The sequence below is a fragment of the Rhinolophus sinicus genome, linkage group LG05 (assembly GCF_036562045.2).
Source record: "Rhinolophus sinicus isolate RSC01 linkage group LG05, ASM3656204v1, whole genome shotgun sequence".
Lineage (NCBI taxonomy): Eukaryota > Metazoa > Chordata > Mammalia > Chiroptera > Rhinolophidae > Rhinolophus > Rhinolophus sinicus.
Genome location: NC_133755.1, coordinates 164,464,790 through 164,753,147, shown reverse-complemented (window position 1 = coordinate 164,753,147; position 288,358 = coordinate 164,464,790). Strand labels below are relative to the sequence as shown.

The following is a 288,358-nucleotide window of genomic DNA, read 5'->3' as shown; positions in this document are numbered from 1 at the left end:
TCTTCATCAGCTTATACCAGGGAGGTCTCCAGCCCAAAGGTGCTAGAGGTGGGTGCTGGCAAGTTTTGCCTGACCCTGGGATCTGGGGCACAGACACTGGGGCCAGGGCTTCATGCTTGTGTCACCATACAGGCTACAAGCGGCAGGCCTGGGCCAGGGACAATGGCCCCTGCTGTCATGGCCCTTCCTCCGAGTCCTCCCTCACATGGGCTGTGTTAATATTCCCTGCATGGCTCCTCAGGCCCACTGGGTGCCTTTCTCTCCAACCTTAATGTCTGGGCAGGAGGAGTAACACCAGGCCTAGTGGTGAGGGTGAACTCAGGACAGGCTTTTCACTATAATTCTGAATTTCCTAGGTTTTGTCAGTCTAAGCCAGACTCTTAATGCTATTTTAATGCAGTTGTTTTGTGTGTGAATAATACGCTCTTTTTGCCAAACCTCAAGCCCTGGAACTAGGATCTCATAAAAATGCCTAGAGTCCAAAGCTAATAGCTGTTATTCAGCTGTTATGGGTAAGGCCTAAAAAGTTTCAGATTGATATCGCTCTCACCAGGGCAGCGGGTGATGTGAAACTATTGAGGAGTGGCCCGAGGCAGAGGAGGAGATGTGCCCCATCAGCCTGTACCAGTCTTTCTACAGTGTGGAGATCTCTGGTGTAGATTTTTAAAGTTCATTCTCTCTGCAGTCCCTTTCAACAATGCCCCCTTTTGTGATCCTTAAGTCAGTGAATAGCCTCACTTCCCACCCATGCTGAAAGTTCTGGAAGTCATCTTTGACACCTGCCCTCCAACCTTCATCCCCCACTTCCCATTTTCACCACACACATCCAATCATTACCAACATCCATTCAACGTGAATTTATTGAGGGCTTATTACCTGCCAGGCATTCTGCTGGGTGTGATGATAAAATGCCAGGTTGCCTGTAAGAGAGAGTATAGGGTCATGATTATCAGTGGACTCTGAAGCCACAGGTCACATACTGGCTCTGCTACCTATGAGCTCTGTGACCTTGGGCAAGGTCTTCCTGTCTCCCAGGTACAGTGGGGATAATATTATAATGCCACCTGCTTCATAGTTACTTTCTGACACCTACATGAATTACGATTTCTAATGCACTCAATGCCTGGCCCATGTTAAGTACCATGTAAGTGTTTGAAAAATAAAATAATGGGGCGAGATCAGTATCAAGCCTCACACAGACATTTGAGATGGCCGCTGGGGGAGGGCAGTGTCTGTAGGACCTGAGGAGCCTGGGCTGGCATGTGAAGGATGAGTGGGTGTCAAAGTCTCATGGGCTCCATCTTCTGCCACTCTCCTAGTTCAAGCCATGGTCACCTGCCATAGAAATGTCCCTCAAAGTGGTCTTCCTTCCTGTTCCCCTCATGTTCACACTGCAGCCAGTGCGGTTTTTCTTAGTCTTAAGTTTGATTATCTCATTTCCTAAGTGGCTTCCTTCAGTGGCTCCGAGGTACACTCAGGTTTATATCCCAGCTCCTCAGCAGGCTTGCAAAGCCCTCATCATTTTCTACCCAGCATCATCTCTGTCCCCTTGTTCTTCATCCCCTTAACACCTAGGATACATTCTCATGTGCCATACTCTAACCCTGTGGAATTTCTTTTCGTCACCTCCAACTGGAATATCAATCTGCTCTACCCACCTTTTCCCTGGCAAGCCCCTATCATCCTTCAGACCTCAGCCTCAACCTCCCTTCCTCAGGGCAGCCCGCTCTGGGCTCCAAGTCCAGGAGGGGTGGTCCTCCCATGTTCTCCCATGGCCCCTTCTAGGACTTTACCACAGCGTTGATCACTTTATCAATTATGTAATTTTTCTCATTATTCTCTATAGCCCCCCCCCCCATATGTCCTAGGAGGGTAGAAATTGCCTTTCTTCTTTGAGAGTGTATGCCCAGAATCAGCACAGTGCCTGGCATGTGGCAGGCTGACCATACATATTATGGGTTAAATTTTGTCCCTCTCAAGTTCATATGGTTGAAACCCTAAGCTTTACTACCTCCAAATGCTACCTTACTTGGGGATAGGATTTTTGCAGGTATAATTAATTAAGTTCATACCGGAGTAGGGTGGGTCCCTAATCCAATACCACTGGTGTCCTTATAAAAAGTATCGCCATGTGCAGAGGAAGACACACACAGAGTGAAGACGGTAGGAAGATAATACAGGGAGAAGATGGTCTACAAGCCAAGGAGAGTGGCCTGGAGCAACCCTTCCCTCATGGCCCTCTGAAGGAACCAATCTTGCTGACACCTTCATCTTGGACTTCTAACCTCCAGAACTGGGGGACAATAAATTTGTGTTGCAAAACACTATGCGGTGTTTTGTTATGGCAGCCCTAGCAAACGAATGTAACATATTTCTTCCCAGACTGGGTTTCCAACTCTTCATTTTTTTTATTAGTTTCAGGTGCACAAGACAAAGTAATACTTAGACGTTTGTCATTTATATCCCTCACACTGTGTGAACCTCCCTCCCTCCATCCACTATCCCTCTGACATCGCACAGAGCCATTACATTTCCACTGTCTCTATTCCTAGTGCTTTACTCCGCTTCATGTAAATATATCTATACACACATATATATATAAACTTGTAGTTGACATTCATCATTGTTCAGCTTCAGCTTCAGGTGTACAGTGCAGTGATCAGGCATCTACATCATCCCTGAGGTGTCCAAATCTTTTAAATGTGCTCCTATAAGTAAAAACTTCACGTGTGTACAAATATACCCTAAACAGCTCCCTATTCCACAAATAGATGGACCCACAAGAATGGCAGGCCCAGGTGGCTGTTAGTCATCGCAGCAAGCAGCCAATTTTAGCTTTTGAATGAGCCCCCTCTCCCTGGGTATTCCAAGAACTTCACCCAAATGGGCAGGGGTGGCGCCCTTTTCAGCAAGCCCCACAGCAGGGGGAATGTGAGCCGATGGGCAAGCAGGTGCTTGCTTTGATCTCCCAGGCAGGGAAAGCAGCTGAGAAGGAACCAGGGGTGAGGGTGAGGGGGGCAGAGTAAAGCGCAGGGAAGAAGAGAGATCAGAGCAGGAATGGGGAACAAGAGCCATGTTCATTCTGGACTCCAGAACCCCACCGCAGGATGTCAGTACAGGCTATACAGAAGCCAAGACATCAGGGACGAATTTCCCCCCTTCTTTAGAAAAGTTCTGCTCCTCCATTTGATTGCAGCCTCTAATAAGCAATTCTTCCAAATTTCTTCTGACTTAAGACGTTCAGAGTATGTTGAGCTAAAGAAACACCAGGATCATAATTACGGTTATTATAGGGAGTTGTTGTATGCCCATCACCACAGCATCTGGCTGTAATCACATGCTTAATGGAATGCAAGATGATCCACTGTTCATAATGGGCACTTTCCAAGCCAGGCAGCCACCAAGCGCCCACCCTCCCACTTGGAGGCCCAACAGAGCAGATGCTTGTGGAAAAGATGCTTGTAGTGTCTGGAGGGCCAGTGACCTCGAGGCGGTGCTCAAGGAGAGTCAGCTCCATGACCAGGCCTTGAAGCTTGTGTGGTTCCAACCAGCCAGTCAGGTCAGGAAGTAAGCTCTCCCTGACCTCTGGGTGGCTGGGAAGGTGTGTGTGTGTGTGTGTGTGTGTGTGTGTGTGTGTGTTGGGGGGGTTGTGTTATTGCACCTTTAATCACATTAAACCTCACAGATGGTAACGTGGGGAGGTGTGACTATGAGATGTGGGCCCATATTTGCTCTTGGTAGCCCCAAGCTCTTGGCCCCATTCTTCGCCAGCGAGGACGTTCCAACACACTGGAAAGGCACATTGGAAGTCCTCCTCATCAAACACGTCCTCTGCAGCAGCACTATCTTAGTCTGCTCGGGCTGCCATCACAAAACACCACAACCTGGGTGGCTTACACAGCAACATTTCTCTCTCATAGTTCTGGAGGCTGAGAAGTCTGAGATTGATGACAGCAAATGCCTTTCTTGGTGAGGGACCACTTCCTGGCTTCCCAATGCCATGCCTGCCTTTACCTTCTCGCTGTTTTTTCACATGGTGGAGATGAGAGGTTTTGGTATTTCTTCCTCTTCTTGTAAAGATACTAATCCCATCATGGGGATTCCATCCTCCTGACCCCATCTAAAGCTAATCTCCCAAAGGCCTCACTCCCTAATACCATTACATCGGGGGCTAGGACTTCAACATATGAATTTTGAGGGGATACAACTATTCCACGCATAACAATGCTCTTAATTAAACTTGCTCACTCTATTTTTTTAATGCCACCCATTTCCTTCTTCAGATCTCAGTTTTGAGAGCCGAAAAACCCAAAGTTACAGGTGCCTGTCAGGTTTTATCACTTGCAGAGGGCCTCGGACTCCAGGCCTCAGCCTACCCCAGCCTCCAGACACAGTGCTGGGGCTGTGCTGGCTGCACCAGGTTTTGACTACAGCGGAGTCTTCACTCGTGTCTTCAGTGAGTTCCTTTAGATTGGTATTATTAGAAACCCCAAGGCCACTTCATTCCACTGCTCCACACATTCCAGCAATCTTCATTAATTTACCCAAACATCGAACCCTGTAGTCATCCCCCCTCTCCCGTATCATCATGCTCTGTCTCTATGCTTCCTCTCTTTTATTCTAGTTTTCTGCTGCTGTCTTCCCATTGTGTTTCCAATGCAAAGAAACTTTCCTATTTCCTTTACTTATTCCATATCCCCAACTCTTCTGTGTGCCCCCCAAAGCCTCTCAAACTCAACATAGCCAACAATGAACTTTTACTATCCCTTTGCCTACTCTTCCCCCTGTAAACGTATGTCTGTTCCATTGACTAGTTAGTTCAGTTGGTAATGCCATTAATTACCCTTCCCATGGACTTATGCTTCTTCCTCACCCTACGTCCTACCTACCAAGTCCTTCAGGGTTTACTCTCAAAACTCTGCAGATGTCAGCATAGAAGGAAATAAACATTAATGACCCCCCCCCCCAGGCTTTTTCAATTAGAACATCATCTTCCTAAAACTCAATCATTTTTCGAGGGGGATTAATTTTAAAGCTAGATAGTCAAATGGCTATCTATTCTTAAATAATTAATTTAGCATCACATGCATACTGAAAATAACGTAAAATACAAGATACTAATTTAGAAATCAATATCGTCACCCATAGTTTTATTTAAACTTCTCATGTGAAATTTTGACATCAGTGTCTTTATTATCCTTGGAGCCACCTGTAGGGTTAAGGTGGTTTCTAGAGCAAATCAGGGTCAATTCTGTGGCGTTTGGGACACGGCGTTTTTGGAAGGCCGATGTGATTCTGTTTCAGGAAATGTTTCTTAAAGTCACAAGAACCCATGAAACAGGTGGTTTATTTTCAACAGTGTATTGTAATCCTCACTATGTAATCACTTAATATATTCATTTTAAAGTAATCTTTCAAACACTTGTTTATAACGCTATCCAACATTTGTGATTGTGGAGTCATAACCCCAGGAAGAATTATTGCCACTCTATTAATTGACTTTGCCTTATTTTATTTTTTTAAAAAACTGAATCAGTCAGGAGACCTCTCTAACCACCCCAGAATAGCACTGATTTAAGCCATTTCAGGGAAATGTGCTTCTCTAAACATAGGGTGACCGTATGCCCAGTTGCCCGGGGACAGTCCTGGTTTAACATGTTGTCCCTGTGTAATTATCAATAGAACCATTACAAAAGTGTCTCAGTTTAGCTCATTAATCATATCATTATATACCAGTTTGTTGTTCCAATTAAAGTACTTGAGAGAACACCCTGAATAAGGATTTATAAGGATTCAAATATAAGGCCAGACTATCTTTTCTGAGGGATTATATGGGGATGAAAAACATTTTGTCTTATATTTAGGCATAAATAGTACAACTCATTAACTCTCACTCTAGCTTACCAAGTGGTTGCTCTACTTCCAGGGTGTCACCCTCAGTTCAGCTTCTATTGGCCCGTCTCTCCCCTGCTTATGACCCTCCAGTGGTTCCCCACTGACTACAATTATATCCAAACTCCTAATGTAGCTTACAATGCCCTTTTTTCCTGGGTTCCTTTTTGCTTCCTAAAACTCATTTCCTGCTCTTCACTATGGGAGAGGCTGAATCAAAGCCTCCCCAAACGCCCTGGTCCTAATCCCTGGTATCGTGAATATTACCTTATAAAAAGAGACCTTGCAAATGTGATTAAGTTAAAGATCTTGAGATGGAGATTTATCCTAAAATTATTTGGGTAGGCCCGATGCAATATGACGATCCTTATGAGAGGGAAGCAAGAAGGTCAATGAGGAAGTAGGAAATGGGAGGGAAGTCAGAGGAAAAGGTGATACAATGATAAATGCACAGACTGAAGTCATTTGCTTTGAAAATGAAGGCAGGAGCCACAAGCCAAGCAATGCAGACCAACAGCAGAAGATGAAACAGGCAAGGAAATGGATTCTGCCCTCAGAGCCTCCAGAAGGAACCAGCCCGGCCGACACCTTAACTTAAGACCAATGACACTGAGTTCAGACTTCTGACCCCCAAAACTGCAGAGAATACATTTATGTTGTTTGAAGCCACTAAGTTTGTGGCAGAGGGTTACAGCCACCACAGGAAGTACTACTCCCTATTGTGTGCTTTATGTTCCAGCAACACTAGTTTGTCTGATGCTCACCACCCACGTCGTGCATGTTCTTTGCTGCCTCTGCTGTTCTACTGCCATCCGTGCTGCCTCCCACCCACCTTCCTTTCTCCCTCCAGCCCCCATTTTCTTGGTCAAGTCCTATTTACCCATGTGACTCATCTTGGCCATTCCCCCCACAGGAAAGAGTTCACTGACCTCCAAGCCTACGTCCGCCCAGGAGGGGTCAGTACCCTTTTTCTGGCTCCCATGATCCCATTCACACTCCTCTAGCATTTCTTTTACCGTACCTTACTAAAATTGTCTATGCATTCATTACCCCCAACAATCCAAGAAGGGATTGTGTGAAGGGACTGTGTCTGATTGAGTTTTCTATCTCCATATTTAATAGGTGCTCAATAATGGTTTGTGGAATGATCAAAAAAAGTGAATTCAAATAACTGAACAAATATTTCTTAAATATGAAATATTGGGTATTCCTTGCCATTTTACAAGTGATTTGAGGGAGAACCACCTACATTTAATATTCTATTACACATTATCCAAGAAGAAATTGTGATTTGCTGCCAATTGGAGAGACCCTAGAATCAAAATGGAAGAGTTCCAGGTTTTCCTTCAGTCTCAGAGAGGGTTTTTCTGGAATCTTGGCCCAGCAATAGATGTTTAGTGTATCAGCGGAAGCTTTCCCCTCAGATGAACTTGCTCAGCAGGCTCCCGGGCCCCTAGCTCTAAGCTCCACCAGGTAATGGGGTTCTAAGTTCAAACTGCTGTGTGCCAGAAATGTCTCATCCCACCCTGAGGAGAAGCATAGCTTCTCCTCAGACACGTCTGCTGTCTCTACACCTTTGCTCACTCCTTTTCCTCCTCCTAGAATGCTGCTCTCTCTCACTTTCCATGTTTTCATATTTCAGCTGAATCCACTCATCCACTAAAGTTCAGCTTCCAAAACTATCTCACATATAGTTCGGATAAAAGAATATGAATAATTCAGTTCAATCAATCACTGCCATAAAAACAGCTGAAGTTCAAGTTCCTCCAAGATGGAGCCAACATTTCTCTACAAAGGAGAGAACATTTTCAAAGGAAAGCAAGCATATCTTTATAATGGTGGTGAAATCTACCATACAGGCCCCTGAGCATTCTCTTGTGTATATTCTGTGGCCCATTATGGTAATTTCTTCTCTTCTTTACCTTCTTTGTAACTGGGTGATTATACTACAGGTCCCTGGGTACTATAATTTGCATTGCAGTACGAGGCTTCATTTGATGCTTGTAAATTATGGGCCCAGGGCTGAAGCTCTGATGTGGGAGTAGCTTCCACATAAGTCAGAAGAAGTTACATATATATGAGTGCAACTCTGGGAATAAAGAACCTCTTTTCATAATCACAATTTAATGTTTAAAAATGAAATCTCAGTTACAGAAAAATAACAGGAGCAGGCCCACCATAAAAGGAAGAGGAGAACTGAAATGAAGTGCTCTCATAAAAGTTTCATAAAATACAACCACACACATATTATACACTTGGGAGAAATGCCATAAAATTTCTATTCAGGAAGAGGCAATGTTCCCTGGATCTCCTTTCCTGTTCGACAAGGATTTATTTTGAAATTTGAAGTCCCTACAGGTGAGTGTTCATAGGCATCATGGCATTTCAGAGGAAAAAAGTTACAATCACTGGACTGGGAGGATGGGAAAGAGAAATGAGCTGCATCTAGGGAAATCACAGGTTATTGGTATCGGAGGACGAGGATTTTCACACAGATGTGTTCTTCCTGATTTAGGTTTTATAAGAATACATAGTTTCTTTTGATCTTGAATTCAGGAGGAAGGATGGTGTGTTGAGGTTTGACGGTTTCCCCGGAGGTAAGAAGAACTGAGTTCTAGTCTCATTCCACCTCCTAATTACCAGCAACCCTCTAACAAGAACTTGGTTTCTTCATCTATTTATTTTGGAGGTTGAATGACAATATCTTCCAGGTTCATTCCACGTTTAATGTTCTAGTTCTTTTACCCAGTGCTTACTGGTTGGTGTGTGAGGATGAGTTTAGTCAGGATTACAGTCTACAGCTACCAAGGCAGAATCTGTACCTGGAGAATATTATTCCAGTGTTGATCTACATAAAAGAGTTAGTGATAGAGCCTGGTATTTGGCCCATCTCTGTTTTGTTGGTCTGGGCAGAAAGTATTCTATTCTGCCCCCCAAATCTTCTATAGAGTTGATTTCTCTGTAGAATGTGTGTATGTGTGCGTGTGAGTGTGTGTGTATGTGTGTGTGTATGTGTGTGTGTATGACACAGAGAGAGAGAGACAGAGACAGAGAGAGAGAGAGCGATCTGAGAAGTAGTGTTGAAATTCATAGAATTGACAAAACCAAGGTCAGGAAGGTGAAAATGAGGCAATCCTGAGCTAATGTTTATTAGCAGAAAAATAGCAACAGAAAAGTACCCATAATTGTAAATAACACTCAAATAATGCTGTTCTCTGCACTCTATAGGTCTGTGTTCAAATAAGATTTATATGGCGTAAAGCAATTTCAGTTCCTAGGAAATTCATTAAATCAAATTAGTTGTTTATTTAAAAATATCTATGATACAATTCTTCTAATTTTCAATTAAGGTCTACTTATTTCTAAAAATATGCAAGATAATTAATTATGATACAAAGTCCAAGGCTTCTGCCCTATAAACAAAATGGTACAGAGGTTCTCTTGAATTTCATTATTATGAAATTTAACCTATATGGAATTTTATATAAAATGAAACTGGAGGGAAAACCCATAATGACAACTCTGAACTTCAATATTCTTCTTCTAGTCATTAGACCTATTAGGAGGCAGAAGGCAAAGAGTTCAAACTTTGGAGTCAGGCAATCCTGGGTTCAAATCCTGGCATTGCTATTTCTGTTACTTGGGTGAGTTTTGTAATCTGTCTAAATTTCAGGTTCCTCGCCTATTAAATGGAGATAGTATATTTGGGGACGGTTGTGAAAATTAGAGATCATCTATTTAAGAACACAGTGAAGAGCACTTAATAGGAGCTCCATAAAAGTAGTTATTGCTATTCCATCCAATTGACTCAGTCTGTTGCAACACTCCCAGCTACACTTACACCTGTAAGATGAGAAAGCACCCATATATCCTGGATATGGACAGGAGAACAGCCTCTCTCCTCTGTGAGATAGAGAATCACGGAGCAAGCCCTGCTAATATGAACAAACGTAAAAACTACTCTCCAGAGTCACACCCTAATTTTCCATGGGCATGAGTGACAGGGTTAGGATGGGCTCTTGCACCCCGTTTTAGCGATTCCATTATTATAAATGCCCTTCTTCCCCCAACTTTTTGTACTCTCATTGGAAGGTCTTATGACCACTTTTGAGGAAGGTTCTTACCTGCATGAGGTGGGAAGCTGGGCTGCAGGGGTCTAGATCGCTTCACACAACATATCATCATGCTCTGTCTCTATGCTTCCTCTCTTTTATTCTAGTTTTCTGCTGCTGTCTTCCCATTGTGTTTCCAATGCAAAGAAACTTTCCTATTTCCTTTACTTATTCCATATCCCCAACTCTTCTGTGTGCCCCCCAAAGCCTCTCAAACTCAACATAGCCAACAATGAACTTTTACTATCCCTTTGCCTACTCTTCCCCCTGTAAACGTATGTCTGTTCCATTGACTAGTTAGTTCAGTTGGTAATGCCATTAATTACCCTTCCCATGGACTTATGCTTCCCCCTCACCCTACACCCTACCTACCAAGTCCTTCAGGGTTTACTCTCAAAACTCTGCAGATGTCAGCATAGAAGGAAATAAACATTAATGACCCCCCTCTAGGCTTTTTCAATTAGAACATCATCTTCCTAAAACTCAATCATTTTTCGAGGGGGATTAATTTTAAAGCTAGATAGTCAAATGGCTATCTATTCTTAAATAATTAGCATCACATGCATACTGAAAATAACGTAAAATACAATATACTAATTTAGAAATCAATATCCTCACCCATAGTTTTATTTAAACTTCTCATGTGAAATTTTGACATCAGTGTCTTTATTATCCTTGGAGCCACCTGTAGGGTTAAGGTGGTTTCTAGAGCAAATCAGGGTCAATTCTGTGGCGTTTGGGACACGGCGTTTTTGGAAGGCCGATGTGATTCTGTTTCAGGAAATGTTTCTTAAAGTCACAAGAACCCATGAAACAGGTGGTTTATTTTCAACTGTGTATTGTAATCTTCACTATGTAATCACTTAATATATTCATTTTAAAGTAATCTTTCAAACACTTGTTTATAACGCTATCCAACATTTGTGATTGTGGAGTCATAACCCCAGGAAGAATTATTGCCACTCTATTAATTGACTTTGCCTTATTTTATTTTTTTAAAAAACTGAATCAGTCAGGAGACCTCTCTAACCACCCCAGAATAGCACTGATTTAAGCCATTTCAGGGAAATGTGCTTCTCTAAACATAGGGTGACCGTATGCCCAGTTGCCCGGGGACAGTCCTGGTTTAACATGTTGTCCCTGTGTAATTATCAATAGAACCATTACAAAAGTGTCTCAGTTTAGCTCATTAATCATATCATTATATACCAGTTTGTTGTTCCAATTAAAGTACTTGAGAGAACACCCTGAATAAGGATTTATAAGGATTCAAATATAAGGCCAGACTATCTTTTCTGAGGGATTATATGGGGATGAAAAACATTTTGTCTTATATTTAGGCATAAATAGTACAACTCATTAACTCTCACTCTAGCTTACCAAGTGGTTGCTCTACTTCCAGGGTGTCACCCTCAGTTCAGCTTCTATTGGCCCGTCTCTCCCTGCTTATGACCCTCCAGTGGTTCCCCACTGACTACAATTATATCCAAACTCCTAATGTAGCTTACAATGCCCTTTTTTCCTGGGTTCCTTTTTGCTTCCTAAAACTCATTTCCTGCTCTTCACTATGGGAGAGGCTGAATCAAAGCCTCCCCAAACGCCCTGGTCCTAATCCCTGGTATCGTGAATATTACCTTATAAAAGAGACCTTGCAAATGTGATTAAGTTAAAGATCTTGAGATGGAGATTTATCCTAAAATTATTTGGGTAGGCCCGATGCAATATGACGATCCTTATGAGAGGGAAGCAAGAAGGTCAATGAGGAAGTAGGAAATGGGAGGGAAGTCAGAGGAAAAGGTGATACAATGATAAATGCACAGACTGAAGTCATTTGCTTTGAAAATGAAGGCAGGAGCCACAAGCCAAGCAATGCAGACCAACAGCAGAAGATGAAACAGGCAAGGAAATGGATTCTGCCCTCAGAGCCTCCAGAAGGAACCAGCCCGGCCGACACCTTAACTTAAGACCAATGACACTGAGTTCAGACTTCTGACCCCCAAAACTGCAGAGAATACATTTATGTTGTTTGAAGCCACTAAGTTTGTGGCAGAGGGTTACAGCCACCACAGGAAGTACTACTCCCTATTGTGTGCTTTATGTTCCAGCAACACTAGTTTGTCTGATGCTCACCACCCAAATCGTGCATGTTCTTTGCTGCCTCTGCTGTTCTACTGCCATCCGTGCTGCCTCCCACCCACCTTCCTTTCTCCCTCCAGCCCCCATTTTCTTGGTCAAGTCCTATTTACCCATGTGACTCATCTTGGCCATTCCCCCCACAGGAAAGAGTTCACTGACCTCCAAGCCTACGTCCGCCCAGGAGGGGTCAGTACCCTTTTTCTGGCTCCCATGATCCCATTCACACTCCTCTAGCATTTCTTTTACCGTACCTTACTAAAATTGTCTATGCATTCATTACCCCCAACAATCCAAGAAGGGATTGTGTGAAGGGACTGTGTCTGATTGAGTTTTCTATCTCCATATTTAATAGGTGCTCAATAATGGTTTGTGGAATGATAAAAAAAAGTGAATTCAAATAACTCAACAAATATTTCTTAAATATGAAATATTGGGTATTCCTTGCCATTTTACAAGTGATTTGAGGGAGAACCACCTACATTTAATATTCTATTACACATTATCCAAGAAGAAATTGTGATTTGCTGCCAATTGGAGAGACCCTAGAATCAAAATGGAAGAGTTCCAGGTTTTCCTTCAGTCTCAGAGAGGGTTTTTCTGGAATCTTGGCCCAGCAATAGATGTTTAGTGTATCAGCGGAAGCTTTCCCCTCAGATGAACTTGCTCAGCAGGCTCCCGGGCCCCTAGCTCTAAGCTCCATCAGGTAATGGGGTTCTAAGTTCAAACTGCTGTGTGCCAGAAATGTCTCATCCCATGCTGAGGAGAAGCATAGCTTCTCCTCAGACACGTCTGCTGTCTCTACACCTTTGCTCACTCCTTTTCCTCCTCCTAGAATGCTGCTCTCTCTCACTTTCCATGTTTTCATATTTCAGCTGAATCCACTCATCCACTAAAGTTCAGCTTCCAAAACTATCTCACATATAGTTCGGATAAAAGGATATGAATAATTCAGTTCAATCAATCACTGCCATAAAAACAGCTGAAGTTCAAGTTCCTCCAAGATGGAGCCAACATTTCTCTACAAAGGAGAGAACATTTTCAAAGGAAAGCAAGCATATCTTTATAATGGTGGTGAAATCTACCATACAGGCTCCTGAGCATTCTCTTGTGTATATTCTGTGGCCCATTATGGTAATTTCTTCTCTTCTTTACCTTCTTTGTAACTGGGTGATTATACTGCAGGTCCCTGGGTACTATAATTTGCATTGCAGTACGAGGCTTCATTTGATGCTTGTAAATTATGGGCCCAGGGCTGAAGCTCTGATGTGGGAGTAGCTTCCACATAAGTCAGAAGAAGTTACATATATATGAGTGCAACTCTGGGAATAAAGAACCTCTTTTCATAATCACAATTTAATGTTTAAAAATGAAATCTCAGTTACAGAAAAATAACAGGAGCAGGCCCACCATAAAAGGAAGAGGAGAACTGAAATGAAGTGCTCTCATAAAAGTTTCATAAAATACAACCACACACATATTATACACTTGGGAGAAATGCCATAAAATTTCTATTCAGGAAGAGGCAATGTTCCCTGGATCTCCTTTCCTGTTCGACAAGGATTTATTTTGAAATTTGAAGTCCCTACAGGTGAGTGTTCATAGGCATCATGGCATTTCAGAGGAAAAAAGTTACAATCACTGGACTGGGAGGTTGGGAAAGAGAAATGAGCTGCATCTAGGGAAATCACAGGTTATTGGTATCGGAGGACGAGGATTTTCACACAGATGTGTTCTTCCTGATTTAGGTTTTATAAGAATACATAGTTTCTTTTGATCTTGAATTCAGGAGGAAGGATGGTGTGTTGAGGTTGGACGGTTTCCCCGGAGGTAAGAAGAACTGAGTTCTAGTCTCATTCCACCTCCTAATTACTAGCAACCCTCTAACAAGAACTTGGTTTCTTCATCTATTTATTTTGGAGGTTGAATGACAATATCTTCCAGGTTCATTCCACGTTTAATGTTCTAGTTCTTTTACCCAGTGCTTACTGGTTGGTGTGTGAGGATGAGTTTAGTCAGGATTACAGTCTACAGCTACCAAGGCAGAATCTGTACCTGGAGAATATTATTCCAGTGTTGATCTACATAAAAGAGTTAGTGATAGAGCCTGGTATTTGGCCCATCTCTGTTTTGTTGGTCTGGGCAGAAAGTATTCTATTCTGCCCCCCAAATCTTCTATAGAGTTGATTTCTCTGTAGAATGTGTGTATGTGTGCGTGTGCGTGTGAGTGTGTGTGTATGTGTGTGTGTATGTGTGTGTGTATGACACAGAGAGAGAGAGAGACAGAGACAGAGAGAGAGAGAGCGATCTGAGAAGTAGTGTTGAAATTCATAGAATTGACAAAACCAAGGTCAGGAAGGTGAAAATGAGGCAATCCTGAGCTAATGTTTATTAGCAGAAAAATAGCAACAGAAAAGTACCCATAATTGTAAATAACACTCAAATAATGCTGTTCTCTGCACTCTATAGGTCTGTGTTCAAATAAGATTTATATGGCGTAAAGCAATTTCAGTTCCTAGGAAATTCATTAAATCAAATTAGTTGTTTATTTAAAAATATCTATGATACAATTCTTCTAATTTTCAATTAAGGTCTACTTATTTCTAAAAATATGCAAGATAATTAATTATGATACAAAGTCCAAGGCTTCTGCCCTATAAACAAAATGGTACAGAGGTTCTCTTGAATTTCATTATTATGAAATTTAACCTATACGGAATTTTATATAAAATGAAACTGGAGGGAAAACCCATAATGACAACTCTGAACTTCAGTATTCTTCTTCTAGTCATTAGACCTATTAGGAGGCAGAAGGCAAAGAGTTCAAACTTTGGAGTCAGGCAATCCTGGGTTCAAATCCTGGCATTGCTATTTCTGTTACTTGGGTGAGTTTTGTAATCTGTCTAAATTTCAGGTTCCTCGCCTATTAAATGGAGATAGTATATTTGGGGACGGTTGTGAAAATTAGAGATCATCTATTTAAGAACACAGTGAAGAGCACTTAATAGGAGCTCCATAAAAGTAGTTATTGCTATTCCATCCAATTGACTCAGTCTGTTGCAACACTCCCAGCTACACTTACACCTGTAAGATGAGAAAGCACCCATATATCCTGGATATGGACAGGAGAACAGCCTCTCTCCTCTGTGAGATAGAGAATCACGGAGCAAGCCCTGCTAATATGAACAAACGTAAAAACTACTCTCCAGAGTCACACCCTAATTTTCCATGGGCATGAGTGACAGGGTTAGGATGGGCTCTTGCACCCCGTTTTAGCGATTCCATTATTATAAATGCCCTTCTTCCCCCAACTTTTTGTACTCTCATTGGAAGGTCTTATGACCACTTTTGAGGAAGGTTCTTACCTGCATGAGGTGGGAAGCTGGGCTGCAGGGGTCTAGATCGCTTCACACAACATACAGAATTTATAGAGAACCCAGTCTGGAAGAAGTGCTAATGAAACGTGCAATCGCAAAAGCCCTGGCAGCTAAAAAGAGGTGCTGTCATGCCCCTGCTCAGAAGTCTCCAATAGCCTCTCATCATTAAAAAAATAAATAAAATAACAGAATAAAACAAAACAAACAAAGAAATGAACAATCCTTAGTATGGTCTACACGATCCTACAGCGTCTAGCTCCTGTCCATGATATTTCCCACCATTTCCCACCATTCTCTCTTCAATCTGCTTTGGCCACACTGGTCTTGCTTCAGGCCTTTGAACTTCTATTCCTTCTGCTTGGAAAACCCGTCTCTGGATCTTTGCATGGCTCACTCCATTGCTACATTTAGGCAATTGCTCAAAGAGGCCTTCCTGGGCCAACTCTGGGTGAAGTGCTCCAATTCTTCTCTTTTTCCTTTTCTCCTTTAAGTGAATTCTTTCCTTTCTTCTTATCCTGTTATCCTACCCTGTTCCCTGCCCCCTTTTGCACTTACCACTACTGAAAAAATTTTTTACTTACTTTTTAAAATTTTCTTTTGTCTTTCCTGCCCTCTAGAATTTAAGTCTCATAAGAGTGAGGTATTTCTGTGTCTTGCTCATCTTTATCTCAAGTACTTACAAGAGTGCCTGCCACGTAGGAGATGCTCACTCAGTACTTGCTGCACAAATAAATTAATAAACAGGAGCAAGAGACTAGATTTTCTCTCATATTAGGTCATGACTTTCCATCTCCAGGATGCTGTGGATATTTTCAAGTGCAATTAGATTTGGAGTTTCAATGCATTTCTATTTTCAGCTTACACAAGGACATGCATACTTAGGCCAGTTTCTTTCCAGAAGCTGTGTGCTATTTCATTTAGTAGTGTTATGTTTTCTTCTAATTCCAGATACTCTGGTCTTAAAGCAAGTATATCTTTAGGTTGGTGGTGAAATTACCCAGGCAGGTTTCTTTGTGTATTCTCTTGCATATATTCTGTGGCCATTATGGTAACTTCCTCTCTACCTCCTTTGCAACTGGGGGAATCTTAAAACTGCAGAGGTATTTGGGTTCGCTACTGCAACAAAACGGTTTATAAGGATACTATAACTAGTACCAATAGTACTATTTGTAACGGCTTTAAACCCAAGAACAAAAGCTCAAGGAGCCAAAAACCAAATCTGTCTCCCTCACTGTTTTATGCCCAGAACTTAGCACAGTGATTGGTACATAATTTGTTGAGGAGCTTAACTCTTGTTTCTCTTAGTGATGTCAGCATTATAAATAACTAATAAGACTCTTGATTATTGCCCTAGCCTTTGCATCTAAGTACCCACCCAGGAACGCTATTGAGGCACTGACTCCCCATGGGATGGCTTCCCATTCTCCTTGATAGTCATTGAAATTTTCTTACTGGCTTGGTGCTTGCTGGCTTCATTCAGTGCATGTTACTTCTATAGCTATTTCCAGGTCTTTGTCCCCATCTACTGCCACTTTGTGCTTGATGTTTGGCTGTAGTCACCACAAACATGTCCAAAGATGGAGCATGGTTATGTCTCGACTCATGGATTAGACTTTCTTAGCCCAATCCTAGACAACAGTGCCTCAGTAACTAGAGATTTTTGTCAAGTGTCCAACATGCAGTTGGAGCCTTCAGTGTGACAGCACTCCCTTGAGGACCTCAGAGGAACTTACCCAACACTGCACCAGATGAATGAAAGGCAACGTGCAACTCTTCCTGACCCCACTGAAGTGTCCCTGAAAACTCACATCTTTTGATTATCTCTTACCTTGGGGTGATTTAAATATCCCTTCCATCCTTATTTTACCCACTAAACACTAGAAAGATTTCATTTCCCCTCTTGGTCTGAAAATTCCTCTTTAACATCTATTCCTAATGCTCTAAAGGTGCTCATGCAAATAAGACCACTATAGATCTGGAGCTACTGGCTGGTGCAGATTAATTCCCTCCTTAGATTTTTGTTATGCACTCTAATTCATTGACTAATATCCAAGTATGAAAAAAATAATCAAAAGTGGAAAATTTTACTACAATACCAACAATTCTTTTTCAAACCTTTCTAATTTAATATTTGCTTATTAAAAAATACTTTCTCCTTAAAAGAGTAACAAGTCCAAATACATTTTGCTTTATTGCCATTTGCTTTATAGATCATCAAAACTGAAACCAGTGAAGCATCCTTGATTTTTACTTTATTTCACGTTTTTTATTTTTCAGTATAATAGTTCAATGACTTCCTGAATGATATTTCACAATAACCATATTCCTGACACCTCTTGACTCTCTGAGGGTAGGAATTTCCATTTCCACTCTAAAAAGTCATTTTTAGTTAAAGATATATCTATTCAGCTGCAGACAGCCATCTATCAGCAGAAGACCTAATTTTTTTTTCAATGGAATGTGGACTTTTAACTCCATGTATTATGTAGGACCAACTAAAAGATTCTGTCATTAACATATAAGCTAAATTTTTCCAGCCTAGGATAAACAATGGACCTCATGGGGGAATAAAACAAAGCATATGAGCCCTAAAATGTTTTAATGGGAAAATAGTTACTTACAGAGTGCTTACTATGTGCCAGAAAGTGTGTTAAGTATGGCTGATGCAAAGAGAGTTAGCCATGTTCTATGCCCTTAAGGAGTGTGGAGTCTAATGGAATAGATGGGCTTACTTATGTTACAGTTAAATGAACAAGCATTCTGCTGGGCATAACTAATATATTTCAGACCTCTAATGGAACTGAGAAGATGGAAGCCTCCTTGCCTGCTCTAGTCTGTGATTTGGATGAGGGAGATGGGTCAGACATTGAAAATCAAGAGAGGGCGTTTTCCTTTCCTTTTTTCCTTTCTTCCCTGCTTCCCTTCTTACTCCCTCCCCTCCCTTCCTACTTGTTTCCTCTTCCCTCCTTCCTTCCTCCCTCCCTCCCTCACAAAACCGGTCCTCTGTCTCCCACCAACCTTTTCTTCCCATCTCCCCATTGATTTGTGCTCTTCATTTCCTTTCACAATCTAGTGGTCTCAGTGAAGAATGTCTCTTCTTTGGACCTCTTGTCCCCAAATGGAAAAGAATAATGCTCATTCTTTCAGTTTCTTTAAGGTATTTTGCTCTCAAATCATTTCCATAATAACCCTTTCTAGAGCCACCCACCCATCTGGCGAAAGTAAGTAATGCTCTGGTGTCAAGATTCCCTTTGTTGCCACAGGAGAGGAGGAGGCTGTTTCTCACACACTGGGAAGGAGGCCAGTCTGTTGGGTGAATTTATTGCTGGCCTGCTTTGTGGTGCTGTTGCCTCATTAAACTCTTTCTTCATGTTCAAGCTACCTGATAAGACCATCTGGACTATACTGAGGGTAACACTAGCTATTCATACCTCCAAATTACCTACACTTTCAAATCAAGTGGCCAGTTTCACCCTCACTAGTTAAGTCCTATGTCCACCAGGAAATAGACGTAAAAGTTTTTAAGAGTTCCCTGATCTCTTCTCGCATTATTTGACTTGAAACATGATAGTTTTAGATTTTATATCATATATTTGTGCAAAGTAGTTTAAAATCACAACTGATATTTATGTCAAGAATATCGAGTGCATACCTGCTACCTGGTTGGAGCCATTAGTACATTCTACAGCTACCATTGTCATTTTATACACATAATTTCCATTTTAAACTACAACCATGCAAGATAGGTGGTATTACTATTTTTTAAATTAAAAAAAAGCTGGTCATCAGAAAAGTTAGGTATCTTTTCCAAAACTACAAAGCTAGTACATGGCAAAGCCAAGATTTAAGTGCAGATATGTACAGTAGTATTAACTATCAGATGTATATATTTATATTGTCATGTAAATATATGATAAATCATTCTCATGTTTATTTTATTTTCAAGAATGATTGTAATGAAAATATAACCTTTTTTTCCATACAGAAAGCTCATTTTGGGGAGAGGAGATGACAGTTGATGATAGATGTCAGTAAATTTTTAGAACAAGAAAGGAGGTTTTATTTGTCATAAAATGTAAACATGAATATTTACTTAATAACAATAAAATTGTGTTAGGCTGATAGGAGAGGGAGAATGTTTCGGGGGAGGGTGAGGAGTTGTAAGTATGAGAGGCCTAATTTCTCTTTGCTCGTGGTAGGACGCCAATAGAAAAAAACATGTGAATATTTAAAAAAAGTTTAAATTTGGGTTAGAAACATGGAGATAAAAATCAGGAGATACAGTGAAAAAATTGAAAGTAGTCCCTTGCGTAGTAGGACTGGAGGGTGGGGAAGACTGGAACCTTACAGTACACTTTACTTTTTAAATTTGAATATTATCCTAATGCAAAATAAAACAAGTTCATGTACCTTGTAGATAACTTAGAAAACGCAGATTAGTATAGGAATAACAGAGATTATCTCTGAATAATTTTATTATGCAAATTTTGCCATAATTAACATGTTACTGTGTTTTCCTCCAATGAAAATTTTTGTTACAAACTAAATATATTTGTGTGTTTACATACATATTTAAAAGTATTCTGTTTTTTAAAATGCTTAGTGTCATAGGTATTCTCTTATGTGATTACAACCTTTTCCTAATTTTTTGCATAATATTCAGTTGTATGGATATTTTATAGTAATTTTTCTACTGTTGGGCATTTAATTTTTAAAATGTATTGCTTCATTTACTCAATACGATAGCATTATGAGTTACTCTCATTATAATCCTCTTTTAGAAAAGGAACTTTGAAAAGTTTACATAATGTGCCATTATGAACTGTGTTACTACCCCCAAATTCATATACTAAAGCCCTAACCCCCAGTATCTCAGAATGTGATTGAATTTGGAGATAGGGCCTTTAATGAGGTAATTAAGTTAAAACGAGGTAGTTAGGGTGAACCCTAGTTCAATCTAACTGGTGTTTTTATAAGAAAAGGAAATTAAGACACAGAGAGTTACAGAGGGAAGACCCTGTGAGAAGACAGGGAAAAGAATGGTCATCTGCAAAGACTCAAAAGAGACCAACCCTGCTGACACCTTGATCTCAAACTTCTAGCTTCCAGAACTGGGAGAAAATAAATTTCTGTTGCTTAAGTCACCCAGTCTGTGGTACTTCATTGTGGCAACCCTAGCTAACTAATGCATCTGCCTATGGCCATGTCACCAGTGAAGGCAAAATCTGGGGACAAATTACAGATCTTCTGAATCCATATTTCACATACCAAGCCCTATCCCTAACACTCCTAACACTCTGCTGTATTAACATATGTACACATGTGCGTGCACACATACATTCAGCTTCCATGAAAGGCATGCTCTCTCCTACTTACACAAGTTGGTACTCTCATCTCCTCCCTTTGCTTTTATTTCCACTCTTCTCTTTATCTCTTCTTATAATGTTTCCAAATTCTCCTTCAACTTTTTTCCTTTCTGCTCTTCTTTCCACAGTCATGTTTGGGCAGTTTTTCTCAAAATAAACATCTGTTTTGGCATACCCACAGATCTACTTGTTATATTCTCATTTGTAGATCTATAACTGTCTCACGTTCTGTCTCTTCAATTTGTTCTTCAAGGCACATCTGGTTAAGAACATGATGTCACTCAGGGCTCTCAGGTCTTAATTAGGATTAATATAAGAACAAACTCCATAGCGTAATGTAATTTCTAAAATGAATTGATATTTGATACGATCAAAGAAAAACAAAGAATATCATCATTGGCTTGGGATGTTCTTGGTTTGTAACTATTGTTTTAGTTGGTTTCTCCTTGGCATACTCTCAGGGTGTTATCTACCCCCCACCCCCACCCCAAATCCCACCTGCTTCTCCAGGATCCTATGATCAATAAAAATAAGTAACACTCTTTGGAGCAATTCTTGCCTTTATTTAAGCAGGTGTTAAATAATTATAGACACACTTAGCGTCTAAAGGGTGTGTTTCCTTTTAAGTCCTTAAAACACATGCTCACATTCATGCTTCCAATGTAAAAATAAATTCCAAAGAGAAGAAACAAAGAAAAGAATAAAGTCTCAAATCTTGACTCGTTCTGGTACATAGAAATGGGACAGGTGGTTTCACCCTCCTGAAATCAATATCTCATTCTAAAGCAAATGAGAGTCATTTTGGCTTAGAACCTCTATAGAAATGATGAGGGCTTTGAACTCTTCTCTCTGAAAGTGCAGACATAAGTTATGTACACTTTCTAGGGAGTCACACAGAATTGGTAGACATATTGACATCCAGAGATTAGTTGTGTCATGCATCTAATTTTCAGACTCACAGATTTAAAATATCTTAAGAATGATGAGTTGACAATGAGGGTTGCTAGAATTTTTTGAGTTACTGTTTTTATGTCCTAGAATCTACTTTCTTGAAGTTATACAATTATTTGATAGTGTCTCATATTTCTCTAGTGGTTCTGCCTAAAGGCAGAGACATGGATTTAAAAGTCTTCTCAATACGCTTTGAGCCCTAATGAGTCTCAGCTTGCCACCTCTCCTGCAGGCCACCAGATGGTGGTAACCAGAACCACAGGAAGTCCTATCGTCCCATGAAAATAGTAATTCATAAGAGGCATATCCAAAGTCATTATGGGATTTGTTCACCTTCTTCTCCTCAGATGCTTTAAATGTGTTAGAATTAATTTGAGGGATGTCTATAACATCCAGAGAATGGATTTGCAAAAGGACTAATTAAAGAGGATGTGATTTTCCCCTCATCTTTTTAGTTGTACAACCTCTAATGAAGCCTATGAAGATTCATTGATGTGTTCTAAAGAGCTATGATTGCAGTAACTTAAAAATTTTTTCAGCTGGAATTTGGGTTAAAACAACCACTAAATTAGGAGAGTACCAATCCTCCTTCTTTTAATCGTGTAGATAAAACGTAATCCCAGTAGAGTTTTTCTTAGAACCCATCTGGATGTCCAGGAAAAGTAATATGAAGAATCCAAAATGTGCTTGGGTGGATAAAATAATGAGCGTGTTTTGATATGTTTCAACTCATTAAAAAAATTTCCCTCTATGGCTGTAAAAGTAAGCTTTGACCTGGAAAATATTTCTGGACTGTACAAGGACTGCTTTTTTTCCCCTTTTTCTGATAAATCTATCTCTTTTTAAAAATTGCAATTGTACGAAGATTTGGAGAATTGAAACTTGCATTGCAGTAAAATCTGGGCAATTGTATGATTAAATAATTTCCTTGTTTCTCTAGAGACATGTGAATAATAAAAATAGTCCCAGAATCACTTAATGTAACCTTTGTTCATTCAAACACTTCATTTTTGTGGTTGAGTTTCCTGTTAATGGATTATTTATGTTACCTTAACTTTATTTCATGTTTTGATTCTTAGTATTATAAGAACAATTAAATGATTATGAAAGTACTATTTGTGAAATTTAAAGCAAACATATCTGTTTTTCTAAAATCTTTTTAGAAAGCACAAAGTCTTAATATTTTTATATTTACTCTCCTTGTTGTTTTGTTTTCTGTAATTTTTATGCACATGACCTCAAGTCTATACTTTGGGGGTAAAAGTTAATTCATCATCTTTGGAGATTCTCTTTGTGCTTGACTCATGTTAGTCTACCTAGAGGAGATACAGACATGTTTAAAGCTGTCTAGTGCATGCCAGTTGGCCCAAATTAATTTTATTTTGTATGTTTTTAGTTTGAATATAGTGACTTTTTAGTGGGCAAAAAAAGTGTATGTAATACTCTAGGTTCTATATTTTCCTTTCTAGGCTGGTCCAATTTAGGAAATGGAACCCTCTCAAGTCATGAGTGGAGAGGCAAAAGCATTCAGTTGCTTCTATGTTCCTGAAATCTGGAGGTGAAATATCACATATTTGGGCTGCCATGCGGGTTCCCAACTCCCGCTCCCCACACAAGAACACAGGATATGGTGAGGCCAGAAAGGAACACCAACGGAGCCATAGATAGGGGAATCATACCATTATAATCTCGCTGACCGCTGGGTTGGAGACACAGGAAGCAAGAGCCACACGATAGGCAACCTGCCGCCCACTTCTCTGCCAACCAACCAATGCCTTGCTAACTGCAATCCATCATCCGCGCTTGCGCTGAGTTAGGATGCAATGTAATGCGGTGAGGACCTCCTCTAACTGGTGGTCCCGAGCTTCCAGCGCCTCCCCCTGGGGCTGCTGGTCTGGTACCTGAGCTATTTCATTAAGTGCGTCCTCCATGTTACGACACAAGGTGGTGAGGAACATCCAGCCCACGTGGTCGCCTGTAGCCTTCGCCTCGTCTGGCAACCGCTCAGCTAGAACCTGCAGGGCCCTCTCCATGCTGGCCGGAAAACCACCCATGTCCTCCCACCCCTCCTCGGGGGTCCAATTTCTGAGAACAGTGGCCACCAGGCACCACACACTGTGTGGGGGCCACATGTCCTCCTGCCCAGAGTCAGACATCGTTCTTACCTGACCGGAATCTTGCTCACCACGCCGCCAGGTGTCCAAGTGGGTGGTGGCCTCAGCACAAGAAGTCCACAACTCTAGGAGCCTATGGCAGCAACACACCACCAAAAACCATGCAACACCCGCAACGGCCAACAGGGTGGCGTGCCATCCAGAGGCTCAAGAGGCCCACTGATTCACTGATGGGTCACATTTCTCCCAAGCAGATTGCGCCTCTTGTTCCCAGTGCCGCTCCTCATGGGCTTCCTGAAACTGAGCTTTCATAGGTACAAACTGCTCCATTACCCTTTTGGGGATTCTGGCCGACACCATACCCTGCTCGCTGTGCCATGTATCATGCAGGGTGTCATGCGGAGTCTCTGGTCCCACTCCCTGCATAAGAATGCAGGATATGGCGAGGCCAAAAAGGAACACCCACGGAGCCATGGATGTGGGGTTCATATCACTATAGTCTCGCTGGTGGCTGGGTTGGAGACACAGGAAGCAGGAGCCACACAATCCGCAATCTGCTGTCCTCTTCTCTGCCAACCAACTCCGCTTGCTAGCCGCAATCCGCATGTCGTGCAGGGAGGCCTGCGGGGTCTCTGCTCCCGCTCCCCATACAAGAATGCAGGATATGGTGAGGCCAAAAAGGAACACCCACGGAGCCATAGGTAGGGGAGTCATACCACTACAGTCTCACTGGAGGCTGGGTTCACTGGACGTGCAACCTGCTGTCCGTTTTGTCTGCAACCCACCGACGACTCTCTTTCACTCTCCTCCACTCTCCTCTGCTAGCGTAGCCACAGCAGTTATATTAGTGGCCAATGGCTCACTGGTTACAGCTGACGGCCAACTAGCCACAGCTGATGGCCATACAATCACAGTTGATGGCCATTTACTACCTGAGCCAGGCACCTATCTATGTGAGGCCGAGAGCCTGGAAACTTCTTTCTGGGGCTCTGCCCCCACACCGCACTTCTCTGACAACCAACCAATAACCCCTTGCTAGCTTCAATCTGCTCTTGCTAGCTCAGCCCATGGCAGTTATATCAGTGGCCAATGGCTAACTGGTTACAGCTGATGGCCAACTAGTCACAGCTGATGGCCATCTACTACCCGAGCCAGCACCTTTCCACGTGAGGCTGAGAGCCTGGAAACTGCTTTCTGGGACTCTGTCCCCACATGGGCCCTTGATTATGTTCTCTTAAACCCTTGTGTTTCATGTATGGTAAGTTTTGTCCCTCCCATAACATTTGAGCTCTCGAGGTCAGAGTTGTGCCTCAAGTTTTTTTTTTCTTCTTTTTTCCCTTTATACTCTTTTATCTGGGTTTCTAATAGATGTTTAATAAATACTTTGTCAAGTGAAACCAACTGTTAGTGTTTGATGACAATTAGCATTGGAAAATAGTTTGGTATTAAAGTTAGTGTCCTTGGGTCCTTTTGACAATCTGTATTTCCCCAAAGCAATCTCAAAGACCCAGTGAATTACTCTATTTGGTAAGGTAATTCATTCAATTACTTCCAAGCAAATCATTTTCCTTTTCTTTATTCAAGAACTCTATATTCGTCTTATTTCTTCATGGTTATAGTTCTTTTTTTTCTCCCTTCTTCTGCCTTCCCTCGCCCCCCACTCCAATTCAAGTCATTGTTTTTCAGTTTAGTCATGTAGGACACAGCTCCCTGGCCCATGCTGGTATTATGAGCCTTGTACTCCCCCAGCTAAGGCAGTCGGTTGCCGGTAGCTCACAGCAGCTCACGGCAGCTCTCGCAGGCTGCCAGCAGCTCACAATGGCTGCCGGCCACTCACACTGGCCACCGACTGCTCACGGCGGCACACATAGCCCACGGCAGCACACAGCAGCCCACAGCCATTCACGCTGGCTGCTGGCCACTCATGCTGTCTACTGGCCACTCACGGCAGCACATGACAGCATATGGCGGCTGCCGGCCACTCACGGCAGCACACAGTAGCCTGTGGCAGTACACAGCAGGCCTTGGCAGCCCACGGCAGCTCACGCCAACCTCCGGCAGCCCTGAGCTGCTCAAGGCAGCCCAACTCCAGGGAGAGCTGTTTTTCACAATCTTAGCTGTAGAGGGCGCAGCTCACTGGCCCATGTGGGAATCTAACCAGTGATTGGTATTAGGAGCATGGCGCTCCAAGCACCTGAACCACAAGGCCAGCCCTATAGCTATTTTCAAACTTCTGTATCCCAACCTTCTCTATCTTCCCAAACATCCTAACCTTCGACTTTCAGAGGGATTTGCCATCATTCCTCCAAATATACTGGGTGTTTTGTGCTCATTTGTCTGGAGCTCCTGACCACAATGAAGCTATGTGTATTGCATTTGGATGCATGGCTGCTCAGACCTACGTGATTATTATATTTATTCCCAACTGAGCATACCTTTGGGATTGGTGGAAATTTGCGGGCCATATTAGTCCTCATGTGTATTCTGTTAAATCAGAGAATTCACTCCTGAAGTTAGTCTAACTGAAAATGGGAAGTTAATGGATGACCATGGGGTGGTTCTCAGAGGGGGAAGAACCATGTAAAACAGGAGTCAGATCAGCTCCAGTGGTGTCAGGCCTAGATCCAGGGCTCGGTAAGCATCCTCTCCTTCCTGTATCTCTTCTCCACTTCCTTCTCTGGGTTAGTTTAATCTTCTCCTCCGTACAAGCTTTCTATACGTAGTAAAAGTATGGCTGTTCCATATTCCTATCCTTCCAGTTCTATAAATTAAAAGGCAAAATCCTGTTAAAAAAAAAAATTAACACCTGGGGAGGAGAACTCTAATGGCAAACTTGACTTATTTGTTCATGTGTGAACCTGTCATTAGAGTCAGAGGGATGGATTACTACGATAGGTCCTGCCTGGGTCACACTCACATCCCCATGGTTGGGAGGTGGGGCAGTACTGTAACAGACTCCACCAAATCCAAAAGGTGGGAATGAAGAGCAGTTCTTGCCAAAACAAGGATTAATGTTGAATGTTATGAACTGAATTGTATCCACCCCCAAATTTATATGTTGAAGCCCTATCCTCCAATGTGACTATTTGGAGATAGGCTTTGAGGGAGGTAATTTAGGTTCATGAGCATAAGGTGGGGCCCTAATCTAGTATTACTGGTGTCCTTATAAGAAAGAGAGAGAAACATCAGGGATGTATGCAACAGAGAAAAGGCCATGTGAAGACACAACCAGAAGGTACCTTTCTGTAAGCCAAGAAGAAATCAAACCTGCTTACATCTGATCTCAGACTTCCAGCAGCTAGAAGTGTGAAAGAGTAAATTTCTGTTCCTTAATTTCTTTTACCGTCTGTGGTATTTTGTTAAGGCAGCCCTAGCAGACTGGTATACTGTCCTAGGTATGCAAATGGTACCCACTAGGTGGTACCTGCCATATTCAGCTTTGTCTTACTTTCTGGAACTGTCTCACAGATTCTGAAACTGTGTTTACAAAAGGAAATTCTGGGCTCAGGAAATTAGCTATCTAACTAAATAAAGAGATGCTCACAGATTGGACAGGGCTAGTCACCTGACCCAAGGGCAGCCCATTCATTGGCTAGCTGGGAACTGTGTGTGTGTGTGTGTGTGTGTGTGTGTGTGTGTACGTGTGTTATGGAGTTGGGTGACAAAGGTTATTAACTAAACTATTTAGATTAGCTTCTCCTAGGATTTGGATCAGGGAAGACTTGTTCATTCCTAGCAAAAACAGAACAGAGAAGAGTCTCTTCTAAAGAGGCAGAATCTCCAAGACAGACAGAAATGGAGAGTAACAAATTCCTAATATGACCTCAGATCCTGGCAGCTTTCCATTGGGGAACAACGTGTCCCAGTTTTCCTGGGACTTTTCTCGTTTTGGCTCTGAATGTCCTATGTCCTGGTTGATTTTCTAGTTTGTGGTGTCTAAGGCAGCCTCTGTTCTTTTAACCTAGAAGTCTAATTATGACTACATCTGTTACAATTTTTTCTGACTCTATTATCCTGGGAGATTGATTATCTTGTAAACTGGTTTTGTTTTTAACAAAATAGTGTTTCTGTGAATGAACTCCTTATGTAGTCCTGGAGCGGAGAGGAGAGGAGAGAGTGTGGAGAGAGTCAGAGAGATAGAGAGAGAGAGATAGAGAGAGAGAGAGAGAGAGAGAGAGAGAGAGAGAATGAATATGAATGTGTGGCTATACATGGTAGTGAAGGGGATGGGGGTGGGGTGAGTTTTTTCCTGGGGGGGGGTCAGTGAGGGAACTTGGTAATGTTGATGAAGATGTAATTAGAAAGAATAAGTATGAAATGAAATTAAAGGCCAAAAAGAGCTCTGAATATCTACCCCATTGTTCAGTGCCTGTGGGTAAATGTGGAGACTAGTTTGCTGTAGCAGTGGAATAATGGTTACTGCAGAATGCCCCTTTGCCTCTCCTTCCCCTTGTGAACACAATCACCATTGATTCAAAAGGAAATTCAGGTCAAATGAAATCATCCTGCATATACGTCCAAGTGTCTCTTTGCAAAAGTTTTTTCTATCACCTTGTGTTTCTGTTTTGCTAAAATTTTCATCTTTAAAAGATACCTACTTTTGTTTTATTTATTAAAGATTTTTATTAAAAAATATAGCTAACATACAACATTGTATCAGTTTCAGGTATACACCATAGTTGTTCACATTTATATACCTAAGGAAATGATCACCCTGGTAAGTCCAGCAACCATCTGACACCGTACCACACTATCACAATATTATTGACTCTACTCCCCATGCTGTACATTACATCCCCATGACTTATTTGTTTTATACCTGGAAATTTGGACTACTTATTGCCTTTCACCTTTTTCCTCCCTTTTCAATTTTTTAATTACAGTGAAATTCAATATTGTTTTATATTAATTTCAGGTGTAGAGTATAGTAGTTAGACATTGTTTAATTTAAGAAGTGATACCCCTGTATAGTCTTGTGCTCACTGTCACTATACATAGTTATTACTATATTATTGACTTTATTTCCTATGCTTTATATCCCCATGACTATTTTGTAACTACTAATTTGTACTTTTTAATCCCTTGCCGCTTTTCACCCATCCCCTAACCCCTCTCCCACCTGACAACCATCAAAATGTTCTCTATCTGTGAGGTGTTTCTGTTTTGTTTGTTCTGTAGATTCCACATATAAGTGAAATCACATTGCATCTGTCTTTCTCTGTCTGACATACTCCACTCATAAGACCTTCCAGGTTCATCCACGCCACCACAGATGGCAAGAACCCATTCCCTCTTATGACCTAGCAATATTCCATTGTATATATGTATCACCTCCTCTTTATCCATTCATTTATACATGGACACCCAGGCTGCCTCCATATCTTGGCTATTGTAAATAATGCTGCAATGAACATATGGATTCAAATGTCTCCTTGAAGTAGCATTTTGGATTTCTTCGGATAAAGACCAGGAAGTGGGATTACTAGGTCCTTTTTTGTCTCTTGTTATAGCCTTTGTTTTAAAGTGTATTTTGTCTGGTATAAGTATTACTACCCAAGCTTTTATTGTTTGTGTGTTTGTTTGTTTCCATTTTCATGAAATAACTTTTTCCATCCCTTTACTTTCCACCTGTGTGTCTCTTTTAATCTGAAGTGAGTCTCTTGTAGGCAGCATATGTAAGGGTTTTGTTTTCTTATCCATTTAGCTTTTGTGTCTTTGATTGGAGCATTTAATCCATTTACATTGAAAGTAATTGTTGATAGATATGTAGTTATTGACATTTTATTATTCATATATATATATATATATATATGTTTTAAAGAAGTCCCTCTAACATTCCTTGTAATACTGATTTGGTGGTGATTAACTCCTTTAGCTTTATCTTGTCTGGGAGCCCTTTATCTGTCCTTCAATTTTAAATGATATCCTTGCGGGGTAGAGTAATCTTGGTTGTAGGTCCTAGCTTTTCATCATTTTGAATATTTCATGCCAATCCCTTCTGGCCTGCAAATTTCTGTTGAGAAATCAGCTGACAGTCTTATGGGAGCTCCCTTGTGGGTAACTAACTGCATTTCTCTTGCCGCTTTTGAGATTCTCTCTTTGTTTTTAACCTTTGCCATTTGAATTACAATGTGTCTTGGTGTGGGCCTGTTCAGATTCATATTGTTTGGGACCCTCTGTGCTTCCTGGGCTTATATGTTTATTTGCTTGTCAGGTTAGGAACATTTTCAGTCATTATTTCTTCAAAAAGGTTCTCAATCCCTTGCTTTCTCTCTTCTTCTGGTACCCCTATGATGTGACTGTTGTTATGCTTGATGTTGTCCCAAAGGTCTCTTAAACACTCTTTTTTTAAACTTCTTTTTTCTTTTTGCTGTTCTGATTACTTATTTCCTGCTACTTTATCTTTCAAATCACTGATTTGAACTTCTGCTTCATCTAATGTGCTGGTGATTTCTTTTACTGCATTCTTCATTTCAGTTATTGTATTCTTCACTTCTGACTGGTTCTTTTTGTGGTTTCTATGTCCTTTTATTATGGTTGCTACCTCTTTGTTGAAGTTCTCACTAAGTTCCTTGAGCATCCTTATAACCACTGTTTTGAACTCTGTACCTGGTAGGTTGTTGCCTGCATTTCATTTAGTTCTTTTTCTGGAGTTTTGCCCTGTTTTTTTGAGTTGAGACTTATTTCTTTGTTTCCTCATTTTGGCTGCCTCTCTGTGTTTGTTTTTATGTATTAGATAGATCTGCTATGTCTCCCAGTCTTGCTGGGTGACCTTATATAGTAGGTGACCTGTAGGACCCAGTGGCACAGTCTCCTTGGTCACCTGAGTCAGGTGCTCCAGGAGTGTCCCTTGTGTGTGTTGTGTGTACCCTCCTTTTATAGGTGAGCATTGTTTGCTGTTGGCATGTCAGTGGGTGGTATTAACCCTTAGGCTGCCTGGCAGTGGGGTTTGATCACATCCATAGCTTACGGGCCACTGTGCAGGGGGCTTCCCATGGAGCAGGATTCGCCACAGCAGGCTCTGATGCCTGTTGAGACCACCCTTTGTGTATGCTACTTATGGGGCTAATTGGATGGTGCTCTGCTGTGGTCTGAAGCCAACGTGCAAGTATGTTGTTTCTGGGGCCTCTTAGGAAGGGCTCCGGTACAAGCTCAGGTCAGCCACTGCCTGTGACTAGCTGGGGAGTACTTGGTAGGAGCTACAAACTGATCCATGGTTGATTACTGCCTGTGCTGTACCTGGAGATATGTGGGGGAGGCCACTCTGTGAAGCAACGACAGCTGCCACCAGTACTGGGTGTGGGGTAGCTTCACAGGAAGCCAGGACACTCTGTGGCCTGCTGCCACCTGCCAACTCCCTTAAGGTTTGGCAGCTGATAAAGTTTCATGTGGTGCTGAGTTCGGTGAGGCAGGGTTTCAGTTAGTCACCTGAGTGAAGCAAGTGGATCTCACCTGACCAATTCAGATTCAGATTTGGCCATGGGTGTGGAGGAGGAACTCAACACAGGAAAGACGGTACTTGCCTGCTGGTAGCATGGGAGAAGGACCCCACACAGGAAAAATGGCAACTGTCCCTCCAGTCCCCGCCCCAAAGTTACACAACTCAGTCTTTCCTCATATGTCTCCAAGGCCTCCAAAGTCACTGTTCCTCCCACAGAGCCCATGGTGAGTGCCTATGCAGGCCATTTAGGGGGATGTCTGGTTTTCCCACCGCCTTTCATCCCACCATGATGTTGGAATCTCCACTGCTTTTCACAGCCAGATATTGTGGGGGCTCCTCTTCCTGGCACCAGTACTCCAGGCTAGGGAGTCTGGTGTGGGACTGGGGTCCCTCGCTCCTCTGTGGAGAACCTCTGGAGCCAAGATATCTCTTCCAATTTTCAACCACTACACATGCGTGTGGGACCAGCCCATTTCACATCTCCACCCCTCCTACCAGTCTTGACGGGGCTTCTTTATATTCTTAGTTATAAAACTTCTGTTCAACTAGACTAGAGATGGTTCTCTAGGTTGATTGTTCTATAATTTAGCTTTAATTCTGATGTGTTCATGTAATGATGCAAGCACAACATTTATCTACTCCATCATCTTGGGTCTCATTGTTCTACTTATTTAACAAAAGACAGTATTTTACTTACTTGTTAACGTTGTAGCTTCTACCTTCATCATGCCTCACAAATCATCTTGTCAACCTCTACAATGACCTCCTAATTGTTAATTTTTATGGTTCCTTCTCCAATTCAACTGACCTTCCTTATCCTTTCTAAGATTTGACACTGCTATTTCCACATTTTTGAAACTCGCTCCTCTTTTGGTTTCCAGGATAGTGCTTTTTTGTGGTTGTCTCTCTGTTTGCCTTGACTAACTCCTTTCTCCTCTGTTTCTTGTAAATGTTGGCATAGTCAAAGGGTCTTCTTGATCTTTTTCTTTTGACATTCTCTAGATCCTATTTGGATGAGCTCGCCTTTACTCCTACATTGTGATAATTTCCAAGTACTCACCTCTAGGGCATTTTTTTTCTCTTCTTAGAACTGTTTTTCCAGCAACCATTGAACAACTCCATCTTTACAGTCTCCAAACCCTTGAAACTCGACACAAATCAAGTTCTTTCCTTTTTTTTAAAAAATTTGTTGGGGTGACAATTGTTAGTAAAATTACATAGATTTCAGGTGTACAATTCTGTATTACATCATCTATAAATCCCATTGTGTGTTCACCACCCAGAGTCAGTTCTCCTTCCATCACCATATATTTGATCCCCCTTACCCTCATCTCCCACCCCCACCCCCTTACCCTCTGAAGTTCTTTCTTTTGACTCCACCTCTTTGTTGCTCTCTACCTGGTTTAATGATAAAACCATCAAATAATCAGCTGGGACAGAACTGCTATTTATTCTCTCCTCTTTCCATAGTAACACAATTCCATATTTTCAGTTGTACCAATGGCCACTCAGAATAAAGACTACTTTCCCAATCTCTCTGTGGCTAAGTTTTAGCCAAAGGAATGCAAATGGGTGTGTCATGTGGCAACTTTTGAAAACTTTAAAAATATTCCTAGCATCTTTCCTTTGCTCTTATTTTCTTTGTTCCTTCCTCCATCCTGCTCCCTGGAATGTGAATGTGATGACAGGGGCTTGAGCTTCCATATTGGACCACAAGACTGAGGCCACCCCTTAGGAATACTGAATTATGTGCAGGAAGGAGCCTGGGTCTCTGAGGACTTCAAGGAGCAGAGCTGTTCTAATCCTACATTGTCGATTTGTGGAATTACACACAAGAGATAATACGCTTCAGTCTTCTCTAGCCTTTGCTATATTTTGTCTTTGTTACTCACAGCCAAACCTAATTCTAACTGATATATCAGCCAAACCAAAGTCCTAGAGTAATGCTAGACAATTTCTTCTCTTCCAAAACCCACAATCCATCAGTCATCAAGTCCTACTGAGATTACCATTCTGGTATTGCTCTCTTCTTTTAAGCCTTTATTTTTCCAATCTTGGTCTTCAGTTTCATTCTTTACCAATATATGCTCCACACTGCCACCAGAATGACTTTTCCAAGATGAATTAAATTCCGGCTTAATCTCAATTATTATAATCTGCAATTATTCCCTGCTATCTACAATTCTTAGTGTGGAAAACTCTTTATGATCTGTGTCTCATAATTTATCTCTTGCCACTCTGCCTTAGTCATGACTTTCAAACTCCTTATAGTTCTGGACTGTGCCATCTGGTATCGTATCTTTGTGCCTTTGCATGTGCTGGTCCTCCCATTCAGTTTGCCCAGTCCTTTTCTTCCTCAACATTCATCTAGAACATTTAGGCAAAACTCATAAGAGGAAGGGGGCTGATAATGTCTCCCTTTGTGGCAGGAATCAACCTTACATATACATCTGTATTGGAGTTTTTATACTGTTCTATAATTACTTGTTTATATGTATCTCTTACACTGTGTGCTCTTTGATGATAAAAAGCATACCTTTTCTCTTCTTATCGTCAGCATCTAACCCAGTGTCTGGGACATAGTAAGTGTGCATGGCCTTAACTGCCTCTCTGCTTCCACCTGTGCACCCCATGTGTATTAGTTTCTTATTGCTGCTATAACAAATTAGCACAAGCTTAGTGACTTCAAACAAAACACATTTATTATCTTACAGTTGTGGAGATGAGAAATTTAACATGTTCTGGCAGGCTGCATTCTTTCTAGAACCTCTAGGAGAGACTCTATTTCCTTGCCTTTTCCAGCTTTTAGCAGCTGCCTGCATCTCTTGGCTCATGACCCCCTTCAGCCTGCAAAGCCAGCAACGATGGTCAAGTGTTTCACATTGGGTCATCTCGCTCTGACTCTTCTGTCTCCCTCTTTCACTTACAACAACGCTGTGGTTACACTGGGCCCACCTAGATGATACCGGAGAATCTTCTCATCTCTTGCCACTTGATTAGCAACCTTAATTCCCCTTTGTCTTGTGATATAGCATATTTCAGAGATTCCAGGGATTGGACATGGGCATTATTCTGCCTAACACGCCATATCAAGTCTATTCTTACCACAGTAATCTCAGAACAATCCATTAAAAACATATAATAGATAACATCACAGCTCTGTTTTAGACTTGCCAATAACTTCTGATCTCAGTTAGGGTAAAAGTCCTTGTAAAAATAATTCCTGTGTCTTACAGGATCTGAGTCTCTTCTTCCTCTTAGATGTCTGGCTTGCTCTGCTCCAGCCAATCGCAAACATACCAGGGAAAATCTTGCCTCAGGGCATTTTCCTGAGATCCACGTGGCTCCCTCTCCTATTAGCTGCAAAAATCTGATCAAATATCAACTTCTCTGTGAATTTCTTGACAAAAGTATATTTTCTTTCCCCTATAGTCCTTACCTTTATATAACCTACTATATATTTATTATTGTTTTAATTTTCTGTCTTACCCATGTCAGCCAGGGTGAAAGTAGGATTTTTGTTGTTGTTGTTCACTATTATGTCTCTGGTTCTTAGAAAAGTGACTGGCACATAGAAAACTCGCAATAAATATTTCATGAATGAAATACATGGATGGATGCATGCATGAAGCACTGTTGCTTTATTCAGAGCTGGAGGGAGTTTATGAGGTGAAAGGCAATGGAAAGCTAGCATTAAGTAGACTGCTTGGATTTATCACAACTCTGTTATTTAATAAAAGGAATTCTCTTATCTTTATTATTCAATGAAGAGGCCCGTATTAGCCTCTAAGGAGAGTTCATAGTCAACATGACTAATTTTTCAAAGATTTATAAGAGTTTGCTTTAAACATACTTCAAGAGAGGAAGAGATTGCCCTCTAGCATGCAGGTCCCGTGGCAGATGCCATGTTAAGCTGGCATCCTGGGAACTCTTGCAAACACACTCTGTGAGCCTCAGAGCCAAGATAGAATGAATTCCTCATTTAAAAAAGTAAAAATGTTCCCTTATTAACTTTCACATTGTTTTCTTTCTTTATCCAGGAAATGTTAAAAATAGCTAACTCCTCCATATTAGCACATACATTTCCTGACAGAAATTGTACGCTATGCAAATGATTAAGTGGTAAAACCTATAAAATGAAACACACACACACACACACACACACACCTATATTTAGAAAATCTTAAATCTTCAAGGACAATAGAATTCTCCAAGTGTAAGCCTAATGGTAATTTATTGAAAGTAGCCCAAATTTCATGCAAAAAGTGTTCTAGAAATGGTTGACAGCTCCTCCCTGAGGCACAGTGAAGAACCCTGGTGCAGAAGCTACCTCATGCTTTTCTGTGCCTCAAATCATTTTCTGTATCTGAATCTATTTCTTACTTCCTTCCCATTCCAGAATTCTTGCTGTAGTTATAAAATTCTTTATATAATATTGAAAATGAAGAAAAACAAAAACAAAACACCCGAAGAACCAAAACCAAAAAATGGTGTAAACTTTTTTTGCTGTATTTCTATCTTTAAAGCAGACAAAGAAGCAGCTGATAAAATTTAGTATCCTTTAATATTTATCCGGCATTTCTTTCTCGGGTTAATTGATTTTATATGTAACTTTCAGAGATGGATATGCTCACAATCTTGATTGTGGTTATGGTTTCATGGCATATGCATAGGTCAACACATCAGAATGTGCACTTTAAATATGTACAATTTTATTTTTTGCCAGGTATAACTCAATAAAGATAATTTTAAAAATTAAAAAATGCACACACAAATACACACGCACGCACACACGCGCACAGTTCTAATTTTAAAAATTCCACTGTTCAGTAAACTCTTTCAGCTATTTAATTCAAATTAAATAAAATTAGAAATTCAGTTCCTTATATGCACTAGACACATTTCAAATGCTCAGTAGCCTCCAGACTAGACAGTGCAGGCGTAGAACATTTCCACCATTGCAGAAAGTTCGATGGGACAACGTGGTAAATAATTCTCCAATTTGTCCCTTATTCTTATTTCCATGCCCTGCCTTACTTTGTGCCCTTATCAAAGCAGAGGTTTCTTCCTTTCTGCCTCCACATTGAAACTAGGGCGATTTTTCTAAAATGCAAATCTGCTTGTTACTCCCTTGCTCAAAAGCCCCTACAAGATGAGATTCAAACTCCTGTGAATAGAAGCTGTGGAAAGGACCAGTTCACTCTCATTTCCTGCTCTGTTCTTCTTCTTCACGGTCCATGTACCTGTTCTCTAGAAACATTGCTTCATTCACCCCTGCTGCCTAGAAAGTTCTCCGTTTGCATCTCTACTTGATATATTTTTGCCTATGCTTTTAAATTTAAAAAATGATCTTATCTGTGAATTCTTCCACCTCAGTTGGGCAATTTTTTGTCCCATGGCCCATTTGCTTTAGAGATTTATTAAGATTTTCTTTGTAGGTTAATATATAGCTATTTTTATCAGTGTTTTATGTGAACCTGAAGAAGAAGGTATAATCTCTGTGATAGAATAGGAAGTGTGATTTGCCTATTTTATACCAGCTTCACTGATGGCATTTTGAAATATGAACTCTATTTTCTCTGCTCATACCTAGTCTGGAATATAATGTATATTTGGTTAAAAATAATCATATTTTAATAAAAGCTTTTTTAAGTCTTTAAACCTAATTTTTTTTTTTACCATCATAATAAACTGTATATTTGAATCCTCAGGCAGAAAAGAAGAATTCACTATAGTTTTAGTATCTTTCATTCTCACCCAAACATTTCACTTTTTTAATCTCAGGTTCCTGGTCAGGTAATTATGTAGTTTTTTTTCTCTCTCTTTGTCTCTGTATGTGTGCAGAGTATCTATCTATTTATTATCTATATATCTATCTATATTAGTTACCTATCAATCATGGGGTGGAACCCTCATGAATGGGATTAGTGCCCATATAAGAAGAGACATGAAATCTTCCTCTCTGTTCTCCCCACTATGTGAGGACACAACAAGATGCTATAAAATAGGAACATTCAGGAAACAATAAAATAACTTTTCAAAATTAAAAAACACATTAGCAGTTGAAAAACTCAGTTGAAGTATTGAAAGATAAAATAAGGAAATTCCCAAGAACAGAGCAAAAAGGCAATGAGATAAAAGATTAGAAGAAAGATTGTAGAATTAGAGAACCAGTCCAAGCTGTCTAATACCTGAAAAACAGAAATTCCAGACACAAAGAACAGAGAAAAATGAGGGAAGAAATTACCAATAAGTAATTCAAGATATTTTCTAGGCCTGAAAGATGTTAGTCTCCTGATTAAAAGGATTTGGAAAGGATCTTGCCCAGCACTATAAATGAAAAAGATGCATTCCAAAATGGAATTTAGGAATATTGGGGATGAACAGAAGATTCTACAAGCTGAGAGAGAGAAACTCCCTGATATGTATCAGACACATACAAAGCATTAGGAATCTTGAAAGCTTATTCCAATTTCTCGTTTTGATAGGACTCCCATACCCATTAAGACAAAAGTTTGACTCAGGCCAATTTCAATATGTATAGTCACAGATTTTGTCCTCCAAAAGCATATGTAATTTTCCTACTGTCTTTGAACTTAAAGGATGATGAATACAGTATAGAAATTGCTGTACATTAAAAATTACTGCTTTCTTAAAGTTATACAAAAGTTCTGTGCCATTTGTAGCATCTTTACCCCCTCCCTCAGTGTTCACAAATTTCTCGTTTCAGAACTCCTCCAATGGTTGTTGTCTATAACACTGACCTTTTTCCTGAATTATAGCATCATTTATTTTCTTTGTGTGTTTTGTTTCTTTGATTAGATTGTGAGCTCTCTTCCACTTTTAATTTGCGTTTAAGTTTCTACCACACTGCACTGAAAAAGTAGTACTGTCTTCCGTGTCTTGAGTTCTAGTTGTAAGCTAGATCAAGCACTCTAGCTGTCTCATTGCACGTCTACAACAGCTCTATAAAAGAGGGGATATTATTACCTCCACTTTGCAGATGAGAACACTGAGGCTTAGAGGGCTTAGTAACGAGGTTCCTCAACTAATGAATGGCAGAGTTGGGACTCAAAGCTGCGTCTGATTCTGCAGCTTGAGATCCTAAACACTGTGCTATTAGAGCTCACTATTCATTTCCTTTTTGTTTCAGACAGAATAGTGCTCTTTCAGCTTTAGGAAGGTAAACTGGGGAATGTGGCACAAAAGGCAATGAGCGTTGTTATTCTGTCCTTTTCTTGTCTTTCTGCTAACTATTATGATAGTCCCTTTTCACAAACTGAAGGGGCCATAGCTGGGACAGTGACAGAAATGAGAGAATGCTGAGGGATTTTGGGGAGATCCAGAGTTTGGGGGTCTGTGGCAACAATCAATATGCTAATCACCTAACAAACCTCAAACAATTTAATGGTACGGCTCCCAGTGTCCTGTGACCTGTACTTTCCATTTCTATTCACGTATGGTGGGGGACACAGAAGGACAGTGTTCAGGTTAGCAGGGGGCCTGGCAGAATCCCAGCAATGCTCTGCGCCCGCCCTGTCTTAGACTCCCTCGCCTGTCATTTCTCCTGATAAAAGGGATCAAACCTCAAAGCGGTGGGAAATGCTCACCAGTCTCAGTTTAGGTTATGAAACCCGCTGTCTCAAAGGAGAAAGAATGGAAATTGTGGGGGAATGGAGCTATGTGGATGGGATTAAAGAGAAGGGGCTGAAGGCTGAAAAATAGGCAAAAATAATGAGTTGAGAAACCGCCTTGCTAGAAAGTGGCCAGAATCTGTGAGAGGGATGAGCAGGGGGTCCCTGTGGAGAAGGGGGCTCACACAGAGAAAGGAGACAGGAAACCAAATCCATCCACTTGTAATAGAGGATCCATGCCAAGGCCATCCTCAAATTATTTTTCCTGTATTGTCTTTTTAAGTGTAATAGTGGATGTATACAAAAGTATATGGACATATCCCACGTTATTTTTTAAGCCATTAGAATTTCATGTTTAAAAAAAGTATGAGAAAACACACAGTCGGTAAAACAGGTTCTATGCCTGGGTGAGAATGCAAGGAGAGATACGTATTTACCTGGAGCGTGGCCTTGAACATTTTCCCCTTTACTGCTTGAAAGAGTATATTGTAAGTAAAAAAAAAACCCCAAAAGCAAAAAACAATCACTTTTAGGGAAGCTAAAGCTTTGCTATGTTTCCAGTGTTTACGTCCAAATGCCCTAAACAGTGAAATTGGAGAGATGCTTTATGCTCAGGCCCTCCTGCTGGGAAACTATCTTTTCTCTTGGTCATACTCTCAATTGATGATTAATTAACAGAACACTCTGTGCCCCAAATTACTCTTTAAAAAAAATTAAATTGTGTAGCAAGAGGTTAACTTTGGGAATCTTATTTGCAAAAAAATAAATAACTCCAAATCTTTAAGGGTCATCTGTTAAGAGTAATCGTCCTGAAAAGGAGTGTGACTAGGATTTGGTCCTACGGGAGGAGGGGGGTGGGTGGCGGCACCTCACAGATGACAACCCAGGCGTTTCCTGCTATTTATTGAATTTCTTCCCTTGTTTTCTGGGACTCTTTGCCCCAGCCCAGAAAACAAGGATGGAAGCACACAGGAATCTGAGGATAAAAATGTCAAATTCTTGTCCTCTATGTGCAAAAATCCTCAGCCCAAACATGAGACAGGTGTGGTTTGGGAGAAGGTACAATTGGGCATCACTGGTCCCTGTCATATGCATATAAAGAGACTCTAAGCTGGAGAAGGGGAGCGAGCCGGAGAAGGACTGAGGGAGTTAGATTCCAGAACAGGGGGTCTTGCTTTGTGTTCCCTAGGTTGAGCCAAGGCATTGGTGGGGTACAGGAGGATGAGAGAAAGTCCACATCGTTTGGAGGCGCTCAGGTCGAGGCATCTTATAACTTGCTTTTGGTATGGAAGTCTCTTCTTCAGGCATGTAATCCATAAAATACACTGTTTTCAAATATAAACACACCATTCCTTTTTTCTTTTTTTAATGGGAATTGTGGAAATAGAATTTGTGAGGATCCCTGGCTTCATAAGGCACAAACCATACAAACAGTACATCTGAGGGTGAAGTTGCATATTTTATTAGTCCTGACCATTAATAATAATAATAATAACAATAATGTCATTTGACTATGTTAGAGAAAAAAGGATATTATCTTTCTAGTCTCTCCATTGAAATCATTTCACAAAAGCAAACAGTATGAGTCAGAAAAGGTAAGGAAAAAATAGCACAGAGGTATGATGGGCAATTAGTGATTAAGAATATATGTTACTTTTTGGGATTTTCTGTTTGTGGTATTTGTCAGCTTTGTAAAATTAGTGATTTTTGTGAATAAGTGTTCATGTACCTAATTTTTAATGTATAATTTTGTATTGCATTCAATTTCTTTTTCTTTTTTTTTTTTAGTTTTTGTGTTCTTTTTTTAATTGAAGTATACTTAACACATCATATAAATTTAAGGTGTAAAACATGTTAATTTGATACATGTATACATTGTAATATGATTGCCACTGTAGTAATAGTTAGCACTTCGACATGTACATAATTAGCATTTCTTTTTTTATGATGGGAATAATTAAGATCGAGTCTCTTAGCAAGTTTGATGATTATAACAAAATATTGTTGTCTATAGTCACTACATTGTGAATTAGATCTACAGGACTTATTTGTCTACATTGCAAGTTTATACCTTTAAACAACACCTCCCATTTCCCCACCCCTTAGCCCCTGGTAACCATTATTTTATTCTCTCTTTTTATGAATTTGGTTTTTTTAGATTCTACATATAAGTAATATCAGGCAGTATTTGTCTTTCTCTGTTTGACTTATCTCACTTAATGTAATATCCTCAAGATCCATCCATGTTGTTGCAAATGGCAGAATTTCCTTTTTTCTCATGGCTGAATAAGATTTCATTGTATAGAAATATACTGCATCTTGTTTATCCATTTTGCATTCGATTTCTTAAAGAGGGCTTCCAACATTGCTTAATCTGCTATCCCACAAAACAGTATTTGCTCCTGATTCAGTTAAAACAAAACAAAAGAAAGAACAGCAATTTTTGCACATTGAAATTGTATTTCAAAAATACACTCATGAACATCTCAATATACAAAGCTAATGTTATTTTGTTATTAGAGGAAACAATGTTTACATTTTTTTCTTGTTTTTTGTTTTGGTTTGTTTCCTAACAGTACTAAATGCAGTTTCCCTCAATGGCATTAGCTCTTCTTTGCAGGAGGCACTGCGGTGTGGGGAAAGAGATGTGGCCTTGGGACAGACGGGGACACTTGTGCATCGTGTGCTGCGAATGACCAGCAGTGGGCATGTTACTGGTGTACCCTGGGCCTCAGTTCTGGAATGATGCCTAATGATTACACCATTGTGAACTGTGCACCCCAGAACCAGGGCCCTGTGGCCCAAACCCCTCTGCCAGACACAAAACGCTTTCAGGAATGGATGCTTTTTTTTTTTTTTTTTGTCAAATGCTTTTCCTGCATCTATTGAGATTGTCATACAATTTTTTTCTTCTATTCAGCTAATAGGGTGAATTGATTGATTTTTATAATGTTAAAGAAAGCTTATATTCCTGGGATAAACTCTACTTGTTCGTGATGTATTATCCTTTTTATATATTGCTGGATCCAACTTGCTAATGTTTTGTTAAGATTTTTTTGTGTTTAGAATCTTGAAAATTTTGTCTGTAGCTTTCTTTTCTGTGTGATGTGTTTGGTTTTGATATTGGCAGGAGTGCCCCTAGGGTGTGTGGGGCTCCAGGCAAATATTTTTTGCCAGGCCTTTGTCTCTATAAAATTTTTGATTAAAAATGTAATATAAAATCCATGGCCCTATGTAAGTTATAGTAAAGATTTAGAAAAATAGGTAGAAAAAAGGTACCTATGTATTTCTTCATTGTCTAATCAGTGCACATGAAGTTTCTTTGTAGTATCTATTCCTTCCTTCATATTTAGGTCCAGGAAACATTTCTTCCAGTTCTTTATCATTAAGTGCTTGCTTATGGTTTATTTCCTGTCTTCCATCTAGAGAAAAATGCAGCAGGGTTGTTCTTACTTGCCGGAAACTGTTTACATTGAAACAACATATATCCTCTCATCACTGCAATACTCTATCAGGTTGGTGCAAAAGTAATTGCGGTTTTTGCAATTATTAACCTTTTAAATTGCAATTACTTTTGTACCAACCTAAGTAATACTTATTTAATGTTGGTTAGATCATTACTCATGATGCCACATCACCCATCTGCCACCCATGAATACTGGCTTCCAATGAGGAACAAGAAATGCTGTCATTATGCTTTGTTAATGATGACCACAAATGTAGGTCTTACCCAGAGTGTCCAGAAAAAATATTTTGTTTTCTGGTCACATTCACATGTTTTCTGGTTACTGTTTGGAATTTTATGGCATAAATGTAGAACCCTTTAGACTATAATCTGTGTGTTTCTAGAAAGTGGTCTCTTTTTATGCTGACCACATTGCTACCTTTCACACACTGTCACTCACAGGGAGACCTGAAGGGCCTGTGGGTAGAGCAAGCAGGCAGTGTCATTTGTGCAAGGAATGTCTCCCCCTCATCATTACTTAAAACCATCCTGGGAGGGCACGACTACACCAATCAGAGGCAAGAGAGAACATCAGTCAGAAAGGCAATGGGTTTTGCAGAGCAGCTATCTCCAAAGCCCTCAGAGAAGACAGGCATGTGCACTTCCGGACGTCCCTGACGGAGTCTGCAGAGGGCTCTGGGTGATCAGCCTGGAGGTCAGAGGTCGGGAGTAAAACATTCTTGCCACCACAGGTAAAAGACTCCTGCTGCCTTCAGGTGCTGTGACTGTGGGCAGCTCTGCAGTCAGAAAATAGATGGGTGAGAGTCAAGGCCTGGGTCCACATGTGGCCAGTGAACTCTGGCAGTAGTCCAGACCTCTACACTTGCTCTGGGTCTGACATAGGTGAGAGTCGCTCAAAATCAGTACGTCAGCACCGTTCTGGAGGCCCATTCTTTCATGATCCCATCAAAGTACTATTGTGCTAGCCAGAGGGAGCTATCTGCTTGCCAGCCTTCCTTCTTTCAACTGGAATCTTACTATGAAGTCCTGGGATGACATCATAGGCCAAATTAGGCAAACGGTTGAACCCATGTGAAAGGTAGAGGGTCAGAGAAGGGAGAATAAGGGGCTAGGACCAATGAGGGTCCCGGGCCGCGCTTAAGGCACCCATCCAGCTTCAGCTGATCCCAAGCGCCAGAGGGAGGCTTAGGACATCCTGAGGAGGTGCTCCTTGAGGCATAAGAGCCAGAACAAGGTGGCGCTTGTTTGGGCCGAAGGGCAATACTGGATATCAGGGTGATGTAGGCCTTATAGATGAGTTGAGAAGTGTTCCTCCCTCCTCTAAGGTTTATAATGTGCAGGATTGCTATTATCTCCTTCTTTAAATGTTGTATTTACTAGTGAAGCCATCTGGGCCTGGAGTTATCTTTGTGGGAATTGAATTAGGAATTTAATTTATTCAATTAATAGAGGACATTCAGGTTTTCCTTTTTTTTGAGTCCATTTTGGTAATTTTTGCTTTTCCAGGAATTTGTCTGTTTTATCTAAACTTAAATGATTGGCATACATTTGTTTGTAATATTCTCTTATTACCCTTTTAGTATCTGGAGGATTTGTAGCATAGGATTTCTCCTTTTATTCTTGCTATTGGTAAATATTTGTCCTCTTTCCTTTTTGAGCACTCTAATTAGAGATTTATCAATTTTATTGATATTGTCAAAGAACCAGCTTTTGGCTTCATTGATTTTTCCTTATCGTTTGTTCATTTTCTATTTCATTCATTTCTGTTCTTATCTTTATTATTTCCTCCCATCTTCTGGCTGATTTTGATGTCTTTTTCTAACTTCTTAAGGTAGAAGATGCAGGATTTATTTCAGACCTTCTTTTCTAAAATAAGTATCTATAGCTATACATTTCCTTTTAAGCACTATTTCAGTTGCAGCACACAAATTTTCACGTTGACTTTTCAGTTTCATTTAGTTCAATTTAATCCCATTGTAGCTGAAAAATACACTTAGTATGATTTCAATCCTGTTAAATATTTGAGACTTGTTGTATGACTCAGTATGTGGTTTATCATGATGTATGTCCATGTGCACTTGAAAAGAATGTGTAGTCTGCAGTTGTTAGGTGGAGTGGTCTACAAATGTCAATTAAGTGGTTGATAGTGTTAAGTTTTCTATATCCTTACTATTTGGTCTAATCGTTCTATCAACTATTGAGAGAGGAGTGTTGAAACATCCAATTTCAATTACAGATCTGCCTATGTCTCTTTCAAAACTCTCATTTTTTTCCTCATGTATTTTGAAACTAGATTGTTGGTTGCCTGGACATTTAGGATTGTTATGCCTTTTTGATGGATTAGCATTTCTATAACCTGTTCTTATTTATTTCTGGTAATTTTTTTTTTACTATGAAGTTTATTTTGTCTATTGTTAATATAGTTAGTCGAGCTTTCTTATGATTAGTGCTACATGGACTATATTTTCAATCTTTTTACTTTTAACCTGTGTCTTTATTTTTAAAATAAATTTGTTGTAGGCAGAATACGGTTGGGTCTTGCTTTTTATTCAGTCAGAAAACTCCTGCCTCTTATTGAAGTATTTAGATTATTTACATTTAATGTAATAATAGAATAATTGGGTTTAAATTGAAAATCTTATAATTCATTTGCTATTTGTCCCAGCTGCCTCTTTTCCCCTTTGCCTTTCATTCTATTAGATTATTTTTATTAACTTTATTGAGAAATAATTCGTGTATAATAAACTACATTTTCTTAAAATATACAATTTGATGAGTTTTGTCAGTTGTATACACACATGAAATTACCACCACAACGCTGAAATAGAACACCTCAATAATTGAGCATTTTTCAGTATTCCATTTTATCTTCACTATTGGTTTATTACCTATATTTCCTGTTTTTAGTAGTTGCCTTAGAATTTACAATTTGGTTCTTTAATTTTTGACAGGTTACCTTCAAAAATATTATACCAATTTATGAATTGTGGAAGAACCTTACAAAGTTTTCCCTCCCATCTTTGTGCTATAAAGTTTTTATATATTTCACTCCTACATGTATTTTAACCATGTATGATTTATATACCATTTTATTTTTGCTTTAATAATATGTTGTTTTATTTTTGCTTTAAACATTCATTATCTCATAAAGAAATTATAATTTGAGACTTATATATTTACCCACATATTTTCCATTTTTAATGTTCTTCATTCCGTGTGGAGATCCAAGTTCTCATCAAGTATCGTTTGGCTTCTGCCTGTAATGCAGGTGTGCTGATGAGATTCTCTCAACGTTAGTTTGTTTGAAAAAAAATATTTTGCCTTGTTGAAATATATTTCTCTGTGTATGTAACTCTAGGTTGGCAGTTATTTTCTTTCAGCACATTCAAGTGTAATTCCATTGTCTTTGGGCTTGCCTAATTTCCAAGGAGGAATCTATGATCCTTATGTTTGTTCCTCTCTATATAATGTATTTTTTTTTTTTTTACTCTAAAGTTTACTGGGGTGACAATTATTAGTAAAGTTACATAAATTTCAGGTGTATAATTCTGCAATACATTATTTATATCTCACACTGTGTGTTCACCACCTAGAGTCAGTTCTCTTTCCATCACCATATATTAGACCCCGTTTATCCTCTTCTAGAACCCCCCTCCCCTCTTACCCTCTGGTAACCCCTAAATTATTGTCTATGTCTATGAGTTTTTGTTCCTTCACTTGTTTGTCTTGTTCTTGTGTTGTTTTCAGTTTTATATAGTACATATCAGTGAAATCATGGTTCTCAATTTTTTTCTGTCTGACTTAGCATAATGTATCTTTTTAATATGGATACTTTTAAGATTATGGCTTTATCATTGGCCTTTAGTAATATGATTATTATTCATTTTGGTGTGATTTCCTTTATTTTTATCCTGCCTAGTGTTTGTTGAGCTCAGATTTCTGGATTTATAGTTTTCAACATATTTGGAAAATTGTCAAATATTATTTTCTGCCTCCCCAGTTTCTTTCCTTTTTGTTTTTAATAGGCTTTTGATTACATCTATGTTGTCCCACAGGTCATTGAGACTGTGTTTATTTGTCTATTTTTTCAGTCTTTTATTCTCTGTGCTTCAGTTTGGATAGTTTCTATTGCAGTGTCTTCACATTCACTGATTCTCTTTTCCCTGAAGTCTCCAATCTTCTATTAAACCCACTCAGTGTATTTTTTCATATCTAAAAGTTTTATTTGCATTTTTTTATATCTTCCATTTGTCTCCTAGTTATGTTAAATTTTCCCTCTACCTTTTTGACATACGGAATATATTTATAATAGTTGTTTTAATGTCCTTATCTGTTAATTTTATATCTTTATCAATCTGGGCCTATTTCTGTTGACTGACTTTTCCCCTGGTTTTGGGTCAAATTCCCTTGGCTCTTGGCATGTCTTGACATTTTGATTATATGCCAGGCATGACAAATTTTGTCTTGAGTACTGGATTTCTATTTTATTTTCTGGGGGGTGCTGGTGGGGGTGGAAATCTTCCTTAAAGAGTGTTGTGTTTTATTCTGGCAGGCAGTTAAGTTACTGAGGATCAATTTAATAATTTGGAGGCTTCTTTTAAAGCTTTATAAGAGTGGGTCTAGAGTAACCTTTACGTAAGAAGTGTAACGAACACCTGACCCTCCTGAATGCCCTGTGTGTTCAGTGAAGCCTCTTCACTCTGGTTGGTGGGAACATGAGGGATTCCTGCTCTTAATGTGTGAGCGCTTGCATTTATTCAGCGCGTAGCTCCTCGGGATGTGATCTTTCCTCAATTTGTGGAATTTTACCTTATTCGTATGCAGATTGATATTCAGCCAAGACTGGAGGGGACTCCATGCAGATTTCTGGAGCTCTTTCTCTTCATAGCTCCCTCATGGCTACTGCTCAGCTCCACGCATTCTAGTCTCCTCGGTCTTCCTGAACTCTCTTCTCCTTCACTCCGTGAGAGGAAGGGCTTGGTGTGGGCCTCCCCTCGCAGGTCTCCCATCTGGAAGTTGCCTGGAGGCACAAAGCTGGAGTGATCGTAAGGCAGAGTTTGTTTCCCTTTCTTCAGGGATCATACTCCTAAGCGGCTCTGCTGGCCAGCGTCTGAAAATTACTGTTTTTATTATATTATATTTTACCCATCTTTTCTAGTTGTTTACAGTTGGGTGATGGTGGTGGGGGAGGGACTTTTTCAGACCCTATCATTTCTTCATGGCAGGAAGCAGGAATTCCCCAGACACAATATACTTTCTTTCAACTTTGCCTTAATATTCTAGTAGCGTGCAGAATAAATTCTGTGCACTGTGAGGCTCTCTCCCAACAGCAAACTCTATTTATTCTTGGACTTCTCCCCTCACCCTACTACCCTTAGTTCTCAGAAACCTCTGTCCCAGAGTTTCAACAGGATTCTTGAAATCAGCCTAGAAACCTCCTAACTTATCATTTAATTAGTGCCAAGGTAATCCTCTCAAACTGAGCCAGTGTAAACAGAACAATCACTTCAAAACTGCCTCTAATACAATTTATAACAATATTGTAAACTGGGAATCTGCCTTGAGAAAACTATCTTGTCATACAAAAATTTCAAAATTAATGATGACCATAATACAAAATGTAGATATATAGTGGTAAAGTGTTGATGTGGTGACGAGGGACATTTGTGCTTCCCTAAAACGGCCAACTACCGTTCTTGTTTTAGGATAAAACTGGCCAAGTGTCTCACCTTTTACGTTCAGAGAAATGCCTTCTTGATGCCAGCCCCACACTGTGAGATTTGCTCACAGATGGCATCCAGCTGAACCAGTTTCCTAACCCCACTGCTTTGCTCTTCACAGAATAAAGGACGCAGAAGATGCAAGGGTATTAGACCTCTGAAGGAAGGTTCATGGAGTATTAGCAATGCCTCTTTCCCTTCCTTCCCTTGGTGGAGAGCCTGTGAGGCAGGGAGCAGGAAGTTTTCTATCTGTTCTACCCTCTTCTGTTGAAATCTGTTTCCCAAGTTCTCTCCTGCTCCAGTAAGAACTGTGGGGGTGGGGTCATGTGCTACTGAGCTGACAGCATTTGGTGCTGCTGTTGATGGAGCTGCAAGGGAGAGTACCCCGGGGCAGCCTGTGTTCTCAGTCTTGGCTTGGCACGGATTCATGGGAGCATGCCACAGAAGGTAGCTGGGGCTTGCCAGAAGAAGAGACTTTTGGGTGTATTGCTTGTTGCCTTGGTAATAGGGGAGAAGAGGACAAGGGAACTGTGCAAGGGTGGGACCTTGGGGAGCTCCCAAAAGAGCTAGCAATTTCATTCCCATTCAAAAGCCAGAGCCGACACTTGATCCCAGCCCCTCTGTGTTAGACTGAAAGGCAGAGAAGGGACGTGCCAGCTCTGATACCATTTGCTGTGTTGGCGTATGTCATCCCCCTTCTTCTCTAGGCACAAGGAAGAGAGAGGAGGTAGAGGGAGTTTTGACAGTTTGGATTTCAGAAAGCAGAGGATTAAATATTAAAGCTGAATGGGATGAAGAAATAAGATGCTGTGTTTCCCTGAAAATAAGATCTAGCCAGACAATCAGCTCTAATGCATCTTTTGGAGCAAAAATTAATATAGTCTTTTTTTACTATAAAGTAAAAAAAGTCTTATTTTACTCTAAGTCCGGGTATAATATAATATAATATAATATAATATAATATAATATAATATAATATAATATAATATAATATAGTATAATGTAATATAATAAAAATAATAAAATAAATAAAATAAATATAAATATAATAAGTATAATATAATATAATACTAGGCTTTATATAATAAATAAAATACTGGGTCTTATATTCATTTTTGCTGCAAAAGATGCATTAGAGCTGATTGTCTGGCTAGGTCTTATTTTCAGGGAAACATGGTGTCTGGCCTGGGCAGCATGCAGGGTTGAGAGCCCAGAATATTTAATGCTGCTTGAAAACGAATGCATTTCATTCTTGCACACATCTATGTTGAGACTATTCAATCAAATTAATTAATATGCTTGTGCATATATGTCAAACCAGACATAGCATTTACAAAAGCTTTCATGTTGTGTTTGATTTTACATGAATGCAAAATAATTCCCTTGAGAAAATTTTACTGTGTGGATTGTTTTGACTGAGGCTTTAAAAAATATGTTTTCATTAAAGCTTGGGCATAAGATGCCTACCTCTTTTCCTGGCAAATTTCTCTATAACAAGCATAGGCATTTGTCATTATTCCAAAATCCTTTGAATTGTAGTTGAAATTAGGGTCATCTTGCTCAAAAATTTTCTTTGCTTAGTTGGTGAGCAGGCATGAAAGCATCCAAATATTTTGAATGTTTCCATGGTGACTACTTCAATGATCCTCAGCACTTGCATTTCAATAAATGAGATGAGTTTGAATAACTTTGACTGATTTGTCAGCACTGGATAAGTGATTTGGCTTAATGAGGGACAACAATATTGGTCACTCAATTATTAGAAAGTCAAATATGAGTTTTAGATATTACCAAGTGGGTATTACTCTTTTTTTTAGTACAGTACAAGAATAACCCACATAAATATGTAAAACTACTTAATAATAACATGTGTTAGTTTTCTATTGTTAATGTAGAAAAAATGATGACAAACTTATTAGCTTAAAACTCAAATTTATTGCCTAACAGTTCTGGAGGTTAGAAGTCCTAAAATGAATGTGTCAATAGGGTAGAATTCCTTTTGAGAAGCCGTTTCCCTGTCTTTTTGAGCTTCTAGAGTCTACCCATTTTCTTTGGCTTGTGGCCCATCCTTGTATCTGCTACTCCAACCTCTGCTACTTTTGTCACATTTTCCCCCTCTCATTGTGACCTTCCTGCCTCCCTCTTGGAAGGACCCTTGTAATTATACTGTGTGCACTGGATAATCCAGTGTAACCCCCACATCTCAAAATCCTTAACTCAATCACATCTAGAATCCCTTTTGCTGTGATAGGTAACATATTCTAAGGGTCTGGTGATTGGGATGCGGACGTCTTTGTGTGTGTGCGTGTGTGTGTGTGTGTGTGTGGGGGGGTACTACTACCATACCATATTAACTAAAATAAACAAGAAATAGTATGATCTCCTGCATCCCTGACATGTGGACCTCTAACAGTTCATTTCTGAACATGACTTTCTATCTGTCTATTGCCCTCATTTCCTTGATACACCTGTTTTCCAACCTTGTTGAAACTGCCAATTTCTGGGTCATTTTGTTGTGGCCCAGGGTTGATCCTCTGTCTTTCTTTCCTCCTCAGTTCCAACTAGAACCCATGATGCATCCTTCCAAACATCCTTGGTACTCACTGGCTTGTCCTTTAGTGGTACCTGCTCTTTTAACCCAAAATTTCAACTTCTTTACTTTGACTGGTCTGTTGAGGTCTTTTGAAGGAAATCTCTAAATGGTCCTTGTTATCACCAAGGTAAATTCACGATCTTCAACCTCTCTGAGCCATCAGTGCTACCGAGAAAACCTTCTATGTTTTCATAGTCTTTGCTGCCCTCAGAGTATACTGCAAAGTCCAGCCCATCATGTGTTCTCTCACTCTCTTCAGGCGATTCTTCAAGGAAAAAAATGTCAGCCATCAAAAAGCAGCCCATAAACTTTGTCCTTTATCCTGCAAACTCACTTCCAAGGACACTTGTGTGTCCCCTTCTCCTTCTTTCCTGGGACCGTGGGAGGTGTTCCTTCTTAAGGCTAACCCAGAATAGTCACCAACCAAGAATATTCATATTCGATTCATATTACCCTCATAGCTTTTGTTCTATAGGTATAAATTCTGTTTTTAAAGTAGTATTCTGTCATTGCTCGCTCTACTTCTTTACCATCCACGAAAGTCAATAACTCCTCAATTTTCTGGAATCTAGATTCTGTCCCTGTAATTTCACTGAAATAACCCTTGACACACTTAAAGAAAAAGTCTGAAGTCCTGTTTATCATCAAACCACATCCAGTCTAGTTCTCCAGGTTTTTTATTTAAAGAGATGGTGCTCTCATTGTCTTGAACACATCTGAGATGGTTTTCTCTCAATTGTCCCACACTATATTAGTTATTAGACCTGCAGATTCAAGCAATATATATATTAAATGTATATATATATAATTTCAATTTCCTCATAGCCTATGTAATATTCAATTTCATAATATATACATTGTACATAAATGTTATAGATTTATATATAGTTTGTACATATTGTTTCATATCTTTACTATAGGATCAGATATTCATCTATATTTTCTTACATTTCTTTTATACCTTTTGGAAACATTTCCTTATTTAATCTATCGGAAAATGTATGTATGGTGTGTGTATGGTTAAGGGGAGCAATCTCTCTTTATCTTCTTTACAAAATAGTTATTCATTTGTTGCAGCACCACTCACTCAATCTTTAATTATGCCTGAACTGGTCTGAAATGCCATCTTTATTATTTACTGTTTGTATGTACTAGTGCCCTGTTTCTGGGTTTGTTTTCTATTTTACTGATTTTGCTCTATATTCTGGAGCCATATCACACTATTTTAATTATTGCATTTTTATAATGTTTCAAAAGCACAGGCATGCTTTAATTACTTGTCCTCTTCAAGATTTTTCAGTTGTTTTTACCTGTTTCTTCTTGTGTTAAATTTTTTAAAATTCTCTGGAATGTATTTACATGGTACTTATAAATTATTTGGAGGAAGAAATGACATCTTTAAGAATAAAATCTTGTTTTCTGGAAGTTAGTATATCTTTTTATTTTATTTATATTTTACAAAAGTACCTCAGGAGAAAAAATGCATTATTTGGTCATGATAAAATTATCTTATTATAGTATTAGATTTATGTTGCTAGTATCTTATCTATGATAAATGAAATTTAGTATATTAAGTCTGAAAAATAATTTGAGAAGTTCTTCATTGTTCTGCATCTTTGGTTCAATTTCATGTTAAATATTCATCTATTAAAGTGCATTAGTTCCTTGTTAATTTCCTTGTTCCAGAAGTTGGGCTAGAAGCATATTTTCCCCTGAGACTGTGGATGGTGGACTAGTCTTTGTACATGGCACAGAGAAGAGGGTAAAGCACGGACATCCTTCTGAGAACTGATTGGGAAAAGTGGAAGGTGTGTAGCCAAAGGGAGAAATTGTTGGTCATTTTTTCTCATCCCCTCCCCACCCCCCTACCAGTGATTATAGAGAAGTAGGTAGAGTCAGCCTTATGCATTCTACTCCAGGGCAAGCCGAGTTTCTGTGATGGGTCAGTGGGTGCAAGAGCAGCTTCGGGTGGATAGGTGAGTCTTAATGCATTCCACTCACCTGGAGGGACACACCTGAATGTCCCGCAGGAAGTGTGGCTAGGGTTCCAGGCTGGGATTCCCAAGGCAAAAATGACTCACCATGAGAAAAACCAAGCCAAACCCCAAATCTCATCACATAATTGTATTTTGAGCAGCAGTAAGTCATACGTCCCATCTGCTATACTGTAAGTTGAATCAGCTTTACATCTGAAGTTCACAGGCATCTTTAGGTGGCCAAAGTAAGAGTGTTTATTGCTGGAGGGGAGGGGTAGTCACAGGGTTCCAGAGGAATTGTCCCAGGAACTCCTTAAAAATATTCCACTCCTTGAGGTTTCCCCTTCTGAGAGTAGTCTGCAGGGATAGTTTCCTTTCAAATGGTGGTTTTGCAAGTTTCCTGTTTTTTGTTTTAACCACATTTAATTTTCCCCCCATTAATGACATCAATTTTATAGTTACATAATACTTTTTTTGAACATAAAACTTTTTATCTCCAGGTTAAAATATAACTTATTGGATGTCAGATCTAACATTCCAAAATAGCTCAGGACAACAACGATAGCTGTGTCATGGACAACTTATTTATGACCTTAAGAGGAAATGCCTTTGGTTTTTGAGATGACTATTCCTTCTCATGATATGGGATATTTTTATATCACTAGTGGTATTATCAGAAATAAACGTTAAAATTTTTCAAGTGCTTTAGACCAACTCTGGAGAGAAAAAATGATTTTTCTTTTGTGCATTGCGACATTTTAAATAAAAATCCTAATATTAAGCCATCTTTGAATTTTTAGATAAATCTTATTTAATTTTAAGAAATTATTTGTGTAGTGTTGGATTTATGTTGCTAGTATTTTAGTTAAAGCAAGTAAAACATTTTTTTCTTTGTTATGTTGACTTTGTTTTGAGGGTTATTAGTTTTGAAAAATAATTTGGGAAGTGTTTCATCATTCTGTAATTTTGGAATGATTTAAATAACATGAGAACTGTTACTTGCAAGTTTTCAAGAACTTGCTCATAAAATACTGGACCCAACTTCTCTTTTGGAGATAGTTAGTTGAACACTAAAAAAATATCTTCCATGAATATCAGTTCATCATAGCTTTCTAATTCTTACTCCATTTTTCCTTGAAAATTGCACATTTCATTGGTTTCTAAGCATTTGTTGCCATAGAGTTATACACTTTTATAGTTAAAAATTTGCTTCACATCTGTGCTTCTGTTTCTTTTTCTCTTTCTTTTCAGTTAACATATCAGTATTTTGCATATTTTAATGTTATTTGTGTAGATGAGATACCATACCTAATCAATTCCACTATAATTTTTCTGTTACCTTACATCATTTCTGCTTTTATTTTCAGTAGTTCGTTCTTCATATTTCACTAAGATTTATTTTTATGTGTTTTCTACTACATATTCTGCATTGGCATTATTTAAAAATAATTATGGTCAAACACTTCATAAATTAGCTTTTTTTTAAAAAAATTGTTTTGGATTTATGAAAAAGATACACATTTTTAAAATCAGCAAATTATAAGAACCAGGTTCAGTAAACCCATTTTTCAATAGGTAATAGAAACAAAGTAAGAAAGGAGACACCTGTGTTGTTAGGGTTTGGATGTACCATGCAGACAGCAGACTAGGGGTTGCTTGGTCTTTATTAAAGTTATACTTTGCATTTATGAAAAGTTTCACAAATCATGAGATCCAAAAACATTCAGGGTTTTGACTAAATCGATGTACTTATTACTAACATTGTCTGTTTGAGGCAACTGTGACATTATTGCAATAGGGACCATCCATCACATTTCCTCCAGACTTCCACTGTGGCCCAGGTTCATTATCCTAGCCACCTGTAGAACAAATGCAGGGATGCCTTGCTCCACATCTGCCCCTTTGATTTTCACAGATTTATAAATAAGAACGCAATAAAATTTTATTCTTAGTGGTACTACAATTGCACAACTTAAAATCCAAAGACCAATTTTAGTTTTAAAAATTAGAAGAGGAAAAAAGAGCGCTGTTATTATCAATCATGAATTTGGAAAGAGTTTTTTCAAACACAAGGAGGGCGAATTATTTTAGAAACAACTGGATTCTATTCTTATATCTATTTCACTCTAAAAGGTGTCCTCTGGGGCTGGGAAGTGGAGGCGCATTCTGCTGCTTTCTTTGAAGCTTCCTCTCCTGCACTGCCAATGCCTCGGGGGACGAGTCTTCAATGGCGGCTCCATCCAGCTCTTCCATGTAGACTTAGATCTCATTCCAATTTAGGCTTCTCTTTCTCTTCTTCCATACCTAAAATACAAGCAAAGGACTTTATTTGAACATCAGATTAAACTATGAGCAGCTTTGCCAAGCTGCTTAAAAAAACCTCCCATCCCTCTATACCAGGAGTGTCCAAACTTTTTTCAACGTTTTTCACCAAGGGCCATATGCGGTAAAATACACAAACAGCCCGGCCACTCACTCGAGGTGAAGTACATATTGCCTCACCTGGTTTATTTAAGTAAACTAAATATATTTTTGGAATTTGCTGCGGGCCAATAAAAAATGGATCGTGGGCCGCAGTTGGCCCGCGGACCACAGTTTGGACACCACTGCTCTATACTTATCCAACTTTTCTCCAGCTAAGAAGGAAAATCATTTACAGTTTTCTCCAGAAACTTCCTCAGTGACCTGTTTCCCTATGTTTCCCCCCAAATTGTGACATAACATCTCTGGGACACACCCAGTTCTTCCAGCTTCTGAGAGTGAGGGACTCAAGTTAGTTCCTGACTCATTAAGTTTGCAAAGAAACCCCAACCAGCCTACTTTGGAATCAGCTTCTAGCGATAGGAGGTGTGTAGTTGATGAATTTCAAACAGACCTCATTTATTTTTATTTCAGTCCTGCCCCTTCCCAAGGCAAGGACTCTGGATTTTCACAAGTCAAAAAATCTTTTTCTCATAGCTCATAGAGAGTTACTAGGCACAGGAACTGTTTATTTCCAGACCCGAGTGGACTTAAAGTCAAGTTCTCCTTCTATTCAACCCAATCCCGGGGGAACTGCTTTTCTTCGTGAGAGACTCATATGTACCAGACTGGTGAGACCTCTGTCTGTTGTCTGTAGTGAATAGTTAGTTAATCATGTTTCATTTTCCTGGAGACGAAAATGTTCAAGTAATTCTCATGAATTTTAAACCTGGCAAATGGCCCCCATTTCTTTTTTCTTTTGCTTCTAGCTAAAGATTTTTCTTCTGACGTCAAATTCTCAGAGACCCTTTGGTGGAACAGAAGAACCCCCAAATATTGCTTTGAAGTGCTTCGTATTCTTTTATAAATTGCAAGCTCTCCGAGGGCAGGGCCTTCTTTTGTTCTGGATTATATTCCTAGCACCTAACATAGTGTCTGTCTCATAGTAGGAGCTCAATTTTTACTGAATCAATTTAATAAACAATGAACATAGAGGAGGCCTTAGCAGGCTGGACTAGTAGGAAAGCAGTAGAACAAAATGTGGAAATTCACAATATAAAAAATTACAAAGCCTAACCTCAGAGTGTCATCATGATAGGGCTTACATTAGGAGAGACTCCCCTTCGCCCCAGCGCCTAGTATGTATTTTGTGGGGTCAGGGCGGTGGCAGTGGGATGTGGCGAATATGCTCTGAACAGGTGTCCTTAGACATTCTTTTAGGTTTGGTTTTCATGACTAAGGGACTGGCGGAGATAGGCATCACTTTTTCCAAAGTACTTCTCAGAAATCATATTGAGGAAAACTTCAAACAGAGGAGGCAGGACATCTGAAGGGAGGGAGGAACAGGGCTGCGGAGGAGAAGGCAGGCAATGCCTTATTGTTGGGTAACTAAGGCAAAGGCAGAAAAACACAACACGGATCCTGTTCAAACAGCACACGTGACTTGGGTCCCAACTTTATCCTGTGTTCATCCCTATGGAGAAGCTTTCGGGAGCTAACTGCTTGCTTTTCTTTTTAAAGTCTGTTTCCTCCGAAGCGTTCTCCTGCAGATGGGTTGTCTTGGCAGCAAGAGTGGAATCTTCAAAAGCAGGGGTGGAGAACAGGGGGTGTTCACTGACCCAGACAGGGAAAATGGCTCCCCACCTACTTTCATCTGGCAGCTTGGAGGTAGAGGGAAAAAATTAGACACTATATAATATTTGGGAGAACGAGAGGTGTAATTTCCACACGAATAGCAGAAAAGAAACCTGTCACAAAGCTGAGGCAGGATGCACTTTCGGAAACATCGAGCAGAAACAAGAGCTGATGGACCTCCTAAGAGAGTCAGTCACCTGTGATTCCCCCAGGCCAGGAAGGGCGTCAACCTGAGGGCAGTGCTGGGACATTGCAGGCCCGGGTGGGTCTGCGTGGGACATGAGCTGGATGGGCAGCTGCGGGAGAAGGTGCAGGCCTGGTTCCGACTCCTTCCCCCTTTGGCCTGCTTTCTTTCCCCTCACCTCAACCTTTCACTTATGGACACTTTCATTTCTGGTGTACGAAGTTTGACTTTAATAAGACTGGTTACTCCGGTCGACACACTGGCATTGGAATAAATTCTTAGCTAAAGTACAGAAATATTTCAGCTGTTATAGATTGAATTGTGCCCTCCTACGCCAATGCATATGTTGAAATCCTAACCCCAGGACCTCAGAATGTGAGGAGAAGGCCAAGGACATGGCTGGACAACTGTTTGCTAAAGAGATTAGGTAAGTGACTTGTGAATCCAATGCACCATCTCAGTATAAGCCAGGAAGGACCTGTGGGGGACCCTCTGTCTGCTGATCTGGATCCCCATGGAGTACATGGGAAGCCAATAGGGGTACTGAGAATTTTGTAGGTGGGAACACTGCCCCCATGGCCTGAAAAGGACAAGATGAAATGAAGGAAGAGTGACTGTGAAGACATGTTAGAGGCTGGCTCTTTCCCGGTTCCAGAGGGTAGGGGGCTGCTGCCCAGGGCCAAGGACGCAGGGCCTCAGTCCCCTCCTGTGGAGTCCTGAGGACAGAACATTCAGTCAAAGAGGATTAGTCTCAAGCCTTAAAATCTAATGGAATTCACCCTGCTAGCTTTCAGACTTGATTGGGAATCATGACCCCTTTTTACCCTGTGATTTCTTTCTTTTGGAAAGAGAGCGTGTATGAGACTGTCCAACCATTGTGTTTTGGAAGCAGAGGACGTCTGTCTGGATTTGCAGGTCCACAAGTGCAGAGCAATTTTGCTTCAGGATGAATCATACCACCAGCTTTACCCATCTGTGATTTAGATATTTAAGGTGAGATTTTGGAGTTAAGAGGAAAGAGTTTGGGGGCTGTCGGAATGGGCTGCATGAATGAAGGACATGAATTTTAGGGGGTAGGGGGTGAAGGCAGACTATTATGGCCTAAATTGCATCTCCCTAAACCTAACTCCCAATACCCCAGAGCTTGAGTGTATTTGGAGATAGGGTCTTTACCAAGTCAAAATGAAGTCATCAGGAAGGGCCCTATTCAAATATGACTGATGTCCTCATATTAAGGAGAAATTTGGAGCCAGCCTCACAGTGAGGACGTTATGTGAACATGAAGACAGCCCTCCACAAGCTAAGGAGAGAGGCCTGGAACAGAACAACCCTCACAGTCCTCAGAAGCAACCAACCCTGCTAATACCGTGATTTTGGACTTCTGGGCTCTAGAACGGTGAGATATTATATCTCTACTGTTAAAGCCACCCAGTTGGTGGTACTTCACTGTAGCAGCCCTAGGAAACCAATACAACATCCACAAAGCCACCTGGAGTTACTTTCTTTTAAAAAGAACAATGCTTAGCTATTAATTTAGCTTATTTTAGAGGCTTTTTTTTTTTTTTTTTAGTTCATATCAGGTGTGTCTATTTTGTTATAAGCCAGGTCCACAGTTCCAAGTGAAGTTTCTGAACTTGCATGTGTCTGGCTTTCCAATGGTGACATTCTGATGGTTCACTGGAAATAACACAGGATTGAACATCAGTGAGAAGGTATTGGCTCTGCAACCACCTGTTTTGATGGGTTACTTATGATTTCTGGGCCTCTGCTGCCTCTTAGCAACAGGAAAGGGTTGGCTTAGATGATTTCTAATCTCCTTTTCAGTTATAAGATTCTGTAATTATGCGATTTTATCTTGTAGTCGAGGCCAACATAACATAACCAAGTGGAGGAAGGTGAGCCATTAAAAATCATTGTGGATATAAAGACAAGGACTCAAAGGTGGAATTCCTGCTTCTTGGGGGATTTTGTTCACGGTGTAGTAAATGTATTCAGGATTGTAATACTGTACTTGATTGTATTCCATTCATTCTAACAACAACAACAACAACAACACACACACATATGCACACGTCACACACTATTTTTAATCAGTAGTTTCAAATTCAAGAACCAGGAAGTGAATGTGATTGAGATGAGGACTAGGGAATATTAGAGTACCATCTAAAGGGGCAACAGACACTCGATTCCAGTCCATTGTGGCCAGAAGAGAACGGTAAGCTCAGCACTGCCAGATCTTCAAATATTTGATAAGATAAAAACAATCTGGCCTTTATGTGAAATGTTGGTTCCAAAACAAATGTCCCACTGTGTAGGCCTAACATAACTTTTTGGTTGGTAAAATTTGGCGGGAGCCATCAGTTTGTGATCCCTTTCATATATGAAACAGAGGACAACTTGACACAAAACATCTGCCTCTGTGGAATTAACTAGCTGGTCCCATGTAGATACAACTAATCCCTATACCTGACATGAGTTACAAAATGTTAGTCAAGTTTAACTCATGTTTAAGAGAATAGCACAGAGTAAATTGAGCAGATTATTTTAAAAAACCTTAGTTTTACTATTCCTTTTTAACTTCTCATTCAAAGGTGCTAAAAAGCAGTATTCTATTAATCTAGATTGGATGTTTTTCTCTCCTGGTTTTCATCTTCTCTTAGAAATAGAACAATGGCCAAAATGACTGTCAGAATCAAGTTAGTCAAGGGGAAACACGCAGTCATAAATACTTCCTGAATAACATACATTGGACATTTAGCTTAAATTGAAATATGGTATTTCTCCCAAGAAGCTGAGAAAGTTTCCATTTTGTCCTCAATACATTTTTGAAAGTTAACTAAATACTTGTATAAGTTAATTAGTAGAGAAAGATGACTATTCCCATTGAACAGAGAGCAAAATTATTGAAAGGTTAATTATTGGTCACCCAAGCTTTTGGCCCGAACTGAATAAAAAATTTTGACACTTTTCCTAATAGACCACTTATTAAAACCAAGCCAGCTGCTGAGAAAGAAACCCTCAAATTCCTCTGGGCCATTTAACGTTGGCTAACACTTTGACACACACCGTCTTAGAAGATCCACATACACACAAAGTCCAATTCAATAACCATGCAACGACCATGCTTTATTTGTCTAATTAGATCAAGTTCCTGGCATAGCGTCTGGCACAGACTACAGTACTCAGTGTTTGTGGAACACAGATCATTTACTGGTGACGTTGAGAATGTTGTGATGTCCAGAGTGCTCTAACATCCCAAACCAGCTTGCCTTTGGATGTATTTTCATGCAGGACTCAACTCACTACATATCTGTGCTGTTGCTTTTTCCACCTTCCCATTTTTACGTTATCTTACATACACTCTGGACAGGTTTTGCACGGCTTGGATAAGATTACGTGCCTTGCCAAGATGGAGGCTCTGCCATAAATAGAAACAAAAGAAACATCATAGGTTAAGAGAGTTTTTGCAGCAATGAAGTATTACCCTTCACTGCCCGTACCTCTCTGCCACCTTCAGCCCTTGCATATGACAGTCACTGGTGAATCACAGTGGCCAGAGCATTCTGTGCTGCTTGGCGTTTTAGCAGGATGGCGAGGCCTCTCGAAGGCTACTATACCCATACAAAGCATCACATAAAAAGTGGAGATCTGGGTGACTTCTAATGGGAATGGTTACATTTAATCATTTATTTAATTGAGGGTCTCTTTAGCAAGGGCAGTATTTTGTTATTGAGCGTGAACTCCCTAATTTTTTTTTTCTGTTCACACTACATTTCTCCCTATAAAATTTTATAGACATTTTCTTAAAGTTCATAAAATTTTATAAAAATGTTCTTTTTGCTTAGATTTGCATGTTTTAGTAGATCATAAGACAAAGTGAGTAATAAACCTTTCAGATAACTGCCAGCAGCTTCTAAATTGATGTTGTTGCTATAAAAATGTAATTCTTTATAAGCGATCCCGTGCTACAGAGGAATTCGCCTTCAGTCTTTGCACATACTCTTGTACACAGCAATGCTCTCGTTTTATGCGCCCCTATACAATACTTACTTCTCTGTGTGTCCCAGATATAGCTGTTCAGGACTTCGCCCAGCAGGTACAAAAAGTTCATTAAGATGGTTGTAGACGCAAAGAAGATGATTCTGGCTCCCGGGCCAATGTGTTCCAGGAAAGGGTACACCCACATCCCAGTTATATGATGCACCCAACACACCCTGCAATGGAATGGAAAGGACACAAAGACAGGAGTTACTCTCATGAGAGATTTTAAAGCTGCTGACATTACAAATATGGACCCTCTACTCCAACCGTTCTCGGGCAATGCCAGTCACAGGTTGGCTTCTGACACTCAGGAGCTACCAGAAACTTTGTTGTTGTTTGTTTTCTTTTACTTCTTACTCTGAAAGAATTTCAAAGTCACAGAAGCGTTGCAGATATGGTACAGAGAGTTCCAGTATGCCATCCATTCAACTTCCCTGCATCTTGTATAACATTATTAACATCTTGTTAACATATTGTATAACCAGTATTAAAATGAAGCAATTAACATGGGTACAATGCTACTATATGAACTACAACTTTATTTGGAATTCCCGTTTTCTCACTAATGGGCTTTGTCTGGTCTAGGATCCCACGTTGTATTAAGTAGTCACGTCTCCTTAGTCTCCTCCAATTTGTCAGTGCCTCCGTTTCTCTCTGACTTTCCTGACATTTGAAGAGGTCTGGTCAGGTATTTGAAACAGTTGTTTTTCTAAATACTGTTATACAATCTTCTTAATCCCTTCTTTACATAACAAAACAATGTCGCATTAGGCAACCACATTATAATAAAACCTGTGTGACTATATTCCAGGAATCTTGCCACACTGCCTTCCAACTAGATACCAATATCTGCTGACAGAACCATCCCATAACAGTGATACCTGGCTTCCCACAACCTGATCTTTGGATCCCATATTTGTTTCTTTTTTTTCCTTTCTATTTTTCATAATATGTACTTGTAACTATTCTATTTGTGTTCTGGAGATATTTTAGGATCAGTGGGAATACAACATAATTAATCTTCACTCTTTTCAAAAGCTTAGTAGAATAATTGCACCATTGGTTTCTGACACAACTGCTAAGAGCTATTTTCCAAAACATTCTTGGGTTCAATACTTTATTAACTGATGTCAACATAAATAACTTTATTGCACAGGGAATAACAATTACGTTTTATAATTACTTACCATCTATGGCTTCATTCCTCTTTAAACAGTTTATCTATGTATATATGACATATATCTACCTCAGGCCAGAAACCTGGGAGTCTTTTCCTTAGAGCTTGCAGTCTCAATGAGGGTGATAGCACTTTCCCTTCAAGGAGGTGAAAATTGATTCTGGGAGGGTGGTGGAGAAATCCTACTCTTTTTATGTATAAAGCACAGATACATACCATGTTTCCCCCAAAATAAGACTGGGTCTTATATTAAGGTTTGCTTCAAAAGACGCATTAGGGCTTATGTTCAGGGGATGTCATCCTGAAAAATCATGCTAGGGCTTATTTTCTGGTTAGATCTTATTTTCGGGCAAACACGGTATATACATAGAACATAAAAAGCTACATTGTTTATTTGAGGTATTAAAGTTTCATGGGCCCAGCAATACTCCTAGGTATATATCCAAAAGAACTGAAAGCAGGGACACAAAACAGATACTTGTGCACCAATGTTCATAGCAACACTATTCAAAACACTCAAAAGGATGAAACAACCCAATATCCATCAACAGATCAATGGATGAACAAAATATATATATCCAATGGTCATATGTACATCCAATGAAATAGTATTCAGTCATAAAAAGGAATGAAATTTTGATATATGCTGCAACATGGACGGACCTTGAAAACATTATGCTAAGTGAAATAAGCCAGACACAGAAGGACACATATTGTATGCTTCCACTTAAATGAGATACTAGAATAGGTAGATTTATAGAGACAGAAAGTATAATAGAGGTTACCAGGATCTAAGCGGGAGTGGGGAAAGGGGAGTTACTGTGTAAGGGGTTCAGAGTTTATGTTGGGGATAATGACAATGTTTTGGGCATAGATAGTGGGGATGGTTAGTTACATAACATTGTGAAGGTATTTGTTGACACCGAATTATACATTTACAAATAGTTAAAATGATTAATATTACATCATGTGTATTTTACCACAATAAAACATTTTCATGGGGTGGAGATTAGGGAAAAAAAATACCTAAACGGGTTCCTGGTTGGGGGGGTCAATAATAAAAGATAAGTTTAGAAATGCTGTTTGAGCAGGAAGAGGTGGTCATTAGATCCAGCCAGGTCAGCTTGAATAGCTGTCCAAACTAAAATATTTTACCAAAGGAGGAAGCCAAGCTAGTCAACATGTTTTTTTAAATGAAGCATTTGTCAGGATCAGCAGAAATTACATTGTTGGAACTACCCTATAGGATTCTGATGCGTAATACTGGTCGTTCGTAAATTAGAGGCAATTTTATCTTCCTAATCTTGTCTTAACCAGTGTAAGAAGGTGTTGTGTGCCCATCACGTAGCTTATTAATTTTCATTGAGATAATATACAATATCCCCAAAATGTAATACCATAAATCTATAATTGATTTTGCAACGTCAACTTATAATATTATAATGTGACTCACCATAAAACTGTTTTCTCAATTAGGCAAATTAGGAGCAATTCAAATTTTGAATGCTAGTTATATATTTTTTATATCTGTTCCTGCCATTCTATCTGCTTCTGGGAGAATGAAATTTGCATTTGCAGTCTCCAATGCCCGGCCTCTACTCCTCAGATGTTGTCTGCAATGTACTTTTGGTGTGTATGGAACCATTCTATAATACTGAATAGGTATACGCGCCATAACCACATTCTATCTATCTGTCGATGACTCCTAAATTTCTATCTCCATCCTTGACCTCTCCCTGAATTCCACAGTTCTACATGCAATTGCCCACTGCACATTTCTACTTGGAGTATCTCCGACCTAACATTTCCATGATGTCGTCATCATCCTGCATCCTAATTCCTGCATGTCTCTCCCCCCTCCCCCCGACACTCCCTACCCCCATCATCCAATAGCAAACATATGTCTCCCACATCTTGCATTTCTCAAATCAATGACATCACTTCAGCAGTAGCTTGGGGCAGAAAATGTGGAGTTACTTTTGATTTTTCTTTTTCTCACAATCCACATCCAATCAATCCTTAGAACCTAATGACTCTACTTTCCAATACACCCAAAGTATCTACTTCTCACCATTGCCTCCACTACCATCTGGATTCATGCCATCCTACCTCTCACCGGAACAACTGCAATAGCTTCCTGTCTCTTTACTTTCACCTTTGCTACAGTCTGTTCTATTAGCCTATTCCCATTGGAGCAGCCAGGCTGATCTGGATTAAGTGCAAGGCAGGTCATGCCACTATTTTGCTCAAAACTCTTGCTTCTCCTTGCACTTGGAGTAAAAGCCAGAGTACCTAGATGGTTCTTCAAGGCCCTACAGAAGAATGCTGGCCACTCTCCTGACGTTTCTCCTATTGTTCTCCCCTCACTCACTCCACTCCAGCTGCACAGCGTCCTCGGTCTTCCCCGAGTACACTAAGCATTCCTTGGGGGTTCCCATGCCTGGAGGATCACTCCTTACCCCTATCTGCCCCATGTACCCACAGTGGCTTCCTTCAGGTTTTAGGTCTTCCCAGGCCACTGTATTTAAAAATTGCAAACCTAATCCTGAGACCCTCTATTCTCCATCCCTTTATTTTTCTCCCCAGCTACTTAGTACACTATGTTTATTTTTACTTATCTGTTTACTGTCTGTCCCATGAGCACAGGCATTTTTAGCTGTTATGTTCACTGATAGGTCTGTGGCCCTTGGAACAATGCCTGGCACACAGAATGCACTCAATAATTATTAGTTGAATTACTAACTGAATAAAGGAACATCAAAATCCACATCTGTTTATTGAGCCTTTACTCTGTGACAGGCCAATAATTTTAAATCTCAAAAAAACCTTTCAGAAATTTCTATGCCTTTTGATGGCAAATCTTTTCTGTAGAGAACCAGAGAGTAAGTATTCTCAGTTTCGGAGGCCATGCAGTCTTTGTCACAATTCTCAACTCTGCCTTTGTAGCAAAACAGCAGCCACAGACAATATGTAAACAAGTGAGAGTGGTTATGTTACAGTAAAACTTTATTTGTGGACACTGAAATTTGAATTGCACATAATTTTCACATGTGATGAAATATTTATCTTCTTTCATTTTTTTCAATCACTTAAAAGCGCAAAAACCATTCTTTGCTTGTGGGCCACAGAATTAACAAAAAATAAACAGGCAGTGGGCTGCATTTGTTCCATCGGCTGTCGTTTGTTGACCCCTTGTGTAAGTAGTTCTTTGTCTTTCACAAAGCACCACAGCACATTATGGCATCTAGTCTACTCAGCAATCCTAGATATAGCATGTCACTCATTCTGCTCAGGTAAAAATCATAGTTTATAGATTACGTCAGAACTGACCACAGAAATGTGTAAATCTCAGGTCAGGGAAGCAGAGAGCTATTCTGAGTATGGTGTTCTAGTATGATTTATAATCCCCTTTACCTTATTCAACCACCCTACGAGATACGATTACCCCCATTTCACAGATAAAGAAATAGACTGGACTCAAGAACTCGTCTAAAAAAATGGCAAAGTCAGGAAAAGAATGCATATCTGCCATATTTTCTTCTGTAAGGACTTGCTTCTCTAAATGATGCATTTAACATTGCCTCCAAAAAGAAAGTGAGGGTTTTCTTTTTAAAAAAGTTTTCTGGTCTTAGTAGGTCATCCATCCGTTTCAGATATAGAAGTCCTGTTAAGTGGGGTTTCACCTGGATTGGTGAATGATGCATCCACTTGTCCTAACAGGTTGTGCTTTCACCATTTGTTTCCTTGATATAATCAGGGCTTAGTTTTCTGCACAAAAATGACTCATGTATTTGTGCAAAGTTCTCAGTTCGTGGTCGACTTTCAATTTGTCTCATTCCAAAGCCTTTGTGTCTTAATGCCCAAATACCTTCTGCTTAAGGTAATGATACCAATTTTAATTTTAGCCTGAAAAATTGATAACCAATATGTGTGTGTGTATGTACACATGCACGTGTACATGTGTGCATACGTATATATGCATGCTATACTATCATAAGACTTCTGGGATGGTCTATTTTGTTAAAAGTATTTCCAATTTCATTCACTTTAATATGCAAATAAAAATGGCATTTATTAATGCCTCCTATCTGAATACTGTGCTCACACTAGGGATGCAGAGGTAAATACGGCAAAGGCGATTCTTGTCCGCGTGCAGTATAGTCTAATGAGGAAGACAAATATTAAAAGAGAAATGACAAGTGTAGTCAGAATTAAGAAAAGGTTAAGTGTAGCACGTCATGGGTGCACAGGATCATTCCATTTTTTTGTTTTTGAATCTCACACCATTAATCTTTCTTTCTCTTGCGTATTCAACTTTCTTCCAAATCAATTTTTTTCATAGCTGATCAAAATGCTCAAATGCCTTTCATTACAGCACAACAAAAATGTTTCCATCAACTTCACAAATACTGCTCTACATCTCTCTTCCTCTTCAAAGGCAAACTTCTCCAGTGAGTCTATACTCACTGACTCCATATCTAAAATTTGCACTCAATTCTCCACCCACAACAGTCTGGCTTCTGTTCTCGATACGTCACCAAAATACCCTGGATCTTTGACATCAAGTTCTCCTGGTTTTCCTCCCACCTGGTGGGCTGTTCTTGCATCTTTTGGGAAGTTCACAACCCAACCATTACATGTTGAATTTCCTTAAGGTTTGGTTTTTAAACCTTCTTTTCATGCTATGCATTCATAGTTGATGAGTTCATTCATGTCTACTACCCACATACAGATATCTCACAAATCTGTGTCCTAATCCAGATCTCTCTTCTGTTCCAGAACAGTTGCTTGAGCAGAACTCAAAACGTCTCATTTGCACATCATAAAGATACCTCAATCTCGATACATCGACAGCTAGCCATCTACAGACATGCTCTTTCCCCTCCAACCTGGTTCTCTTCTGGTATGCCTTATCTCTGTCAATGGTACCACCTATCATTCAGTTTTGCAACTCAAATGTGGGAGTCATCTTTGCTACTTCCATCTCTTTCATCACACATATTCCATCCATTACCTTGTCTCGTCCAGGTTATCTCACACATCTCTCCAATATGTTGATTTCCCCCCATCTTCCTCACAATCTTAATTTGTGTTCTGTTCATCTGTCTAGAGTACTGTAATTGTTTCTATTTTGTCTCCACATCTACTTTTGCCTCCTTCCAATTGCCAGAGTGATCTTTTCAAACCAGAAATCTGAACACATTATATCATACCCTTAAAACATGTCAATGGCCTTTTTTTTTTAAGACGCAGATTTTTAATAAAGTGTAGTTTTCCCTTCATATAGAGTGGCTTCTACCTGTTTATCTCCATCTCATACTTTGCTTCGGTTACACTGACTTTTATTTGGGTCCTTGATTTTGCCATGCTTCTTCCTGCCATGCAGATTTTTACATGCACCTCTTTCTGCCTATACTGTTAGTTACCCTCCCTTAGACTAATCAAGTTATTTTTCTCCTTTACATCTTAGCTCAACTATTATAACTAAACAGTCATCACTTACGAAAGCCTTCCCTGGTCTAACAGATTAGGTCAGATTTTATAAGCTCTTACAAAACCATCAATCTCTTTTATTTTGTAAGCTCTCCTTTTTATTAGTACTTAAATTTGAATGATATTTTTTTCTGAATAATGTTTCTCCCCCTGTAGAGGATCTAAATTCTGTGAGGTGAGGGACTGTGTCTATTTTTATTTCTCATTGTAACCTCAGCATTCACCACAATTCCTGTCACAAAGTAGCATTTAAACTGTGATAGGAAGGATGAGTAAGAGTTAGTTGAACAAAGATGGGAGGTAAGATCTTCTGAGCCAAATGGAATCACATGTCCAAAGACTTGAAAATGAGGGAGAGCTCCCAGGTGTTCAAGAAGAAAACATTTTTGTTGAGATTAAGGGAGAGAGGACATGAGTCACCATGGGTGACTTTTTAAGCCATGATAAGAATTGTAGACTATCCTAGTGTAGACATCAGACAGGCTTTGAGGGGTATGAAATAAATGTGAAACAGATCACATTGACCCAGAAACCAACTGTATCAGACATGGTGGTGGCCAGGACTGGAACGGTAGTATTGGGAATGAAAATTAGCAGGTAGATTTAAGAGATATTTATACTAGTGTCTGTCAAACTGTAGGTCATAAGCAGTGGTGTGCTGGACATGGTCAGGAGAGCAGATTGTTGGATATGTAGGGTGTTTGCAAGCTGCTTGGGTGGTAGCTTAAATTCCACCAAGGTGGGAGTGTTTACACCAAGGACTGTCAAATGTTACACTTCAGGCGCCCCTTCCCTGGCCTCCAGAAGAGATGGTTGTTACACATTTGTCAGCAGCCACTGGTTACTAACATTTAAAGAAGAACAGAAGAAAACATAATAGAAAGTCTCAGAAGGCCTTGCATATAATGATGATAAAAATTGTGCAGTGAATCGTCTGTTTCACTTGTGTGTGTGTATATGTGCATGCTGGCCGGGTCACGGTACAAAAGAAGTTTCTTGTTTTTTTTTACTCACAGTAAAATAAATTTGAAAGACACTGATTTAGGAAACAGAATTAAGAGAACGTGGTGATTGATTGGATTTAGGCAGTGAGGGAACTGAGATGAGTAAAGGATTAATCATAGATTCCTGGCTTGATTAACTGGGTGGAGAATGCTGCCATTTCCTGAGATAGGGAATGCAGTAAGGGAGCTGGTTTGAGGGGATGATGAGTTCAGTTTGCACATGTTGAGTTTGAAGTTATCTGTAAGATATCCAAGTGGAGATATCTGGAAGGCAGTTACATGGGTTCGGACTGTAGAGAAGGGACTATTGTGGCAATATGAATATTCGGTTCATTGGCAAAAAGATGGTGGTTGAAGCCACTTGAACAGACTGAGATGACCCATGTAGAGTATAAGATATGAAGAAAACGGGTTGATGAGAGAACCCTGAAAAAGATTTAAGGAATAGTCTGAGGAGGACGAGGCTAAACAGGACACCAAAAATGGTGGCCTGGTGACATGGAAGACAGAAAAGTGTGTCTCGAAGCCAAAGAACAAGTGGTTCAAGGGTAGAGTAGACATCTATTAGCATAGTATCATTGAGAATTGAGAATAATTAGAAACCTGACTTTCCATCTACAAAGTGGAAGCAAGACTTTTTCAGATTCCAAGTGGTATAAGTATGATTCAAATCTACCTTGGATGTTGAATGGGTATAAATGATAAGCAGTAAGTAAAGAAAAATTGACTTTGTCAAGCTCAGTGGCTCTTTATGCCATATGGCCCAATTCCATCCTATCACATAAACCCTGAGTTGTAATGGTGCTTGGAGCCCTTGAGGAGCTGTAGTGAAGGAGATACACCGTTTCTCCCTTTCCTGGCTCTGTCACCCTTATTTATCCCAGTTCGACACACATACCTATCTTACTACTGATGACCTTTCAGTTCTTAAGAGTAGTTTATTTTAAATAGGGTTTAAAAATTGATTTCACTATTTACACTTTGATAAAGAGCTAGGCTATTTGGCAGCAAGACTATTAGGTTGTAAGACACATAGGACACAGATCCATTCGCAGTAACAGCCAATAGCTAACAGCACTGAATTCTTACCGACAGGCACTGTGCTAAATGTTTATTATGAGCAGCTCTTTGGGGAAGGTGTTATAGAGGTGCCATTGTACAGATGACACTGAGGCCCCAGAGGTTCAGTAAGTGGAGAAGCAGGGATGCGAACCTCAGCAGTGCAGCTCTTAGCCTGTATGCCAGGCTCCTCTAGCGCTCTGAAGACTAGGATTCGATGGATGGGAATGGAGCTCTGGGTGGCTTTCGCTGTGCTCAGACCCCAAAATGATGACAGGTATAAAATCTGTGTACATTTTTTCTTTTTTTTCCCCACCGACTCTAAAAGTAATTCATGCTCATTATAGAGAATGTGTGAAATATAGAAATGTTGCAAGGTGTAAGATAAGTCAGTTGTGGTGAAGTTTTAACACAGACTGAGTCTCTTATAAAACTCAGGGATCGTATATTTTAGCTTCACTGGAGGGGAGGAAAGCCACTGCAGGGGTAAAACAATAAACACTTCCTTCAGAGAAGGCGGTGACTTACCTCTTAAGAAATGGTCACATCACATATGCGTTTAGCCTACTGGAATGTACTACACTACCTGACGGGCAATGAGCATGTGCCCCAGGGTGGGGTGAGGTCAGGGACCAGCTTCTTACCCAGTAGATCTCTGTGTGTCTCTCACGGTACCTCCAACCGGATGCTTCTGAAGGACTTCTCAAGGGCAGTGTGGACTTTCGGCTCAAATGCTGACTTTAGATCTGGCCCTCTCTTTAGATCTAACCATCTCAGTTTAGGGCCATCCTGAAGGCCCCTTGGACCACGTCCTCCGTATTGATTGCATGGAGACTGGTTCTTGTTACATTTTTGAAAATCTAGCATTCTGTTGGAGTTTTCTGGAGTTCATGTACTCACTCATTTATGCAACAAACATTTCTTGAGCCTCTGCATTGTGTCACGTGGGGCAAGCAGCAGTGGGGATGCAATGGTGTGCTCTTGGGATCATGGTGCAGAGGTGCTGCCAAGGTTCCCTGTAAAAAAACTGCAGGTCCTGGGGAATATGACAAAGGGCATCTGCCTAGATAGGAACAGGGCTCTGGACACAGGGATCAAAACGTTCTCTTTGGTGATGCGTGTGGTAGTGCTAGAAAATTAATGCATCCATTCACAGGCAAATACCAAATGGAGGGGTTCCATCTGAAGCAGCGTTAAAATATCCTCCAGCTCAATTACAGAGATAATTTTAGGCGTTACAGATATAATTATATAATCCTTCACTTACTGGGGGTTTAATGGAGTATTCGTCAAGGTAATCTTTAAGGTATAATCATAATTTAAGATTCATCAAAGTCTCCAATTTTCTCACTGGAGTTAGCCTAAATTTACAGAACCCAGGATGTTATCTCTACCTCGGGGCTGGCTTTGTGGGTGTGCATCCTGTCCTGTCACGTGAGGCCCTCTGCTCAGAGGTGCCCCACACTTGGGTTAGTACTCTGCTGTCACTGTCCTCAAATTCGTAATCATTTTTGAACAAGGGGATCCACATTTTATTTTGCACTGGGCCCATCAAATCATGCAACCGGTCCTGTCTGTGTAGCTGTATCAACTATACTTTGGATCAATACCCAGCTCATCCACATAGCAGTCGGTTACCATGGATATTATCTGACATCTTGGGCCTCAGTTTCCCACTTTGGTAAAGGGGTATAAGCTGCCTACCTTAGAGATGTAGTCATCAGATAATGTAAAGTTCTTAGCACCTTCCGCTTAGGCTAGATAACAAACAAACAAACAATACAAACAAAAAGACGTTTCCACTGCTGTTCCTTCCGCAGAAATATATAATATTTTTCTGTACTTCTCACACACAAAGATGTTTTCAAGGTTACAAGTCCCTCCACCCATCCCTGGGGAAAGAGGCAAATTGTGCGTGCCTCCCAGCCTGAATTCCTGTAATGAGGTAATGAGGGAATGTGTTTTCTTCCTGATTCGCAATCATAAATATCAGACTAATTTATCCACAAAGGCAGGCCAATAATCTACTGCAGAATATTTTCTCCCAACACATGTCCTGGCACATGTCTAAACTGGTTTCAAATGACTGACTTCCTTTGAGTCCCACTTTCTACAGCCTACCTGGTCTTATGGTGAAGTTTCCCTGGAGAGAAGTCAGTTTGAATTTCCCATAACAAAATTCATACCGGCTTTGCTTAACTTTAATCATTTGGACCTTCTCAAAGCATAGAGGTGCCAAACATCAAGTTGACACATTGAACATTGGAGGGAACATGTGTTCTTTCTGGAAGGAAGTGAGGGACTCTTATGGCCTTGGTGATTGTCAGGGTTGGCTGCGGTAGTGAGAAAGCCATGTGTTTAAACTGCTAGCTCTGAAAGGGGAGGAGACACATCTTAAATCCCACAGCAGAGAATCACAATTTGCCATATTTTGCAGAAAAGATCTGTAGTGTCTCTTTAGCACAGTTTGTGCTTCTCCTTCTAGTAGATTCTTATTTTCAGGATTCCAAACAATGTTCTAGTTTACCCCCGCCATGATTAATCTTCCTTGATCGTGTGACCTCATTGGACTACTACTAATTTTTCTCTCTCTTTAATGATCAACGTTCTTCAATAAACAGCAAAATTTCCAGACATTTCTCGAGTTCCTGCTTCGTGGCAGTGCCCCACGTTGAATTATAGTGAGGCCGTCTGTGTATCATTATTTGTCCTCTGTGTGCTGCTTCTACAACTACTAAATCTTTCTTTTATTTTTTTCATTCGACAAACCTGTATCAGTGCTTAGAATGCGTCAGGCATGTGGATGAAGTAGGATATGGAGTAGATGGGCCCTGCCCTTGTAACAGGGTCCCCAGTCTAACAGCGATACAGACATTAGATGACACCCTAGTATTACGCCCTTACTAGTGCAAGGGAGGAGTGGTAGAGTCAATTATTATTTTTTTCAGGTTGAGTTGTAGTGTTCGTTTTTCAACTTCATTTTAATTTTTACCAGGATTAAACCATCAAAGGTTCTAGAAAGGTTATATTAAAAAAATGCAGAAACTCCCTGGCCCATCAAACTGCAACTCTTAGTTTCTTTCCCATGCCTGTCCTGTCCTCTCCAGAGGAAGCCACATTCAACAATTTCAGCTATTTCTTTTAGCTTTTATATCTATATTTCTTAAAAAAAAAAAAGCCATATATTGCTGTTTCTTGATTTATCAATTTTAGATATTACCTTCTTGCTTCCTAATATAAACGATACAATCCCACCTCTCTTTTTTTCCTATCTTTTATCCACCAAATACATTTATATCATATTTTCGGGGGCTTAAATCATTTTCAATATTTATTTATTTCCTTATGCTTTTGGTATTGTATCTAAAAACTCTGCCAAACCCAAATTCCTCTATTTTATTCTGGAAGTTTATAGTATTGAATTTTACATTTAGGTTTAGGATGAATTTTGAGTTAATTTTTGTGAACAATGTACAGTTTGTGTCTAGATTCATTTTTTTTTTTTTTAAATATGGACTTCCAATGGTTGCAGCACCATTTGTTGGAAAGATATCCATTCTTCATTGAATTGCCTTTGCTCCTTTGTTAAATCTCAGTTGACTGTATTTATATGAATCTATTTCTGGGCTCTCGATTCTGTTCCATTGATCTTTGCGTTTATTCTTTTGCCAAGACCACAGTGTCTTGATTACTGGGGCTTTATAGTAAGTCTTGAAGACAGGTAGTGTCAGTTCTCCAATTTTCTCCTTCTTCTTCAATACTGTGTTGGCTGTTCTTGGTCTTTTGCCTTTCAACATGCTCTTTAGAATCAGTTTGTCAATATCCATAAAATAATCTTCTGGGATTTTGATTAGGTTTGTGTTGAATCTACAGATCGAGCTGGTAAGAATTTACATCTTAACAATTTTGAGTCTTCCAATCTGAATACAGACTATAGCTCCCCTCATTTATATGTCATTTACTTCTTGCGCCAGAGTTTTAACTTTTGCATGTAGATCTTGTATATATTTTTAGATTTATATCTGAGAATTTCAGTTTTTGGGTGCTATTCTTAATGGTATAGTTTTCAATTACAGTTACCAATTGTTCATTGCTAGTATATAGCAAATCAATTGATTTTTACATGTTAACCTTGTATCCAGTGGCTAATTAGTTCCAGGAGTTTTTTTCGTTGTTGTTAATTTTTTGGGACTGTGTGTATAGACAATTACGTCATCTGTGAACCAAGACGGTTTTCTTATTTCTTCTTAATCTATACATACCCTTTACTTTCTTTTCTTGTCTGATTGCACTAGCTAAGACTTCTTGTATGATGCTGAATAGGAATTTTAGTGAGAGGTGACATCCTTCCCTTGTTCCCAATCTTAAGGAAAAATATCCAATTTCCCACCATTTTGTTTGGTCTGAAATGTTTGCAATAAATCTAGCTATCCCAACTTTATTTTGATTAGTATTAGCATGTTATATCTTTTTCCATCCCGTCACTCTTAGTCTACCTGTCTTCAAGTTTAAAGTGGGTTTCTTGTAGGCAACTCACGTTTGGGTATTGTTTCTTTTTTTAATCCACTGTGACAATCTCTACCTTTTAATTGCTGTATTTAGACCATTCCCATTTAAAATGATTATTGATATAGTTGGATTAGTAACTACCCTGTTTGTATTTTCTATTCATTGTACTTGTTTTTTCTTTCCCCTCTTTTATTTTTTCTCTGGTTTAAATTATTTTACATGCTCCTATTTTCTCTTTTCTCTTAAAATATCAATTATTCTTCTTTTTGCAAATTTTTTCTAGTGTTTCCCTAGAGTCGTAATAAAATCCACTTTCAAATATCAATTCATAGGTAGTTCAGATACCTAATATCAATATATTCCCAATTTCCCCTTCCATCCCTTATAACTTCGTTTTCATTCATTTCACTTATCCACATACTATAATCACCCAGTACATTGTTATTATTGTAACTTTGAACACTTCTCTAATAAATCAATTAAGAATAAGAAAAATAAAGCTTTTATGTCACATTTACTTATTCCTTTTTCTATGTTCTTCCTTTCTTATGTATATCAAAGTTCCTCACCTTTATGATTTTCCTTCTTCCTGGACATCTTTTAACATTTCTTCTAGGGCAAGTCTGGAGACAATAAATTCCCTCAGTTTTTGTTTGTCTAAGGAAATATTTCTCCTTCATTTTTGAAGGATAATTTTGCTGGATACAGGGAATTCCAGGGCGATGATTGTTTTCTTTCAACACTTTAAATATAATATTTATTCTTCTCTTGCTTGCAGTGGTTTCTGATGAAAAGTATGCTATAAATTCTATCCTCATTCTTCTATAAATAAATGGTATTCCCTCACTTCCATCCCCTGCTGTACCTTCTTTCAAGATTTTTGTCTTTGGTCTCCTGCAGCTTGAATAAGACATTTATAGATGTTTTGGTACTTATCCTGCTTGGAATTCTCTGAGCTTCCTGGATCTGTGGTTTGGTTTCTCCAATCTTGGAAAATTCTTGGCCATTATTACTTCAAGTATTTCTTCTGCTCTGTTGTCTCTTCTCCTTTTGGTATTCCAATTTTGTGTAATTACTTGCTCCACAGTTATTGAATATTCTGTCCCATTTTTTTCATTCTTTTTTCCCCCTTGCATTTCAGTTTGAGAAGTTTCTATTGAATATTGTCAAGCTCACTGATTCTGTCTTTGGCTGTGTCCAGTCTATTGATGAGTTCATCAAAGGCGTTCTTCATTTCTGTTAGTATTTTTTATTCGCAGCCTTCCTTTTTGATTCCTTCTTAGTTTCCAACTCTCTGATTATAATACCCCTGTTTTTGCATGTTGTCGCTTTTATCATGAGAGCCCTTAACGTTTTATCCATAATTATTTTAAATTCTTGTTGGATAATTCCCAAATCTGGGCCGTATCTTATTCTGATGCTTGCCTTGTCTCTTCAGACTCCATGTTTTCTTTACTATTATTACGCTTTCTAATTTTTCTTGAAAGTCAGACATGATGTCTCTGATACTAGAAATCGAGGAAAACAGAACTTTAGTGTATCGTTCTGACAAGGACTCAGGCTGTGTTTAATGTTTTTTATAGCCATAACTTCCAGAGGCTTCAGTTTTCTTTAATGTCCTTTTTCTCTCTCCTTTGTCTTTGAGCTTCCCTAAGAATTCCTTCTTAAATAAAGTCTTGCAGTTCTCTCAGTTGTAATCCACTATTATACTAGAGCCCTGTTAGTGTGGTGGTAGGTGTGGGACGGGGATGCGTTCTATAACCATAGGGTGAAATCTTAGTCGTTTAGTAGGCCTGTGTCCCTGGACTGTGAGAAAGAAAGGCTAGAGGGGGCTAGAGATGGGTAATTGCTCTTCCCACAGGTCTGTAAGATTCTGATGAAGTCTTGTCCCCTTCCAAGAAGGACTTTGTTGTTGAGAATGTGCTGGGTGTATTTTAAAGTGGTTACTTTTTCTCTCCCCTTGCCAGAAACACAAGGTTTTTTTCTTGGCTTTTCACCATTGGTCTCATGTATCTTTGAGTCTTTTATCAGCTGGCACAGATAATACAGAGTGAGCACTGTATATATTTGTAGTACAAATACATCAGAATGAAGGTAAGACCATAAAGAAGATGGTTTAGAATAAAAAATAGAGAATATTTTCACCTCAATGCTCGTGATTGCATTCAAAATGCAGGGCAATTTTAAATTTATATCCATTTAATGGAGGCCAAAATGTTGATTTTTGTTTTGGCTCATTTAGAAAATGGGAAAACTGGTGTTTTGCACACTCCAGAAACAATTGAAGGCCTTCCTTCTTCCAAAAGCATAGTCTGGTTCACCGTTAGGTTTCTGGAAGCAATACAGGAATCTCTCAGGCCAGCTCTTTCTCTGGCCTGGCTTTGGAGGCTCTGCCTTCACGCCTCCCCACTCAAAATTCTTACTACATCTCCTTTTCTTGATCGGTAAGTTTCCATCAGTTTCTAGTCCTGCTGACCTTGAATCTCTCCTGTACTCTGATCTCATTCTTGTCTGTCCACTGGGGAAGCCCATCTTCCCCTTATCATCCATCCCACAGGAAAGGTCAATGGTTGCTTCCCAATAACTTCAAACTGGAAACCTTCAACCCTTGATTCAATTTAAATTTCTTCCATTTCATTACTGGGTCCTTTCCATTTCTGCCTCATTGGCCAAATTCATATCTAATTTCCTATTAATTCCTGTTCTCCATCTCATTGAGTTTTTCTTTTTAAAGTATTTAAAAACATGTGTCATACATGGCAGAAATTTTACATACCTACATGTATATTATACATATTTAGGCTATTTAAAATGAAGTCTAACACTACAAGGAAAAGCCATACAATGCCCTGTGAAAATGTTATAAATTAAAGTAGCTAAAACTGAAGCATTAAAATCCTATCAGTTCTTAAATGTTTTCACATCTCTTAGCTTACAGGAAAGAGAAAAATAAATTAAGAGTTACAGTTTTTATTATCTCCTAAGTGGCAGAAACACTGCTTTGGCAGGACTAAATGAAAGATCAGTCTTAGTCAATTCTCTTTATTTGAATGAGCACCAGTTGACTTCTCTGGTGATTTCTGTTAGAACAAGACAGATTACATAATAAAGCTCCCCTTTGCTGCTAAAAGGGCTCCAATAATCGACTCAAAATCAAGGGGAAGTGACACTTACCAGAATACATTTACTTTAGACAACACAGACAATGAGCAAATCCAGGTGTTGAGTCACTAGGAAAAATGAACATGTACACGAACACAACAAAAATCCAAAACTATTTTCCTTCCTCAGTGTTATCCTTATATCTTGAAAAGTTGATTGTTTTTCCTTCCATGGTTTTACACTGAACTCTTACTAGTGTATGATCACAAATAAGTCTTTTATAAGATTCAGCACTGATGAAATAATTCTTTCATCATGTAGTTCCATTTGTCCATAGAGCAATAATATGAGACCACTGAAGGTCATTAATAGGACATAATGTAATAAGATCAAAGGGACACTAGTCAGGCTAGCTGGAAAGCTGCTTGAAAGAAAATCCGAGTAGAAAGCATGCCCTCCCTTAGTGTTGCACCCAAAGACCAGCTTCCTGACTATTCTGGCTTACCAATATTCAATTTGTTTTCATTAAGCAGTGACACAGTGGGTAAGTATTTGGATACTATGTTACAAATGGAAATAACAAAAGAACTGCTACCATGGAAACCTACCTGATGGCCTTTGTGGTGAGCTCCTTGCTAGTTGAATGCGAGCAAACCCCACACAACAGAGGGCCTATCAACGTTAGGCATAAAGCTTCTATGCAAGAGCACTGATTATTAACTTTAATAAATGCCTTGAACATTGCAAACCAAGGCAGCATTATTCTTGTCCAACCTCATTATTAGATAAGCACAGGGGACCTTGCGTTAAGTTATATTTTGGATTGCAAAGCAAGAGTCAGCTTAAGGCCATTTCCCATTATTTGTCTCTTGTAAAAACAAGCTACATAGTTTCAAGATGCATATGCTTAGAAATAAATTATTAAAAGCAAACTAAAAAGCTGGATCATTGCCGGCTACATTTCAATAGATCAAACTTACTTAATTTGTGTCAGATATTTCTTCCTCTGTACAGTGTCTTCCTCAAAGGAAATTCATTCAAAGACCTAGAGCATACGATGTTTTAAATGTAGCTGTATTTTATATAGCTAGGTATTTTAAAGAAGAATATATTTTGTCAAGTTCAGGCGATATCCCTATTAACTCAACATGCTATTAAAATCCTGATTTACCATAATTTAGTGATTTTTTTTTTAGAAGTGTACACAGTCAAAATTTTAATATAGGTAACAACAACAAAAATACTGAGCTAACAAAATTGACTGTAATGGGGGGAACACATTACTAGCGGTTCTCTTTCTTTGGAAAACATTTTCACTTTCTCCAATGTCAATTAACAGACTATGTCTAACGCTAGATTATTTTTGAAATCTTGACTAATATCCTATTCTGTTCCCGTGTCCACTTGAGTGAATAGCTTCTTATCACTTTCCGGTTTTGCTCTAGAAGCCTTCATTCAGGAATGAAACACCAAATGTATTTTCAACTTTGATGGAAAACTTGTTCAGAAATACAAATAAATGTGTTTTGACAAACATTAATCACTCCAGTTCTCACTTATTTTGAAAGTTGTGAAAATTCATCTCTGAGGAATCGCAAGTGCCATTGTGATGGAATGGAATCAGCATTACTATTCTGCCCTACTCCTTAGCATCTTTGGCCCGCACAGATTCATGGTTTTGAATGCACACATCATTCATTCTTTCCTCCCACCCTCTCTCCTGTCGAAATTTGCTGAGCCCCTGTTATAGTTTCAGGCATTGGGGATAATATGGAGAATGTCGTATTGGTTTGTGTCCACAAGGTTACAGCCCAGTGGTGGTGGTGGGGGTGGTGGTGCCAGCGTGAGGTTTCAAAGCAGTGGTGTAAACGCTATGATGAGGTGACTGGGGGATGCCATGGGAGTACTTGAAAGGGGCACCGAACACGAAACCAGAATGTTAGAGATGGTTTCCTGGAGGAAGTAACAGAAATTCAATGACAGACTGCAAGTGGAATGAGGCCTGGAAGAGAATGGTCCCTACACAGAGAACTTTACAAAGGCAGAGGTGACAGAGATGAAGGTAGGTTCATGGAACTACAAGAAGGTGACTAGAACAAGTGTATGCAGTTCTGGGGAAGAGGCAGAGCTCATTTCAAGGGTTTTGTATACCATAAAATTACATGACCATGCAGCATTATTTTGTGGTTTCAAATTCGACCAGGCCGTCTCTGTGGCCTAAATTCCTTCTATTTCCCTGTTAACTCTTTCTCCCTGTAACTATGTGGATTCTTCATAACTTCACATATCCATCTGTAGCCAAACCAGTGGAAACCCAAAAATGTCCATCAATTGATGAATAGAAACAAAATGTGGTAAAGTCACACGATGAAATAGTATTTGGCTATAAAAAAGAATGAAGTACTAATACATGCTACAACATGGATAAACTTTCAGAACATTTTAAGTGAAAGAAGTCAAATACAAAAGGCCACATAGTATAGGATTCCATTTATATGAAATGCTCGAAAAAGGAAATCCAAGTAGACAGAAAGTAGATTAGTCATTTCCAGGGGCTAGGGAGAGGGGGAAATGGGGAGTCACTGCACAAAGCATGTGGAGATTCTTCTTGGGGCAATAACCATGTTCCTGAACTAGTAGTGATGGATGCAAAACTTTGTGAATATTCTAAAAACAAGTTATGTCTCTATTAAAAAACAGTAAGGTAGATGTGTAGGTGGAACGAGTTTGGCAATATATTTTGATAATTATTCAAGCTAGGTGATGGGTAATTGGGGTTTATTATACAATTCCTCCTTTAAAAAAGAAAACAAACAAAAAGTCCCTTTCATGTCACCCACCTTCCTACTTGCATTGGGACCATTTCACATCATGAAGAGAATAGAAGTCAAGAGCTAATCATTCATTCAGCTTGTGGTCACCAACCTCAACATTCGCTTACTGCCTTTCCTCATTCATTCATTTCTGTGTTTAATAAATTCTTTGAGCCACACATTCTGCTAGGATGTGGGGATTGCTCCCACTCTCAAGACTTTACCATCTGTAATGAAAGCCAGACAGTTAAGCATTATCTGATTCCAAATGAGCAACTGGGAAGAGACAGCACAGACTTAAACTAGATTGGGGAACCTGGGAGGTTTCCTGGAAAGAAGGGATGTTTAAGGTAAAAATCCAAGTGTGGTAGGAGTTTGGTAGGTTCAGGGGTTGGGTTGGGAATAGAGCGTCAGCTGAGGGAAAAACATGTGTAAATGTTTTGAAGCAAGAAGGAGCGTGGCTTGTCTGATGGATGGAGAAGCTGAGTGTGGCTGAAGGGTAGAGGGTGAGTGGGCAAGGACAGGGATGAGGTGGCACAGGTAGGCAGGGATGAGGTCATGTAGGGCCTTTGAGGAGACTTAAGGGTTCCAGCAATGAAAAGCTCTCTAGACGCTGTCATTGCTTCACTCCCAGTTCTCCATCCATGTGTACGCTGCAAATGAAAGTATCACGAAGAATCAGGAAAGCACTGTTTCCTCAACAGGCACGAACAAAGGCTTCTCTGTTGGGACTACATCAAACTGTGCCTGGTTGCCCTGAGTTTTTCATTGGCCAAGACAACCGGATGTCAGAGTAGGTATAGGGCAGAAGGAGAACCATACGAATGATGAAGCCAGAACAAGACAGGTCTATCCACCATGCTATTGAACGTGGCTCTATTCCTCCTGGGTGAGCTGGGGAATCAGACATCACACCTTCTGCAATGGTAACACTACTCCTGAGAAACATCATATTCTCTTTAGTGAAGCTCCTCAAGGCCACGTGTCACAGGTCCTGTTTGACACCTTCAGTAGCCCAGTTACACATGCTTCTCTCTATTCTGGCTGTGCTGTCCCTGGATGCCTCTGGTCATATACCGCTGGGTGTAGAGACTTGGGTGTCACCCACACAATGCCTGTCTACGAGGGTTACATCGGTTCCATGTGATACTATTTCTGGACTTAGCTAGCTGAGACTTGGAAAATATTACTAAACTAAAGACTGTGAGAAAAAAAGATGTTACTGCTTCACTCTCACAGCAGAGAAGGAAATTGTACATGATGTCAAGGAGAAGTGGTGCTGCCCCATCACAGATGTCAAACAGGAGCGATCGCTGCTAACTGTGCTCCCCAGAGAAGAGAAGTGAGGTCCTCATGTCGGTGAGGCTCGCTGGCAACAAGAGGGTCTTAGATCCTGAAGCTCTCTCCAGCCATCCCTCTTAGGCATGGAATCGTGACATGCACGAGAACGCTTCCCATTCAACCATACGTTGTGACGCTTATATTGGAAAGGACCTATATGCCAACACAACATGCACCGTCTGCTCTGGCAGTATTACCAGGTATCCTGGTGTTACTGACTTTGGAACAAGCAGATGTCATCGCCCTGGAACCAACCACACTGAAAATTAAGATGCTCACTCCTTTGAGTGCAAATACAGTGTCTGGCTACCCTCTCTCCCTTCCAGCAGATGTGGTAGCAAGTGGGACTCCGATGAGTTGGAGTCCATGGGCCGTTGCAAACACTTTTACATGGACTGCTGGCGGATACACTCAACTTTCCATACAAGTCAAGTGCAAGTATGCCCTGGCAGAGGTCTACATCTTACGTTAGACTCATCCACCTGGAAGATGCCTTTTTAAAAAGACACCTGTCCTTTTCTGATAGGCAGGCAAATAACACTATTTCACATTGTCATCAAGTTACCCTCTTTTAAAATACATTTTCTAAAATTCTGTACATACTTTTGATTTAAAGTTTAGTACATTTACTTGGGCATTTTGTGTGACGAAGGGAGAGTAAGAGTATTGTGTTTATGGATGGGACTTGGTCTAATGTGATGCTCTTTGGCTGACTGACAATTTCTTACGAGCTGTTCACTCCTCTGGGGACTGATCAGATCTGCACAGAGAACTAATGACAATTCCTGGGTTCCTCTCGAGACTGACATGAATTTCTGAATGAAGTGTCACTTCTTTCCTGCAGTCTTCCCACGGAGCTAGAAAACACAGCTAATCCAAGTCTTTGGACTCCATTTTCTTTCTTATTCAATGTTTTTCCAGCAGGATATCACGGGGCTAAATTATTCACCATCGTCACAAAATGATTTGTATTTGTACCTGCAAATTTATGCATTGTCTTAATTTACATAAGATTTTTGTACGTGGTTCTCAGCTTTTAAGGATGACTTACACAGCCTTGTTTTTCTACTGTCATGTGAGAATATCACAGCCCAAGGATATGTCATGGTATAAGGAAAAATAAAAGTACAACCAAGAAAAAAAGAAAACATGAAAAAGAAAATAACCAAAAAATCCCTAAAAAACCCAAACTGGGAAAAATGTACTATTGAAGAGTTTTAAGCAGGAGGATTGACATGACCAGATTTGCATTTTGAAACAAACTCTCTGGCCAAGAAAAGGAAAGTGGGTGTGAGGCAGGGTAAGAAAGTTGACTAAGGGTTTGTGTGTTAGGGAATCAGTAGATGAAAGGGCCTGTCACAGAGGCTGAGAAGGAGAAGCTGGAGAGAGCCTGGCATCACAGGAAATGGGCAAATTGACCAAACAAACAAACAAACAAAAAACCACTTCAGATAGGATGCTGTAGCGAGGTAAGATAAAAGCAGCGCTGGCCGGGAGCGTAGAGGTCAAATGTAGATTGTAGTGACCAGAAGAAGGCAAAATGTTCATGGCTTCAAGTACACTGATCTTTGACTGCCTTCTATTTTCTCTCTCTTGCCTCTAGCCTGTGTATTTTTTCTGCCTGGGACATTCTTATCCAGCCTTCATGTGGCTAATCTCACTCATCCTTAGGGGCCAGCTTCTATGTCACTTCTGGAAGCCTCTCATGACCCTCTAATTCTGGATTAGGAAATGTTCCTCTGGGCTCTCCGAATCCCCTGCATTTCTACTAAGTAACCCTTATGAACTGTATGGTAATTGCTTTTTTATTTTTCTGATCCTTCACTAACTAGACTGCCACCTCCTTGACACCAGAGCTGAAGCTTTATACACTGTGTATTCCCTGCACCTAGCGTGATACCTTGGTCCCTGAGACATGGTAGGGACTCCACAAATACTTGTTTCAGAGAGTTAACGAACTTAGTCCTGAGCCAACAGAGACCCAGGTCTTTCAGATTATGGGAGAATTAAAATGTTATGATAACAATAATCAAGCCAGTTCCTTCTCTCAGTATAAAAATTATTAGGCAAACGGATCTACTGAAATATATATAAAGTCAAAGTTTTGCATGTGTATTTTAGACCACATTTCTCTTCCCAGTTTCATTTTCTCTCAAACGAAAGTCCTTTTTGCCTGTAAATTTATTTTGACTCTTAGGGAATAAGCTCTAATCTGATGCAGGTATCTCCTCATCTGAATTGTTTATTTTCAGTTCTATTTTGTGCCTCTTGGGAGCCCAGCACTGCTGGGTGCTGGGGAAGACAAATGTCTGAGGCCTCTTTTCCTCCCAGGTATTGCAGGCTGTGGAAACTATCTGATGAAAGTGAGACTGGGCAGAACTCAGTCACCTTAAAGATATTCACATAATCCCTCCCACGTAGCCACCAAAGAGTATGTTCCAAGCCTCCAACATGCTCTCGGACTCTCAAAGACAACCAGAAGGCTATCATTTGGCTGATAAATGGATTTTCCTCCACTTGAAATGTTTTTATTGCCTGAACTGCGTCATTTTCCATATAGGATGTCACTTTGGCAAGGAATGCATCTGTGAGGTTCCTCCTACAGGTGTCAGCTTCAGTGGGCAATAAATGAATCAGGCAGGTGGGAGAAGAGACAGTAAAGTTGAAATTCAATATTAGAGAAATGGATAGTAGAAGTATTGTAAACACTTTACATGGTTACTATTGAGCTAAGGGTAAAGTATAAATTCTTTTTCTAAAAGAATTCTAAAAGAATATACACAAATAATTCTTTTTCCCCTACTTTATCTGCTTGCTTTTAAAACTCACATACTGTCACAATTTTTTATTGAGCATTTTATCTTAAGAATATTTTCTCTGACATTTTAATTGATGTGATATCTGAAGAAAATGTGTTTGTATTAACCTTTAGACCAAGAAGCATTCATTATTTTCTTTCATTTCCACTGCTCTCCTTTTTCTCTTGCTCTGGATCATGAGAAGGGAGCATGGGTGGCAGACTTCAGGAGTGTACCACAGACAGGCTAAACCAAGTCTTGGAAATCAGAGAAGGCCTCCCTGAGAAAGCTTTAAGCTGAGACCTGAAGGATGAGTAGGATTTGGAATAATTGTGGGAGACATCACGGGGAAAGAGGTGGGGTGGAGAGGCGGTATGGAAAGGTGAAAGCTTTGATGTTGGAAGGAACATATTACTCTTGACAATCAGAGAGACGGTCACCGTGGCTGGAGCTAGTGAACAAAGTGGAAAGGGAGGACGCTAGAGAGGTCGGCGTGGCCAGGGAATGCGGGCCCCCATAAGCATGTAAAGGAAGATTGGACTTTATTCCTAGAATCCATGGGAAATCATCCATATTCTCTGAGCAAGGGAGTGGCATGATCATATGTGTTTTTGGAAGATTACCTGAGAATCTTGTGGGCAGACAGGGGTTCTAGCTGTGGGGGAATGCCAGTTCTATGCAGTGGTTCAGGACAGAGAACTGAATTTGATGCTGGGACCATGGCATTGGCAGTGAAGAGGGAGCAATGTGTAAGAATTCTAAAGTACTTTGGAGGCATAGGAGCTAGAAGTTGATGATCGACTGTCCGTAGTGGGCCCAAGAGAGATGGGGTGAGGAGGTCTCATAGATTTCTGGCATGAACAACTAGGTGGGTGGCAATGCCAAGGGATACAGGTTTGAAGGTCAGCTTGGGAAAGCAGGTACTGCATGATTTTGCTTTGCAATTGCTCAGTGTGAGAGGCGTGTGAGCAGGTATCAGGAGAGAGCTCTGAGCTGGAGACTTGGGATGGAGGCCATTGTAAACACGGAAGGAATGGGTTTACCTAGGGAGAGTAGGTGGTAAAACAACAGAGCCTCCGTTAAGAGGTTAGATCTCAAATATTCTTACCACAAGAATATTTAAAAATTAATACATAAACAAATGAAGAAGACCTAGGCCTGAGCTCCAAAAAACTTCAACACTGAGGTTTGGGTAGAGTGGGAAGAGCCAAGAAATGATGCTGAGAGGGATCGTTTTGAGAACTGGGAGGAAAACAGGGAGCTATTGTTACAACACCTAAGTCTGGGAAGAGAGAGAGTCCGGAGTGGCGGCATGGTTTAGTACCAAAACTGCTAAAATGTCAGTTGAGAAGAGGTCTATGAAGCATTCAATGAATTCAGCAAAACAGAAGTCTCTCGTGACATTAGCGAAGGTTTTGTTAAAATAATGAAGATTAAGCCACAGTGGAGTGGGTTAATAACAACAGTACACACTCTGTGCTAGGTATTGTTCTATGTGCTTTACATACACCAATTACTTAGCTATTACATTAACGTTACGAGGTAGGTACTCTAATTATACCCTTCTACAGATGAGGAAATGAAGGCACAGAGAGGTTGAGTGACTTGTGCAAAGTCATACAGCAGAAGCCGAATCCAGGCTCAGGCTCTGGCTCATGCATCTATTCTCTTCACAGCCACACTGCCTTGTCTCTTACGTATGTAAATCGGAGTAGAGACAGTATAGACAACTCTTTGGAGAAACTCAGCTGTAAGTAGGGAGATAGTGCAGTAGCAACATGTAAAAGGGGGGAGGTCCCAGAAGAGTAATTTTGTTTGTTTGTTTTTAAGGTGGAGACTAGGACTAGAGTGTATTCAAATATTGATTGGAAGGATCTGGTAATAAGACTGAAGTTACAGGCGAATGAAGTGATGGCTGATGGATGAACAGTGGGGAGTGGGTGGAGCCAGAGCACAGAGGGCAGCATTACCTGTTGGAAGGTGTAAAAATCCTTCACCTACTGTCACAGAGGCCAGGAGAGGGGGCGCACAGAAAGGACGTTTGCAGGAAGGAATCGAAAGAGTTCCTGTTTAAAATCTTTCATATTCTCTGTGAAATAAAAGGTCAGGTCGTCTGCTGAGAAAGGCCTGGGAGAGTGAGATAGAGGTGGAAGGGAGCAGTCAGAGTTGGCAGGAGAAATACAAAGTAAAATTGCCAGGCAACATCAAGGACACAAGTGGCATCAAATTGGTGATGCCAGAAGGCTAGATGGAAAAGACGTGGTCGTGTTGGTATGGATGTAGGGTAGGGATGTGGAGTAGGGTAGGAAGGGTCATATCCACATATAAAATGATTTTTTTTGGGGGGAGTATGCTTATTAACATTAAGATTCTAGTTCTTTATGTACTCCCAGAATGTCTGAGAACCAGCTATTGGGGACAAGACGAAACTCAGGATAATACATACAGGGAACTGACATAAATTATGCACATAAGCCTTTTCCGTCTGGATACAGATCTAAGAAACTAATTTAATCAACACTCAAGTGGACACTCTGAGGTGCTCTGTGCAGACCGCACTCTCAGCCTTCAAGCCCTCCACTGTCTAGAGTGACATCACCACCTCAAAAGATGAGTAAACAGTAACCTACTCCCAACAAAGTATTTGTGAAAAACAAGCTGATTAAAATAGTGGGAAAGCAATGACATTCTCAATTCTCAGGGGAAAAGCAGAGCTCGGGAAATAGTTTAAAACATAAACCATAAGAAAATTTCAGAAAACTCTTCAGCATTCTTAATAGGTTGTAAGGAGACACTAACTCCCCGGAGCAGGACCAAAATCCCCAAGAAGAGAAGAAGATAAAATGAAAATAAGGGTGGTGGGGCAGGGACAGAGGAAGAAATGGGCCTTTCTCAGAGACTCTTCAGACATTCAGCATTTTGGTCACCCAGGAGGAAGGAAACATGCTGTCATTTCCTGAGCGTCTCATGCGCTCATCTTCACAGCAATTCTATGAGGCAGGCATCAGCTCCCATTTTAAAGGTGGTAAAAATGAGGCGAAGAGAGGATAAGTAATCTGCTCCAAATCCCTAGGAAAAGGGGAACTGAACAAGGACTGCCTGACTTCTGAACCCCTACCTCCCAGAGTAGGCGTAGCAGGTTCATGAGGGAAGAAACAGGCAGAAAGGGGCTGAGTTTAGGCTACTTTAGGGCTGAGTATTCTTAACACATAAACAGAATAACAATGGCTACTACGCTGAGTGGCAATTATGTGGCAGGCATTTTATACTCATTTTCTGGTTCTAAAGTATCATCGCCCTCATTTTTCTCAGATGGGGAAACTGAGGCCCGTAGAGAGAATAAGTGACTTGCCCAAGTGTATATATACTTTCTATTGCTGCGATAACACATTACCACAAACTCTGTAGCTTAAAACACCACCAATTTATCTTACAATTCTACGGATGAGAAATCTAACACAGGTCTTGGGGGCTAAAATCCAGGTGTCGGCAGGGCTATGGTCCTTTCTGGAGGTTCTAGAGGAGAATCCATTTCCTTGACTTCTCCAGCTGCTCCAGGCAGCCCCCATTCCTTGGCTCATGGCCTTTCCTCCATCTTCAAACTCAGCAATGGTTGTTTGAGTACTTGTCACATCACATCACACTCTGACTGCCCTCCCGCAGTCATGTCTCTCTCTAACCACAGCCGGGAAAGGGTCTCCCTTTGGAGAACCAGGTGACTAGACTGGGCCTACCTGGATAACGCAGGCTAACCTCCTCATCTCAGGGTCTTTCATGTACTCCCATCTGTGAAGTCCCTTTTTTAATCTGAGGTGACATATTCACACATTCTGGGGATTAGGACATGGACATCTTTGGGGACCATTATTCTGCCTATCAAGTTAAAGAAATATTAAAGGGGATGAGTCCAGAATTTAATTTAGATTAGGTCTAAATTAAACAGGAAATCCTGTTGACACTCTCTTCAAAATATATCCAGAATCCTACTGCTTCTCACACTGCCATTTCTACCACCTTGGTCTGAGCCATGTTATCTGCCCCCAGGATCATGTCTACAGCTTCTTTCCTGTTCTCCTGCTCCATCCTTGCCCTCCATCCATTCTCAACACAGTAGCCAAGTTTCAGATCCTCTAAAAACACCTTGGATCATGCCAACTCTCGTTCAGAACCTTCCAGTTTCGTTCTGAATTAAGGACACAGTCCTTACAATGGCCTCTGAGGCCCTACATGATCTCCCTTCCACCTCAGGCATCTCTGTTCACTCTCCCCCACACTCTGCTCCAACACCCTGGTCTGCTTTCCTTAAACACACCAGGATTATTGCTGGTGCCTCGAGAGGGAGCGGGCTGTGCATTTTCATTCTGCTCCTTTCTCCAGGACTTTGAAGTAGAAGGGGAGGGCATAGCCTGGTCTGGGGACCTGGGAGGGGAAGTGGGAGAAGAATGAACATTTCCTGGCTTCATTGCCTGTGGCTGTGCAAGTGGTTGTACCCATCTGTCTGGTTAATACCAACTTTCCACTGATAAATGCTGTGAGGCTGACATTCAGATGCTCATGTTTGCATGGGATCCCTATGTGTGAGGTTTGTAGGGGTCTCTGAAGTGCTTCTCTACTGCAGAGGTTCCGTACCTGGGAGATGGGCTGGCTCCAGCTTGACCTCTTCAGCACTCCCTGACTCCCGCTCATGGCAGTACACTCCAATTTCTCATTGCTGGGAAACCCTTGCCCAGGGGCTGGCCTTCCTGGGTGGGAAGGCCCATCAGGACAGCGCAAGCCCAGTGATGTCCCTCAACGTCCAACCAGATCAACAAGAAACATCCATCACTGCTGCATATGAGGGGATCTAGGCTGCACTGCAGCTCGTCCCTCCCTCCATCCTGCCATATCCTTCCAATGCTCGTTTCCTTGCTCATGTAGGAGGTACAGAAAGGTTAACATGTCTCCTTCTTAAATTAGATTCCTGTCTCCCCCCCTGATATTTACCAGGAATTCTCTTGGAGCCTCATACAATAGGCTTTGGTTGCGTATGGAGGCACTTCCTTCCCCAATGGCTCCCTTAGACCTCAAACTGAGGATGCAAAGACCCTCTCCCTCTTCCCCAGCCAGGCTGAGGAAGGAAGGCAGGGAAGGCGGGGAAGACGGGAGTGACGAAGAGTGTGGATGGCTTTGGTGATGGGTAAGGGAGCAGAGTCTCTGGGCTGTTTCTTATAAGCCCTAAGAAAGGTATCTCTTTTCAGAATGTGTACTTATCACCTTATTCTTTCATCTTGGTGCCAGTTCTCCGATGCCAGGAAGTCAGGAAAACCTTCACACACTATTACAGATGTAAAAGTCATCAGGGTAGGCAGTTATGGTGAAGTGAAAGGCTCAAGTTAAACAGAAGAAAATGTCACAAGCTGGTCAAAGGATAACTGCATGTTGCCCAGATTTGTTTAACTGGTGAAGAAGCATCCAATTAGTTTTTTTGTTTGTTTTTTTGGAATGTGGCCTAAAATTTTTTTTCTCGGTAAAGAGGGTATAAATTTTATGCTAGAAATTTTACTTGTTCATGGTTAAAATTTCTTTTGAAGACTTTTTAATTTGAGTACCCTTTTACTTTTATTTTTAAGAACGTTTTCTCTGTTTTAAAAATAATGCACGAGTATGTTTCCAGCAGGAACTTGAGGAAATACAGAAACGTTTCAACTAGAAAAAAAATCTGCAATTGCACAAGTGAGGGATAATCAAGTTTAGTGGAAAACAGAATTCTGATTTGGGACAATTTAGGATTATATATCATGAAAGAAAGCTTATTCTTCATCTTGATTTTACTTTGTGTTATTTTCTGGGTTGGGAAGTTATACAATGGACACATTTGGGGTAATAAGATTTGGAATATGGAATTGTAGAAAAATCATTAGGGCTCTGAGACGATAGAAATCTCTGTTTCGCTTTAAATAAGCTCATTGCAGCGACAAGGGCTATTTATCCATAAGAAGAAGTTTCCAGGACCCCCTTTCTGCCCTTCCCTAATGCTGCCTGGCTCCTGACCTTCCATTTAGTGGTCAGCATGTATTATGCATGGCCCCTGCGATCTCCTGTGGGCTCTGATTGAATGAGAACCACTGAGGGAGGGGGAAGTCCAGGGGCTGGAAGAAGCATCCCCAGGACAGAGGAGACTCACTGTTGAAGCCTTGGGCATGTACATTTCCCATCTGGAGTGGTTTCCTCCTTATGGCCTATAGATTGAGAAGCAGAGCACTGAGCAGCAGCAGCATGGCAGGGAGACAGGATGCTAGGTGCCAGGGGACGGCACAGCCAAGGAACTGACTGGCCTCCAGGATTCCTGCACCAGATGGAGTGAGGACGTCTTTTGCAGAATCTGTCAACTTGAGGGTGACAGCAGTCAGCATCCCATGATCTTAAAGCTCTCTGTTTTACCCAACCCAACACCGCCCCCATTGAGATTATCGGATGGTCCTAATTTTAAACTTAAAAAACAAACAAACAAAAGTGGTATTTTATATCCTTGAGGGTTGTTCTGATTTTTGAAGTGAAGAGTGTATAAGTGAGTGAGAATGAGTTAAAGAAAGAGAAAGGATGTAGGACACTGAACTAAAATTCTCAAACTCTTGTAGTAAAATATACACTCTATGTTACAGCAAATATGGAAATAATAATAATGACGACAAGTAGTGAAGATAGAAACTTTACTGTGTGCCAGGCATTGTTTTACGGGCTCTGCATACAGTACCTGAGTCCTTACAACTTCCCCGTGAGGTACCTACTACTCTCCCTCTATTACACCTGAGTAAGTTGAAGCCCAGAAAAATTAAGTGGAGGAGTCAGAATTCATACCCAGAGGTGTCCTTAATGACAAGACATGGCTGCTTCTGATGCTTCAAAACAAAAATACAACTAAAAACTCCATCTGTTCACCTGCAGAGTTACTCTGTCCACAGTAAGAGGCAGTAGAGAGTCTGGTCAATTGTACAGAGTTTGCAGCCACAAACCAGGGCAACAACAACAGCAACAATAACAATAACAAAACGGCTTTTCCTTGGGTAAGTCATATAATCTCTCTAAGCTTTAGTTTCCTTATTTGTAAAATGGGCCAGACAAGGCCTATCTCACAGGGCTGTTTGGGAAGGAAATATTATACTATTTGAAAAGCATTGGCACAGCACTCAAAAGAATGGTATTTATTACAATTCTTGATCATTGCTGTTGCCCTAGAAACCAAGAAGACCTCTGTGTTGTGTCCTGCATAAGATGGAGCATCTCATTTATTAGGGAAATTCCCACAAATAGGGTGCAGAGAAATGTGTAGGGGAGTGATGATGGAGTTGTGCAGGAAAGGAGTTAAGAGCTCACCATAAGTAGACAAGGAGATGTTGTGCCCCAGACACCTAGGCAAGTAGAAAGAGACATATGAGGAGGTGGAAGTGACCGTGAAAGGAGTCTGGGATGACTTCAAGATGCGAAAGTTGGGTAGGACTGAAATAGGGGCTGGGAAATGGAGCCACTGAGGGGGGGAGTTCAAGGGGTTCTAGTCCATGAGGGAAAGTTCCGGCATTCCTTTCTTTCATGGCTCTCACTATCCCAATCCAGGAAGAAAAGAAATTCAGACAGGAAGGGAGTCTTGCAAGAATGGAGAGAGCAAGCTAGAATAATCAGGGCAAAGTTGATAGTCAGCCTGGCTAGCAGCCTAGGAGGTATAGATTCAGCTCAACCATACAGAGAATTGGACGGGAGATCTATTTATTTTATAACTAGCATGTGATAAGAGGAATGCTTTCTTCCTCATGAGGCATGATGTTCTGGAATGTCCCATCACAACCCTGGTATGCTATCAAAAGATTTTACATCCTGAACCTTCTGCTGTTGTGTCACTGGTACGTTGGCCCTGAGATCGTTTGAAAGGGAGCCAAAGCCAGTACCTTCTTGATAACAATGAAAACCCTTGGATTTATATAATATGACATGATGTGAGGGACATTGTTTAGGTGTTGGCATAGTTATGAATGTCTAGGGCAGAACACAAAAGGGAAAAGTCTATTTTGAAAGCTTTCTCAGAACACATCTTTGAGAATTCACTAGTTAATGCAAAGACGTGTCCAAACAAGTACGGGTTTGCTTAAGGAGCATGCAGAGCTGGCAAGCCTCATTTGGCATGAAGAGGGTGAGGAATGCTTCATTTTAATGAGGGACCTTGGGGGTCTATAATGAAGACTATGTGGTATTTCCCACGTGTCCCTTTGGAACATGGACTGATTGGACCCACAATGGAAGCAAAGCCATTGGAAAGTGCATAGTTCCTGAAACCTCTCAGGCTCTGCAAGATTCAAATAATTTAGTGGCACATAAATGAATTCACAGGAATACACCCAGAGGTCCCAGAGTAAAAACATCCCCTTCCCACAGGTAAGCAAATATGAGTGCAAAGTAAAGAGACTGTATTTTTGGAGGGAGGGGAAACGGGCATTTGATGCTTAAACTAATGCTATAGGCAGTTCCAGGTATGTTGTGAACACTGTGGCATCCTTGGAATAAGTGTGTAGCTTCCCCACACGACTCTTCTCAGAGAGGAGTCATTCGAATACCAACTTCACATGTAAAAGCATATACATTCATTTTTAAGAAATAATTTCACAGTCAGACTTCCTGTGTGAGCCTTGATCATTTGGACCTTTTCTATCAGAGAAAGTTAATACTTAATGTTTTGGGTGGAAAAAACACCTAGACAGTGACTAGGAAAACAAATATTCCCCAGTCCTCATGAATGGTCCCTGACTAGTCCACGAAGTGGCAGACAGAATGCACATTACTGCATGTTTGTTCTAGGGTCTGTAGTCTGGATATCCCCTTAGATACAGTAATAGGGTGTGACTTCTAGAAGCAAATTCCCTTTCTATTGAACTGGGGCATTATATGATCATTCATGCAAAATATGTGAAATACTGGACTGATGTTTATTTTATATTTCTGGTCTGGCTGGAGCAAAATGCTCCATGGAGACTGGGTCTCCCAAAGCACTCCAGGATTTTGGTGCAATTAAGCACAGTTCTGGGTATTTGGAAGAATGTTATTCAGTTCTTCAAGCCTTTTAAAGGAGAGGATGGACCCAGAACTCAGAATAAGAGTCCTAAAAGGCAGAAATCCTGGCGGGAAGAATCTCTTCTGCATATGTTAATATAGCAAAGAGGACTTGGAATTATAAAGAGAAATAAGAAATTCTCTATCTTAAGATAAATAATTTCGAAACATTAAAACATGTTAAGAACTGAAATTAATGTGAAATAAATTCATCAGGCAAAAACTGTTATCAGATAAATTTGGCTTCTCCCACTTGGGACTCAGACCAATAGACCAATTGGAGATTTCCTGTGATTTATTTATGCCAATTTACAAAGACAAAACCATTAAATGTATGCTATACGAGTATGTAATAGCTAATTTTGGAATAGGTTTTAAACGGACTCAGGCAAATGCACATTTTCACTATTTCCTATGAAGCTTAGAGTCACTTCTCTAAAAGGTCATTTCATCTGTCCTCATTTGCATTTGCGGCAACTCCCCCACCCCCCAACAAAAGCAACAACAAAAAATCCCCAGCAAAAAGGGCCTCAAGCAATAACAGTGGAGTCCAAGAAAAACATTTAGTTTGAAAAAGAGTTGAAAAATGTAGCCTTGGAAGAAGCACTGCTTACATGGGATTGTTCAACAAATTCCTGTTGTGTGAGGTTTGGCATATACTTTCTAAAAATATAAGCATCTGGGGAAATGAGACAAAGCCCAGGTCCTGGACCAAACGAGGCACGCAGTGTGAATCTGTTAGTGATTATATCCATAATGAAATATGTGCCCAAATTTAGCAGTGCACAATATAATACAATACGAAAGCCCAGCAGGCACTGGCCTTACCATAATATATAGCCAACAGAGAAGGTACATATGGCGGCGAGTCCGCTGCTCCTGCTGGGATACGCATGGTGTGATGTCCTCATCTCGATCAATATAAAGGGCAAAACGGTTGTGTGCTGAAAAAGAACAGAGACCAGGTGACACAGATTCTTATCATCGCCGCTCAGTAGTTGTTTGGTCTCCAGTAGGAGAACGGATAGTGTAAGTTCCTAGCAAAAGCGACACAGCAGAGAGCAGTGTATGGCTCACCTAAGAAGTAGAACGGACATGAAAACATGGAGTGCATCAATTGCTCCATTGGTATTTTTCTGCAGTATCTTAATTTTGAAATTTTATTTATGCCTGTTACTGGAAATTTCTATAATATAGAAAGATGTATAGGAAGAAAATTGGAATATAAGAAAGGAATAAAAATAACCACTGTTAATATTTTGGTGTATGTCTCCCCTACCCCACCCCCCGGCTCACATTATTTATATATAGTTAAGAGTACACTGTGCATGCAATTTTGTTTTGGATTGTAGCATGAGAATTTTTGATATGCCACTTTAGAAATCCTTCTAGAATACCTGATTCCAGCTGCTTAAAATTCCAGTTTATGGTTGTACCAAAATTTATTTAACCAATTCCTGTTCTTGGACATTAAGTAGCAAAAGATTTTCATTTTTTCATTTATTAAAAATGTCATACTAAATATCTTTTGTAGAAGTCTTTGACTGAATGTCTGAACGTTAAATTATAGTCTTATAGTGAAATGCTATGAAGATTTTAAGGTTGTTGATACATAACGCCAAATGAGGTGTGTACCAGCAGCAGGTTAGGAATAATGCCAAATTAGCTTTCAGAAAAAAATGTACCAGTTAGTACCACTTGGACATGGATTTAGATATGATGTTTGAAGATAGGCTCTAAAGAAGCTGCATGGAACGTTGCCGTTTGTTTTTCTGCCCAGTAGCCACTGTAGATACTACTCAGTTCAGTGGGCCAGGTTGGGGATGAAATTTATCTTTTCCATATGGTAGGAAGAAAGGAAAGTCAAGTACTTTTGGTATTGGAATTTGGTGGACAGATAGAGGGGACAAAGAGCTTTTGACGTCAAACTGGGTCAGGATGTAGATTTTCCTTCTAACTTTGGAGAGTTCCCCACGAGTAAGACGATGGCAGAACTGAGAAGTGAACCATCAGCGAGTTTGAATTCTATTTAGTACCTCCTTAACGGCTATGAAAGAATCTTTGTTCTGTTCTTGCTGTATTGTTTGCACATTCAAGGAAAAGGCAGGAAATTGAATGTTATGATTTTCCAACTCTAATAAGTATTGTAGCAAAATGGAACCAGGTGGCAGGTAGGCCTTGGCAGGAAAAGACTTGGTGGGGAGATCAAGGTGAACATCTTTGGAGCAACTTATTGTTTATATTCACAGAAAAATGGAAGGACAGGATTTTGCAAGAAATATTAAGACAATGGAAGACTTTTTTTTTTCTTTTGCCTTAAACATTCTCCTCCACATAACCGTTCTGACTGCCAATATATTAATAATTAGAGTACGGTATTCCCAGAATGTCAGGTGGGTGATTCCACAGTTGGGTAGCTTTATATTTCTTTATACTTTGCTTCTTTATTATTGTTTTAAAACCATATAATTAGCTCTGAAGGGAACCATGATAAATGTACTTGTGTATGAATACAGAGACAGTATGTATTTTAAAGATCTATTTTATTGTTTCTTTCATTATAATCTAGTCACCTCAGATGACATTGGCCTGGAATTTCACCAAAAATTTCAGCTGTTAACAATAGCGTTACAATGGTATGTTCATGTAAAATCCAAATACACAGCTAGCAATAAGGCCCAGTCTTATATAGAGAAAACACTGAGGGTTGCTAGATGGGCGGGGGGGTGGGGGTAAGGGGGAAGTTGAGGGGTTTAGAAAACAGTCGGTAACCACAAGATGGCCACGGGGTTTTGAAAATTAATTTGGGGAACGTAATCAATAATGTAAAGATTTTGTAGGGTATCCGATGGACACGTGTCCCATTTGGGAGACCACCTCAGGGATGATGTAGATGCCTGATCTCTGCACTGTACACCTGAAGCTGAAGCTGAACAATAATAAATGCCAACTATAATTTTATATATATATATATATATATATATATATATATATATATATGTATATATATGTATGTATATGGTTACAGGAAGCGGAGTACAGCATTAGGAATAGACACAGTGGAAATGTAATGGCTCTGTGCGATGTCAGAGGGATAGTGGATGGGGGCAGGGGTGTTCACACAGTGTGAGGGATATAAATGAATAAACGTCTAAGTATTGCTTTGTCTTGTGCACCTGAAACTAATAAAATTAAAAAAAAAATAAGGCCCAGTCTTATCAAACCTTAGAGTAGAAAGATCCATGCAAATCAAGTGTTTACACTAACGATAATGCTGCCTCTGATGGACAGTGTGTGTTACAGGATGACAATGATATTATTTTTGACTTGTTATGTATTATTTAAAAATGTTTAAACTCTTCCTCTTCATTCATTGCTCCAAACTGAGTAGAAAATCATCCATTTTTCTGTAAAGTTATATAAATTCAAATAATGAATCTATTTTCAGTTATCCAGTTATCATTACTTTTACCTAGCTTAGTTCCTGATTATCAGATGTCATACCTGGAAGGGTTGGCATAATGATGCCAGGCAGAAAATCTTGAGAAATGAAGACCTTTCTAGATTACTTCATCATTGGCACTATCACCACTAAAAAGGAGCTAGCTGTTGCATCAGCGACATAACCAATGACAAAAGATATATTTTTGGCTAGCTGTGTCTGTGCCAGTTTGGCCAGCGGCAAATCTCAGGATAAGATTTTTTATATAGGGGTAACTTAACAGCTTATCATTTAGAATATTCAGGCACTAAAGAATGTATATCTTCCTCTCTAAAAGTTTATAATGCAAATTATATTTACTGATAAACAGTATATACTAACAAAAGTAAAAATAGTACAAAATATTTATAGCCAATATAAATGTTGCCCTGTAGGTAAAGTTCTATGAATTAGAAAATGGTAAAACTCTGTGAATGGTCCTGCTGAATCTTTAACCTTTAGAAGTTCAGTTATAACTCAAAATCTATAGCAGTAAGAGGGGTAATTATTTGAAAACTACAGGTATAAGAAATCCAATTCTAACCCACTTCCAGGCAACACTCTGCTTCAGTGACTTAAGAACCAGAGGAAATATTCAACTCCATTTGAGACCATCAGCTGCCCAAGAATGGTAATCAGAGGTTTTGTTCACTGTGATATCTATCACACTTAGACAAGAGCTTGACACATTGGAGGTAATCAATAAATATTTGTGGAGATCATTTAATCTTCAAAATAACATTGTAAGTGGAAATTTTTAACTCCATTCTGTAGGTGAGGCAATAAAGACTTGGTAACAATAATTCTCTTGCCCAAGATCACAGAGCCAGTAAGTCTGGAGGTGATGTTCAAGACCAGTTCTGTCTGTCTCCGAATCCCCTGCTCTTTTTTCTCCATTAAAATTATACATTTAAAAAATATGAGTTAAATAATCCTTGACTCATAGACCTGTGGGAGTGCATGAGATTGAAGATCACTTATGTTGCCTCTCAATAGACTGGCACTATTTTTTGGTTGAGCCTCAAAATAAATAAAAAGGTCTTCACTGTATATAAAAAAAATGTATTTTGCTAAGTATGTTTTTTCCTGTGGCATATAAGCATTCTGAATAATAACAAACAATAAAAGCAGCTGGCATAAAGTTAGAACTTTTCAGTGATACCATGACAGTAAAGGACGGCTGGAGGCAGCTCTTTCAGCTTTGGGTTCAGAGGAAGACAAGGTGCAACTTTCCTGGTCGTCCTGGATCTGGGCTCCTGTGGTACCTGCAGCCTTCACCATGTCACCTAAGTGCCACCCCATTGAGCTCAAAGTCGTATACCTGAAGTGCAAGAGCAGGAATTCGGGGCCATGTCTACCCTGGCCCTCGAGATCAGACGCATGGGTCTTCATCCACAAAAGTGGCCCAGACTGAGTGGTATCTTCTGCCTCTGCCCCATCATCAAAGCCCTCCAGGAACCAGCCAGAGACAGAGAAGCAAGAGCCGATCAAGCTCAGTGGAAACAGCACTTTTAACAAGATTGCCTGATAGATGCAGCACTTCTCTGTACAGCCAGAGAGTTTTCTGGAAGCATGAAAGAACTGGGACTGCTGAGCCTGTGGACTGCAATGTGGATGGCTGCCACCCTCATGACATCATAGGTGGCACCAACAGTGGTGGGGTGGGATGCTCAGCTACTTAAGAACTAGAGGGAAATATTTCGATAAAGAACTACAGGGGGAAATATGTCGAAAAAGGATCATTTGACAAGTAAACAAAAACAAACAAACAAACAAACAAACAAAAGCAAACCCTGGAATTATCTGTTTCTATTCCTCAAACTTTTTTTTTTTTTTACAATGTATTTTTAAAATTTATTGGGGTGACAATTGTTAGTAAAGTTACATAGATTTCAGGTGTACAATTCTGTATTACATCATCTATAAATCCCATTGTGTGTTCACCACCCAGAGTCAGTTCTCCTTCCATCACCATATATTTGATCCCCCTTACCCTCATCTCCCACCTCCCACCCCCCTTACCCTCTGGTAACCACTAAACTATTGTCTGTGTCTATCCTCAAACTTTTTAACTTACAATTTTCTCAGACAGGTGGAGATACACTCTGGATAAACAAAAAAGAGGGTAAAATCTCGTTGCCAGAGGGGGCTCTTAAGAATTGCACTGGACTGTTTTTTGCAGTATATTGTCCATAGCACAACTGCCTAGCACCTGAGTGACTGAGGTTTGACTGTTCTTTTAAGTGCTCAATGAGATGAAGGGTTGACAGCCCAAGGAATAAACTCTTGATCTACTCTATTAAGTGCCCTAGAAAGTATGGGTCTAAGATGTAAGTAGTTATCCTATCCCAAGTGTAATCTTCCGTGGCTGCTAATTTTAACAAGACTGAATTGGGAAGATTGTGTCCAAAAGGGAAAGCCTGTATCTATCTTGAGCTTTTGCATCCTTTGTGTTTTTCTTAACAGGGTTCCAGTAGGTTCCCTCCCGGTAGCACAATTTATCACCATGAACTGACTAGCAACCCCATGGCAAAGGTCCCCCTGAAGAGGGCATCCATCCACCAGGTGGTGTCGCCTCTGCACAGAGATGCTCAGACCTGGTCTGAGGACTGGATTCAGGGAAGGACCCAGGACTTAATTACCGTTTCCCTGAAAATAAGACCTAGTCAGACAATCAGCTCTAATGCATCTTTTGGAGCAAAAATTAATATAAGACCCGGTATTCTATTCCATTCTATTCTATTCTATTCTATTCTATTCTATTCTATTCTATTCTATTCTATTCTATTCTATTCTATTCTATTCTAATTCTATTCTACTCTACTCTATTCTATTCTATTCTATTCTATAAGACTTGGTCTTACATTATAGCAAAAATAAGACTGGGTATTTTATTATGTTATATTATATTATTATATAAGATCCGGTCTTATAGTAAAGACCGGATCTTATGTTAATTTTTACTCCAAAAGATGCATTAGAGCTGATTGTCCGGCTAGGTCTTACTTTCAGGGAAACATGGTATGAGGTGAAGGAGATGAGATAAGAAAAAGGCTTTTGGAGAAGAGGCTGCAAGGAAGAAAGTAGTGGAGATAGGTAGAAAGATCAGGAAACTGGCATCTGGGATCTAGTTCTGAGTGTTTCCCACCTGTATTAAAATTACGCTGATGGTAACCACTTTGAGCACCTCTTGTAATTGCAGACAGTCAAGTATGACTTGTATTTATCTTTTGTTATCGGAATATGAGTATATTGATACAGTTTTTCCTTTTAAAAAATGTGTATACTTTTTTGGGCACCCTCTGTATATAACATTGTCTCTCTCTCTCTCTATGTGTGTGTGTGTGTGTATATATATATATATATATATATATATGTTTGCTATTAAACATATATATGTATGCTATATATATATATATGTTTGCTATTAAAGGCTCTGATATATATATCAGAGCCTTTAATAGCAAACATATATATGTATATGTATACACACACATATATATATATATATCAGAGCCTTTAATAGCAAACATATATATGTATATGTATACACACACACACACATATATATCTCCACAAATATAAAGTGCCTAGGGCCTACAATAGTAAAATGTCATAATGTAGCCCTGTCATATGTTACCTGATTTAAAAATAAAAATATTTTCTTAATTCACATTTTTCTTAAATAAATGTATTTAAAGGGAAACTTATGACACTTATAAATGATCATAAAATGGAATATCACTTGTCATAAATAGAAGATAACCACAAAAACAAATACAGTGAAAAATGAACTGCTCTTAATAAGGGTTTGCTAGATATGTTTGCTGTTAAAGGCTCTGATTCTGAGGTCTGCTCTATATATTAAGCAGAAATGTTAGCAAATATTAGAGGGGCATTAAAGACACCCTAGCATGAAATAGAGACTCTCCTAAATGGAATCAGAAAGACTGAAAGATAATTGGGAGGGAATTACCTTTTCATTATGTGATTCAATATTATTTAATGCCAGGTCCCTGTGCTACATAAGTTATCTTGCATGCCATCAGGGCTACACAGCCTATGTGCTGGAACAGATTAGCTATAAATTGTAGTTGTACTTTCTAACGGTTGAATTATTTGATTTATGAACAGATGTTCTTTTGCCAGAAAAATGGAGAGACAGATGAGTAGGAAGTTTAGGTATTGATGGAGGAATTTTGTGGGATTTAACGGGACTAAAGAAATAGATTTACACTCCAAGAAGGATCTGGACTTGCTATTGGGAAAAACATTTTGATTATTATTATTATATATATATTTTTAAGGAGGGCACAGCTCACAGTTGCCCATGCGGGGATTGAACCGGCAACCTTGGTGTTATTAGCAGCTATGCTACTGAGCTAGCAACTGAGCTAACTGGCAACTGAGCTAACTGGGCACCCCCAACATTTTGATTATTTTTGATGGCACTCAGTAGCCTATAAAGTAAAGGGAAATTTTAGAATAAACTTTGCTGTGGAATAAATAGAAGAATGTAAACTATGCTGTGTGATCGTATGAATTCAGACATGAAGTCCCTGGTAAGGTATGAAATCACTCAGATAGAGTGGGATGAATTAGGGGACCACTCCAGTTTATTTTCGAGCCCTAGAATCTATTGCTGTAATCAGCATGCACATTACAAAAAATAATAAACAAGATTTGAAGACTATATTTCACTGCTATTTCTCTGTTTTTTTCTCCTCTCTTCAGAATGTTTTTTAACTAGGAGAGTACTTGCTCCCGCACCCTATGAACACCAGATACAAATAGTTTTCTGCCTTGGAAGCAAAACCAGCTTTTAAATGTGAGGTGTGCGAGCCCAGCCCCCGCCTAGCTGGACAATAAGAGAGCTGGCCACCCCATGTCTCCTTATTTGTATCTGTGGGACACAGGCAGAACTCTGGATGTGTTCTCCCAGGAATGTGTGCATGAAATCACCAGGTGAGCTTGTTAAAAATGAGATCGCTGGGCCTCGCTCCTGGGGCATCTGGCTTCCTGGCTGTGTAGTGTTCATGGTAATCCCCATATAGGTAGACAACATGTTTGTCAGGATATCTAGGTTTTCTCATATCCCTATGACAACTTTTGATCATAAATAAAAAGTTGAAGGATGGCTGTGTGCATGTGCGTGTGTGTGCCCATGGGGCACCCAGCACCTGCATTCTTGTGGGCATCCAGGCTGCAGGCAGGGCTAGAGATGTGACCAGACTTGCCTGGGAGGATGCGGTGAGGGAGAGTCCCTATGATGTCCTGACAAGTTTACAGGTGTATTGCAAATAAAAATAACACGGAAAACGGCTCTAGGATACACAAAGATGTACGCTCCAGATTGCAACGTGAATCTTTTGTTTGCTTATTTTCCCTCCCCTCAACACCCTCTAGAATGACAGAAGATGAAAAAAGAGAAAATTTTATTCTGTAATAAGGCAAGAAGGAATTTCCAAGTTTGAAGATAAAGCCCATTATATTTGCAAAACATGATCTAAAACGATAAGAAGGGTGGTGTCAGAAAAACTGGCAACGATTACAAAACGCTGACTGCTCCCAACTTTTGCAAAGCTTCTGGGCTCCCCAAGTCACTCAAATTCAAATGTTTAATGAATGCAGGGAACACACTGGGTCGGAGCATGCACAGAACTGGGCTGGGTCTTCCCCTGAGGTGACCTTAAATTCAGTTAGTGGATGTGGGGAGGTGGCAATGACATTCCGGGCAGCTTAGAGACAAAAGTGATGTAAGCTTTAAAAAAACCAAAATTTTTAACTCTGAAAACCTGACCAAATGTTTTATCATGCCACCAGAAACTATTATTATTAATTTTACTAATTGTTCAGCTCAAACTTCGTTACCCTTCCTCATTCTCTTCATAGTAGAGATATTTCAGTGCTGTGAATGACTGAGAACTGCCGTGTTAACCCCTCCAGTTTCCAATTCTCCAGAAGTCAAGTGGAACTATCTGCCATGGACCTCCCTCACCTAAGGGCTGAGGTGCTGGTTTTAGTGAGGCAATGCCTGTGTAATATGACACAGAATCTCCCCAGAAACTGCTAGAGCCTCTTTGGTTGTGCCTTTTTGGTGTGGTGTTGGATACCTGCTCCTGCTAGCTGTCACATCAGTCTGTGATGCTCTTCCAAGGGCATCTCAGAATCAGGTTAGACACAGGACCCAGGGTCAGAAACTTAGATTCACATGGAACCAATATTTATGGAGTGCCAGTATGTTCCTGATGCTTCAAAAATTCTACATGGGCTCAGTACAAAATTTGGGACTCATCCAGATCTAACATTAGTCCCAAACTCTTAGGCTATGGTTTTAATAATTAGGCCCAATAAACAAAATAGGGATATGCATTAAACCAAGACATGCATATCTTTGCGACTAAGAGCGAATGAGACATCACAGAAACAATCACACTAGGTCATTGGTATCATTTTATGGGGCTATTATTTTTGTGTTTAAAAAGCATTTTTAACATTACTTGAGGGCAGTTAATACCTCTTGCTGAATCTTCCTAATGAAGGTATCACAAGGTGCTAAGGGTCTGTGGCATTATTGGGGGGCTCCAGTGTGGTGCCTCCTTTATTGTCCAGCAGGCTGTAGGTCATGAAAAGGAATTATTTTTGTGCATCTACCTTACCCTTTAACTCACCCTTTGACTCACATGGTACCTTAAAGGGTAACAGCGACTTCAATGTGATCTAATATTCACTTCTTCCATGAACATTTCACAATTCGTATTTGTGATTCTCACACAATAGTACCTCTCATTACTGTCCTTAGACAATCAAACAATCACATATATGTAGATATATGTAAATGTAAAGACCTATGATGGTGCAATGGCTGGAGTGATCAAGGGAGAACTTCACTCAATAGGAGACATTTGAACTAGGTTTTTAAGTGCGACTAGGGCTTCACAAGCAGAAGAAAGCGTGAAGGAAGAAGTCATTCACAAGGCGAAGAAGAATGAAAAGTATGTAAAGGCACCACCAAGGCGACTGTCACTATTTTAGGACATGAAGGAGCATGAGGAATGAAGCTCGGACACGTGAGGTAGGCATAAGCTAAATCATGGCGGGCTTTCATATGAGCTTTGTCCTGTGGGAAGCAGACATATCCGTACAGATTTAAACTCCTTCCACGGAGTGCAAGGTCTACAGAGGTAGGAGAAACATTTGAATATTAATAACAGAAAGAGAACGCTGGAGCCAGTGTGGAAGCTGGATTAGAGAGAAGAGAGATTTATCTACCAACATGTCCCCCTCTCTTTTCCTTCCAGACTACTTGCTTTTTCCTCAAGGAAGGGACTTGATTCTCTCCATGACTTCCATTTAGCCTCCTCTGCCCTACCTCTCTGTAGCCTCCTCACCTACAATTTCCCCCTTTCTACTCTTTTCTCTTTTACTTTAATAATTACCATAGTGCTGAAAACAACACAGGGAAAAGAACAAAAAAGAAAGCTAGTCTTTAATTTTGGCAAATATGTATTTGACAGGTAAATATGTAAATAGGACTGCTTTCATCCCTCTGTGTTTTATGTTGCTTCCTCCATTATTAATTTATGTCCATAAATACTGAATACATAGTACTAATAGCTATCGTTTACTGAGCTCCTAATATATGCTCAGTTTTATACTAGACATTGTTTGTCCGCCAGTATCATGTTTAATTCTTATAGCAACTCTAATGAAATAGTTATTTTCACCTTCATTTTATAAATGAGGAAATGCAGGAACAGAGTGATTAATTTGTCAGAGGTCATGTAGAACTAGGAAGTGGTGCAGCCAGCATTAGACCTCAGATCTATCTGACTCCAAAAACCTGTGCTTTTCCTGCTTGAGACACAATGATTCCCATGCTGGTTCATTAGTTCATTCATTCGTTCATTCATTCAATTTACACTCATTGTATTTCTACTATGTGTTACTCATAACTCCAGGTACTTAAAATATATCCCACATCACAGCAGACAAAGATCCATGCCTCCAATAGGTTGCTGTTCTTGGGAACACAAATTTGAAGTCTCTGACCTCAGAAAAGACCAAATTCATTAGGATTGCATGAAGATTACATGAGATCCCACAGTAAAAGTGGCTTGTACAAGTACATGCAAAAAATAATTCAAGTTATTTTGTGATATCTCCTAGTTATGACAAATTGCTAAATAATACTGTCTAATATTTACTGCATGCCAGGAACTATAGTAAGTACTTTACATGGATTAAAACTCGTTTGCATCTCACAATAATCCTTCGAGGTGTATATTATTACCAATTTCATTTATAAAAGTTGAGGCACAGAAGTTAAGAAAACTGCTCAAAGTTACTAACTGGAAGGTGATGAATTCAAGCTTAGACTCGGGTAGTTTGCCTTCTGAGCCCACCTTTTAACCATGGTGCTATACTGCCTCTGGAAGACCTGAGGATAGGGGAGTAGCCAGTGTTATCAGGAAAGGTAACTCTTGGTCTTATGGGCTGAGAGAAGGATCCTGGGACCTTCTCTTACCCACACCATTCACCCTGGGAAGATTCCCAGGGCTGAGGGATGAATGGCCTCTACATTCAAGGTTAAAATGAAGACTATCTGACCAAACTTTACACTCATACTTTGGGTACCAAGGGCCTCAAGGAGGTAGAGGGGCAGGAGTGAGAATAACACCGATCCACTGACATAGAGAGGTGTTCTACTTGTGCTACCTTTCTTGTCTTTATTTGGCTTACTCTCCTTAAAAGCATTTTTGAAAGTGTTGTAGGGGGTGGGTTGAAGAATGACGGAAGGGAAAGCAATGGGGGATATGGTAGAGAGACAAGGCAAAAGGAAATTCAACTGTTCCTGTAGTCCATACAATTGAAAGCTTTCTTAAAGATCATGGCACACTGATAAGTTTAGGGAGCAAGTATAGAAACACGAAGTTCATTTTTAGGAGCACTCTGAAATTAAAAAAGAAACTTAAAAAATAAGAAACTAGGATTTTAATGTATATGCTGTTCAAAATTTATTTTGAGCTCAATTGATTCCACTCACCCATATATATCAGCCTCCTCCAATGGCAGGGTATTCCTCTAAAAATACATGATGGCCATTTGGTTCCCTTCTCTAAAACTGTCTCACTATCTTCAAAACAAAGTCCAAGTTTTTTAGCATTGCCTTTAAAGACTCATACTATCTGATTCAGCCTACTTTTCTAGATTAATCTTACACATGTTGTACTGGCAACTGTCACTGTGCCACCAAAAGGCCTTACATGTTCATGCCTTTGCTCACGCTCTTCTCTCTTACTGGAATCCCCTGAGATCTGAGACCTTCTCTTTAGTACATATTTATGGCAGTGACATTTTCAGCTCATCAAAGAATCATCCCTCACAGTGCTCTACACCTTTGCAATTAGGCAGGCCACTGTGAATGGTCTGTTATAGAAGAAGTGATACATACTTCTAGACCAAGGGTGTCAAAACTGCGGCCTGCGGGCCAACTGCGGTCCGCAATCCATTGTTAATTGGCCTGCAGCAAATTCCAAAAATATATTTAGTTTACTTAAATAAACCAGGAGAGGCAATACGTACTTCACCTTGAGTGAGTGGCCCAGCTGTTTGTGTATTTTACCACATATGGCCCTTGGTAAAACATGTTGAAAAAAGTTTGGACACCCCTGTTCTAGACCAATACATTTCAAAGCTGGTGTGAATTGACTTCCTTTGCCACAGTCACCTGGAAGCTATGTGTTGAAATGACGAAGCTACAAGATGGAAACCTCCTGCATCCCTGAGTCACCACCTGGAAAGGAGCTGCAGTCAACTGGGCTGAAGTCAACTGGATCTCAGCCAACATGGTGGAATGAGAAATAAACCTTTGTGGGCTTAATTCATTAAGATGTTAGGGTCAGACGTCATCAAAATGGCAGTGTGAGGAGAGCCTCTGGAAATTTCCCCTGGAATGTACAACAAATTCAACAACTATAACTCCACAAAGGACTCCCTGCACAGCAGACAGGCAAGATGAAGAGGCTCACTACTGAATTCACCTAAAGGTGGGAAAATTGCGCGAGCAGGGGAGGAGGGAAGGGAGAAGTGCTGAGACGGAGCCATGCGGGCGCAGGATGCAGACCTAGCTCAGTGCTCCGAGCTCGCTGCATCCCGGAACTACTGCAGCTGCGGGAGAGGGAAGAACTCGGACTGCTAGGGCTCCATTTATGGCCCACAGGGCTGAGGGGACAGCATATAACATGGCTGAACCCAACGCTCACGGCAGAGACCTTGGAGCAAAGACTGAGGGAAGAAGGCTGAAAATGGTGGTTTAAGCCCTCACGGCTGCAGAGATCGGAGCCTTAGGCACTGAGACTAGCCGCCCCCTCCCTACCCTCCCAGAGTTCGCCCCGCCCCCACCTGCCCAGTGCTAGAAGTGGAACTGTAGCAGTGTCAGATCAACAGAACAGAATATTTGCAGTTCTGAGAACTGTGGCCTGCAGACACAGATTTGCAGCCCAACTAGTTCTGGCAAAGGGGAGGGAGCTGTGGAGACAGGACTGGCTGTGGTGGTGGTCGCCGCCATTGCTCTGGGCCACCTCTCACAACCCACCCTGCTCCTGGCCCCACCTATCTGGGCAGATCCCTGCAGGAGTAAACAGAGCTGCTGAAACACACGGGCTCTGAATCTGGTGCAGGAAGAGCTTTGGAACTTCAAAAGCTCTCAGCATCCCCACAGGGATGCGGCACCCTCTGACCCAGGCGAACTATTAACAGAGGAGAAGCCTGCCTTCTAGGGAATCCCCCCATTGTGTGAGAAGCTGGAATAGTGCAGAGAAAACATAACACTACAGTGTAAGAGAGAAAAAAAGGCTGCAGTTGGAGAGAAAATAAAACATTCTACCAACATGTACTGGAAAACAAAAGAAAGACCTCTTCCTATCAACCTGTTGCAGAATCCACTCCTGTGATGTCTAGGAAGAGAAATAATAAATCATTCATTGCCATGAACAACCAAGGCAACGAGACAGCTCAGAAGGAAAGTGAAAAGTCTCCAGAAAATGAACTTAAAGATATGGAACTATGTGACTTAAATGACAGAGAATTCAAGATTGCAGTTCTGAAAAAACTCAACGAGATGCAAGAAAACACAGAAAGGCAGTTTAATGAACTCAGAAACACAATCAAAGAAAAACATGAACATTTTACCAAAGAGATTGAAATTTTAATAAAGAACCAAATAGAATTTCTGAAGATTAAGAACTCAATAGAAGAAATGAAGAATGAAATAGCCAGCTTAGGTAGTAGAGTTGACCAGATAGAGGAAAGAATCAGTGACATCGAAGAAAGAAACCTGGAAATGACACCAGTGGAAGAAGAGAGACTTGAGACTTAAAAGAAATGAAAGAACTCTACAAGAACTTCCTGACTCCATCAGAAAGAGCAATATAAGAATAATCGGCATACCAGAAGGAGAAGAAAGAGAGAAGGGAACAAAGTATATTCAAACAAATAGTTGATAAGAACTTCCCAAACTTGTGGAAAGGACTGGATCCTCGAATCCAAGAAGCAAATAGAACACCTAATTACCTCAACCCCAACAGGCCTTCTCCAAGGCACACTGTATTGAAGCTGTCAAAAATCGACAAAGAAAGAATCCTCAAAGCAGCCAGGGAAAAGAAGATGGTAACCTACAAAGGAAAGCCCATTAGATTATCAACAGATGTTTCAGCAGAAACTCTACAAGCCAGGAGGGAGTGGAACCAAATAGTCAAACTATTGAAAGAAAGAAATTATGAGCCAAGAATAATATACACAGCAAAGATATCCTTTAGATATGAGGAGGAATAAAGACCTTTCCAGACATACAGAAGCTGAGGGAATTTTCTAATACAGGACCTGCACTACAAGAAATACTAAAGGAGGCTATTTGATTACCATCAACAGGGACAATTTGTGGCAACCAAAACATAAAAAGGGGGAGAGTAAAGGCCTGAACCGGAATATGGGAATGGAGAAAGTAAGCATGCTGAAGAAAATGGAATATTCTAAGTATCAAACTTTCTTTTACATAAACTTAATGGTAACCACTCAAAAAAACAACAACACAGAACTGAAATATATACTTTAATAAAAGAAGAAACAGAGGGAAACATCATAGAAAACCACCACATAGAAATAATAGACAACAACAAAAAGGCAAAAAAACAATGGACACACAGCCTTACCAGAAAACTGAAGATAGAATGACAGGAAATCCTCAGATATCAATAATCACCCTAAATGTAAATGGACTGAACTCACCAATAAAAAGGCACAGAGTAGCAGATTGGATCAAAAAACTAAACCCAACCATATGCTGTCTCCAAGAGACACATCTCAGCTACAAGGACAAGCATAGACTCAAAGTGAAAGGGTGGAAATTGACACTCCAAGCAAATGGTATCCAGAGAAAATCAGGTGTAGCCATAATGATATCAGATGAAACAGACTTCAGACTGAAAAAGGTAACAAGAGACAAAGATGGACATTTCATAATGGTAAAGGGACTATACAACAAGAAGACATAACAGTCATCAATATTTACACCCCCAATCAGGGAGCACCGAAATATATCAAGCAACTACTAACAGAACTAAAGGGAGAAATTGACCAAAACACAATTATACTAGGGGACTTAAATACATCATTGACAGCTATGGATAGATCATCCAAACAGAAAATAATGAAATAGCAGCCCTAAATGACACATTAGATGAAATGGACATAATTAACATTATAGAGCACTTCATCCTAAAACATCAGACTATACATTTTTTTCTAATGTACATGGAACATTCTCGAGGGTAGAGCATATATTGAGTCATAAAACTAGCCTCAGCAAATTTAAGAAGATTGAAATCATACCAAGCATATTCTCTGATCACAAGGCTTTGAAATTGGATATCAACTACAAAAAGAAAGCAGGAAAAACCATAAATACATGGAGATTAAACAACATACTTTAAAGAACAACTGGGTCAAAGAAGAAATTAGAGGAGAGATCAAAAGATACACAGAAACAAATGACAGTGAAAATACATCCTACCAAAATTTTTGGGATGCAGTGAAAGCGGTTTTAAGAGGGAAATTTATATCATTACAGGCCTATCTCAAGAAACAAGAAAAATCCCAAATAAACAATCGCACATTACACCTTAAAGAATGAGAAAAAGAAGAACAAATGAAACCTGAGGTCAGCAGAAGAAAGGAAATAATAAAAATCAGAGCAGACCTAAATGAAATAGAGAACAAAAAGACAATAGAAAAAAATGTGACAAAGAGCTGATTCTTTGAAAAGATTAACAAAATTGAGAAACCCTTGGCTAGACTCACTAAGATAAAAAGAGAGAAGACACTAATAAACAAAATCAGAAATGAAAAAGGGGAAGTTATTACGGATGCCACGGAACTACAAAGGATCATCCAAGAATACTATGAAGGACTATGTGCCACCAAATTCAATAACCTAGAAGAAATGGACAAGTTCTTAGAAACATATATCCTTCCTAGGCTGAACCACGAAGAACTGGAAAATCTAAACAGACCGATCACCAGTAACGAAATTGAATCAGTCATCCAAAACCTTCCCAAAAGCAAAAGTCCGGGACCAGATGCCTTCACTAGTGAATTCTACCAAACCTTCAAAGAGGATCTAATACCAATCCTGCTCAAACTCTTCCATAAAATTGAAGAAGAGACAGTACTCCCTAACTCATATTATGAGGCCAACATTACCCTGATACCAAAACCTGGTAAGGACAACACACAAAAAGCAAACTATAGACCAATATCTCTGATGAATACAGATGCAAAAATCCTAAACAAAATTTTAGCAAATAGAATGCAACAATGCATTAAAAAGATTATTCATCACGACCAAGTGGAGTTCATCCCAGGGGCACAACATATGCAAATCCATCAATGTGATACATCACATAAACAAAATAAAGGACAAAAACTACATGATTATATCAATTGATGCAGAAAAAGTACTTGACAGGATACAACATCCATTTATGATTAAAACACTTAATAAAATAGGTATAGAAGGAAAATACCTTAACATAATAAAGGTCATATATGACAAACCCTCAGCTAATCTCATAATTAATGGAGAAAAACTGAAGCCCTTTGCTCTAAGTTCAGGAACACAACAGGGCTGTCCCCGATCACCTTTGCTTTTCAACATAGTGTTGGAAGTCCTTGGCAGAGCAATCAGGCAAGAGAAAGAAATAAAAGGCATCCAAATTGGGAATGAAGAAGTTAAATTGTCACTCTTTGCAGATGACATGATGCTATATATAGAAAACCCTAAAGACTCCACCAAAAAGCTATTAGAAACAATCAATAAACACAGTAAAGTTGCCGGCTACAAAATCAACGTACAAAAGTCCATTGCATTCCTATATACTAACAATGAAATCTCAGAAAAGAAAGGAAAAAAAAAAATCATTTTGCAATTGAAGCAAGAAGAATAAAATACCTAGGAATAAACTTAACCAAGGATGTGAAAGACCTATATGCTGAAAACTATAAGACATTTTTAAAAGCAATTGAAGAAGACACAAAGAAATGGAAAGACATTCCGTGTTCATGGATTGGAAGAATCAACATAGTTAAAGGGCCATATTACCCAAAGCAATATACAGATTTAATGCAATCCCCATCAAAATCCCAATGGCATTTTTTAAAGAAATAGAACAAAAAATCATCAGATTTGTTTGGAACCACAAAAGACCCTGAATAGCCAAAGCAATCTTAAGAAAAAAGAACAATACTGGAGGTATCACACTCCCTGACTTTAGCTTGTACTACAGGGCTACAATAATCAAAACAGCATGGTATTGGCAGAAAAACAGACACATAGACCAATGGAATAGAATTGAGAACCCAGAAATAAAACCATATAAATATGGACAGATAATTTTTGACAATCAAGCCAAAAACATACAATAGAGAAAAGACAGCCTCTTCAATAAATGGTGCTGGCAGAATTGGAAAGCCATGTGCAAAAGAATGAAACTGGACTGCTATCTGTCACCATGTACCAAAATTAATTCAAAATGGATCAAAGACTTAAGCATAAGACCTGAAACAATAAACTGCATAGAAGAAAACATAGGTACTAAACTTATGGACCTTGGGTTCAAAGAGCATTTTATGAATTTGACTCCAAAGGCAATGGAAGTAAAAGCTAAAATAAATGAATGGGACTATATGAAACTTAAAAGCTTCTGCACAGCAAAAGAAACCATCGACAAAATAAAGAGGCAACCAACTGAATGGGAGAAGATTTTTGCAAACAGTGCCTCCGATAAGGGGCTAATATCCAAAATATACAAGGAACTCATGCAACTCAACAACAAAAAAACAAACAACCCAATTGAAAAATGGGCAGAGGACCTGAAGAGACATTTCTCCAAAGAGGACATACAAATGGCAAATAGACATATGAAAAAATGCTCAACATCACTAGTCATCAGATAAATGCAAAACAAAACCACAATGAGATATCACCTCACCCCAGTCAGAATGGCTATCATCAACAAGACAAATAGTAACAACTGTTGGAGAGCCTGTGGAGAAAAAGGAACCCTCATACACTGTTGGTGGGAATGCAGACTGGTGCAGCTGCTATGGAAGGCAGTGTGGAGGTTCCTCAAAAAATTACGAATAGAATTACCATATGACCCAGCAATCCCTCTCCTGGGTATCTATCCAAAAAATCTGAAAACATTTGTATTTAAAGACACGTGTGCTCCAATGTTTATTGCAGCTTTGTTTATGATGGCCAAGACATGGAAACAACCAAAATGTCCTTCGATAGATGAATGGATAAAGAAGTTGTGGTATATATACATAATGGAATACCAGTCAGCAGTAAGAAAAGATGATACAGGAACATTTGTGACAACATGAATGGATCTTGAGAGTATAATGCTAAGCAAAATAAGTCAGACAGAAAAAGCAGAGAACCATATGATTTCACTGATATGTGGCATATAAACTAAAAACAACAAAAGAACAAGACAAACCAATGAGAAACAAAAACTCATAGACTCAGTTCAGTGGTTACCAGAGGGTAAGGGGGAAGGGGGGTGGGAGATGAGGGTAAGGGGGATCAAATATATGGTGATGGAAGGAGAACTGACTCTGGGTGGTGAACACACAATGGGATTTATAGATGATGTAATACAGAATTGTATACCTGAAATCTATGTAACTTTACTAACAATTGTCACCCTAATAAACTGTAATTTAAAAAAATAAAATAAATCAACAACAACAACAAAAAGGTTTTAGGGTTAATTTACTGCCTTAGAATAAGCTAGCTTATCCTGACTGGTATGTTATTCCATAAAGTAAGCTCTATCTCAGAAAGAATTAATCCTCCTTTTTTATCTGTGCTCCGACTACATATGCACACTATGGCACCTAAGTGTTATAGATATAGTTAACACGTTATATGCTATAGTTAACACAAAGGAACGTGACCCTGATGCCTTGGGAGCACTACTTTCGAGCCAAGGAACAAACCTTACTGACCATTGTATGCTTAGCTCCCTGCACAGTGCAGGGAACTTAACAGGATCTCAATAAACCTTTGTTCAAAGACCATGATAGTATAACTTTCCCTTAAGTAAACCCTATTTAACTGGCAATTTAAGAGGAATATGAAATAAGTTATTGGCTGCATTACATAAGTAAATAAAAATAATACACTCATCTTGAAAGCACAAAAAAATGTAATTCTAATTACAGAAAGGAAGGGGGCTACTTTGCCCCAAATCATATTCACATAGGACCAAGCCATCAAACACAAGCTGCATAGTCACAAAATATATAGGGGCATTGATTTTTTTGAAGTGAGAAAATAGTAACACATTTCCATCAGCTGTTATAATTTCATTATACTCCGCTATCACAGTGTATAAGCAAATTTCAATGATCCTACAGAACCTTCTTCACTGAGTCTTCAAATGCAATGATTTCAAATGGTTTTAATTTACCTTTGTTTATGATAAAATAAATATTATTCTGATTGATTGGCAAATGTCTACTAGCAGCAGTAAGAGCAGTTATGTTTGACATGAAGACATTATAAAATCTATAACCCAAACCTTTAAAGCCCGATTTGAAATGTGAAACTTGACTTATGAGGACTAGTTATAATCCTGCTTCATGCAAAAAGCATTAGGTTAATGCTGAAGCAAAGTACTGCTGCCAAGCGTGCACAGGCATAATTAATCAGGGACATTTCAGAAACGAACAGTCTCCAAGAGGTTATTGATTTACTGTCACGACATGATTTTCTTATGGCTGTGCTAGCACTCTAGCGCGGGGATGCACTGGCATGCATTTTTCAGTGACTACGCCTTGATCTGTCCTCCTGGATTCCTGCCATCCTGCACTGACATCTGCAAACACTCACATCTGACAGCTTCATGCCTGAGTGTGGTGGCTTCCAAGTTGATTAGGATTAGTTAAGAGGGGTTTTGGACTAGTCTGAGTGTAATCGAAAGCAGAGAGCCATGAGTCTTCATAGTGTGACATGTACCCTGCAAATGACATCGTGTTAATAGAGAACGTGCCTGTGTATACACAAACGCATGCAGACACACATATGCACACATCTGTGCATTCACACATGCAAATGCATACTTGCAAACACATACCCATGCATACACACATGCAAACATATCCATGCATACACTCATATGTACACATCCACACATGCAAACATACATGTGCACACATCCAAGCACGCATACATATGCACAAACACACACACCTATACATTAATATAGGGATGGACAAGATTTTAGTTTTAATCTTGAAGTTCATCTCCATGACCTATTAAACTAAATTCTAGCTCTTACAGAAGCACTATTTTAAATACATATAAAGCAGCTATAACTTACCTCTTTTTCTCAGTAACTCCATGACATAAGGCAGTACTGTCAGGAGGAGCCCTTAAAGCACAAAGTCGTCAAATGTTCTCTCAAAGATTTACAGGGGAAAGTCCAGGGAGAAGGAAGCAATTTAGCTCATGGCTCGAGCTTTTTTTCTCTGTAGCCTCTTAAACAGAAAAGGGCACACTTTCAACATGAGGCAATACTGATGGTTGTGTGAGTGGGCAAATGGGAGAGAAGAGAGGCCTCTAAGAAATGGATGACATCTCTGTCACCCTAGGCACAGTATATCAAGTTCAATGGCCCTTCTAAGTCTTTGTTCAAGCCCTATTTCCCTGAACATGCTACGTCTTGCTTAGGCTGCACTGATGATTAGAGTTCAGACGAATGGGGACCCTAGTGACTGCACCGGTTCCGCTTGCTGTGGAGAGGAGGAGAGAAGGCAGGGCTGGGAAGTCACTGACCATTAGCTGGCTATATAATGTGGAGCCAACTGGAGCCTTCTGCACTCCCGATTCCTCACCTGTAAGAGTTTGCAACAGTGGACAGCAGGGTCCTGTTCACGTTTTGGGAATTTGTGTCTCCATCCTTGATGATACATTTCTGTATCCATTGTTTACATCTGCCCTTTCCTTCTTCCCTCTTTTGCTGTGTAAACTTTTAGTGTAAGTATAACATCTACACAGAAAAGTGCACAAATAATAAGTGTCCAGAAGATGAATGTTCACGAAGTGAACTCACTCCCACGACCAGCACCCAGATCAAGAAACAGAGCGTTACGAGTCTCCCAGAATATCCACTTCACGCCTCTTCTTCTCACAACTCATCCCCAATAGCGTGACCACCACTCTGACTTCGGACACCACAGTGCAGCGTTGTCTGGTTTTTTCAATTCACATAAGTGACATCACACAGTATGTACTTTTTTGTGCCTGGCTGTTTTTGCTCAATATTACATTTGTGAGATTCGGCCACGTTGCGGTGTGGAATTGTAGATTTCCAGTCTCACTGCTGTGTAGTCCTCCACTGCGTGGATACAACACAGTTAACTCAGCCATTCTACGGCTGCTGACGGATTCTTTCCAGTTTGGTCCATTAGAAAGCATGCTGCTAGGAACATTCTCGTGCATTTTTCTTTTGGTGAACACGTCTTATTTTTCTTGGGTACGTACTGAGAGAGGAACTGCAGGGCGATACTGGCTATTTAGCTTTAGTACATAATGTCAAAGAGTTTTCCAAAGTGATGGGTATCAATTTGCACTCCCATCAGCAGTGCTTGAGAGTTCCACTTGTTCCACATCCTTATCGATCCTTGAGATTGTCTGCCTTTTTCGTTCCAGTCACTCTCATACTTGCTTTTTATAGGGCAATATTCCTAACTTATGTCGCCTTTGGACGACGCAAGCTCCACAGACTGTTACAGTGTTGCAGATCAGGTTCCTTGTGAGGCAGGCTCTGAGATGGAGACCAGCACGCAGAGAGTTAACCAGGGAGTCCCTGACGGTCAGCACCAGTCACGGGAGAAGGACATGCCATGCAGCAGAGTTCTGGAGAAGTCTGTCTGCAATGCAGTCTCAGCAGGCCTTGGCTGACCCCACCAGGTGCTCTGAACTTGGGATGGCCCTTCCGAGTTGCCCCGAATTGGAGTAAGAGGGACGGGTTTTTATACCCTCACATGGACCAGTTGTGGGGTGTGGGGTGGCACAGTGGAGGGGGCCTGACCTGTAGCCAGGCAGCTTTCTTCAGATGAGGGCAGCTCCTGCAGGGGACAACACTCCTAGATGTGGGGGAAGTGAGTCCTTCCGTCCAAAGGAGACCTACCTGCGTGGCACATCACAGCATCCACTGAACACAGGTGGTCTTTGTTCCAGTCATGTTTCCCTGCACATTCCATGTCTTGCCACACAGTCATCAGAGCAGCTAGTCTGAACCCAACTGTGAAATTCATGGAGGAAATACCTACAGTGACGGGAGCCTGACCATTCACAGTCGCACTGCAGGACTACGAATGCACTGACATCGGCACTTATGGGAACTTAGTGCTTTTAGGATACAGACTGGGCAGAAAATTGTCTCATTTGGGGACTACAAAGCCAGCTACTGTAATTTCGCATTTGGTCGTGCATGATGAATAAGCCTCCTTCATATGGAAACTGGGATTCTCATGAAACAGGTCATAAAGTTAGTGCTTAATCATTTTGAAAACTGATTATCCATTTGTAGCTATTCATGTCTTCTTCCACTGAGTAAGGCACACAGTAGGCCATCCAGTTTTGGTCACTGGATTTGAGGCTCTATGAACAATGACGATTGTATGAACATAAAGCTCTTATTCCCGTGACAGAGCACACTTGGGAGTGGTGGCTGGAGGGAGAAACATGCTTCAGGTTCCCTAGCTGGGTCACACAAATGACCTCTGGTGTTATTTTTCCTTAAGGCCCTATGTTTTGTTATTTTTACCCACAGACCGGTATTTTAAATGATTTTATTTCCTGAAGCATGTATGTGTGTGTATGTGTATAATATATGTATATATATATATATATATATATATATATATATATATATATATATATATATATATATGGTCATAAGCCTCCCCATTTTAATACAATTAATCAAAGACAGATATTTTGGCCCATTTTGGATCAGTATGAAATCAACAGAATTACTGCACTGTGCTCGGGAAGTTCAGCCAAATCAAAGAAACCTGACATTTTCATTAGACCCTGCAGCCTCATCATGGATAGAGATACATTTTTGTAAGCTTAAGCACAACTTGGGGCTCTTCCCCACACCTCCTTTTGTTGACCCCTAGGAGTCAGATCCCTATTCTGAGAGTATCTTAGGTAAACAGAAACATCCCCAGTGTATACAGTGATGAGTGGAATTTACGTCTCTTCACCAGGCGCCTTCCTCTTTAGTGGACACTGGACCTTCGAGGACTGGCCATCGGCTCTTGTCTTCAGGTCGATCCCAGGCTCCAGCCAACAGAGCTGTCTCACCCGGTATTCCTGTTGCTTTGACAGTCATAAATCCAAGCTTTCTGGAAGCCATTAAAGAAGGAAGCAGGATGAGGTCAGAGCTCACTTGGGGCCTTGAGAATCTTTTCAGTTTAAAGAATCAGAGAAGATGAAGGGAGAAAGGGTGGGAGAAGACCTGCTCAAAGGTATAACATGAGGAACTGCGTGGGTTGCGTGGACTAGATGTAACAGCCAGTCCCTGGAATTACTGGGACTAGGAATAAAGTGAGCTGGGGATTATAAAACAGCTGTGTGCTGTGCTATGAAAGGATAGGCAGCCTACGAGGTATGAAAGTGGAACAGACTAAAAGGATAAATTGATTTACATATTGATTCAATTATTGATCCAATATATTGATTCAAATAAATCTGATAAATTTGTGAAAGTGATCGAATGAATAAAAACTTACTAGGAAAAGCTAGGGTGCATTAAGAATATCCGGTGTCCTAATAGTTAAGTAGTTAAGAGAGGAAAAACTCCTTCTGCAACATGGCCTCAGAGGATGTTTTCTAGTAGCCTGAACTGACCTGGGTAGGGTCCGACCCTCTAAGGTGATTGCTTCTGTCTAGGGGAAGCAAGATGGCTTCTAACATTTGAGCAAAGATGTCAGATTCCTTCAGATCTTTGAGCAGATGATTTACAAAATAGATGAAGAAGAGGAAAGGGAAGGACAGAGAGAGACAGGCAGGACACTGGCAAGGGCCAGGGTCGCTTTTCTGAGTCATATGCATATTCTTTGAGATTCAGTTCTTTGGCTCTGATTTAAGTTGGCCTTTGATGGATCATATTATTGTCTTTGATCAATTCTTGACAAATCATCTCAGGTGATTTTCTCATTGTGAAATCTGTAGTGAATGGGCCTTAGTTTAATACTTATTTCAATTCATCGCTGATGGAACATTACAGATAAACAGGATTCTAAATCGGCGAAATGAAGAGAAATGTCACTGAACAATATTTGGATGTCCCTGGTGTGGTCAGGGCTAGAGAGTAAGCACGTGAAATCTACACCATAAGAAGCACTGACCTCACAGCCTCTCAGGGACACCAGGAAGGAACATGTACACAGGGTTTTCAGACAGTAGGGCCTTCATACATGTTTGCTGCATAAGGGAATGGGTGAGGATTCTGCCGAAACACTGTGGATGCAGAAGACATGAGAGAGTTGCCTTTCTTCATTTTCAGTTCACAGGGAGGATGAGGGAGTCTTTCTAGAAGGATCTCTTTCATAAAGCTTCCTCTTCCGAGTGAGGTATATTGTGTTCAGATCTTGCCAAACTTAAATTGCATCCATGTTAAAGAGGAAAAAGGGCTTTAGCACATTCCTTTGGGGAATGGAAACAATTTATTTTGTTTGTTTCTAATGGAGAGGGTTTGCTCCAAAATCTCACTGTGAGGTCTGAGAATCTGGGTTGAGGACCGCCAGGCAGCCAGAGGGAGAGGGAGAGAGGGAGAGATGGAGAGTGAGTCACAGAGACCTTATCAGGTGATTGAACAGCAGGAGCAGCCAGTTCTAAAGGCAATGCACAAAATACAGTTCCTGGATGTAGGTCAGAAAGAAATATTTAGCTAAATATTATACGATTTGATGTGTTTTCAGAATTCTTTATTTTTTCTTAAAAATGTTTGTTTTGTGTTATAATTAAAACCTTCCTCTACTGCTCAGCACAACCAACCATAATATCTTTTTTCTCAATATATTTTATTTTATTTTTTGGGGGGTGGGGATGAAGAGGATTTTGTTTTGTTTTGTTTTTCCTCCTTGATATTCAGAAAATGAAACTGCCAGGCTTGCAGTTCACCTTCCTTCGGAGGAGGAAAGTGAAAGGCATACATGCAAATGACTTGAACCATAACAAGTAATGAGCTTTTGGAAAGATTCTCAGATTTCCCAATATGAGCTGGATGATGAGAAACACAAGCACGACTTCTCATCTGCTGGTGTCCCCTGAAAGCTTTTTTTTAATAATATAATTTATTTCCAAAGAATGGGCTTAGTTTCCTAATAAGAGTGGAGCATTGTCACTGCAAAGCTGCCAAGTGTCAGTATACAGCCTCAGGGTTGACATGGGCAACATAAATAACCAGGAAAACGCATCCTTCTCAGAGCTCCCAAGCCTGTAATAAGACTGCTGGTGCGTTTGGTGATATACGGTCTCTTTATTTTTGACAGAGGACAGTAAGCTTTAGGTCTTCGAGATATTGTTTGATTGCTCTACAGAAACCAATCAATAACACCCAGGTAAAGTTTTCCGCAAGGCACATAAATCCTAGCATGGGGAGGCCAGCTGTTGTGAGATTCTGGATAGGCGCCAGTTTCCAACTGGGGAGTCTCAAGGAAATGATCCTGAATCTGGGGCTTTGTTTGGATTTCAATGGAACATAATCGGGCGACATCTGGTCCCCCACCTTGTGCTGGCTTGGCCACACTTCCTTCGCTATGGCTCTGGGCACCTCCTGCAGGGTTTCCTGTGAGTGCCAAGTGCCAGTGCCCTGCCCGTCACCAGCTGCCAATCAGTTTTTCACAGTGGGGGGCCCAAAAAGAACTTGGGGCCTTGAAGACACCTGCTGAGAACGACTCATAGAAATGATCTTAAAGTGCAATTTGGGTCCCACTCCCCCACAAGTTACTGGACACAAGACAAAAGGGAATTACGAAAATAACTTTGGGGGAGGAAAATCTAGCAGAGGCAATGGGGAGAAGTGTTGGAAATTAGCAGTGTGGGGCACAAGGTAATGGAAAGGTAAAGAGGGGGTGAAAGAACTAATGAACAAAGACTAATAATGAACAAATTCATGGAAATACATGCATCCTTACTAATAAGCAGTTACATGCAAGTGAAACACTATTTTCACATATTAAATTAGCAAACCTATCTTTTTTTCTTTTCCTAAGAATACTTAATGTTGCAAGAATGAGGTGAAAAGCTCACACTCATGAATGTTGGACAAAGAACACATTGCAATCACTGTTTTGGAAGCAAATCGACCCTATTATCAAGGGCCCTAACCCATTTCCCAAGGACTGTAATTAAACTTTTGCGATCTATACTCAAGAAATAAAAATCAGCCTAAATGAAACAAATAAACACAACATAAAAATACATTCTTCCTTAACTTAGTAAACAAAGATATTTCCTCTAATACTATTTACATTGGCAAAATAATGAAAAATTATCTTAAGGACCTACAATGAAGTAATGGTTTTTAACCTAAGATACATGCCATCAATGGCTATTACATAACAATTAAAAGATATTAAGAAAAATACTTGTATTATCAGTAGGCACCAAAGAACATCATAGAATACTTATATTATCATATTTGGTTTTAAAAATCTTATTTGTAAAAGTTTAAAAGGAACAGATTATTACGTTAACAGTTATTTCCTTTGTCTGAAAGAGCACGAGTGATCCCATTTCTTGTGTCTACATTTTCATATTTTTTCAAGTGTTCTTGACCTGTTTGTATTACTTTGTTATTAAAGATAAATTCATAAAAATTTAAAAATACATTTAAAAATATGGCATGTTTATAGAAAAATATTAGAATATAGTGTTTTCAAGAAAACGCAGAAATATGAAGAAATTGGGCACAGCTTGTCATATAAGCTGAGATGATGAACAGGAGAAAGGGCAAGTAGGCAAGTTCCAGATATCAGAAATGAACTAGAAGTGAGGATGAGGAAGAGGCTTAGGTGAGTAATAAGAAAGGAACAAAACCCGGAAAAAATACTACAGCATAGAAAATGAAAAGGATAAACGATCCAACAGAAGTTGTGGAGCTGAATGCTAGATCCCTTTTGCTTTGCTAGAGTACCATTTCAAAATGCTGGTCACCATAAGTAATGTTGGGGTAAGGCCATGTGACTTTACAAACAGCAAAGTGAAAGACAGCTGGGCTAAGTCAAGATGGTGTACCAACCTTGTACACAGTGACGACCAAAGGAGTTATGGTGTTTTCGGTTTTCGGTTTCAAGTTTTCAAGTCAGTCTGCTGGGACATAACAAAATATTTTTTGTAGTTGGCCCCTGCCAACTGGATTAGTATCTTCCTGTTTATCTCTGGTGTTAATTTTGTGGATGATATTTCTGGCTAGCTAAGCAGATTTGTCTGAGGAAGACTTTAAAGGGGAGAAAATTCGAAAGGTTTGCCATAACAATGCATTGAAACTAACTTGACTTTGAAAAACTCCTGAAAAATTGACCACTGTGTTTAGCCTGAAAAGTGTATATCACAGGACTCCCATTTGTGGTGCCCTAATGATTTTCTATCCCTGGATTAACCCTCTGGGAAACTAGTGGAGTCCATAATTGTTGTATGTCCTTCTAAGATCTCCCATTTGCTAGATTGTAAACCTTTTTAAAAAATGAATCTTTAATTTTCAGTTTTGTTTGGTATAGTTTGGTTTCCTCCATCTTTTCCTAATCCTGAATAAAATTCCTTTCTTAATTCTAGAAATCCTTAAGAAAGCTATTTCTTAAAATCTATATATGACCAACTAGTAAGTTCATGTAATTCTTGGCAGCAGTGTCCTTCATTTGAAGGCCAAGGCTTCCCAGAACTTCCTTCTTTTCCTTACTTCTGCTCTCCTTTTTGTTTTGCAGCTGGGGGGGGGGGGAAGATGAGATAAAATAGGGCATTTCTTGTTTTCCACTGGCACAGTTAACGTAAGGCGGGGCTGTGAGTATGTTCGAGTTTCTTCCATAGTAAATAAATCTTCCTACCTCTTACTTGTGGACAGAGCCTTCAATTTCCTGGAGAAAAAAGTACCTTGGTAATGAGGTCACCCTGTTTTAACAACATGAACTATTTAATATTTCCTATGCTACTTGGATTATATAAACCCATTTACCTTCCCCTGGTACAGTTTAAATTTGCATGTCAATTTAATAGAGAGATGTTTTTGCTAAGCCATATTATGAAAACACTTCCTCTGGCAAATTCTTAGACTGCCTTCTGTTATTTATTTCACGGAAACATCCATGGCCGAGCTGCAGCAATTGCTGGAAGGCTCTTAGCAGCCGCACCTTGAACCTGTCTTCCAATTCTGTTTTTCAACAGTGGGACAGGTTAGATACTCTCTCTCATAACTCACGCATTTTCTGAAAGCTAATCATTGAGTGAAACTGACCATACACTAAACCATTGGCTTTTCCCAGAGTCCAAGGATTATCAGCCAACTTAAATTTATTACACTAACATCAGGGAGGGAAAAGCATTTCAAGGAGTTCCCTAAATCCTTGTGAAGTTAGAGCTGTTTGCTTAGCTTACTGCTCTCATTGTAGGTGTCCTTACTTCACTAGATCTCTTTTCCTTTCATGAGGCAACGAAAACTCTGAGTTAATGAGGTTTCCTCTAACTTTCCATTTTTGTGAACTCAACCTATTGTGGGGTTTGCTTGATGGTGGTTCTATTTCTCCAGGTGTGTTGAAAAACATTACACTCACGTATTTAACATTTTTTTTTTTTTATATGGAGGAAAAAATAAGGGTTGCAATTTGTACATTTTTTTTAGTAGCTTTTTCCTTTTCCCCTATGAATTCTGACATTTAAGCAAAGCTACTTTTCAGGGGGAAACTTGCCTGCTTAGGTCAAGCTCCTCAGTATTCACACTCCCAAATCCAAGCTTGTACAGGCTGCATCGAAGGACAACCGATGGTTTCCTTTTTCCTTCCCCTTCTCTGGACTATCAGCCATGTATGGGTTACAATAACACTCTCAGGTCATCTCCATACTGTTTGCCTGTGTGTTTGAGACTCTGGGACTTACATTTTCAATTTTCCTCCTGTTTCCCTTCAGCTAAAGAGCTGAAACCAAAGAGAAAGGCATTCCTTCTGTTTGTTTGTTGTTTACCAATATTAGTGAGAAAAAGGAAGAATGGGGCCAAATGCGGGCTTCTGTATGCAAAATATACTGGTCAACGACTTGGAAGCTTTCGTAGTGTGGTTAAGGGAAGGGCTCTGAAGTTAGACCCGGGTGCAATTCTAGCTTTGCATTTACTAGCTCTGTGACCTTATATAGTTAACTTACTTCATATTCAGTTCATATATCTCTAAAATGGGATTAAAAAGAATAACTACCTAACGGTGCTGTGCAGGAGTAAATCTAACAATGTATATTAAGGGTTCATCACAGTAGCTGCAGCAGAGTAAGTGCTCAATGAATATTTGTGTTTCACGGTTTCTTGCTCCAGCTATAGTCTTTCCTTGGGTCTCCTTTGTGATCACAGAACCCCAAAGGTTTCTTAGTGAATTTGGAATGGAGTGGCTTTAACTGGTTCTTACAGTGAATCTATTATCATGAATGAATGAATGAATGAATGAATGAATGAATGAATGAAGTTTACTGGTTCCCAAAGGAAAGCAAAGGACAGAAGTAAATTCCAACTATTTAATAAACACTGAATGCAACTATGTATATCGAACTGAAGAAGTAATAGGGTGGGGAGGGGTGTCTGTGAGAAGCAGAAGATCTCACTACCTCCATTTAACCGTTCTCTAATATAACTTTGGCCTACGTACTCTACAGAAATTGTTCAGTTGACCTCCAGGTCACTATATCTGAATCTTATTGTATTGAAACATTTAGGAAGCTCAAATGCAGTAAGTCGCAAACTAAATTTAATCATGAGCCATTTTGCCCTGTCATCGCTCCTCTAGTGTTCCCTATCCATTATCCAAACAACTGCTCAAACAAGACATTGAAAGTCATTCCTGCCTTCCCTTTGGGTTTCTAGCTGGTAAAACTGTATCAGAAGGAGTGAGCGTGGACAAGGTTTTGGTGGGGGCCGGGGGCTCATTCCCAACTTGGTTATGAGCATGTTAGCCATGAGGAACCTTTATGATATTCAAGTTCATGGGGGCCTTAAGCTCGGGAAAGAATCCTTAGTCAGGTGGTAAATAGAGGGAGCAGGCAATAGCATTTAATACTTCTGAGAAGGCAAAATAAGGACTGAAACATGTCTATTGATGTTCTGGCAAATGGTGTTCAACAGAGAGCATGGCAAAACCCGTTTCAGTAGATGACGACGACTGAGGACAAAAGTGCAGGAGACACTGCTGGCCCATAGTATTCAATTAGCATTCTTGGCTCTAGCATTTAAGACCTTTCATCAATTGTTCCTCAAGTTGTATGCAACTGAAGCTTTCATTTATAATCTCCAGTGTCTCTGCCTCAGCTACGATAGCCCCACTACTGGTCTCTTTCTCCATTCTCCACCCATGTCCCTCCTTGGTTCTCCCTGCCAATGAAATCCATGAAATACCTTCATTGGTCAGCAGAGGTTGCAGGGGAAGATGTATTTGAGAGAAGAAAAATCTTTAAACAGAGGCTTTACGGGTTTTGCAAAAGGGTGTAGGAGAAAATGGAAGATACTGCTCTCTTGAATGTTAGCAATAGTTAAGAAGACATCTTTGCACTGGAATGACACATAATTTATCACTGCTGAGTCAGTGCAAACATGAATTCTACGGATGATTTCAGTCATAATTTGCTGGTGGTTGTTCACAATTCATGAAGAGGATGAATGAACACAAATTCATCTTAATTTGTTCAGCCATGTTCAAGACTCTCCCATTTAATGACAGATTGAACAAGGTGGCAGTCTTTTGAGTTTATTTTACTGAAAAGGAAATTGAGGGCTTACCTTATCTAACATTTGTATAGAAAAAGTTCAGCCTAGAGGGAAACATCTGGCCTTTGTTTTCGGAGAAACCTACATTCAAATACTGCTGATGTCATGTATTGAGTGGGAGGATCTTGGGCATCAACTTGGTTTTTCTGAGTCTCAGTTTCCTCATCTGTTAAATGGGGATAATAATAATGTTCTCATGGGATTGTCCTGAGGATTAAATTATTTACACCCACAACTGGGCATAAACAGGCAATCAATAGTTATTAGTTTCCTCTCCTCTCCTCCCTTCTTCTTTAACTTTCAAAATCCCAGTATAAAAAGCACCACCAGCTGCCCATGGATATGCTTGACCCTAAGGGCTGGCAGAAACAACGACTAGTAAGGGAACTCAGCCTGTTACCAAAGTGCATGCTTTGGGAAGTAAGTATTCGTCTTCCTCAGGCATTACTGGACAGAAGTAAGAATTAGAGCTCACGAAGAGATTACCCTGGCCTATCAGATTGACTGAGCTTGTGCAGTCAAAGCAGAGAGCACACATGTGAGGAGAAGGGACATGACTTATATTTCTATGTTCCCATGGCCCCTAACACAGTATCCAGAACCTATCAGATAACTCAAGAAACAAGGGATAGTGTGTTGGGTAGTTAAAGCAGCATATTAAAAAAACCCTGGCTAAAAAAATCTCAACTTGGCTTTAGCACAAACTCTGCATGACCTGGAGCAAATTACATAAAACATCATCATTTTATTTCTTTGCTGAGCAACTTAAAGCCAAAATGTTGTGAGAACCAAACCAAAACAAAACGAAAAACCAAAACCAAACCAAACCAAACCAAACCAAACCAAACCCAACCCAACCCAACCCAACCCAACCCAACCCAAACAAAGCAAACCAAAGCAACACACACACACATACACACACACAATAAAAAAAGCAGGCGTAAAGCTTTTGTAACAATATAAATGCTAACTACAACAGTTTAATAGATACCCACATACAGAAACTCAGCAGTACGTTTCCACTGAACAACCTCAAGACTCACAAGTGTTTTATTTGTAGTAATTTCAAAGGTTTAGTTTGTTTTTTTAAAGGTTTCCTCAATTCTTTGAGGAGTCATCGAATGAAGGTTTTCATTTTTTTTTTTTTTAAACGAAGTTATGCTATCTGGAAATATTCAAAGCCCCTCTAAATACAAAATAACACATTTCAAACTTCTTTTTATTTCAGTGTTTCAGGTGCTACTGACTCCAGGAATGGAATGGAGGGGACCCCAGGAACTTGGAGCACTCCTTGAAAGCCATCATAAATGGACCAGACCACAACAGTGGGAGCTGCCAGCTGTCTGTGATCCAAACAGAGTGACTGCAGCGAGCATGACATGGGCTTTGAAATGACTCTTTCCAAAGGAGCCAGTCACCAGAAAGTCATAAGATGCCCTTAATATTTACTTCTGTGACTTCAGATGCATGCATTAGGGGCAAATGAGGGACCAAAGGTTGAAAGTGTTTCCAAAGCCAATTACATGATTGAAGATTTCTTGTCCCCTCTTGCCATCATTGTCCTAAAATGAGGAAAAGGAAGTGAGTGTTGTCTTAATTTTCCCATCCAGGACTGACATTTTTACAAGAGGTCACAGTCAGAGAAAATAAGTATTTCCCAGTTAATTTTGCTCTTTTAAAAAAACAAACAAACTGGGAACATATTTTTTTTGTGTGTGTGTGATATTTCAACAGATAGGGAGTGCTAAACAAAGAAAGCAATAATTGACTATGAACTTCTCATGGATTGGAGAGTTTCATATAGTGGAGACTACTTTGGATTAGAAAAACACCAGATGATAGTATATATTTTTATTTCAGTAGGACCTCTTTCCCACACTCTATCAGCTATAAGTTCCATTTTTATCTACTTGACATCCATGGATTTAATGGTTCCATAAGCAGAGAAAGATGTGAAAATCATGGGGCAAGAAAAATGTATAAACCTATCAAAATGAATTTTATTGATGGCAAATGAAAATCCAAAGTTCAGGTTTAAGAAGCCAGTAACACAAATATGCAATAAAAATAGTAGTTCCAGAGATCAGCATATGATAGGACCCAAATAAAGGTGAAGATCTATAAGAGAGGGACAGAAAACAACGGGCAGGTGTAACTTTTCAAGTGTCATTTATCCTCTATTTTCCATTTAAAAAATTTTAATTTCTTTATGTTTTTACCATAGGGCCCATTTCCCAGCCATTTTTTTCATTGCTTTCCTCCATATATTATATAAGCATAAACAACACTGCCTATATTGGGAAGTTCAACTTCATTAATTAATTAACCAATTAATTAATTTTTGCAATACAATTACTCTGTCCTAAATTCATGATTGCTTTTTAATTGCTATTCTCTTTCCCTACCTCAGGTATTTATTTGATTTATAAAATGATGTAATTTTGTAAGCACCTAAGCCACCATTTACAAAAGAAAACACTCTAAATCAACATTTTACTCATCTCAGCAGGATAAAAAAACACATTTTCTAACTATTCCCTAATCTTTGGAAAGATCACGGATTATTAGCCAAACAATACCTCAGAATCTAAAGAGGATGGAACAGGGTTTAGAATCATAGACTCTTTGTGAAGGTTTCATATATATCATCACACCTGAAAAATAATCGAGGAAGTTGATATAAAGCAATGTATCCTATTTATCAGAATTTGAAATTCCCATAAAAGCTATAGAAATTTTCTTTCCAGAAAAATCAACGTATGCACATACTCATATATTTTTAAAAACCATCTATGACCTCCAATCCACCCATTGGCATTGTGGATAACCCCATGTTATGGACTGAAGTATGTTCCCTTAAAACTCTTATGTTGATGTCCCAACACCCAATGTGACTGCATTTGAAGATAGAGCCTTTAAAGAGATAACTGAGGTTAAATGAGATCACAACACCTGAATAGCCAATTCTCCAAAGAGGACATACAAATGGCAAATAGACATATGAAAAATAAATGTTCAACATCACTAATCACCAGAGAAATGCCCATAAAAACCACAATGAGAAGTCACCTCACACAGATTAGAATGGCTATCATCAAGACAAATAATAACAAGTGTTGGAGAGGCCGTGGAGAAAAAGGAACCCTCATCCATTGTTGGTGGGGATATAGATTTGTGCAGCTGCTATGGAAGGCAGTATGGAGGTTCCTCAAAAAATTAAGAATAGAATTACCATTTGACCCAGCAATCCCTCTCCTGGATATCTACCCAAAAAATCTGAAAACATTTATCCATAAAGACATATGTGCTCCAATGTTCACTGCAGCTTTATTTACGGTGGCTAAGACAAGGAAACAACCAAAGTGTCCTTCAATAGATGAATGGATAAAGAAATTGTGGTATATATATACAATGGAATACTATTCTGCCATAAGGAAAGATGAAATAGTACCATCTGCAACAACAAGGATGGATCTTGAGATTATTATGCTGAGCGAAATAAGTCTGACAGATAAAGTGGAGAACCATACGATTTCACTGATATGTGGTATATAAAACTGAAAATAACAAAAGAACAAGACAAACAAATGAAGGAACAAAAACTCATAGACACAGACAATAGTTTAGTGGTTACCAGAGGGTAAGTGGGGGCGGGGGGTGATAGATGAGGGTAAAGGGGATCCAATATCTGGCGATGGAAAGAGAACTGACTCTGTGTGGTGAACACACAGTATGATTTATAGATGATGTAATACAGAATTGTACACCTGAAATCTATGTAACTTTACTAACAATTGTCACCTCAATAAACTTTAAATAAAAATAAAATGAGATCATAAGGGTGGGGCCCTAATACAATAGGACTAGTGTTTATAAGGACAGGTAGAAACACCAAGAATGCACGCACACAGAGAAAAGGCCATGTGAGGACACAGCGAGAAGGTGGCGAGCCAAGGAGAGAGTCCTCAGAAGAATCCAAACCTGCAGAAACCTGGATCTTGGACTTCCAGCCCCCAGAACTGGGAGAAATAAATTTCTGTTGTTTAAGCCACTCAGTCTGTGGTGTTTTGTTATGGCAGCCCTAGCAAACTAAAAGCCCCCATGACTGAAAGAACCATTACCATATACGGAAGAAAGTGTGGTTTGATTAGTGTTGTTAATTGAAGACCATGGCTGTTCCAGACCTGAAGTGTTCTATATGAGGCTGCGATTTAATGTCACACTGGCTGATTCTACGTCACACTGGCTGATATTCTTCCCTGATAGTGTACTTAAGATTACAGAATCAGAGACTTCTAGAGTGGGAAGAATCAACTTTTAATTGCCTCACAAGGCATCGCAACAACTCTAGTAATATCTTCCTTAGAAAACAAAGCAACAAATATTTAATTAGTGCTAAAATTGTACATATCTAAGTTAGACTTAAACTGAAAAAAAAAGAAAAAAGGGACAGAATCAACCTATAACTAGTCCATGAGTCAATATATAGAAAAAAGAAAGAAAAGAAAAGAATTTCCAAGAATTTCAGCTTCAGGTTGTGGTTACAGATGAAACAAAGCAGATACATAACCAGGATGTCTAGGACTTTCTCCTCACAGCAGGGTCTTACTGCTCAGGTACCTGGGAAAGATTCCCATGGAAGTAACTTGTTTTAAATTTGAACTTTCTCACATATAATGGCTCTGGGATGTGCAGCTGGCCCTAAACTTCCACCTAAGGAGGAGCCACTTCAGATGCCATGCCTGCCTCATGCAAATGACAGAAGCTGCTGCACCACTGAGAATAAGGCATGGTAACTACCTCTCCTCCAAGTAACACTGCAAAGTGCCTTTCCTCTGACCCCATTTTCTCCAGACCTCTCTGTAAGTACTAAGACCTGCTATTGCTGCTTATTATTACTTTTGTTTATTGCTGCTTACTCTGACAGATTCAGGCAAGGCAGGACTTTCAAGAGACACTTCCTTCCCACATGGGAAGGGAGAAGCCTTTGAAGCGGAAACAGGGCCAGTGGGAGCTGAGTTCAAAGCACTCCCCAATGTCTAGGAAGCAAGAGGAGACTTCTAAAAGGGAAAGGACCAGTCTTTGATGAATCTATAAATTCAAAAGACTTTCTTTGGCTGGCAGAACAGCTAGATTCTTCCACACTAACTGCAGGGAAAGGAGGTGGCATCATCGCTAACCCATGAGATTTAGTGTAAACAAACCAGGACCAGGGACTTCAGTTTAGGAGATTCAGTATTGTTGCAGTGCAAGTTTTTGTTTCTTCTGTAAGAATTTAAAAAGGATCTGAAATGGTCCTTGAACAACACATTCTGAAAGACTGAAAATGATTTACTCTCCCTGGTGAAACATTCAGAGGCTCAGTGCAAATACTGAGGGCTTCACAGAATGACTACACAGCAAATAAATCATGGATGAACATCAGCTAGTGGATAAATATTTTACATGGAAATGATCTGTTCATATGCATAGTGTAAAACCGTGAATGAGGGCCTGATGGCAGAGGTGTAGAGCTTCTAAATTCCCGATGTGCTATGTTGAGGATCTGTTAACTGGACAATTTGTCCCCATTTCCCAACTTGAAATCTGGAAAGCATGTTTTCACAGACTAACAATGGAATAAATACATGTTGGTTACAATATGGGTAACATGATACGTGGTATATTGCAGGTAAAATGGCCCTTCCCTGGGTGGTAAGCTCAGGAATCTAACTCCGTTGTTTCATAGTAATTCTTAGTTTCAATTGGGCAAGAAATCAAGTTTTAGAACGTGATCCATTCAGAAAACTTGGGGAATACCTATGGTACTTACCAGACGCGGCCGACAAATTCTAAGATGTGTTTTCAATGATCCCAGCTTCCTGTTTTACTTGCCCTTGTTTGAGTGTAGGCTGGCCCAGTGACTTGCTTCTAACCTCTAGTACATGGTAATGTTGATGGAATGTCACTTCTACAATTAAGCTAGATAAGACTGTGATTTCCATTTTGCCAACAGGCTACTTCCCTTGCTGGCTTTGGTGATGCAAGTAGTTACATTGGGGAGATCACATGGCAAGAACTGAGGGGGTGTCCTCTGGTCAACAGCCAGGTAGAAACTGAGGTCCTCAGTCCAATAGCCCTTGAAGAACTGAATCCTGCCAATAGCCAAATAGGAAGGAGAGCCTTCCCCACTCAGTCCTTCAAACAAGACATTACACCTTATAAGAGGCCCTGAAGCCAAAGACCCAGCTGAGCGATGTCTGAACCCCTGATTTATAGAAAGTGAGATGCTAAATGTGCCTTCTTTTAAGGTGCTAAATTTGTGGTAATCTGTGATGGAGCAAACCTAAGGAACCAAATGTAGACTCATCTAACCATTTTGACCTTACACATATGAGTTCAGACTAGCCCACCATCATTTTAATTGGGCCCTTAATGTTTTTTCAAAATAATTTTATTTCCCTTATTAACTGAATTAAATGTATTTTATTACATTTCTCTACTCTTGTTGAACCTCCTCAATTCTCCCCATTTCCCATCTATTCAAATATCCAATATTTATTGGGTTCCTATACTATAGGCTGTTCCTGTTCAAAAATCTGGCAGAAGAAATGGTTTCCAAGAGAGTAATAAGTGATACAGAAAAGGGATAATGTGGCATGAAAGTTCCTAAGAGGACAGAGTTCTGTCTGGGGAGATGGACTTTGATAAAGCTTTGGAGATGGAGGAATGGAAAGCAGAAATGGAAAGAAGATGTAACAGGGTTTGTTTCAGAAACAATAGTTTGCTTAGTTTAAAGGGGAAAAAAGGGAGGGCAGGTTGTCTTTCTTATTCAGTGTGTGTGCATAGATGGTGGAAGGAAGAACAGCAGAAAGAACTATAAAAGGCCAGGGACCAGGACGGGACCCCTCCAAAAAAGGCCTGAAAAGTTGCACCTTGAAAGAGCAGTGCCATCTGGGGCTAGGAGTCATCTGGGTGCACAGAACCAGAAAAAACAATCAGGAGGAAGCCAGAGAAAGTATTCATTCATTTAATAGCTACTAATCACCTGCAACCTTCAGCACAGTGCTCCCCTCCTGGAGTCCAGCTACCTCAGCAGACCTCGTCTTGGTACTAACTGAACCCACCTCAGGCGACGAGCCATTCTAGTTTGCAAACAAATGGCACCAGACAGGCTGGTTCTCAAGATAACAACCCCGGAGACTTCCGTGAAAGAAACATTTAAGACATTATTATATTATATATTAGTCTCCTGGGGCTTCTATAATGATTACCATAAATTGGGTGCTTAAAACAACAAAAAATTATTCTTTCATAGTCCTGAAACCTAAAAATCTGCAAACAATATGTTGGCAGGGATGCAGTGCCTCCAAAATCTCTAGGGGAGAATCCTTCCTTGCCTCTTCCAGCATTTAGAGGAGGCTGGCATTCCTTGACTTCGGGGCACATCATTCCAATCCCTGCCCCCGTGGTCATACTGCCGCCTCCTCTTCTGTGTGTGTCCAATCTGTGTGTCTCCCTCTGCCTTTTTCATATAAAGACATGCATGATCAAGGATAGACTCCTCCTCCCCAGATTCTTAACTAATCGCATCTTTTTGCCATATATGTTAATCATCACTCTTTTGCCATAATAGGTAATGTTCACAGGTTGCAGAGATAAGATGTGGACTTTTTTTTTTTTTTTTTGCTGCTGAAAATGTTTACATTTCAATATAAACTATTCATGGGAACTTTTTTGAGATCTACAAATTCCCTAATGGTTGGCATTCTAGTTCGCTCATGCTCAAACCACAGTAATTAGCAGGAAAACCTTTAAAACAGAAAAGCCATATTGTTCTTCCAGGGACAGAGGAAAGGGGTGGAAGACTAGAAAGAGCTGCTTCCTATTCTAGAGGCAACCTGGGTAGGGAAAGAAGACACAGGTCATCGCATTTATGGAGAAGAGCAATGGAAGCCCTGGGCCTGCGCACAGGGCACACAGGGAACGGGGAGGAGGCCTGGGTTCCACCAGCAGGGCTGCTAATGTGACCTCATTTTGGACAGACCACAGGCTTTCTGAGAAGCAATGCTGACAGTCACCTTTTTCTAAGGGATTTCTCATGCATGGTGTGCCATGAGGTACAAAGTCTGACAATTAAGTTCGTGAACTTGTTGCAACGATGTTGCTAACCTTTTTTGATATCAGAGGGATTATTCATTATGAATTTGTACCAACTGGACAAACAATTATCCAAGTTTACTATTTGGAAGTGCTGAAAAGGCTGCATGAAAAATTAGACAACCTGAACTTTGCGCTAACAATTCATGGCTCTTGCCTCACGACAATGCACCAGCTCACAGGGCACTGTCTGTGCGGGAGTTTTTAGCCAGTAAACAAATCACTGTTTTGGAACACCCTCCCTACTCACCTAATCTGGCCCCCAGTGACTTCTTTCTTTACCCAAAGATCAAGAAAATATTGAAATGAAGACATTTGGATGACATTCAGGACATCAAGGGTAATATGATGGCAGCTCTGATGGCCATTCCAGAAAAAGTCCCAAAATTTCTTTGAAGGGTGGACTAGGCGCTGGCATCGGTGCATTGCTTCTCAAGGGGAGTACTTCGAAGGTCACCATAGTGATATTCAGCAATGAGGTATGTAGCACTTTTTCTAGGATGAGTTCACAAACTTAATTGTCTGACCTCACATATCCCATGACTCTACATTACTGGTCAAAGCCAGTTGGACAAGGAAGCAATGCTTCATTCAAAGACATCTGTCTATAGGCAGGCAGTGGCTCTTATGGGGACATGCTTTGCTGCAATACATGTCCAATGGAGGTGTATAATACAGGATCCTGATTTGGGACCAGTCTTTCTTTTAGAGGTTTTAAATGGGAGACACACAAAAGCATTGGCAAATGGCAGGATGGGCTGAAGCAAAAGACACAGAGGAAGGCAGGAAGCAGAAGCCATGAGATAAGAGAAGCTCTGAGTAAACAGAAGCTGCAAAGTGGAGAGGTACTCTGAAACAGCAGCAGAAACATGAGCTGCTTGTGAAATAGGAAATCCAGTCTGGTAGAGAGAGGGGCAGACATGGGAGAATTGACTACTGAACTTGGGAGGCTATGAGAATAGCCGTTGGGTTTCTAGAACTACTGGTAGATGAAAGGTGCTACTGTCCAGTCCTGGCTTTAGCAATGACCACCGTTTGCTTCTCTGCGATGCCTGGCTTATGAGGCTGCCCTGCTGGTCTTACGTCTTACCTCTCCTCCCCAAGTGTCCTCCTGCTATATCCACATCACTTCAGTAACCCATGCTTGTTTCTTCCTCACAACCTGAAAGAACTTGGAACGCAGCCAGCATATCCTATTGGTGTCACTAAATACTTAATAATTAATTATTTCATCAGGGTGATATTGATGGTGTACTGAGGAAATTTCTCAAACCAACCCTCTGTCTCCACAGAAGATATACCAAAGGACATGTCCATACCTGAAAGCAGCTTTAGGATTTCCTTGAGTTGTGGTCATTTACACCCAGTGTGAAAACACTTTAGAAACTGCAATGTATTTATAAATGCCAATGAAATTACTTTGTGGTAAACTTGCCCTAATTTTAAAAATATTCGTGCTATATAATTATGTGCTTAGCTTTCAGTTAACACTAATAGCTCCTCTTACAAACCAAAATTAAATATTAAGTGGAGATCGGTCATTTCATTTCTCTTTAAAGAATGAACCTGCCCTAGATGCTGAAAATGACTATTAAATGACACGTTGTCCTGTTTCACACATTATGCAAATTTAAGTTTTCAGCTTTTTTATGCTCTTGACATTTGCTGTGCCTCAGAATCTCTGTGGAACTTAAAAATATGTATATAGTTGCTTATACCTTAGCCTGGATTAATGAGGAATTCATACAACCCATGGGAGTTGTAGGAAACAGGGGAGGAAGTTCACCTATATTTTGCCTTGATTCAAGTTCAGTCAGCTGAACTCCCATAGCGTGACTTCGGGCTTGGTGATGAGTTGGCCTTGTGCAGCAGCATGGCCCGTCTGTGGGTGGGAATGCCCGCCCCTCTGGTTTTCATCCATGATCCCTCTCCTGCACGCAGTGGTTACTCAGGAAAGCTCTTCTCTGATGGTGGGGGTGGGGGTGTGGCTGTCCTCCCACTCCTCCCTTTAAAGCCATCCGTGCCTGACAAGCAACTGAGATAGGGTTTTTAAAGGAACAAGCTATAGCCTGGTACCTATAATTACATCCTAGATTTCAAGGTACTGGATACAGCCTACCAAGACATAAAATTGTCTTCAAAATGTGTCAGGAGGCATTCTCTTGTGCCACTGTGATATACTGTAGCGAACCAGTGAACCCCAACACTGCTTTCATAAAGACACCGAAGGCACATGACCATCAATACTTTCTCTCGGCTTTAAACTCACATGCATATACAAATAAGTACTGGTAGCGTTGTTTTTTTTTTTTCCTGTAGAAATAATACAAAATTATCAGCCTCATAAATAATATTATTTTCAAAGCTCATAAAAACTCCATCGAGTCTTAATAGTCCTATGACGCTTCCAGGAGACCACAAAGGAGCACTTTACTTTTGAGAGAGCCTCAGTGTGGCTCATTGGGCCAGAGGGAGGACCCAGTGGGGGTTATTAGAAACTTCACCTATGAAGGAGAAAGAGCCTTACACACGTGGTCAGTGGGGCTTTCATATGGTTGCAAGGACTAGCCAGAGGAACATGGAAAGACAGGACTCTTGAATCAGATCCACCCAGGTTCAAATCTAGCAGTCCCAGACTTATCAGCAGTCTGGGAGAGTCAGTCAACAAGGTATCTTCAGGCAGCACAGAGCAATGTTCAAAGATCCCAGAGAAACGGCCTGGATGTGAATCTCAGCTCTCTTACTTACCAGCAAGGAATGCTTAGGCAAGTTTCTTAACCCTCTCTGTGTTTCAGTTTCTTCATCCATAAAATGGGAATGTCAGTAGTGAAGAGTTAACCTTAACCCAAGGAGAGGTCTGGCCATTGCCCTGAGGCCCTTGGAATGTCCTGGCTCACTGGAGTGTCTGTTTGCCTTGGAGCTTTGGCCACCAGACAGTCTAATGATGCGATTTTATGATAAAGACTTTGGGGCATGTGGCATCAGTTCTGCCTCCAGAAAGGCTGGAGACTTAAGGTCAGCCATGCAGCAGTATGTGATTGAGCCCCAGTGAAAACTCTGGACACCGAGGGCTCAGTACTGTGTGCACAACGTCACACATCGCCAAGAGGAATTGATGCCATCCATAGCTCCATGGGGAGAGAACTGGAGCTCCACTTCAGGACCCATCTAGACCCTGCTCGATGTCTCTATTCTCTTGGCTGATTTTAATCTGGATCTTTTTCTTGTAATAAACCATAATCCTGAATACAACAGTGTTCAATGAGCTCTGTAAGTCCTTCCAGCAGATTTTTGAACCTGAGGATGGTTTTGAGAATCCCTGAACTTGCAACTGATATCACAAGTGAGGATGGATGATCTCGCGTGAGCAGGGCTCCCTCTCATTATATAGTTGGCTAAACTCTCACAGTTGAATGAGCCTTTTGGGTTTCCTCATACTCATATGGTTGTTGAGAAGATTCCATGTAACACACGTAGACCAGTGCATGGTCTGTCTACACCACTAAATGTGGGCTATTATTTTATGCTTCACACACATTTACTAATCATTTTAAAAATGAACACTTTCTATGTGTCCATTGCTGTGTTGAATGGCTCAAATGGATCCTCTTGTTTACTTCCCAACTAAGAGGAAACTGAAGGAAACTAAGAGGGGTTCAATAATTCATCTAGGTTGAGTCAGTTAGCAGAAGCGAGGACTTCAATCGTGATCTTTGTGACTTGAACACAGACCTGTATCTCTTGAAAGCCTATGCTGTGAGCTGACATGCTAAACTGCCCCATAACATACCTCTGTTGAGGGTATTCATCGACCATATTGCTCTCAGAGTTACAGATGTTTGCAAGCCCCCAAGCAAGGGATCAATAAATGGAAGAAGCAGCTATCAAGTTTCCAGTGTTTGTCCTTGCAGGATATAAACACTCAAATCATTCCACAGGAAAAATCTTGATGAAGAGCCCCACTTTTGAGACTGCTTCATTGGTTGATAGCAAAGAATAGCACCCTCACCCAAAGCTTGTTTATTTCTTTTCAAAGCTATTAGCATTCTGTATGACTAGCTTTGGGAGGGAGGGGCGGTATTTATTCTTGATTGGATTTTGCACTGACATATGAAATGAATAAACACTTTCGTTTCTATATTAGAGTGTATCAAGTTCCATTATGGTGTCAATAAAATGAAAGAGGCAGTAAATTTAGTGCGGAGCCCTGCACGGGGGGTTGGGGGGGAGTCAAATCGTTATGAAACTCTACGCACTCAAAATCTTCTCTGGGAGCTGTGTTCTTTCTTCTTCATCTTTTTCTTTTACTACTTTTGTATAAATGGATGCCATTTTAGTAGAGTTTGCTGCTGCACATATCACAATGTTGTCTAGAGCAATAACCTGACAACAAATCTTACAATTTCTATCCTTTGATGGATTGTAATGATTACACACCCACTTCTTGGTGATTACCGGTAGCACCTCTTCCCTTTCTCCTTCCCAGTCTTGTTCATTTCAACCTCCTTCCCCTCTGTTCAGTTTCATACAAATTTGACTTCATTTTTCATGTTTTCAGGGGTACAGTTTGTACTTTTGACAATGTGCCATTAATAGCAATATTTCAAATTGGGATAATTCTTCAAATTACATGCTGCCTGGTTACCATGGGACCCAATTTGTTACTAGGTTCACTCGGTTCATCTTTGGGGTGCGTACTCACCTTGAAAAATAGTAAAAGGCTCTCATAAACCTTGTATAATCCCTTTATGATTGAACGGGTATGGGATGGAAAAAGGCCAATACAATTAATTGTCCCCAAATTCTCACTGCAGATAATTATTCAATCCTTTATTTTATTCTGTTTATACAGGTATTTGTTAACAAAAAAATTAAGACCCAGGATAATGACACTACTTACCACTAAAGGAGCCTTCATAACACTTTCCCATCTACCTTGAGTGGCTATTGTGAGCATCGAGTGGTACAACATATTGAAAGAAAGGGCTTTGCCAACTGTCCTATGCAAACATAAGAGTAATTATAAAATTAATTTGGGTAATGAGGACTGGCTAATGTTCAATGTTTTGATGAATAAACCCAGAAGGCTTATTTATTAACTGGGCTTTAAGAGGTGAGACCCCCTACAAAAGTGATGGTTGCCGATCCTTAATGATGCTAATTTAGTGATAACAATGTTAGATTATTTTTCTCTGAAGGTTGAACTATGAGTCAGATTAATGGCTGAGCATATTGCCTTCAGAGAGTGTTCAAATATAATGATTTCTCAGAGAATGAACCTAAGTTCAAGTACTCTGGGTTGTTAGGAAAAGGCTTTAGTGGCAACCCATGCTATGAGCTTGTGAACCCAAACTGAATTTATATATATAGTATTTTTCAAAAACAAAAAAAAGGAGAATGAATTTCTTTATGTAAAACATCACAAAAGCGCCTGCATAGATGTTCAGAACTCCAGACTCATCTAAACTCCCTACGTTTTCCTCGCTTGCAGAGGAAGCACCTTTTCACAATTAAATAAATTCTCTAGCTGGTGCCCTTATGCCCACAGTGTTCAGTTTGTGGGGCTTCAGATTAAATTGTTGAGAGTGAAAGCCTTTTGTCCCTTATATCTTCTACTGCTCCAAGCACATTGTGCATTCTTAGCAGAGACATTATTAGAGTACACACCTATGTGAGACCCACATACCATGTTTCAAAAGCTATTCAGTGAGCTGGGAATTCATGGAGCTCTTGTAATGATTTCATGGCCCCCGTGGGGTCCACAGGACTCAGCCTGGGAATTTTTCTACAAGAAAAACCCTTAGCATCTTACCTGGAAATGTAGGAGAGGCAGCTCTTGACCTGATGCCTGGCCCCCATCCCCACCCCTTGCCATTCCCCCACTCAGACCCTAGACTGAGAAGGCGCCTTCACAAGCCATGTTATTTAGAGACCCCCACGCTTATCCTACCTTGACTGAAAAGCAGACTCTCTCCTGATCTCATTCATGATCATTTCTTCCAGGAAACACTCCTTCAGGAATAGTTACTCTTCCTTTCATGTTCCTATACCATTTCATCGATCATTTCATCTTGCAATATTATAAGTCACTCTTGAGAAGTCTGTTTCCCTCAAGTCTGTGAACTGTTTAAGGCCAGGAGTTACGTTTTATTCACCTTTGTATTACCAGTGCTGACCGGGGAAGGTAAACAAGTTTCAACTCATGTGCCAACTGTCATGGCTTGAGAGGATCTGTCTGGAGAGAAGAATTTTGATGCCAAATCCTGGCTAGGCAAGGAAGAGAGCTGTGATTGATTAGCTATGTCTGTGTCGAGAGCAGGAGGGGAGAGTTGAGACACGAGTGCCACGTTTGCATCCTTTCCATAGCGGGATGGATGCGTGGATGGAGAATGCTTTCTGTTTCAAACTAAATGGACATATAGTCACAGATGAGCCTGGCAAGCACGGATTACAAATATTTGTTGCTGCTTTTTCCCCCCTGAACCTTAACCCTCTCCAGAAAATCTTCATCTATTAAGTCCTCCTTTCCCCCACACCACAGGGGATTTCTTCTCCTAGTTCAGCCTCAGTGGCAATAACGCAGCAGTCCAGGGCAATACTTCTGAACCATAGCCAGGTGGCAATACAGAATTATTTCTCTTCTTAAGCAAGTGACAGAAAGCCTCTTTCCTCCACCATCTCATATCAATACTTTAACAATACCTATATTACCACGTCTGTTACTGAATAAAATGTATAGGTTGACCTGGGGTGACTTAATATCAGATATCTTGAAAGATGAGACTTCACCTGGTCAAAAGATTCCTGGCAGTTGGAATCTAGGATACTTTATCTGGCTATTTTTAACTGGGGGGGGGGGGGGGTCATCCAAAGAGAGATAAGATTAGGCTTCCAGGTAAGTATATCATTATGGTGAAGTACCTTGCCAATTCCAAGAATGTACAGGCTTCCTTCTTTTCTTTTCTTTTTTTTTTTTAAACTCTTATCACTGCGATTTTCACCATTTCACTTGGCATTCCGTATCACTCCTATGACCCATCCTGGAATTATTTGGCTTTTATTGTCTTCTTCCTGAATTGCGTTAGGTATACTGTGAACATCCCAGACAGAATTCCAATTTCATACTCAATAAGGTTTTAGCATTTACATACACAACTACAAACATTCTCGTACAATCCAATGACTGTTTATCAAGGACTGAAAAGAAGTTGGACTGAAGAAGATTATCATATAAAGGAGGGAATGGATTTAGACAAGTCCAGTGGAATAATGAAATGAACCTCTGGTCTGGTCTCAGGAACCAGCTCTATCTGCCAACAAACTTTACACAGATCTAGGATGGAAATAACATTGGCAGAACCCAATAACTCTATTGGTCATCCATCCGGGGCATCAGATCGGCATCAGTAACATTTCACCTTCCACAGACCACGCGCACCCCGGTGTAAGAGAGACAGATACAGTGAGTTTCAGTGAGGTTTTCAGTGGGGACATAGTCTCAGCTATCATGTCCACATTTCTCTTGTAAGGTGCACCAGACAGTTTGCAGTTTCTTTTCTGCATTTGAGATTAAGGAGGGAATTTCAGAAAGATTAGATGAAGACGGGAGAAAGCAAGATGGTGAGTGAATTACAGGACACTTACGTGCTCACTTACGTGCTTCAGAGGGAGGGGTCTGAAAAGGTGTTATTAGAATGAGGGATATCAAAGTGGTCTGTTTACCTTGATGCACAGAAACAATGGACATGGCTGCTTAAGGCAAAGATAAACCTTTCAGTAAAGAAGTTATGTGCCTGGGATGTGATACCCACCATGACCTGCCCAGTTATGAATTTATGATCAGATCACACTGTGAGGTTATTTTCCATAGAAACTCTTTTGTTTTTTTTTGGTCTACATCTCACTCATTCTACGTCTTTCCTTCTACTTTTCCTTTTTTTATCCAGGAGGAGGAGATATGTTGACACAGGTAAAAACCTAGCTGTGTGACCGTAGGATAATCCTCAAATGCTCTGTGCTTTAGTTTCCTCATCTATAAAATAGGGAGACTAATAGACCCTACCTCATAGCATTGTTGTGAGGATTAAGTGTGTTGATGTTTGCAAATTCCTTAGAACAGTGCCTGACACATAACGAGCACAGTGGAAGTATTTCTTAAATAAAAATAAAAGAAAATGAAAGTGGAGCTTTTGGCAGAAGGCAAAATGGCGGGGCTTCATGGGAATAAAGTCTTTGTCTGGCTCCTATCTTTCTGTTTGTCTCTTAATGTCCCAATCCCAAGAGTGGGAAGATAGTGACAGCCAAATTTGATTTTGGATCTGAGGGAAAAGTTGTCAAGCCAGTCTGATTTGAGTCAGGGATAGAGGCTGAAGGGTGAGGAAGAGGGCCCCACACAATGTCTCTCTAAAATGCCTGAATCTTACCCATGAGGGCTAGGGGGTATCACTTACAGGTCTGGACTAGTTCTGTGCTAAAATAGTGTTTCTGAAATATCTCGAGAGCCTGTCTCTTCCAGGAGCTCTCTTGAGCCTTTGTGAAAAGTGACTTAACATTTACCTTGTGCCTCACACAGGATGAACTGTAGGGGCTGTTTTGTTCCCCCCACCCCGAGATCATTTTTCTAATGCCCTCTGATGATGGCTAGAGGTTTTCAAGATGGCCCTGCAAACATCAGGCCAATGTTTATATAGGAAAATTCATAGAAATCTGAAGAACTTCCCCATTAGCAAAGAGCAAATAGGAATGTGAATCATTTCCACCCGAGGAGTAACTATGTCTTCATGGAAAGCCTTTCAATCATGCACTCAGAGTGTGGTGTGTGGACCAGTGACCAACCATTGGTATAGGTCCATGGAAAGATGCTTATGGAGAATAAGCATCTAGAAACTTCTAGCAATTTGCCCATTGAATCTAATAATAAAAATTTGAGCTAGAATGTTGTTTGCTTTTTCATTTCCTTTTCCTAGTAACTCATTTTTAATTTTATTTTATAAAAATTTTGGTTCATGGCAGATTGACAATTAAAAACAAACAAAAACAACAAATGCTCCTTCACCACAGTTTTAAGTTAGGTAAATTCTACCAGCCATTGGTCCAGAGGGGAGGAATCATGTTTGGTTGATGTACTCAAATCTGTGATTCCATAATTTCATGATCCTACACAGAAATGGGTGTCTGTGGCTTATGTAATTCATGTACAAATACCAGGCTTGTTAAAGGAGAAATCTTTACGCAAGTCTCAGCTACTATCTAGCCACGTTAACGTCAATAGATTGCCACTAGTAGCATAATCTGTGGTCATGCGATTTTTTACAACAGAAGTTGTAGGGTCAAATTTAAATTTCAAGCTTGATTTTGTCACCTACTACCTATTTGACCTAGGGTATTCAGATCCTCATTTTACCTATCTAAGCTAAACTTTCATCATCTGTAAAGTCTGAAAGTAATACTTATTTCCCAGGTTTATTTTGAAGTTCAAGCAGTTAACACTTGTATAGCATTCACTAATTTCCAGGCATTTAGTAACATAGAATGACACACATATATTAATTTAATCCTCACAACAACCCTTTGAGGTAGTTGCTATTTGCATCACTATTTTGTGGGTGAGGAAACAGAGGCATAAAGGGTTTAAGTGATTTGCCCGAAGTCATACAACCAGGAAGCGATGAAACTGGGATTCAAAGAGGTGGTTGAAGAGGCTATAATTTACCCCCTACATCATACTCCCTTTCATGTGTAGTGTGAATAAATGTTTGCTCCCTGCTCATTTAATCTCTTTGGCCATTTTAGGTGGGCTTTGGTAGTGGCTCCATTCAACTCAGACCCTCGGATGCTACACACACCTGATTATAGGGAGACTTTCTGCCTCTGCTCCCCACCTATTGACACATTTCACAAGTTATAGTCAAGTCAAACATCCTGAGCCAGATACGCTTAACATAATGAAACCAGGAGGCCACTTGATAAGTTCCAATTGTCTATGAGGCCAACACATAGGTCACCCTTGTCCAACTTCTCACTTCATTTATTTAATCATCCATTTGTTCAACATCCATGTTTTGAACATTGACAAGGTGTCAGGTCTTGAGCTAGGGCATGGGAAAGTCAAAGATGTAATGACACACACCTCACTGTTTAGGAGGTGAAGTTTACTGGGCAGGATGGACTCATAAACATGGATATGCAAGTGAGAAGATGAGAGGGAAACACCACCACCTGGTAACAAAGGTGGGCAACTGAACACATTCTTCCTATATCCGTTAGGGGCTGCTTGCCACAGTCTTCCAGCCAAGTGGCTCCTCAGCTCCTCAGCCAGCAACCAGCTAGAAGCATCCACCACCTCCTCATTTTGAAGCCATAGCAATAGTCTATCCCAACATAGAAAAATAGTACAGGTTTTCCAATTAGCAGGTGTAAGTGCTGGTTCTTTGGGTGTTTAATGTCTTAACTTTAAGTATCTGCTGAAAAAGATTCAGAAGAGTTTCACTTCTGTTACGAGATTCCCTTGGCTAGACGGTCTTTCTCCTATGTTTCAACTCTGAATATCTCTTTTCCTCCTTCAGGGTCCAGCTCAAATGTCATATATACATCCTCCCTGCAACCTCCCCTGCCCCATTCCAAGCAGAATTGACAAGTTCCTCCTCCGTTCCCCAACTGTATGCTGTGCATGTGCATTCATGTGTGGTGAAACATTCATCGTATCGCAGTGACAGTTGGAAATGCACAGGAATCTAACATTTCTGTGAGTGGACTGTATTTTATTCATTTTGTATCATGGCGTCCAGTTTAATAGATTTTTGGACAACTGATGTTCTTTTAGGCTGTTCCAGAGAGCATCAATTTGCCTTGTTAATTATTTCTACAGTGTGTGAATTTAAGATGAAAGAGAAGTTGTAATTGGTCCTTCTTCTTTACAAATACAAGCTAATCACGAGAAGTGCACAGGAATCTCATAGTAGCAATCTTATCTCCTAGTTTTCCCTTCTATGGGTAATTTCCTCTGAACACAGTATCTTTCTGGACAACAAAGTTGTAGTTGTTGTTGTTTTTTTCCCCCAGGATCTATCTTTCCTAGAATGAACCGTTGGGCGTTCCTGCTCAGTACAATGCCTTCAAGTATTTTAGGCTTTTCTAGGGCTAAATCACCACTGCTAGAGTGTGCTTCCACTCAACTCTCTATAACAGACATCCTTAATTGCATCCTCAGTTTCTTTCTCGCAAATCAAACCCAGATATTATAGCAGGTAGACATTCATGACTTCAGAGAAAACAGAAGTCCCTCCTCAGATGCAAAAGATTAACTATGATTGGTTTAGGGCTTGACATGTAACTCAGTTCTAGCCAATGAGATAAAAGGAAAAGTCAGCTGGAGGGCTTCTATTCTAGAGTGAAAACAACAATTAAAACAATAAAAAAGTGCCACACCAGAAAGAAAGGCTTTTTCTCCTCTGGCTTCCTTTCTGTTTGGGACACCATTATGAGAAAATAATTCTGGAAACAACAGGAACCATCTTGTAACCACGAGACTATTACTTTGAGGACAAAAAGCCAACACACTAAGGGTGGCAGATCAGAAACCTAGAAAGAAACTAGGTGGCATTGCTGAGCAACTGAAATTACACCAGAAACACTTGTCCTTGGATTTCTTTGGATGTGAGAAAATAAATTCCTAATTTTTAAAGTCACTGGTCATGTTTTCTTTACTAGAAGCCAAAAGTTTCTGATTAATATGCTTCCTGAAGTTTTTTCCTTCTTGTCCCTTTTATCTTCCCCCACAATTCTAAACCGTAGTCTTCCTGTTAAGTCCAGTTTGGGTATAAGTGATTTTTCTAGAGCTGGAGGTAACCTTATGTGAGATCTATTCAATATATGAAGAAACAGAGAGAGAAGTTGAATGATTTGGCCAGGACATACATAATAAATACTGGTGCTTAAATCCAGCTTCTCTAATTCCTAACCCTGGAAATGTGATTCCTGAGAGTCCAGATACACTGGAAAACTTAACTGAGTGTGTAACACAGCTAAGGGATGGTATTGTCTTGACTTTATAGCCCCAGTCCCTAGCACAGTGACTATACTGTTGCTGACAAAGGTTTGTTAAATAAATAAATGTAGCCCCAATTATATTACAAATTCCATGAGACAAGACTTCCTCATAATTGTCTCCTCAAAGCCCAGCGTGGTGCATGGCACACAGTAGATGCTCAATAAATATTTGTTGGGAGAATGAATGACTGGGAACTGCTAATGAATGTGTGATGCTATATTTACGAAGTAAGGGATTAAATAGTCAAAGGCATTAAAATTCAAAGCACTGCATAATTAATATCAGGAAAAGGGCAGTACACGAAAAGAGTTAAACTCTGCACTCAGGAGCCTGGCAGTGGGGTTTATATTTAGGTTTCATCACTTACTAACAACATGGTCACAGGAAGGTTAATTAACCTATGTGAACCCCAATTTCCTTATATGCAAAAACAGGGATAGGAAAAGTATAGTATTTCACTAGGTTTTTGAAGATAAAATGGCATCATGAGAACACAAAACACGTAGCAGAGTGCCTGGTATGTAGAAAAAAATTAATATATATTCACTATTATTATTGTCTATGTTTTTGGTGCAAATAAAATTTGTTAAAGAGGTATGAGGAAGGGGTGTGGTGTAGAACAGACAAAACTGTCTTTTAGGTTGCCTTGATGCAAATGTGATTTAATTGGGAGGGGGTGCATTTTTTGGTGTAGGTAGCTCATTTTGCTTAGTTTGAAGAGGAAAAAGCTAAGCAGATGGCATAGTGACACAAAGGACAGCAGCCTACTGTAGCTAGAGCTTGTAAAAATGGAACCCCATGGCTGCCAGCTTGGCTGAACTTCAAACAAGTTCCATGAAGAGTGAAGCTTGCTCAGGAGGGGGCAGGAACTTGGTGTGAAGCTCTCTGAAGTGCAAAGAACATTATCATTATATTCATGGCAGTTTGACTCAGTGCTGGGGCTGGCCTGAGACCTGATGGGAAGCTGAACTGCGGTCAGACAGTACATCTCATGGAGGGACTCCAGGTACTGAAACCTTTGAAAGCCCCTGACTCCAGAATAACGACAAATTACCAACAGATGGTGTGAGTCACGGAAGCGGAGTCCCAGTGAAGCATCTGCAAACTCAGGGCCCAGGCCCTGCCCTGCTGGGCTGAGCAGGCAGACGCAGGTCCTGGCCCAGATGGCTGTGAAGGTCACCAGGAGGGACACCAGCCATACGTGCTCTACTCCTGAGAATTGGCACAACCTGTAAAGCTCACAGAGGCTTCCCAAAATTAAATAAGGAAGAACATCCTGGTCAGGTGAAACATCGCACTTCCTTTTGGGCTTACTGGCTACACGAAGATAAAAATGTATCAGGGGAGAGAGAAGGGAGTAAGATGGGGAGCCTAGAAGAGGCATTTAGCAGAAAAAAAGGCTACCATTCTCCATTCCAGGAGCTTAATCTGATATACTTACTTTCTGAAGCACAGGTTTAGCTTCAAATCAGAAACATTCTATATATATGTACATTTCCCACATATTTCCTTTGCCATTTTAAAATAAAATATAGCCATATGCAAAACCAAGTGCAAAAGTATCCAAACAAATTGCAGAGTTTTTTTTCTTCTTCTTCCAACAATACAGAAATACATAACGTACCCTGATGGCAATTCAATGATAAAAGAAAATACCAAACTCTATTTTAAAAAAATAGGATGGGATAAAGTCCTCACAGCATTCCATTTGAAGAAAAAGTCTGTCTTCTGGGGTTCCATAACGCCACACACACCTCCTACCTGCTTACCATTCCGTAACCCACTTCTGCCACTAAAATTTCAGCCCCTCTAAAGTCAGCATCATATGTTATTCATTTTTAAATTCCTGATACCACTGACCTAACATTTTGTGGGCCCTCAATTAATGACTGACGAATGAATAAATGAATGCATACAAAGCTATGGAGTAATAATTAGTTTTGTTTTTGTTTTCTCCAGAAGGGAAGTGCCTTTGAGCTTATCATGGAATAACCCTTTTGCCATGTTTTCGGCCAATTTGACTGAAGTACATTTCATCCTCATCTCCCAATTGGTTTTTGTTCGTTACCCATCACAGAATAGTCACACCAGTTGTGAAAGGTCCAAGTATTTCTGTTCTATCCCATTATCACAGGTGTTGGGTTAGGTTCTCAAGTCTAATTTGGAGCCGTTCTTTCCTGAAAAAACGATCCTGATCAGGATCTGTGTGAGGAATCCTTACTCACCCCACCTCAAAAGGACACTTGACAAATCTAGATAAAGAGAAAGGAGGACCAGTGAGGAGATACTAGCTGGATGGATTCTTTTTTCCCTTCCTGCTTTATTTCTCCAGCAGTTAATTTTTTCCTCCCATATACAGACAAAACCTCCTACTCAGCGCTCACTCAATATTTTCTTCTCTTTTGACCACAAAGCTCCTGAAAGTGTGTAATATTCCCAACCAGGTGGGGAAATCGCAAGGATTTTCTCTTTTCTTTGGGAAACTCCCTTAGGGTTACTCATCTTACTATCACTAACCACGCCGATCTACCTTTGAAAGAAGACAATTGACAAAAGCCACGGAAACTGACCTCATGCAGTTTTCCAGAGCATAATACTTTTTCTTCTTTTAGGAGTGAGCAGTAATGTGTGAAGAGATCATGAACAGAAATCTTCTACCTTTGAAAAGGAGAATTGCCCAGTGTTACCTGTCCAAGTCCAGGTCTTTCTCTCCTCCTAGAGATACTGTCACTCCCACTCCCCCCTTGCTGCCCCCACCTCGCCAACCTGGGCAGAGCAGTGTGTTAGGGGGCTTAGTAGTTTTCAGAACCTCATCGCTGCTTCTCAAGCACCATGGACAGATGCCAGACAGGCACAGGAGCTGGCTTCTCAGAAGCATGTAAGTCAAAATGCAGATACTTTTGTTAAAGGGAAGACAGAAAGAAAGCTTTTCCTAATGGTCTACTAACTCGGTAAACTATGGACACGGTGGAATAACAGTAACAGACAGCTGGCCAACAAAGTTGAGGTGGTTCCCCAGCAACGTAAACAGGGTTCACATCCTCCTCCGTCTTGATTATCTCATCAAACTGCCAATCATTTCTGAATTTTCTGAGCTCTAATTTGAGCAAAATAAATGACTCCACCAGTGTTGTGTAATCTGAGGACTTGGTTTTGAAATTTAATTCTTTCGCTGCGTTAGTTGATTTCAAGTGTTTTTTCCCAAAATGTGTCAGAAATCCACAAAAAAACCCCAAAAGTTGTTCTTTTGACTATTTTAAGCATTTAAGAATAACAATGGAGCTGCTGTGTATATAAATGACATTAATTTTATGTATAAAAATTCCCTATTGTTACTCATTCTTGAAAAACACAAAAATCTAGAAAAATGTACATATGCTTTCCTAAACTTCTTTTCTGGAAATTTCCATCCACAGTGAGTGGATGGAAATATTCACTCGGATATATCCAACCATCATGACAAACGGGTTAAGAAATTGTAGATTTTAAAATACATGACTGAAGACGTGCTGCAGTGCCAGGCAGAGCCACCCCTATGGGCCATGCCCTGAGGTGAGGGAGTCATCAGAGTCATCTCGTGCTTTTGCCACTTTCTGGGCTTTGGGGACAAGCGGGTAGGATAGCGCCCGGAGTGGAGGCAGATATGAGACTCACAGACACCTCTTGCATCAGTGAGGGCAACACCTCCTTTTGCCCGTGGCCTCTAATCTTCCCAGCTGCTCCACATACATTTTAGTTATTATTATTTGGCTCAGGGGAACTTGCATAGATTGGGGTGCTCCAGAGCATAAAAAAGAGGTGGCATGGTCAACTATTACTTTGAAAAAATTCCGTTTTACATTTCTATGTTCATTTGCTCTACCTTTCACACATAAAAAAATTATTGATATGCTTGTCTTTTGGATTAGAAACCAGTGGAGCTGAAACAGAGCCATGGAGCAAAATGGCAGAAGGGCAGGTGAGAATAAGAAGAAAGGATCCTGTAAAATAAGCAATCCTGAGAAAAAAAATGAATCCAGGAAGTCTGTCTTCTGCCATAAAGGGAAAAGCAAAGCAAGGGACTCAATGATAAGCAGGTTATGGTGATAAAATACCGGAGGTGCTATAAAAATGTATACCCATGACTTGTATTCATCTTTTGTTATCTGTATATATCATTACAATTTTAATATAGTTTTCTTCCTTTCCTAAAATGTGTATACATTATTTTTGGCACCCTCTGAAAACATTTACCTTTTCAGAGAGGATACCTACAAAATTCCATTGCTACCTCAAAAGAAAGCTATATAATCTAGAATGTAGGGGTAGAAACATCTTAGGAAGAAAGTATTAAAGGGGGTGACAGGAATTTCCCTTCGATGTATCTCACCAGTAAGGACAGCTGGCCTGCTCGCATGCACTTAGGAGTGGCAGAATGCCTGTACAAAGTGGTTTTGGGGAGGCCAGGGTCTCTTTGAATAAGAACTACACACCAAGAACTGCTTAATAGTCTAAGCCTAATGGTGTTTATACCCCAACCTTTTCTCTTTTACAACCTGGTATTCTTAATTCCTCTTTCACCTTACCCTTCAAATTCTCATAAAGGCCCAGAAAATGATAAAAACTCATGAAACACTGAAAATTGAGAACAGCTGTCATCTCATTGCTTGAGTTTATATGAAAGTTTCATTGAATGAGGAGAAACACAACGGATTGAGAAAGGACCACCAATATTCTTTGCACTGTGTTTCCCCAATCAACCCTTCGCACAGTTGCCAGAATAATCTTTGAAAACCTCCAATCTGATCTACATAAAACCTCTCCGCAGCATCAAAGGCTTGTGAATGCCTTCATGATTAAACTGAGACGCCCCTCACTTGGCATCTGAGGCCTTTGTGGTCTGGTGTCTGCCTACATCTCCCTTTCATCTCCCACCAGGCATCCACATACAGCCTGTGTTATAGGTATATCAAAGAACTCGCTGTTTATTTAGTATTCCAGGCTGCCTCTATCATCTGTACTTGTGCTGTCAAATATGGTAGCCACTGGACACATATGGCTACCGGACACATGAAATACAGTTTGTCCAAATTGAGGTAGGCTGTACGTTGTACGTCATGCACACCAGATTTGAACAATTTCGTATGAAATAAAGAATGTAATTGAAAATATCGGTTACTTGTTAAGTGATAATATTTAGGATTTGTTGAATTAAATGAAATATGCGATTCACCTGATTTCACCTGCGTCTTTGTACCTCTGGTCAATCTGGTTCACATGTGTGGCTTGCTTTATGACCTTGTTGGGCAGCGCTGGTCTACAGCTAGACCCAGGCTCCCTCGGCAAGAGGGTCTTTTTTCTCTTCGTCCACAGAGCTAGGTCCTCCTTAGCCTGTAAGACTCAGCTTCAGCATCACCTCTTCTGGGAAGCAATGTGAACATTTATAGTACATAATAAAATATCTTTTTTCCAACTCCCTATAAGCTACCCCTATGTGTTTGTGATAGAACCCCAGAAAAAATGGAAAAATGGAAGAGAATTATTATAACATGACTCTCCTCAGACTACTTCCTTATTGGAGGCAAAGGTCTTCCAATGTGAGTAGTAAGTATACATAGTTTTAAGTACTTTGTTCAAGTTGTAGGAAATAGAGCTGCTTTCTTCACAGTCTTATCATCAAGTCCAAGGGCACTGCTGGAGCTCACTTAGGGCCATTCAGCTTCCCCTGGCTGGGAGAATCAGTTTCTCTTCTTGGCCCCCAATCTGGGTTTCTACCATGGTGTTGGTGTGATCCAACACTGCCAAAAAGATCTTGGCCAGGCATCCTTCAAAGCCATCTCTCCTGTGGCCACAAAAGCAACTTTTGCCTTTTCCCAGGAATAAGAATTGAACTCGTAAGTTGAGAGTGAGTTGGCGTTTACACTTGACATCTTGCAAATGGAAAGAAGGCATTTTTAAAAAGCTAGCTCCACACCTACACAAAGAGGCAGATGAAGGTTACCTTTGTTTTCCCCGTTTGCCAGACCACACCCCTCACTTTGGTGCCAATCATTTCTTCATTGGTTTTGAATTTCCCCAGTCCCCAGTCCAAAGCCCCCTAAATCCTTCTCATTTGTGTAAGTAAAGGATGTTATAGCCCCATAATGACTGCTCAGATTCTCCTTTCTGCTCCTCAGCTATTCTCACTTGTGTTGGCCCATGGCTGTTTGACGCCTCTGCCCTTCCACATACTCTTCTGGTTTGGGTTCTAGGCACTTGCTCCATCCCCGCTGTGCACTAGACACAGCAGTCATGGCGCCTGCCACACACATAGTCCTGCCTAGTCACCACCACCAGCTCGTTAAAGGACAGCTCTATGTAGCCACATTTTACACCACTTAACTGCGCCCCCACCTTGGCCACAACTAATTGGATCAAGGGTAGATGCTTCATTCAAGAATAGTCCAGTCCGAGGGGGGGCCGGATGGATTACTAGGTTAGAGCGCGAGCTCTCAACAACAAGGTTGCCGGTTCGATCCCCACCTGGGCCTCTGTGAGCTGCGCCCTCCACAACTAGATTGAAACAAGTTGTAGAGCTGATGGGTCCTGGAAAAACACACTTAAATAAATAAAAGTTTTAAAATAAATTAGTCCAGTCGATAAATAAGCCTGGTGCAAAAAACCCAAAGTGGAGTCCATGAGATTCTCTCTTCAGGGCCTAAAATGATTATATTAGGTCTTGGGGAAAAGTAAACTATGAGAAAGCCAAAGCTCAGGGCAGAGCAGAGGTTTTCAAAGTGTATTTCAAAGAGTCACTGGGGTTCTGTGGAGGTAACACAGGGCCTGATGTGAGGATAGGAGAGGTTGGGTGGGAGGACCCAAGCTCACACCCACTTTTATCCAGAGAAGTTCCACTTTGATCAGCTTTAAATATAAGATGTTGCTTAAAGAAAGGTTTTCACTGCTTAAAAGTGTTTGAAAATCATAGAGAAGAGAAAAGTAGAACCAGAGAAGGTTAAAGACCCCAGTTAATAGGCATCCAACAGGAGAATGCAGCGGGCTCTGGAGAACATCTGATCACACACCACCAGCTGAAGACCATGCACTTCTGTTGTTCTGTAGCCCCAGCTCTTCCTGGCTTGTCCTGGGGCCTGTGCATGTGTACCCTTATAGTAAACTGCCATACCCCACCCTCAGCTCCGCCCTGACCACAGACAACCACAGACAGTGCTGAGTGAGTCTTTGGTGCTTGCATCTAAAGAACCTTAGTGAAAGAACCCTAAAATATTCACAAGGGTTCTCCATGTTGGAAAAGATTTTACCCCAAAGATTTCAGAGCTTTTCTTGCCTAAAATTGGAAGACCTGACCTCTGCATAGTTACAGAGATATTTTAGGTCCTAAAAGTTAGCCTGGTCTTTTTTTTTCTTCTTCTTTTCCTCAATTTAACAATCTCTTAGATCAAAGAGTCTAGAATGTTCCAGGTCTCAGACTGGAGAACACTTAAAGAATACTTCTCACTGTTGCTTCCTAAAGCCTTCTTCCTGATGCCAATCGAGTCAGATGTGGGTGAAGGAAGGGCGTGGGACAGTGCACTGGCACAGCTGTAATGGCTCCTCACCACCAGACAGCATGATCCATGTGGCAGGGCCATGGCTGGTTGTTTCTCAATGTGTCCCAACACCAGCCCAGTGCACTGAATAAGCATTTATGACAGGCTGATTGACTGACTACAGGTAAGACTCTTGTTTTCTGGGATAACCCTCCTACCTCTGAGTAGTCTATTATCTGTGTTCAAGAATCGTAACTCAATGACAGGAGTTCAGACAGAAAGTTCATTAGCTTTCTTCAGCACATTAGGCTAGCTATGTAAATAGCATGTGTGATGGCCGGCACTAACATCCCAGTTTCCTGAGAAGGGATATGAATTAGCTAGCTCTCTGTAATTCCATTAATTTTTTAATAGCCACCTAAGTTAACTAGTCCCTATATAATTTTCATAAAATTATGTGGACTCTGAGGTCTAAGCATTTCAAATTCAGTGAAGGTTAACTGCCTATATTTTCATTTCTGAAAACTCATACTGAGATAAAAGTCTTGGGTAAAAATATTCACAGCAGTTGGCAGAATTGTTGGAGTGATTATTTAATGCAAAGAAAATGATCTCTTGAATTAAGAAGTTACAGAGAATGGGATCTAGAGCTGTCATTTCAAGTTAAGATTGTTCAGGTGTGACTTTTTTCACCACACCAGAGCACTTTTGTAAGTCAAACAAGTGGATAAATATCAACACAGGAAAACTCAGAAAATTACAACTGAGTTCCTCTGTTACCTTTCCAAATGATCTCTTTGCAAACAAGGAACTTCCTCTTGTTGAGATTTTGAGCAGAAATTAAAAAAAAAAAAATGTTGATAAAACCTATTCTTTTAACCATACACAATCTCTTTAAAAAAATCTGTATGTCATATTGACTATAAAACAGTTATACAAACAAATGCCAAAAGAGATAGAACTTCATTACCTTAGAATACATACAAATTTGCTTCTCACATTGGGACAGAAGCAAGGAAAAATCAAGACAAAGTTTCCCATACATTTTGGAATTTGGGGGGAGGCACTCACGGAGACTGATTTTAAGTATTTCCCAAAGCCCAAGTTGTAAGTAGATACTGGGCTGGACATTCACTATATGCATGTGTAAAATTTGCTTCTTTGACCAACAATTTAAAAAATAAATTATGATTTATTAATTTATTATTTATTAATGTTTTCCTCTGGGCAAACCAGGCTAATACCATCAATGTGAAGAGTCAGGGAAAAGTTATGTCTAGATTTAGAATCTTGATTGTCTGACTTGATTTTAATCTTTCAGTTCTTAAAAGGAACAAAATAAATGACAATGTTTGCCATATATTTTTAGGAACTTTTGGCTAATTGAGGAGGCAATGGCAGTAGTATTTAATTACTGGCAGGGCAAAAGTGATTTTCATTTAGCAGGTATTCATTCAAGAAGCATTTACTAAGTTCCTCTTATATGCGAATTTTCTGGGGCCAAGAGGTATGGGCCAGGTGTATTCTCTGCCTCCTCTCACCACCCCCTACTTGTGGGGTGTCTAAAACCTAACCCTTATTAACTACAATATAAAACGGAGAGCATCCAATGTTCTAGGATATGAATGTGACACCCTTAGGAGAATTCAGGGGCTTAAGGGAGAGCTTCACACTGGGCACACTGGGGAAGGGTTTTTTTAGAGTAGGTCACACTTCAACATGAGGGACAACGTGGATTTTAACACTGGAGACAGGATGGAAAGATGTGACAGTCAGGGAAGAAGATAAGCAAAAGTACAAGAGAAGGCGGGGTAGTTAGGGAAATGGCAGAGTTTGCCTAGAACTTGGTATAGGGAAGGGGTGGTGCTTGAAAAAATCAGTTGGATCCCAAATTGGAAGACTTTCAAATGCCATGCTGGGGAGTTTTAACTTTATTAAGTGGGCAATGGGAAGTTGTTAAAAGGTCTTGAATGGTTTAAGAGACGTGGTTTCAGGAGACTAATTTGGCAACAGTGCATAGAATGCATTAGAGAGGAGAAATGGAGGTCAAGGAGCTCAATCCAGAGAACATGACTATCCTCTGAGTACCCGGGACTGAGGACAGCTTTGGGGACAGAGGAATGAAAATGAAAGGCAGATTCAGGAAACATGAAGGCAAACACGGGAATGGCAGGAAGGAAGGCAGAGGGGACTAGGATTTACGGAGGACAGAACTACATGTTATAACACTAAGTATATCGGAAGAACACATGTCCTGCTTCTCTTGGCAATCTGAGTTTATGCCTGTTTTCTTTCTTTTGATCACGGGTTGATTATTAACAATCGCCTCTTTCACTCTTAATGTTTCTTTTTTGGACAATACATTTCACAGTCATATTCGTATTTACTTTTCCTCTTTGATTCCTCCCAACTATCCTCCAGTTTACACATGAGGAAGGTGCAGATCTGAGGAGGTGCCTCATGGCACCTGTAGCCAGTAGGTGGTAAGCCTGGATTTGAATCCAGATCTAAACAGTTCCAAAACCTGTGAATCTTATACTATACTTGGTTTTCTGGCCCTAAGTTACTACAGGCTGTGGAGGGCACAGAGAGAGGGAGGGTCATTATAAGAAACAAGGATGTCAGAAAGAGTCAGGTTAGGGTAACAGATGACACGTTCTCATTGGGATGTGTGGTCCTATAAGGTCTTTAAGGTGCTGGAAGGATATTGACACAGGTGGAGATGCTGGCTGCAGCCTGGGAGCAAAATCACATTCTAGTTATACATTTGTGAGCCTTCCAAATCAACAGATGCAGGACCCTGGGATCAAATGCCATTGCCAAGCATGAGACTGCAGGACAAAGGTCGCAGCTCAGATGCCTGCAGTGGCAAGGCAGGTAACAAACCTGAGTGAGGGGGCAGGAATGAGACATTGGGGAGTGGCAGGGGGAGGGGTTTGGGATGATTATCTTAGTTTCTCCCAGAAATTACTGGAAATTTTAGATAGAAAGAACACAGCCATTAAAATAGTAGTCCATTTCTTAATCAAAGCTGGCAACGAGAGTAATTTTCAGTACTTTAATTGAAAATAAATCACTATTTATAAAAACAGTTACTTTGCTAACAATAAAACTAATTAGTAGAGCAGAAAATTTTAAATTGTAGTTATTTTATTTTTGTCCGCTTTTTTTTTAATCCTAGGAGGGACCTCAAACGTGAGTTTTTAAAAAATGTGATTCGTTGTTAAGATTACTAGCTACATACCAATACATTACAACAAATTGCAGTGCATTTTTACAGACCGAAACAACAGCCAAATAAAACTCAGACACCATCGTCATGAACATGTAGGTGGGGGCAAGGGGAGAGGATAGAGCAAGATGAGAGACAGAGGGGGGGTGGGGGTGGGGGGGGTGGCGGAGGAAAGCATTTCAACAAGCAATATACCCAAGGTTCAAATTTACATACCAGTTCATTTATATTAGAAAAAAAATCAATTTATTAATGATAAGTTACTGGTCTTGTCACTGCTTCACACTTTCGATTCAAAAGTAATAAGCACCTGGCACCTTCCTGGGCCAACACCAGTGATTCTCAAACTTTTACCAGCACTGTACCTGAACTTGTCTACCTGGAGGACTCATTACAACACAGATTGCTGGGCTACATCTTGGGCCTTTCTGATACAGCAGGTTTGGGATGGGTTTGTGAGAGTTGGCATCTTCTACCAGTGGCCAGGTGGTGCAGATGGAGCTGCTCCAGGGACCACACCTTGAGAACCTCTGGTCTACATGCCAGTGGGGATGCTAGACAGGGGCTGGCTGGCTTCTGCCCCTTTCAGAATTACCGTGGTGCACAAACATCCACTAAGGCTCTGTTTCTCGTGGCACTCTGGAAAAATGATTCAACGACATGGCTTCAAATAGAGGTCCAACTTTTTGCCTCATTGTCTGTGTTCTGAATCCAACCTAGTTTAATATTTTGGAAAATGTTACCCTTTTCTGTACTGAGCAAAGTAAATATTTTGTCAGTTGTTAAGGATGAGCTGCAGTGTAAGACCTAAAGATGTATCCAAATTCAGCAGGAAGGCTCGGAGCCGCTGTGGAACTTTTTCCAGATTGTGATTTGTAATGTATTTCAGAAGCCAGCAGAAATACCAACCGCTCAATCTATTAAGAAAAAGGCTGAATGAACCTTTTCACGGAAGATTTTTTTTTTCCACACCAATTCTCAATATATTTGGCAAAGGAAAAAAGAGAGGCAAAATGCTTTTCTGTCCATAGGATTTCATCTGAGTATTGTTCTGTTATAAAGAACTTAGTAGCAGAGAGTTTTTAGAATTGGGAGAAATTTTTAACAATCTCTTTTGACATTGAAAATGAAGGCCTGAGGAAAGTAAATGTCCCTTGTCTGAAGACCAGACAGTGGCTGAGCTGGAACTGGAATAAAGCTCCAAGGCTCCTGGGCCAGCACTTTCCTTACCACAACCTACCACCTCCCATGCAGTAGAATCAAAAGAAAACATTTAAAAAGCAAACAAAAAACAAGTGCTACCAATAGTTCATTTTATGCTGTGCTTTCCCTGAAAATGCCTAAATCAATTGGTTACTGATGGCTTTGCCCACTAGTGAGAGTGCTGGGGGAGCAGACAGAAAGAAGGGGTCCTGGAGGGTGCTTTTCTCATCTTCCTTACTAAGCATTTCCTGAAGCATCTTTCATTATAGTGACTTGGGTCTCTTTGATAAAATGCGTAGGCTGAGATGGCAGAAATATAAGCCTCACGGTAAAAATTCACCTTTCGACAAAGAAATAGGTGGGGAAAGACGTACAGAGGACAAAGAATCTTAGAGATGATTGGGTTCACACATCTCATGAATAGATAAGGAAATTAAAGCTCCCAGGAGTCCAGGAAGTTGCTGGCACTCAATTGATTAAATGGCGGAAGTAACACCGGCCACACATCTCTTACCCTGCGGCCTGCTGCTACTTCTTCTACCTTATTATCCTGGCGACTCCAGCAGAGTGTGTTAAGCCAGAGAAATGCGTGCTTCACCGAGTCTAGATCCAAAAATACTGAATGTCTTCAGCATTAAGAAAGAAATATGGTAATAATAACGGCTAACATTTCTTGAGTGCTAACTCTATGCCAGGCACTGTCCTAAGCATTTTACATGGATTACTGCATTTAATCAGTCATATCATTGAGGAAGCTAGAATGTCGTAAGGTAGGAAATGGGAATTAAGGATGAAATGAAATAATGAAAGTGAAGATCTCAGCACAGGGCCGATACTGTTTTCCTAGGACATGTTATTGTCTATTAAATGTAATAATCCAAGTAAAGGATTTAAAACAGTTCTTGGCTCACAGGGCATACTAAATACTAGCTGTTATTATCACATTTTTCTCTATTTCTTCGTGTGGAACAGCCCAAAGAAATTGGATCTAGATAAAAGTTATGAGCCATGCAAGACTCAAACATAGGGAATATCCGTGGGAGCCAGTTGCCACCAGTGGAAACCACAGTGACCACAGTGTAGCTTGGATGAAAATGCTCTCAAAGGCCAAAAGCTGAAGCCAGAGACCACAAAAGACCAGAATTAAACAGGTTGGTATTGGGCCCTTGGTTTCAAGGAGCTCAGAGGGTTTACTAGACATCTCCTCGTCAATCTTTATCACATTTGAGTTGGAGTGGAAAGTGAACCTAACACGAAGACCTCTTTCATATGAAGGCAGTTGGCAAAGACAACACTGATCACTCAAAACCACTGGTGAGGACTCAATTTCCTTAATAAGTGCACTGATCTACTAGTGAAGGAAAAGAACAGCACCATTAATCAAGATGAAACAACAATATCACTGCTTGTTAAAGCACCCCTGGAAGGTAAACTGCCTTGTAAATTGCCCACTAGGGAATGCTTGATGTACCAGGTACCTGCACATGGGAAAGAAACCAGGGAAATTAAGACAGACCTTGCCCTGCTGCTACCCACTTTCTCTCCAACCCGGTAGCTAGAAAAGATTCATTCTGTCTTGTTACAGAGGGACAAACTAGGCTCAATGAGTGAAAGATTCATGAAGGTAGATTTTGGCTCAAGAGAACACTTTAAAAAAGTTAGCGGTATCTACAAATGAACATGCTGCTGGCTGAGATGGTCTGTGCTGTGGTGATCGAGGCGAGGCCAAAGAAACACTCACAGTGTGTACAATTACTGGCACCATAATTTTCAGTCACTGGAATCATTTATTAGCATTCTACCAAGTTGATATCGGCATTGATTAGAGTTGAAAATGGTTCCACCAAGAGAAGCCAAATGACAGTTAAGAGTTGCTCTTAGGTCAAACTTGAGCTTGAATCCAGATTCTATTATTTATTAGTTATGTGCCTTAGAGTTGGTAATTAAACCTAAGCCTCACATTCCGCATCTGTACCATAGAGATTAGAATAACTACTTCTCCTGTTCATTTATTCATTCACCAGATATTTATAAAGCATCTACTGTGGGCCACGCACTTTTCTAAGTGTTTGGGATTTATTGATGAACAAGACAGACAATATCGCTATTCTCTAAGGGGTTCACATTTCAGTGTGCATGTGGACAGATTCAGAAACTATACAAGTAAACATAAATATAATGAACTAACAAACTGACTACATAATTATGCAGATAGTTATTAAATGCTGTGAATTAAACAACAGGATGTCCAGGATATCTTCAGTTAGGATGTTCAAAGAAGACTTCGCTTAGAAAGTGGCATATATATTGGAACCTGAAATAAGAGAAGGGGCCGGCTTTGAGAAGCTCTAGCAGAGGAAGCGGCAAATGCCCTGTGTGGCTCCACTGAGTTGGACCAGTGTGTGTGGAGTGGGTCAGGGTGAGGAGCTCAAGATGAGGATCAAAGGAGGTAACGTAAGATGATCTGCACTACCTTCCGTGGCACATGGAAAACACTCACATTATTCACACTAAAAAGTTCCCTATCGATGACCTTGTGTAGTTAGGGTGGATAGGGGCATCACTTCTCCATCCACGGACACTCCAACGTGCCCAGGCCTCCCCACAGGGACCTGCCACTCTGCCAATTTAATCTACCCAATCTAATCCTAGTCTGATCCGTATTTTAACCACTGGAGAGTAGAGAATGTCAGAGCTGGAAAAGCACTTGGTTAGCCCATAAATCAGTGATCACATCCTGCTAAGGGAGGGCTCCTTGGAGCAGCCCCTGAAGCCCTGAGGAGTGGAAGGTTCAGAGGATGGGACTCTTGACCTCCTGCCTTCACTTCAACCAGAGGCATTCTACAAGTGTCTGTTCTATGTTTTCTTCTTCACTTGAAAACTGAGTTGTTTTGCGAAAGACAACCCCAAAGTTTGAAAATCACCAATTGATTCCAGTTTTATAAGTAAGAAAACTGAACCTCAAAGACATTTAGTGACCTACTCAAGGTCATTTAGCTGATTTATGGCAAACTGGGCCAAGAACCCATCTCCTGATCTCTGATTTAATAATTTCCCCATATATTGTCTTACATAAAACACCTACACTGATCTTTGTAGGTATGAAATTTGTTTCTGTTCAACCTTATGTCTACTAGTATGCATTCTCTTCAATAAAGGTGTATATCTGAGTTCTGATGCTTTAGAAAGTACCGTTTCTGTTTAATTAATTTTGAAGAGCAAACACAGGGCTTGTTTTCGGTGTCTTGCAGCCCACAGAGGTTTTTGCAGAACCAAAAGCTATTTCAGTTAGGATCTAGCAGTGAAATTTGAGGGAATAGGATTAAGGCAGCAATTTCTGAAAGGATTATAAAAGAGTCGAATTACTCTTTCCAACTTTTCCTAAAGCTGAAAATTGATGAAACAGTAAACTACAGAACCAGGAGTCAGAAAGCAGCAGAGGTTTAGGAAAACAATAAAAGACATGATTTGCAAAAGGTTGGGAATGAATAAGGGATCCTTCAGGACACCCATTTTTGAGGAATCATTACCTTAGATAGTAAAAGCAGTTTATGTTCTGTTTAGGCTCAAAAAATTCTGGTAAGGAGGGGGACCACCTGGCTACTTTAAAACATTACAAACAGGTTTAGAGGAAGATAGAAATCTGCAAATGTTTGGAAGGACATATGTCAAACACCTGCTTCAAGAACAGGAAGCTGGGCAGGATAAAAGAGGCAAATTTCCTAGTTGGAAAAGGACAATAACAGTGGGGAATAGATGATATTTTATTCTATTTTGGACTATGGAAGCAATACTGGCAAATAGGATGAGGTAATTTAAAGTGTTTCCTGGATTAGCGGACATTAGTTATGGATAAGTTGTCCTCTTTGGGTCAGTTAACACTGGCAACTCAAGCAAGGTGACAGGAGGATTTTCACAAGGTTGACATTTTCAGAACTTGAGGTACTTTCAGAAAGCTAACACGCTTTTCTCCAAAGGAGAGTAAAGGTGTTCCAAAAAAATCCCACAACTACATGGAAACAATCCAAATGAGGACAATACTGGCAATAAATAAATATAAGTTAATATCGCCACTCTATTTAGAGTTCATTCAAATTGATAAAGTAAGTGAAGTGACAAATGAGAGAATACAATTACTAAATACACAAGTGAGAAAACGTTCCCACTAAAATCACAATGAGATGCTCTACTTCCTTCCATTGCATGAGTGCTGACAAGAGTGTAGTGAAACTGGTGAGCTCATGCGTTGCAGGGGACGTTGGAAATCAATACAGCCTTTCCAGAAGGAAAGCAGTTTGGCAATACATAGTGAGCCATAAACATGGTCATACCACATGACCAGTAATTTCACTTGTGGGAATCTATCTTAAACAAAAGTATATGACAAGCTATATCCATGAAGTTATTTATTGGAATAGTGTTTAAAATACTACAAACCTAGAATGGGCAAGGAATTCCAATTCAACAAATGATTATTGAAAACCTACCAGTAGCTGGCATAATAAAGCAGAGTTCTTTCCACCATTAATTCATAACAACTTAAATGCCTGTACTCTTTTCAATATTAGGCAACCATTGGAAAGGATGCTATAGAACACTAGGAGATTAAAGTATGTGCAATATATTAAATTTAAAAAGCTCTACACATGAATTACATTTACCACAGTGTTTAGGGGAAAAAGCAAATGAAAAAGCCCCAAAGGAAATAAATCAAAATGGTAACAATGATGAAATAATGAATGAGTCAGGTTCCTTTCCTTTTCCTTCCCTTCCCTTTCTTTCCTTCCTTTCTTTTTTTGTATTGTGGTTATAGTACCTTTAAAAACTAATAAAATAATAAAAAATGAGAAAAGAGAAAAATAGAGTGGTTATTGAATAAAGATGAAGATTATTAATGAAGCAAGTACCAAATATACTTCAGAATTTTTATTTATTTAAAAATTGCTTTTAGTTGTATATCTTTAGTACTTATGATTTGTTAATTCAATAAACGATTGCATTTTAGTAGACAAATTATGAGGGTTCTAAACTAGAGATTCATTGTACTTCACACATGGAAGTCTTCAGAGTCTCACATAAATAAATAAAAGTTACTCTGAAGCATGAGCTTAAGAAATTCTGCTACCTAAAAACGATAGGCTAAAATCCACTCCAAAGGTTTGGGCTTGAAGAACAGATAAGATTCTGGTATCCTAACAAAAATGGGAAAAGTAGCTTCCCCGGGCAAGGAACCCCTGCAGGTAATAGAGCAGATGTGGCTTTAGCAAGAGGGAGAAGCCATGTCCAAGTGCAAGGCAGGCCCATGGGGCAGGGATTCCAGGTATTCTGAGACCCCCAAATTACCCTCTCCAATTTCCTTGGTCTTCCTCTTTCCATGAAACCTGAAGACACTGTGAGTTCAACTAACAACTATGATTCAAAAAACCCACAGGATCAAACTTTTGTGGGTTTTTCTTTTTTAAATAGCTTTGTTTTGAGGCCACATAAAAGAGTCTTTTCATATGACCATCGAATGTCCTTGGATTTTTGTTTTACCTTGAACCATGTACATGTGGATATGAGTTCATCATAGTTCTCGCCTCAGGGGCCTTGAATTCCTCAGATCCTTTCTGTTCTTCTATGGCAGTTGTTATCCAAGACCCTGCCCTTCCTCCATGAGCAGGTGGTGCCAGGTGAGCACGGTGCATTTAGTTAACCCATTCACCACTGGGTGTCGTGGGCTGTCAGAATCACATTCTGGATATGAAGTGGGATTTCTCTGTGTTCTACCTAATCTAGGTTAGATAATCAATTCTCAATTCTTCATATTTCCCCGAGTCTGTTTCCTGTAACCCACTCCTGGCATCATTTCCATATCAACCATAATTTCTGATTGCAGATAATTGAAACTGACTCTGGTCATCACTAACCCAGCAACAGAAAGAGCAATTTTTGGAAGGCTACCAGGGCTCACAGAACTAAATGGAGCTTGAAGGATCAAGTTTGTAAAATGCCAGGAATAAGAGCTTGAGAAGTGTGGTGTTGGGAACCCAGCGAGAGCTCACCAATAAGCTTGTTCAAGTTCTTTGTTGGAAAGACATTGTGAAAAAAAATCACTGAAAAGTGTAAAAAACAATCTTAAATATGTGTAGTGTCGTGCAATGAAAAACCCCCACTGTCGATGTCTAACTGTGGTTTTACCATTAAGTATGTGTGGATCCCGCATGAGTTATTTTACATTTGAGCCTTCAGATGGCCCTCTATAAAATGAAGAACCAGGTTAGAAATGGGTTAAACTATGGCTCCCTTCTAGCTTTCATGTTCCTTGAGTCTATACCAAGAGTGAGGCCCTTTGCAGCCCTTCTTCTCCTACCTTGAGGTACCTGAAGACACTGGTAGGGAAGCACAGACAACCTTCTGCTGAAACCCGGATGCAGCCACAGAATCTTTCTTAACACCGAATTCCAGATATGTACTGCCCATCAGTGGCATTTCCCTGTAAGTGGACATCAATTCGCCATTCGTGGTCAGCACGATATCATTTTGCTTTCACAGGATGAGCTAACCCAGAAAAGCCAAGACCTCCTAAGAGCATCCAGCAAAGTCTTTGCTGCAAAGAATCTTGAAGACCAGCCCTTGCCCTGCTGCGGAGCACCATTCAGCTGGTACATCTCCCTGGCAACAGAGCACAATAACGACCACCCAGTCAGCCTGAACGTTTTGTGGCATAATTCAAACACGTTCTAGGAGCTCTCAGCGTGGCGTGCTTTGTTCAGTCCTTACAGGCCTTGCTTTTAGTCCTCCGTTCTCCTTGTCCACACACCTGATAACTGTCCCATTTATATTCTGCTGGAATCCTCCAAACTAAACATAATGGAACTGAGAGAAACCTAGAAAAGCCCTGTCCAATTTATTAGTTGGTTTAAATAATCATAAGAGCCTGGAAACAGAAATGTCAAAACTCTGTATAATTCAATCAGGATATGGAATAGTCTATTGGAAGAAAAAATTTTAAACAAATGAAAGAAGAGTCTCGATAGTGTCTCTCTTCCAAGTCAAAAGATTCATCTCACCAAACATGATGTACTAGTGTGGGTTAGAATTGGCTGCATATATCAGAAAGACTCAACACTTCAGTACCTCAGAGCAGAGGTCAGCAAACTCCAGCCCATGGACTCAATCCAGCCTGCCACCCATTTTTTGTAAAATACAATTTTATTTGAACACAATCACTCATCTCTTTATGAGTAATGTATGGCTGCCTTTGCACTCTAAGAGCAGAGTCAAGCAGTTGTGACAGAGATTATATTGCCTACAAAGTCTAAAACATTTGCTCTCTGGCCCTTTACAGAAAACGTTTGCTAACTGCTGCCTTGGAGTGTCAGTTTAGTTCTCCCTTATTGTAAAGAAGTCCAGAGGGCAGCAGCAGGAGGATTAGTATGGCCATCAGGGAATGGACTCCTTCTGTCTTTCCGATTTGACATCCTGACATATGCCTTTCATCAAGGGCACCTCAAGGTCCAAAATGGCTTTTGAGACTCTCATTACCATTTCTGAGAAAGACAGACAGACAGACAGGGAGGGAAGGAGGAGGAGGGGGAGAGAGGGAAGGAGAGGGGAAGGGGCAGAGGAGGGAGAGGAGGGGGAAGAGTAAGGAGAGAGAGAGAGACAGGGAGACAGAGAAAGCAGAAGGGTAAAGGGGGACCCCTCCCTGATGAGTCAGCTCCCATTAAGTAGCCTTCCTGGAAGTTCCACAAAATACTTCCACTTATATTTGCAGAACTTAGACATTTGCCATGTCTAGCTGCAAAGGGGACTGGGAAATGAAGTTTCCTTTTCTGGTGGCCAGATGCCCAGGTGAAAATAAGAGTCTATTATTTTGGATTAAGCAGAGAGTAGATGCTGAGTTAGGCATCTTGAGCAGTCTTGTCTACAAAACACTGGTGAAATCACGAGTAGCGGATTCACAGGTAACCCGTACCTGTTTCCATTTTTGGGTGAAATTTTTGAAGAATGAAGACTTTGTATTCTGGCATCATAAACACTACTTTTACCTTATGTTTAATCATTTGATATGTATATTAGCCAATTACACCAGTGACTTAGTCCATATGAGCTGCAATAACAAAAACAAAACTATCATAGACAAGGTGGTATAAGCAACAAACATCTGTTTCTCACAATTCTGGAGGCTGGCAAGTCCAAGACCAAGGCACTGGCATATTCAGTGCCCACTGAGGACGCAGCTCCTGGCTCATAGCCAGCCCTTTCCTCGCTGGGTCCTCATATGGTAGAAGGAGAATCAGAGAGCTTTTATAAGAGTCCCTTTTATAAGGACACTAATCCCATTCATGAGGGCTCCACCCTCATGATCTAATCACCTCCCAAGGTCCCCCACATCCTAGTACCATCGCCTTTGCGGGTTATGATTTCAACATATGAATTTGGAGAGAACACAAACATTGACTCCATTGCAGTGATTGATCAACTCATCATTCAACCAGACTGACTGAGGCGCTACATACGATGTTCCCAGCATGCTCATGGTGCGAGGCAAAGACCAGGTGTACTGACCCCTAGTCTTTGCCCCCATGGAGTCCAAGTCAACCATGGAGACAGGCAAGCACATGGACAATACACTTTCAGGGAGAGAAGCTTCCTAGGGACGCGGATACTGGTGCACCATGGAAAACACACAGGTCTTGAGACTTGAGCTGAATGTTGAAGACCTAGTAAGGCATTTGTGGGGTAAAGAAGTGGGAGCAAAGGCCTCCCCAAACCAGGGAGTAACATGTACAGACATAGAGGACTGAGAGAGAGAGTGAGCATATATAGCCTGGCTGGGAGCACAATAGATCAGCCAGAGAGGTGGGCCCAGATCACCCCCAGAACAGAAGGGGTCTTGGCACCAAGGCGCTGGGCTTCCTCTGAACAGTGATGAGTAGGCACTGGAGGGTGTCACTCAGGAGAGTGACATGATCAGTCTACTTCATAAAGATCATTCAGGTCATAGTGAGGACAGACTGAAGTGGGGTGAGGAGGTAGAAAGATGGCAGAAGGCTTCCACTTACCTCTCATCACGTATTTTGTAATTATGCTTAAGTTAAAGTATGATCCTGTATTGTTGCACGTGAAGATCCCTTCACCCAATAGCTCACAAATAAAGAGATATAATGGATAAAAACAACCTATAGTTCATTTAATCCTCGCAGCCGTCCTGGGAAGCCCCATCTTACACACGAGGTAAGCGGCTCGTCTAAAACCTCACAGCTAGTTAAGTGGGAGAGTGGGGCTTGTATGAAATTTTTCTGATCCCAAAGCTAGGGATTTTTTTTTTCTTTTTTACTGCATGTTGAGAGCAACAAGCATTCCAGGCCCAACCTGTCACCCTTAAATCCAATCCAGGCAGTACTATTTGCATGTCTTGGCAGTAAGATAAGTTAGTGGTGTTAAACACAGGAAAACACGGAGACATTTCCCTTCAGTGACTTCATGAGGCAAGTTATCAAGAGTATTTTATTAGGCTTTGGCAAATTCTCTTAATAGGAAAAATCTACCATATATTTTATTATTTTCTGGTTCAGTGCTGTGGCAATCGTTCAAACACTCATGAATGGCCTATGTTTCTCTACAATTCCAACTTTCTATTTGATTATAGACCATTTTTTCAACATTTATGTGGGGAGCCATAAGAATTCCCAAAATACACTTGTTTAAAATCTCAAATCAACTGAATTACATAATATTTTTATTTTTCAGAGTTCTCATCGATTTCTGTCTTCTCAGAAAGAACTTTCCGGATACCTGTTCTCTTCCCCTGACCTACATGTTTGAGATAGAAGCTGCCCCTCATTTATTACTGTCCCACATTCGGTCAAGACACTTAAAAACCTGCATATGATTGTTAGTTTCCTCACCTTTCTGTCCACTAGACGGGAAGACACTTGGAGTCAGCAACTGGGTATTTGTTTTTCTTTTTATCTCCAGGCACGGTAGTTGGCATTTAATAGCTCACAATAACTATTTATAGATTCATTAACAGAAAAGAGCAACGATATAACTAAACACATGCAATTATATTTAAAACGGTACTGTAATAGAACATTTAGCACATGAAAAAAATAGAACTACCTTTGCTATAATTTTACGATAAAAAAATCAAAAGCTCTAGGAACAACTTCAGGGGCGCGGAATCGAGAGGGAACATGTAGGGGTCCATTCTGATATGTAAGAATTAGGGCCACAGTGCTTTTTAAGAAGTTGATCCAGATATGGCTGCTTCGTGGTTCAGTGTTTTCCCTGTCACATCTCCCACATGAGGTACAGGCTTTACAGATTAAGGCTGTCTTTCTTGGTTTAAAAGCAGAAAGTCTTTAAGCTTTCTTGAGTTGCTGTCTGATGAGACCACATGTTATGCTATGGGCATATACGTCTTTAAAATTCACTTGATTTCCCTTCTTTGCTTTCCATGGTGACACTTCCAGCGGGGAGCCTCTAAGTTTGGGTCCAAATAGCAGCTACACTCAAGGGACCCTAGTCCCAGGCACATACTCAAAGCCCTTCTACGCTCATACGTGTTACCTTTTCTCCTCAATAGCACCACAATGTATGGCACCACAATTTTATTGTATGATTCAGCTTTAAGGCCCGAATAGGTGTAACTATAAAGTAATGCAACATTTTCACCAACAGATCAGAATTCATTATCTGGTTGGTCTCGCTCAAAACACGTCCGGAAGACATTTTTTAGAATTGCCTTAGACCCTGTTCACATCCATGCTCTCAACTAGTCTCTAGAACGGTGTTTTCCACCCTGACCTTTTTCTCTGTTAAGCTCAGTGCTCCTCTTTTCTTCTGTTCTTAAGCCCCTCAAACCTGAACATCGTCGGAGCTTACGGATGCAGAGGGGAGGGTTTATGGGGCAGAGTGAGGCAGAAAACCCAACCAAATCCAGCCGGGTGCAGAGCAGCGGGGAGCTGACAGCCTAAGGATTGCCTTCTTTCCCTGTGTGGACTCCTTCCCATCCTAGAGCAGCCAGCCTGGCTGGGGGATGGGGGCAGGGGGTGGAAGGAGGAATTCAGGAAATGCAACTGCAGAGCTTCAAAGACTGCAATGTTGCTGAGAAAAGAAGATGGAGAAGAAAATGGGCCAGAGGCATCAGCCAAGATAACTGGTCTTCAGGGATGCGTGGAATTTGATTATTGGTGCTTCTCAACCCGGGGTGATGTCCAGGGGACACTCAGCAATGTCTGCAGGTATTTTTGGTTGTCACACCTGGGGGCGGGGAGGGATTGTTACTAGTGGAAGGAGACCAAGGATGTTGCTAAACATCCTACCGTGCACCCTACCTACCTATCTACACACACACACACACACACACACACACACACACAAAACAAAGAATTATCTGGCCCAAATATTCAATACTGCCGAGGCTGAGAAACCCTGGCTAGAGAAAGGACATTCAGAACAGAGTTATACTATATATAAGAATGGAAAAAAGGTTAGAAATTAATTTATTATTGAAATTAAAAAAACTCATTCAGAGCTTCCCAGACAAGAAAAAGCTGAAGGAATTCATCACCACCAAACCAGTATTACAAGGAATCTTAGAGGGACTTTTTTTTTAAATTTATTGGGGTGACAATTGTTAGTAAAATTACATAGATTTCAGGTGTACAATTCTGTATTACATCATCTATAAATCCCATTGTGTGTTCACCACCCAGAGTCAGTTCTCCTTCCATCACCATATATTCGATCCCCCTTACCCTCATCTATCACTGCTCCCATTACCGTCTGGTAACCACTAAACTATTGTCTGTGTCTATGAGTTTTTGTTTCTCATTTGTTTGTCTTGTTCTTTTGTTGTTTTTGGTTTATATACCACGTATCAGTGAAATCATATGGTTCTCTGCTTTTTCTGTCTGACTTATTTCGTTTAGCATCATACTCTCAAGATCCATCCATGTTGTCACAAATGTTCCTATATCATCTTTTCTTACCGCCGAATAGTATTCCATTGTGTATATATACCACAACTTCTTTATCCATTCATCTATCGAATGACATTTCGGTTGTTTCCATGTCTTGGCCACCGTAAACAAAACTGCAATGAACATTGGAGCACATGTGTCTTTATGTACAAATGTTTTCAGATTTTGGGGGTAGATACCCAGGAGAGGGATTGCTGGGTCATATGGTAATTCTATTCGTAATTTTTTGAGGAACCTCCACACTGCCTTCCATAACAGCTGCACCAGTCTGCATTCCACCAACAGTGTATGAGGGTTCCTTTTTCCCCACAGCCTCTCCAACACTTATTACTATTTGTCTTGTTCATGATAGCCATTCTACCTGGGGTGAGGTGATATCCCATTGTGTTTTTTATTTGCATTTCTCTGATGATTAGTGATGCTGAGCATTTTTTTTATATGTCTATTTGCCATTTGTATGTCCTCTTTGGAGAAATGTCTCTTCAGGTCCTCTGCCCATTTTTCAATTGGGTTGTTTGTTTTTTTGTTGTTGAGTTGCATGAGTTCCTTGTGTATTTTGGATATTAGCCCCTTATCGGAGGCACTGTTCGCAAAAACCTTCTCCCATTCAGTTGGTTGCCTCTTTATTTTGTCGATGGTTTCTTTTGCTGTGCAGAAGCATTTAAGTTTCATATAGTCCCATTTGTTTATTTTAGCTTTTACTTCCATTGCCTTTGGAGTCAAATTCATAAAATGCTCTTTGAACCCAAGGTCCATAAGTTTAGTACCTATGTTTTCTTCTATGCAGTTTATTGTGTCAGGTCTTATGCTTGTCTTTGATCCATTTTGAATTAATTTTGATACATGGTGACAGATAGCAGTCCAGTTTCATTCTTTTGCACGTGGCTATCCAATTCTCCCAGCACCATTTATTGAAGAGGCTGTCTTTGCTCCATTGTATGTTTTTAGCTTCTTTGTCAAAAATTATCTGTCCATATTTATGTGGTTTTATTTCTGGGTTCTCAATTCTATTCCATTGGTCTATGTGTCTGTTTTTCTGCCAATACCATGCTGTTTTGATTATTGCAGCCCTGTAGTACAAGCGAAAGTCAGGGAGTGTGATACCTCCAGTATTGTTCTTTTTCCTTAAGATTGCTTTGGCTATTCGGGGTCTTTTGTGGTTCCTTACAAATCTGATGATTTTTTGTTCTATTTCTTTAAAAAATGCCATTGGGATTTTGATGGGGATTGCACTAAATCTGTATATTGCTTTGGGTAATACGGCCATTTTAACTATGTTGATTCTTCCAATCCATGAGCACAGAATGTCTTTCCATTTCTTTGTGTCTTCTTCAATTTCTTTCAAAATTGTCTTATAGTTTTCAGCATATAGGTCCTTCATATCCTTGGTTAAGTTTATTCCTAGGTATTTTATTCTTTTTGTTGCAATTGCAAAAGGAATTTTTTTTTTTTTCTTTCTCTGACATTTCATTGTTAGTATATAGGGATCCAATGGACTTTTGTACGTTGATTTTGTAGCCGGCAACATTACTGTATTCGTTGCTTGTTTCTAATAGCTTTTTGGTGGAGTCTTTAGGGTTTTCTATATATAGCATCATGTCATCTGCAAAGAGTGATAATTTAACTTCTTCATTCCCAATTTGGATGCCTTTTATTTCTTTCTCTTGCCTCATTGCTCTGACAAGGACTTCCAACACTATGTTGAAAAGCAGAGGTGATAGGGGGCAGCCCTGTCATGTTAGAGGGACTTCTTTAAGACAGAAGGGGGTTAAGGACGGGTGAAAGGGGAAGGGATTAAGAAGTACAAATTGGTTGTTACACAGTAGTCATGGGGACATAGGGTAGAGCATAAGGAATATAGTCAACAATATTGTAATAACTAGGTATGGTGCCAGACAGGTACTAGATCTATCGGGTGGTAGATGGGAATGGGGTTGGGGGCAGGGTGAAAAAGGCGAAGGCATTAAGAAATCTACATTGATAGCTAATACAGTATGGGGAATATAATCAACAATGTTGTAAAGATCATGTAAGGTGCCAGATGGGCACTGGATTTACCAGGGGGATCACATCATGGTCGGTGTAGATGCCTGACCACTGCGCTATACACCTGAAGCTGAAGTAGAATAACATTGAATGTCAACTATAACTAAATACATAGGTACATATAGTCATGGGATGTGGGGTGCTACATAGGGAAGACAGTCGATGGTATTCTAACAGCTGTATATGGTGTCAGAGGGGTAGTAGCTTGGGGGTGGTTATCACTTTGTGAAGGGTTTAAATGTCTACTACTTTGCTTTGTACACCTGAAACTAATAATAAAAAATAAAGATTGAAAAAAAAAAAACTCAGTCAGGTCAACCTCCACCTCACCTAATGTTTGAGTGTGAGGCACTTTAGAGATCAATTTTCACATACAAATATTTCTTTGTTCTTGGTACAGAGTATAAATGGAGCCCTGCAATGTGACTGGCGTCTGGTGCTCCCAGAACTGGGTTAGTGCACCCAATATTGACTCTCGGCACCCTACGCTCTGTGTCGCCTTCATAGCACTGGTCGCTATCAACATTTGTGCCATACTCATTTGTGATATGCCTCTTCTACTAGACTGCAAGCAGCATGAGTCCAGGGGCTGGGTCTGACGTGCTTCCCGTATATCCTAGGACCCATCCCAGGGTCTGGGGGGTGGGGTGGGGGTGGTGGATCAGGGGGCAGCTGAGAAAGGGGACACTGAAGTCAAACTGCCTGCGCTAAATCCTCACCAGTAACTCTGTGTGACCTAAGGCAAGTCACTTAACTTTCACAAAGACTCAGTTTCCTCATCTATAAAAATGGGGATATACGGTACCTGCCTCATATGTAGAATTAAAATAATTAAGTAACACGTGCAAAGTATGTAATTCATATTTGTTGATGAGTGATGCATCAAAAAGCAAACAAAGATAGGGTTAAAAATCTGCCTGCAAACCAGCAATGAAGAAAATGAACAACGGAGAAAAATACATAAAGCACCTTGGTTTTTACTCTGTGGGAGTTTAGAAATGGAAGGTTTTTCTTCTTTGTGATGTAACAAATGTGGAAAGCTGTTTATTAATATTTACAGCAAAAGCAGTGAAAGCCTTAGCAGGATATATACTTTTGCCATATTGATTTCACTTCACAATAAATGTTCTACCCACTTGCTCTTTAATGTCTAGTTTTCGCCCTGTGTTTATTGCTATAGGTTAATTTCATTTTTTATTGTCTCCTGATAAAAACTGATTTGTGGCACTATGGTAAATCAACCTAAAAAAGGAATTTAATAGTTTGCTGTGACTGAACACCACTAGTCTTCTTCCTGTATAAAAGCGACTTCTTTCTACAGTCTGACATTCTTTTGTATCACAGGGCTCTTTCAAGCACACAGAGAGTTGAAATCTTAATTGTTTCTTTGATATTTTCTAAAACTTGACTTTTTACATTTACACTCCCTGGGGGGTCTCACTACTCTTCATTTTTCTTTGGTTATTTCCTATATATATGTCTTGCAGAAGCTCAAAGGGAAGCGTGATTTCTACCCATTCATTCATTCCTGGACACAATTATTCACTTGACACTCAGGAAGCACTGACTGAGCACTGGTGTATTCCAAGCTCTGCTCCCAGCTCCCGGGACACCGCAGTGATCACATAGGCAAGGCCTGTCTGCACAGGGGGCATTCTTGAGCATGAAGAGACCATTGAGCTCAGCTGCCGCTGAGCTCCCAGATGGCTCAGTCGGTGGGAGTGTGTCCTCTGAACCACAAGGTTGCCAGTTCGATTCCCACAAGGGATGGTGGGCTGTGCCTCCTGCAACTAACAACAGCAACTGGACCTGAAGCTGAGCTGCGCCCTCCACAACTAAGACTGAAAGGACAACAACTTAACTTGGAAAAAGTCCTGGAAGTACACATTGTTCCCCAATAAAGGACTGTTCACCACCTTCCCCAATAAAAAAGATCTTTAAAAAAAAAGAAAAGAAAAAAGAAGCAAACGAACCAGGTGATTTCTGACATTATTTAAAGGAAACAAACCAAGAGCATGATTGCATTCGTTTTCTATGGCTACTATAACGAATTACCACAAACTTGGTGGTGTAAAACAACACAACTTTAGTATCTCACAGTTAAAGTCAAGATGTTGTCAGGGCTGCAGTCCTTCTGAAGGCTCTGGGGGAAAACCCATTTCCTTGTGTCAGGCAGGGTCTCTGGTCGCGCTCCCCGCATAAGAACGCAGGACACGGTGAGGCCAAAAAGGAACACCAACAGAGCCATAGATAAGGGAGTCATACCACTATATTCTAGCTGGCGGCTGGGTTGGAGACACAGGAAGTGGGAGCCACATGATCTGCAACCTGCCGTCCACTTCTCTGCCAACCAGCCTCACTTGCTAGCTGCAATCCCCCGTGCTAATTCAGCCATGACAGTTATATCAGTGGCCAATGGCTCAATGGTTACAGCTGATGGCCAACTAGTCACAGCTGATGGCCACCTACTACCCGAGCCAGCACCTTTCCACGTGAGGCCGAGAGCCTGGAAACTGATCTCTGGGACTCTGTCCCCACACCTTGCCTTCTCCAGGGTCTAGAATGGGCCTGGATCCCTTGTCTAATGGTCCCTTCATCTACCTCCAAGGCCAGCAATAGCTGGACAAGTCTTTCTTACATCACATGAGACAGTGACTCTTCTGCCTCCCTCTTCTACATTTAAAGGACCCTTGTGATCACACTGGGTCCACCTGGATAATCACCTTAACTTAAAGTCGGCTGATTATCAATCAGCACTCCATCTATACTCTTAACACCCCCTCTGCCGTGAAACTCCACAGTCACAGGTCACAGAGAGGAGGGCGTGGTCTCCTTTGGGGCCACTAGTCTGCCTACCCCAATGATATAAGGCGAGACAATAATTTTACTATCCTGTTCAATATGTACAAAGGATAGACGTTTAATACATTCAATACTTAGTAAATGGATCAGAACTGTATATATTTGCTTCTTGTCAAATCATCACAGCAGGAGCTGCATTTTCTTTACTGCAGCATCAGCGAGGGGGGGGCAGATGTTTCAAACTTCCAGGTTAACACAAAGTTATGCCAGTGCACAGAGAGGCTCAGGGGCCCCTGCCACATCAGGCTCTGGAGGAAATGTCCCTTCTGCACCTTCTCCTTTGGGGCTGGCCCTGCCACAGCAGTATTATCAGCCTCAGGAGTGTGATTCCTGGTGACGTGCTTCTCTTCCCTCCTCCCAGCAAAACCTTTTCCTTCAGCTTCCTGAGAGCTCTACCACCTGGATTTCTGTTGGCTGTGGCAATTTTCCTGACTTACAACGTGGAGGTCTTTTTGTTTGTTTGTTTTTGTTTTTTAAGGATCCTAGGTGATCATGGCTCCAGATAAAGAAACTGAATTTTCAAATAGCTGGGGGAAAGATAAAAAAATGATTTAAAAAGGCTTTTGATTGGTGAGTGTGAGATAAGACAGTTTTATGGGCTTGCTATTAGGCAGTATGAATATGGTGAGTTTAATTTTTAATTTCTGCAGTGTTGCTCAATTTTATGATGCCACTATTTGGCTGGATGTATCCGAAGCATTATTCTTCATCCTCACTAAATTACAGCCTTCTTTCCTCCACATGTCTCAGAAGAACTGAGCCTTGACAGTCTAACAAGGCCTTGCATCACTGACCCTTCCTGCCCTGGATTATATAACAGGGCTGGCTTCATGTGTGTCATTTTGCTTCTTTCATTTGGATCCATCTATTTTGCTGTGGATTCACAGCTGTGTTCTCCATGCAACTGTCAGCTCTGAGCAGGAAGGGAGAAAGAGGCCCTCAGCTTTTCTATTTTGGCTTATATTTCTGTACAATGGCTACCAAGTTCTGTGGCCAAAAGTTGCTGAATTAGATGATTTTAATAAAGAATGTGGCTTGAAAATGATGCCCAAAAATATTAATTTTATTTCCTAGCTAGCTTTTATCTGAACTGAACATGTGCCACGTCCATCAAGAGGATTTTGGAATTAGTTTCTCAGAGAAAATTGGTAATGCCAAGCCACATGAGAACATTTGAGAAGGCAACCCTATTCATACGAAGAGAAAAACTCTGCAGTCCATTCCCTAGCATGCTTTCTCTAGGTGTCATTCTCCTCTCATTTTCTACTGAGTTAGTTCTAATTAGAAATTACCATTCATACAGACCTTTTTATTTCTCTGTAGAATGGCCACTGAAGTCTCTGACCCAGAAGATGGTAAAGCAAATGTAAAATGTCCTAAATTAAAGACATGGCTCTACCAACTGAGAGGAGAAAAACCTTCTAGGCAAAATAAATATGGTTAGGTTTATGCTTAGCAAAATGAGCTGTAAAAACCTGGGAATTTTCTTTGTTTCCTCTCTATTTTTCCCTTAAATCCACCCCAAGGATTAAATATCAGTACAAAATCATTTATGCTATATTATCCTCCAATTTGGAACTCAGAGCAGGGAAGAATGCACCATCTATGGCTTACAAGGTGAGTTGCGTGAGATTTCATTTTGCTACAAAACCCAAAAGAACTAGTCACACCTCAGCTCCACGAACAGGACAGTCTAGCTGATTACACAGTGTTTATAACACAAATTGGAAGGTGTGTGTTTGTGTGTGTGCGTGTGTTGTAATAGTTACCAGAAAGCTAAAGCTACATTGAAACTTTGCTACATGTAGCTATAATGTTCACTTAGATAATTGCTTTTTTGTAAACATAGTAAGACTGTGTTTTTTTGTAAACACAGTCTTAGCTTGCTGCTATGGAAGCAATGACATTAACAGAAATAACAGTGGTGCCACAAATCTTCAGGGATTTCTTTTTTTTAATGGAAAGGAAAATTCTAAAACTAAAAATATACTTTTTATTTGCAACTATGGGAATACAAACACCAGACAAACACAAGAGGGCTGTATAATTGGGACATGGGAGGTATTCTATCTGGTGGTTTTAGGGAAAAGGCAGTCATGGAATGGAATCGAAGTCTTAGGGTGTTACAACTTGGGGAAACGAGGAAAAAACAAAACAAAACTGCATTCTTCACAAAAGAGGTGATATCTGGGAGGCAGTGGCAGCTTCCCCGACCTCTACAACACCACTCGTACGGAGTCAGGGGGTGCCCCGCCAAATGCCTCCTGAGTTTATATTATTTATGCCTTCATATACCCTGTTCCTTTGATATATGGGTTTTAAACACAGACAACCACCCACGAGCGAGATACTGTCCCCTAACTTAACTGTTCATTGCCGGTCTTAATTGACATTTATGTTACGGAATCCACAGAAAACTATCCAGATCTAACAACATCACAATATAAGAGAAATACCCTTTTCTTTAGCTCAACTGTAAACATCGACACCAGCTGCACTGAAAGCATATTATTAAGCTCAGTGGCCAAGCTCATTTGAGTTGGCTTCTATTAGCACCATTAGCAAAGACCATGAAATGGTTTTCTGCATGCTTGAACTTAATGATCTTCTGATTATAGTTGTAAATTATTTATATCAAAATGCTGACTCATAAAGCTTGGTTACAGAAACATTTTCTTTCCATTAAGAAGACCATCCTGTTTTCGTTTGTGTATTTTTGCTTTCCTGAGGATCTTTCAAGTTTTAGGGGGTTAAGAGGAAAAATGTTACCTTCTAGATTTTCAATCCACTCTAAGGCCAAGGTAGGTTTACACTAAAAATGCAAAAACTCATCTGTATTTCTCTTATCAAATAGACATTTGAAAACAACAATACCTCTGGAATCTGAAAAAGAGGAGAGTGGATTGAGGCCCTCTGTTTAGCAGGCTGCAGTAGCATCTTCATTTACAAAGTCGGATATATTGTATCAAGAGTATTTTTATTCAGCTAAATTTTATATCAGTTAATTGATCTAGAAAAATATTATTCCAGATTTTTGTAATAGGAAAAATATGATGGTTAAAGATTGAAAACTACCTTGAGAAAGAAAAAAAAAACCAGTTGTTACTTGAAATAGTTCCAGAATGATCCCACGCCAGAGTTAAATCAGTACTGTATTGAAAAAAGAATTGCCTGCTAGCTATTTACAATGGACAGTGAAGAATTCAATTTTAATTTTTACAGCTTAAGCCATGTCACACATGCGGCTATGTCAGCCTTCATTGAAGTTCTGGATCCGACAATACAAATATACAAACACTGCAGCAAGCGAAAACTTAAAAAATAAAAATAGAAGTTGGGGAACATAGTCAGATAGCTGGGTCATTTGAAACCCCATATTCAATAAATCAATAGATATAGATATAGACAATGTCGAATAATTTATAGGAATAAAATTATATAACAATGACACTGTCCATGAAACACTGATTCCTCAAGCACTTTTGCTATCCATAAATTCTCATGCTGATCCTTTTTTTTTTTTTTTTGCCCTGCAATCTGTATTTTATTAAAAACTTTAGTTTGGAGAATTCCTGACTGCTGGCTGAAAGAACTCATCCATGTCCTAGGGGGTCGTAACAACACATTAATGCAATATTACGTTAATCAATGGCACCACCGACATATACTACTTTATAAAGAAAACAACCACAAAATCCACATGTGTGTTGTCTGGGCAAGTGAGATTCTGACTTGGCAAAATGTCACATTCCAAATTCAGCTATCCTGAAACAAATCCAATTTGTGCACTTTCCATCAACAACAGCAAACACTGATTGAGCAAAGGTAACATATTTATGCATCCATCACTTATCACCGGAATCTATAATGTGAAAAGAATGAGACACGATGCCAAAGAGAAACATTCCTTTAAAATTAATTAGAAAACTACTACAGATACTTATCAAAAGGACGCACACGGGCAGATCTGCATCAATCAACCCCATCCAAAGGCTCTGTGCATATAATAGAAGCCAAGTCACCACCTGGCTGAATGTCTGCCAATGTCACTCACCCTCGTATGGCTCTGTTTTTTATCCTGAAGAGGCTTAGAAGAGATTATCTGGAGAATTTGTAGAGAGCAGATTTCGTGTTTTGCCACTAAACCTCGGTTCGTGGTTGTTCTGCTCAGTCTTTTATGCGTGAGCTGGAAGGAGGCCACGGATGGGCTCAGTTTCCAGGAGACCTATTTACCTTCCCCACAGCCCTGGATGACACTGGAGTTGGGCACACAGCATGGGGTACATGAAGAGCATTGAAAATATGAACCAAATATCTTGTAGACAGGGATGTCAGACAAAAGGCTATGGGAGGCACACCTGGTGAAGCCAGTAAAGATTCCTATTATCAGAAAGAAGAAACAACCCAGAGGTAGCAACAGGAACTGTGGGCAGGGAGCACCATTTCCGTATGTGAAACTCCCACTAAATAGCCTCAGATTCCTTGAGTTCTCGGAAAATAACTCCTTCCACTTTCTCTTGTTTTCATCTCAAAATTTCTGTCTTCACTCTCTGGAACCCCTTTTCTTTGTTCTTATCTCCAAGGCAGACATGTCCCTCCACGATTTGAAGGATAATTCTTGTATCTTTGCTCTCAACTTGGACTCCCCACTTTGTTCAGAATCTTGTTCCTTCAGTTGTCTCTATGGGAGATTAACGATGGCTGTACATTCTTTGTAATTCTCTCATTACATGTGGCACCAAGCTCCTATCCTCTTGAATTTGACCTGGCCTCAGGGATTTGACTGACAGAAAGGATTCAGTGGAAGTGATGCTTTAGGCTTCTGAGGCTAGGTTTTAAGAAACCTTGCGGTTATGCCTGGACCTCCTAGAACACTTCTCTGGGAGCTATGAGCCGACATGTAAGAAGTTGGATTACCCTGAGAGACTGGGGAGGCCATATGTCGGTGCCCTGGTCAACAGCCCCAGCTGAATACAGCCTTCCAGCCATCCTCACCAACACACAAGACCATGCCAGCTGAAGACCCCTGAGGGACCCCTGTTGATATCATGTGGAACAGAAAAAGTATCCAGCTGGACCCTGCTTCAATTCCAGACCTACAAAATCCTGAGGTATAGTACAGTGGTTGTTATTCAAAGCCGTCAAGTTTTGGGGGATAGTATGTTATGTGGCAATAGATACAGGAACAGAACTCCAATTTTTTTCCCCTTTTTTTAGCAGTTCCTTAACTTTCTACATACAGATCTGCTCAGTCCTTCCCAGTGTCAAAATCTTCCCTCAATCCTATGTTATCATACAGTAAAGCTCTGCTTCCCTCAATGGCAGCCATATTGAAAAAAACTAATCTATACCCACTGCTTGCATGTCCTCATTTCCCACACCTTAAACACACGGCAATCTGGTGTTTAGAACCTCCATCCTAAAATGGCAGGATTACAGAGTTGAAGGGGACCTTAAAAGCTGCATTATCCGGCCATACGCTCTCTTCTGAATTCCCCTCTATAAAGTCCCTGCATCTTAATAGCAGGCACTTTGATGATGCTCTAACAACTCAAGGGAAGCAGCGTTTGGTGCCACCCAGGGATGCTCCTTCTATCCTTGGATACCTGAGATTATGCAGAAGTTTTCTCTGACTCGGCAGAGAATTCTGTGTCCTTTAAAGCTTCCGTCCCTTGGTCCTAGTTTTCTTGGTCCTAATTATATAGAAAAAGCCTAATCTCTCCAATTGGGAGGCATCTGCCATCATGCAGGGAAGACATGGATTAGGTGGTGGCAGTAGAGATGGAGAGAAAAGAGTATGTTCAGAATATTTTAGTGTAACTGAAATTTGTACGCATCTTAAAATGTGACATGTAAAGTCACAGGGTGAATCTCATAATCACCCTTTATCTTTGTATACCGTGATTTAACTTAGGTCATGAGCCGCCATTCCATTTCATTGTGGGAAACATGGAGATAGCTGAGTATAGAATAATACAGCATAGATGGTGGTTTACCGTCACACTGCCTGGGCTAGAATCCTGGCTGCAGTCCTCTCTAGCTATGTGACCTTGAGTAACTTAGCTATGTGACCTTGAGTAACTTAGCTATTAAAACTAGAGCCATTTCCAGGGAAACTCAATCATGTTCAGTTATTTTAGTCAAATTCAAAACTTAAACAGTCAAATTAGGGTCATGCCCTTCCTTCCCTTTTTCCTCGTAGTATCTAAATTCAAAGAAAGCTCATATGCATTCTCCATCCTGGCATTAGGGAAGAGACATGAGGTCCCTTAGCCCCTGTCCCTGTTGCCCTTTGTTGGGGACACTGACCCATACTGCTTGTGCTGCTGACCCGGCTTCTGTTTCCACAGCCTCCAGCACATGAAATCCACATCAAGTTTCCTGAGAGCATCCCTTTTGCAGGACACCACCGCCCTTCTGGTCCTCTCCCAGGGCAGCCACTGGGGACAGAGGGAATTTTAAAATGTTTTCCATGTGTCCCAGACATCTCTGCCAGTCTGGGCTGCTTTTTCACTCCACCGTCATGCTGCTGCAAGATTTCCCTGTCCGGTGAGGTCTCTCCCACAGTGACGATCAGAATCAAACCCAGCTGCCCTGGACTCTGGGGTTTCCCCAAATGCTCCTGGGGTTTGCATTATCTCCCATCTCCAGGGGAACCAGGGCATGGAGTACCTCCTCAAGGTCCTTCACCATCTCAACTACAGATTCTTCTCCTGCCAAAAGGTAAAATGTCATCTCCTATGGGACACGAAACTTCTCAGACATAACCCTTCCTTCTCCCCAATGCAACTTAAGTGTCAGGCTTTGGCTCTTGATGTACAAGGCAAACCTTGAAGACACGATTTTAAAGTTTACCTTTTATAAAATTCTGTCTTGTAATTAACAAACCAAAACAAAAACCAACCTTGGCTCCCAACTATCTTTTATTAATTGTATGACCCAGTTTTGGAAGTCAATAGCCAAGAATTTGCCTCTTTGTTTTTTGCAACTAACTTGTTCCTGAAGCTAAAAGCCTGAGGAATCTGATGTAAAAAGGAATTACCAAGAAGGAGAAAATATCAGAATTTTAAAAGACAGCCCTACTATAGATTTGGTAGTGCTTATTTTATTCCTGAAAACTATTATTAAATTAAATTGATGTGCGTCTCACATCAATGGCTCAATAGGAATCAGGGGAACAAGTAATTCAGAGGTACTTTCTAGGCAACTTGGTATAACTGAGTGGTGAAGAGGGTAAAAGCTGGAATTGAATAACCTGAATTTAAACCCTGGGTATCTTTCAGCAATTTATTAACTTCCCATTCCTCAGTTTCCTCATCTTTTAAACGCTGCTACTAATGACAACTAACTAACAGGTTGCTATGAGGCTTGCATGAGTTCACTCATGTAGAGCATTGGGACAGCATCTGGCAAGTAAATATTCAAGTCATGTTAGTTATTGTTGTGTTCTATGTGGATGGAGGTGGAGGGCAGAAGTAAGACTACTCTGCTCATCAGATTTACAACTAATTTACTAGTGCCGAAGGTGGAAGCAGACGCAGGTTTTCTTCCTTCCAAATTGCTTTGTCTGTCCACGGAGAACAAAGAGTCATAGCACACGGACACAATGCAAGCCTGCTTTAACCCCATCTGCTTGAGACCTAGTGGGATAGAAAGGAAAGCGTTCCCAGTTCCTGGCCAAGGAGGAGAATTAGGGTTAAGGTTTGTCACTACTCTGGGCAGAGTAAAGGGTGGTGGAGAGGTCCACAGCTCGTGGATGTCTAACCTGGTCGAAAGAAAAATAGCATCTGCATCTCTTAGATCATCTGTGGGGTCCCCTCTACTATGGAACTCCCTGGGGTTAGTCCTCACTGTGACCAAGTGTGGTCAGGCTCAGACAGCTTGGCTGCCCAGGACAAGCAGACCACAAAATCCTTTAAAATACATAGCTTAAAGCCAACCATAAATTTAAATTTACAGCTGGCCCTGGTGCCTAAATCAAACCGCTGTGTTGCAATGAAGTTATGTGGCAAAGCTTTTTTTTTTCTTCTTCACAGCTTACTCACTTTAGCTACTTTAGGGAACGGTCTGGGCATCACAGGACATTTCATCATGAAGTGGTATTTGCTGGGGCTTCCTCATGGACCTTGCTTTGCAAATGAAATGTTTCACTTTATGGGCTTGAACAGCAAGGGAGATGGTGGTGCTGTTTACTAAGATGTAGAGCAAGGAGGGAGGTGGGAGTCCAAATTTCAGTTTTGGAAGGTGTTACATATGAAATACCTGTGAGAAAGCCACGTGGAGGTATTAGGTAGGTCCAGACTCAAATGAGATATACACGTGAGAGCTTTGTTGACTTTTGTTAGGTGAAACCGTAGAACAAGAAAAAGCCCTCCACGAGAGGCTGTGGGAAGAAAAGAAAGTCTAACCTTTGTCCCAACCTACCACAATATGTAAATGTTCAGGAGAGGAAGAGTCTGCAAAGAAAACGAGAAACTGCAGCCAGGAGAAAACCAGAGGCCAAGAAGAGAGTTCCAAGGAAGAGGGTGTGGCTTGTTAGGTCAAATACTGCTCAGAGAGTCAAGGGAAGTGAGGAGGAAATTGGTCAACACGAAGCCTCCATGTTGAACTGAACACACTTTCAGTGGAACGGTAAAGCAGGGTTCTGATTCAACTGGGTTAATGAGTGAATGGTAGTCAGGCAGTGGAGACACCCTGTGTAGACAACTCTTAGGAAAGCTTAGGCTGAAGAAGAGAGGAGGGATTAAATAGAAATAAGTGGGCTCTCCGAGAGTAAGGAGTGCTGAGAACTCAGTAAAGAGGGTAAGAGAGGAATATAGATCTTGTCACAACAGGGACCTATATTGTCTTTAATGTCAACTGCAACCACTTAGCCATTTTCACAAAGATGTCATAATTTCCATCCGCTAATAAAACTGGCTTAAAAAAAATCCTTATTCTCTTCAGTAAGAAGCTCATCATCTAACTACAGATTCAACTATCAATTTATTCAGTTGGCTACCTATACCAATTTCTCTCTGTGCTCCAACACCACATCGGGAGATGGATATCTCATCCTGAGTCTCACCAGTGTCTCAACAATAACAAGTCCCTATAAAGAGTATAAATTTTCTCAGTCGGGTCCTCTTTACTCCCCTATTTCCTTGGATATTCAGAGACACTCAAATGCATATCTCCCTTTCCTGTCACCAGAAAACCATCCCATATACTGCAGCTTACAGCCTCTCTCTTGGTGGTCCCCTGTCCAGACCACTCTCCCCACCACTTGCATCTGTCAAAAGCCTACCCTTTCTTTAAAGCTTATGATATCTGATCCAGGAAACTTCCCTGATCCTTCCAATTTGATGCAATTTCCTAATATTTAAGCCGTCTTCTGTACGTCTCTTAAATTAGATGGATTTGAGAGACTGTCTTATTTGCCTGATTAAGACTTTAAACTTAATGATCAGGGGCCTTATCTTACTTATTTTTGCATAATTTGCATTACCAGATGCAGCAAGTGCTCACCAAAGTTTTGTTTAATTGGTTCAAAAGCAAATTATTAATGATTTCTTTAGATGAAATGAGTTTTTTCAATTGTATACATGTAGAATAGATAATAATACACTGGAAATTTAGGAATGCACTTAACTGGAGTACAGAAATGAGCTCATATGAACATCAGGGCACTGCCAAAAATTGCTTTTCTTTTCTTAACAAGTATTTATTTAACTTTTTATTATGGTATGGAATATTTCAAATACACCTAAAAGTAGAAATAACATAATGAACCCCCATGAACCAATCATCCAGTTCCAACAATTCAGAACATTTTACCAATTTAATTTTATCTATTCATCTCCCATTTTCTTTCCCTGGAATATTTTAAAGCATACTTCAGGCATCATATCATTTCACTTATGTAGACTTCAGTAAATATCTCTTACCATATAGGGTTTTGTTTTATAATTTACCCACATGTCAAAACTAATGAAATTAGTTCTAACTATATAATATGATTTAATATCTAGTCTTTGTTTATATGTCCTCCATTTGTTGCAATCATTTTATTCAGAGAATGCTTGATTTAATAGTGATAGCCTATTTTCAAGCAATTTAGTGCAAGACACTAACCCTTGATTCTTTTAGCATATGTGCTAGAAGAGGTTAAGGAGAAAGGAGATATTCAATTTCTGAATTAGTCAGTTTCCTTGATTCATTTATTTCCCTTTTCTGCTACTGCTGTTTTGGATCTTCCTCATTAACATGTTTATCAAAAACGGGAAGAAAACAGTGTGGCAAAGGCTGATATTTGTCCCATGTATCTCTTATCCCCTTCTATAAGAATACAAGTGTTCTTCAAAGACTAAGCATTTGAAAATGACATACCGTGACTTTCTTGCAGTTAGCTAGAAGACCACACAACTTTTTGAGCAAGAGTGATGTGTGCCATTTCTGGGTCATGCCTTTAACTGCACCATTGTCTTAATGCAGCTGTGGTGTGGTAAGCCATCTGCCACCACGTAGATGAAGAACAACCCAAGAGGATCCAGAAGCAGGCAGATGAAAGAGCTTGGGGTCCTAGTTGACCTCATGAGGAAGAACTGGCCTGTCAACCTCCAGACCCTCAGTTTTAAACTCCTGTTATTTTGATATCTGTTACAATAGCTGTTCTGACATCTTAATTAAGATAGAAGGTAAAACTTAACGAGGTCAGTACTATAATTTTCTAAAAATCTAATGAGAGTTTCTGTTCCCAACATCGCAGCTAATCAAATGTTCTATGCATATGTTTCCACTTATTGCTAGTTATCACTCATTTTGTCTTGGAGCCTGAGGAACAACTGATGTTAGTTTACTGAGTGGATACCACAAAAAGCAGTGAAGTAGAAAGCTTGGCTGGATTTGGTTCCAGGCAAACTTTTATTTGAAACCTCCCTTGCTACTCCCTAGCTATGAAGAAGTTATTAAAACTACATGACGCTTTAAAAATCTGTAAAATGGGAATGACAAAGTTTCCTAGAAGATTAATTACGGAGAATAATGTATATTAGGGGAGTGACCACAGTACTTGGCACATAGAAATATCTAAACGAAGTTAATTCCATTTCCTTTGGTTCCCTGTGCAAATAAATCAAAAGGGTCTGATGATATTTTCCAATTATCTATTATCGCTGTAGCCATTCAGGTCTTCAGCACTTGTCCAAAACAGCAAAGTTATCATTGGACACTGATTAGGGGCCCTGGGATTTACAATGCTCATTTCTTTCTAAAGGCTATGAAAGAAGCTACAGGAAAAACTTGTGGATGGAAAACATGGACCTTCTCCCAAGGATTACATGCTTACTTAAAAGAAATGTTGATAAGCAGTGTATTAGGGCAACACAAGCCAATATAGCCCACAACCCTCATATTTCAAAGGGTTTGTCTATTTTTCGTAACAATAGATGTTCCTGGTCAGCAGTGAGGCTCTGCTCCACCTGGGTATCCAGGGGTCCAGACCAGCAGGTCAGTCTGGAAACAAGGGATGGGATGATTAAGTGGGAAGTACTTATGGGACAGACCTGGAAGTGATTTCATAACTTCCATTCACATTCCACTGTCCCATGAGTCCGATTGTCAGACAAAACTGCTAGGGATGATGGGATATGTAGTCTGGTGAGTGCCCAGGAAGAAGGGAAATAATGTGGGGATCTACTAGTATCTGCCATAAGTAAGTTAGCCAGAAGGTAATATACTCAACAATTCAACTTGAGTAGTACAAGAATACTCTTAGAAAAACTTGCTCAAAACCTATATTAACAGTGTCACAAAAAAATCCTATGATACCAAAAAAAAAAAAAAAAAATGTTTTAGGAAAGATAATTTTTAAAAGAATTGATCAGAAAAAAAAATTTTGCTGGGGCAGCCAAATGGCTCAGTTGGTTAGAGCTGAGCTCTCAACAACAAGGTTGCCGGTTCAATTCCACATGGGATGGTGGGCTCCACCCCCTGCAACTGAAGATTGAAAATGGCAATTGGACTTGGAGCTGAGCTGCACCCTCCACAACTAGATTGAAGGACAACAACTTGGAGTTGATGGGCCCTGGAGAAACACACTGTTCCCCAATATTCCCCAATAAAAATTAAAAAAACAAAAATGTCTATACATTTAAAAAAAAAAAAAATTTCCTGAACACCTCAAAGTGATTTTAGTAAGTAATCATAATTCCTTTTAAAAATTTAGTGGCAGAACACCTAAATTATTTTAGTTAGAAAAAGACTGAGCTTTGGATCCTTTTCCTCTAGGAAAAAATGAGCACTTTTGTTGAAGGAAGTATTTGAACTTTTAAGGGATACTCAAGGGTCATTATCTTCAAGTTGTCTTTTCCTAAACAACGATGTCCTAGTTATTAGGTCAACAGCACACAGGTGGCCCAGAAACCACACACACATTCATCACAGACACTGTCAGTCTCTGAGATACACGGTGAAACTCGCTAAGAGGCTGCAGAGTATTATGTTTTGCTATAATGATATTTCCAGAAATAAAGGGAATTACACATTAATAAAGCAATGAAACTATGCAGGTAACCATGACGACTGCTGTAAATCCAACAACATTTTATACTCCTGAATAGTTTTTCCTTTCCATTTTTTTTCAAATTGCCAGAAAGATTAGAGAAATTATGAGAAAGAACTGAGAGGCATTTATATCTCATCTGTACTCTCATACCTCCAAAGATGTCATGGGCACGCTGAGAACATTGTAATAACAACTTCATAGCAACCTCTGAAAATGTTCCTCCTGATTCCTACATGCATATTTATCTTGAGAAACAGTCAAAGCCTGGAGCCCATAGTCCGATGTCTTTAAATAACCACTGGTCAGAGAAGTATTTCTCCAGGTCAAGTCCAATTTTATCTATTTTCTAAAATACAGTTCTCTTTTGAATCCTCACAAAAACAAATGGCTTATCTTTAACGGCATGCATCCAGAAATTTATGAAGATTCTTAAATAGTCAAATCAGATTTCAGAAAATTTTAAAGAAAGACATATAATCTAACTCGTGCAGCTTTCCAATGAATCAAACCATGTTTTTGTTATTTTTGGTTTTGTTGCTTCTGATGTGCCGAGAAATGAAAAGTCACAAATGGGAAGGATTATTTTAAAGTTTCTCTTCCTCTCCACTCAAGAAATAAGCAAAACAAGTAACTTCCTTTAACCATTTTTCTGCATGTTCTCCTATGATTTATTCTAGTTATGTATGGATTAACATTCACATCGATATAGAAATAATTATTCAGACAGTACATTAAGTGGTAGAAAGAACACCAAAGGCCATTATCATGTACCTGGGGAAACTTTATACCTGGGGAAACTTCTGACCCTGTTAAGGGCTTATGTCAGAAATACCACCTCTTTCACCAGGAGAACATGGAGGTGAGGCCGATAACAGAAAAATTATCCCTTAAATGCTGTTCCTCGATCTGCCACTGTTTCTGGCTAAAGGGAAAGATGAAACGACCCATCTTCCCTTGCCTAAAAAAATGCCACATCAATGGATTTTTTTAAATTGCTTTCTGCTTTTCAGGAAGGTTCCTCTTTCCTCTGCTGGTTTGTCCATGTGTAGTCATTTTGTCACACCTTGGCACCGAGATGCTGTCCTTGTCTGATCAGACCTGTGTGGCCCAGCACGTTCCTGACCCTGCCTTCTTCCAGAAGTACTCTTCCTCACTGAGCTATTCTCCCACCCCTGTGATGGCCTCCTCTGTTTTCCCTCCCTGTCGTGTGAGTGTTGGCCAAAGCTTCATCCTCAGCCTTCTCTTTCCTCCCAAATCCAGACTGATCTCCCTCAACCTCAAAAAAGAAAGCTTTCTAAAATGCTTATCTGACCCTGCTTTCTCTCTGTTTAAAATCCTTTAACAACTTCCCAAATCTACTAGGGTCAAGTTCAGTCTCCTTGACCAGGACACTGGGTGTTTCTGAACTGGCCGAGGATGACGTCTCAGTGACCTTGCCTTCTTGCACCTCTTATGCTGTTGGATCACACTTCATGCAGTTTGTCCAACATATGGTTGTATTTCCTGCCTCTGCAAATGCTCAGTCACCCTTCCTTTTTTTTCATATCTCTCTAATGTATAAATCAAATCATCTTCATGTGAAAATTTGCCATGCTTCTTATTTTCTAAAAGATAAAACCTAAACTAGTTTTTGGTATGTAAGGATCTCCCAGATCTGAACCCCCTTATTTTTCTAACCACAGCTCCAGCTATGCCCCCACCTTTGACTCCAGTTCCAGATATATCCAATTATTTTGAATTCCCTAAATTCATCATGAATAGAAATTCTCCTCAAATTACTGCACCTATTCTAGACTTCCAATTTCAGCTCCTGAAAACTGGTGACCAGAGTGCTTCCCTCTTCCACCCTTCCTTGGAGCTTTAATTCCTCTCCCTTGATTGGCTGTTCTTTCTCAAGAAGAACAAAATCAGTACCCAGAATAGTCCCAGGCAGGAAACGTTAAGTAAATATCTGTTGAGCAAATACCCATGAATGGGTTAATCTCTTACTATGACTCCCCTCCATCCCCTGTGTGAGGCTTACTTCCTGGGGATCACTCACAATGGAGGTCTCCCTCTTTCTAGTGTGCATAAGCAGAGAGGACCCTGTTTTCTTTGTCTTTCTGCTCTGGAGAGCTGCAGATGCGCTCTGAGAGCCTTGGATGCTGCCACCAGTGGCAGTTATGACTGGGAGGATGTCGGGGCTCACCTGCCAAGAGGTAGAGGATCAAGCACATATCCACCTTTTCCAGGGCTCCTGGGTTAGTGTGGGCTGCACTCACGAACACCAGGGCCAGCCCAGAAGGATAAAGAAGACCTTCAGTTTCCTGTCCATACCTTAAACTGTAAAACTTAAAATTATCCAAATAAACATGCGGATGTAAGAAATGTCTACGTACAGCCTTCTCTCCTTCTACCCCCAGTTACGGTCTCCTGATGAGAGAATGTCTCACATATATAAAAATACCTACCTGCATATGACTTCTCCCTCCTTGCCAACAGAGCAGGGGATGGGCAGGAAGAATAATTCCCTTATAAGTCACTTGCAATTCTTCCCAGCCCTCTTCTGCATTTTACTGATCATACCTGAAACAATTTATTTCTCTTAAATAATCCTTTTTCTTTCCCTAATCTTGTCTTCCATCTACTGCTGAATTACCAGGAGAAAGGTTGTTTCCTCACTTTTCCCATTAACCACCTGTTCTTTAACCCCCCGTTTTCTCCTTCTGTGAAATGAAAATAATGAGTTTGTGAGGATTTAGTAGACAATATCTAGAAGGTGCTTAGCACAGCAAGAGGGAGGAGTGTGACACATGTTCGCTGTAATCATGGTTCTTTATATTCCCTTTATTAGTGATAGAAGAAGATGCAAGAGATAAACATCCATTAAGGACAGGGAAAGTAGTAAGTGTTATGGTGAAGTTCACATATAAAGCTGGAGCTGACAATTTCCGGGTCCTCTCTAAATTAACTGGGACTATCCTTCAGAATTGCTGAAGTTAGTCAGTTACTAATTGATCGTTATTGCTCAGGCATGAGTGCAAGGCCCTGTCCTAGATCACGTCGAGTGTACAGAAAGAGAGCATCAAGGAATTCCAGATGGCCTATCTATTTCTTTTCTATTTGTGTAATGTATATTCTAACTATTTCTCAAAAGGGCAAGGCAGCTTGCAATAAAACACTCAGAGTAGTAGAAATCAACACAAAATGAAGAATCAGAGAAAAATAGATGATTCGGAAAGGAGAGGAACCGGTTCCAGAATCGCCACGTGAGCCTACTAAATGTGGAATCCGAGCAGAAGCAGACACAAATAGTTCGCATTATCAAAAAGGAACACGCTAGCATCAGGACAGAAAGCACTATATCCATTACTAAATTCCAGGAGAAGATTCACGCATGGATACTTATGTAAAAAATATTGAGTAAAATAATAGAGAATATCTCCAGGGTGGTTTTGCAGAACAGACAGCTTAGATTGGCAGAAAGTGCCAGGAGTCAGACAGGCTTGGTTTGCACCCAAGCTCTGCTGCACAGTGTCTTCCCATCTTTGACACATTTCTTAAACCATCTCTGAGTCTCAGCTCCTCATCTGAGAAGTGGTGATAGTGATCTGTACCCCTCAGGGTCATCTCTGAGGATTAAATGAGGTAGCGGTAAAGCAAGTGGTGGCCCATGGCAGGTGTTTGACAAAGATTTACGCCCTCCCCATCCCTAGGTGCATCCTCCAGGAGTCAATCATCTTTCCTTATAAATATGTATCAACTTTAATATTCACATCGTAATTTCTCATAAAAATGGATGAATCATAGGTCATCTATCTGTACAATTATTTGATTGTCGCCCCCGCTAGATTATAAGCTCCACAAAGAGACGGGTTCTTCCTGTTTTCCTTCCAAATTAAGTGGTAAGGAGCGTGTCATACACAGCATGTGCTTCATCAATATTTTTGTAGAAAGGAAAGGAGGCCTTTTTAAAAACATTTTATTGGGGAATATTGGGGAACAGTGTGTTTCTCCAGGGCCCATCAGCTCCAAGTCATTGTCTTTCAATCTTGTTGTGGAGGGTGCAGCTCAGCTCCAAGTCGTCGCTGTTTTCAATCTTTAGTTGCAGGGGGTGCAGCCCACCATCCCATGTGGCAATTGAACCGGCAACCCTGTTGTTCAGAGCTCGCGCTCTAACCAACTGAGCCATCTGGCCAACCCCAAAGGAGGCATTTTTATTGAGGACTTATTCATATGGTCCAAGTGTGTCGCTTTTTGGTGCCCAGCTTAAAGCATAAGCGTGGCTGCAGAGACCCTCAAGAGAAAATGGCTTTTGCTCCCGTGACTGGCACTCTGAAATATCATCAGACATGTTGAATATCCTCAGATTCCTCCAATTAAATCTGCTTTCCTTCCAGCACCAGCATTCAAGTGACAAGTTTGAAGTGACTCAACAATTGATTTTATTGCCGTTAGATTGTTATGTTCTTTAGATCTACAAGTTTTCAACAGTATAGTCTACTATTTGTCATTGTAAATGCACAATCATTCAGCTTCAAAACAGAATGAGGCGAGTTTATGAGCTTGCCTCGAAAATTAATTACCACTTATATAACAAAATTTCTGTCAGGAAATATGTTCCCAGTTCCCAATGACTAGCTCATGAACTTCTGAAATCCAAAACCATTTGTATTTCAAGTTTGTCTACAATATACAAATAAGATACCATGAAAAGTTTTACCTTTATAATGTGATTAAGTTAAAAAAAAAGTAATTTAAAGTAAAATCCTGTGTATCTTCCCTTCTTTCCTTCCTCCCTCCCTCCCTTCTTTCTTTCCTTACTCCTCCCTCTTTCTCCTTCCTTCCCTGCCTCCCTCCCTTCCCTTCCTTTCCTTTCCTTTTCCATGTTTTCCAAACAATTTTTTAAAAATCCCCCATATTCCAAGCTGTACGGGCAGAAGAAGCTACAAAACAGTGTTAAGACTGTGACTCATCTCACTGTAATTCTGTTTATAGGATTTATGGAAAAGTAATGAGATCCCAGAAAATAAAATAAAACTTAAAAAATCCCACAGACAAGCAAAAATCCTTTCTGTCGGAAATAGTTACTTAAAAGATTTATATTTTGTTTCATATTACTCAGAGGAAACCCATATACCCTGCTAACTGCCATCTTTAATTAGTTACAGACAACTTAACTCCATAAATATTTTCAAGGATTAATAATAATCGACACATGTATTATGCTTTTCATCTTCTAAGAAACGTTAATACTAATTCATTTTTCCTAGAATCTTGGGGTAGTGCCAGCAGGAACTAAGGCAGAGATGTCACCTTGTAACCAGACCATAATGGTTCAGTCAGCCTGGTCATGCACATTTAACCAGGTTTATTTCTTTGTCATACCCTCCATTCAGCTCAGCTCCAGTCATGACCAAGGTGACTTTCCTCTTGTGTTCTTCCATTAACTACTTTCATTGACCCCAAGGAAGCCCAGAGATCAGCAAACTCAAGAGTTCTCAAACTTGGCTATGCCTCAGAACCATGTGAGGGAGCATTTTATAAATACAGATGGTGCATGGGTCTCATGCTTGATTGAATCAATCAGAACCTCTAAGCCTGAGACCTGGGCCAACCAGGGTTGACCAACATGAGTTCAACTTTAATGGCATGGAAGAAGGAAAGCGTTATTCAGACATCGACAAATGGAGTTGTTCTTGAAAGCCAAGAGGAGTTTTCAAGGGGATCTATGATGGTTAATTTTATGTATCAACTTGACTGGGCCACAGGGTGCCCCGGTATTTGGTTAGACGTTATTCTGAGTATGTCTGTGAAAGTGTTTCTGGGTGAGATTAACATTTGGATCACTAGGCTGAGTAAAGCAGATGCCCCACCCAATGGAGGTGGGCCTCATCCAGTCTACTGAAGACCTGGATAGAATAAAAGGCTGACTAAGAAAGGGTTTCCTCTCTCTGCCTGACTGTCTCCAAGCTGGGACATCATTCTCCCCCCCGCCTTTGGACTCAGACTTGGATTAGAACATACACTATTGGCTCCTCTGGTTCTTAAACCTTTCGGCTTGGACTGGAACTATACGATTGGCTCTCCTGGGGCTCCAGCTTGTTGACTGCAAATCTTGGGACTTCTCAGCCTCCATAACCACGTGAACTAATTCCTTGTTATATACACGTCCTGTTGATTCTGATTCTCTGGAGAACGCTGATTATACAGCATCATATTTCTTTCAACCATGTGCTCTTGTATAAACATATATGAAGGTACACAGAGCATATTTGAGAGATCTTTTGCAATGATAAAACATAAAAGCAAATAGGACAAAGTGCCACACGTTAAAATAATGGTTGAGAAAGTGCCTACCTGGGGCTTTGGTAAGAAGGCAGGCTTCTGTTCAACTGGGGGAGGTAGGTGGGGATGCAGAATAAAGTTTTTCATAAGGAAATGTTTTACATTCTACTCACATACACATAAATCATCTCATGTGAGTCTAAAAATTTGGACGCTGAGACTATGAACATAGCTTAAAGGTGAAGGCATTATCTGACTGTACTGAATAATGATAAGCTCTCTACTTCCTCATGTCTAAAATGTTTACTGAAAAGATAAATAAAAAATATCATCAGGACGAGCAAGGCAGAGCTCTGTGCTGAAGTGACCAGGATGACAAGCACACAGGATTTTCAGGGTGTCAAGAGCTCACTGGCTCAGGCCTTCTCTTTTTATTCTGTGCCTTGGTTCTGGTGACCTATGACATTAAGTACCAGAAGTCATGGTGTTGCTTATGCTTGATGTTCCCTGCTACATTTCTCTCTTTTTCTCATCCCTTCTTTAGTCTTCCACCTGCCTCCCTTCTTTATTAAGCAGTTGAGAAGCGTTTTAGAAAAAACATTAAAAATCAGTCATATCGGTTCGCTCCCCGCATGGGCCACTGTGAGCTGCGCCCACCTTAAAAAAAAAAAAAAAATCAGTCATTAATATGAGAAAGATCTAAATTAAGGATGAGGGTTATTTGCAAAAATGTGTTCTCTAATTAACACCATTAAAATGTAAAAAAAAAAAAAAAGGTGTGGTAATGTAATTTAAAGCAAATCACACTAAATATAGAAAACAAGATAAAATAATAGAATCCTCTGTGTTTCCTATGCCAGAAATGTTTAAGCAATCTTACCATATACAGGCAATTAGGGGAAAAAAAAATCACAATCAAATAATTTAGCGTATGACACTTAGCATCACTAAGCTTGATTTCAATATAAGTTATTGCATGCAAAATCTGTTTTGCAAATTTGTTACTGGTTTTAACATAAGTGACTGCATAAAGTGCGAACAGTTTTGCAACTACTATATTCTATAATTTAGACTTTTAGCTTAGTTGCATGGCTTACTTATGTTAACTACAAAATGACGAGTCTGGAAGTCTTGAGCTTATAAGGAAAAAATGCCTTCATTTCAGTTATTCCAGTATAAATTTACAGAAATATCAAATTACTTATTGAAAAATCCCAGATGAAGTAAGAAGGAATGTTCTGGGAAGTTGCTGTTGACAGTATGTTGCCCTGAACTTATAGCTGTATATTTCCCAGGATTGCTCAGTAAGGATTATCAGCGTTTGAAAAATAAGAGTGGCCAGAGGTCTCTTGCAGTCTTCTCAGGGAACTCTAACAGGGTTGAATGGTTTTTCTTCTTTTTTTTTTAATAAGTATGGAATCTGATTTTGCATAAAAATCGGACAGCTGGCCTAAGGCAATTAATTAAGAATGAATGAACAGAATATGACTTGCTTCCCAGTGTTCTTCCAACATCGCACTTTGTCCTGACCTGGGCCTGTCTCAGCCTCCCCACTATTGTGAAAGCAAGGTCACAGGAAGGGAAGTTGAGGGGGACATTCCAAAGTCATGCCAATCCAGGATCCTGGTCACTGACTGCCAAATAAGGTCAAGCACAGCTTCATTATCCAGATCCCGAAATGTCAGCCAACTTCACCAGCAGGAGAAGTGTAATCGAAAGGAGACACTGTGCACCGAGACAAACACATCACTCAGTCGGATGGGAAACCAGATAGGACCAACCGACGTCAACATCGATAAGCATTCTTCTTTTTGTTTTTCTTCATCTCTTTAAAAAGTTTTTTTTTTAGTTTCAGGTGTACAAAACAATGTAATAGTTAGACATTTACACCCCTCACAAAGTGATAACCTCCCGCCCCCAATCTACTACCCCTCTGACATGGTATAGAGCTGCTACAATTCCATTGACTCCATTCCCTACACTGTACTCCACCTGTATATAATTATAGTTGACAGTCATTATTATTGTGCTTCGGCCTCAGGTGTACAGCGCAGTGGTCAGGCACCTACACAGTCTATGATGGGGTCTCCCTAATAAGACCAGTGCCCACCTGGCACCCTGCATAATCTTTACAACATTATTAATTATATTCCCCAAACTATATTCCATATCCCTGTAGCTATATTGTGACTACCAAGTTGTACTTTCTAATCCCTTTACCTTCTCCCCCACCCCCACCCCCTCCCATCTAGCAACCAATAGCTTTTTTTTTAAAAAAACAACTACAACAGATTACTATATGGGTGTGCATACTGTGATTAAAAAATGTTCCCATCCTGAAGTCTAAATCTGTGAGCTGGAATCCTATCAACCGTGCAATTCACAGGTACAGAGAGGTACTTCTTCCTACCATCTTTTCTTTATCCACTAACTGCACCTTCACCCCCATGTGCAGTTTAGCCTTTATTTTAAGCTCTTATCTCCCCTTTTAAAACTGAACCACTTGAGCATCTTCCTTTCCGTCAGCAAAAAGTTTGAAAACACCTAAGAGAAACAACAGTGGAATGCCAATTTCCTCCATTACCTAGTTTTTCCAACCTGTTACAAAGTGTAACTATTAAACTCAGGAGGAGCCTCATTCCTCATGTAATGTAAAATGCTCTGGGTAAACTAATATGAAGTGAAGGGGCTGAGCTTTCAGGATGCTGCGAATACCCTTCTGTAAGTTGCTTGTGACATGGCACTGCTTGAAGACCCATATTTCATTAACTTGGCAACCCTCTCTGTCAAGGTCATTTCCAAATGCTCGTCTTGTGCAGAGCAGCATGCGTGGAGCAGCACTAGCATGGCACCAGGTCAATCCATTAGTCATTGCTGGAGTGAGCTTTCTGTGGAGAGGCAGGCTGCTTCAAAGTCAGATGGGCTTTTGAAAAGCGTGCCAAGAAAACTTTAAGATTTGAAATGTTACAGAGAAGAAGGTCACAACATCTTTTAATTGCCTACTATCCTTGAAGAAGGTTGCTTTTGATATTTTTATGCAAATAGTACATATCTGCCCTGTGTGAAAACCAGTTTAAAAAATGTGGTAAGTGAACTTGTGCATATGTCTTCAATTGAATACAGTGCTGAGTGCCAAACTTCAACCAAGCTGATCAGACTGTAGGTCTCTGTGTGAAAGCCTAAAGTGGTGGAATCTAGTTGCTATAGCTGCAAATTAAACAAATAAATGAGACACCATGGAATGCAGCAAAATATCTGTGGTCTGATTAGTTCATATTTGCCATATGTGTGAATATTAGCAGTCAAATTCTAAGTTTAAGCAAAGTTCTTTTGAATAGGTGCAACTGAGGGGAAATGCTTAAAAATAAGGAAGATTTGAATTCTATGTCTAAGGACAACTATCTTACATTTTATATAAGCTTTTAAGGAATTTTATTAACTTTTTTACTTTAGGAGTATATACGTATTCAGTGTTGCTACAAATATAAGATTTCCACCAGGGCATTTTTTCCTTGAAGCTTTAGATAAAGTTTGACACTCACTTATTACTTGTTATATGATAATAAACTATATCATTAGGTATAGGGAAACTTTCATCTTATATTATCCTATACCACCCTATCCTATCCTAGCTTATCCTACCCTACCCTATCCTATCCTATCCCACCCTATCCTTTCCTATCCTACTGTATCCTATCCTACCCTATACTATCCTACGCTACCCTACCCTACCCTACCCTACCCTGTCCTGTCCTGTCCCGTCCCGTCCCATCCCATTCTATCCTGTCCTTTTTTAGAGAACTTTACATTTATTAGGCCTACTATGTGTCGGGCATTGTGCTATACATTTCCATGGCCAACCTCATGAAATTCCACAACAAACTATAAGTTTGCCACTCATGGAACTGGGCAGAGAAATTTAAAAAGATTGTTGAACAGAAAATTCTATTTTGACTAACCTCTTAAATCACTTACACTAAACGGTTTTCACAGAATAATAAAACAAGAGAAAACTTGAGAGGTAATTTGGTTCGGTTCCCCTTTCTAGGTGGCTCATATGTCTACATCTATTAGAAGCACAACATCCAAAAGAGTAGCTCTTTTTGGGTTAAGCTGGTGTGAGAAGAAGAATGGAGCAAAAGAGACATCTATTGTATGCGTGGTGATTGCAGCAGGGTCAGTATAGAAAGAAACGTTTACTAGCATCAGTCTTTTGATTCCAATGCATGTAGATAGTAGCAACCTGAGCAGCAGCATGTGGAAGTGCAGGACAATTCGATACGTCACTAGGTCACACAAATTGCAGTACTTGATAAGGACGAAAGCGGTTGTATTAAGGAGAAACATGTCCACCAGTCAGAGGTAACGCTTGTACCTAGGTTAAAACTTATCTTAACTAGATCATGAAGTGCAAGCTCATTCCCTAGACGTGGATATGAACGTGGCAGCAATAGGGAAATAATCAACCTGGCTTAGATGAAAAGGAAAATAATATAAAATGCTAGGAATGTTTATTAGTGTCCTAATGAGATATGTTCGGTGAAAGAGAATGACAATGGATGTTTAAAGGCATCTCTTTAACTAGATGTTCACCAAGCTCCATGCAGAGAGTCCCTGGATACAGTCAATACATGGGGTCAGTCACCTCAGCATTGCACTTCCAGCTTGTCCATTCCCTAGCCATGTGAACTTGGACAAGTTCACTTGCTGGACACTTGGAGGCCAGCAGATACAGTTCTGCTATTCAAAAAGAGAGGACTGACCCTGAACATTATAAACCAATGAGCTTGACAAGAATGCTACAGGCTCTAGAATGGGTGACTGAAGGTCTAGGGTATGAAATGTAGAAAATTAAATGGTGACCACAGGTACCAACCTAAGTTCACTTAGATAAAATAATTTCATTTCCTTTCCAGAAAGTGTTACAGACTCAAAGAGTAAGGAAATACAATAGAAATTCATTCACTCATTCATTCATTCATTCATTCACTCATTCATTCATTCTTTCTTTCATAAAACATTTTCTGAGACCTGCTATGTGCCTGACACTGAGCCAGATGATGATAATATGCAGAGGAAGCCAAGACCATGTGTCTGCCCCAGAAGACCACCCAGTTCCAGAGAAATGCAACAACAAACTGCAAGTAAAGTGTAGTGGAAGCTATAGTAGGTACATATTGGGTAAAGAGGCTCTAAAAAAGGGGTTGTCAATTCCATTAATATGATGTAAGGGGAAAGCTAATGGATGAGGGGACACGGAGGGTAAGTGGAGTTTTGACATGGAAGTGAGGGTTGAGTGGACACTCAGTCCTGGAATGTCCTGGAGGGCAGTTTAGAGGGGCATTGGCAGGTCTGACCGGAGTTCTGTTAGCCACAGGCTAGCAGAGGGGGAGGTATAAATGGGCTCAGGGAAGTTAGCCAGCATCCTTAAAGGGCCAGGCAGTTTGGAGACAGTCAGTGGCTTGGACTCAGAATCACATAGACAAAACAAAACAAAAAAAAGCTGGGTTGAACACATTTCAGTGGATTGCCACAGTCTTTTCCTCGCTTCTCTTTAGCTAACCATTTAGTACATGACTTAAATAAATAAATAAATAATAATAATAATAATAATAATAATAATAATAAAATGATGTAGATAAGAGGAAGCCAAGGGAGACAATCAACCCGTTCTTGGCATCTCCATGATTTGGAGCAATGTAAAGATTTGGGACAATAATTCTTGATTCTCAGAAAACGTTTTTCCCCCACTTTACCTGAGCATGACCAGTACAACCCAACCGTCCCTCAGGAACTCTAGAATCCAGTCAACTTGGGAAAAATCAATACCTCTCCGCCAGAAGTGAGGTTTGCCCCAGGCCACCATCCACTTGTTGCCAATTCCAGCCCTTAAGGTCCCTGTCACAGAACTCTCTCTCCACTATACATAATTAATGTCCTGTCTCTCCATCCTTGCACATGGAAATCATTTTCAGTAGTCATTATTACTGCCTTCTGCCACTACATACATCATCTTTATTTAAATACTTTAAGACTCAATCATCCTCTCCAAACATGGTTACAACATGGTTAAAACTTACTGTTCTGAAAAAGGAACCCTCATACATTGCTGCTGGGAGTGTAAATTGGTACAGCCACTACGGAAAAAATTTTTTCCTCAAAAAATTAAGAATAGAATCACCATAAGACCCAGCAATCCCTCTTCTGGGTATCCACCCCAAAAATCTGAAAACATGTATCCATAAAGATATATGTGCCTCTATGTTCATTGCATCATTATACACGGTGGCCAACACATGGAAACAACCAAAGTGTCCTTCACTAGATGATTGGATAGAGATGTGGTACATACATACAATGGAATATTACTTGGCCATAAGATGAAATACTGCCATTTGTGACAACATGGATGGATCTTGAGATTATAATGCTAAGCAAAATAAGACAGAAAATGTTGAGAACCATATGATTTCACTCATATGTGGGATATAAAACTGAAAGTAACAAAGGAACAAGACAAATAAATAAAAACTCACAGATACAGACAACAGTTTAATGATTACCAGAGGGTAAGGGGGGAGGAGGTGGTATAAGAGAGTACAGGGTGATGGATATATGGTGATGGAAGAACTAACTCCGGGTGGTGAACACACAATGTGATATACAGATGATGTATTATAGAAATGTACACTTGAAACCTATATAATTTTATTAACCAATGTCACCCCCATAAATTTAATAAAAATAAATTTAAAAATTACTGCTCTGAAAAAAATCTATTATTTTGTTTACTGACTTTACCCAGAGCCTCCAAAGCAGCTTCAATTTAATGGCACAAACTTTGGCACCTCAATTCAAAACAAACAGAACATCATTTTATTAAATCCTCATATATCCATTCAATGATCCTCAAATTCTTAGTATCGTGGCTTCTCCTGAGCCCATCTTGTATTCAGACTGAGTTTAACAAGATGGAATTCACTAGGCATACGTATAAGGGGTCTTACCTTTTATGTGTAAAAAAACCCGAAAATGACAACTTTAAGTCTTAGCTCAGCCACGCAATGATCAGATAAGAATCGCGTGGAAGTGTTAGTGTTGAGTACAATGAAACTGCCAAAAAACGTAATGGAAGCTTGCACAGCACTAATAAGCAAGGACGATGGCGAAATCGCTTACTTTGCTGTGCACCTGCTAATTCATACGAAACTGTAAAAACGAATCTAGACAAGCTGAAGACTAGTCAGAGGAGACTGAGTATCACGGTGAAGGGCCTGTATACCATTTCCTCAATAAACATTTACCGAATGTGCACTGAATGCTAAACACTCTGCTACGTTCTGGAGAAACAGGAGAAAACCAGTTGCTGCCCTTTATGGCCTCATAGACCCTTGGAAGAATAAACAAGTAAATACGCATCGTAAACAATATGATATGAGAAATCCCAGGTGTATGAATAAGGCAGTAAGAAGGGGCCACTTAGACGCCTAGGAGACCAAGGACCACTCATAGGCAGTGTCTGAGAAAGGAGTGTAGCAAGGAGCCATCAGAACTTTGGCTCCCCTGGAAAGGGAATTTAGGCAGCAATGTGGAAACAGATGTGGCGAGGAGACAGTGGGGACGCAGAGAGATGAGATGAGCCTGCTGCCTGAGTCCCATTGAGAGATGATGAAGCCTTGAACTAAAGCAGGGATGGTGGAGACGAGGACGCTGGGGAAGTCTGGGAGCTACTCTGGAGGTTCATCTGACAGGACTTGTCCACTAACTGTGGGGGATGTGGCAGAAAGGGGAGCTTTTAGACGCGTCTTGCCATTATTTGTGATGGCAACATGAGATGAGTAACATGATTTATAGGAGGGGTTAATGTAAGGAGTTTGTTTCACTATGTTCGTGTCAAGGTCGCTGTAATGAGTTTGTTTCAATATGTTTGTGTCAAGGTCGTTGTGCCAAATGCAGAGTGGGATGCCCATGGGAAGACGAACCAGGAAGTACAGACTTGGAATGACCTGTGCACGGCAGAGACTGAAGTCATAGGGGACAGTGAGATCCTCTTGGATGAGAACATGAGGAGAACAAAGAGGGCTGGTGTTTGAATCCTGCAGAGCAGATGGAAGGACTGGGCAGATTTCAATAGAAAAGAACAGAAGATTCAGTTCCTTGTGTCTTTCCTACAGCTGAAGATCCCATAGTCTTGGTCCACTGCTGAAGCTCCATCACTGGAGAGGCTCAAGCAGAGACTGAAAGGGAATTTGCCAAGATGTTGTTCAGGTGATTGAAGTACACATGGTATACAGACAAGATGATCTTTAGAACCACTTCCCAAGTTTAAGATTTTGGGATTCTGTGCTTCCATGATAGAAAACACAGCTTTTTTCCACTTCACTTTCCTTGGCAGCTATCACTGATGCTTGCTGAGGTTGGAGCGTCAATGAAAAGGAAACTGGAAAAGATATAGGGATGGACTTCTGCCAAGGAGTTGGGTCTGTGGCTAATGAATGATCTGACTGTGGTAGCGAAGAAGGAAGCCAGTTCCTAAGACAATACCTTCCTCCCTGCCCCACCCCCACCCCCAACTATGAAGAGTTAAGGGCAAATGAATGAGAAACATATGAATTAAGTTTACTTTGAAATATCTATGGATTTAAGGATTAGGGGTAAAAGAACTTGAGTAAACCACACTTTTGGTTTTGCTGACCCCAAAATATCTGAATATAACTTACAGACCTTCTGATGAACTCACACGACTGCTGGGCCTGCTCATCTATTAAATGTAGCAGGAAAAAGGGCAGAGTATAAGCCAAATATTATTAGCCTTGAATTCTACCCTTGCACGGAAAATTAGGTCTACAAAGGAATCTGTGATGGCAGGAAATTGCTTTAAAGAGCTTTTGTCTGACTATTACCCTAGAGAAAAAAATAAGTCATACCCAGATAAAATAATCAATCTATGGAAGAGCTACCTATTTCAATGAATTTGATCCAGGCTATTATTTACCTGGCCTGTAGCTCTTAGATGTTCCAGGCACCCTCGGTACGTTCTTTGGCTGTCAATTCAGGCCTTCTCAGGCAGCGACAGTATTATGACAGGTATCGACTAGTAAGACCCTCTGGGGAGGGTGGTAGTAGGCCGTATCTATGCAGGATTTTGCTGCACTGCAGCTAAGATTGAAGAGTGCCATAAAATACAAGTTAGGAAAGAAATGAATGGTTTTGGATTGCATTTTCTGTCAACTGCTATGTAGAGGAAAAGATAAAGCACAGGAAAATGAGAACAAGAGAACACATAGATGTGAAATATTGCAACAAATATTCATGGGTTGTCCATTAGGCAGAGGCACTGTTCTAGGTGCTTAGGATAACTCAGTAACTAAAAGAAAGATCCCTGCCCCTATGGAAAGTATACGCTAGCACAGAGAGAGATGGACAACAAGCCATACACACAACATGAACTAAAACTGTGTAATATGTCAAGGATGGTAAGTGGCATGAGGGGGATAAAGAGCAGGGTAAGGGAGTCTGGGCAGCATTGGGGTTAGCGGCAGTGCCTAATGGGCCGCTCAGAGTAACCGTTACTGAGCTTGAGCAGACATGAAGGAGCTGAAGGAATGAGCCACACAAATTTCTGGGGAACAGCATTCCAAGGAAAGACTTGGTAGGACTAATGATCACAAATGACAATTCACAATGGAAGAAGATACGATCGGTAAAACTGGATATGAAAAAAGCTTACAAACAATAATCGTATGCAACACTTCTGAAAGTGTCTGCCTCACTGTGGCTGTAACTGTTCTTGTTCCTGGGTCCTTGGGGTCATATGTGATTTCTTTGGGAGGTCCACTGGGAGTCTTAGAAAGAGGTTCCCAAGGAATTTCTGACCTCTGTTCTGGTCTTAACATTTATTTTTGAAAATTTCCAGATATCTTCTAGTTACTTTAGAATATAGTGGAAAAATTGAGAAAGGTCATTTTTTTTTTCATATGGAATATTTATGATGGTCTTCTTTCGACCAATAGCTTATTTTATAAAATATCCACTACCAAAATGGGACACACTCCACGGGTACAGAAATACATACAAATATGTGTATCTCAGAACTGGAATCTTTCCATAAGTTGTGTTACGTACCAAAAGAATAATGCCAAATCTGAGTTCTTGCAAACACAATGATCATAGAAGCAGTATTTAATGGCTTCTCTTCTGGGAAAGACAGATGCACAGAAACTTTACTAATTACCAAATGTCAAAATAATGCTGAACAGAATAGTTTCCTAAATTAAGGTTCTCTTGAGGATCCGTTACATATAACAAGAACAACTGAGAAATCAAGCATGAAGAGAGGTGGGATTTTTATTTTTTTTCTCCCTGCAAATTATATGGGGAATGAACAACTCCTGCTGTGATTATAAGAATATCTATGTCATGTCTGCTTAAAGATCTGCAGTAATAATAAGAATATCCTAACATTTTACACTGTTTGGCATTCTCAAAGCATTTCATAAACATTAATTAGGTCTTCAATAAGCAGAGATACTCTCATTGTTGGTTCCCCCCGCCCCCGCCCCGTTATATTATCAGTGAGCATCTGCAATCTTTCTAGAGTTTAAATTTTCCTATTTTCCTTCCTTCCTTCTTTCCTTCCCTCCCTCCCTCCATCCCTTCTTCCCTCCCTCCCTCCCTCCCTCCCTCCCTCCTTTCCTCCCTCCCTTCCTATAATTACTCCATCGACAATGCTTTAAAACTATAATCAGCAGAAGAGAAAGGTTCAGGGTTCTATTTTTGCAGCCAAGGAGCATGCCAGAATAGTAACAGTGCTTCTCCTTGTCAGAATGAACACAGCCGGTTGGGAGTACTCTGTTGGCCTGTGGGATGGTTTTCCTACTTACCTTCCCCTATTTCAAATGCCATTTCCATCCTTTGAAATTACAAGTATTTTTCTCAACCTATAACCACATAGTGTCTAGCAGGGTGCTTGGCATATAATAGGTTTTCAATAAATGTTTGCTAGATTGCATTAAATCAAAGCTCAGCTCCCCCATGTTGCATCCATTCAGAACCCTCCCACAACAGTCCACGATCATTCTCATTACACTTTAAAAACTGACTCATTTGCTGATATCACCTCCGTTTTTCCTTTGTCTGGTCGTCAGTGGACTTAGGATAGAAAGGTGGTAGAAGGATATAAATGCAGACATTCTTCCAAGTTTCAAAAGCAAATGCACAAACATCCTTTTTATCATCAACACTTAGTGAGTGCCGTATGAGCATCACGTGCTTTTTGAGTTGCTGGGAATACAAAGATAAATAAGGGCTTCAAGGATAGACAGTTTTTTATTTTGGATATTGAACTGACTCCAATTTAAATATACTATGTTTATATGTTTATATTTTTAATTGAAATAAATTAAAATACTTGTTTTGTGTGTGTGCTACTTTCATGGAGCCTAGAGATAACCTACTAGTCACACATCAATGGTGGGTTACTATTCTAACTCATCTAAATAGTTAATATAATAATATACATAATAATTTAAATATTCCAAATTTTCTTCTTGCCTTTATGTCAGCAAATTCATTAAAGATGTTGGAAATTTTCACAAAATTTGAGCTCTACTGAGTGTTACTCTCATCTAAATCTAGCATCAATTAAACACAATGTAATTAGAATCAAAGTATACATAACATGCATATTTTCATAAAAATATGAACATTAAAATAAATGTAAAAAGTTGTAACTAAATTATTTTTATATTTAAGAATCAAATATTCAAAATTACCTATTAAAGTTAAAAGCAAACAGATTATAAGTACTTAAGATTAAACTTTCAAATAAAATTTAAACAAAGCTGAAAATGCTTATTCAGTATTTTGATATTTCATAAATCTTGCTACACATTTTTATAAAAATTAAATTATTCATGATTCCAGCATTTAATGTTCATATTTTAATTGCCATTCTAAAGAATCAGTATCATGCTTTAGGCATGTTGTATTTAAAGTTTCTTCTATACAGATTTAGAGTAATGTAAATGATTTAATATTGAACACTATTCCTCAGCCACCATATGCAGCTCTTTGTTAGTAAGTTTAGAACCATGAATTGGAACATGAAGAAAGCAAAGAAATAGTCATTTATCTCTACTAAGAGACAAAATTCATTGTGAAACAATCTGCTGACTGCGTGTTATCTGAGAGGATTTGACATGTTAATTAATTTATCTTTTCCCTTTCCTAAGTATTTGTGTCACTCAGTTCTCCTTGCATTTCCAAGTAGTGTTTGCCTCCAAGATTGAGAATATTAGCCCATCAAAGTGAATCAAGGGAAAATGGTGAGAGTCAAGTTGAAGTTCTAATGGCTGCGTACATGCTCCATAAACTGGTCGAAACATGCTAGCCTCTGCAAAGGTTGTGATTTATCCTCTGGCCTGAAGGTAATATTATGCATTTTAGGGATGTGGACAATAGCCCAGATAGTCAAGGACTGCACTTGTATAGCACGTGATGCACCATTTGTTCTCAGCTAAGGCCCTTCTGGTGTCGAAGACTTTCTGAGCCTAAGTTTCTTCATCTGTAAAATGGATACTACTTTATCATTCATACTACTACTATGAAAATTAAATGACATAACCACGATGGAATGCCTAGCACACAGTAGGTTCTCAAAAATAGTAGCTATCAGTACTGACTGGCAAGGAATTATGGAACCTGGCAATACTGAATTCATCCATCAGTCTAATACATTTGCACTGATACTACTATAAGACAGGCAGCTGGTCCGAATGCTTCGGATTCTGAGGCTGCTGTTTTGCACTAAAAAGGTGACATTGTGGTGGGGGATAGATACATGTATAACAGACATATGTAAGTGCTGTGCAAGAACAAAATGACAAAAGAGCGAACTTGCCTTGGGAGGGTGAGGAAAGACTTCTCAGAGAACATGTTATATAAACCGTCAGGATGAGCAGGACTTTCCCAGCAAAGAATGGGAAGGTTATTTGGGGCAGAGGATTGGAAAGACATGGAGCCATGAAAGGGCTTTCACATTCAAGAAAAGTAAAAAGTTGGAGAGGGGCAGAGGAGCCACGGCAGGCCCCTTAGATGGGTAAACTGAACTGATAAGACCCGGCTGATTTGTAGGAAACTAGACCAGAGGTGCCATGTTAATCCTGCAACAGTGTGGCTCTAATCGGACTCAAAGAAACTTCCAGTTCCCTGAGATGTGCCACTGGCTTACAAAAGGATTAATCAAAGCTCTTCAGTATAGTAATGTTTGTTTGTTGGTACACACCACTTTTCTTAAAATAAACCCAAATTGGGGCAGCAGGGAAACTATTATTTTGGCCCTAAGACACATAATTTCCAGCTCTTTGCTCCCCTCTAATTTCTGTGATAGGTTGCCCTTTTCACCAGGAGCACCCAGTGGTAGTCTAAAAATTGCTGTAGCCAAAAAATGCAGGCTTCTTAGGTAATACCACAACTGTGCTCAATTCCAGAAGTAGAAAGGGAAGATGATACACAACTTGTCTGCAGAAAATATCTCTTCAAATCTTGTAAAGATATGGAAATCATCCAAAGCATTTGATTTGAGACTTGTGAAGGTAACACCATGGCTAACACACTAGAAAGAATTAGAGAAGAAGGAAAAGACCTAGCAGCCACAGGCAAATGCTTTTGGATGGGCAGAGCCAGACAAGGCAGACAGCCATTGCCCAGGACCCCTGCAATGCTTGCGGCAGATCTCCCAGGGACTGAACAGCCATGCTGCTCCTCTGGGGGCGAAATTCTCCAAGTGCAATACGCAGTTGCTTCCAACACAATCCCATTGATGTGAGGGGAGGAAGAGCATGGTATTAACAGTTGCACAGGGTATTAACAGCTGATGCCCCAACAGGGGACAATCCTTTTAGTGGCCCAGAAATCAAATTCACCTAGGGATGAGCTAGTTGTATTATCTAACACCACTGATGCATCTTACAAACTGTGGACTCATCTACTACATCGTTTTATAGTGACTCAGTTGCATGGGAAGATGTTTTTCATTTACATTCAATATTCTTCTCTAGTTATAACTGCATTATAGCCTTCCAACATTTCACAGTTAGATAAATTCTATGGAAAGCATAAGTTAGAAAACAGCTCTTTAATAGATTTTTTTTTAAACAAAAGGAAATCATTTGTTTTCATCCACTCACCATTCCATGATTCAGCCACCCTGGGATAAAATTATCAAGCAACTTCGGGTAAATCATCTCTCTGTCATAGGCATAAATGATCCAGAACACAGCTACAACGAACTGGAAGGGAAAAGAAATCTTTTATTTCAAATTCACCAACTATCCACAACATACAATTTGTTAATTATCTATTGTTCAAGGAACCCAACATAATTTGTAACCTATAATGAAAGACAAATCAGTAAACCAGCTAATGACCGGAAAGATAGTTCTAACTTCATGCCATTAGTGGTAATGGTAGGAGTCCCTCCTTTTTCTTCTATCTCTCAATGGTTTTCCCTCAGGCAAAGGGATCTGTTTGTGAGCGAGAGAGAAATGGTCTGTCTGTTGTCTGGAACAGCTCCCTTCCCGGGCTAATTGTGTTGGTTTGATTCCTCTCAAGAGGGTTTAAAAGTTCACTGGTGGTTTTTGGATCCCATTCCCCACTAGAGTGTGTACAGAGTTAGCACACACTCAAGAATCTGTAGTGGATGTCCCTTTTCCTTAAACCCATCATGTGGTTTAAATTAATGTTCACATTCTCAAGTTTCTATTTTACCACTAACAGCATTGAAATCACTGCTATAAAATGTCCCAAAGTCACATTGCGAGCAAATGTATTAATTTATATAGCCTAAGCAGGGGCTTTAGCTGCACTGAGAAGAAGAGAGCATGGAGGGCAAAGGAAGATTCCTAATTCTCTTGGAATAACTTAAAAGTTCATCTGGGTTCCAGAGGTTGATTTTGAGCCATCAGCAACATAATCATTAAAAGAGAGTACTCAATTTATTATCATCCTTCTTCAAATTAACGATGAGAAAATAAGTTCAGACACAATAAAGAAATGAATGGCCCAAGGTTTTATCCTTCAGTATAGAATTTTAAAGTGAATGCTTTTGTAAATAGTCAATAAATGTAGCTTGGGAAAAGGCAACCACCCCGAGAGAGGGATCAAATTCTCTGCAGAGCTATGTCTCAGATAATATAGTCATACTATAGAATGATAAAATGCAGCACGAATATTCAACAGCAACAATTTTAATCTCATTTCTTATAAGTCATCCATGTCTCCACATTTTATTAATAAAAATAATAAATATTTTAATGCCACTTTTTATAAAACCCCTGGTGGTTATATAGCTCAAGGCTGGTAATCACATGGGTTCCAAAATTCTATTCCAAGTATCTCAGTTATGACATGGGTAATCTTGGCTCCCCAAAAATATTCACTCTTAAAACTGAGGATGTTGTGAATATTTATTCTTTCATAAAACACACTGAATGATAATTACAATGGTCAATTCTAGATTATGTACATAGTTTTAATAGGAGATTAGGGTCCTCAGTTATTTATCCTGTGTTTGGGTCAACTATTTTCACTTAGTTGATAAATGCACAGGATGAACAAAGAGAAAAATCTATATTATTAGCTTTAGCTTAACTATCAAATTGGATCTTCCAAGTACAATGAATCATTTTTGTATTACCTATAATTTTAGTTTATTTATTCCACCACAGACTTCAAATGGAGCAGCTACCAGTGTTCCCTGCCCTCAGACCGGGGCCCCTGCATTACAGCCTTGCTACCCAAAGTGGGGTCCCATGGAATAGTAGCTGGTTAGATGTGCAGAATGTGCAGAATGCCACCTCCCATCCTCACATGCTCTGATCCTGTATTTTCGAGGTTGTTCACATGCATGTAAAGTTTGAGATGTCCGGCTTTGGAAGGCCTTACCCAGGCCACCTTGAGCCTCTTCCCTACCCAAGGAGTGAGGTGAACCTAGGGCCAAGCAGCTTGCCTACCCAGAGCCTGCACCCCTCCTCTTCTAGACTACATCCCAGGAAACCAGAACCCTGCAATTCCCTGCCCAAATGGACACAAGCAGCTGCCTCTTATAAAATTGAGGAAAATTTCTCCTATTCTTAATTTATGTATGTAATGAATGAGTACTGACTTTTTTCCAGATAATTTTGTTGTATTTCTTACGGTGACCGTATAGTTTTTTTCCTTTATTCTGTTAATACGATGACTTATATCGATTGATGTTTTGTTTTTTTTAATGTTAAGCCAACCTTTAATTCTTGGTCATTCTGTGTTATAATTTTTATATATTGCTGGATTCAACTTACTGGTATTTCGTTAGGATTTTCCCCCCATCTTTATTCATCAAGTATATCGATCTGTAGTTAGTTTTCTTCTCTCATCATGTCTTTTTCTAATTTTGGTAACAGGATAATGCTGGCCTCAAAAGATAAGCTGGGAAGTGCTCCTTCCTCTATTTTCTGAAGGGCTTAGTGCAAGATTGATATTATTTCTTCTTTACCTATTTGATATACTTCTCCAGTGCAGCCCTCTGGACTTGTAAGTTTTCTTGTGAGGTTTACTTGTGAATTTGAATTCTTTTAGATAAAGAGTTTTCAGGTTTTCTATTTTCTGTGAGTTAGTTTGAGTCATTTTTGCCTTTTGTGGAATTTCTCCGCTTTAGCTAAGTTTTTGAATTTATAAAGATGTTCTTCATATCCCACTATGGAAATCAGCCAACGCTGCAGATCGGGTACCTTTTCCCTGGACAGCTGATTATGAGTCACCTATCATCACATCAACGATGAGAGCTACACGTTGACCATGAATGATCATTCAGTCCCTACCACATGGAAAGCACTGTGGGATCAATACTTAATAGTGCAATTTGGTCAACCCTTAGACCCTCTATTGTTTCTTGAGGGAATTATAAGGATTATCATAAGGGTGACTTTCAAGAAAGTGTAAGTCACCATTCTTAGTGTAACACTAGAAGGTCAAGAGGCACCGCTGAGTAACCAGTCTTCTAAATAGTGCTTGAGATATAAACACAGCACAGATGGCAGCTCCTTGGCTCCTGCGCTGACATCCTCTTGATAGTATGGTCATCAGCAAACCGAAAATAATTTTGAGCTCTACTACCAGTGCGCGGATATGAAACAAAAATAGGTTTTCTTGGACAGGCTAGGTGACACTGAAACGTTCCACTGTTGCCAGGACCAGAATACTGTACTTGAACTGACAGTGGAAGGGGCACGGTCACTTTCCAGTCCTTCAAGCTTCCCAGACAAAATACTTATGTTACAGCAATTCACCGAAGCCCTCATCTGAACCCACGGAACTATGAGAAATGAGTGCAAAAGTAAACCGGATTCACACTTTGCCTCTTTCTGTAAGGAGTCTCTCACACGGAGTCCATTAGAAGCTAAAGCTGATCAGCTTTAGTTTACTTCTAAGAAAAAGCTTTACTGATCAGAGGGAAATTCTTTGGAATTGAGTAAAACAGATTAGAATGCAAAGCATGTTTCAGTGACTAGTGCCACAAAGGAGGCTAAAGAGAAAAGTCACTTATCTACAGATTGGTCTAGAAAGGCCATTAGCATGATATCAACCACCTACTGCTGAAGGAGGGAAGGAAGGAGAAGGGGAGGGAAGAAGAAATAGGTGAATACATCTTTAAAGTCTACAGCTTCAGCATGACATGGTCCTATGAAATTGTTTTCCCGTTTAAAACTAATCTTTTAGAACTTGAACTTTACCAAATACTGATTGGAAAAAATTTAAATTGTTTTTGGGCTCTATTACTTTGCTTCCAGCTTTCTTATTCATGATTTGCTTTCCCATCAATTCTTTCCATGGTCATACTGTTGCTGAGAGGTAATATTTGGACATGTTTCCAGTTGTGATTTCTTTCCAAATACACAAAGCACGAGAATACGTTGCGTGTTCTGGATGCTAGCTGGCTTTGTCTCGGATGGCCCCCCATGCACAGAGTAAATGCCTCATTTTGACATGGCTCGTCTTCTCGCTTTCCAGACCTAGGAGTTCCTGACTCCGCAAGTGCTCTCCTCCTGGCTGACTTCCCTCAGCCATACCCTCAAATTAAGAAATGCATAGTGGAGCCCAGGGCCCTCTGAAATGTTATAGCATCTTCTGTTCCAGAGTACAATTAGTTTCTAGTACTCATTCCTAGAAGTGTGACATAGAACTCCTCTACTTGTAATTATGAGGCTATAACATTTTACTTTTCATGCTATGCATTTTGCTCAAATTGCCTTACAACTAGAATCTCCGTTTAGAGAGTTTCCAAAGCACATGCTGATGTTACGCCTTTTATATGGCTTTCAACTATCATCTTGTTGGTAGAATTTATAATTTATCCACATATCTGCTTTAGATCTTTCATTAGCTCTTCTGGCTGCATAAATAATGTGAGAATAAAAACCCAACTTCTGAAAGTGCTGATATGATTTGATGACTGCCTTTCTCTCCAGCCTCAGTTTGTACCATATTCTCTCTTGTTCCTTAAGTTCCAATTGGCAATTTGATTGTTCCTGAAACTCATTAAGCTGTTTCCTGCCTCGAGGCCATAGTATTTCCTACTCTCTATGCCATGAATGCTCTTCCCTCATTTTCATGTGGGTGGATTTTCTGTTCCTTCAGATCCATCTTAAACATCACATCTTCATGGAAGCCTCGCCAGTGACTCCACTGCTCCACTAATTTTTGATTTAAAAAATAGACTCTGATTTGAAAAATAGCCTCTTTTTATTGTTGTTCAATTGTTCATTGCCTGGCTCGTTTATGAGAAAGTGAAATCTCTGAGAACAGGAACTTGTCTGTCTTGTTCATTGCTATTTCACCACTGCAGGGCACAGAACATGTTTATGATTAAAAAAAAAAAAGCTGAATAAATGAATAAAAGTGTACTGCTGCTTCTCATAAGCAAGTTGCCTTTTACGCCTTCAATTTTCTTCCCATTGACCTAAAATTTCTCTTTTATGTTCTCCCTATTTTTTTTTTTTTGGCTTCCTGTCAGTCAGGAAGATATGCCCTTCTCCCCAAGGTTATTCTTCCAGCCTGTCCCTTCTATGAGTCAGCTCTTCCTTCACCTGGTTAAGTCTTCTATATCCTAAAACAATCCTCTGGAATGCTAGATCAAGCTGAAAGACTCAAGGCTCTCTTTCCTGAAATCAACCAACAACAAGGAGAATGAGATATAGACATGAAACCAGTCGAAGTAGGAAACACCCAGAATCCAAACATCACCTTTTAAAAAGGCTGCCAAGTATTAGGAAAATTGAACCAGGACAGGGGGAGACTCTGATGGAAGAAACAAGATCTGAGGGCTCTCTGGTTGAGCAAGCAGAGCAGAGAGATCGCTACAGGTGGCACACTCTAAGGGACAATAAATGACCCTTGCTGGGAACAGGAGGTCTGAGGTGCTTGGGAGCACTGGGGAAATGTTCTCCTCCCTGCTTGGCTTCAGGTGTCATGAGTGATGATGTGAAATGTGAAAATGGGCAGGCGTGTCATCTCTTTAAGAAGCAGGCTGTGGGTCTGTTCAAGTAAACGAGAAAGGATAACCAGCCTGAATGCTCAGCCTCAAGCTCACCTGGCAGAGGCCAAGCTTCTTGTCACTGTACAAAAGGGTTGCGATCAAAATGAGGCAAGGAAAGCGAAATGAGTGTAGTCCAGAAAAAAACCATTCTCCAGGGGAGGGTGGTGATTGAAAACATTTGGAAATTCAAACTACCCTAGCTCAGTTCCTTAGCCTGTCTCCAGTTCTAGCTTGCACAAACAGCTGGTTCAGGCAGAACAGACTAATTTAAGGATGAGTAATCATAAAAAAAGAAATAGCATTGAATGTATTCATGGATACCACACACACACACACACAAAGGAAGAGATAAAGTGGAATATGACCGAAAAAAAGGGGGCAACTGAACAATGCAAACCAGAAAAATGATTCCAGGATAAATATAATTTATGATCAAATAATTCTCCATTAAAGAATGGAGGTCAAAGAAGAAAAATGGAGACTGAAAGAAGAGAAGATAAAGCAAGAGAAGAGAGTAAAAATGAAGGACAGAACTTAAAAATAAATAAAATATTAAAAATAAAACTGCTTCAAACTGCAAGTCACATTATAAGCAGTGAAAAGGAAAAAATGCCTTTGGTCAAGACAGTTGGGGTTTCGCTTTCCAAGCAGCACTGTGGACTGGATACACTGAAAAATCTTCCTGCTGCGAAACACTAGGTGCTAAATAAATTACAACAAATGTACTCTCAAATGTATTTCAGAACACACAAGAAAGGAAGGGAAATCACTAGGAGACAAAAAAAAAAAAAAAAAAATCATGCCGACAGTAAAAGAGCAAGGAAAAAAGAAAAAAGCAAAACCAGAACAGTCGCAAGCACAGAAACAGGGGCTGCCCTGGAGGTAAATGCCAATGCTAGAATCAGAGCGTTCAGTGCATTGTGGGCAAGGAGACGGATGCCTAGGGCCTCGGGGCCCATGCAAATTGGTGCAGGAGGCACTGAACCAGGAGCCTGGCCCACAGGGAGGCCATACCTTCATTGTAAGGGCAGGCTAGAGAAAGTACCCTTCATCAGGTTAAACAAATCGCTTTCTATTCCTAATTGCTAAGATTTTTTAATCAAAAAGGCTTCATTTCAGTGAATTTTATTCTGCACTGAGATCATTTTTCCTGCTTTATAGTTGTATGCATAAAAGCTAAGCTGTGGTAATTAAGCAAGGTCTGCAAAGTCAGAAATAACTTGGATACTTATTCCCAATAGCTGTCGTGGATACTGCAGTGCGTCTCCCAGGACCCTGTTCAGAGCCCCATGCATCCATACCCCATCCGCTGGGAATATGGGTCCCTGGCCACTGTCAGCTGCATTCCTCACTGGGAATCACCCTCAGCTGCAGGGAACTGCCCTGCTCACCCCAGGGGCAGTCCAAACCCAGTGACTGACGAATGCAAGGATACAAATACTCAAGCCCTTTGCCTCAACTTAGAGCAACTCTAATGTGTCATCCCAGCTCTAGGGCTCCCATGATGCTTCAGTCACAACTGCAACTTTCTCCTTCTGTCCAGCACGCTCTTCCTCACTTCCTAACAGGTGTATCTCCCAAGAGCTCCCTCCTTCTCCATCTCAGAGCCTGTCTCAGGGCCCTGGATCTAAGACAATGCCATTCATGTATAAGCACAATAGATAAACATTGTTAAACATGAAAACATTTCTAGTAAATAAATCATCATAAAGACACGTATTTGCCATCTCACCCTGCAGAGGTAGTCATTGCCAAAAGGATAGGTATATCCTTCAATATCGTTTTTCATGCATGGAAAATATATCCCATACACTATTTTACAAAATTAGATCATACTATACCTAGTCTTCTGCAGGTGTTTAATTTAAAAATATTTTAAGGCTACAACCCATTTTTCTTAAGTGCGTTTTAGAACTCCACTATATGAGTATGCACCAGAACTCACTACTCACTCACTAATGGATATGTATAGTCATTCCAATGATTACAATTTCCAACAGTGCTGCAATGGACATGTTATGTCTACATTTTTATGCACTGAGTACCTCAGAGTAATAAATTACTAGAAGTGAAGCTCCTGGATTTCAGGTCACCTTTGCCTGTTGAGCTGACTTTCACAAAGGCTCCTCTGTCATTCTCTGCTCCCAGCGCCCCACCAACTTTACCCCAGTTCCAGACCATTCTGTCCCTATCCTTTACTCTTTTGGTTGCCTCTTGGCTAGATGACTGGCTTCAGTTTCTTTTAGTAATTCTATTTATGCTTTATCTTGGCTTCAGAGTTATCTTATTAAAACTCTTAAGAAGTTCCCAGTTTAAAACTTCCAATGTCCCCCACCCCTTTGCTTGCAGAATGAAATGAAAAATCCCTTTGGTGATCTGGTTGAATTCTCTTTCCAGTCCCTTTCCAGCTTCTTCCAGGAACCCAATCCCCGGACTACATATCGTTTCCCAAACTCACCGCACACTTCCAAGTATCCATTCCTTTGTGATTTTTATAATTGCAGCTCGAAATTCATTGTAATTCTTTTTCAAAATCCAAGCTCTAGCAAGTGTTACTTTTTAAATTTAATTTTTATTAAATTTATTGGGGTGACATTGGTTGGTAAAATTATACAGGTTTCAAGCGCACAGGTGTTACATTTGTTGGGCAGTCATTCCCTCATCCCTCCAACTTCTTGTCAGAAGGCAGTGCTTTTTTCACTGATCCATTGTAGCACTCCGCTTACAACACTAGCCCATTTAACTCTGACTCTTCTATATCCTCTAACTTGCTGGCCTCTCTAAGTTGCCGAAGGCTCCCTCTCTCTGCAAGGCCCCCTTATATGCTGCTCCCTTTGCCTGGAATGCTTCCCTCCACCCCTTCCAGCTCATCCTTACCATGTAGATAGGATCAAAAGTGTCATAACCTCTAGGAAGCCTCATGTGAGTTGCCCCAGACTTGGGCCCCTTTGCCTTGCATGTGCTGTCACAGCAAGCACCTTATGCTTTTCCTTCGTAATACAGAGCATAATTACGATTAAATAATTGACAGTGTAATTACTGATTTCTCTTCCCAGTGGAATGCAAACTCCATGAGAACAAGGACCTTGCTGTTGCATCGTCATATCTCTCTTGGTACTTTATGTTTTTATTTCTTAACTCTTTATTTTGAAATAAAGACTCAAGAAGTTGCCAAACAATGTAGAGAGTTCCTGTGTATCTTTCACCCAGCTTGCCCCAATGATAACATCTTGTGCAAGCATGGTACATTTTTCAAAACCAGAAAACTGATATTGGTACAATACTATTAACTGAACTATAGACCTATTCAGATTTCACCAGTTTTTACATGCACTCTTTTTTGTTTGGTTGGGGGGTGGTTATTGCACTATGACATTCTATCATATGCATTCATTTGTGTAACCACTACCACCATCAGGATTCAGAAGAGTTTCATCATCACAAAGAAATTTCCTAATGTTACACCCATGAAGTCACACCCTCACCTAACCTTACTCCTGGCAACCACGGATCTGTTCTCCATCACTATACTTTGTCACTTGGAGAATATTCTACAAATGTAATATTTCCCAGTGTTTTACGAAGACAGGCTTACATCTCTACTATGTATGGGCCAGAGGCTTCACAAGCAACATCTTATGTAAGAATCACAGCTACCTTCAGGTAGCTACTATTATTTTTCTAGTTTTATAGATGAATAAACTTAGATTTAGAGAATTTTAGTAACTTTGCCAGAGTTAAAAAGTTAGTAAGTAGCCAGTCAGAATGTGAGCCCAGACAGTGAGACCCCAGAACCAATGCCTTTAACCTTTTAAAAAAATATTTCGCACAGTAGGTAGTATGTACTTTTAAAGGAATTAATACTTGAATGAAATAAATGAAATGCCAAAGACTTCTGGGTCCTCTAGAATGGCCCGCTTATAGCAGAAATTCAATGAATGTGGGGTGAGTAACATGTTTGGGCAGTCATTCTAGAAAAACCAAAAGGAAAAGAAAGAGGGTCACATATGGAGAAAAATCACCTAGCTGGTTCTCTGGACCGAACGTGACGTACAGAGCCACAGGACAGTAACACAGGAAGCAGAATCAGAAGCAGAATCATTCTTCTCTTGTAGTAATAAATGCATTAGTGGAATCTCAAGCATCTCAACAAGGATTATTTGACCGGTACATCTTCCCTCTGGCAAATTCATATCCACAGGAGAGACAAACAGTATTGATTGAGAATATCTGCTGGTCCTAACTGATATTTGCTTCTTATCTTAACCCTTGGAGTCACGTTCTTTTCCTTACTCAAATTTTAGTTAATAGGCTCCTATCTTATTCTCATGTCACTTTGGGGACACGAGTGTTTCCTGAGAATACCAGCCGGTGGGGGATATTTTCTTTATCCTTTCAGCGTTCTTTAAACTTTAAAGATGCATCTACACAGCCTGAGCCTCAGCAGTCTGCCTGCCTCCCAGCACTTCAGGATTTTTTTTTAGCAAACACACACAAAAAAAGGTTTACACCCACACACATATATGTCTACATGTTCATATGTATGTGTGTGTCTATGTGTGTACACACACACACATATATCCCCTTCTTATATATATATCAAGGTTCTATGGTATGATATTATACACATCTAAGAAGGAAATATATATGTATATATAGCCCCTTCTTAGATGTGCATAATATCATACCATAGAACCTTGAATTTGTTGTTTCGTCACATATCCAGGAAATGTAAAGCATAAATAAAGCATTATGGGACAAACAGTAGTGAAAATGCAGATGTGAAAATAAACTGAGTTCAGCAAGCAGAGGCCAGCTTTCCTTGGGAGGATCCGTCAAAGCAGAGTGACCCTGAGCTTATCTCATGATGCCTGTGGGATTCAGGAGATAGGAGATAAAGGCTGCCCAGCATGGAAAAGCACCTTGAAGCTCCCACATAAAGTAGCACCTCAAAGGGTTACACCTTCAGTGTAAGGGTGGATGAGAAATGACCCTCGGCAGAGAAGCTGACAGGGAGGAAACATCCTGCTAGAACCATAGCTCTGTAGTAAGAGGAAAAAGGAAATTATAGCTAGGATTACATTAAAATGAACATCCACAGGGCAGCTACAAGTACACGCAAGAGACATCCAGCTAACTGCACCTTGAATTTAAAGTTACCACCTGAGAATAAAATTAAGGGAAATCTCATTTAATCGAATCTAATAAAAATAAGTAGAGCATCTTTTGTAGAAACCTTCCATGGAGGTGGCTCTGTGTCAATGACTGCCTATACTCGGTATCAGAATAGCCTGACCAGAACAATACTGTAACAGTGGAAGCTGAAGCCTGCCCAAGAAGGGTACGTCAACAGGAGAAATGTGGGTAGTGGCTTATGGATATAAAAGAGCAGGGATGTGTCTCCACAGGGTCCTCTGGCCACCCCAGGTAGCATCCTGGTTTACCCAAAAAGTCAATCTCTATGGTGCAAAAGGATGCATCAAACTACAGTAATTTCACAACTTAACACTAATATCATCCAATTACAGCACTGATTTCCAGTTTACCCAGAAATCTTCTGGCTAACCTTTGTCTTCTTCAAAGTTGTTCTGCCTCTAGGGAGAGCTTATGCAGTCTCCAGTCTGCCTGAAAATCTTTGCCATTATTAATTGCTGAATTATCTTTCTGAGCTAAACGTTAGTGAGCATGGGTTCATTTACTGAGAGAAGGATTACCTCACAATACACTGACAAAGTGAGTGTTTGAATCTTGGTCCTGGGTTATAATGACACTTGAGTAATGTCCCAGCACACTGGGACACCCACAAATGGCCACCTTACTGCCTCTGAATTGTTACAAAGATAAGAGAAGAAGGAGGCTAAGGTTTTCTGTGTTTTGTTTAGATTATACGCATAAACAAACTAGGAAAATATGTAGTAATTTCTGTGCAAAGTTCGCAATAGGAAAAGAGCTTTTGGAGAGGTGAGAGTGTTTGTTTTTAGTATTATATCAACTATATATAAATCTTGCTTCTTTTTTCCTCTACGAACAATTCACCCTTTAGATTTAGATCGTGAATATCTAAATGAGAATACATTTGCAAATATCATTGTGATTGTTTTCCCTCAAATGTGAGCATTGTGTGAGAGCTTATCTAATACCTTTCTGGTTGTTTTTAAATTATAAAAGTCATAAATCGCAGTGTGGAAATTAGTGTGGACTTTCGTTTTTTCCTTTTAAATTATTCTATGATCTATGCTGTATAAGTAAAGCAGACAGACTCAACAAGCAAATGGTCACCTTTGGAACCGAAAGGGCTCAAAGATGCATCTACGCAGCCGGAGCCTCAGCAGTCTGCCTGCCTCCCAGCACTTCAGGATTTTTTTCTTGGCATTTGGGCTACCTGAATTCCTCGTCATGCACTTAGGGCCCCTTTTAGAATTCCTAACCAATATGGAGTTTTGTGTGTGGCTGAAGAACCCTTCTCGTCAATTAAGAGCCAAAAGGTTATACTACACTAATTAGTTTGAGAATTAACAGTTTGAGAAGGAGCCAAGATTGGGGAGACACATCTGTTGTGATGCTGATTTGCAAAAAAAGCCAGGAGACCCAAAGAAAATCTACTTCACATGGATGATTTTTTACCCATAGAGCTTTCTTTCTTTCTCTTCCTCTACTACCCTTTTTGTTTGAGACTCTTCAAGCACCAAGCGTTCATCAAACACCACTGACCAGGTCCAATATGACGGGCATTATTCTCTAGATAGGACTGAAGCAAAACAACAACTGGCTGTTATGGTGAGGGTGGTGGCAGCTTTCCGAGCCTCTGCGTCCCAAAGTCCTCTCTTTGGCGTCACACCCTGCAGGGACCAGTAAGCTTCCTACTGTCTCCTGCCTCTTGTTTACATAAGATCCCCTTGTAGGTAAGTGAAATCATGTGATAGGGTTTGACATACTGGCTGGCACACAACACTCAATAAATGTTAACTGAAGTTTGCTAGAATTGAAGGTTTCTCCCCATTTTCCCAGCTTGCTTCACTTTTCAAGATCAAGTGCATAAGAAAATGACTCTGTATATCCTGCAACATAATATAGTACACACAATCATATAGAAGACACTTACCCAAATAGGGAAGGTCACTTGTACAAGAAGGCTGTGCCACTTGGATTAACTGATTTGACTTAGAGGCCCTCAAATCCTTGCCGAAGATAGGTGAGGGATAAATTATAAATAAAAAATAAAGACAAAAAAAAGATTTGGACTAAACCTCTCTTGATATAGTACAACAAAATGGCTTTCAGGTAGGAATTCTCAGTAATATATTTCACTGGGTGGGCACAGTTTATTTGTTAAGATACCCACGCAAAATGTATTGGATCATTTGTTGGCAAAAACATTCTTTTGCAATTGTGTAGCTATGAACGATGCCTTCTCAGAAGCCCAGAGATGATTTACAGATGATATTGGATACACTTAGTAACTATTTTTAAAATGTAGTTAATTCTACTGATAAAACCTTATTTTTACATATTAAAAATAAGCATATTAGGAAAATATGTAGTAGCTTAAATCTGTAATCAATTGTTGTAATGTGAAGACAAGGCAGGAAAGATTTTCTTTTCTTGCAAAAATTTGTACTTTAAAAACTGGCTTGTAAAACTGTATAAAACCATTGCTGTATAGTGTGAAATAACGTATCAAAGAGAAACAGTAATAAGCACAAATGAAGTCTTTTGCTAAACAGCTTCAAGGAAAAAGATAAGCAGTAACGTTTGATCCAGATTCTGCGTAACTCCCTTTCTTATTTTGATGAATTTTCGTCATTAGAAATTGCGGCTAGCTCAGACTTTATGTATTTAGCTGAAAATGCCAATCAGGCAAATGACGAAAAACAAAGTTAGGGGTGGTTTGTCAGAAAGTTCAGTGTACTTACTAAGAGCAAGCGCTCCATTAATCAGAGTGTTTGGCTTTAAGTCCTGGTTGGACCATTTACTGGCCGTGGACCTCAGGAAAGTGACATGTAAAGTGGGAATGACATATGAAAAACTGTAAAATGAAAGCATCTTCTGTGAAACGGGATGATGGAAATTCCTACCTGTTGGGGCAATAAGGAGTAAATACTTAGGGGAAAGCCTTAAGCCGTAGCAAGGAGCAAAAGTTAGCTCTCTTGAGTTGTTTGTGGGAAGGGAGATGGTGTGAAGTCTCAGAAAGCGTAAATGGAACCGCTCATCCACCAGTTAGAACCAAATAGAAAGGCAACAGCAAATGCCTCTGGGGATGAGGTGTCCTCTTTAGAACTGTAAGGTCAGGTTGCGGGGAAGGAGGTACAAGTGGCATTTCTGAACTCAGACTGTTATTATATCAATGACTCTAGGGGCCTTTTCCTTTGTTGACTCAAAGCTCATTTTGACAGCAATCAATGTGTGTGCTCATGTTATTCTCTAGACATAGGAGCACTGAGACTTCTTTCTACCTAGTTATTTGCGCTTGTATGAAGCTGGTCATTCTACGTTGTAGGTGAAAAGGGGGAGAAGCCCTCTAAGATTAAGGGGTGAGGTGATAAAGACAGGTACAGAAAACTCTTCTCCGTTCCTGCCTTCCCTCTCAGACACAACACTAATTTGTCCTTAGGATTCTTCCTGGTTTCACATCCCTCCCTGGTCTCCCCTTGGTGACCGATGAACAAAGTGGTGGAGAACCCAGAGAAGCAAAACGCAGACAGAGATGGAAGGCTCCTCTGGTGCCCTCTGTGACATAGCACCCTTTCTTCTCCTCATGTCACAGCAAACATTGACAGTGCAACCCAAACTCCTACTATGCTTGTTCCTCTGTGTAAACGAAGCGCAGACGTCACCTACAGGATAAAGAGACATTCTGAAGAGGGAAACTTTCTGGAAAGTTGCTCTTCCGAGGACTGCGCTGGGCCAGCAGGGCTGCCTGTGACATGTGGCAGCAACGACTGCCCCCCCTCACCGCCTCCCCTCTCCTGTTCCCACTTGTGTTTCTGGGACACATCCCCCAGAGTCTGAATTATGCCTCCACTTTTGCTCCTCAGAGGGTTATAAAAAGGCATAATGAATGAAAGTCCTATCTAGGACTGGCGATTTGTGGTAAAAATAAGCAAGTTATCAGCATGGTAATTGCACGATCACAACTGAAAGCTAATAAATGTTGTGTAGGTGGCAAGTCTACTAGCTCCTTCCTGGGGGGGAAATGTTCCTTTTGATATTGGCTGATGGAACACAGCACACTTTGATCCAACTAAAACAAGTAAGAGTTACCTCAAAACGCCCACAGGGACTGTAGTAATTTCAGGAACACCCACACAACAAATCATTGTTTCTTTTCTTTTCTTTTTTGTTTTTACAAAGAAGGCAATGATTGGGGTAGACAGATAAGCAGGGAGAAGTAAGAAAGACAGAGATCAGGAGATAGGGACATGCAGAGAAGGAAGAAGAAAAATGAAGTGTCCCTTTTTTCTTTTCCATTTTTTAAAAACAACAACTAATATTGCACCTTGTTCCTGGTCCCCCAGACAAGGGCATACAACAGATTCTGGTCTGGGGATCAGATTTTTGAGAACAAGAATTATATGTCTATTTTACAATGTACATCAATCACATTAATGTTACTGAAGATGAAGTCTACCTTTTCTGAGTCACATATTTCAAAAATGTATTTCACTTACAGATACAAATATAGAAAGAAGACGTCTTCCTCATCTGAGAGACTTTTTGTTGCCTTTGTGCCCAGAGAGTGGGAGCTCTGTGACATAATACACAGGGCACAATAATTCTCTACCATTTCTAGGGCACTATGACAGGAAGGTTTTACTCACGGAGCCCGGTTGTCTGCATACCTGAGCTGGGGGTCTAAAGCAGGGCTACCTCTGACTCCAAATTTCATATGGAGTTTCAGAAACTGAACATAAACCATTTGGTCAATTGTGGATCATATCTGACTTCTTTGAGAACTTCAAATGTCAGTTTTAGATTAGTTGTTTATGATGATACTGATGCAAATGCACCAAAAAAAATGGCATTGGCAGAGAATAAATGGAAAAAGTATGCCTTTCACGGCTAAGATACAAAATGTTCACGATTAGTCTCCTAGTTCTACTGCATCTATTTTTCATATCAATGTAGAGAAACAGGGTTACCTAAAATCCTGTTAGCTTTTACTTACTTAATATTTAATTGTTATTCTCCAAATTTGTTACTTATAATTATTTCTTGAAAGACCTGATTTTGTTTGTGGAGCAATGTGCCCAGCCCATACAGATAAATCACAATTAGTTTAAGCCCCCATGGTGACCTCATCCTCTTGTGCTTTCCCAGCTTCCCTTGCTGCTGGGTTCCAGCGAGGTGATAGTCCTCACCAGGAGACCTATGGGAAATTCTCTGTCAGAGCTTCTAGGAAAGATTCATTTGCCTGATGAAGAGACAAACATTGGGGGAGAGCAACCTAAAGAGCTTCTTCCTCTTCCTGCCTTGAACATGGCTGTGAAGGACGTGATGTTTGGTGTTTACCAACTCTCTGAGACTGCCGCTGGCAACTCCAGAGACAAAAAGCCAACACTCTGGAGCTAGAAAAGCGGAAAACAGAAAATGTCTAAGACTCAGATGATAATGCCAAGCAATACCACCCTGAAACTACCTGCTTTCAGGCTTCCTGTTTTGTGAGTATTACATACCTTTATTGCTTACATCATGGTTGGTTGGCTAGTCACTCAGCAAACACTGTTATTGAGACATTGTTCATGCGGCTTGCACTGCAGCAGGAAATCAAATACACAACCTCCCTGGCCTCATAGCGGATGTACCAAGTCAGAAGAGACATACACTACAGAAAGAAAAGCATTGACAGGGAATGTTCCAGGTCGAGGTGATCATTATGGAGACTTTAAAGCTACCGTGTTTTCCCGAAAATAAGACCGGGTCTTATATTAAGCTGTGCTCCAAAAGACGCATTAGGGCTTATGTTCAGGGGATGTCATGCTGAAAAGTCTGCTAGGCCTTATTTTCCGGTTAGGTCTTATTTTCAGGGAAACACAGTAGGTCAGGAGATAGAGAGGCTAATGTATATAGGTTATTCATGCAGGCTTTTCTAAGGGGTAGTCATGTGAGCAGAGACTTGAACGAAGTAAAAAACATGAGCCAGGTGGCTATCTGGGGGTATTCTGTTACTTGCAGCTGAAGGTGCCATTAACTTATACATCCAATAAGCTTTTAGTCATTTTTCAAAATAGAGCTCATATATCATCATTTCTGGGATGTCTTCCAGGACCTCCCACTCACTAAAATTAATCCCTTCCTCTTGTGGGCTACTTCTGTACCTCAATCACATGTATTATTTTGCTCATCATGCCTTCTTTTAATTTAGTTGTTGACACAGCATATAAAGTCACCCTCTCTAGACTGGGAGACCCTTGAAAGGCAAGATCGATTCTCAGTCACGGCCATCTTGGCCCCTAGCACCCAGTATGCACTGCCTAGTAAGCACCATGAACCCACAAATGATTACTGACTTGATTATATGCCTGTCCTTTGAATGTTCTGGATATAAATGTATGTTTTTCACTGTAGTATGATTAGAAGTGAGCATCTACAGTAGAATTTTGTTAGTAAGACTACTTTTTGTGCTGAAGAAATTTGTCTTGCAAGCAGTGAGAAAGCTGACTACTCTGAGTTAGTATGAACATGTACAAATTAAATAGGTCACATAGGCAGAAAATCTTTGGTTTTCATTTAGGAGAGAAGAATATATAAGATGGTTGAGAAGCAACCTGGTTCCCTATCAGGTACATCTGTCCAATCGCATTATATCCTTGGTCTTTTGAAACGGCTATCAGAAAACAAAAAAGGATTGTAAGACCCCTGACCTACCTAGTAATCAGTCTTCTGAGCATTACTCCGAGTTTGTTTAGCTTGTGGATCTTGAATGAATCCTCATCTATGAATCTTCCTTCTTAGGCAACTCAACTCATACTCATTTCAGTGAAAGAGGTTAAGTCTGTGATTGATTCAACCTGAAAATGAACTGGCTTTTACTAAAAAACATGACCTAGCAGATATTGTCATTTTAACTTCAAAGGTGAAGAGAATGGAAAAGGGAATTTGAAGAAACTTAGAACATCAATGAAGGCTTAAAGACAATAGAAAAAGAGTTTGATTTTAGGTACCTGTGTGAAAATTTAAAGAAGAGAGGATCAGCAGGTAGTAAGTGCATTTTTAAATTAAATCCAGAGTTTGTAGAATAAAGTAAACAATGTGCTTTTAAAAAATATCCCCCTTAATATCAAAACGGAAGGAAAGTAATTTGCTTGTATTTACAATCTCAAATAGAAGTAAATTCCCTTTCCTTATGTGTTACGTTAACAGACATTAATATTAGTAATTAATATTATTTAATGTTTGCTTTCCATTTAAACCAATCTGTTACATTTAAAACTCAGAAATGAAAATAATGGTTTTTAAATTGTAGGAGTATGATGGTTCAAATGCATATGAATTGCAAAATTATTCTTAAGGATGGCTTAGAGTTAGCTAGTGTGTCAATAAATTAAGACTATCAACAAACACTTTGTGAAAATAATTCTTAAATACTTTTTCTTTGAGTTTGCATTTGAGATTTCAAATTCCATTTTCCACGTTTCCTAAAGAAGCAGGTGCTACACACACAGGTCCCCATTATAAGAAAAAACAAGTATTAAAGGATTCTAGACTAGGTTGGTACCTATAAAATATTTACTAAATCTTTTCAAGAACATGGTTATAACACCAGAAATGGTTTACTAAGAAGGCCAAATTTCAGAAAAGTTCATCCTGGCACACGCTAGTTTGTTTCTTCTATGCTGGATGCTTGTTGCATCCAAGTTAGAACAGATCCAAACTTCCAGGGCCCCCTGGACCCATAACCTCTTTATTACGGGAGGGGCATCATCCATCTTCACCCTGAGGACTGGCCGAGGTTAGTTTAGTGGCAGCCCAGCATCTGGTCTAGAGCAACCAAATAACAACAAAGGTATTACCAGGGCGGACAAAGGTATACTCGGGAGGTGGTGAGATTTGATTACGTGTATCATGCAAGCTGAGCAGCTGCAATTGAATGGGACGCACAGACTTGAATTAATGGAAAACATATGATTGTGGGGGTTTTTTTGTCATTAAAATGGCTGCTTTGGATAGCAGTTGGAGACACAGTTAGGATTTCTGAGACGGGCATTTTCATACTCAACATACTCTTTTTTTTGCTGCTCTTGTTTATCTTCATCTTTTTTTTTTTTTTTTTGGTTGAAACCGTAGCCTATTCTCTTAACTAGAAGAGTATCTGCCAGCACAAAAGTCCACAAACTCATAGAAGACAAAAGACAGTCTTGGTTTGATTGTTCCTAATAAGCTTCAGTGCTTCCAGACCACATAATGTCATAGAATTGTTATAATGCTTCTTTAAAAGGGTGACAGGGTTCAGAAATAAACTGCATATGGTAAGAAGAGCCTCCCATGGGTCACTCCTGCGAAGTGAGTGGCAAGGCTTTGGGAGTGGTGTTGGTTTCCGGCCATTAGTGCTACTAACCAAGGCCAGCTTAGCATTTATGGGAATCTACTCAAATCAGGATGACATGTGCTACGTTCACTCAAGTAACCCTGCCTGACTTCTTCAAGGTTATGCTGAAGCAAAACTTTACTCCAATTATCTTTGATTGGAATGTTTCATTATTTTTATACATCCTTGAGCTAGATAGAGTCCATGCAGTAGACGTATTAGGTCCACAGGTCACAAAATCATATTGAGTGCTTCATGCCCGCATAAAGCAATTACTGTCAACTGTCAATTAACCTCGTTATCGGAAGAAGCATTAGTGTAGAAAATACAAATCCTAGATAACCTCCCCATGTCTTTTTTCACTGCCACAGTTGCAGCTGAGGTGAGAGAGAGAGAGAGAGAGACATAATGGGAGCATCAAGAAAAGCTCAGGGTTAAGAGGGCACTTCAGGAAAATTTGAGCAGAGGTGATAAATTCAGCTGCCACTCTGCCCTCTATTTATGCTTGTTGCCTTTCTGCCCTGCACCAGGAAGCAAAAATAACATTGCTTTCTTCGTAAACTTCTGGCTGACAAACAAGTGGCGCAGGGCAGAGGAGGCACTCTGAGAGGTTAGCAGCCCCTGGCCGGGAAGCCTGGAGGGACCCTCGGCAGAGGCTCTGCGCCTTCCCCCTTAGGAAGTGAGAGCCATGCCTAAGGCTCTCTGGGCACACGAGGGGGGCCTGGGTGGTATGCCCTCTGGGATTCTGACTGTGTCAACCAACATGGAAAAAGGTGCTTAATTACAAATGTTATAATGAACCACTTGCTCATATGATGAACCTTCTGACACGACAGGTTCCTACAGGTATGCCCACCTGTCTGCCAGGTCCTGGGCTTCAGTGCTATTCCCATCTTTCTCAGGTTATAACCCGTTAGGCTGGGCACCTCACTGCAAGCCAGGAGTGAGAGTAAAGAGGATGCTTCTTCAGGTGATTCCTAGAGGCAGTGCTCCAGGAAGGGTTCACATTTTAATAAGGGAGAAAACCTTAAGTGATAAAGGTAAAATAGTGGAATTCCAGATTCCATTGAGCAGTTGAGGACTATGGGGGCAGAGGGGGATACAGAAGGGGCAGGGGAGAGTTCTGCGGTCACAACAAAGACAAGGGCACACTGGAAAAGAAAGCTGGGAAATAACCTTGGGAAAAGAGAGGCCAAAAAATAAAAATAAAAATAAAAAATATATATATATACACACACACACATATATACATATATACACACACACACACACACATATATATATACATATATAGCACAAAATTATATGTCTTCATGAAAAAAATATTTTGCGTTTGTTAAAAGAGGGACAACAGGGCCCAAAATGGAGTCACTTGTGCTAGGCCCATTGTCAGCAAACCAAGATTTAACACTTAAGCTAACTGCAGTTTCAGCTTCCCAGGAATGTAACTTTTAACTGGTCAACATGGAATTACCTGGTTAACACTAGTGAGATAATCTGGCCCACAGGCCCCTTTCTTCCCCTTAGGAGGGCTGAAACACACATTCTTTCCTAATAATTTCCTTTTTCCGCTCCCTTTCCACTTTTAAAAAACCTTTCCTTTTCTATAGCTCAGTGGAGCTCCTTTCTGTTTGCTAGATGAGAGGCTGCCCAATTCATGACTCACTAAATAAAGCCAATTTGATCTCTAAAATCACTCAGTTAAATTTTTGTTATTTAACACGTTAAAATGCTTATAAAGAGCCAAATTCATATGCTCTGTAAATATGACTTTGCAATAAAAGTAATGGGGTCTGGGAAGAAGCCATTTGTCAGTGCTTGCTTCAAAATGAATTTTTGTGTATTAGAGTGAGAAATCAGGTAGAAACTGGATAAACAGGTACAAAATGTCAAATGAGAGAGGAAGAGAGAAACAGTGGAAAACATAAGGAGATTTCTGGAGAATACCAGCAAGGATTCTTCTTAATATTAATGGGGAGAGAGGTAGGGAGGGGTGAAGGAGAGGGAGAGAGGGAGAGACGGAGGGAGGGATATAGGGAAGGTGGGAGAGAGACAGAACAGGAGCACCTGACATGGGGGAGGGGACAGGAGGGGAATGTCCTTAACAGGAACTTAAGGCTAGTGACTATAAAACAGAAAGTGACTCATAATAACAGGAAAGATTATGAATATGTAAATACTGAATATAAAACAACAGTGGGCAAGAAACAAATATGAGTTAAAGAAATTAGTGAAGCTGTACCTCTCTGATTCATTATTTGGTCTGTAAATTTTTCTGTGAAGCTCATCAGCTAGGGAAAGTGCATAGACCTATAATGAAAATGTTATGACTTGTGGTTAAAAAATGGGAGAGAGAATTAAAAGTATGATTGCCTCTCTTCCCTCTTTTAAAACATAGAAAAAAACAACAAAAATAGTGAAACATGGAGGAAAAGATCAGATCTCATCAAACATCAAGTAAACAAAAAGCCCTCTACTCTTTTTTCAAATCATGAAGCACACATACGTGGACCGAATTCAGAAAGGACACTGAAAGCTGACAGATACCTCGCGTCGCAAGCAGGTGCAAAAAGTTTCTGGCCAAAGTAATGTCAAAAACGTCTAAAGGGCATATGCAATGAGCCTGTGATGAGAATGGCAAGACTCACCATTTAAGCTCTAGAGACACAGTTTGACATCATATAACAGAAGGAGAGACAGAGCTAACAGAAAACACGTTAATACTGCATTCCCATTTACTTTAGTATTCTGTTACTACTATATTCCTTCTAGCCAAAGAAGACTTCCAGGGGCAATGACATGTCTATAGAAATTCCAAGGGAGTAAGGGATAAAAAAGAAACAAAAATGATATAGACTTGGATTTTCTAGATAAAAATCCTTTATGCTGAAAGTATATGTGTTTATATCTTATTGCCAGTGGAAATTTTCTCTTAGGTGACTATGTTGATAGAAAGCATGTGAATTTTATAAGGCAAGTCCAAAGAAGGAACTATTAAATAATACATGAAGCAGTTAACTCGATTATGTTAAGCACTAGAATTTGAGAGATTTGCTAGATGGCTTCAATCTGAGCACTCATTTAGGTTTTCCGGGGATAAAGATGAGGGAATGAGGAGTGTGATCAGATTATAATACACCCCGAAGGGCTCTTTCATCCAAGAACATACTCATACAACCCAGTACATAAAAAAAGCAATTCACTGATATTCTGGGAGCTTACTAATTGGTCTTAGAACAAGCATGTAGTGGCTTCTGCCAACAGTAGATCCGGCAAATATAAATAAGAGCCATTGGAAGGATTTAAAAAATAACTTTCTGACTCTTTCTACACCGGACCTTGGACTTGGTACATATGCTAGCCCAGGTCACTTGTGGTTCTGTTATTCCCAGAAATTTCCTGGCAAATGAAAGGTCTGAATTTGAATTAGGTAACACACACTTACTTGCACTCACAGTTGGAGATTTATGAGTTCTCTCATTCTTCTCTTGGCTATACACAAGTTAAAAAATCTATAGAATCTCATGGGGCCCCGGCTCTTTAAAGAAGCATGATTTATATTAATATATAGACAATGGATGATTAACAGACTTGTGAAGAAAGTTAAGCTATGGAGGGAATCTAACTGGAAACAATGAAAATCAATGAAGCCAGAACAGACCCAAGCATTAAGCAACATTTACTTAAGTGATGTTGGCTAATAGCACAGTTGAGTAAATGAGGAAGTATGAGTGAATGCTGATTTCATCTCTCTCAAATTCAAAAATACTAGAATGGTCACAGAACCAAGGACCATACATTTCAAGTTTGGGGTGCTTAAAAAACTGTTACGGGTTGAATTGTGTCCCCCTAAAATTCATATGTTGAAGTCCTAACCCCTAGTACCTCAGATTTTATTTGGAGGTAGGCCTTGAAGAGGTAATGAAGGTTAAATGAGGTCATTGAGGGGCCCTAATCTGTGTCCTTATGAGAAGAAGAGATTAAGACACGGATACACACAGAGCGAAGAGTATATGAAAACACATGGAGAAGGAGGCCATTTACAAGCCAAGGAGAGAGGGCTCAGAAGAAATCAACTCTGCCAACACTTTGAGCTCAGACCTCTAGGCTCCAGAACTGTGAGAAAATAAATGTCTGTTGTTTAAGCCACCCGGCCTGTGGTGCTTTGTGATGGCAGTCAGAGCAAACTAATTTCAAAACTTCCTATGAAGCGGTGTTTTTTCTCTCTTAGAAGTCTGAAATAAGACCTATGTTTCTTCCATAGTTAAATGCATTCTACGTCATACTCACAACCCCAACGGGAAAGGCCAATACGGCTAACATCCAGTCCCGGAGAGAGATGAGCTTCTTGAGTTGCCTCTCTTGTTCCTGGTTGCCACTTCCTCTAGTCAGAAGACTGGAAAGATCAGTCAACACACAGATGCCAAAAAAGACAGCCTGGATGACCTGGAGGGAGACAACAGCTGGTATCAGTCAGTGAGATCTAAAGAGACTCAATCTATACAACAGCAAACAGCTACACGTTTGCAACTCACACAGTAAGAGAGGATCAGAAACACATTTAAGTAGTTCGCCCTACCCATAAAAAAAAGAAAGATAGGTGAGAAAATTCATCTTAAAAACATTACTTCCACTTTTGCTCACCTAAGGACAAATGCAAAACATGCATGCACACACATGGTCCCACAGAAAGCAATATCAATTATCAAAATGATATGTCCATTATTTTTTTAAAAATCACATCTGTAGTCTATTTATATTGACTAGTAGGGTTTAACAAACATCCAAGGAGTGCACAGAAAAGGACCAGGATAGTCTGAATAATAAATGAGACAATTTAGTCCAACTGTGAAGAAACATTCCTATGCTTTATTCTGTTAGATATAGAAATTTTCACCAAAGGAAGTGGTAGAAAGCTTCCAGTCCTTGAGTCATGGAGAAATCAACTGAAGGCAATAATCGAGGATGATGGAGCAAATTTCTGTCATCTGACATGAACTAAATGATCTCCTTCTCAGGTTTTCAGTTTTTATGAAATAAAATCTTTACAAAGCAATGTAAACTTAGATGCACCATTTTCCCAAAAAAGTAATCACTGTGCATTCCCAAATCAATTATAAATTGAATTACCTACATTATCTATGTTTTACTCGGACTGGGACTCACAGAGAGAGAATACTGAAATGCCACAGCCCAATTATTTGTGATATTCCTGAAATGGAGGTAAAAGTACTGAGGATCCAGAGCTATGGGTGGAGGCAGGCAGCATATTGTAATACAGCTTGGCAAATGATAATTAAGATCATGGAAAGGGCAGAAAATATATTCCCTGGGCTCAAAATTATGCCCATTTAGCACCAGGAAGAAATTCGAGGGAATTATTCTGACTTCTTCTCCCAGAAGTAACTTATTGGTGCTGTATTTATTTGTAAAAGATACAGTTTTACTCATTACCTGTTTAGAAAACATATGTGTATAAATTTACGTGGTAAATTTCCACGTTGGTAGTGGAAAGAATCTGTGAAAGCTCTGTGGATGGGTTCCTCACTGAGGCACAGAACAAAGGGAAAAAGGACCCTCAAAATTATCTGGTTCTATCCCTTAGCATAGCACTGGCACACTCGGCTTGTTAATTATCTGTTTAAACTCTTATCGAAGCCACTTTGAAAATTCCCCATAAAGGAGAGTCCATCATCAGACTTAGTCAAATAAACAAAAATCCTGCAGTATTTTACTACAGTACACTGGGCTCTTTGGAACCCACCAAATTCTATTATTAGCCAATCTTCATCAGAGTAATGTCATATTCTTCCCCATACCTTAGCCTACCTTTTAGTTTCAATGACTTAATTTATTGTTGTTCTTTCTAGAGCCAGAAAAACAAAAACAAAACCAGAGTAAAAGAAACCAAGACTACCAAAACTGAACATGATGCAATGGAAATGTTGGCAAGAATCATGTTGTGATGACCAGAAACAATTTAAATGACTCAGGGAATAATTTCATACTTGGGAACATTTTCATAGCATATCTTACGAATTTAGATGTTAGATCTTTATGTTAATCCTATCAGGGTTTAAGAAACTGGAGCGGCTATACTGGGCAATAATAATATCCATGCCAATATGGCCAGTGAACATATTAAAAGCTGTCCTACCTGATTAAGAACCAGGGAAATGCAAATCTAGATCACATGACATTGTATTTTCTCACCCGTATGATTATTCACAATTTAATTCCGAAAATACCAGGGGTTATAAGGATCTAGAATAACCAGAAACCTTACGGTGGGAATGCTAATTAGGACAACCACTTTGAAGAACAATTGGCAATGTCTAATAATTTAAAGATTCATATATTCTATTATCTAGTGTCTTCACTATGAATGATATTCCTTACAGAAACTCCCATATGTGTGTGTGTGTGTGTATGTTAGTCACATCTATATGAAAATATATTTCAGTATGCATTGCTTCAAAAAAAGTTGAAACAATCTAAATTCTCTTAATAGTTGACCGGATAAATAAATTGTGCTACATTCATACAGTGGAATTCTAAGCACATATCATTTTTTCATTCTCACAAGGAAACATTAAACAAAAAAAGGAAACCAGGAAAAAAGCTACATTTTTAAAGTTAAAATAAATTTCCAAAAATGCAAAGATAAAGATAATTTCAAGGATTATGTATAAGAAGTAAACTATGAAAAAATGTACGGGAATTAATAGCACCGAGTTTAAGTATGTCTACAAGGAGGGTAAGATTGGGGGACGGACATAAAGGCTTCAACTGTATTGATAATATTTTATTTCTTAAGTTGATTACGAGGTGTATAGAAGTTTATTATAGTATTTTCTATATAATTCATTATCATGAAATATTTTCATATAAAAATAAAAGGCAAAAAAGTGGTTTTTATACTTTGGGGATATAGTTGGCTAGTCTCTTTCAATTTCTTTCTTTCCAACTCAGTTTCCCCTAGATTTAAAGACTGACTAATAATAGCAGGATTTAGTGAGCTACAAATTAAGTAGATCAAGTGCATTTTAAAATTCCATAACCAAGTAACTAGTACCAGGTTTGCTTTCCCACCATAAACAAATAGATACTTGAACTAACTATATAAATCAACGTTTTCATATATTGGACTTTTCCCTCTGCAATCAGCCAGAGAAATCTCTTTTTTTAAAGGGCTCAGTTGATGAAGTCAGACCAACCTTGGATAATTCTTTTTTGGGTGTAATAAAATAATGTAATTGCAGGAGTGATTATATTCACAGGATCTTCCAAAACCCAGTGGGAGGGCATTACACAAGGGTGAGTATCACTGAGGGTCATTTTAGAATTCTACCTACCACAAGCTGTAGGTTAAACAATTCTCAGAGCTCACTTAGGATGGAGAGGTATTCAAGTTTTGGCCAAACAGAGAGGCCTTGTTGACTACAACAGGTATTCAGTGGAGACCTAAGAAATGTCATACCTAAATAGTGATGCTAAAATAGCCTTGGAATAAAAGCTAGTCTACATCTACTCCCACCATACTTAAAAACAAGCTTCAAAGAGATCAATCTGATCTACAGGTAACTCAAATGTCTGCAAACATGAAATTCTACACTCTTTAAAAGAAGGTAACACAATGTAGACGTTCAACAATATCCAACATTACAATATCCTGCATGGGTTAATTCATTACGAAGGCACAATGACCTTAAATGTGTATGTACCTAATAGCAGAGCTTCCAAGTAGAGGAAACAAAACCAGATTTAACAAAGGGCTAAATTACCCAACAAATGTTTGTTGAATAAATAATTCACTGATTCACTGATGCTTTTCTGAAGATTTAAAAGGAAAGGAAAGGAGGGAATCTTAAAATGCAAAAATGGGTGGGGATAAACAAAACCTCATATGCTAGAACAGAAAATCAAAAGAATTTCTGCAACTATAAATGCAATAGTCTAAACATTTTGCCAATCGTAAGGTTAATGGTACTATGAAGTCGTATACTTTTCTACAGTTCATCCATCTTCTTATCCAGTAGAGTCATCTACCACAGCAGTCCCATCTCACTATCACCTGGTGGCAACCCTGTCATTGTCTGTAGATCTCTCCACCACCTGTTCCCTGCTGTGGCCCCATCTCACCTGAACTGCTGAGGAATACTTCCTCAAAGTGAGAATGTGGAGGTCAGGGAAAATCGGCACCACAAAGTGATTTTTCTTCTCATTTCCAAACATCAGGAGGCAGAGAGGGAATTGTTGGGGGTTTTTAATTTTTTTTTTTTCTCCCCAAACTCACACTGACTAATCCTCGAAAGATAATCCCTAAAATTTATGGAACAGTTTACCATTCTCTAGGGAGAAGCACGAACTAACTTTTGGTTATTTGCTCACTTAAGAAGCAGTTAGTCAATACTGTTAAACCACTTTACATTTCTGCTACTTTGTTAGAATTTGATTTGAGCTGACGCCTAGCAAATCACATTAGAGACCTTTTTCTTGTGTTTTTTTATTGCTTGTGTCATGTTGTCTATTGCAACTTAAAATTCATTAAAATAACTGTTAAAAATGTAAAGCTTATATGGAGATGCACAAGTGAATCTTAAGTAGGATTACCTTGAAACATTATTTGGCTCCAGTCATTCTACAGAGCTGGCATTTCCAAAGCATCAACTCAGCATGACACACATATACACCATCTGGCTTTCAGTTCTTAGCAGGCTGGTTGTTCTTATTGTTTTGTGTCACGTGTAGAAATGAAGTGGTCAAATGTACCATTTCTCTCCAAGAAATATAAATAGGGATTTATCAGAATGAAAAAAATATCCCAGGATAATTTGGAGTCACTCTAGCATTTGTTCCTGCAGAACGTTCTCTACTGTTAAATTCCTTCTGCATCTTTTCTCCACCCCCTCAACTCTCCCTGTCAGGAAATCATAGCTTTTTTTACTGAGTCATTTTAGGTAAAAGATTCATTCCCACAAATATCGAAATGTACCCAAATTCCATTCATATCCTTATCTTTTTCACACATGAGTGGTTTCCATTAAATTAATACTATTTTCTTTTTTCCTCTGGAATGTACTAAACTATTACAATTCTGTTTGTACTATAGGGCAAATTCATTAGACTTTTAACCATTTATTCCCAAACATATATGACATAGTTTATCTAGAACAGGTTTTTTATTTCATTTGATTAGATCATCAGTATCTTCAATCGTATGTGATTGTATCAAAGCTATTCTCTCTCTCTCTCTCTCTCTCTCTCTCTCTCTCTCTCTCTACACACACACACACACACACACACACACACACACGTCATTACTTTAATTAGTTGGTAATTTTTACATTTCTGCCTCATTGGCCAAAGTCAGGCGAGAACCAAGAATACACCAAAGTAGGAAAAGCAGCACATGAAGTAAGAAATGGGATCATTATTTATGTAAATTTTAAAAGACCAGAGTGTACCACAGAGTACAGACCTGTCTTGACCTTTGGGAGCACGACTTCCAATGACCTTTACTAGGGTGTACTACATTTTGCTTATATTGCATCTTCATAAAATTAACATAAAGAGTACCACAATGTTTGTTTTGAAAAGTTTGCTTAAAGTTACTTTTAGACACATAGAAGAAATAAGATGAAACTCCGAGGGGCAGCACTGCAACCGGAGTGAGGTCGATCATGGAATAAAGGAGAACTGTGGAGAAAACAGATGGGCAAAAGGCAGGGGGATTTCCAGGTGTCCTAAGGGAAGGCCTGGAGGAATCTTCTATATGACAACAAGAGCATTAATTAAAGGGGAGATGATAACGAAGAAATGGAAAGTCGACATTTTTTTAAATTAGAGAACAAAATATTATGTAACCTTTAATAAACGTATATGTAATCGAAAGAATAGTATAATAGATACGACAGGTAGTTATGACAGATAGCTTTAGATAGACATCTATCTAATTAGATAGACGACATATATATACATAACATATATGGGGGGTGTGTGTGTGTGTGTGTGTGTGCGCGCGCGCGTGTGTAATTTTTCCTACCCAGAAGGTTGAATAACACATTTGGAGAAATTGTGTGAGCTCGAGGCCTTCCTGTATAGTGTACATACCATGTAGCACTATAGAGCATAAATCATTATTTTGTTTTCAGTTCATAAACCTTTCAATGCAGTTCTTGCAAGAAACCAATCCATGGCAGTATCTGTGTTCAACGAAGAGTGAATTTGACCGAAGGAGTTAAATAATATGTGGAAAGGATCCAAGAGCCATAAGACAGCAGTACCACGAAACACAATCTTCAAGGGAGTCCCTTTCCATTCCGTACATATCTTACTCTTTAATAGTGCATAATTCCTCCTCCTCATTATCAAGATCCAGAGTGGATGCCAAAAGTATTTCAGCATCATGAGACAGTGACTCAGTATGAAATCAGATGATTGAATTCTTCAAGGATTCCTTTGCATTTGTTTCCAGTGTCTTCCTTGCCTGAGATATCTGAACATCCCACATAATTCTACAGCCACGGGAGTCCATCTCAGTTTCAGTATGGAGTCCATTAGTTACATGGAAGCTGTGATCAGTTACATGTTTGAACACTACTCTGTAGAGAGAGCAATGCATGTAAAAGTATTCCACAGGCTCTCTCTGCCTCCCTCATCCACTGAGACTATACCCACAGATGCAGAGTCCAGTGAATTTTCCTCTACCGTGCTTGGAGAGCATTAGCCCGAACTAGCCAATATGGTTCTCTCACTCTAATGGTTGTAACTCTTTCTGAATCTGTCATTCAAGTGATGCACTTTAAGCCCAACCATTTTCAAGGACTCTTCACCACAAACATTTCTGAGGAGATGGACTCACTGCATCGTCAAGCTCGTGGCTTTCAGAATGTGATTTAGGATCCTTGCCCATGTACACAAACACTTATCTCATACTGCTCTACCTCACTACTGAAAATCGATGAAATAAGCCACAAGTCACCACTGGCAAGCCATCCATTCAGACAGAAAAAAAGAAAAATAAGCTTTTCAGTGAGAAATAATGCCCGTAGAGAAGCATCTTTGGAAAGGAAAGCTTGTCCACAAAATTCGTTACATTATCACATAATTGCTTTCAATAAATAAGTAGCAAGGAGAAGAGTCATCTAAAGAAGGCATTTGGATATGCTTCACAAAGTAATGGGTGCAATCATGCCACGTTCCAGCAACAGCCCGATAAGTGCTACAGGATCTTTCCAGAAACTCCATACTAATCTGCAGATAATGAGAAAAATTCCCCCTCGGGTGTTCTCACTGAGACACTATGAGCTACTCAACACTGTTAGAGGCTAAAGATTTTAAACTATTAATATTAGTATGAATCCTTTTGAACACTGTATTAAACACACCATTGATTTGTTTAACAAATACTTATTGATTAGCTACTATGTACAAAGCACTTGGTAAACGACTAATGCAGAAACACAGTCTATTAAATGACTATATGCTGTGTTGCAAATGTGAATGTGCTTAGAAGGCTCTAACCTCTAACTTAGTGGGATATACACTTGCTAAAACATGATATCTAGATTTTAGCACAATAACAGTGATGAACATTTATTGAAAACAAAAGATATGTCTTTAACACACAAATCTGTTCGGAAGTGCATTAAATTTCCTAACATTGGAAAATGTATTTTATCTCACTAAATTTTTACTCATGATAACAATTTACTTCAGCAGATGATTTAAGTCCCAAACATAATGATTATTTAAAGAGCTAGATAAATCTAAAAACTAATTAAAAAAGGACCTTGACCTGAATTGACCAAATCATATCTTAACTGATTAGATGTTATAGAATCAGATAGAATCAGATAATCCCACATAACCTACATACAATCTGTTATATAATACATATATATATATATATATATATATATGTGTGTGTGTGTATATATATACATATATATATATATATATATATATATATATATATATATATATGTACAGAGAGAGAGAGAGAGAGAATATACTGCAGGTGAAATTGTGTTAATAAAGCTGATGATTAGAATGACGTGGTTCCTGTCCCTAGAAGTTTCCATTTGAAATATTTAGAAATCTATTGATTTTGGACTAACATTGAGTCTACATAAAGGCTATATCTATACTATTGTAGATAAACTCTTGATAGGGAACTTAGAATAGTTATGAAGGCAGTTACGCTGACTTCTGCCTTCAGAAATAGGATCTTCCCGACAAACGTTTCTGGATGGGCTTGGAGAGGTCTCACAACCTATCAGACAATATTTGCTATTTCTATCTCAACCTGGCCATTGTTATACCATATTAATTTGTTTACTATTATCAGTTTGAAGTTTACTGGTGCAGAGCCTAACAGGTCTAAGATGCACCATTCTTTTTCAGTTCTGTTCTCCGCTAGTTCATCTATGACTCCACAATATTTTACCTCTAGATTAAGAGTATTTATAAAATCCCAGGACTCTTATAGTTTGAGAGTTATGAAGCTAACACTACATGAGTCCCACCACCATCCAACTTAAGTGACAATGTAAATTTCAGACAAAATTAAAGGTCCCTAAGACAATGCATAATTTCATTAATGATACAGAAAAGTCTGATAATATCAAGTGTGGAAGATGATGTGGAGCAATGCTAGTGGGAATATATTTTGGTTCAATTACTTTGGAAAATAATGGCATGATCTAGTATTTTTGAAGATGCATATACCTGTGAATGGTCTTATGTATGTCTCCTGGGACCTAGAGCATATAACTTGAAATAAGATTGGTGGTGTAGGCATATGCTTCTGTCCTTTAGACTATAATTTTTTTTTAATAAAGGAAGAAGTGGTATTGTTATTTATTATATTAGGAAACTACGAAATATGAGTATATCTAGTTTTCAATTACTTAGATAATAAAGTAAATACAGCCATTAATTTCTTAACAAAGTTATCACCTTAAGTTTCTATTAAAAACAAGCTATTTTTTATGGCTTGAAAATAACTGAATGTACATGAATTTCAGTCATAACTAAAGCATAACATGATTTTCTTGTACTTTAAAGATTCAGTGACATTTAGAACAATGAAACAGGAAGGGATTGTCAGGCTTGAGACAGTGTCTTTTTTTTTTTTAAACAGAGGAAGTTTAATATAAAGAATGATTAAATGATCATAGGAGAGCAATTACAAGATGTAAAGAGAACTCTACAGGGTGCCCTGGGGCTCAGGGAAAGTACCAAGGGAAGAACTTGGAAGAGGCCCCTCCCCAAGGATGAGCTTCAGATTTCACTGGAGAAGGTGGGTTTGCAGCCTGTTAGGTGGTGGAGAAGTTCTCTGGGTTGCCTGGGCAACATCTGGTCCACTGTCAGTGGGCAAGCTGAAAGCAGTCCTCCCAGGTGCAGGTGAGCCTCGGCTCATGAACAGGTGCACAGAAGGAGCTGAGCAACCACTGTGGGCAGGAGACCCCGCAGCAAGTGATGCCCTTGTTTGAAGGGCTGCAGACAGCAGAGCAGGCTGGGCTCTGAGATGCCCAGGGATTGCACTTCCCCTGCAGGAGGCTGGGGCAGAGCAAAACTAGATGTCTTCCTACCCACGCAGCTGACCAGTGGGGCAGCAGCTGGAACCAGTTAGCCTAAACCCTTTTTCCTGCAATATCCATTCAGTGCCTTCTACCGAGAAAGCTCAACATCATCCTCAATGTGAAGAAATGTTTACAAAGTTATGGAAGAGCAGGTATTGAGGAGGGAATTGGGAGCTGAGGGATAATACAGATCTCATTTAATTCACCGTGACTTCATTAATATTTACTATCATTGCTAAAGATGTTTCAGTTATTCTAATGAAACGTAGAAGAATCAGGGAAGGAACAGACATCTTATGTGTCTTGCCTCTTATTGTATAAATCAAAATTCTGGCTCTGAAATGTATGTGTGTTATGTATCACTGACTCAGCTCCAATTCCTGCAAACCCTACAAACAAGTGACATCCACAGTGTCCTGTCCTCTCAGCCCCGCTCAGCTCCTGTAGACTCATACCTGTGCTTCCTTTATGGAGTCAGTCCATCTCATTTGTGGTCTCCCTCGTTCCCTGCTTCCTTCTCTTTTCCCAACATTTTTACCTTTTCCAAAGCCCACCGCCTTCTCATGAGGTGCCTTAAGTAGGACAGCTTCCATTTTGTCATTTTTGCCTCCAATGATGTTTCAGGCTTAATTTGCTCTAATAACTATTTTTTTGTCTTTCTGATGGTCCGGGGTATCTGTAGTGCTCTCTTCCAATATTATATTTCAAATGAATCATTTCTTTGTCCCTACCAACTTTCTTCACTGTCCAACTTTCACATCTTGTAGTGGATGTGGATGATCTCAGCCTTGGTCTCTAATGACACATCTTTGCTCTTGGTGATCCTTCCTCATTCCCCCATTGCTGCCCTTCCAAGTCTCCGCCTTCTCTTGATTTCTTGGCTGCAGTCTCCGTTTGAATTGATGACTGAACCAAGGTGAGCACAATCTTAAATAATGTCAGTATCTTCATTGTATCTGTTGAAGTTGTGTATTTCTTCTGTAGTCATGAGTTTTGTCTTCTTGATGTTCAAATGCTGTCCTGCTTTGGCACTTTCTGGAACTTATAGGTTTCTATTACATTTCTCCACATTCCTTTACATTTACTTAATTCTTTTAAACACTATGATAAAAATAGGTACTTCCAAATGGGTACCATCTTCAGGAATGCAATTTGAACATATGAATCAAAAGGTTTTAAAAATACTTTTAGAAATACGTACGTCTTACTTGGTCATAAAAACTCATGAACAAGAACGTTTATGTCACTGGAATCTATACTATAAACAATCTGGAAATTGTAAAACTGACCAAAATGACATATTTAAATCTTGAGGGAATGGTGGAATGTTACACATCCATGAAACATCATGTCTTTGAACTACAGTATACAACTTGAAAAAATGCTTATAATATATAATCAAGGATAAAAAAAACAAGTAACAAAATGTAACCATACAAAACTATAGTTAATACTACTATGCTGTATATTTGAAAGTTGCTAAGAGAGAGGGTCTCAAAAAGTTCTCATCACACACACACTAAGTAACCACCCACAACAGCAATAACTAATCTTATCTGAATGCTGACTGTGTGCCAGGCACTGTGTGGCTCACTTTACTAATCCATCTCATTTAATCCTCACAACAATCCCATGAGCCAGCGACCCCAATACTCCCTGTAAAATAACTTTTACAGATGAAGGCATAGAGAAGCACATTGCAGATAGCATGATCTCAAATTTATGCAAAACATTTATACAAAGACATGTCATTAGAGACCAAGGCTAATACCATCCACACCTTTGTTCCCAATTGCTAAATATGGCTGCAAAAGCTAGACAGTGAAGAAGGCTGATAGGGAAAAAAAAAAGATTCACGTGAAATGTGGTGCTGGAGGAGAGCTCTACAGATGCTCTGGACCACCAGAAAGATAAACAAGTGGGTCCTAGAGCAAACTGAGCCTGAAACATCAAAAAGGCAAAAATGACAAAATGGAAGCTGTCCTACTTTGGGCACCTCATGAGAAGGCAGGAGGCTTTGGAAAAGGTAATAACGCTGGGAAAAGAGAAGGAAGCAGGGAACGAGGGAGACCACAAATGAGATGGACTGACTCCATAAAGGAAGCACAGGTATGAGACTACAGGAGCTGAGCGGGGCTGTGAGGACAGGACACTGTGGACGTCACTCGTTTGTGAGGTTCCCAGGAGTTATACCTGATGCAGTGACATGTGACACACACAAGTGGTCTGACATGATACTATTTATGTGCCAGTGACTGTAAGCTTACATCCATTGAAAATTCTATTATAGTGTAACTCACTTTTTCAAATGAGAAAACACACTCTACAACCTGAGCGTTTTATTCAAATTAGAACTCACTATGTCCAACTGTTAATAAAATGAAAATAGTGTTGGCCTCATATTTGCTCATGTTCTTTCTCTCCCTGTCACCACTCCCATCTGTGCATTTTCTTTCCCACATATTTTAAAGTGGAATCAGAGAAATTTTTCCATTCATATTTCGGAGAACTTGTTGAAAACTTGCAACTAAAACAACAAGCTAAGTCATGAACTAATTATGTCAAAGTTTCTTACAGTATTTTCCCTTAGGGATTCTCTAGCATTGCTTTAAACTAGTCACGCTGTTTTTCAGGAAGGAAAAGGAGCATTAAATTTATTATCCCTATAAGATTTTTGAAAACAGATTATCTCTTTTGATAGCTCAACTTGAAGATACGCGTATACTTTTCTATTAACTTTCCTGCATTTGGGTCCATGAAATGGTGGAAGCAGTTACCCATGTGTTTGGGTTAGTTGTTAGCTTTGGAATTTTGTTTGTAATCAACTTCAGTTAAGAAAACGTTTGCAGTGTTTCTCCACTTTTAAGGAAACAGACAGAATTGATTTGTCATTCTAGCATTTCTCACAGTGTGAGGGACACACCCACTGAAACAGCTTTTGGGGGAAAAAAATCTAAAAAAATTATTTTAGATGTCATTACATAAGCCTGGACTAGTCTCTGGAAGGGAATTATAGATATGTTAATACATGTGGAACTACATCGGGCAACGCCTGGTTATCCCACAGATCTCTTTCTATGCTCCGCTATTTACTTACGAGCTCACTGTTCCAAACTGCTATCACAAGCAGGAGACTAGTTCACATGTCTGTGATTTGCAAGTGCTTCCACCTCAACCTGGCCTGCTTTTCTAAGTCCCGTTCAGCTAGTCTACTATTCTTCATCCTTTCAGACCCATCTCCAACTCTCCCCGACACAGAACAGCTGAATTGTCCACATGTGTCTTGTTACCAAGATCTCATACCTTATACCCCTCTATCCTTGCATTTATGTCACTGCAGTTAGATGTTTGTTTCTGTCTGTCTGCCCAAAAAGACTATGAGCTTCGTGGGGAAGAGCATAAGGTTCAAGTGACTGTTTCCTTCTTAGGTCAAGGTTACATGCGTGAGCGCTCAGTTGCCCTTAGGAAAGTGCTTTTTATACTCAGAACTTCAGTGTCCTCTTCTATCAAATGGTCATAAGAATATTTGCCACACAGATTGACGGTAAACATTAAGTGAGATATTGTAGGTGGAAGCAACTGGCCCCCTAGATCTGAGGTAATATTACCTTAAATATGGATCATGGCTGCAACACACATCCCGAGAGTAAATCAGCATTGAGCAAAATGCCTCAGACCGAGACCCTCAATCAGTGATTTCCAAATGAATAAGTACAGTGAACATAAACCAAAGTTGGTAGACCAGTGGTTCTTTGAGTTACAAGAACTTGAAGGATATGATAAAAACTATGGCCTTTCTTCCCATATGCACAAATACTCAATTTTGCGAGGAATTTTAGGGACTCTCCAAATCCCCTGAAGCTCAGTCATGGTCCCTTGAGTCTGCAGGAACCGGTCGGAGTCCCTATTGCAGACGATCCTGTATAAAGACTAGATTACCTTGGTCCAGAGGAATTCAGCTTCCTTCTCTGACCGCTACAGTGTCAGTTCATCCCAAACTGTATCAGGCTCTGGTCATCACCCTCCAACCTGGCAGAACAGCTATGGAATAGCTCTCAACCTCGAACTGTCCTCCCCTGGGATGTGGATAGAGGGAAACCAAAATGTAAAGATCCCACTTTGCTGGACACTTCTCTGGGAGTTAACATTGTATCTTAAAACAAACTAGATTGAATCTTCCAAGGCTTTAAGTTCTCGTTCACCATAAAGGCAAACATTTACAGTCAAAGTCAGGGTGGACTTTTGTCTCAATCAGACTTAGCATTTTTGTCAGCGACTTCTGTGCACACAGAATAAAATGCTGATTCTTTCAAGTCTCAACTCAACTTAATGTATATAATCTCCAACAACAACAACAAAAAGCATATATCTCTCCAACCAAGCCACATAATTTTTATTTGTATGTTCAGGTATCACTTGTAAATATTTTAGCTCCCATACACGTTGTCTGCGTCTGGAGATCAGAGGAACAATCTCTGAAAAGCAGCCGGTAAAGCTGGCAATGGGGTTGCCAGAAATTTTCCTGGAGATGATATTTACTGGCGGATTACTTCTCCACACATCATGTCTCTAGAGATCCCTTTTGTACACTGAAACAGAACTCTGTCAGACCCAGAGTCAGGTACTCTTTCTCCCACGTTTTATAAATACCTGTGGTGTGGCACTCATCAAATTGCACAGTGATTATCTATTGATGTGTCTGTTTCACCTTCTACACTGTGAGAGCCCCATGGGCAAATATGATGTCTTATTCAGCATCCCCAGACCCTGGTGCAGTGCCAGTTCATAAAAGCAACCACGGAGGAAGAATATACACATGAAAGACACAGTCCTTGCCTTCCAGAAGTTCAGAGTGGGGTTATCAAAATACAAAACCACTTACAAGGCAATACAGTATACTCCAGATTGGTGGGGAAGGATGACAAAAGGTCTCCCCTGGAGTGGGTCCTATCTGAGTTGAGTTCTGCAGAATGAATGAGAGGCAGCCCTCAGAAGGAGGGTGATGGGTAAGGAGGGCAGGGTGCCTGTTCTGTGCAGAAGCAGCAGTACTTCTGAAGGGAAGGCAGTGATGGGAGAACGTCAAGCAGTTCTGGAGAGACACGTCAGGTGGAAAAGGGGTCATGCCAAGAGATGAGACTGGAGAAGCAGAGAGGGCTCAAGTACGCCTAGGTTGAGAGAACCATCATAAGGAGTTTTTTTTAAAAAAAAGGAAAAATGTTAATGGAAAAAAAATAAAACCATTATAGAGTTTTACACAGAGGAGTAGCACATTTTGGAAAGATCATCCTGAGGACAAACAATGGATGGGAGCATGACAATACTGAAGGCAGAGGGGTCAGTGCAGAGGCTGTTTAAGAAGGCCGGGTGTGACAGTGATGCGGGAACAGAAGCAAAGGCAGTGGACACAGAGAGGAGGACCGAGACGGGAGCGGTATTAGGACACTAAGGAGGAAGACCAGGCAGGACGATGTCACTGGATACGGGAGGATAAAGGAGAAAGAAGAGTCGATAACCGCTTCCTGGTTTCAGGCCTACTGAAAAGGGTGCCATTTGCCAAGAGGCAGAGCATGTTTACAAGTGTCCTGTGTGGAAATATTGAGTTTAAGGTGCCATTGGGGCACTTAGAGAAGTCCAACAAGCAGTTGGACACGTGTGTTTGTAGGGGAGGATATCTCGAGAACAGCCTTCAAAAACATCAGAATACTGACTGATCCACGAAGCCCACGGAGTGACTGAGTTCCCCCAGAATGAGAGTCGCGATGACAAAATGAGTCTGAAGCTGGTCGAGTGCAACACCAGCATTAAAAGAATGAAGAGAGAAGGAGAACTGGCCTGAGAAAGAGTGTCAGAGAGGTAGGAGGAGGACCAGCAGAGGATAACAATTGCCAAGGAAGCCAGGAAAAAATAGTTCCACGGAGAAGGAATGTTTCAATAACCTTAAAAGTTGAAGTTGGAGAACTGCTTTCACTGGAGCTGACAATCAGGAGGTCTTTGCGTCTTGATGATAAGGGCAGTTTCAATGGACTTTCAGAGTCAGGAGCCAGTGTGAGAAGTGAATTGGAGCCAAGACACTGAAATCAGTGAGAAAGAAATATTCTTTCCCAAAGCATGACTGGGAAAGGAAAGAAAAATAGAGTAGTAATTAGAGGGAATTCCAAGACTTCAACTCTGAAACAGTATGCTCTCACTGACTCATGCATGATTTATTGAAGTTTAAAGATTTTTTTATTTAATGGGAAATATGCTTGATGGTAAATCCAACAAACGTATCCCTCACTTAGTCACCTTAATAATATTTTGCTCATTAATTTTAAAACTTTTAATCTCTGGTGATTAGTGAAGATAAGTCCAAAGATTTAGGAAAACAGGTCCAGAATTTAATCTATTTGTTTAGAATGGTCATTTGTTTCACATCAATGAATGTGCTTCAGATACTTAAAATACGCATTGGTTTCTTCATTCAACTATGCAATTACACAAGGCAGTAAGTCAGTCTGCTTCTCAATATACTCTGTCATTCTTCCCACACACATCTGCTGCCTTTAAGGATATTTTAAAGATTCCATCTGGACAAGACATACTGCATCTCACCTACCTCAAACCAATAACAACAACAAAAAGAACCCACACCTCCTCCTGAAGGCGCCAGGGCACTTCCTCTCTTTAGTTTTAAAATAGAGTTTCTCCGTAATATTTTAGTTAAGGGTGTTAGTCTAAAGGAAGATTTTGCTTCTATACAAGCTAGATAGCAGCTCTCTGCTAAAAAGGGGGCACATAATTAGGAATGAAGCTAATGAAAGACATACAAGATCACCGCAAAGAAACCCACAAAACTTTACTGAGATAAGGTTAAAGAAGCCCTAAAGGAATGCAGAAATCTACTGCGCTCCTGAAAGGTACCATATTGCAAAATGTGAACTCTCTCTAACTTGAGTATAGATTCAATGTCATTTCAATTAATAACCTAAATTATGTGGGTAAAATGTGGCAAAGCTGATTCTAAAATTAAACAGAAATGCAAAAGGTCATGAGGAGTAAAAACAATTTTGAAGAATAAAGTTGAAGGACTTATACTACCAGATATCAAGATATAATTTACAGTTATAGTAATTAAAAGTGTGTGGCATTTGGTGCACAGATCAACAAATAGGCCAATGGAGCACAATAGAAACAAACAGACCCATACATCAACACATCAACATTCTTTGGGCTAAAGAACTGGATGGCTATTCACATGAGAAGAGATAATCTTTGACTCTTACCTCACACCACACACAAAAATCACTACCAGATGGATCGTAAGTGTGAAAGGTAAAATGACAAAACTTCCAGAATATAGCACAAGAGAATATCTCCATGATCTTGGATTATGTAAACATTTCTTAGAAGGGTAAAAGAAAGCATGCACAGTAATGAACCAGATTAATAAATTGAGCTTCACTGAAAGTAAGAACTTCATTTGATCAAAGACACCATAAAGAGTGAAGATAAGCCGTAAAGAGAGACCACCCAAGTGGTCTTTAACAGACAAAGGATTTTAACAGGCACTTTATAAAAGAGGCTACTCAAATGGCCAGCAAGCAAATAAAATAGTTAACATCATTAATGACCAGAGAAATACAAATTAAAACCACAATGAACTATTATTGCATACGAGAATAGTAAAATAAAAACAATAAAATAAATCAGAAAAAAACATTAACGCTATAAAGCATTGGTGAGGATACAGAATAACTGGAACTCAAACATTGCTGGCAGAATGTAAATTTTTAAAGCCACTCTGGAAAGCTTTCGGGCAGTGTCTACTGAGCTAAACGTATGTTTATCCTATAACCCAGCAATTCTGCTCCGAGGCAGACATGCACATATATAAGCATGTTCAAAGAGACATTATGATTAACAGCTTAAAACTGTCAATAACCCAAAAGTACATCAGCAATAGGATGGAAAGTAAATTTTAAAACACACAATATGGAATTCTACATAGCAATGAAAAAGAACAAAGTACTGGTACATTCCACCACATGGATGAACCTCAGAAGCACGACACTGCACAATAGAAGCTGGAAAGAGTACAGGTTACAGGATTCCATTTCTACAGAACTCAACAATGGGCAGCACTAATCTCCAATGGCAGAAGTCATAATAGTGGTTATCTCTGAAGGGCTAATGACATGGAGGGGACACAGGGCGGCTTCTGGTGTGTTGGTGTTTAATGTCTTTATCTGGGTGGTGGTTACACAGATGTGTTCCCTTTGTAAAAGTTTTTGGAGCTACTCATGTATGATTTGTGCACTTCTCAGTATGTCTGTTACGCTTAGACAGTGAATGAATGAATGAGTGAATGAGTGCGTGACAGTGAATAAATACATGTGTAAATAAATGGGACATAGTAAGATGGAGTCAAGTGCGTGGAATCATAGTATTCTACACTAATACACCTACGTAGGCCAGGGGTTTAAAAGATATTTCCCACAGTAAATATCTTCGCAAGTTAAATCCTTACGTGTATATTACATATAGGTGTCTGTCTGGAACTGGCAAAGGGTAGTGTTCACATCCTCACATACAGTCAGAAGTGTAATTTACACACTAGAGCCAGAGATTCTGGGCCTCACTCAGCTGAAGTTATTCAGTGAGAAGTCTCTGAGCTGCAAACTGCCCTTCTGGTTTTGTTTTTGTGTTTTTGTTTTTATTCCTAGAAACAGAGGTTAGATCAGGGAAACGGAAAAGCAAGGAGTTCTATTTCACTTGTTGCACTATCAAAGAGACACTAGAACATCTTACCACCACGCTCTTTCCAAGTCCTTCCAAGTCTTTCCCTTTGGTTTTAGGTTTCTCAAGATGCTGTCTTAAATTGAGTACATTTTTCTTAAATGCTATGCAGCAAGTAGAAAATCTTAAAAACATTTTTTCACTTTAACATTTTTAGTAGAGTAAATCTGGAATGTTTTGAAAGCAAATTTGAGTCTGTGTCTCTAATTCACACTCTCGTTATATTTGGTTGGTGCAAAAGTAATTGCGATTTAAGAGATTAAAAATAATTGCAAAAGCCACAATTACTTTTGCACCAACCTAACAGTAATGTCATACAGTAAACACCATAGAGAGAAGCCACCGTGGAATCGCCTCTGACCACACAGGATATGCTCTTCTCTGTACTCTGAAAATACTTTCTCTTTAACTGTAAGTTGAGAGATGTAATTCAGCATAAAAGCTTCCATGCAGCCATTTTGACAGGTTTAAACGTTTAAGCAAAACATATAACTGCATTTTAAACAATAGTAATTCAAGCAAATGAAATTTCAGAGGGAACTTTTAGGTAAAACCATGCTGCCCATCATTTGTTTAAGTAGAGCAGGAATTTAATGCAAGTGTTTGTTCTTTGCTTCCCTCTTTTAGAGGAAACACAACCAAACACACACAAAGAACCACAGGGATTGAAACACACAAAATATATTAAGTTAAAATTGTTTCCGTGGTTATGGTAAAGGATATTTTAGTTGATCTCCAAGCTTTCAGAAAAGACTTCCGACTTGGGGGTTCTAAGAACTAACAGATGATATTCCTTCCACCTCTGACCCAGAATCCTCCCCCTCTTCCCTTGTCCTTCTGTCTATCCTATCATCTTGATAATCTCCAATAAGGCTCCCACCCCTCAGCTTTTCAGCTATTTGGTACAAAGGCTAAAACCCAAGTAAATAGATGCTGAGGTTTCCACATATGGCCAGTTTGCATATTTTTGCTGCTTGCATTTTGGGGGAAAGTTTTCCAGTTTACTTTCAAAGAACTATATTTTCACTCATAATTCAAAAATATCTCATTTCACCCACATATCAATATAATTTTGTATCCCCACCACTATCATTACCACTACCAGCAGAAACAACAACAGAAACACTGTCAATTCTTTCAATTTAGGACAGAAAATGAAGGCGAAATGTTTTCATGGGGCAAACACTTTCCAAATTCACTCAGAAGAATCCTGGCTAATTACAAAACCTCTTCCAAGACCCTAGTAATTCTTCTTTAGTGAATAATTTGGGGATTAGAACTTATCAGGAGGAAGGATGTTCAGTAGCTCACTTTAGAAAACTTCTGTTTATGACGCCTGACAATGCTATAAATGATATCTCAATGAATTAAAACAGTGTGGTGCTAAACACAGCTATAGACTACACCAGGAAAAGGCAGAATGGGTGTTTACATTCTACAAAGCGGTGGCGTTTGTAATGTCAGTGGACTTAATTTAGCTAATCAATGTTTCTTTAGACTCCAACAATGATAGGAGTAGAGCTTTCAATCACTCGTAAGATCGTGTGTATCTCTCTTTCACTATTCTTCCACATTGTCTTATACATGTGGGTCTGATGTCCCCTCAGACTGCAATAATTTTGAAATCAGGGTCTGTGTAGTACTTACTGTATTACCATAACCTAACAGAGTGGTACATAGTAGGTATTCAGAAAGTGTTTGTTGAGTAATGAAGTAAACTAATAAAAAATGGCCGTTTTTTTCATTGCCTTTGGGTTGACTTTAAATGTATAGTTAAATGACACTTTCTGAAAGAACAGATTCACTGCTAATGGCCTACGACACACACACACACACGCACGCACACATGCTAGAGATTGGTGCCTAACATACACACAAATCTTGACTCTGGGATAATATAAAAAATAAAATAAAGTGTCAGTCAATCCAATGTATAAAGTTTCACTTGTTTCTTTGTTTTACCTTTTATTTGAACTTTGAGGAAAAAAATAAATGACTACTTTGATATATCTATATCTCTCTCTGCTCATAACTAACCTTTGTATTTCCTTAAGTCAGATCTGTTAATCAAACAAAAAGTAAAGGTGTATGATGGCGATTAAAAATAATACGAACCACTACCATTTTATCTAGGACACTTTTACATGCAGGGCTCAGAAGGTTAAAATGAATACAATGATGAACAATTAATCTCCCATTGCATATATTCTGTCTATGGTCTTGAAAACATATCTGAAAAGTCCTGAAATAAGGACATTTCCACTTAACATCTTCTGGATGTTTTACATCCTTCTTCTGGCTGAAAATGTTTGCTCAGACATGAATTCAGGAGCCACAGCAGACGTTTTCTACGGTGGTCATGTGAGACAAGCAGTTCTGGACTCTTGTCTCCCCAATTTTCAGGGCCCCACCCCTCATGCTGTCCTCCAGCAGTTTCCAGCCCCTGCAGCCTCGATCTGCTTGCTCCAAGCTCCCTTCTAGAAGGAATTCATGCCCTTAAGCATGGTCTTCCTCTCCTGAACCCTTCCAACTTGCTCCTTTTTCCTAACCAATAATTCCCCAGAAATCAGGCTAAGATGGTAGAAGGCAAACAATGTAATTATGTAATTAGAGTAATTCACATACTGCTGTGAATCATTGGTAGGTATCACCCTTGCAGGCTGCTTATACTTTAATTGACGGAATGTACACGCCAGGATTTTTTAAGCATTGGGTTCAGGGGGGTCTCCCAGATGCCATCTCACTATCACCTGATTCCCCTAAAATAGAAACTTGAAGAATGAAAGCCAGCAACCTGATATCTCACTTTTATAAACTTACCTATGGTAGCTATTTAAAACAGTTTAACATCACTCTAAGTAAAAGGTTATCTATAAAAAAGCTTCTGAGATACACATACAAAGACAATACAAAATAAAACTCAAAGTTTTACAACAGTAAGCATAAACTAATTCTTTAAGGCCATAAACCTTAAGTATAATCCTATTATTGTACTCTACATTAGCATCTCATAAAATCTTTATGGGGATATGTATATATTGCTTGCTTTCTAAAACACAGGGCATAAAGACGGAGCAGACCATTAAGGGAGCATCTTAAAATTAGGGGGCTTTAACTAACATTTTAAAAAATATTCGGCCGGCCGGAGGCCACCCGGGCTACCCCCTCCGTTGGGAGAATGTGCTGTGCCAACCTCCCCCCCCAAAAAAAAAACAAAAACAAATATTGACTCCTATTATCTCCTAAAGTAAATCAACCCCTTTTTTTCTTTTCGGTAGATTAAAGTTATGGCTAAAATGTCAATTTCTTCTTTTCCAGCTATCTTTATAAAAATAATTGATAGCACTTTCTATCGAAATCACATTGAGATAAAATACTAAAATTAAAAGACCATTTTTTTTAAGTTGGTCCAACTTTATTGAAATCTGTTACAGAAAACACAATTCAAATAGAACCATTGTCTGTGGTTTTAAGAGAAATCTGAGTCATGTTTTACTACAAAAGAATATAAAACATGTTCATTCAAACTACAGTGTAAAAAGAAATTTAAAAAATGAATAGTATGTCCTCGTGAAATTAAATATTTGCAATTTTTTTTCCCTAAGCACTTAAAAGTAGTTACATCTTTTTTAAAAATCTCAAATAAGCGGTTTTAATTCAATGAGAAAAGCTACACTTACTGTAGCATCAAAGATGTTCACATTTGAGATTCTTCAGCCCCAAGTTTCATAAACTATGAGACGTTTGGAGATAATTTGTTGCTAGATGAAAAAACTTTCACTTATGCCAGAGAAAACTATACTAGATTAGCAGTTTTAAATGAGCAGTAGTTCACAGATAATATTAGGGAGATATCATCTCTTTCCTTAGAAACGCAAAATAAATACTCTGGACTCCCCTCTCTGTAGAGATACTCAGCTCACTCTCAAGGCTCTGAAACTCAGTAAACACAATTAGGGAAAAGAACAACACACACTTCAACATGAGAATTGGCCAAAACACATTTCCTGAGGTAAGTATTTCGAATCGCTTTTTTTTCCTTAGGTATTTGCTCGATCTTCAACCTCTTTTTAAACCCATTCCATTCCCAAGATCACTCTGAAAATGAAGCGAATAAATCTAATGGTCCTCACAGCAACTTTCACGTATCAAGGTAATGTATTCAACTTGTGTCCACTGATATTTTACCCCATTTCCTACTGACAGTGTCCCCCACGTCCCTTAGAGTATCTGAGGTTCTCTATAATACAAACTCTTGCTTTATTTTAGCTTTAGGAAAACCACACCTTTTGAAAAACGTGATTAGTAAATACCCTTCAAGTCCTGTACCTAATTTCCTGATATATAAAGCATGTAAGCAGGTGGTATCCCCTGTCGAAGGCTTACTTTACAACTATGTAGGAAGTTCACTTGACTCCTAAGTTTGCCTTTAGAGATCAGAATTCAACACAGAAACAAATTCAGCTGTAAAACATCTGTTTCTGACTTACAGCAAAGCTATACAATGTAGCAAAACTCCATTTATTAAACTTAATCTTATGCTATGGAGTACTCTCGTGAAAACTTAAAATTTAAAAAATAAGAAATTCCAGACCCTGATATAGATCTAGGACCTACTTAGACACAAACATAATAAACATACTTAAAATTTTTTCCTGTCTTCCTAACACAAGGATGGTGTTTTGACTGACAGATCAACACTATAGATCAAATCTGTTGCCAAGGAACAGTTTTTGACCTGGTAAGAAAATCACTGGTAACTTGACACATGGCCAATATTCTAAGAATATGGAATAAAAGACATTCTTTTGAATTCTGTCCTTTAATAATTTCCAGAGGGAAATCATGAAGAGGCTTCTGGTTCAGGAGAGACATTGATTAAAGCCTGGTGACAATGGGCAGGTTTGCAGGGTAGTGTACGTACGTCCAATTCAACAGGCCAAAGGAGGGAGTTTTCCATGATGGGGCCCTCATTGCTCATCAGGCAGGTTTTCCATAGCCACCTCTCCCAGCACTGGAGTCCTGCCAATACTCAGCTTGTACCTGCCCCCCAGAACATCCACGGTCGTACGTCTGCCCCCCTTAAAGCCTGCTTCCCAGGCTGTGCGAATGATTGGTCATCCAGTTCCATTTATGCACCGCAGGGCAGTTCTCAGCATCTGCTCCTGAATAGTAGTCCATAAAGCAGAAACCACATGCTGTCGTCTTCATTTTATCCAGGCCCATAATGATTTTCTTTATGTCACCACTTTCGCTGAAGAGTTCACAGATTTGTTCTTCAGTTGTGTAAAAGGAAAGATTTCCAACATACAACGCACAGCTTTCCTTCAGTCATTTCTCCCATTCTTCACTGTCACCCTGTAAGTGCTGGTCCCAGTACTGGCTCAGTTCCACACAGGAGACGCTATGCAGCACTTCAGGAGGCCACTGGACACAGCAGAGAGGTGGATGAGGACATCGCCACTCCATGACACTGCCCCTCCAGGAACGAGACACCCGGCGTTGGTTCAACACAAAAGAATATTTTTAACGCAAACAAAACTCCAACCATCTCTGAGATCAAAGTAAACAAGCTGGGTCTATGAGCCACACATGAAGAGCAAAGGAAAGACCTCTTCATGCAAATCAATGGGAAGACCTCTTCATGCAAATCTTATGGTTCGGAGGATCCACTTGGCAGTTGACATTGGAAGAATACAAGGTACTAGCACAAGCAGTGGCAAAAACTAAGCGAATGCAGTTACTGGGTGGCATCAGGTCCCATGGTTTATATCACGAGCCCTGAAAGTTTTAACAATATTAATCGAAGCTTAAAACCAGTATGACCCCACTGACAAAAAAAAAATTATGCTTGTATGGAATTCAACTCTAGCTGAATTTCCTTAAAAAGCTGGCCACAGGTCTGCAAATGACACACACATGTTTTGGTTTAGCACTGGGCCTCCCAAACAACAAAGCAGGTGAAATTCCACAAAGATACGCTTCTAATAAATCATTCTGTCAGTTAGACAGTAACATTTACATATCACTCTTCCAACTCCTAATTGGTTAATCAGTTGCAAGACCAAATTACACAGTACTGAAGGCAATAAGAAACACAGGCATGTAAACAATATCACAATGGTTCATTGTACTGTCAAGTTTACCCTACTTAAACATGCTATTTCTACTTGGATAAAGAAAGCCTCATAATGATACCATTTTTATGAAGGCCTTAATCAAGCAAAACTAACCAACACAATATATTGTTTACGAGTACATACTATTTTTTTTTAAAGTGAGTGATAAACACAAAATTCAGGATGGCAGCTACCCATGGCAGAAAGTAGAAATATGGGATGGGAAAAGAACATGGTATGGAAAGCAACAATAGTAGTAAAATCCATTTTATAAATATGCTTAATAATTTAAATACCTATTGATTATGCTACTTTATGTATATCATTGTTTCATGATTGACTTTTGAGAAAAAGTCTCTATCTTCCTTAGACTATGGAGTACTCACTGGAATAGAGCACAACAAGCCAGGATTATGCAGAGAGAATAACCTATGTTTATTGTTAATTCGAAATTCCTTTGAACGCTCTTTGAACTTTGCAGTATTCCTGGCTGGAAAGCTTATGAAGTATGCTGTAGTAGTGGCAGCATATAAAAAGAGCTAATACTGTGTTTTTAGTTTTTTGGTATTTACCATCCTTTCTTTTTATTAAGATTTTATTTTTTAGAGCACTTTTAGGTTCACAGCAAAATTGAGGGGATGGAATAGAGATTTTCCCACACTCCCTGGCCAGCAGTAGAGCCTCCCCCACTGTGATCCCTCACCAGAATGGTGAGTTGTTACAACTGATGAACCTACATTGACACATCATAATCATCCAAAGTCGTAGTTTACCTTAGGGTTCGCTCTTAGTGTTGTACCTTCTATGGTTTTTGGATAAATGTATAATGACATGTGTGGGGACAGAGCCCCAAAGAGCAGTTTCCAGGCTCTCGGCCTCACGTAGAAAGGTGCTGGCTCAGGTAGTAAATGGCCATCAACTGTGATTGGATGGCCATCAGCTGTGGCTAGTTGGCCGTCAGCGGTAACCAGTGAGCCATTGGCCACTAATATAACTGCTGTGGCTATGCTAGCAGGAAAAAATGGGGGCTAACAAGAAGATGGTGGCTGAGGTAGCAAGAGCGGATTGCAGAGAGGTGGATGCTGCCAGCGAGAATATAGTGATATGACTCCCCTACTTATGGCTCCATGGGTGTTCCTTTTTGGCCTCACCATGTCCTGCGTTCTTATGTGGGGAGCAGGAGCAGAGACCCCGCCGGACACCCCGCACAACATGTATCCATTATTAATGTATCATGCAGAGTATTTTAATTGCCCTAAAAATCCGCTATGCTCTGCTTATTCATCCCTCCTCCCATGCCTGGCAACCATTAATCTTTTCACTAGCTCCATAGTTTTGCCTTTTCCAGAATGTCCCATAGTTGGAATCATACACTATGTGGCCTTTTCAGATTGACTTTTTTCACTTAGTAATATGCATTTAAGATTCCTCCATGTCTTTTCATGGATTGATAGCTCACTTCTTTTTAGTATGAGTAATTTTCCATTGTCTGGATGTACCACAGTTTGTTTATTCATTCTCCTACTGAAAGACATCTTGGCTGCTTTCAAGTTTGGGTAATTACAAATAAAGCCACTATAAACATGTGTGCAGGTTTTTGTGTGAACTTAAGTTTTCAACTCCTTTGGGTAAATACCGTGTTTCCCCGAAAATAAGACCTAGCCGGATAATCAGCTACAGCGTCTTTTGGAGCAAAAATTAATATAAGACCCAGTCTTATTTTACTATTTTACTTATTTTACTATAAGACTGGGTCTTATCTAACATAAATAATATAAGACTGGGTCTTATATTAATTTTTGCTCCAAAAGACGCATTAGAGCTGATTGTCCGGCTAGGTCTTATTTTCGGGGAAACACGGTACCAAAGAACATGACTGCTGGATTGTATACTAAGAGTGTATTTAATTTTGTAAGCGATAGCCAAACCGTCTTCCAAAGTGGCTGAACCATTTCAAGCTGTGAATGAGACTTCTTGTTGCTCCACCTCCCTGTCAGCATTTGATGCCATCAGTGTTTGGGATTTTGGCCGTTCTAATAGGTGTATAGTGGTATCTTGTTATTTTGGTTTGTATCTTCCTGATGACATAGTATGTGGAAAATCTTTTCAAATGCTTACTTGCCGTCTGTATATCTTCTTTGGTAAGGTATCTATTAAGATCTTTGGCCCATTTCTTAATGAGCTTTTTTTTTTTTAATTGCTGAGTTTTAAGTGTTCTTCATGCATTTTTTATAACAGTCCTTTATTGGATATGTTTTCTGCAAGTATTTTCTCCCAGTCTGTGGTTTGTTTTCTCGTTCTCTTGACATTGTCTTTCATAGAGCAGAAGTTTTTTAATTTTAATGAAATCCAGCTTATCGATTATTTTTTTCATGGATCATGCTTTTGGTGTTGTAGCTAAAAGACATTGACAAAACCAAGGTCACCTAGGTTTTCTACTATGTCATCTTATATAGTTTTTATAGTTTTGGATTTTATGTTTTGGTCTGTGATCAATTTTGAGTTAATTTTTGTAAAAGGTGTAAAGTCAGTGTCTAGACTCCCCTTTTGCGTATGATGTCGTTGTTCTAGCACAATTTGATGAAATAACTATCGCTACTGCAGTGAATTGCCTTTGCTCCTTTGTTAAAGATCAGTTGTCTATATCTATTTGGGTCTATTTCAGGGCTTTCTGTTCTGTTCCATTGATCTATTTATCTACTCATTCACCAATACCACACTCTCTTGATTAATGTATGTGGGGACAGAGCCAGGAGTACAGTTTCCAGGCTCTCGGCCTCACGTGGAAAGGTGCTGGCTCAGGTAGTAAATGGCCATCAACTGTGATTGGATGGCCATTAGGTGTGGCTAGTTGGCTGTCAGCGGTAACCAGTGAGCCATTGGCCACTAATATAACTGCTGTGGCTACGCTAACAGAGAATGGGGCCTAATAAGAAGGTGGTGGCTGAGCTAGCAAGCGTGGATTGCAGTTAGCACGGAGGATTGCAGCTAGCAAGTGGGGTTGGTTGGTTGGCAGAGAAGCGGACAGCAGGTTGTGGATAGTGTGGCTTTTGCTTCCTGTGTCTCCAGCCCAGCCACTAGCGAGAATATAGTGGTATGACTCCCCTATTTATGGCTCTATGGGTGTTCCTTTATGGCCTCACCATGTCCTGCGTTCTTATGTGGGGAGTGGGAGCGGAGACCCCGCAGGCCACCCTGGATGACAATGTACCTTTAGGTAAGTCTTGAATTCACATATGTCAATCATCCAACTTCGTTATTCTCCTTCAATATTGTGTTGGCAATTCTGAGTTTTTTGCCTCTCCATATAAACTTTAGAATCAGTGTGTTGATATCCACAAAACAACTTGCTGGGATTCTTACTGGGATTGCATTGAATCTATAGATCGAGTTGGGAAGAACTGACATCTTGATAATATTGAGTATTCCTATCCATGAACATGGACTATCTCTCCATTTATTTGGTTCTTCCTTGTTTTCATTCAACAGAGAGTTTTGTAGTTTTCCTCATATACATGCTATATATATTTTGTAAGATTTATACTGAAGTATTTCATTTTGGGAGGTCCTAATGTAAACTGTATTGTGTTTTTAATTTCAAATTCTATTTGTTTATATAGGAAAGTAACTGATGCTGCAATCTTGTTATAACTACTTACTAGTTCCAGGTGTTTTTTGGTCAATTCTTTTGGATTTTCTACACAATATTTTCCACTTGTTCATCAAAAATAAATATGGCCATCTTTGGTGGAATTAAAATATAATGTATGGTTACTTCCCTAAGTGCCAGGTAAAAACTAATTAAAAAAAAAAATCAAAAAACATTGCTAAAATTTCTCCAATATCTGAATCTGGCTAAACGATTTTTTTTTCCTTTTTGCATTATGTTCTTCGGCCATTATGAAGGTTATTCTCCGATCTTTGGCAATGTCTCAAACAAAGGGATATTGGTTGATCATTTCATAATGTAATTAATTAGCAGTTCCCCAGTGAGTTTAAAAATTTCAAGAGCTAGATACAGTTGCCAAAAAATTGTTTGCATTATTAAGTCCATTTCAAACAAATTAGATGCCTATTAGGAAAAATGCATGGAAGATACAAATAAAAATTCAATTAACCCAACAGAAAAATGCACCACGGATTTGTACTACCCTGCAGTCCTGTATGATGCTATTTATTGAGATAGAGAAAAATGAAGTAGAAGCAGGTTTGGGAAGTGAAACCAAAAACACTGATTTTGAGCATAAGTTTGAAATGCATGTTAACCCTCTAAGCAGAGACATAAAGTAGGAAGTTGGATATAGGAATATGGAACTCAGGAGAGATTGGGATTCATGATATAAATCTGGAGGACCATTATCACACAGAATGTAGGTAAGATCCCCAAGGGAGCGAATGTAGGTAAGATCCCCAAGGGAGCGAATGTAGATTATAAAGGGGACAGGGTTTAAAACTGGTTTCTGGGTATTCAACATTGAGAGATTAAGAACAGGAAGAGAAACCAAAAAGGGAAACTAATTACAAAACAGCTAGAAAAGTAGGATCAAAGACACGATAGTGTATTTTCCCATAAGCCAAGTTTAAGAAAGTGTTTCAAGAAATGAAAACTGATTGACTGGATCAAATATTCCTGAGAGTTTGAGTTAAATAAAGACTCAAAATTGGCCTTTATAGCTGTCCATGTACTGGTGATTGATTACCTTAATGATAGTTCTTTCAGTGAAGTGGAGTGAGTTTAAGAGAGTATGGAGAAGAGGAAGTGGAAACTGGACATGTAGACAGTTTTTTTTCAAAGAGCTTTGCTGAAAATACAACAAGAAAAACAGGGTGGCACTAAAAGACTCAAGACCAAGATAAATTTTACTTTGTTTTGTTTACAATGAGAGCAAGCATAGTATGTCTGTAGATTGATGGAAATGAAGCAGGTGAAATGGAAAATTATATAATACAGGAGGGAGAGGAGATAATCTCAGTAATGGAATGCTCAGGTAGGCTAGAGGTTGTGGAGTGTACACACAGAAGTGTTGTCGTTAGAAGTATACAGACTGTTCATCCACTGTAAGAGGAGGGAACATGAAGTACAGCTTCAGTTGACGGTAGACTGGTAGATTTGATGACGGCAGAATGGAGAAGTCTCTTCCAATGTAGAAGTCTCTGCGTTTGTTTTCTTATTGAAATAAACAGCAAGTTCATTATGCTCTTTGGTCAATATGAAGATTGTTCTCTAAGTGAACACTGAGAAGATCAATGAGGGGATGCCCACATTTGAGGACAGAGGAAAATAGATGAAAGAGGCAATGTGAGAACAGGAGATTCAACTGACTAGAGAAACATAGTACACCTCTGCAGTACTGAGGGCCCACTTCATATTTGTGGGCATAAAGAGCAAGCAAGACTAAACAGCATGCTTCTGTGATTTTCTTTAATCATGCTCAACTACTCAGTGCAGGCAGGAGTAGGCAGGTAGTTGGGTTTCATCAGATTACAGACTTTTTTACGTACATAAGACTGAAGGCAAAAGGAATATGGTAGTTGAGGGTATGCAAGGGTGTGCTTATAATGTTGGGCCATGGAATCTATGCTCTAAAAAAAAAAAATGAGGAAATGAGGAGGGTGTAAGGACTGGGAAAGGTGCTACAGCAGAATAACTCTGAGAAATCCTCCCACTATAAAATAACAGAGCAAGGCCCATTTCTGCAAAAAACAGGGTTACATCTAACAGGCATTCTCCTAGGGAAAAAAAAAATCTTTTCCTTTACAATTTAAACCTGGTGGTACGGTGCTGCTCCCTTTCTATTTGGGCCTAAGGTTACTAATGGCAATTTTCAAAATATTAAATTAGGACACATCATAATGGCTTTCTGTGGCAAACAGAAATTGGTTCAGATATTTTTATTACAATCAAATGAGAAGTTTAACTTACGTTAACATACGGAAAAATTAAATGAATTAGAAGAAAAATCATTTTAAATTACAATGCTAAGTTGACATTCAGTAAAAATGTGAAGAAGGAATAAAGCCATTGCAATTGTATTACAGTATATATGATACACTCCTATTAACATCTAATGTATATTTGATAGAGATCTACGTCTAGATCATAAATTATTCTGTTTTTAAATATTTTTTTGAAGACAGAGAAGTCATCAGGAAAATAACTTATCAATTATTATCATATAGTTATCTATTGCTATCCATATCGGCATGGCACTATGGTAGTATACACATAAATGTAATCTTAGCCCAAGGGAATTCACATGGTGAGGTATGAAGGTTAAGTCTTATCTACAGTGACAATAACACAAGTTTTTGTTTTTTTTCTATGTTATTTGAAATCACAATTTAACAACAAAATGGTGGGGAGGCAGTCTGATTGCACACAGTCTTTAAAACAACTTAGTTACGCTCATTCTAGGTAGACCGAAAAATGACTGGAATTTACCTTTGAAATTGACTAATGATAAAAGCATACTCATGGCTTAGAAAAGATAATTTAGCCAGTTTAGGCATATCAATTTATATTTAGTTATATAAACTGCATAGGAGCAGGAAAAGCCCATACTGTTCAGATTAGTACTTTCAGGTGCTAAGTACAAAAAATTCTTATGTACTCATTAAAGTAGTATGGCTACTGGAAAATATTTGCCCACATTAGTTCTGTGTAACCTTAATCAGGAAAAAAAAACACTATATATATATTTCAAACCACACTAACTCAGCTAGATTTCTGACTGTGGTGCGGGGCGGCCTGCGGGGTCTCTGCTTCCGCTCCCCACATAAGAACGCAGGATATGGTGAGGCCAAAAAGGAACACCCACGGAGCCATAGGTAGGGGAGTCTTACCACTATGGTCTCACTGGAGGCTGGATTCACACAACGCGCGACCTGCTGTCCGTTTTTCTGCCAACCGACCGACTCCCCACTTACTAGCTGCAATCCACCTCTCTGCAATCCACAATCCACATTCTGCCGCTTGCTAGCTCAGCCACCATCTTCTTGCTAGCCCCCATTTTTCTGCTAGTGTAGCCACGGCAGTTATATTAGTGGCCAATGGCTCACTGGTTACAGCTGACGGCCAAGTAGCCACAGCTGATGGCCATGCAATCACAGATGATGGCCATTTACTACCCGAGTGAGCACCTTTCCACGTGAGGTCGAGAGCCTGGAAACTGCACTCCTGGCTCTGTCCCCACACTCCACCCCTACAGTGTCTCGTTTCACAAGTTACGCGACAAGCGTCTTCCGCAAGGGGCCCTGTGTGAGGAGCCTGGAGGTGAATGCAGTATCCTGGACAAAGCCAGGCTCTCTGGGCACAGCCAGGGTTTCTCAGGGCACCACCAGTCCTTCTAGGCACAGCCAGACTTCCTGGGCTTCTTAGGGTACCACCAGTCTCCCTGGACACTGCTCCTCTAGCTAGACTTCCTGGACCCAGCCAGGGCCTCTCAGGGCACTGCCACTCTCTCTGGGCACAGGCAGACCCGTGGACACAGCCAGGGCCTCTCAGGATACAGCCAGTCTTTCTCACATATTCTCCACAGCGGCTGGTCGAGACAAAAGAAAACATCCGCCAGTTCCACTACATGGTGGTACGTTCCCAAGCAAGCAGTCAAACCGTCCATTAAATTAGGGATGGAGCCCATTCCCCATAGTCCACAGTCATTTGCCAGGGCTGTAGGTTGGCCTCAGGCTGTGTGCCTTCTCAGCAGGGCGAGGGCTCCAAGTCCTCCCCAACCTGGGGGTGAGGGCCTCAGCAAGCACTTCCCAGCCCACAGGGCCGCAAAGACCTTCACTTTCTCCGGCCAATGCTGGTTGGAGAAGCGTCCACATCTTCCCATCCCTCCACAGGGGTCCAGCTCTCAGGCAGCTGTTCCTCCTGGTCTTCCTGAGACTGATGTATAAATTGCTCCACCGCACTTCGGAGAGCTTTGGCCGGCACCATACTCTGTTCGCTGTGCCATTTGTCATGCAGGGTGTCATGCGGGGTCTCTGGTCCCGCTCCCCATATAAGAACACAGGACACGGTGAGGCCAAAAAGGGACACCCACAGAGCCATAGGTAGGGGAGTCATACCACTATAATCTCACTGGAGGCTGGATTCAACATGACGTGTGACCTGCTGTCCACTTTTCTGCCAACCGACCAACTCCCCATTTGCTAGCTGCAATCCGCCTCTCTGCAATCCGCAATCCACACTCCGCTGCTTGCTAGCTCAGCCACCATCCTCTTGCTAGCCCCCATTTATCTGCTAGTGTAGCCACGGCAGTCATATTAGTGGCCAATGGGTCACTGGTTACAGCGGACAGCCAACTAGCCACACCTGATGGCCATCCAATCACAATTGATGGCCATTTACTACACGAGTGAGCACCTTTCCATGTGAGGGCGAGAGCCTGGAAACTGCACTCCTGGTTCTGTCCCCACACTGACCAATAGTTGCCCTAGTGACATTTTAATTTTTAATTATACTACTACTCCTTATAACCTGAAAAAACAGATTCTTTGGAATTAACTCTATAATCAATCGGTTTCACGTACCATACAATTTTTATACTATGTTTACTTCATTCTTGTTTTAATTCCTTTTGGTTTGCTCAATAAAATGGCAGTAGTTAACAGAAAAAAATAAAACAAGAAGAGGTAAATATTTTTGAAACTTTATATAACTGATAATATATGTCAGTAATTTGAACTCTGAAAGATAACTTAGAGATTTAATAAAAGAGATTTAATAAAAGACTGATGTTTTAAAAGTACTATTTATAACAGCATTAATAAAAACAGTATAATAATTAATATGATTAATAATTAATAGTATAATAATTAATAAAACAAGTATAAATCTAACAAAATGTAAAGAAACTATATGCTGAAAAGTGTAAAACACTGATGAAAGGTATCAAAGATTTAAATAAATGGAGAGTTGTGTCATGTTCACGGATTGGGAGAGTAAATATTGTTAAGATGTCAATTGTCCCTGAATTGTTCTATAGATTCAATGAAATCCCCCTCAAAAATCCCACTAGATTACTTGTAGATATTGACAAGACTATTCTAAAATTTGAACAGAAGCAAAGTAATTAGAATAGCTTAAACAAATTTTGAAAATTTCAACACTTATGATAAAGCTGCAATAACTGTAAACAGATACGTCAGTGGAACAGAATAGAGTCCAGAAATGGATACACAATGTAGTCACTTGATTTCTGACAAAGGTACAAAGCAATTCAATGGTGAAAAGAGACTTTTTTCAAGAAATGGTGCTAGAATAACTACATCTATATACAACAAAAATAAGAAGAAGGAGAAGGAGAAAAAAGAAGAAAGAAGAAGAAAGACTCAACTTGACATTTACCGGACACCATACCAAAAAACTAACTCAAAATGGATCATAGGCCTAAATGGAAAACCTGAAAAGTAAAACTTCTAGAAGGAAATAGAGGATAAATTCTTTGTGACCTTGGGTTAGGTAAAAAGTTCTTAAACGCCAAAAGCATGTTCCATAAAATAAAAAAATAATTATCTAGATGTCATCAAAATGATAAACTTTTGTTCTGCAAAAGATACTACAAATAAAATGCAAAGATACATCATGGACAGGGAGAAAATGTTTGTAAATCACATATTTGACAAAGGACTTTTATTCAGCATACACAAAAACTCTCAAAGCTTAACCATAAGAAACTAATTTTTTTTTTTTATTAAATTTATAGAAACTAATTTTTTAATGGGCAATTGAACTGACACTTCTCAAAGAAGATTAAAGATACAAAAGGAAACGACCGTTATCATCACTAGTCATGAAAAAATGGCAAATTAACACCACAATGAGATACCACCACACACTTATTAAAATAGCTAAAAATAGAATAAAAATGGACAATGTCGCACACTGACGAGGACACAGAGCAACTGGAACTCTCATACACTGCTGATGGCAAAGCAATATGGCACATCCACCCTGGAAAACAATTTGGCAGTTGCTTATCCTGTTAATCATATACTTGCCACATAACCAAGCAATCCCACTCCTAGGCACATACCCAATAAAAATGAAAATTCATGTTCATACAAAAACTTATATGCAAATGTTTGTAGCTGCTTATTTATAATTATCCCAAACTAGGAAACAACTCAAATGCCCTTCTATTTATGAGTGGATCAGCAAAGTGACCCAATACCATGGCATATTCATCAGCAATAAAATGGAACAAACTGTTGACACACAACAACATGGAGGAATCTGAAATGCATTACACTAAACAAAAAGAGCCATACTCAAAGGCTATATACTCTATGCCTCATATATTTTTTCTAGAAAAAGCAAAATGAAAATAGAGAACAAATCTGTGGTTCTTAAGATTCAGGGGAGGGTTTGACCATAAGGGGACAGCACGAAGGAATTATTTTCAGGTGAGTATGGTGGTGGCTACATGAATTCTATGCATCTGTCAAAACGCATAGAACTGTACAACAAAAAAGAGTGAATTTTGCTATATGTTAATTCAAAGAAATTATACTAACCATATGTATATACTGAGCTTTTGTTTTCAAGTCTACATATGGCTCAAAAGGCAAACACCAAAATAGTCCCATTGGTGTTTCTGAGTGATAAATATTTTTCTCTGTAATTTAAAAGTAATTTTTATAAAGAACATGATTTTTCTGAAATCTGACTATAGACAGTGCAAAAAAAAAGTATATACATTTTAAGAAAAGAAAAAACTGTATTAAAATTGTAATAATATATACCAGTAACAAAAGATGAATCCAAGTCATGCGCATACATTTTTTTGGCACCACCGGTATATATAACTGCAGTCTGACTCTCTGTGTGTGTATAAAGTTCTGAAATAAATACCATCTTGAAGCACTAAAACACTAAGAAGCACAGAAAATTGAGGATAATTAGAATGGAATATATTTTCTTCCCTTGGGTTTCCTGTATTCTACAAATTTTTTATAATTCTATGCATTGCTTTTGAAATTAAAATTTTAAATTATAACCGCCTGACACATCTAAATATAAGTCAATCTGAAGGGCTAGCCTCTTAGCTAAGTGACGTTTTAGAATGCCAGGCTTCAAGAACTGTAACAAACACATCCCATTTTCTCAAGGTTCAAAATGACAGTGTTCTTGCCACTTTGCAAATTCCAGCAGTATCTGTGGTTATTCTTGATTAGACTATCTTGATCAAGCTCATCGAAGCTACACTGCATATCTTTGCTCCATAATAGATCTGATCAAGGGATGTCTCACATTCAAATAGAGTTCTGTGCTCACTGTACTCTGGTAGGAAGGCCCTGCAAGTGAGAAGTGAGCCCTTTGGCTAACTAGCCATAGGCTGCTAGACACAAAAGAGAGCTCTGTTGTTATGGAATCCTAAGCAGTAAGATTTTCCCAAGCATGCTTGGATCACAGGAACATCTGATTCAACATGGAAAATTGTACTATTGTTCACGCTTCCACAGAAACATATGACATTTCAGGGGAACGCAGAAAAACAAATGAAAACCCTCAAAGCAGCTACCAATTTTGTTAAATGTTATACCAGACGTGGGGGATGGCAGGGATGGGAAAAGAAGTGACCTCAACTAGTGATCAGATGACTTGCTATAATTTCAATAACACTTGCAACTAAGAAAGGGAATGAGTGATTATATCCTCAACTATCTCCCCTACTCTGACAAAACCAGACCCCTATTTTATGTTTGATCCAAAAGAAACACATTCAAAGAAGATGAAGAGGATTCTATGCTAAGTATTGTATTCACAATTTTTCCCCAGGTTAGGAAAAAGCATTATTTAATGCTTCAAGTTTACGTGGACATTTCAGAGTCAAGTCTGATACTACTGAAAAAAATTTTTGCATTTTCACCCTTTGTACAACATCCAAATACAAACAAAGAAACAAATAACCCACCTCATTTTGTTCACTGAGTACTCAATGAACTATTGGCCTTCACGTGACACGCTGTGGTTTTGAGTGGCAAAGCTAAGTGCCATCCATAGTTACTTAATGACATACAGCATCTCTTCTCAAGACACTTTATTTCTTATTTAAAATTAAGCCATGAACTAGAGTCAAGAATATTTTCTTATAAGTATATAAGTAAATATAAGACAAATTCAAATGCATTGTTTAATATACTTACGCAGTTTATTCTGCCTCTTTAAATGTCAAAAATTCTTAGTATGTCTAAAAGCCAGAAAACGTATCCTCCTGGTATACTTGACCATTTCCTGATCCTTAAACACCCCAAGCTTTTCAACATCTGAGCCCTTATTTATCCTTCTGTAGTTTTCTTAAATTCTTTTGTGATATGGATTTAGACACAAAAATACGTGCCAAGATTATATTGTCTTCAACCTGTACAAAAATGCCTTCACCCAATCAAAATATAACACCCTGCCTTTGGCTTTCATAAAATCATGACATAAGAAACATCAGCTATAAGAACATTTCTATATATTTTGCTAAAAACCAATCAAAGCCATTATCTACTATGCTTCTCGATGTTCTTTGTATGACGATCTGAGTAATAAATAACCTTGAAAAGTCAGTGCCTAGAAAGAACTATTTCTCCTGATAAATTGTCAAACTTCCTTTATGCCAGCTCTAGGGACAATGCGACCAAATGTGTATTCCTTTTCGCCTTGCTTGCCCTGAAGATTAGCTAAATTTGTTTCACAATGGCAATAAGTAACTTATCCCAGGTGCCGAACACATACTTTTCTCCTTTTATTTTAAAGTTGTCATTTTTTCCAACATGTTTTTAATTATGTCACAGTAAAAGTCACCTTCAACATATTTTGAAATACGTTTAAATGTTTTCAATACAGTAGGCAGAATTAATACATGGAGGCTGTGTCCTCCAAACTCTTCCATGTTAAATTACAAAACAGAAAATGGCGTTTTCTACAGCAGCATCTATCACACTAGAACGTGCAGACGAACCACCTAGTCATGATCTTATTAAAGTGTTATTGATCTTATTAACGTGATCTTATTAAAGTGATTTAGAAGGTCAGGGATGGAGCCAGGGGTCCCCCATTTCTAGCAGGACCGCCGATGAGGTCAGTGCTCGGTGTTCAGACCAGACTTTGAGGAGGCAGGACCTAAACAAGCTACTCTCCATGAGTGAATGCCAAGTCAGTACCTGAAGAACAGTAAGTAAAAGGCAGCCTTAAGAGATGGTAACTCTCAAAAATGGTGGATACCGCAAACTAGAACAAATGGGATAGCCAGGGTTTTGTTTGTCTTCAAAAATCCAGTGTCCTAAATCCAACGTCACTATTAATTTTTAGTAACAAATGTCCAATGCGTGTTGTTCAAAAGAAGTTGATTCTGGCTCATGCGTGTTAAACACTCTACCATATACATTGGAATAAAGTTCTGGTTGATATATTTCAAAAATCCCTATTATTTTGAATGTTTTAGGAGGAGATAGGACAAGAAAGGAATGTTCCTTGAAAATCTGGCACGAGAAAGATTCCATGTGATCAATGGTTACAAACACCTATTATACCCCAGTACTGCTCTGAGGCCTCAACATGCGGTTGCCTTTTCCTTTATGCTGGTTTATTCTGATTCTTCATTTTTATCATCTTTGGAGCCAACTGTTATGTAACTTGGAGGGGGGGTAGCAACTATCCTTTAATTAGTGATAAGTGAATGAATCTGCCTGAGCTATAATATCTGTTAAGAAAATATTTGAACATCAGTTCGTTTAAATTGTCTTCCTTTCCAGCTGATTTCCAGTTAAGGGTATTCCTTCTCCTAGCACGACATGTTACAGGATAGTCTCTAAAATATTTTAGAGACCTAGTTTTTCCAATGTTGTTTTTATAGATTCTCATAGTGCCCACTGTTACATGTATGTCTCCTCTGCATAGTTTAATACATGCAGTAGGCAAAAACCTGTGTTTTGGTTAAATCTAAAATTAACAAGTTATCTAATGTACATAAAGAACTAGTTGAGTCACTAGATAAATACGTTTAAGTTTTTCTTTTTTTTCCCCTAGGTCAGAGGATTCAAAGCCAAGTGTATTAGCTTTCTATTGCTGCTGTAACAAATTACCGAGTTTCCCTGAAAATAAGACTTGGCCAGATTATCAGCTCTAATGCATCTTTTGGAGCAAAAATTAATATAAGACCCAGTATTATATTATATTATATTAGACCCAGTCTTATATGTTATATAAGACCCAGTATTATATTACATTATATTATATATTATATTATATATTATATTGTATTATGTAAGACCCAGTCTTGTATTGTATTAAAATAAGACTGGGTCTTATTTTAATTTTTGCTCCAAAAGACGCATTAAAGCTGATTGTCCGGCTAGGTCTTATTTTCGGGGAAACACAGTACTTAGCGTCTTAAACAACATACAATTACTATTTTATAGATCTGGAAGGCAGAGGTCCAAAATAGGTCTCACTGGGCTAAAACCAAGGTGTCAGCAGGGCTGTGTTCCTTCTGGAGGCTTGAGGGGAGAATTTATTTCCTTGTCCTTTCCAACTTCTAGACAATGCCACATTCCTTGGCTCTTGGCCCCTTCCTTTATCTTTAAAGCCAGCAATGTTGCATCTCTCTGTGACTTTCTTCAGCAGTCACATCCCCTCCACCTGACTCCTTTTCCACCTCCCTCAAAAACCCTTGTGACTACATTGGCACACCTGGATAATCCTGGCTGACTCCCCTTTGCAAGGTAACCTATCATATTCACAGGTCCTGGCGATTAGGACGTGGACATCTTTGGGGACCCATTATTCTGTCTACCACCATTTCCACTGACTAATGAATTTTCTTGAAGCACTTTCTTTTATAGTTAGTCCTTATAGTGTAGTTCTCTTCAATGCTAGGAAGAGGAGCTCTTGGGGAATAACAGTATAAAATTACTGAGAGCAAAAACTTGCATTTCAGTTTTTAACTATGAGCTCTCTTTCTGTTGGGATGACTCTCATACTCAAAGAAAGATATGGATACAGCTGGAATGGCCACTGCCACCTAACAGTCTACTCTTGGATACCATGTCGCCTGAGACTCCCAACTTATGCCATGGACCATGGAATCAGACTGTGGCCGCCAGGGTAAGGATCCAGATTCTCTGCAGTCCAAGCTGACTAGAAAACAGGCCTTCTACTAACAATTTTGAGAAGCTAAACCCTCTTCCCAAATTGCTCTAATGAGCAAAGAATCATTAAAATTGCCCGAGGCACTAAGCAATAAAGTTTACTCCATCTTTTCAACACGAAAAAAATGAAAAGTTAAATGGGTGAATTATAGTAGCCTAATCTTTTCATGCCATTCCTAGGGATTGACAGGTTGGTTGTTTTAACAGCTGTACAATATGCTTAAGCTCTAAAGACTCTAAATCTCTAAAAATAATATGTTGTTGTGTGTTTCTATGAATATATTCTTGACATACTTTCTTCTAGGAAGTCTTGATTAAAGATAATTATTATATTTCAATCAGAAGCCACAGAGAGTAAGAGGTTTGAATGATTGGCTGAAGGCCCTATACAAACTGAGTCTAAATATGAAAACAAAATAAAAGTTTCAATTTTGAATTTATGCCTGAATTCTGATGGACAAAACTATATTTGTGATGATCATTATTTAAAATAGGCAAGTCCAATCATCACACGCTAAACTATAAACTGTATGATAGTTTAAACAGAGTGAAATTGGCTCTACTACAGTTTCATGTCACACAAAGATTATGAGAGGTATGTTGTTTCTTGAGTCTTGTTTTTTAACGAAGTAAGCAGTGCCAACGTGAGAAGCAGTAATCTCTCATGAATTAACCGACTTCAATTTCTATCCCTCTCACCTGCTGACCCCCTCCTCTGCTTTCCCCAAACTACGTTTAAGGTGAAGTTGTTTCTGAGAACTGTTTATAGTTCCTGTGGCTCGAGTGGAGGCTCCATTAGTTATTTTAGCTCAACACTGCTCCTTGGTGACACTCAAAAGGACCAGCTCTAAGTGACATCTGACTGAGGAATGGGATACTGTAGTGATCTAAGAGGAATTTTGTTCACATAGCCCCTTAAAGAATTCTGAAAACCTATGCACATATTTTTAAGTAATATCTAAACATTTTTAATGTAAGTTTAAACACTTGAAAAAGGGTCATGATTTCTAATGCTCTGATACATTTTTATCAGAACCTCAGGGCTGCAGATTTCACTCACTCAATCTATGGAAAATGTCTGCTATATAACATAATTGGCAGAACCAATCTTCGTTGATAAGCCAATCAACCCAATAAGACTTCCTGTCAAAACAAGTCTGACTTCGTTTTTCAATCAAATATGAAGATGTTCCTGGTGACAATCATCTATCTTCTGAATGCTAAAAGGAAAGATAAATACAGCACAAAGCCCTGTCGTGTGCTTGTCCCCTGGATGAATGGGGAGGAAGAGAAAAGAACTGGCAGGCAGGCATCACCCATGTTCACAGGCAGATCAGTTTCAAGAAAGAGATGAAAGTTGAGGATCTGAAAATTGAAACCCTTGAAACACTCCATGACCTGGGAAGTCTTGGTGCTCTGGGGTACGAGCACAGTTTGAAGACTGATGGGAAAAAGAACTTAAATTCCTCTCTGAAAGTATCTAACATGACACAAATACAAGGTGGTATTTCTCAATTAAAACCCTGGGACTGTATTTCTTTGAAGAATACTAAGCCTTTGGAAAGATCTGAAAACAGGTATCAAGTTCTCTTCATCAAAATGGAGGGTCAACAATTAGAGATGATAATCTTGCTTGTATAGTCAACCTCATGTATGATCTTGGACGGACAGTTCTGGCGTCCCAGGAGCCGGTGCTACAGTTTCTGTAGTTCTTAGCATGGGTTGCTTTTGTTTGAACCCACATTTGATCATCTTTTAGTGTGTTGGGCCCAGTCTACATTAGTCACTTTTCCTAGGTTCCACCTCATGTCATTCTTGGGCGTATGTTCATGTTCTGATTTTCTGGCCCTTTTAGTGCCAGAAGTGGGCATGTTGACAAAGCAAACAAACAAACAAACAGTAGCGGTCAAGGCTATTATGTTGTACCAAAAGAGGAGCTGCTTATGCAAACCACTGCAAATGTTTACATGGGAAGATAAAGAAGAGTGTAAAGTCACACTGGAAATGCATTTTTAAAATCTCTCTCCCCTAATGTTTTTGGGTAAAAGGTTGTAAGGAAACTACTGACAATGGGGGAAAAAAAAAAAACAGATGCAAAAAAGACAACTTTATTAGGTGCTTCTATGTGAAGAGGATTTTGGTCCTTTCAGAGGAAGCTTCAAGTAATTCGACAGTACCCAGTTTTCTCTGGTGCTGCAACTTGATCCCACGATGGGTGCTCCAGAAAGCACCTTGGGGGCGAAGGGGTCTGAGGCCTGGCCCCTCAAGATCAAGGTCGTCCAATCCATTTGCTAAGTTGAGAATCTTTCCGTATCACCTCTTAGAAGTAGGTCTGTGTTTCCCTCCAAATACCCCACCACCTGGCTGCCCCCCACCTCCACTCGTGCCCCAATCACCGGGAAACGTTGGCTGGCGCAGAGGGGGTACTGTGGGGGCAGCCAGGCCTTTAGACACAATCACTGGGGAAGAGGCGAGGACAGGGGTGGAAGCTGGAGGCGCGCTCTCGCGCAGGTGCTCACACACCCACAAACACTCGGGCTCGGGTGCAGGGCAGACGGGGGAGGGGGAGGACGGCCTTACCAGATCAATGAACGTCAGGAATTTCCAGCTCCCTCCGTAGGTCTGATGAGAGGGCATTTCGATGGCCTTGTAGTTGCACAGGATAGAGCAGTAGGACAGCAGAATCGCCACCCGCAGCACTTGGCAAGGAACAAGCGCCATGTTCGCCAAGGCCTGCACTGAGCTGGGCAGCCAGGAGAGAGAACGGAAGGCACGGGGCGCGCGCCGTGGGAAGCCCGGCGCGACGGGGCGGGGCGGAGGCGGGGCGCGCCCCGCGGGACCGGCGCGACCGCGAGTGCCGGAGCGACCTGTGCGGGCGGGGCAGCGTTTGCAGGCTCTAACGGCGGCCGGGGCCCGGCGGGCGGCGTGGCGTCAGCTCTTTCGTCATCTCCGTCATTCTGCGTTCTCGGGGTCCCAGGAGACCCGGCCGGGGGCGCCCCCTAGGTGTCCCAGGAGTGTGGAGGGGGCGCCCCGGACTGGAACCAGGGCTCGGGAAGGGCGCGCCGAGCTCTGGTGGCCGCCGCGGGTCGCACCAGTCTAGTGGAGAGGGTGCGCGGCCGGGCGGCAGGTCGGGAACCCTGCACTGAAAGAGGGGACCCCAGTGTCGACCACCGTTCCCACTGAGCTGCGGAGTTCCCTGGGGTGGCCAAGTGGGGTGCTCGGTGCTGAGGAACTGGAGAAGCGTGAACGTGGGGTATCACTTGGGACACCAGTAGAATGACTTGCTTTATTTTGAACCTAATTGGATTTTTAGTGTCAGGCTACTTTCCATCACTATGAAATTCCCTTATAAATTCTATTTCAGTAGATGAAGTGCCCTGCACTTTCCATAGAAAATTTACAAATATCCTATTAATATATGACAAGACGGACTGTGAACTTTTGACAAGAGGTTTATAAATAAAAGGTTGTAAAGAAAGTGTCAGGTAACTGTTTATGTTACAAGATTGTATTCAGTTTAAAAGCAAATCATTCTGAGTTTGGATGTAAAACCTGTGTGTGTAATACTAATATTTTGAGGGTTAAATTGTTTTTGCCCTTTTACTTACTTATTTTTTTCCTACAGTACATATCCAAGGTTTAATGGAAGGAAAATAAATACAAACTGGATTCCCTCTGCCTTCCAGTAAATGTTGTCACCTTGGAGTTGCATCAGTCTGTGGGCAGCATTGTTTTTGTTTTGTTTTTTTAAATCATGATCACATTTCAGCCAACCAGCTGCAGGGTCAAATTATGAAAAGAAAACGGGTATTTCCTGTGGGTCCATTTAAAACAGGTGTTCTCTCTAAATAGTCTCTGAGTCAGAAACTGTGGAGGGAGGGTGCAGGGAAAGCACAGTGAGAGAGTGTGGAAACTCATGAATGTTTGCCTGGATTTTTGCAATCAAGCTCTAAAACAAAATAAAGAAACCCAGTAGATTTTAAAAATTGGCTTTATAATTATGCTAATAGAAATGATGTCACAAAAAATCAAGATAATTCTAAGATTCTGCTAGCCTAAAACTATTCATTATTAACGAAGTATAGTTTCCATCTAAAAGTTGGGTCTGTTTTTTTAAAATTGTGTATCCATGTCTCACGTTTATAAGATTGCAAAATTAAAAAGTAGATCTAGTGAGGACCTATCTTACTAGGTCCTTAATAAAATTTTATGAATTCATGTGACATCCTCGTAGTTTGATATACCTTCCTACTTTAGAATTTAGAAAATCATTACTAAGACTCCCTGTCCTCATCATTACAAAATATAATAATATTTTCATAAAGCCATTTAAAGTTTTATTCTGTGGTCAGTTTCTTTTTAAATAAAAATAACACTCAAAGAGGTGTTTTGAAGCTATTCTAATGGGCTTGCCTCTTTTATTTTGTGATTTGCTAACCATGGTAAGACAGTGAGTTTTGTGGGTGTTTTGTAATGGAACATTTGCATAAACCGTGCTGCGAATATTTCATGAAAATATCAGTCCACAATTTTGGGAACTTCTTGATAACTATGTATTAACCTGTCCAGGTTGCTCTTTTGCTTTGTAGACCTTATCTAATAATCTTAGTTATGTTTTAAAGGTATTCTTTATGATAAAATATTAATCTACAAATTGATTGTGTTTCGACAGTGTAAATAATATAATGGGGTATTGCTTTTAAACTTCACTCAGTAGAAGGTTATCCCTTTTTATGAACTATAATAATCACTGATCTATATTCACACGATAATTCCACATTTGAGTTACAAAACATGGTTTTTCATTGTGCAGAAGAAATACCTACATGTCACTTATTTATCTTTCTCATTCTACCACAAAATTAGTGGGGATGGAGGAGAATAGATTTATCCAGGTGAATTTCATGGATACGTGTTTCACAAGGGAAGATTTCAAGACCCTCTTTTAGCTTCCAGTTACATTAGTGTTCTTGAATTATTATAATAGCTCTTCCTCTTAGTCTATAATGGGCTGAAGACACTTTTCTTCAAGTACTTCTAAAAACTGATAAAGTGATAAAGCTTTTTTCTTTCTTTTCTGTTTTTTTTTTGTTTTTGTTTTTGTTTTGTTTTTTTAGGGGAAAGGTGATGATAATCCTTGTTAATTTGAGAAAAGATGGGACCCTGTATCTCCCTTATGTTGTATTCCAAGAAGCCAACTTCATATAGCCATGGGTCTTTGCTTAAAAATACATGAAGAATTGTGTTTATGCATATCCGTACAATATTCAATGTTTATGCATTTTCTTTTAGTTTTTACATTAGATAAGCATTTTCTAACAAAATCAATATATTTGAGCAAATTATTTTCCCCATTCACATTTGTCTGCACCACAAAGATACAAGTTCGGATGTGTCCCTCTGAGAGCTTAGGGCATGGGAAAATACCCTCAGTATAATAGAAATGATACCTTTGGGTTGCTTATTTTTCTTTCATTATAGAAGTAGCATATTTATTATATTAAAATAGAACAGTTTAAAAAAATTACCCCACTCTCATCAACCAGAGAAGATACTGCAAATATCTCAGTATATACCTGCCAGTTTCTTTACAATACAGACTTAGCTAGTTGTGACATACCACGTAACACTTTGCATCAAGCAGATTTTTTCTTGCTTGAAATTTAATAAGCATGTTCCTTATTATTTAAAACTCTTTGTAAATCATGTTTAATGATTTCACAGCATGACATAATATGAACATATATTTTGCTTAATCTTTTCTCTGTTTTTGAATATTTGGGTTGTTTCCAGCTTTTTACCACTATAAATACATTGTAATATATGCATTTTGAGCTGAGAAAGCCACTTTTTAAGGATTATTTGTAGCTTAAAACCAGCTAAGAAACTACCCTTTCATTAAGAAACCAGCTTAATGAGTATATTTTTTTCACATATGTTTATATGATTTGAGCCAAGGAAAGCTCTTTTGCCATAGAGGGCAGTTGGGAAAGATTAAGATTTAAGGGAAAGAAGTAGGTAAAAATCACCCTTTCTTCCAACAACTGAGGCTCACTCCAGATTTTTTACGTTGCCTTAGGTACGAAACATAGTGCCAATGCATTTACTTAGATTTTTTTCACTGTTAAGCATGAAGAGTTGTTATTTATAGGCCAAATGAGCATCCGCTAATAACAGTTGTGCTAATGCTGCTGGTTGCAACAGTTGTTGCTGCCTTACAGATGCAGTGTTGTGCTGTAAGGAACTCTATGACTTAAGTCAGGAGATTTCTAAATACCACGGATTCTGTGGAGAGTCATTGAAAAGCTTTTGAAAAAGTAATGTGGAGATTAGGTGAGAGTCACCATCTAGATCTCATACTGATCTGAAACATCCCGCCGGACCCCCACACTCCCTCAAATCTGCCTTTGCATTTGCCAGGGTTACTCACTCATCCTGCTTGAACATTCTCTCGTCATCTTGTGCGTACATCCAGACGCAGCATGTCCCGCAGGCAGGCTGTGGTATACGTCCACTTTGCAATCCCACTTCGGGATCTAGGGTGTGGTCTTCCTGCTCTGAACAAGCCACATGGTTGGCTTAGGGTGATTCAAATTCTATGTGTTCTCACTGTACTCATTTCAAAAGCCTCCCAAAAGTTGTCTGGTCTGCAGTGTCCCCAGTCTCTGGAAACCGCACCCGCATGATATGTTAGAAACCTCATGACAGAGCCAGACGGCCTGAGGGTGCCAGTCTCTTAAAGGTGTTAAAATATCCCTGAAAGTGTGACAAGATGAAGGTAATCCACTTACCAGAAATCTGTTCAGGAAGAAAACTGTGTGTCTTGGAAGAAATGTATTCATAAACTACTTTGGTGGATGGGTAACTGATGAGAGAGACCATATAAAGTATTTGAGAGTAACAGTAAATTGTTAAATTTCTTCTCCCCAGTGGATGTCAGGGCAATGGTAGAGCTTTTGTTTTGCTGAATGGAGTATATATAGGACTTTGGGACAAAACTCAGTTGCTCTGGGTAGTAGAGAAGAGGCAGACCACCACCACCAGGGGTCTTTCTTCTCCACAGCTTTCAACCTCTAGTCTAAGAAAATGTTAAACAGATAATTAAAAGATATTTCAGAGGTCTTCAACTCAAATCCTTCAGAGACCAGGCATATATCATAGTTAAGCAGACCTAGATGTAAGGTAATAGGGCATGATTGGGTCCATAACAAACTAGAGTAAGTGCCATACCTAATACATTTTAATTCAAATTTTTTAAAATTGTGTCAGCCAAAAAAAAGAAAAATGCACACCTGTGTGCTAGAGTCAGCTGTAGGTAGGGACTTTTGGATTATCCTTTTGAAAGAGTGCTGTGTTAATACTTTACCCAGGGTGTCCACCTTACCCAAGGCCTGTCACTGTAAGTGTCTCATCATCTGTATGCCTTAAGATGACTTTGGTTGTAGCTGACAACCCTATTCCTAAAGCAAGATTGAGGAAATCAGGAAGACAGGTCAAAAAGGCACATGCGCACTGTATTTTAAGGAAAGTTTGCAGAAGAAGCTGCCAACAATTCCACCTTCATCTCGCTGGCCAGCATCCTTCCATGTGGCCAAAGCTAGGAAAAGAGCCTCCAACCTGGGGCTGCTCAGCCCTAAGTCAGGGCTCCATTTTTATGGAAGGGGGATGTTATGGGTTGGATTGTGTTCCCCAACAAGATATGTTGAAGTTCTAATTCCCAGTTCCTCAGAATGTGGCCTGATTTGGAAATAGGGTCATTGCAGAGATAATTAGTTAAGAGATGACATCATATTGGGATAGGGTAGGTCTCTGATCCAAGGTGACCGGGGACCTTATAAGATGACAGACACACAGGGAGAATGCCACATAAAGACCAAGGCAGAGATTGGAGTAATGACTGTCACCAGAAGCTGGGAGACAGGCCTGGAACTGATTCTCCCTCACAGGCCTCAGAAGGAACCAACCCTATTGACACCTTGATGTCTACCCTCCAGAACTATGTGACAGTAAACTTTTGTTGTTTTAAGCCATGCAGTTTTGTGACACTTTGTTAATGCATTTCTAGGACACTAATACAGGGGAGAAAACAGACATGGGGAGAGATCACTAACTGTTTCTACCACAACATCCAATGAATAGTCAAATTCCAGGGATTTGTTCTCTGCAACATTTCTCAAATCTGAGCCTTCATTTTTATTTCTACTGCTATTTCCTTATGCAATAAGCTCTGTAACTTGCATCTGTCCTTGCATCTCCGTATCTCTTTAGCATTGTCAATCAAATGATCTTCCTGAAACTATAGGTCAGATTATATTATTCCTGTCCTAAAAAATAGTCAGTGACTCTGATGGCCTACAGGAAATCTCACTTCCTCAGCATGTTGTTCAACATCTTCCATGATTAATTTGACCTTAACCCAGGATTTCAACTTTCATGATTTCAACTTTTCAAATCGTTATGAATTCTTGTCATAGGAATACTTATTTCCCCCAAAAAACTCAACATTTACTTTTATTTTTTCCTGCCTCTTGGGCACTAATAATTTATACCACCTTCTCCATCTGTTGAATTTGTACTCATCTCTCAAGGCCCAGCTCTGGCAGAAATTCTCTAAGGATACCTATTGTGGGGACAGAGCCAGGAGTGCAGTTTCCAGGCTCTTGGCTTTATGTGGAATGGTGCTGGCTCAGGTAGTAAATGCCATCAACTGTGATTAGATGGCCATCAGCTGTGGTTAGTTGGCCGTCAGCTGTAACCAATGAGCCGTTGGCCACTAATATAACTGCCGTGGCTACGCTAGCAGAAAATGGGGGCTAGCAAGAAGATGGTGGCTGAGCTAGCAAGAGTGGATTGCAGTTAGCAAGTGAGGTTGTTTGGCAGAGAAGCGGACCGCAGGTTGCAGATTGTGTGGCTCCTGCTTCCTGTGTCTCCAACCCAGCTGCCAGCGAGACTATAGCGGTATGACTCCCCCATCCATGGCTCTGTGGGTGTTTGTTTCTTTTTGGCCTCACCATATCCTGCGTTCTTGTGTGGGGAGCGGGAGCTGAAACCCTGCATGTCACCCTGCATGATACCTATACTTGCAAATACTTAGCCAAGTAGGAAGCACTTTCACATTATACTAAATGGTGATCATGGCCATTGAGCTTCCCTGGCACAACTACCATCACCTTCTTACAGGGGATTGCCCTGAGATGCCCTTCCCATGGAACTAGCCAATCCATAGGGGACTCACTTGTCACGGAGCATTCTCTCTCTTTTGTCAGATGGGAAGCATACTCCTCAATAGTCTGAGATTATGTGAAGCAGCTAATTAAACTACTCCCTTGGGACCCAGACTCTTTGTCCATCTGAGGCAAGACTTTTGGGGGAACTAGTAGCTTCTGTAGTAAAGCGATACCACGGAAGTGTGGAATGTCAGGGTGGTGAGATGGGTTGCTACTTCTTACCATATTGAGCAACTTATTCCCAGAATTAAAGGCAACTAAAATGTCTGCAGTCTATTTATTGGTCCTCTGTGTTAGTTATCCTCAGAGCTAGTTAAAAGTCCATTTTAGAAACTAGTATAATAAACATTCACCATGAAAGAGGAGTTCGACAAAATTAAGCAAACACCATCATTTTGTTTTCAGGAAACATGTGATTTGCCGTGAGAGACATCAGCGTCAAGCAGTCCTGCCAAGTGCTAGAAGCCAGTTTAAATTATTTGTGAAGTTGGCCAACTGAGAGCTGAGAGAGCTCTCACTTCCCTCATTCTGACAGAAGACGACCCTGGTAACCAAGCGCGCCTGCTGGATACAAGACTAGTTTTGTCATCTCACTCCCCAGGAGGTAAGCATCCAGTTTCCGTTCCTCTCAAAAATTGATCTGTCCAAAAAAGCAGGTGAATTGTTTACATCACTGACAGCTAGACTCTGAATATAGAAGAAGATATGAGACCCATAAGGATGTCTGGAAGTTTACTTGGCAATGCAGTGATCTAACTGGGCCAAGCCACAGTTCTGAGTAGTCAGAAACTGCTGGAAAGACTTCTGAGAAATATTTTGCTGTGTTTTTTGTTTCACTGTGTACATGATGAGTGGAGCTGCAGCAGCCATCTTGTAAGCATGAGGAAAAGAACCAGAGAATCTCAGAGACCTGCCACACACAGTGTTTCCTATTATTACTATCTTGCATTAGCATGGTACATTTGTTACAATTGACCATTATTACTGGTTATAATCTGTGGTTACATTAGGGTTCACTATTTTTCCGTTGTACATTCTATGGGTTTTGACAAATGTATGACATCATGGATCTACCATTAGAGTATCAAAGACAGTAGTTTTACTAAGGCCCTAAAATTGCCCTGTGCTCCACCTACTCATCCTTCACTTCCTTTTCCTGAGTCCTTGACAACTATTAATCCTTTTACTGTTTTATAGCATTGTTTTATCTAGAATTTTATACTGTTGGAATCATATAGTACATAGCCTTTTCAGACTGGCTTCTTTCCCTTAGCAATATGCATTGAAGCTTCCTCTATGTCTTTTCATGGGTTGACAATGCACTTCTTTCTATTTTTAAATAGTATTCCACTGTATGGATGTACCATGGTTTATCCATTTACTTAAGGGCATCTTGGTTGCTTCCAAATTTTGGCAGTTATGAATAAAGTTACTATAAACATTTGTGTGCAGATCATTTTGTGGACATAAGTTTTCAACTCATTTGGGTAGATACCAAGGAGCACAGTTGCTGGATTATATGGTAAGACTATGTTTAGCTTTGTAAGAAACTGCCAAACTGTATTCCAAAGTGGCTGAACCAGTCTGCATTCCCACAAGCAATAATGAGAGTTCCTGTCTTTCTATATCTTCATCAACATTTGGTGTTGTCAGTGTTTCAGATTTCAGCCATTGTAGTAGGACTCTGGTGGTATTTCATTGATGTTTTAATTTGAAATTTCCTAATAATATATGATGCTGAGCATCTTCTATGCTTATTTGCCATCTGTATATATTCTTAGGTGAGGTATCTGTTAAGATCTGGTGCTCATTTTAAATTCAGTTGTTTTCCTATTGTTGAGTTTTAGGAATCTTTGTGTGTTTTCTCCATACAAGTGTTTTATCACATATATTTTGCAAATATTTTCTACGAGTCTGTGGTTTGACTTTTCATTCTTTCAGCAGTGTCTTTTGTAGAGCAGAAGTTTTTAAGTTTAATAAAGTCTAGCTTATCCATTCTTTCTTTCAAGGATCTCTCACGACTTTGGTTTTGTATCTAAAATCTCATTGCCAAATCAAATCACCTCAATTTTCTCCTGTTATCTTCTAGGAGTTTTATAGTTTTGCATTTTATGATTGGGTCTATGATCCATTTTAAGTTAATTTTTCTGGAAGATGTAATGTCTAGGTTCATTTTTTTTTTCCATGTGGACATCCAGTTTTTCCAACATATTTGTTGAAAAGACTATCTTTTCTCCATTAAATTTCTTTTGCTTCTTTGTCAAAAATTAGCTGACTATATTTGTGTGGGTTTATGTCAGTGTTCTCTATTCTATTCCATTGATCTACTTATCTATTCTTTCTATAATACCACACTGTCTTGATGACTGTAGTTTATAGTAAGCCTTGAAATTATGTAGTGCCGGTCCTCCAACTTTGTTTTGTTTCTGTTGGCTATTCTAGGTCTTCTGCCTTTCCATGTAAACTTTTGAAATAGCTTTCAAAAATAACTTGCCGATATTTGACTGGGATTACATTGAATAGATATATCATGTTGGGAAAAACTGACATCTTAACAACATTGAGTCTCCTAGTCCATAAGCTGGAATACCCTTTTATTTAGATCTTCTTTGGTTTCTTTCACCAGTTTTTCAGTTTTCCTCATAGAGATCTTATACATATTTTGTTAGATTATACCTAAGTATTTCATTTTTATGGTGCTAATATAAATTGTTTTGTTTTTACTTCCAAATTTCAACTGTTCACCACTGTAATATAGCAAAACAGTAGATGTTTGCACATTAATCTCATATTCTGTAAACTTGTTATAATTATTTATTAGTTCCAGGAATTTTTTGGTTGTTTCTTTGGGATTTTCTACATAAACAATCATGCCATCTGTGAACAAAGATAGCTTTATTTATTCCTTCTTGATCTGTGTATGTTTTATTTCATTTTCTTGTCTTATTGCATTATCTAGGACTTCACTATAATGTTGAATAAGAATGGTGAGAGGGAATATTCTTATCTTGTTCTTGATCTCGGGAAGAAAGTATCTAATGTCTCACCATCAAATATGATGTGAATAGGATTTTTAAATATGTTCTTTAAGTTGAGAGAGTTCCCCTATATTCCTCCTTTGCAAAAAGTTTGTATCATTCATGGGTGTTGGATTTTGTCAAGCACTTTTCCCTGCATTTATTGATCACATTATTTCTATTCTTTAGTTTATAGATGCAATGGGTTACATTAATTGATTTTTGAATGGTGAACAAAACTTGCATATCTAGAACAAATCCTACTTAGTCATGTTGCATAATTTTTTTTGTACATTATTGATTCCATTTGCTAACATTTAGTTAAGGAGTTTTGCATCTGTGGCCGTGAAAGATAATAGTCTGTAGTTTTCCTTTGTAATTTCTTTGTATTTGGTATTTGGGTAATCCTAACCTCAAAGAATGAGTTCGGAAGTATTCCCTCTATTTCTAGTTTCTATAAGAGATTGCTTTCTGTTTTGGAAAGTTGCTAATTATTGATTAAATGTCCTTAATAGGCCTATTCAGATTGTTCATTTCTTCTTGTGTAGATTTTGGCAGATTGCGTCTTTCAAGGAATTCATTCATTTCATCTAGGTTATCAAATTTGTGGGTATTGAGTTGTTCATAGTATTCCTTTATTATTCTTTAATATTCATAGGATCAGTAGCAATGACACCTCTATCATTTCTGCTATTAGTAAGTTCAGTCTGTTCTCTTTTTTTCTTGATTAACCTGGTGAGAGGGTTACCAATTTTATTGTTCTCAAAGAAACAGCTTTTGGTTTCATTGATTTTTCTCTATTGTTTTTCCTGGTTCCAATTTCATTGATTTCTGCTCTAATTTTTATTATTATTTTTTCCTGCTTACTTAATATTTAATTTGTTTTTCTTTTTCCAGTTTCCTTAGGTGAAAGCTTAGATTATTGAATTTACATCTCCCTTTTTTCCTAATATATGTATTCAATACTATGAATTTCCTTCTAATCACTGTTTTCACTGCATCCTACAAATTTTGATAAGCTACATTCTCATCTTTATTTAGGTCAAAATATTTTAAAATATCTCTTAAGACTTCTTCGACCCATTTGTTATTTAGAAGTGTGTTGTTTAATCTCCAAATAGTTCAGGATTTTTCTAGCTATCTTTTGTTATTAATTCTTAATTTAATTTCCTTGTGATCTGAGAGGAGACTTTGTGTAACTTCTATTCTTTTAAATTTATTAAGGTGTGTTTTATGACCCAGAATGTGCTCTAACCTGGTGAAGGTTCCACATGAGCTTGAGAAGAATGTATATTCTGCTGTTGTTGGATGTGTTATTCTGTAAATGTCAATTAGTCCAAGTTGATTGATGACGTTTTTCAGATGAATTATGTCATTACTGATTTCCTGCCTCAATTACCAATGGAGGGGTGTTGAATTCCCCAACTGTAATAGTGAATTTGTCTATTTCTCCTTGCTATTCTGTAATTTTTTTTACCTCATGTGTTTTGGCACTCTATTATTAGGTGCAAATATATTAAGAATTGTTATGTCTTCTTGGAGAATTGACCCCTTTGTTATTATGTAATACTATATTAGTCTGTTCAGGCTACTATAATAAAATTCCATAGATTAGGTGGCTTACAAACAATAGAAATGTATTTCTCATAGTTCTGGAGGCTGCAGGTCTGAGATCAGTGTGCCAGCATGGTTAGGTGAGGGCCCTTTTCTGGATTGTAGACTTCTTGTTGTATCTTCACATTTCAGAAGGGCAAGGGAGTTCTCCCCTGACTCTTTTATAAGGGTATTAATCTAATGAGGGCAAAGCCCTCATGACCTAATCACCTCCCAAAAGCCCAACTCCTAATACATCACATTGGGCATTAGTATTTCAACAAATGAATTTTAGGGAGACACAAACAATCAGTACATATCAAGTACCCTCTCCTTATCCCTGGTAATTTTCCTTTTTCTGAAGTTGGCTTTGTCTGAAGTTAATATAGCTACTCTAGCTTCCTTTTACTTAGGGTTAGCATGGTATGCCTTTCTCTATTTCTAGATGTTAATTTATCTGTGTCTTTATATTTAAAGTAGATTTCTCAAGTAGTTGAGTCTTGTTTTTTTTACCCACTCTGATCATCTCTGCCTTTTAGTTAGTGTATTTAGACCATTCATGGTTAAAGTGATTATTGATGTAGTTGAATTAATATTTACCGTATTTGCAACTGGCATCTGTTCATTGTTTTTATTTCTTTTTTTGTCTTCCACTCTTTTTCTGACTTTTCTGGTTTTAATTGAGCAGAACTCCTAAGGAAGACAAGCTCACACACAGTAAGTACAGTATGGTACTAGTCATTAGTAATAGTATATAAATGAATAGAACAGAAGTTGAAAGGATATAAAATAAACCAATGACTACGGTTGCCACTAGAGATGGAACTGGAGGAAATTGTTTTATGTACATTATATGAATCTTTCTCAATAATAATGTATTAATATGCTACTTGTGTAATTATATATTTGAAAATTAACAATACATACAGGAAATATGTTTTGACTCAATGCAATAAAATATAGACAATAATATAAAAAGAGTCCATTTTTCATTATCACCTAGAAATAAAAACACAATCTTCTAAATACTCCTGCAACAAAGAGGGGGAAAAAAACTGGTAACATAATATAATTGTATAAAATGTAGCCAAATTATACCTTAGAAAAATATTTATTAAAAATATTTTAAGTATATAACTCAGGAAATCTTAAAATGTCAACATAAATCAAAAGCAAGAGGAAAGGAACTAAAAGAAATGATTTAAAAATGAGAAAGCCAAACATCAGTTTATTGATTAAAAACAGTGAGCTATCATTTGAAAAACTGTAGAAACAAAATAAATTGAACAAACAAATTAACCAACTCCTGGTAACTCTAGCCAAAACAAAACCCAAGAAAACACCAATTAGGAAAGAGAAAAGACTTCAAAAAATTATAATTAAAAAAAAAACTACACTTTCCTGCAGGTAAAAGTTTTACATAGATCTTTTTAAAAGAAAATACAAGCAAATTGAATTTAACTGAATAAAATCCAGAAAGCCAAGTAGATTAACGTCCATAGAAAAGCTGAAAATTTTGTCAAAATTCAGAAAAAATGGCTCTGGGCCCTGTTGGTTTTCTCCAAAAATTTTATCAAATATTTTAAAATCTTAAATTCTGTATTGTTTAACTGTATACAGCTCTAAAAAAGCGTAACATCGGTACAATAAATCTGATAAATATATCAGAAAACCAGGGACCAATCTTTCTGATAAGCACAAATGAAAATGAACTATTTTAAAATAGTAAATATTAAAATGTTAAAAGAGTTATATACTTTATCAAATTTATTAAGGAATACAAAAATTATTCAATGTTAGAAATACAGTACTATAATTTTAGTAGATGTTAAAAGAGCTTTTTCTAAATTTCAGCATTATTTCTGATTAAAGTTCCTAGTAAGCTTTAATGAAACAAAATTTTTTCACTCACTAAGAAGTATTTTTCAGAAGTCCAGAGCAAATATAATACTTAATAATGAAGTATCAAAATAATCACATTGAAGTCATAAATTTAAAAAATCTTTCTGTGAATTCTGCCATCAGTCAACAATATTCTGGAACCTCTAGCCAATGAAAGAATATAAGAAAAAGAAATGGAGCATACATACAAAGGAGAAAATGTAGAGTCACTTACTAAAAATTATATAATTTCTTTGGAACAAAACCAAGAAAATTAATTGATATATTAATAGCAACAGAAAGTAAGTACAGGGAAGGAGTCAATTCAAGGTTAATATACCAAAAATCACTAACAAGTTAGAAAATGAAATGGGAAAAATTACTCATTAGCAACACTAATGAACATACCTAGAAATTACAACAACAACAAAGAAGACACAAGATCTTTAATAAAATAAGAAAAGCAAACTGAAATAAAGAAGAAACATGATGATGTCAGAAAAAGAGTATAAAGTGATAAATTATAATAAGTTTTTGAAACTGCAGTTAAAACTAAATGTAGCATTTTCTGAACTTTGAAAATATAATTTTAAATTTCACTCAGAAAAGAATAAATTGAAACAGCCAAGAAAAATATATAAGAAGGATAAATGAAATCTTGACCTGTAATTTATTAAAACATATTATAAAAATATAGTAATTCAAACATCCTGATACTAATAGAAATACAAACAATAGATCAATATACCTTAATTTGTATGAGACAAGACATATTGTTCAGTAAATGGATCATGAAATTTGGCTATCCAATTGGGAAGAAATGAATTTGTATTCCTACTTCACACACACACACAGACAGTATCATGTATTTTTTGTTAGTACATTTTCATACATGTTTACATAAACACAGTCAAAAAGCTGCAAGTACATACATCAAATGTGATCAATGGTTTTCTCCGAGAATTGGGGCGGAAATTTTCACTATTTTTTCCTTTTGAATGAATTTTTCAATGATGCCTATGTTATTTGTAATTAGAAAATATAAAACAAAGAAAAATGAAAATTAAAAAATAGATGGTACAAATGGGAACTCAAAGCTGACTTTGTGTCTAGCACTGACTTTAAATACCTAAGGAGAACAAATTCTTCAAGAAAATTATTTAGGCTAGTCCTGAATCTCTGGAATTGGATCGAGGACACAGAGATTTTTACCTTCCCTTCTCTACTGGTTTCTCTGGGATTATCTGCTGCTCTGATTGATACCAGTTAGAGGACTTTGACTGAGATCAAGAAGCCAGTGTGTGGCGCCAGAGAGTCACCAAGCCCCAAACCAAACAGCTAGTAGTAGGCGAGGGTCCTGCCCTGCACCAAACAAGGACCGGGCACCTGCCAAAACAACAATCTGTCTATTGAGCCATTGTTCTGATTACCTGAAAATACTCTTCCATTGTACCGTGAACCATCATTGATGGCCACATATGATGACAATAGCTGCTATCAGGTAAAACCACCTGAAGCAGCTGCTAGTTTGGGCTGAAGAGATGGTCTAGGGACATGAAAACATATCTTTAAGTGTAGCAGGACATTGACATGTAGGGAATGCAAAGAGTGTTAGAAATTAAATTGGGTAGCTCTTTTGGAACACAGACCGCTTGTGATAGAAGCAGAAATTGCCTGAGAGAAAATAAACAGCAGCCACAAAATAAAGAAGAGCTCAGAATACACAACTGAACATGCGTCTTCCTACAAGACATTGTATATCTTTATAGTACCACCTTCAAGGTTGACAAATTTCATTTCCTTTACAGTTCTGTAACTCTTTGGAGAGAAGATTTAAAAAGCAACACCACTGTTTACACTATTAAAATTTCTGTGCATATATGTACTTGTACAATGGGATTAGATGGGAGAAAAATCCATATGGTAGTACAATTATTTTATATATTATTAATTAGCTGGGGTTTCATCTAAGTAAGAGAATCAGCGTTTCCTTTTAAAGAGATAATAATGTCAGGCTGTGAAAGAATTCACAACATTCTGCTGGAACAAAAGGTAAATGGTTATTGGCACAAACTTACCTTACTCCTTAAAGGAAAGGAAATTTCAAGAGTAACTCTGCAAACAAAGTAATTTTTATACAGTGAAGGCAACATTGTACAGTCAAATATGCATTTGACTGGGAGGTAAAATCCTGGATTTAGGCCCAGTTCTGCTATTTATTATCACATGGACTTGTATAGCTCATGGTGACAGCCTTTCCAAAGCCTGAACCTCAATTTCTTTATCAAAAGATGGGACTGAGGTAGATATTTAAGCTGTTCTTGTCCTGCAGGCAGAAGTCTTCACCTCAAGTCCCATCTTCATCAAGTTGACCGAACCCATACCAAAAGCTCGTGCTGAGGCAGCAAATCAGACCTGCAGTACAGGCTTTCCATGGTGCTCTGTCCCAGCAATGGCTTTTATGAGCCTGAGAACTTTTTGCTCTTTATTTGACCTAGGATAAAATATATCCTGCTGAACTTTGACTTCTACACTCATGCCCAAT

The 288,358-nt window shown here is 39.7% G+C and overlaps 1 protein-coding gene and 1 pseudogene across 10 annotated transcripts; both read right to left on the bottom strand.

The window, feature by feature from the left end:
- Positions 1–54,421: 54,421 nt before the first annotated feature.
- Positions 54,422–273,388, bottom strand: AIG1 (androgen induced 1). 10 transcript variants are annotated; one of them, XM_074333664.1, is made up of 7 exons: positions 272,997–273,066; positions 272,676–272,833; positions 230,759–230,914; positions 207,560–207,661; positions 94,295–94,410; positions 61,105–61,268; positions 54,422–55,079 (listed from the first exon to the last, which is right to left on the bottom strand). In XM_074333664.1, exons 1-7 carry the CDS (start codon positions 273,049–273,051, stop codon positions 55,042–55,044), a joined length of 789 nt encoding a protein of 262 aa, XP_074189765.1. In that variant the 5' UTR covers positions 273,052–273,066; the 3' UTR covers positions 54,422–55,041. The 10 variants fall into 10 exon arrangements, with proteins under 10 accessions (XP_074189765.1, XP_074189756.1, XP_074189757.1 ...); XM_074333655.1 differs by lacking the exon at positions 272,997–273,066 and adding an exon at positions 60,455–60,472 and having other exon boundaries at positions 272,676–272,984; XM_074333656.1 differs by having other exon boundaries at positions 272,676–273,388.
- Positions 252,373–255,858, bottom strand: LOC141571910 (nuclear cap-binding protein subunit 2 pseudogene; annotated as a pseudogene).
- Positions 273,389–288,358: the final 14,970 nt, after the last annotated feature.

Excerpts from the sequence above, each read along its gene's own strand:
- AIG1 (XM_074333664.1), bottom strand. The coding sequence starts at position 273,051 with ATGACGGAGATGACGAAAGAGCTGACGCCACGCCGCCCGCCGGGCCCC. Across the intron at positions 272,834-272,996 it reads CCCGCCGGGCCCCGGCCGCC|TGCAGGCCTTGGCGAACATG; the intron begins GTTAGAGCCTGC and ends TGCCCAGCTCAG. Across the intron at positions 61,269-94,294 it reads TCTGTTGGCTATATATTATG|GGTGTGTTGGGTGCATCATA; the intron begins GTAAGGCCAGTG and ends ATTCCATTGCAG.